This window comes from Telopea speciosissima, chromosome 4, assembly GCF_018873765.1.
Source record: "Telopea speciosissima isolate NSW1024214 ecotype Mountain lineage chromosome 4, Tspe_v1, whole genome shotgun sequence".
In the NCBI taxonomy this organism is placed as follows: Eukaryota; Viridiplantae; Streptophyta; class Magnoliopsida; order Proteales; family Proteaceae; genus Telopea; species Telopea speciosissima.
This window is the reverse complement of record NC_057919.1, coordinates 60,646,980-60,893,483: the sequence shown is the minus strand read 5'-3', so window position 1 is coordinate 60,893,483 and position 246,504 is coordinate 60,646,980. Positions and strand designations below refer to the sequence as shown.

The 246,504-nt window shown below is 39.9% G+C and overlaps 14 protein-coding genes, 6 long non-coding RNA genes and 1 pseudogene across 24 annotated transcripts in view; 8 read left to right on the top strand and 13 right to left on the bottom strand.

Moving 5' to 3' along the window:
- Positions 1 to 349, top strand: part of LOC122657379 (cyclin-L1-1) — a 10,560-nt gene extending 10,211 nt beyond the window's left edge. The window contains exons 7-8 of the mRNA XM_043852068.1: positions 1 to 20; positions 110 to 349. The exon at positions 1 to 20 is cut by the window's left edge and continues 19 nt beyond it. Of these exons, the coding sequence (XP_043708003.1) occupies positions 1 to 20; positions 110 to 183 (94 nt within the window). The 3' untranslated portion in view covers positions 184 to 349. The remainder of the gene's footprint in view (positions 21 to 109) is intronic.
- A 2,967-nt stretch (positions 350 to 3,316) lies between these two features.
- Positions 3,317 to 11,466, bottom strand: LOC122660381 (proteasome subunit alpha type-6-like). The gene is made up of 9 exons (XM_043855663.1): positions 11,309 to 11,466; positions 10,953 to 11,047; positions 10,790 to 10,871; positions 10,133 to 10,229; positions 7,507 to 7,565; positions 7,292 to 7,374; positions 6,473 to 6,568; positions 3,992 to 4,051; positions 3,317 to 3,433 (listed from the first exon to the last, which is right to left on the bottom strand). The coding sequence occupies exons 1-9, from the start codon at positions 11,382 to 11,384 to the stop codon at positions 3,341 to 3,343; spliced, it is 741 nt and encodes a 246-aa protein (XP_043711598.1). The 5' UTR covers positions 11,385 to 11,466; the 3' UTR covers positions 3,317 to 3,340.
- A 5,193-nt stretch (positions 11,467 to 16,659) lies between these two features.
- On the bottom strand, positions 16,660 to 19,526 carry LOC122658688 (peroxidase 24). Its single transcript, XM_043853746.1, has 4 exons — positions 19,223 to 19,526; positions 18,714 to 18,905; positions 18,208 to 18,373; positions 16,660 to 17,264 (listed from the first exon to the last, which is right to left on the bottom strand). Exons 1-4 carry the CDS (start codon positions 19,445 to 19,447, stop codon positions 16,858 to 16,860), a joined length of 990 nt encoding a protein of 329 aa, XP_043709681.1. The 5' UTR covers positions 19,448 to 19,526; the 3' UTR covers positions 16,660 to 16,857.
- Positions 19,527 to 20,926: 1,400 nt separating this feature from the next.
- On the top strand, positions 20,927 to 23,848 carry LOC122658686 (rho GTPase-activating protein 2-like). The gene is made up of 4 exons (XM_043853743.1): positions 20,927 to 21,292; positions 22,219 to 22,339; positions 22,439 to 22,789; positions 22,900 to 23,848. Exons 1-4 carry the CDS (start codon positions 20,955 to 20,957, stop codon positions 23,548 to 23,550), a joined length of 1,461 nt encoding a protein of 486 aa, XP_043709678.1. The 5' UTR covers positions 20,927 to 20,954; the 3' UTR covers positions 23,551 to 23,848.
- A 4,412-nt stretch (positions 23,849 to 28,260) lies between these two features.
- LOC122658687 (RNA-binding protein BRN1) lies at positions 28,261 to 46,767 on the bottom strand. 2 transcript variants are annotated; one of them, XM_043853745.1, is made up of 9 exons: positions 46,474 to 46,767; positions 46,193 to 46,275; positions 43,702 to 43,753; positions 43,384 to 43,509; positions 43,177 to 43,256; positions 39,966 to 40,148; positions 29,093 to 29,393; positions 28,844 to 28,987; positions 28,261 to 28,767 (listed from the first exon to the last, which is right to left on the bottom strand). In XM_043853745.1, exons 1-9 carry the CDS (start codon positions 46,646 to 46,648, stop codon positions 28,640 to 28,642), a joined length of 1,272 nt encoding a protein of 423 aa, XP_043709680.1. In that variant the 5' UTR covers positions 46,649 to 46,767; the 3' UTR covers positions 28,261 to 28,639. The 2 variants fall into 2 exon arrangements, with proteins under 2 accessions (XP_043709680.1, XP_043709679.1); XM_043853744.1 differs by having other exon boundaries at positions 29,093 to 29,441; positions 46,474 to 46,766.
- A 3,401-nt stretch (positions 46,768 to 50,168) lies between these two features.
- LOC122657976 lies at positions 50,169 to 63,687 on the top strand. Its single transcript, XR_006332396.1, has 3 exons — positions 50,169 to 50,179; positions 56,946 to 56,952; positions 63,608 to 63,687. It is a non-coding gene; the product is annotated as an uncharacterized LOC122657976 (long non-coding RNA).
- Positions 63,688 to 69,694: 6,007 nt separating this feature from the next.
- On the bottom strand, positions 69,695 to 82,740 carry LOC122659934. The gene is made up of 3 exons (XR_006332585.1): positions 82,618 to 82,740; positions 73,907 to 73,916; positions 69,695 to 69,706 (listed from the first exon to the last, which is right to left on the bottom strand). It is a non-coding gene; the product is annotated as an uncharacterized LOC122659934 (long non-coding RNA).
- Positions 73,404 to 99,983, top strand: LOC122659926 (switch-associated protein 70-like). Of its 2 annotated transcripts, XM_043855086.1 has the most exons (11): positions 73,404 to 73,573; positions 73,721 to 73,822; positions 81,818 to 81,879; positions 82,047 to 82,130; positions 82,487 to 82,518; positions 82,660 to 82,741; positions 84,708 to 84,936; positions 97,664 to 97,891; positions 98,851 to 99,143; positions 99,514 to 99,673; positions 99,707 to 99,983. In XM_043855086.1, exons 1-11 carry the CDS (start codon positions 73,550 to 73,552, stop codon positions 99,869 to 99,871), a joined length of 1,461 nt encoding a protein of 486 aa, XP_043711021.1. In that variant the 5' UTR covers positions 73,404 to 73,549; the 3' UTR covers positions 99,872 to 99,983. The 2 variants fall into 2 exon arrangements, with proteins under 2 accessions (XP_043711021.1, XP_043711020.1); XM_043855085.1 differs by having other exon boundaries at positions 99,514 to 99,983.
- On the bottom strand, positions 83,527 to 83,699 carry LOC122660633 (annotated as a pseudogene).
- Positions 85,784 to 92,779, bottom strand: LOC122659935. Its single transcript, XR_006332586.1, has 2 exons — positions 92,261 to 92,779; positions 85,784 to 86,057 (listed from the first exon to the last, which is right to left on the bottom strand). It is a non-coding gene; the product is annotated as an uncharacterized LOC122659935 (long non-coding RNA).
- Positions 99,984 to 107,387: 7,404 nt separating the features above from the next.
- Positions 107,388 to 126,776, bottom strand: LOC122659930 (octanoyltransferase LIP2p, chloroplastic-like). The gene is made up of 4 exons (XM_043855090.1): positions 126,573 to 126,776; positions 126,030 to 126,294; positions 118,438 to 118,588; positions 107,388 to 107,790 (listed from the first exon to the last, which is right to left on the bottom strand). Exons 1-4 carry the CDS (start codon positions 126,740 to 126,742, stop codon positions 107,462 to 107,464), a joined length of 915 nt encoding a protein of 304 aa, XP_043711025.1. The 5' UTR covers positions 126,743 to 126,776; the 3' UTR covers positions 107,388 to 107,461.
- On the top strand, positions 119,137 to 119,666 carry LOC122659932. The gene is made up of 2 exons (XR_006332583.1): positions 119,137 to 119,376; positions 119,499 to 119,666. It is a non-coding gene; the product is annotated as an uncharacterized LOC122659932 (long non-coding RNA).
- A 1,084-nt stretch (positions 126,777 to 127,860) lies between the features above and the next one.
- Positions 127,861 to 140,200, top strand: LOC122659931 (homocysteine S-methyltransferase 2-like). The gene is made up of 3 exons (XM_043855091.1): positions 127,861 to 127,867; positions 139,005 to 139,076; positions 139,810 to 140,200. The coding sequence occupies exons 1-3, from the start codon at positions 127,865 to 127,867 to the stop codon at positions 139,981 to 139,983; spliced, it is 249 nt and encodes an 82-aa protein (XP_043711026.1). The 5' UTR covers positions 127,861 to 127,864; the 3' UTR covers positions 139,984 to 140,200.
- On the top strand, positions 133,582 to 135,676 carry LOC122659927 (protein ROOT PRIMORDIUM DEFECTIVE 1). The gene has a single exon (XM_043855087.1). The coding sequence runs from the start codon at positions 133,963 to 133,965 to the stop codon at positions 135,328 to 135,330; it is 1,368 nt and encodes a 455-aa protein (XP_043711022.1). The 5' UTR covers positions 133,582 to 133,962; the 3' UTR covers positions 135,331 to 135,676.
- A 144-nt stretch (positions 140,201 to 140,344) lies between the features above and the next one.
- Positions 140,345 to 146,140, top strand: LOC122659933. The gene is made up of 3 exons (XR_006332584.1): positions 140,345 to 140,359; positions 142,576 to 142,580; positions 145,999 to 146,140. It is a non-coding gene; the product is annotated as an uncharacterized LOC122659933 (long non-coding RNA).
- A 1,792-nt stretch (positions 146,141 to 147,932) lies between these two features.
- Positions 147,933 to 154,421, bottom strand: LOC122659928 (ribosome biogenesis protein WDR12 homolog). Of its 2 annotated transcripts, XM_043855089.1 has the most exons (14): positions 154,216 to 154,421; positions 153,885 to 153,985; positions 153,299 to 153,405; positions 152,899 to 152,934; positions 152,662 to 152,747; positions 150,807 to 150,874; positions 150,600 to 150,710; positions 150,367 to 150,492; positions 149,672 to 149,812; positions 148,758 to 148,800; positions 148,517 to 148,582; positions 148,263 to 148,399; positions 148,116 to 148,151; positions 147,933 to 148,026 (listed from the first exon to the last, which is right to left on the bottom strand). In XM_043855089.1, the coding sequence occupies exons 1-14, from the start codon at positions 154,379 to 154,381 to the stop codon at positions 147,934 to 147,936; spliced, it is 1,317 nt and encodes a 438-aa protein (XP_043711024.1). In that variant the 5' UTR covers positions 154,382 to 154,421; the 3' UTR covers position 147,933. The 2 variants fall into 2 exon arrangements, with proteins under 2 accessions (XP_043711024.1, XP_043711023.1); XM_043855088.1 differs by lacking the exon at positions 148,758 to 148,800 and having other exon boundaries at positions 148,517 to 148,625.
- Positions 154,422 to 172,456: 18,035 nt separating this feature from the next.
- Positions 172,457 to 177,835, bottom strand: LOC122659493. The gene is made up of 4 exons (XM_043854598.1): positions 177,773 to 177,835; positions 175,627 to 175,682; positions 173,206 to 173,281; positions 172,457 to 172,936 (listed from the first exon to the last, which is right to left on the bottom strand). Exons 1-4 carry the CDS (start codon positions 177,833 to 177,835, stop codon positions 172,475 to 172,477), a joined length of 657 nt encoding a protein of 218 aa, XP_043710533.1. The 3' UTR covers positions 172,457 to 172,474.
- Positions 177,836 to 181,378: 3,543 nt separating this feature from the next.
- LOC122657368 (mitochondrial substrate carrier family protein ucpB) lies at positions 181,379 to 186,806 on the bottom strand. Its single transcript, XM_043852050.1, has 9 exons — positions 186,765 to 186,806; positions 185,990 to 186,106; positions 185,185 to 185,246; positions 184,860 to 185,096; positions 184,613 to 184,783; positions 184,393 to 184,442; positions 184,089 to 184,221; positions 182,006 to 182,043; positions 181,379 to 181,902 (listed from the first exon to the last, which is right to left on the bottom strand). The coding sequence occupies exons 1-9, from the start codon at positions 186,784 to 186,786 to the stop codon at positions 181,806 to 181,808; spliced, it is 927 nt and encodes a 308-aa protein (XP_043707985.1). The 5' UTR covers positions 186,787 to 186,806; the 3' UTR covers positions 181,379 to 181,805.
- A 3,955-nt stretch (positions 186,807 to 190,761) lies between these two features.
- On the bottom strand, positions 190,762 to 229,753 carry LOC122659492 (protein BONZAI 3-like). The gene is made up of 16 exons (XM_043854597.1): positions 229,521 to 229,753; positions 217,265 to 217,312; positions 203,978 to 204,126; positions 203,809 to 203,857; positions 202,500 to 202,556; positions 201,426 to 201,605; positions 200,484 to 200,618; positions 200,289 to 200,350; positions 200,073 to 200,181; positions 199,850 to 199,964; positions 199,678 to 199,754; positions 199,164 to 199,301; positions 198,518 to 198,673; positions 198,332 to 198,445; positions 198,045 to 198,141; positions 190,762 to 190,859 (listed from the first exon to the last, which is right to left on the bottom strand). The coding sequence occupies exons 1-16, from the start codon at positions 229,680 to 229,682 to the stop codon at positions 190,762 to 190,764; spliced, it is 1,746 nt and encodes a 581-aa protein (XP_043710532.1). The 5' UTR covers positions 229,683 to 229,753.
- Positions 229,754 to 233,821: 4,068 nt separating this feature from the next.
- Positions 233,822 to 237,095, bottom strand: LOC122660176. The gene is made up of 3 exons (XR_006332641.1): positions 237,081 to 237,095; positions 234,609 to 234,614; positions 233,822 to 233,996 (listed from the first exon to the last, which is right to left on the bottom strand). It is a non-coding gene; the product is annotated as an uncharacterized LOC122660176 (long non-coding RNA).
- A 6,331-nt stretch (positions 237,096 to 243,426) lies between these two features.
- Positions 243,427 to 245,738, bottom strand: LOC122657631 (50S ribosomal protein L18-like). 2 transcript variants are annotated; one of them, XM_043852395.1, is made up of 3 exons: positions 245,692 to 245,738; positions 245,389 to 245,554; positions 243,427 to 243,966 (listed from the first exon to the last, which is right to left on the bottom strand). In XM_043852395.1, exons 2-3 carry the CDS (start codon positions 245,497 to 245,499, stop codon positions 243,514 to 243,516), a joined length of 564 nt encoding a protein of 187 aa, XP_043708330.1. In that variant the 5' UTR covers positions 245,500 to 245,554; positions 245,692 to 245,738; the 3' UTR covers positions 243,427 to 243,513. The 2 variants fall into 2 exon arrangements, with proteins under 2 accessions (XP_043708330.1, XP_043708329.1); XM_043852394.1 differs by lacking the exon at positions 245,692 to 245,738 and having other exon boundaries at positions 245,389 to 245,577.
- Positions 245,739 to 246,504: the final 766 nt, after the last annotated feature.

The following is a 246,504-nucleotide window of genomic DNA, read 5'->3' as shown; positions in this document are numbered from 1 at the left end:
AAGGCATCACCCATCACGAGGTATGTATTAGCTCTATTTTTCTTACATTGCATAGCATTTTTTGAAAAAGGATCAATCCATCCATCTGAGACTGCTTCATCTTTTTCAGATCGTAGCGACTACCATAGCTCCTCTTATTCATCCTGCGACAAGGATCGACATAGACATCACTCATACACATGAACCAGAAGTATTCTTTGCCTCTTGACTGTTGGGGCTTGCAGCTGGATTATTCCTAGTGTGTACTTTGTCAAGGCATCAAATCCATCTAGAAAGAAAATGGACTGTGAAAAGAGTGAGAACATCTATGCTAGATTTTTTTGTAGTTCTGAAGCTCAGTAATGCTGGGGAAAATCAAATTGCATAGTGCGTCAGGTTGTGTGTTCAAACTTAAGGTTGATTGCACCCTTAAGAGTATAGCCCTTGTTCTTCTGAAGAAACAGTCATTGATTCTTTTGAAGAAACGGTACTGTTAAGAATATCCAGAATGAAACTGTTGCCCTCAAGGTGGCAACAGATTAGTTCACCTTTCCATTTGGTTAGTAAAGAGAAAAAGCTCAAGGTAAATGGCTCTATGATTAATTTTAGGGCTACTAAATATTTAAATGTAGTGAAAAGATTATACTTTTTGGAAAAAACTAAATGTAATCATTGCTCGTTACATGGAATACATTGGCATTGATGGATTTATGTGGGTCTATGTGATTGAGGGACCCATGTCCGTCTCACCCGGCAATTTCAACAAGGAAAGTGGTTAAGAGTGAGATTAGAAAAAGTGAAAATGTTCTGTTAGTCGTTGGGGGCAGGGTTCGCTGGTAGCATTCCTTTTAGATGGTGACATGAGGAGTGAGCCGGATCTAAGGGTCCGAAAGCAAGAGGGTATTTTAAAGGGTATTAACCCATTGTAAATGCGGGTCATTTCCTTCCCCGAATTAACCCACGAAGTAGGGGTGTCAATGGGCTGGGCTGGGCTGGGTCAGGCTTGCCCTAAACCCTAGCTCAATCTTAGGGGTCTTAAGCTAAACCCAAGCCCTGCCAGGGCCTAACAAACCCTTGACCAGACCCTGCACTGGCAATGTTAGAGCTCGGCCTGGCCCGGCCCTGATTGACCCTAAATATTATAAGAATTAGTAAATAAAGAACAGCAGTAAACTAGTCATTAACAAAAATTAATAATAATAATAATAAATAGAACAATATTTAAGATGAAAAGGGTTTTCTGAGGAGAAAGAGAAGGATTGGATTATGGTGGCATTTAGAACAGTGTCACCAAGTCATCTCTCCTTGAACGAAATCAGAATTCCAGCGGTAGAGGAGTCCGATTCAGATGGGAGAACTCCTCAATGGAGGCTCCAATCAGGGTGAAACTCTAAGGGAAGGTAGTTAAAATCAAACGATGAAATAAAATTGCTGCAAATTGGGTCTAGCAGAGGAACAACAACCAGATCTGAGCTCTATTTATAATTCATAGCAGAGATCGCTTTCAGGTCTGGGCTTTCTAGGATTTAAATCGCTCTAGAGTAAGGATGATTCTCCTTAAGTTGGTAGACTGGATTATGCTATATATTTAAGACTTTTCCCTGTTTTCACTCAAATTACAACCAATTACTTTGTGGACGGGGTTCTGTTAGATGTGAAGTGCAAATGAAGTCTTTTTTACCCACTCTTCTCTCTCTAAAACCACATGACCGTTGAACATCTCATTATCCAGAGCCCCCAACGATCCTGAAAAACCAAATGTTCGACAGCCCCTGGTGTCGGATCGATCCCCTTGCACGACTGAAGCTTTAAAGTCTTTAAATTTCCACAAAATGACAAAGCTGCCATCCATCCACCATCTAGCAATAAATGGATACACCCTACAATATCTCTCAAAGTTATTGAAAGGGTTCTCTACCAGGATGGTAAAAGAATGAAATTTGCTGCAACACTCGACAACCCACTCTCCATGGCAGCATTAAGAACCAGTTTCTGCCAACTAGGGCGTCCCTGTGCAAGATGCTCGAGCCAGAACAAGATCTTAGAGTGCAAAGCTGGATTTTGTTCCACTTCCCCTAGTTAAGTTTCAGAACCAAAATGAAAGAGAGAGAGAGAGAGTCACTCAATCGAGTTAGAGTCACTCAGTCGCACACCTGCTTTGCAGAGAGTCACTTCTGTCGTCGGATCCCTTGAAGAAGATGAGGAACAGGAACACTGAGGACGCTGGTCTTCTCGCTTCGCAGGAGCTGGAGGTTAGAGGAGAGCTGGAGAGGATCCCTTCGTGGGTTAGTTCGGGTAAGGAAGTGACCCACATTTACAATGGGTTAATACCCTTTTGCTTTCAGACCCTGGATCCAGCTCCCTCCATATGTCACCATCTAAAAGGGGTGCTAGACCGTCCAGCTCCCGCCACGGCTGGACAGGAGCCAGATCCGGATTCGCTGGCATTCATGTATCTACAGCTCGGACATCCAAGGGTCTGAGCTCATTCATATAGACCGTTGTCTGATCTGCCAGGTGTTGACATCTCTACCTCTCCTCCCCACCCCCAATACCACGGCGGGGTTAGAAGGTGGTTTTGTTACATCTTCATTTAGTTTTGCCACATCAACAAAAAACCTAGATAATAGTTCGGTAATTTTTATCCTCCTGTTCGCTGCCCGAATAGGACCGTCCTGTCCCTTCATATGAGATGTGAAATGACAACTTAACCTCCCACAGGCAGTGTGTTCGGACAGGGGTTTAGGTCATCATTTTGCACCCCCATGTGAGGGGACAGGACAATCCTATTCGGGTAGCAAACAGGAGACGATAACGATTCCAAATCTTCAGAGTTTAGACCCATGAAATGGTGGGACATATTACTTCTCCCAAGTTCTAATAGTAAACCCTTTCTTGGTCACTGGGTTATATGGGATAAAGATCTCTACTTGATGGTGTTTCCTATGCCCTCTCACATGACACCGTGGGATGACGCCTCTGCCTCTTGGATAGATACCCAGGCATGCTCACCCATTGGCCAAACGCTTGTATAGAGACCATGCAACCAAATAGAGATCTCTTGCCGGGTTATATTTAAGACGAAGTATATAATATCACGGTGATTAATCATAATCTAAATGATAGGACCATGAATAAGCATAAATGACAAGCAAATGAGATTGATCTACAGTCTAGTCTCCACTAGATAAACATTCCAGCTCGGATAAACATTGTATGATAAACAACAAAAAACACAAATGAGTACTAAGCAAGCTCAGAAACATTTCCAGTTTAGGCACCCTCATTACTCTATAAGAAAGATCCATCTTTGACCATATCCAGAGGATTTTCCCCGTGCAGCTTATGCAATATGTTGTGTTTAATCACGCTCACTTATGGCTGTCAAGTGCTCATCAATCTCCTCCATCGACAACACTCTAAAAATTGGATGATCTTTTTTCACGACCCCCACCTACCAAAGACCAATCATCATTGCAGTTGATTAACTGGTTATTAATCTCTCGATCCAATAAAATACAGGAGAGAAAATGCTGTACATGCATGCACTACTTTAAAGAGGAACAATGACTATTTGAAGAACTCATCATTCCTACTGGTATGAGCGCTAACACAGCTTCATTGTTCTGATGATATTGGTCCAATGGTCTGAACAAAGAATATTACTGTTGGACCATTCGAACCACCAGATAGTAAATCTAAGATGTTCCAGCTTCTCGTTCATCTTCACTGAGGCAATCAGACCACTAGACCAGTCAATGGTTATAAATATGATGAACACCTCAGATTTCAGTGGCCTGAAATTGGAATTTGATTGCAGGGAAAAAGGAGTTGGTTTTCTTATGTCTAGTATAACACAGACTCCCTGTTGATAACACAGAAGACCAGAATCCTCCATCCAGGTACATATAATAAAATATGAAAGTCAATGATAAGGATACTAGTTCCAGTGCAAATAGCAGGACTGCTTACGCTGCTAATAGATGAATGAAATGAAATGAAAATTCAATACCTCTATTTCATTGGCTTTGAAATCCTCTTGCAAAACTGATTGCAGGGCAGAAATGGCAGTCTACACAATTGAATGACAGCGAAAATATTAGACTTCAAATAAAAGTAAACAGTCATTCAATAAATTGATGGTACATTATTTAACAGAAATCCCAGTATTTGATCTTCAAGGGAACAATATTTTCAATCTAGAAAGCTGTTCCTGCCAGCACACGAATTTAGATTCACAGACCAAATCCAATTTAGCAATCAAAAGCATGATCGTTTAAGACTCCAGTGACTTGTCCATTTTGCTCAATAAGTTGAATGAATTGGTGGAAGTCAAGGTCTACATCAGATCTAGTTTGTCTGTTTTTCCACAGTTCAAGAGATTTGAACCAAAATATTCCACTGATTCTCCCAAGTTCAGGTATTGAAGGTGTGTACTCTGTTTCTGTAAATGGAACACACAATGGAAGGTGTTGACAGCAGACGCAATGGAAGGTATTGACAGCAGCAAAACAAACTAAAAGCTCAGAAGCATAAGGGACAAACAAAATCAATTCAGTCAGATAATCATGGCAGGGAATTTCCTTCAAGATCAATTTCCTTGGTCCTAAACTCTGCTGGTAAAAGTGTCCAGAGGTGGCAATGGGCAGGTGATGCAAAAAGAAAAATAAGAAGGATCGATGAACTGGTTGAGAACCGGCAAGTTATAAGCCACGCCTTTTAGTTTGATGATGAAGATGGAGATGGATGATGGTGGTTGATGATGATGATAATTGATGGAGATAGATAGTTTTGGCTGCTAGAGTCCAGTAGAGCCCCACCAACGAGATCCACCTTGCATATGATTGTTGAATCCACAGCCCATCTGAGATCCACAGGATATAGTCTTTCAAAGAAAGATTTCTATTTTTTTTTTCCGTTAAAATCTGGTGTTCCAGAGAACAGCCCATGGTTTCATTATATAGAGGGAAGACATTAAAAGCCCTTGGGATGCATCAACTTACATTAAATAGACTCCGGATTTTTCAAATTTCAACACCTAGAAACTAAAACCAAGACATGGGGAACTACAACCAAGAAAGTGACTTAGAAAAACTAAAAGACTCTTAAAGACTAATAACTAATACCCAGGAACATGAACATCCTCATACTCAACCTAGGAAGCTGAAAAGACACATAGTAAGAGTAAATACTACCCTAGAAAGATGAAAAGGCAGGACCATTGGGTTTAATTCACCCAGGCTAGCATAGGTATCGACCTATGGGCTGGGCCTTTTAGGCCTGGTCCTGCTGGTCCTGCGGGCACAAATCTGGCCTTGGGCTGGGCTTGGTAGGCTCGGCCTGGCGGGCTGGCTGAATGCCCTGCATCAGCAGGTCATGTGCGTTGGCATGCATTTGAGTTGAGATTTGAGAATACCTCAAAACCATAGTTTTCAAGGTGTTGCCTAAATGCTTTTACATGGCCAAGGCGTGTTCACGCCTTTTGGCTTGCAAAAATGTGCCCGCCTTTTCCACCTTTGATAGGATTGGTGTGTGTAAATGACTTGGATACATTATCATGCATGGGATCAGTTATGTTTTCTTCTTCCGCCTTCCATCTTTTTTTTTTTTTTTTTTTCTCTTTCATCTTGAAAGGCTGAGACCACACGGTCCACACCATGCTGCATACTTATGCGCACCTAGGTTGCCTAGGTGCCTGGCCACCACTGCCTTGGCTCGCCTTGTCACAGTGACAACAAGTTTTAAACTGACTGGGTGACTCATGAAAGAGAAGGCTGTCATGACTCCCCCCCCCCCTCTCTGGCACTCGCCCTTCCCCTCAAATTTTTATCCATTGTATGTGCATATGTTCTTATATACAAGGCAGGATGTATATATATAATAGTTGATCATCATCTATACGTTCTACAAGGGATGACATGGCCAATTTTAGTGGCCTACAGATAGGGATTCTCGAAATTGACCACATGATAATTTACCAATCCATTCCAATTAGATGGCCCCCCTCCAATGTGGTGGAGCTCTCTTAACCTAAATTTATATTGAACAAAAAGAAGGGATTAGCCAATCCTCGAAACAACATAGGAATTTCCCAACATCCTTTGACCTATTGTGGAGTTGGCACCATGCTATTTCTGGGAAGAGAAGATAACTGTGCTGGGAATATTTCTTCTGGTAGTACGTGGAGCATATGGGACGGTGGGAGAAAAGAAACAACAAATAACCACTTATGATTAATAAGAGATCATCAGTTTTTCTCCAGCATGCTTGTAAAAAGAAAGCTTGGAAAATATAAACAATCCAACAACAAATTCCCTAGTCCAAATTACCTAGTTGATAGGAAACTAAGTATTCACCTCATTGTCTCGAAGATGTCGAGTTCTCAATCCTTTTAATTGTCCAAGCTCTCAATTATTATGTCTCCCTATTGTTTCTTTTTGGGCATCCAAATGAGTAAGACATGTAAAAGCTCTTCAGGAAAAAGTAATTTTACCTGTACTGTTTCTTCATAAGAGAATGCAGGATCATTCTTCATTTTCTTCTCCAGGAAATTGATTGCTTCCTGTTCTTTCAAGCCAGCACTTGTGGCCTGGGGCAAAAAAGAAGGAAAATCAAAATTCTGTCCCAAAGCATTACAAATATTAAGCATCGCCATAGAAACAATAACAATCACATTATTTAACTCGCCTGATTATATTCGATAACAGCTAATCTGAATTGTTGATTGCATAAAGCAAAACTTACTGTATTACAGGGTACAGTCAATAACATGTATAAGGAGAAAGGAAAAAAACTTACTTAAATGACAGAAACCCCTTCTTTTTTTTTTGGTATAAATTATCGAAAAAGACAGCAATGCAAAGTGGAACTGTAACCTTAAAAATAAGAATATTCTGAATAAGCAAGTAAGAGCATAAACAATCAATCTAAGGATTTTCTTTACAGAATATTTCATCATATCAAGTTTCTCACAAAGCCCTTAACCTTGATTCATAATCCATAGGATACTGTTGCTCCCCCCCCCCCCCTCTCTCTCTCTCTCTCTCAAACCACCCCTTTAATTATGACTGACAAAACTATTACATTTCTACCATAAAAGTATTTTTGTATATAGAAGCATACTACATCCAAAGGAAAATGAAGAACACACCAGAAGTAAGCACCGGAAGAAGCCAAACAAGACAAAAGTCATTAAGTGGTTGGAAATGACCAAACATATATTACCCAGCAAATGGGTACTACAAACCAAACATACCATGGAAACAAATGCATCTTAAGTTTAACAGATTTAAAGATAACACTTCCAAGATACCTTGTGGCCAAAGAAATGGCCAGCTGGATCGCACTTGAAAAGTTGAGGCCCATCTTCTTCATCAATACCCAAAACCATAGCAGCTTCACAAGGAAATAATTCGAAGGTTATGGAGATATTAGCAATAAAATCTAAGGAAAAAATGATATTCAATTATATAGCTTCACAACACACGGAAAATGTTTACAGGTACAATAGAAAAGCAAGCAACATACCTACTCCAAGAGGTCTCATATAAGCATGCTGAGTATAGACTTGTGATTTGTCAGCAATCCTGCATGTATTAAAAAATGTAAATACAGGCTAATGACATGAAACTGCCTGGAATTGTGCTAAAGCTTCCACATCAAACATCATTATAATTATCATGATGAAAACATTATGGCTTTGCACTGGGTTTATCTGTGTGATGGTTGCAGTCAACATTAGCAGCTGCTGTATACCATTCTCTGTCAATGGTTGCAGCCGCTACAGACTTAGGGGTTGCTGTTATTTTCGGACCTTTAAAATATAGCAATTGTAGATATAGAAGATCAAAAAAACAAAAAAGTTTCCAGAATATCCACCTCTGTTCTTGTTGATTGAAAGAGCACCACGGAGGTGAGGGCTACTCTGATGGCACCAAAGTGCAGCTGGGTATAGCCGGCTATCCACTGGCGAATGAGTTCTGGGGCTATTTCAATGGGAAAATACTGCTCTTTTCCCGAAGCAGTGACTTGATTCTAAGAAAAAGGAGAAGCCTGCACATATTCCTTCAGATCTGGAGTCTTCGAAGGAGAAATGATAGACCTGATTTTTTTTTGTGAGAGAAGTTTGATTCTTCGGAAAAACACTGTATGGGTTGACAATAGGGAAGTTCATCCGGTAGATCTTCTTTGAATCTGGAGTATAGTTGATTTCATACAGATAATCAACCTTAGTGGACTTGGAAGTTCTGAGGGTAACTTCTGTGCTTGAGGAAGCATTGCTTGGTCGTGGTGACTGTAACATGATGGAAGAGAAGCCGTATCCTTGAGAAATGCTCAAAAGGGTAGATAACTGAGTTTGAACATTTTATAGTAAATAGTATCCTTGCTGAAGGTTTCCCGAGATAAACAGGGTATAGGACGGCCCTTCACATGAAAACCCACCGAATCTCAAGGGATTTTATCGGCAAGAATCCTAGTTAACCAGGTCTGCCAATCCAGAGTTTTCTGATGAGGAGGATCCTCAGAGAGGCAACCTCAGAGCATACTCACCGGATGACTTAAAGAACTCAGGAATCTATCTAGAAGAGCAGAGCTCCCTTGGGTAAGGCAAAAAAGGAATTTGTATTGATTATCTATAAATGGTAAATACAAAGCAATGCTTTGGCTTAGGAGCCGTATCCTTGAGAGAAGAAGGGGACCTGTAAATGGTAAAGTGATCCTGAGGGGCTTTGGAACTCATCCTCTAAATGAAAAGGTGGTTGTAATAGTGTACAGGAATCTAACTGACTGTAAATCATCTTGAGAGATCTTGTAATAGTTACCAGAATTAAGAAATATGTCAATTAGAACGGAGAAATTTGACTTATCAACCCCAGGCAAGACATCCATTCTCTACTGTAAACCATAACCATATTCCATTACTATAAAGAATTCTGTTTATAAGGTTTATATAGACTCGCATCCAGCTCCTGACCCATAAGGTTACTATATTAGGCTCAAAATGATCTCCTAGATGACCTTGAATACAACACTTAAGACACATAACTGGGCAAGGAAAGACCTAATCTCCTTTTGGGATCCCCTATTCAAACTAGCCAATCCAACCCCTTAAAACTAAACATGACTACTACTTCTTCCTTAGTTTATTTAATGTCTTAATACATAAACCCGAGTCCAAGCAGATATCAGGGTCACGACCGGAAATAAATCCATTACAACATAGATCTACCCAAATAAATAACAGTCCCATTAACTAATTCGAAGGCCATGGTTGCGCTGCATCAGGACTTCCCCAAGTGAGTTGTTTATGTTCTTTATTCTGCCATGTATTGACAAAACCCATTTGTTTCTAGTACATGAAAATCAATCTTCCGCTTACGGTCATGTTCAATTCAAAGTCAAATATCTTCTCATTCTTTTGGGGGCTTTACATCCTACCAGTAGGGAGGTGATACTGCTAATGAAAGACACACATGCATGCTTGTCCACTGTTGTGCCATCCCCAACCTTCGAGTGGCTCATTGCTTATAGGCCAATGTATGAGCCTCGTTTTGCCTTTTGAACATCCCCCCTTTTTTGTTTTCCAAAAAAAAAAAATAATTAAAGGCCGAAAAGTGGTCAGATAGACTTAGCATAAGTAGGCTCTCATACTCTACCCCTACATAAACAAAAGAGGATAACCTCTTTACTTCTCTCACAAATTTCAAGGGTCTTGTTCTTTTGTACTAGTCATTAATACCAGATTGGTTCACTACTGTGTTTGGATTTGTATACAGTATACACCAACTGGAGAAGAGAGTATGTCGAATCTCAGAGGCTCTTTGAGGCCTTCCTACTGCTACATAACCAGTGCACTGAGGATATAACCACCTAGAGGGTGATCAGCCTTAATTGTGCCGCATCTCAGCCTATAAATAAGGAATCCCTGTAAAGTCTTTCTGGATCCATCTCAATGTCAATGTTCACAAATGAATACATTCCATAGATTTAATTAGAGTATAAAGATACCTATTTCAAAAGTAATTTTCTAACTTATTTAATGGGATATGAATTTGAATTGTTCTATTCGAATATAGAGCATGCATTTCTCGAAGAAAATAATTTATGCAGTCCAAAAAGGTCAAAATATAAATCATGGGTAAAATCACCATACCATCTGGATAATACATCTACAGGCATCTCATAGCCATATTTGAAACGAAACTCAGCTGCTTCATTCCTTGCTTGTTGGACCAACGTCCTTGCATCAGCTGAAAATGGGAGATAAAATCATGGAGATCTTGATTGTCCGAAAAAAAATCCACAAGAAACATGAACCTTTTGAGCATGTTACATCTCCAGACACCAAAATGAAGAAAAAATAATAGGAAATGGAACAAAAGCTGCCTAAGTAATTTAATGGAAAAATACTTGTGAGAGCAGCCAGATACCCACATGAAACTCATACACGATTGGTTTATTTCATTAGTACTTTTAATATTATAAGGTTCGATTTATCTTTCTAAACTTCCCAAAACCTTTGTGACTCTCTTCTAGAAATAGTTTATCCAGCCAAGTTCTGACATTTTTCACCTCTACTACCAACCCAACCTAAATTAATGAAGTAATATCAAATTCATTATCATAGTTGTCAATCAACAAAAAAATCTCCTCCGTGAAGACAACCAATAAAAGGAAAACGTCATTCAGTTAACAGATTATCCCATAAAATTCAAACATTCAAAAATGTTAAAAAAAAGGGACCCAAAAATCCTCATATCCTTCTTTTATTTAGTAATTAATATCATATAAGAGCTTTCAGGGAGGAAACCTGTCATGCCGGTGGCTAACAATCCAATGTACTTGGTAATGGCAAAGAGATGCGTGACACTAGTATGATCCAAAAGCTTGTCCTGCATCAGATGTCAGGAGCCAAATCACACACGATAATTCAATTTGCAGATCAAAGGAGTGTCGTCATGAAGAGCACCCACCGGAACCTTCTTCTGAGTGACAACGCAGACTGAATCCTTTCCTCGGACACCGATAGAGGTGATCCCAGAAGCCTTCACTGCCTTAAACGCATACTCTGTTTCAAAAGTCCCAATATAACATCGATAACTTGTGAGGGATCAAATTAGAAAATCATACAAACTAAGCCGTACTGAATTCACCCAAGAAACACAGATCCATCAGCAACCCATTTTGAAACTAAAATGGTTGTCAGACATGACCTAGACTAACCGCTAAGTTCAATGACTTCCAAATCCCTAATTCTTGAACCAACTTTGGATTTTAAAACCTCGAAAAGATCACAACTTTAAATCAGATGACGGACGAGAATTCTTACCGACTTGGAAGAGACGACCTTCAGGAGAGAAAATGGTTATGTGACGATCGTAACCAGCTCCACTTCCTCGACTCATGGCTTTACTTCTTTTTACTGCTAAACCTTCCTTGCTCCTCAATAGAGACTTGCAGAATGTATAAAAAAAATGGAAGAAAGTTTGGCGTACAAGAAAGACAGGAGGGTCTTTAAAGGCAGTGACTTAGTTTAGCTTTTATGTTATAAGGGAGTCTTATAGCTTGGACTGGCTTGGTTAGGACCCAGCCCTAATTAGGGCAGGCCGGAAAACTATGTAGTCAATACTTGGTTTGGTTTTTCAGTCTGATTTTGATTCGGTTCAAGATACAATATGTGGAAATCAAAATCGAATAGGAGCATGTATTTCCAAACTAGAACCGAACCGATAAGGTTTCGATTTCGGTTTTTTATTCGATTTTTTTAACCTCGGATTGCACTCAATTTGGACTCTATTTTAGGTGTTTGGACAAACTTTTTATCTTTTCAACAAAAGAGAACCCCCCTTGTTTATTAGAGCCATAACCCATCATATTTTCCAAACATTAAAATTGAATAAAAATTATCATCTACGTTAATTAAAATATTTAAAAAAAGAATATAAGTTATTCGGTTTGAAAATGGGTAAGTTGTTTCGGTTTAACAGTTTCAATCATTAAATCGAATCAAATCAAACAAAACCGATGAAAGATTTCAAATTTTGAAAGAAAAAAAAAACCAATTTAATTTGATTCGGTTTTAAAGACCGGTTTCAATTCTAAATTGACACCCTTACCCCTACCCCACCGAGAAAAAAGGGGGAGGGAGGGGGGAATTTCAAGATTACACATTTAGGTTACTATATTACCCAAGTCATATTTTGTTTAACCAAACTACTCAAAATTAAGATGGGTATTAGAAAACTACCCAAAAGAGTGTCCCTCCCTCACTCCACTACCCTAGGACAAAAATTTCCTTCAAACCGGGCAACAAGAAAATTCCTGTTGCCCGTAATCACAGGCATCGAAATGGCATCCCACTCCAATTAAAAGGGTTATTTTGAAGCTACTAAAACCTAAGGGGGTATTTGCGAACACATAGAGGAAAGGGATTATTCCATTTCTGTGCCTGTGATTACGAGCAGGATGAAAATTCCTATTGCCCGGTTTGCAAAAAAAAAATTTCACTACCTTCTATCTCCTCCAATCACCACTTCCATCAAGATTGACTTTTGAATATCAACAGAACCGCCGCCAGCACTGTAGCCGCCACAAATGTCTACGCTTCTATTGTCTCCTCCACCACCACACTTGGATCTTTATCCCCTCCAATTCCCTGCCCGGCCCAGTTCCTCAATCCCCAGACAAGGGGGTAATGACCACCCTACCCTTGCCTGAGTGGGGTCCACCCCCCCTTATTAGAGGGACTGTAACGGATCTTTATTTATCCCCTCAATTTACCTGCCCCTCATTTTCCTCAAGTCCATCTAATAAGGGGCGAAAATGACCACCCTACCCCCTGCCCGAACACACTGCTTGGGTGCGGTCAACCTCCCTCTATTAGAGGGAATTGACAAAATTGACGGGCAAGCAAACTGAGGTGATAATTTTCCCTCTTCATCTCACTCTGAACATTCCAAATTGGAACTAGGAGTAGTAACAATAGGAGGTCACAATAATATAACTTTGTGAATAAATTTTCTGTGACAGATCACAGACGGACTGCGTGTTCGTTTAGTAGGCTAGTTTAGAAATTAAATTTGAATCCTGCTGGTAAAAGGATTCCAAAGGAAAATGTTTCCTCATTTACCTGCCATGATCAAACTAGCCTCACGAAGAGCCACAACATCGGGCACAATGGGCATCAAGAAATTCTAGCCTCAAAATTTGCCCTTGGAGAGACATTAAAAAAACCTATGATGATGAGTAAGGGTGTCAAAATGAAATCGAAATCAAATATCAGAATTGGAATCGACCATTTACGATCAAATTGGAACCGCACTAAATAAAAATGATCTAGTTCTGATTTCATAAGTTCTCTTCTCAATTCGGTTTTGATTTGAATGCAAAATCGACGTTTGTAAACCGAATAGGAACCGAAAAAATCGAATAGAAACTGATACCTCTCACTCGAATACTACCCAATACATCAATTGGGTTAATTAAGGGAAGTAGTTCTCTGTCCGGGAGTGTGGCCTACTACGCCAGCACTCTCAGGGAAGTAATTCTCTGTCCGGGAGTGTGGCCTACTACGCCAGCACTCTCATGTGTCTATTTCTCTCCTCCTCAAAACGAGGAGGAAGAGATGTCTCTTCATATGGGGAGGAGAGCGATAGACTCATACGAGTGCTGGCATAGACTACACTCCCAGACAGAATTCTTTTTCTATCAAATAATGATTAAAAACATAAAATAAGTAAATACAATGGATGATGTTAAAATGGATTAACAGAGCCCTACCTGCTAATGGAAGAAATTGTTTGTTTATCATGTGAGAGTGGAGAAGAAACAAAAAAATGAAAAGAAGGGTTGAAGATGAGATGATTTTTTTTTTTTAATAATCACATAGGTATGGGAAATAGGATGAGTGGGAGAGACTGAGAGAGAATGGGGGAAACACGGAAACATATAGGGTTTGAAAAACTAAGGTTGTCTTCATTACCGTTTCTCAAAATCGACACTACAAACCATATATAAAGCGGTTGTGAATCGAATAACAAAAACCGGATAGAAACCGGTAAAACTGAACCATATGCAAAACGATTTTGATTTTGGTTTATTCCTATCTAATTTGATTTTGATTTCACTTTGTTAAAATGTAAACTGATTCGCAACCAGACCGAATAACCAGAATCACACCGATTGGCACCCTTAATATTACTGATAAGTCTCCGAGGAGGAATAAGAACTATGTTTCATTAGTTTCAAGTGGGAATTAAAATTGAAGTTTCCCACTTAAGAGTTAAGATTCCGTGATTCCATCGATTTCGAAGAAAAAATAGGTTCCAAACAACGTCTAGAAATTCAAGTTTTGACGACACATATAATTATAATGCTTTCTTTAAAGAATTTGGATCCTCTACGGTCTGCCGTCTATTAACCATTGAGTTGGCATGAAATCCATGTGGCAGCTTGTGGATTGAGAGTAGCACGATGGCCACTTAACCCAGGCTGCAGAGGATCCAAATCGGTTTTTTTAAGTGGGCAGTTAAAGAGAATCCATCGTTGACAACTATGGTTCTCATCTGCATGCACTGACGTGGCCCAACAGATATTTCTTTTTGAGACATATCACCCATGAATATTTATGTTTAAAGTTCAGAAGTCCTACTCGTATAACCTAAGACAATTATAATATTTAGTTAGTAATCATACTTTTCAGATGTAAGTTTTATTCTATTTTTATGACTAAAAGGGATTTAACCACAAAATAAAGTAAAATTTAATAAGTTAAATAATAAAATGAGGTAATATGATTACATAAATTTCCATTTTTAATATAAATTTCACTTCCATTCCATTTATTTCCTTTGTAAAGAAAAGACCCCTTGGTGGACCACCTAGTGGTCTGTGAGCCCTTTGTCTAGGATGAATTTGAAAAAAAAAAAAAAAAAAACTTTCATTTAAATTTTACCATTGTAATAATAAAATAATAATAAAAAGTAATACACTTTTACTGTGTACTTTCCTCTCAGAGTCTCTCGAGTCCAGTTCATGTTCTCGTACGAGAACAACTCACAACCGTTTAGATAGAATCCATACAGTGAGATCCACTTGGGTGGATTCCATCTGAATGGCTGTGAGCTGTTCTCGTACGTGAACGTGAGCCCAACTCGAGTCTCTCCCCTCCCCTCTCTCTACTCATTGAATATGTAGGTCCCCCTGCTCTCTCCTCATTAAATATGTAGTTTCGTTTCCTGCTATTATTTTGGTGAATAAATCGTAAAATGCCAATATAAGCAGGATGTGTGTAGATTCCTCTCCCTACAAAAGAATTATTTCCCTGGTAGTTCAGAATATTCAATCTGGTCTAGAAATCCATTATTGTTCAGATAGTGTAGTTTTTGAGAAATAAGTCATGCATGCTTCATGGAATTGTTATCTCGTCTTTAGTTACCAACTTACCATAGTTTTGCTAGTCTTAATGACACTTTCAGTTTGGCTAATGCCTCAAGGTTTTCAAAATCAGATTAAAATTTGTGGAAATAGACATTTCAACTTGGAATCAGCCAACGTCAAATCGGATTAGAATCAAAATTCTACGTCACGAATATGGAAAACTATGGAAAAACTTGAGAAATTGATGGGGTTGAGTCGTGCCAAATAGTCACCGTCCTTATGGCTGTAGAAATCCCCTATGGTGTAAACTGGGTTCTTGCGAATCAGTTTCCAAAATAAAATAACTATTCAAACATAAGACTATCTAGTAGTGATGCACTTCACTTATTAGACCACTAAGGACATGAAGAATTGTGCTCAATTGGATATAAACAATAGAAAGAGAAAAATCAAAACAAAAAACATTTTAATTATCTAAAAAAACTGTTAGAAAAACGGGCTAAACCTCGTCTTTATATATATGAGAAGAAGAGACAACATCAAAGGGTGTAAAGACTTGCCCATAACACCAAGTCTTTTCATACAAAACATGTTTATTGACCATTCAAACATGTCTTCCAATATGTATACCCATTAATCATTTAGGTGTCTATTAAAGAAAAACATAACCCTCTACTATTTAGAAGCATATATTTTATTTCATATAAAATTCTAACACCGTCGTATTCAAATAGTATACTTGGTTTCATAGGCATGAGAAAATATTATGACAGAGAGGATAAAAAGAAAAAGAAAAAGAAATTGTGAGAGGTTTTCCCCCGTTGATAGCGTGGGGGGGGGGGGGGAGGAGGGGGAATCTCCTAAGCTTTACACCAATCATGACATGGGTAATGATTTCATCCAATAGTCAAGAAAGAGAGAGAATGTTTGTGTGAGACCCACATGGACAACAATTTGCGTTCTCTATCAAAGTAATTTTGAGCAATACAAAACTTGAAGTAGCCCAACCAAATTAAGATGTAAGATGATCAACCTAATCTGGCCCTACCCAATCCTTAAGCTTTCTATTGAGGCTTATGATGGGGTTGGTTCATTTAAAAAAAAAATAAATTCCTAGATTAACATCAAAACTTTATTTTCAGAGTATATTAATATTAAAGATAACAGTAAATAGTATTTGATTACTTATACCCCAATAACTAGATTTTCTTCACTCGTGGTCAATAACAACTTACCAAATTTTGGAAAGTTTTTCTTCACCCACCCACAGACTCTCTTCACCCACCATTGTAGTCTCATCAATGGTGGGAAAACTGGTATATACTTTCATACTAATTACATCACCTTACATAGTTAAATACACATCAAATCTTTTGAAAAAATGAAAACCCAAATTAGGTAACCAAACATTTGAATGAGGTTGCCATATATTCTCACTTATTGAAACCACTATGTAGACCCTCATTGCCTATCTCCAATACCAATTACTTATAAGACTCTTTAAGAGTTCACAAGGTTACATTTCTTCCTAATATCTCCTGAACTTCCTGTAAGGACCCCAATTGCTCCCATCCTCTTCATCGATTGGCCGAACTCCGTGAAGAATTTTCCGGCGACGAGCATCTTATCAACTATATGACTCGAGCTCTTATCGGTCAGAAGGGAGGCATCAGATAGAAAGAGACCTTGTTGAAGCTTCAAGTTTAAGAAGTAATGGTTGTCAAAGGAAAGAGAGCTCTGAGGGTCCAATTCTACTGTGGTTTTGCTGTCTAAGAAGCTCTTGCATTTTCTTTTCAAGAAAGCGGCATAGGTTGGGTTCAGTGAAGGATCCACATCTCCTTTCCCAGTGAAATTGAAGATTCTGATGCTGAAGAGATTGCAGTGGCTCATTCCAATGGTATGTGCACCTTAAAAAACACCATTTTCTATTAATGCCAACCTTAAAAAAGGATTTTCTTATTGATCCTCTCAAGGTGTCATATTATTTGTAATATCTTACTCTTTTTTTATTGGTTAGTATGACATACAATTTTTTTCCTAGTGAGGGTAATAATGTCATTTCATATGTATACTCGAAAAATATGCATGATAATGACATGACGATATGTCCTTTTCAAATTATTTTTGAAAATCCTTTTATACCCTTATCTTAAACATCTTTTGGGAATAATAAGATAAGGGTGTCAAGTTCTAAGACATTCCCAACTTAAAAAGGTGGTGAAAGATTTCATTCACATTCGTGGATGGGAATACTCAATTCTCCTATTGTGTTTCATACAAAATCATGTATGAAATCAGTCCAAATTATAATTATGGCTTCAGGGAAAAATTTACATTTCAACCATGGTTAAGGAAATTGGACCGGATTCGATGGTTGAAGTGGGTTCAAGTTGAACCTGGATGAAGACCTCAATGGTTCAAACCAAGGATCAAGAACTCGGATTTCAACCTGGCTGAAACCGAGATTTGGTCAAAATCTGGTACTTTTCCCCATTCATGAGGAAACCTTGGTTCAAGGGGTTTTTGTCAAAACCAAGTCGAGATGATGTATTATATAGGCCTGGTTCAAGGTGGTTCAACCATGTTTTGATCGAAACATGGTCGAAACTATCGATACCAAGTTGAAACCATGTAGTTTTTAAAATACCCCTCCATCTCGTCTTGAAAACCTACAAAACCAAGATATCTCGATGGTTTTGACAGGTTTCGATCGAGTTTTCTTTCCATGGTTCAAACTCCCTATTCAACCTTCTTTTGTATTTTTTCTTCTAAAAACTGATTTGACTGGTCAACCATAGTCCAATTTAAAATTTTATAGGTTCAAATCCACATGGGTTGCTTTCATGATACCTGATAAAACTACAAGATCTTGAACAGTGAGGCCCTTGTTGGCAAATACTTGCTTAAGAGTAGTGAAGTTGAAGAAAGGTGAAGGTATGTTGGCCAGGGCTTCTGAGGCGCTTGAAATTTTGCCATCTCTCCTACCAGTTTGCACTTCCCACATAGATCTCTGAAACTGCTAGCACACACTAAGTGAATGATAAAACAAATCATATAGCCAGATAGAAAGATAATAATTTTCGGGAAATCAAATCAGATGATTCTATTTCTCAATCTTTCTAACTTGTTCCAACGGAATCAAAGTTGAAAAGATTGAAAAAAATCAGTCATTCACAACCACCGATGAAGGATTCCTCGAGAAGTTAAGGATTGGTAATCTTTTTAGAAATCGAATGGGTTTAGTCTTATACATACGCGAGGAATGTAAAAAATAAAAATAAAAAAAGAAAGAAAAAGTTTTCTTTCTTTAATCATTTCCCTCATGAGTTTAAAACTTGTACTCAAACTAACTTTACCTGGAAAGAAACAGCATCTCTAGCAGCTAAAGTAAGGATATCAGCACAAGAAACTACACCAGGGCAAGTCATCTCCAACTGGGTCTTCACTTCCTCAAGAACATTAAAACCTTCCAGAGAACTGTTTGGAGGTGAGTCCTTTTCAGCTTTGTTGTTTGGAGTGGGGTCCAATAAGATTGATGCATCACAACCCTGATTGAGATTTCAGACCAACCAACCAACCAATTTAAATTTATATAAATCAATCAAACTCTTTTAAATCTGATCTAAGATTTACTATATATTGAAGGTGGATTGACTGACTAATCACTTCCCATTTAAGTCTTTTCTTTTTTTGAGTTTGTGTTTGTGTTTCAGTTCAGACAAGGCACCATTGGTATTACACAGGAATCAAACCCAGGAAACAGAGGAGTTCATGATTAACTAGAACAGTAAAATGGATATGCATTGCTATAATGATTCAAATAGTAACAAAATGAAATAAACAGTCCAAGTGTTCGTAGAATTACCCTAACGAAACAATCATGGAAATGCATTCTCAGTAACTTTGGTGGCAATGCTGAATTGCTGGCTACATGCTTCCATATGATGCTCCTCACAATCTCCTCTGCAAGTGGACAACTCTTCTTGTAAAAGTTCTTCTTCAATTCACCTGCATGGCAACTTCCTAAGATTGCTGTAAAGGCAACACCACAAACCCAGAAGAGGAGCTTGAGATTGAACTGGTTTCTCATCTTTCAGATCTGTACTTCTTAATTTCTAGTCTCACTTTTTCTCAATCAAGGGAAAAAGGAAAATGGCTTTCAGTTCTCTCTCTCTCTCTCTCTCTCTCTCTCTCTCTCAAAGGCATTGCAATGTTCAGCGACATTGTGTCCTTTTATATGTATAATTAACATTCAATCACTACTAACACTCAATGTTTGTCTTCCTGTGTAAAACTTTCATTGAGTGGTTAAGCAAAGACAAATGCAAATTAAGCGGGTCCCTACACAGCTAGTTTGATATTACAGAGAACCATCCAAGTTGACTATCTTAGTATGTTTTTTTTCTTCCTCCTTTTGTACATTTTTTTTTTTTTTTTGGGTTGAACCTCCTTTTGTACATTTAACTAGTGAAGTAGTTTGAGAATGGAAAATCTGATGAATACTTGAATGATGTCATTGTGTGAATAAGAAAACCGATTAGGCTCTGTTATGTATGTCTCGAATTCTCGGACCTGTTTCGAAGAATGAACTGCTCCGACATTTTTTGTGGCGGATCCGAATGGAACTTTTTCTGAGATTTGTGATGGTAATATAGGTACGGTTCGACCCGATCCGATGAAGGAGTATTTATATTTTTACCCGCTCTATTGTAATGTGTGTGAGAATTTGGGGGTTTTCGATTTAGGGTTTTTGCGAGAGTGAAGCAGTGCCACCGCCGTTTTGAATGTTCTTGTAAGATCTCCATTGTAACTTTCTCCGATTACATAGTGAAACATCTTCGCCTTCGCCCGTGGACATAACACACCATATTGGTATGTGAACCATGATAAATCTTCATGTCATCTTGTTCTGTTTTCGTTTTTTGTTCGTGTTTTCGTTGGTGTTTGTTCTAATAGGCTCAGTTTGTTTTCATGTAAAACTTTTAGGGGAAGCTTCATCAAATAGGGGTAAGGGGTTTAATGGACTTTTAAATTTACAGTCAAATCTTTGGAAAAATAATATATGAGACAAATAATACCGGCCAAAATTGAAAGACTAAAAAAATAAAGGGTTTTGACCTTAGCTCTCACGACCTTGAGTCTTAAGAATTACATATTATATAGGGTTAGGATGTGAATTTGTTCTGATTCTATCGGTTCCAACAGTTCCTAAATGGTAGATTTGGAACCAAACCAATAAGTTAGTGGATGAGTCGATTCCGGTTCCGCTTCTGGTCCGAAAATTGACACCCTCACTCGAAATGTCATGGTTGGAGCCTTATACTTGTAGGTCACGCATAGACATACGTGATAATTGTTATGGGAGTGTGGTATGAATGTAATTTGGAGGAATCATGAAGGGTATTTTTGTCTTGGTGGATCGGTTGGGGGATAAAATTTTGAAACTATTTAGAAATTCCTTCCCATGTCCCCAAGTGCCAGGAAGGCAGGAAGTACAGACAAAGACGAGACAGACCTACTTCAGAGTTACAGAGCAACGGAACTACCGCTAACCATTTTTGAATCACTCTGGGAGAGAGAGAGAGAGAGAGAGAGAGATGACGGGAGTGGTGATGGTCACGAAGAGAGTTAGTTGCAGAGGAGAGCGTGGTGGTGGTGTTGGTGGAGGTACGAAGAGAACAAAGTCAGCTGAAGAGCAGCAAAACCAGCTCTCCCTAGTAACATTACTCGTAGCAGCTCTGAGGAGATCTATGGTCTCTTGCCGTATCGATCGCCACGAAGATCCCGTCTCCAACACTACCATCCATCAAATGGAGATTGGATGGCCCACTAATGTCCGCCACATCACCCATGTTACCTTCGACCGCTTCAATGGCTTCCTCGGTCTCCCCATTGAGTTCCAACTCCAAATCCCTTTCCGGGTCCCCAGCGCCAGGTTCTCTCTCTCTCTCTCTCTCTCTGATGGGTACTCTTGAAACCCAAAGATTTCTTCTGGGCATCTCTTCCCACCCACCAGCCATTCACAGAAATGCTTCGGCAGCTAGCCGTTTAGTAGGTTCTCTGTAACACGGTTGGGTTACATTAGTTTTGGTGGTTCTAACTGTAGGAGTCTAATGCCTTTTAATTTTTCTTAATTGATACTGTAGAGTAAATTCCAGTACAAAGGAGATTTGTAGCTCAAGAGGAATATTTGTGTTTTTCATTATCATATGCTTTAACTACACAATGGGTTATACAATAGGTCCAATTCTCCATCAAGAAAACTCCCACTCCCCATGATGGATAAATGGATCAACTTTCCTTTCCACAAATCTGGTTGCTTTATAATCTGATCTGGGGGGGCCTTCAGAATTTGTTCTAGACCCAGAATCTATTCCTAAAATGCATTACCAGACACAGCCTTAGTGCTAAGAAATTGAGTATAAAATTCAATATCAAACATGACAAACCACTTCGAATCACTTGCCAAGGCAACCCACTTAATTTTATTGGAATAAAGAGTTACTTTCTGGTTACCACATATTATACAAGACAGGAAGAGCTTAATTTCTTTTTTTTTTTTTTTGGGTGAAGGGAAGTGCTTAATTTCCACTGCAACAGTGTATTGGAGTCCTGCAACTCCTCATTTTCTACAAAATTAGGTTTTGACGCATGATTTTCTGTGCATGTTTCTATTGTTGGTTCCATTTTAAGCAGCCTAGCTAAATGGGTTTCTGCTGCTCTCATAATTAGGTTTGATGCATGATTAGATGTATCCATTGCAACATATATTTTGAGGATTATTTTCTTACCACCATAAACTCCTTGCATTGAGAGAGATTGATTACCATCTTTCTAACCCTGAAGTATATTTTTGTGAAGTGCTAGTGCATTTGGCATCTCTCCAGAATCCATGCAGTGCTCTTATGATTCCAAAGGGAATAGTGTGCCCTCCATTCTCTTGCTAATGCAGGAGAGGTTATACTCACAAGGAGGTCTAAAGGTACAGCAACATTAACCTTTCTTGATTAACATAAACAGGAGCATAAGTTAGGGTTGCCAAAGACAATGTTCTCATTGATTTCTCTGGATTGGTCCTTAGGCAGAAGGGATATTCAGGTTAAACCCAGAGAACAGCCAAGAGGAGCATGTTAGGGACCAGCTAAACAGGGGTATTGTTCCAGAAGACATTGATATCCACTGTTTGGCAGGGCTAATCAAGGCCTGGTTCCGAGAGCTCCCAGCAGGAGTTCTGGATGGCCTTTCCCCAGAACAAGTCCTTCAGTGCAACACAGAGGAGGAGTGTGTTGAGTTGGTGAAACAGCTCATGCCAACTCAGGCTGCACTACTAGACTGGGCAATTGATCTTATGGTTGATGTTGTCGAAGAAGAGGAATCCAACAAAATGAATGCTAGAAACATTGCGATGGTCTTTGCACCAAATATGACTCAGGTAATTAATTCAACTTCAATTCGCTAAAAGTAACCTGTTCAAGTCCTTGGCTTGATAACCTATTACTTATCTTCTATACTAGACTGAAGAAGTTTTTTCCCCTTGATCAGATGTCTGATCCATTGACAGCTCTTATGCATAGTGTTCAAGTTATGAACTTGCTCAAGACCTTAATCATAAAAACACTAAGGGAACGTGAAGAGACTGCAACAGTAGGATACTCGCCCTTCTCATCTCATTCATCTGAGCAGCATACTGTCGAGGACTATGACAGTCAACAAGAGATGGATACAAGCTGTGAATTGAGGGGACCAACTTCAGATTATGATACTTATGCCAGTTATAGTTGCAGTAGTGAAGATGAAGGCGAAGATGAAGATGGAGATAATTCATTAAATGAGATTGAGGAGTGCTCCTTGAGACAATTGGATGGGTACGAAGCATCCACACACGATGGTCCAGAGGAAGCTGAAGGAAATCTGGGAATGGAGCACCTCAGTCATAGTGGCTGTTCTGGCTTCAACTCAGAGTCAGCTTATTCATCATTCAACAGTAAAAATGGGAGTTCAGGATTGAGTACAAGTGATGTAGAGGATTCTGGGATAAATGCGAATTCTGCAGGAGGGTTAGATAGTACAAAGGCCATTTCAAAATGTTGTCAAGAGACCCAAGACAGCAGAGCCTTGGAAACATTAGTTAAGCTGATGGAGTCCTCATGTTCTATTTCCTTGCCAATAATTGTGTCCGGTGAATCTGGGTGACTGAACCTTTGTGTCTGATTGAGTATAGTGTTTTTTTTTTTTTGTGGTTCCTCAGCTGTTGCTGCATCAAACATTGATTGAGTGGTTTGTGTGGAGGATTTGTGTGGGCAGACCTGGTTCAGCTCTGGGCTGATTTTGTGCTTCTTTCTGTATCTCCCTCAGTACAACAGGATTTGTGATTTAGCCATGTAATTTAACAATGGTTGAGTGGTCTGTCTGTGGTTCAGTTTTTGGCTGAACATCTGCTTGTGTTGTCTGTTTCAATTGTGGGAGGGCCAAAAATGGTTTGCTTGAGACCGGTTTGATTGTAGGGAACTCTCATGGAGTAACTCATTTCTTATGTCTTCTTTCAAGTGTGCAATTTTGTCAACAAACCTTTATCCATATTAAGAATTGAATCTATGGTGAGGAGGGAGGATTTCATAGGATATCCTCCTGTCCCAACTCCATCCTGGGCCTATCTTTTTCTCCATGTCACAGAGTTCATCAACACAGCCTAGCAGATGATGAATAATATTCACAGTACAAGAATCGGGATCGGCTGATTTGGATCGGAATCGACTGCGGCAGATCCCCATTTTGGCTGATTTGTTCCAACAGTTCCAGGTCATTTTAGCCAATTCTAGGTCAGTTTATGTCCGATCCAGATTGGAATCAGCACAACCAACTCCAGTGGCGATTCGGATCTGTTAAAACTGTGATAACATTTGATCCAGATGCCTTTCCCTGACCATTTCCATTTTTATGTAAATCAAGATGCCATCAGGATGGTGCTTGTTTTTGCCACTTTATTTACAGTGAGGGAATTTACATGGATAAACACAATGGTGAGGCGTACACAGCTTTTTTTTTAGTTCTTCAATTGGTTTTGCCATTCTGCTCAACTACCGTATAATAGATGGTGAAGTATTTTGGGTAATAAAGTTACACCAAGATTAACTCTTGAAAAAAAATTTCCCTGGCAGCATAGGTTGTCAAGGCGTCGCCTAGGCGTCCAGGTGCCTTGCCCTCGCCTTGAATTCTGGTGTCACCTTGATCGCTAGACGTCGCCTTGTTGGTGTTGCCTTGGTGTCACCTTGTTTTTCAACCACTCCGACCGCCTTGATTCACCTAGGCACCTTAACAACTATGCCTGGCAGTATAACCCTCATAATTAGCAGCCTAAACCTGCCCTACCCCAGTTGCCACAGTTTAACCATTGACAGCACATATCATAATTGCAAAAATCAAATGGTTAGTGAAGGTCCCATGACAGGCAAGCTTGGCTAGACATTAGTTAACACAAAACTATATCCATCTTCCACCCTCTGCTCAGAAAATAAGATTGGTATATAAGAACCTTTGTTTGTTTTAATGACGTTGGCCATTCATGGCCAAACCCATTGATAATGGTATCAGCAAGCCTATCTCTGCAGCAGCTAAGCAACGCATTTGCCTCTTCTGTGGAGTCGTCTTTTTCTTTTTCTTCCAACGAGGGAAAGGGGTAGGGGTTTGATATTATAAGGAAAGGGAGAAGACACAGACAGCCCTATCGGGATTCGAGAGAGGGAGGATCTCTTTACAAATTTCAGGGAGCCACAATCCTGAACACAGGTGTTCTGTATCTCTTATTCTGTCTTGCCTTGCATTGTCTTCGGTGCCATTGCTGTTGCTTTGGCTTTGGCTCCCCTTTGCTTCTCATAAATAAGTAGTTATTAATTTCATATGAGTAGAACATAGATCCCCTTGAACGTCTTACTCATTAAGAGGAATTCTCTATCCAACCCATTATGAGTTGCATAGCCATCGCCCAGAAAGAATCAGAAATGCCCATAAGAGGTTTTGAACTAACAATGCACCAGTTTTCATCAAAGCAAAAAATTTGCAACACAATTTTCATACAGACCAATTAGGAACTTAAAAGCAGTATTCAAAACATAATGTTGTACATTAAGTTCAATATCCCAGGTTGGAATATTGTTGGTCACAGGGCGGAACCAGTTGATGATACTCACTCTAGTTGACACCAAGTGAAGGACAAGAAATAAGTAAGCATGTGCATGGGAATAAGTAATAAAATAAAAAAGCCTGTGACCTGTAGTCTACTAAATTAGTGTCTTCACATAACAAAACCCCAATTTATTTAAAGTGCAAAGCCAGGTCGCTCTACTGATTAATAGGGGCAATGTTTAGAATCAAAGTGAAAATTCATAATCATTACAATAACAGGATAGGGAGTGTGTGAAGCGTATTACTTAAATGCAGCAGAACATTTCAAACAGACATCAAGAGCTTTATACCTCTGAAAGGGCAAATAATTGTAACATCCAAGATTGGTGCTGAAAATCATACTGGGAGTAGTTCTTGATGTGATCATGGCTCTAATATGACAACATACAACAACAAACAAAAGAGAAGGTAATCCAGCATTCCCAGTTCTGTTGCCATCTTCCCCAGCTGCAGCAGCAGCATCACCTCCTGTACCACCTGTTACTGTTTTGCAAACTGTAGAAGCCACCTGCATGATCATATACCAACTTTGAAGAAATAATCACCAACACCTTCAGCTTCAGTTTCACCTTCCATACAATTGGGTGTAAGGAAACCAAATACAGAAGCGAAATTGCACTTGACATTCACAAGACCAGACCTCTAGATTGGCCATGGATGACTCTCTGATATCTCTTTCTTCACCAGTAAAATTTGTAGTTTTTTCAATAGGGAAAGGTGCTTTTATTCCCCATTTAACCATCAGGAAAGGATAAAGGTTTCACAGAACATTTATAGAACTTTAAGAGCTTATGTCACATCATTGCTCCTTATGGTCATGTTACATCACCTCAGAATAATTCTTAGTCAATTCCAGTCCCACTTGAACCTAGGAGCAGCTTCATCCACAGAATACATGAAAGTACCAATGTAACCTTGGACCACATTCTCCCTGTTTATGTTTCCGTGCGCATTTCATACCAGTGTCCAAGATGAAAAAGTAATTCAGAAAAATAAGGAAGACAACCAATATCAGGGAAAAAAACACCAATGACATTTAACTTACCTCCAAGGGTCAGGACTCAGCTCAACACAGCTGAGTCATCTATGTAATTACTGTTTTGCCATTCCAATCTATCTGGGAACATATCCTCCACTAAAGCTTCTTCAAAGCGCAAGTAGTTTTCTACTCCTGAAATTCCAAAAGCTTCAACCATTCCATGTCAAAGCCTCACTTCGTCCAAGCATTTTACAATATTAAATATGAAAGATTTGTCCATTAACTAGGACTTCAAACTCAAAACACTTAATTACAAATCTGGTTTGAAGTGCGCCATCACTCTGAGAAATATTTATGGTAAAGAGTATCTCCACTAAGTTAGGAATTTAGACATTTTCTATAATGATAGCAATTTTCATACAAGAACCCGTTGACAGGAATATAAGGAAAGCTTGACAAAATAAGACACAGGCTAAAACCAGTATTTTAAAAACAAGTGAGACTTCCACATTAAAGCAAGGGTCAAATTCCACGAGGCAGAGCAAAGTTGGCAGCAAACCTCAGGCCTTGAGGCATGTTGTCAAAGTGAGTGCTTCATAAAACATTCACACCTTGGGCTGTATTGAGGACAGCGGGAAGGTCAGAAGGGGTTCAGATTTGTGGGGGCAAAGGCAGGGGTCATCAACATTTGTATGTGGAATTGAATTGTCCCTGGAGTGGAACTTTGGGTCTGTTGAGGTTGTTTCGCTTGAGGTGCATCTTGGCAGCTTGGGATAGAGGCCAGGATACTTTTTTTCCTGGGGGAGGGGGGTGCAAGGAGGAGGGCTGTGGTTTGCTCCTTTATCAAATGATTTTTACATCATTACAAATTTTCTTGTAAGGGAGTTGTTCTCTTCTTGGTTTATATTCCTGATGTACTTATTTCCTACACAAAATTGTTGCTTAGGAAAAAAAAAAACTTGCATATAAATAAAGAAATTTTGCACCTTGCCTCAAGCCTTCGACTTTTTATTAAAACAAGTAAACAACCAATTTAGGCCCTTCGTCATGCATGAGAATAAACCAAGTAAGGCATCTCCTCCATCCTACAACAAATGATTAAAAGAGAAGATCAGCACACAAGATACATTACTTAATACCAAACCAATATGTTGAAGTCAAACAAATTGCAAAGAAAAGAGACAAAGTGGATGAACAATGAGACTAGATGATTGACCAATGTTTGGCAGAACACTTTTCTGGATTCAAGCACAACCTGAATGGTCGTGCTTTATTCTGGGGCATGACAGAGCAACAAAAACAGGGGGAAAGAAGATACTGAACATTGCAAAAGGGAAAGAAAATGGGAAAAACCAACAAAACAACAATAGATCAACGTGCACAAAGATGGCTATACCTGAAAAGTCACTGAACTCCGAAATGTGTCTTCAACAGAAACAACATGATGAATAAAGTACTTCACACAACTTTGGACTTTGAAACACCCATTTAAGGACATTGCTTGAACAGGAAGGAAGGATGCCTGTGTGTGGCTACTCAACATCTCCAACAACTTCACTTACACATCTTATAGATTTGGGTAACAAAGCTCACACGATGGAAGATGGAAACACAACAACAAGAATGCACCATGATCTCACATAAAACAAAGGAGAAAAACAGACTTCCAAACTGCACAAGATAGCTATAATAAATTCCAAAAAGAAGTTCTTGTGGTTTAGAACTATTGTTGGTCAGTAATCTGTGCAAATAAAATAGATTCTTCAAAAGACAGCAAAAGATCAATGTATATACATTTTACTGCCCCCAGAATTCTAGCATCAAGAATGTGCTTCCAATAAAATCAACAAATTAATAAATAATGTCTAAATGAACTTCCATGGTACATAAATTACAATTTTTTTTTCGTGGCACAGAACCACCAATGACAACAAGATTCTGAGTTTCTAATTCTGCAATGCAACAAACAGTTCCCACCTTAAGACATGACAGGATGGATTCTATATGTAATCATTAATTATCTCCAATCCACCCCACTGGCTGATTCACTCCCCAAGACCGAAGTTGTGCGATACCGTACATGGAAGTAACTCCTGCCCCAATCTGTAACTACCTTCCATGTCAGTAAAGCTTGTTCTGTTTGTTGTCCCTCTTAAGCTGCACTTTCAACTTCTTACCACCTAACTGGCATCCATTCATCGTATTAATGGCAGATTGAGCTGCTGCAGGTGAGTCATAACTGACAAATCCTGCAAACAGAGCTGATTTAAGAATAAAGAACTTCACAGATGTCTGATCCAGAGATGAAGAGAATATGTGTTTTACCAAAGCATTTGCTAACACCAGTTGCTTTGTCAAGAAAGACCTTCGCACTCAAGACCCTACCAAAAGCTTGAAAGGCATTTGCAAGCTCTTGATCACCAAATTCTTGAGGGATATGATAAATAAATAAATTAGCACCAGGAGGACCTACATTCAAGGACAGACAAAGCATTTACTACTGCAATAAGTATCATAACACCCCGATCAAAATAATCAGAAGAACGCTAGAATCTAGATTAGATTTTCACCAACCTTCAACTTGAGCCCCAGAATTTGTACTGACGCTTGAAGAAGTTGCTGAGTTACTATTTGAAATTGAAGATGGCATAGAACCATGAGAAGTACTCAATGACCTTTGACTCATCATTCCACCAGGATAGGCCATAGGATACTGAAGGCCTGGCATTGCTGGATATGCAGAGCCTATATAACTAGCTGAGGGCATTGTAGCAAAACTTCTAGGAGCCATACCAGGGCCAAGATCAGGTGTGATTCCACGCACTGCATTTCCTTGGTTTACAGGTGGAAGCATATTGTGGAAGCCAGGTTGATTCTGCATTGGGGGCATGGGGTACTGCATAAGACCATAAGTTCCCGGTGCCTACAGTAAGAAATGATAACAAACTGTCAATTCTGTCAAATTACACAGACCAACATCGAAACCTGTATGACAAAATAAAAGCACAGAAGGACATAGATACTAAAAGAATCTTGCAGAGCCAAGAAATGAAGAAAGGATTCTAAGAGGACGGAGCACTGATATAAGATATTAAGAGAAGTATTCCACTCACTCAAACAGAACTTGGATCCAAGAGTCTAAGACTCGAGGAAACTTTGAAACACAACACCCCCCCCCCCCCAAATTTTATCCTTCGAATGTACTGGAGTTAAACAGGTCAACATACAATAACCTGTTAAAAGTAAGATTTAAATTACGGTGATAACTTCTTCTTTTTTTTTGAATAGGTAGGTAGTCCCTAAGGAGAGTTGAACTCATGACCTCTTAATTGATAGATGTTGGTCCTCTCCACAAAGCTATGACCTGCAGAAGCCTTCTCATTCTCTTTTGGAATTAAAAGGTCTGGAAACTCTTCTCAGGAAATTTCTTTTGGATAGTAAAAAGACATGAGGGGTCCTCAAGTATACTCCCAAAGTTTGCTAAGAAGGGCATAAAGATACACAATCTTAAAATCAATCTACATGGACATGATACTCCACTGTGATGGTTAAGGTAGACAGTATCTTGATTTTACTCTTCTATAAAATGGCATAAAACAATGTTAAAGGCCTTCCTGAGTCAGTAGTTAGTCTGACCTGCAGAAATCATGAACATACGTAGAAGTTTCTTATGACAAATTTTATGCACTATCTACATACACTGGATTTTGAAATCATAGTTGTCAAGGCATCGACTAGATGACTACACAAGGCAGGCCTTGAGGCCCATGGCGACTAATCATCTTATGTGTCAAGGTGCCCAGATCTAAAAACCCAATCTTGATCCCTCCACAAGTTACAAAGCTAAAGCATTTCTCATTTTTATGCCTAAATGTTTCTATAATATCATTTTTACCCCTTCGTGTTTTATATATTGATCATCATAGCCCAACATTACACACATGCAACCAACCCACAGAGGGGAGGAGGAAGAGAGGAAGATTTATGAGAAGACATATACCTGGAAAATATGGCATGTAATTTAAATATGACACTTGCCTAAGTTTCGCCTTGGCACCATGGCAGCTGGCTCTCATTTGGGTAACATGACAACTATGTTTGACAAGACTAATATCAATCAGAGTGGGACTTTGTGAACCAAGGTTAGAGAGACAGGTGCTGTATCTGCCATGTTAAAGTTATTGTGATGTTTTACTAGTCATGGTGATGCTTATAATTAGTAGTAGTGTTTAGGTATGTGTTAATGAGTCATGGTGATGTTTGAGCTGTTAAGTACATTATCATGAGGAGTTCTTTATTTCTATTAATAATCCTTATGAGTCAAGATTAATATAAATAAACTATTATACCACGGTTTGAGGGGCAGCAACAATCGTGGATAACGTAGGGCTAGGTTAATGATATCCTAGCATACAGGAGGATCATAGGAACTGAAACAACAGGGTTTAACAGATGGATCCAGCAATAACGTAACAGCAAAAAAAATCCAGAAATAGCAACTTATCCTGATTTAGAAACTACACAACTTGGATGAGGTCCTGAGGATGGTTATCCAATCAAGGGTAGGGTCCTTGGAGTAGATTGACTCTTCAAAATTGCAATCAACTCTGAAGGTCGGATTGTAACATATGAGTGGTTCTCAGAATTAGAAAGTAAAACCAAAATAGTAACTTACAATGCACAGCCTTATCTAGCCATAGGATCAGACTGCCATTACAATTGAAGGAAGACCATATTACTCGTCAGAATTTGAGCTGGAACTGAGGGACAGATCAGGAGTTGCAAAGGTTGGAAGTCTGCTGCAATAAACACCAAACCGTATACCTGCAGGTTATGTTCTTAAGCCTGCAGCCAGAAATCGATGGCACAACAGTAGCAGTCTTCTGATGATCAGCAGCCTCAATGGATGAGTAAACAAGGCCTTTGATTCTTCTCTGATGTAGGTTATTGAAGAACAAAGAAAATAGAAACAAACAAACAAATAGATGGAAGAAAGAAGATGGATAGAATGGTTCGAGCCTCTCACTCTCCCCTAGGAGAGAGTCCTATGTGAGATGAGAGGCCTTATAGGTGAGATGCCTAGGGGAGACTGAAAGGCTCGAAATACCTCTCACAGCCATTTGAATAAACCAACTCTTTTTTTACTTTCATGAAAATCACTGGAGGCTGGTCTCCTTGTCTTTATTTATAATAATGTAAGGCTGGATTACAGAATAAGTAATTCCCATGTGTGGGAATAAATATCCTAAGAAATAGCAACTCTTCTAGAAGAGAGATGTACACTAAAAAAAGAAAGAAACAAAAATGGAAACTACTAGATAGCTATAGACTTAACAACTACGAAACTATTACAGAAATAGAAACTAAATTAATAGCAGCTTCTAATAGAATATTCCACCAACATCCAGCATCTATTCTTCACACAGCTGTCCATATGGGGCCCACACCACTGTTCACGTGAATAGTACCACGTGAACGGTAAATTTTTCTAAATTCTATTTTGGTCCTTTTCTTCTTCATGCTTCGATCTACATCATTGGGCTTGTTCTCTTCTTCCATACATGAGCAAGCTGCTCTTCTTCTAATAATTTGGACCTGGTTATTCAAGCTTGATTTTGTCACTTGGTATCAGAGCGATGAAGAAGAAAACTGGGGGGGGGGGGGGGGGAGGAAATACCCCAGTTGGTTGAAATAAACTAGGGTTTCCTTGTTGATGAAGGTCTGTTATATCTGTTCTGCCAAGAAGATTGTTGTTCATGATTTATAGAGTGATTAAAACCACTTTTATACCTTGCAGATGGTGCTGCTGCAGTTACTACACCCTGCAGCAACTTTTCTTGAATCCTCCCCGTGTATAGAATTCTCGATGTAGATCGAAGGAGGAAAGAGAGAAGAAGGACCAGCGATATCCCAGGCATTAAACCTCCATCGAACCAGCCCCTGGGTTGGCTTAGTCCAGACGTGGGTTTAATTTCCAGCCCAATAAGTTGGAATCTAATAAGTTCTTGCATTGGTGGCAGCTAGCTTCTACGTTCTAATTTTATTTAGTTGCTATGTAATGGATATTAGTAGGTATTGTCATACTATAGAAGTTTCTATTTTGAGTTTTTTGTGCAACGATAAGGTTGCTCCATTGTGACCAAGTGGTCACGGGTTCGAGTCTGGAAACAGCCTCTCTGTGAAAGCAGGGGTAAGACTGTGTACATTATGACCCTACCCAGACCCCGCACTGGCGGGAGGTTTTTTATAAGGTTCCTACAATGCGTGGGAGTCCTTTTTTATTACTTTCCATTTTCTATTTTGAGTGATATAAGCACCTATTTAATTGAGACTTGTAAGGGCCTTGAGCCTATAGACATGATTTTCATTGATAAATGAAAACTTCGCTGTTTAGCCATGAATGCTGTGAGATGCAGAGAGAGGTGAGAAGCCTATTAGGTTAGTGAGAAACTGACCAAGGCCATAGGTGAGAGGCATTGGTTATATTTCACTTCTTTCCTCTTCTCTTCTAACCTTCTCCATACTAGTTTCTATTTTGTTAATCCGCAAAGAGGAGTCAACATAGAAGTACCAAGGCCATCTCCCTTCACTGTGATTGATGTTGCCTGCGTGTTTGAAGAAGGCTCCATCGATTCCCCAACACAAGCTGGTACTGGAGATTCAGTCTAACCTTGTGACACTTGTTTTGGTATTCTACTGCAGAAAATTTCAAGCTCCTGCAACTCCAGTTCTGACCATCAACTTCAGCCCAAACTTTGGGAGTCTATTACCTTTCCGAATCTTCTCCTTTGGCAGTGGTTTCAGACACATCTCTTGGCTGGTTTTCTTGTGGCTGCAAGTTGCTATTTTTCTCCCATAGTTACTAATTTTATTTCATGAGCCATTGCACCACATCCAGCCATCAATCGTGGCTGATTTCCTGAAATCATATAGAGCCTTTCAGTCCCTCCCCTCGACAGTAGTTTTGGCTTCAACTGAGTCTTCCATCTTTTATTACTGCTACTTCACTGGTTAGCCATTAGTTTCTATTTTGGGCATTGATCTGTAACCTCTGTTCTGGTAATTAGTAGGAGGGGGGGGGGGAATTTATGAGAATCATATTGTAACTGAGACCTACCGTTGCTATCAATTGGACGGTATCCTACGCTAGGGTTTATGAGTTACATAAAGTTTCTAAATTTGAAAGCAAGCTGTCTTACACTGTAAGACCTGCTCCGGTTGCCAATCCAACCACTGGATTGTGCCCATGCAACCAATAATGCCCTAATGACGTATTATTATTATTATTTTTTGAATAGGTAATGAAATATATATGTTATTTACAAGTCTCTTTTGCATGTTCGTTACTTCTTTGTTAAATTATTTCTGTATTTATGATATGTGGAATTGTGGATTTACAACGATCTATCAACATCTATGATAAAAGATACTGTGCATCTTCTTAAAGAGTGGATGTGTGGGTTCCCATATCCTAGTTACATAGTTATAGATGAATCAATACGCATTAAACTAACTTTATTCTACAACTTCTTACTTTTGAGGAAAATGACATTAATCTAAGAATCACTTAAATTCAGAAAACCTCCTTTGGATTCTATGATTCAAATCACTTTTGACAACTATGCATTGCATGACACGAGAAGAAATCCAGTCTTCGTACGATCACGGTGTTCCAAAAAAAGCCTTTCCAACAAACAGAATTTTACTCAGCAACCACAGGGAATAAAAAGATTGTAACAGAAAAACACACACTCCACATCCAGTTCCATACTTCCATTTTCCATTTGATATAAAGCAGCCCAAAAGCAACCTTCATACCATCAGTCACTCGGGCTCCCTCTCAATCTCAATAAACATAAGGGAATTTCCCATCTTGCTTCAAAAATTGAAGCAAGCATGCTGCCCATCTATTTTGCCATCAAAAGAGCTTTGAAAAGCATCCCTAAAGGAATAAACTCCACACTAGAAAAATATGATTTATAATTGGAACTTTTGGAAATTCCCTTCCTCAAACCAATCTGGTAATAATGCCTGATATCACTATAAGGAGGTCCTTACAAGGAACTGAGAAATGATGGAGGGAATAATGGCAGGAAGGACAGAGCAAATAAATCTTCTCCACAAAAATAGTTGGTTCCATGATACACCTCTACAGTGTTCTCCCCTAGAATTGCCTGGTCATCTTTTTTGAAGGAAAAATAAAAAGCTTTCCTTTGCCTTCTGGTATTTTTCCCAATTCCTTATCATGCTTCTGGAATAACTAGTACCACTCCATCCAACTTCCTTAGTTGTAGATCATGATTGAGAATTTCGTCCATTGGCAGAATTTCTGAACAACAGTGCCCAGTATTGACATTGTAACAAGAGAAAATCTGAAGAAAAAGGATAATAAGATGAACTTCCAATAAAATAAGGATGCGAGTCCACAAACTTCAAAATTGACAATGTAAATGGTGTACCAGGAACAATTTTTCTTTCACTACAGGGTTTGGCCAAGTGGTTTTTGAAACTGGTAAACATACAATTGACAGACCAGCCAAAGGAATGTGGCTAAGATGCCTAACATTATAATGCAAACAAGACACATCATCAACATGACCTGACTTGTCATCCCACATACTAAAAGGCTCTCATGACTACAAGAGATAATGAAAGGGTTGTTGATGTACTGAAAATCTTTTGTAAATGGAATTGCCCCAGGCAATAGAGACCTAGAGCATTTTTTATTTCTTATCTAGAATGCCAATCTGCAAACAATCATATAAGGAAAGTATATCATAAATATCATGAATACGTTCATTGATAGAGAGTAAAACGTCGACAATTATGGAGCATTTAACCATCAGCAGACAGCAATAGAAAGCTGACCAGATTGAGGTAACAGGACCAGTATGATTAATTAACAGCAGTGAACAATGCGTACAGGAAAGAAAAAATAAAAGAAACAAAGACTGGAGGTGGTCAAAATTGATGAATAAGGAAATCGTTTGATCACGCCAGAACCAGCTATCCTAAGTGCAAGAATTTGGACCAAAATGAGCCAGTAAAGCAGATGCAGATGTGGACGGAGATAATGCGCAAGCTACTATTTACTTTAGTGGCTGCAGCAACCGCTCAAATATCACATAATCAGGCCTATTTTCTTCAGGTGTTGAAATTGATGGTGTAGGCTAAGGTCCAGCAATGGTATTCCCCACAACAGCTGCAGCTTCTCTTCCTGGAATTCCTGAACCTTGCCTCTGATTTTTTTTTCCAGGGACAATTGTAGTTAATATGCTCCCAACGGTCTATGTGTAGCAGCAGTTAGAGTGAATCTTGGGCATATTAAAATGATTTTCTAATGAACTACTATAAAACAGCGCACGATGTTGCTCAGAATTAGTCAGATAAGTGTTAACATCCAATACAAAGTCCATAGCAGGGATTTTAGAAGTATCCAAATAAAGTGTCCTCATTTCTCCTACCATGAACTCAGCCAAAACCACATCCAATGTAGGTGTTTGGGTGAAAGGAGTAATCGACCCATGTATCTGCCCAAAATCATCTCTGAAAGACATGAGAAACTCAAAGAATTTCATCTGGCTACAGCCACTCTGTTACAACCGCTTATCCTAAAAGCTCGAGCTGTTAAGTAAGGGCCACAAGAAGGTATATCAACACGCAACATATCTCCTAGTGAGACCAGCACTATAAAGTGGGGACATAGTATTTCTAAGATCCATCTGGTCCCAGTAATGACGCATTCACATAATAGAACTCGCCCAGCAACTTGCCCTGTTGGCCTGCACCATGAACACCAATAGACAGATGTTGCTTTGGAGCTGCAGGTGCTTGATCATATAGCACTTTGAGATAGTCTCAAACTGATTTTGCAGTCCTGAATTTTGACAAATGAACAGCAACTGAAGGCTTAATGGACAGGCAATCCATGCCAAAATCTTGGAGTTCTGTACTCCCCTTTGTTCCAAGGCCATGTAATCATCAGCATTTGCAATTCCATTTTCATTTGTCCTAATCATAGTTCGAGAACTCGTAAGATCTCGCCGAGTTTCTCGGTTTTTGGAAAAGCCGAGACGAGACTGCCTACGAGTCTCAAAAGTGCAATATCTCGGCGAGATCGGTGAGATCTCGGATCTCGGTTTCGACCCATTATTTTAACCCACCTACCACTTAAATACCTTACCTAATTGGACAAAACTCGACATAACTAGGCGAGATCTCGGATCTCGGGTTGACCCAAAGTTGAGGCTTCGAGTTGAAAAAAAAAAATGCACCAACTCGGCGAGATCTCGACTCGTCTCGGTTTTTCCAAGAGTCGAATTGGTACCGAGACCTGAGTTTTAGTACCTTGGTCCTAATAACAGGAAGAATCACAGTTAATCCCTCAATGTACTTTCAAAGATGTCTTCCCGGATAAAGTTTGACATCACATATGCCCAAGACTGATGGTTCCTCCCATCAACACAGACAGGAAAAGTCTGTACAGGTCCAATGCCTCTAAAAATGATGGAAATGATTGGAAAAAATTGATTTTGACATGCTGCAGTACGACAAAATCAGATTATAGTTCGACAATAGTCAATTAGAATGGAGAAAATTGCCACATATCTAAGTCTTTAAGTATTTAACCGGAGTGGGGGTGAAAAGGTAAGATACAAAGAAAGCTAGCAGGAAATGATCTAATAGGAACTGCAACAAAGATAGTGGTGTGAAGCTTTGAATGAAGGATAAATGGGCCCTAATATTGTTAGAAGAAAGTGGTCTGATGTTCGTACAAGACCCTAAATTGGCCTGAAAATCCCTAACACTAAGGGTGGCAAACAATTTCCCATAAAGGAACCTTCTAACCGAAACCAATTCAGTGAACTAATCAAAATAAATTTAGATTTCAGTTAGAAGCTCAAACTTTTAACTAAAAGTATTAGATCTCATCAAAAGCTCATGACCAATAAGTAATATGTATAAGTTATCTACATAACAGTATTCTCCTTCAAAATGGTCCTACAACCTCCTCCATATGGATGAAGGACCTAACAACTGGGCTTGACATGTCAAATTGAGAATCATGCCATTCAGATGTGATTGTAATAATATGAAGATAAAGATTAATATAGTATGATCTTTGAGTGAAAAACGATTGACAGATGAAGAAATCACAGATCAAGAAACAATCAGTGGCTCTTGCAGAGCAGTAATTAGAGCTCTAATATGCAATTACATAATCCATATGACAGAACCCACATCACATCATTTTATCATAGCATGGTTTGTCAGACTAAAAGATCAACAAATGCTACAAGATAAAAGGCCTTTGTCTCCCCCCACCCTTTGTGGGAATACATGCAAACTTGTACAATGTCCAGGTGAGTGTGGGATGTAAAGAACAATTGTAAAGGGCTGGCTGAATTCACTTGCGTCTCTCTCCCAATATATGCTATTGTCTGGTCAAGCTTTGGAGTTTCTCACACTTCAATACAAGGAGCCACATCAAAAGAAGGACGCTCTTCTAGCCTAGTGAGTAAATTGAGAAGAAAGGAAAGGTACGACATTTGATTACAGGTACCACTCCATCAACTCAACCAATATTTAGCAGATAAAGGTCGTGGTCTCTGACTGGATTTCCACCAATCAGAGGCTTATCAAGAAGCCTACAACTGGTAGTGGAAGTATGATTGCATCATCTCTGCTTTTATTTATTTTATTTTTTTAGGAAACAAGAAAAAAAAATCATTGGAAGGAATGAGCAAAGGCAGATAGAATACAAAAGCTGCTCTTTGTAAGCTGGAAGGAGATTTGTTCTTTGTAAGGAGGAGGAATCCTGAAAATAACTATCTTTTGCTATGTAGCAAATGTTATCCGGAGTTACTTTTGTGTTTGCATGGAGTTGACTCAATTACTCCAAGGGGCTTGGTATTCTGTTTTCCCATTGGACTGGAATTATGGGGGAAAATGATGTCTCGTTTAGTTACATCAGTAATTTGGTTGAATAGAATTAAAGAATTTTTTAGGGTGAAGACCAAAATGTTCAACTATGTATATGGAGAATGAGAGATTCATGATGGAATGGGCAGGCCTCTAAGGAAGAGTTTTCTGGTGTCCCAACTAGCAGCTTTGGGAAGAATCGGCAGAATCTTATTTGGGAAAACTACTTGCTTTGCCTTTCCTATGCGTCCTTTTGTATTCTGTATATATTCTTTGTTTTGCTTTTGTGAATTATCTGGTTCACCATTTTACTCTCCATAGAGCTTCTTTTCTTCTTAGGCCCTGTTTGTTTTGTTGTAAATTTTTCCATGCAAATGATACTTTACATACCATGTAAAATTTTCCCTTCTTTTTGTATTTTACATTACACACAGTAGAAAATCATATTTTATAGGAAATTTTTCCTTTTCATTCTTTTTACATGGAAACGAATGGAGCCATAATGAAAGCATTTTATCATCATTGAAAATTAAAATAAAAAAATATACATTATGGAGATTCACTATACTATTATTTGGGAGTCCAATTCTATGAGAAAGCCATGGAGGATCTCTTGGATCCTCTGTGGCACCTCATCAGATCCCTTGAAAATCTGATGATCAAGTAGCTTGCAAATGGAAGCTTTGTACTGTGGATTGGATCTCCCATTGTAATCATTAATTGTCAGGTCATCATTTTCCTTACCTTATTCTTATGATTCCTTCAGCAATTTTAATTTCTTTTTTTTTTCACCTTATAGTGAAGTTTTCAATAACAGTCTGAAGAAAATATAATTAGGAACAACTATTTTTTGCAATTTCAACCGAAATATCAAAATTTCGACGGCATATTTCGGTTTCGACACTTAATGAAACAAAACAGCATGCGAAGTGAGGGGTCTTCAATGTTTTAGCTTTTTCACCAAAATGGCCCATATTTCGGTGATATATTTTGACCATTTCAACCATTGTGGTGCAATATTTTGGATCCGTTTTGGTGGTATATTTCGGTTTCAACCAGGGACAAAATCTTGGTAGAAACCAATATCTTGAACCTTGGGAACAACTAGCCTAGCATAATGACACAGAATGGACAAAAGATCAGCATGTAATACATATGCTACAAATACAATAATCAATGCTTACAATTCAGAAGGCAAGGAAAAAGAAGTAATGCATACTACTAAGGTTGCCAGCAGAAACTGGTTTAGCTCTTTTCATGACTAGTCACATATATTGGGTAATAAATCACAGAAAGCAAGAGGGGTTGGGAGAGAGAGAGAGAGAGAGAGATGATTTGTTAAGAAACAGGTGACAAGTTGTAAAAATCTCTGTAGAATCATGAAACCAAGTTATAAACTCATGCCACGATATATCAGAATAAGAAATGTTATTCCATGAATCCATGATAACCACAGAAAACAGAAATGTATGATTTTATTGCATAATTTGACATGTGATAACTAATCATTGATAATGAAACAGACCTGATAACCAAATCCATTATATGGAGGAATGTAACCCATAGGCAAGGCCCCAAATAAAGAAGGTTGCTGTGTAGAATCAATGTTTGCCACATTAGAAGAGTGGGCCTGAGCTTTTTGAGCCCTCCGAGCTTGCCTTTCTTTTTCTGTGTCTGCCCACTTGACAACTAAAGGGACACTAGAACCCTACAACAGCAAAAAATTTAGCCACATTGTCAAACACATCATAAGTTCATCCATCAATTCATACTGACGAAACCAGAAAGAAAGATCATGGAGAGCATGATTTGTGCTCTTTTCTGAACACCATAAAAGCATAAAAACAATTGATAATAATAATAATAACAATAATAACAAAGATGTTGAAACGCTCAAGTTATCATGGTGTTAATATGATCTCTTGCTTGGTTCAACATTTGGTCTACAATGCGCTTGAATGGAAGTCAAAATGATTCTGCATACAGACATATGATACAGAATACTATGTGTTCCAGATATATGACCAACAGGCTGGAAAAAATATATAGAATTGACTAGTAAAAGAGACCTATTTACTATTATAATTTATAAGTTAAAACAATAGAATATCTTGCAAACTGTATTATTCAAAAGCCTACAGAAACGGGCATAAAGCATAAAGTCATATATAATCTACTTGACTGCATCAATCTCATACATCTTTACTCTATTAAAGATGGTTCTGTTAATAAACTGATAAGTCGACAGATTTTTCTACAGCTTCAACGAATGTCATCATTGGTATCCATCTTGTCTTTTTAAAATCACCAGTTTCACACCATATTACCACTTCTACATGGTTCAATTGGTCTCTAGCACATGTCTAAACCCAAACAGATTTCTTTCATGATGTCACCTATCAGTGCTACTTTAAGTTTTTGAGTTCATTTCAATGAGATTACTTCTGATTCTATCCTTCCTAGAGTTGCCACTAGTCCATCTAAATATTCAAATGACACCTTTGCTCATTTTATGTGTGTTAATTGTGACATGCATGCCCAACATTCAACTAAAAACAACATTGCTTGAATTATAGCCATCTTATAAAGTTTATCCTTTAACTTCAATGGAACGTTTTGATCACAACACTCCAGATGTGCCTCTCCATTTTACTCACCCTGCTTTGATCTATGAATAGCATCATCCATAATTTTCCCTCATTTATGATTTAATCAGTAATTTAAATTAGTCATCATGAGGTTTCTCTTGAATATCAATCTTGACAACATCGTCATTAAACAATTCTCCATAATTTCATGTCTCAATTGATAGTATCTCTTGATCAAACTAGTCGACATTGAATGCTCTAGGAAGTCTCCATTTTGTTCTAAAGCATTTCTCCATTCACCATGAGCCATGAGGTATCTTTGGATCAAACTAAGTAGTAATAATTTTTAAGAATGACTTATGTTTTTTATGCAGAATTCCAACAGAAGGAAGGACAGTTTTGTCTGTGGTTTGTTCTCGTCCAACTGTGAACCAGTTTTCCGGTTCTTTTACTCTGATTTACCCAAGGAACAGCAATCATGGGCTCTATTTAGGATTCAATTTTTTTTTAATTTATACCATTAAGTTTCTAGTAATCAGGCTGGAATAGGTTAATATAATTCAAGTCCTGTTTTCAAGCTGTTTTCCTTTTGATCTCAGTTTCCTTTTTCAGTTCAGGATTGGTTTAGGGCCTTTAGGCCTTCCCTTTTTTTAGTGCAAGTCCGCCTAGCAATATTCTATATATTATACAAAATATTTAAGGGGCTCCAATCCTACCAAGAATTTATGAATGAAGAGAGGCTTTGGCTGTGACTATGGTCTATGGTCTCAAGCTTACTCTTGTGGGATTCAAAAGTGTTACTTTTATGGGCTCAGGAGTCAGGAGTGGAGTGCTCTGTATTCAGTAGTTGTTTTCTGCTCTGGATTCCGCAGGTAAATCAGGTAGATTCCTGATTATATCTCCCTTCTATTTTCCCCCTATCTTCTCTCCAATCGATTCAGGTCAGTTTTCTGCACTGCTCCCAATCCTGTGCATACTAGTTTTCTCATTTTTCTTTGACTCTGTTTTGATTTTTGAATGCTATACTACTAATTAATTTTCTGCCCTGAAAAAATTCAGTTTCTAATTCTCAGTTTCTCCGGCAGTTTCTAAATCTTACTGCAACTCTACTTTTAAATTCTGGATTCTAAATCTGAGTTGTTAAATCTGGATTTCTAAACCTGCTTTCAATTCTATTTCTATTTCTGTTTTCTGTTTCTAAGTTTAGTTGCAGTATCTAAATCTCTAATTTCTAAATTTCAGAGTTACTAATTTAGAGAGAATCAAACAGTCTACAACTCCAACCACAGGCTCAGTATTCAAGAAAATACAAGCCAAAGCTGAGAATATAGCTCAGAGATCCCATAAACCTGAAGAAAAAGTGAATGTCACAATCAAGCTCAAAACTGTGCTAATCATTTTCCTCTGTAATAAATGAACAAAATACCTAATGTTGAAAAACAATAAATGATGTACATAAAATTGACTGTACACTATTTTACCTAACATAATGAACACCATGGTTTCAAGCATTAGGAACAGATTCGGCTAACCCAGAGTTCCAGTGGCTGACCCAGCTATCCGATAAAGATGCCAATGGGCAAGAGATCGCTGTCTGGTCTTGTAGCGCCTACACCAGCCGCGGGGGCCAATAAGAATGTGCACAGGGGTGGCATCAACATATATGGGTTTTTTATTTCACAGGGGACAGAGCGGTAATTTTGCACGCTCCCGTGTCAAGTCGCAGGGGCCACACGACCAGTTAGCGTTCCTTTTCCCATAAATTAGAAGGAAAAAAGGCTGCCGGTTTCATACTTCCACTCAGGATCAGGTCAGATCAACCGATCTGCCTAGGCCAAGATCCCAGGGTTTAAGATCTTGATGAACAAAAAAGACAATATAAAATATAATTATGTAGGAATACTTCTAGAATTCTAGTGGCCCAAATTATTGATGACGACACTATTTTTTTTTTAAAAAAAAAACTTCCTAATGCAAAATCATTATTTCCAAAGCGTTCCAAGGTTGAGCATCGAATTGTTAAAGGACATAAAATGCCAGTAAAATCACTTCATGATCAATCAAGAAGAAATGATGGAAGGACAGGTTGAAACCTCCCAAGATGTTTGAGAGCTAAGGAATCATTTGAACCAAGAGATAAACACAGACCTCCATCTTATACTTCCCATTGATGTCTTCCAGTGCTGCAAGAGCTTGTTCTTTTGTCTCATACTTCAGAAAAGCACATCCTGCCCCATAACAATATTGAATGTGACAACCAAGAGATTTCTATTGGTGATTTGCAGACAATTAATCGACAAATAGGAGTCAGCACTTTAGTATGAAAACTGGAAACAATAGCTGAAGGGAAAATACCTTTGCTTGTTTGCTGAGAGCCTCGCAGAATCTGTAAATCTTTTATGGTTCCATATTTAGAAAATAAAGCAGAAACGTCGGCATCAGAGATGTTCTTTGGAAGCATACCAACAAAAAGCTTGTGTTCTGGAGATAAACACATTCATACAGACAATTAATAGATATGTAACAAAGTACATGTCTATCTTTCTAGCACATACAAAAAGGGGTGAACAGTGAACTAAAATTTCATCATGGAGCAAAAAATGGAAACTGGCATGATGGCATCACCATAATTACAGAAATGATTAGGAGTTAAACAGTAAAGAAATATTATACCTAGCCTTTCCAACTCGCCATCTGCATACTTCACTTGTAATGGACTTGATGCCTGAAAAGAGAACAATGCAATTTCTAATCAGAGCAGATAATTACAGATATTGGCATGGTGCATCATACAGAAACAATATGTAAGTGAAAGAGCATATACAGTTCAAAGGTTCAGAATTTTCTTTGCCAGAAGAAGCAAAAGATCCTCTTTCCCTTTTGCAATTCAAGTATTATGAAAAATCAAAATTATAAAATGTGCTGCAAATAAAACAACCAAGAAAATGATTTAGCAAAACAGAATTAAAAATAATCTCTGATGGTAGTAGACAAGTTATAACTGTCAAATGTTTGGCACAAATTCATAAGAGAAATCAGCAAGTAGTTCTTTTCTTTTGATTTTCCAGCCACTAAAGCTGAAGGACATTCTTCTTTTAAGCTTTATCAGGTAAACGGAGAAACATTTCTCAAGCAAAAACATTCACCGAAGGAAGAGCTAGAGATCTAGTAAATTCATGCAAGCATAACACAATAATTGGCACTTGCAAAATCTAGTTTCTACTTTCTATAGTATATACATTGAAAGTAGACAATGTCAATTTAAAAACCAAAAAAGATGCATTTTGACTTATGTTATTTTTCATATTTTAAAGTATTAATAACACAGCATTGGTCAATTTGGACTTATGTGACCACCTGATACCAAAATGTTACTTTGCTTTAATGATAAATGCCCTATTTTGAATGAAATGGTAAAAAATTCGCCAAAACGATACATATCGTCGAAATTTCTCGAAACAGCAATATTTCAACCAAAATATGGTAATCTTTATGTATCGCATTAGATTTTGTTTCGACATTTGTCGAAAACAAAATATTTCGCAAAATCTTGAATTATGGTGACCGGAATAGGCTGCCACCTGATATGTATGTAAATATAGATTACTACTTTCCCGCAAAAAAATGAGGTAATTAACTAATGAAACAATAATTGGGTGGTAAATCTATTCAATACTATGCCTATTGCATTGTGAAGGATTGGATGCAAGTAGGGATAATAAATGGATTTGGTGCTTCAAAGGCAGGGAAACTTTTCTATCAAATCCCAATATGAAGCTTTGTTTGAAGACAAGGCCCTCTTCATGCCCAGCTGGCACCCAAAACTGTTCTTTCTAAAATACAGTTCTCTGTCTGGACAGCCTATACAGACAGTATTCTCACTCTGAATCACTTAACCCAAGGGTCTAATGCATTTTGAATGCCTACCACATGTGTCTGTCCCAAGAAGAGATTGATCATCTTCTTCTTCTCCAATGCAGATTTGGTCATGGTGTATATAGGGTGTGATTCCCAAATACCTTGGATGCCATAGGTCATGCCTCTCTAGTCTAGAAAAGACTTGTGCATGTGGCGATAGAATGGCATCCATTGTTCAGGAAATCGTGAAGAAAACTTTGGTCTCTGACGTTGCCAGAAACATCAGGGAGCACATGGATGATAAGCCAAAAACTTGATAAACTTTGATGGCTCACAAGTTAAAGAACTTTGAAATTATACGATGTTACGAAGTGGCTTATAAGGCCAAGAACATAATTTTTTTGGCCTCAAACATTAAGCAATGTTTGGTTGTCAAGACAATATGAGAGAGTGCGCGAAAGTGAAAGTGTAAGAGATACTGGGGACGTGAAGTGAAGAGGAAGAAAATAAGACATTTTCCCACATTGATGTTTGGTTGTACTACGAAATCAAAGAAAATGAGTGGGATCCATTAGTTTTTAAGGTTTCATGCACTACAGGGAAAATGCGAGCATTGTGTTCAGTAAAAGATTAGATTGCAGTCGAACACTCGAACAGTTGTCAGACAATAGGATCAACAAGATCCTCAATCCGGGTTAAGAAAAAAAGAAAAAGAGCATCCCAGTGCATGAGACTCCCGCTACTGCAGGGTCTGGGAGGGGCAAATGTACACAGCCTTACCCACTGCTTCGCAGGAGAGGCTGTTTCCAAGTTATGAACCTGCAACCAACACATTGCAATAGTTCAACTTAACCGTTGCGCTAAGGCTCGCTCACTTAAATATCAATCCGGGTTAGTGCATAAAAATCATAGCAAGCTCAAACAGTTAAATATCAACTCAGCTGAGTCGGAATATAACTGCATTACACAATACCAACATGAATAGGCTTGCTGATGGTGCCAATGACTGCAAGAAGTACTCATTAGACCTAAGTTGTTGCAATTATTGCTTCTCATAGTTTAACAAATTGCGGCTGACAGGAACATAAAGTCAACGAGCAACAGGACAGTTATTAAACCCTAAGTTCAACCCACAGGAACAACCTCAAATTTTAGAATATCAGCTCATTTGACCACAAACAGATCAGTGCAGCCAAAAAGAATCAAATCCAGGCTTAATACAATCCAGTAATTGAAAAATATTGAGATTTTCCAGATAATTAGTGAAATCACAAGACTCATGAAGAAAGATCAGACTTCAACTCACCCCTGGAAGCGTTCGCTTGTTATGACACGAACTAATTGCCTTATCTGCTTCTTGCCTCGACGGACAGATCACAAAACAACAACCTGTAAAAAGCAAACCTTACCAAGAATGCCAATCTAGGGTTTAAACAAATCTCCAGTACCCATTCAAACCCACATATACCGACTAAATAAATCTCTCAGATCACGCATTCGCGATCCGTCGGAAGACATGATATAATAACAAAAAGAATGCAGTAATAAATTAAAGAAAAAGGTTTGAAGGGAGAATTCTTTTCCAACCTCGGGAAGTTCGAGTAGTCTTGTCCTTGATGATGTTGACCTCGTCTACCAGAGCAACTTCTTGGAACATTGCGAGAAGCTGAGATTCGGACATGTGCTTGGGGACCTGACCGACGAAGAGCTTCACACACTCTCCATCTCCGCTAGACTGTGGAGTTCTCTGCCCTTCTGCCATTAATGCCGAGAGCGTTTAGTTTCCAGTACTCTGCAACTCGTTCCGATCGATCTTCACAGTAGTCTTCGCTCGTTCGAAAATCTTGGTCTTTGGAAATGAAATCTTTCAGGAGGGCAAAGTTGGGTCTTTACTGATTTTAATTACAATTATGAAATTTTCTAAATACCCCTGGAGTTGTATATAAATACTAAAATAACCTCATAGTTGCGGGGATAAGACACGCGGAATTTGCTGACAGTGTTGAATTTGGAAGTTATCTCGTAACTATTTTATCTTCATATGACTGAAATGACGTAAATGCCCCTATCATTTAATCACAATCTTTTGCTTCTTAATGTGGCATATTGATTTGTTAAAACGTTGAAAGATTTTTGGAAAGCGACTTAAAACTTAAAAAAAACAAGGACTGCAAGAGACTTGATCTTGTGGATTGAAGCAGGTCAAGTTTCGGGTCAGGTTCTCAAATACCAACCCGATCATATTCTTCAACAACAACTCAGTTCTATCCCAACCAAGGTTCAAAATCCAGGTATCGGACTTGGTATTGGTCATTGCCAAAACATTTTCAGATCGGTACAAATCAGCCAGGATCGGTCAAAAAGCCCCCAAAATTGTTGTTTTATGGATTCGGTCATGTATCGGCCAAAGTTGGTGGGTGTTTTGATCTCGAGATCGGATCGGCCGATATTATCCAGATCGGATCGGTCAATATCAGCTGGTATCGATCAATATCGGTCAAGTTAATATAAAAAATAAACAAAAAAACTTAAAAACTTTGAAAAAATCAAAAAAATTATTCAGTCGACCGGTCAAGGATCGGATCGGATCAGCCGATCCAACTGAGTTGGCTGATCCAGGGAACAATCCATTCAAACCTTGTTGTATCGGTCTAATCTCGGGATTGGCCTCCACCGAAATCGATCCGATCCAATCCGAGATTCAGAACCATGATCCCAACTAAATGGGGTCGACTACATGGATTATTGCGGAGATAAAATATTAATAATAAAAGTTTAATATATATATATAACTACAAATCACTTTTATACGAACTATTAGGGTCGGCCTTACGGATCATTACCCTCCAAATAGCTTTATTCGATAGTATACTTGAAACATGACCTAAACTATGATGTATTCTTCATATGACCAAAATAATTATAGTTAAACCTACACCTAGGAGGCTTATCCAGATGAAATAAAATGGAAACCAATGTTATATAAGAAACACTTGTATAAACATCGAAAGACGCCATTTTAAATTTTTTAAAAAGAATCATAATTTAGAATGAAAAAAAATAAAATAGCAAGTCGTGTTGAGCTAATAAGTAATTTTTTTTTTTTAATTTTGTACTCATAATAAGTAATTCGATATTGATAAATGTATTTGTGTAACCATAAAAAAGATAGGTAAATTACACTTGGCGTATGGCGAAACTACATTTGAGGCACTTCATGTTTGATATATTATATTTACATGTTTGATATATTATGTTTAGAGTATCTTTTTTCATATTTTCAGCTTTGTCAATACTACCACCTCAAAAAACACCTCCCCACGACCACCGCTTCGACAACGGAATGGGTGTGTAGCATTGCCAAGCCTCTCCACTCTCCCTTGATGGCCATTTGACTCTCTCTCTCTCTCTCTCTCTCTCTCTCTATACGGAAGATGTGTTGGCAAATAGATAGGAGGAGAGGAAAAAGAGTGTCAGCCAAACATAATATCCATGGGCAAAATAAAAAATATGAAAAGAAAAGATACCCTAAACACAACATATATAAAACATAAGATACCCCAAAAATAATATGTATGAAACGTAAGGTACCCCAAACATAATAAATCAAACATGAGGTACCCTAGGCATAATTTCTCTAGAGGTTAGGTAACTCAAGTGTACTTTACCCTAAAAGATATGTATATTAATCAGGTTCCAATTTACTAAATGCGTCTCACTCATTAAATAAGTTATTGCACAATTGGTTGCATATGCTAAAATCCTCATTATCAAAAGAGATTAATCATCTTATCCACTGATTTTTTTTTTTTTGTTTTTTGAAAGGGAAGCAGTTTTCTGTCCGGGAGTGTGGCCTACACCAGCACTATGTGTCTATATCTCTCTAGCTCAAAACAAGGGGGCAGAGGTGTCTTTTCATATGGGGAGGAGAGAGATAGACTCATGGGAGTGTTGGCATAAGCCAAACTCCCGGACAGAGTTCTTTTTCCCTTTTTTTAAATAAGATATTTATTTATTTATAATGACGGGGAAACTTAGTCCCAGTAGTTTCCAGATACAATTGCAAGGATATAAATATTCCTGGAGGAACATCAGACCAAAATATATCATGCTGATCTCCAACTCCCGTAATAGCAAGAGAATCAGCAACAAAATTACCTTCCCTAAGGGAATGCTTAAATAACACTTGATCAAAGTATTGACATAAAACCCAACAATCCTTAATGATGTGCTCAATTTGCCAGGGTAGGGAGGTGAAAGAGTGGTTCAGCGGATTAATAGTCATTAAGCTATCACTCTCTATACATATTTTGGTGATGCCAATTTCGGATGCTGTCAAAAGAGCTTGAAGAACTGCTAGCGCTTTCGCAGCACACGTGAACACTTTCCCGACTCCTTTACTGAAGCAATATATGAATTTTCCATTGTGATCTCGACATACCCCTCCAATACCAGCCCATCCTGGATTTCCTTGAGAAGCTCCATCAACATTGAATTTCTTGAAGCCATGAGACAATCTTTGCCAAGAAATGAGAGAGGTAGAACTATGTTGGCAAAAGTAAAAAATATGGTTTTTATCCAACTCCATAGGAACACATCTCAGACCAATGGATGGAATATTGACCCCCAAGAATTCAACAAGCTTGGAGTTCGAAGACGATTATGAAGTAATTCTCATAGGAAAATCTGGATCTTAGGGGAAGTTTTAATGTGCCAAGTCTTTTTCCAGATAGGATTGAATAAATTATTACATTCATCAGATATAATTCTAGAAGCAGAAGACACAATATGAATTGACCTGAGGATGTTTGCAACCAAATATATCTGTCCGAAGTTGGAAATTAAGGAATTGGAATGTACATAATGCATTCAACAATGTCTGGAGGCCACCAATGAAAGATCTCTAGATAATTCCAAGTTCTAAAACTTTGATGAATGATCTGAGATACTAGAGTTGGAGCCCCATGAGGGACCGGAAAAGAGGCTTCAAGAGGACGAAACCCTGGGATCCAATTATTTGTCCAAGGGTTTATATGGTTTCATTGTTTCCATCAACCAGTTGTATAAAAGACCTTTCTTGAGAAGATCTCTGGCTCCTAATATGGATTTCACACCCCAAGATGCAGTGGTTGGGCAAGGAGCATGAAGTGTTATTGGTGAAGCCTGATTTTGGTCCAGAATGTGCGGTTGAGATCTTCGGAGGGCCATTTCGGCCTTGAAATGATCTCGGATTGCGAAAAAGGCTCGTCAAGATCTTCAAAATAATATATTTTGGGATATATGTTATGTTTTGGTTTGACCCTGTCTGGTTTGGCATTTTCTGGGTCTAGGGGTATTTTTGTACTTCCTCTGGTTAGGGCTTCTCTATATAATGTTCTTATCTCTAAAAGGGTTGTAAGAGTGGTTTTGTAACATTTCCAGAGAATAGTGAAATTCGTTCTATTGCTCGACCGTGGATGTAGTTTCCATTTTGAGGGTGAACCACGTAAATCATGTGTGTTTGTGGGTGCTTGTTCTTCTCTGTTTTTCGTATTTTTTCTGCAAATTGCCACTTCTGGGCGTTGTTTTCTTAACATGAAGAAAGTCAGTATTTGGAAAATACTTAGTTTTCATTTATCTGCCCCAGAAAGAAGAATTAGGATAGAGGAGAGGGCAGCATCATTTAGCAAGTAAGGTCTAATTCATTTGACTAGAAAGCTTTAAATTAAGGCCACCACTTTGCTCTTGATTGACAGATTTTATTCCATCTCAAAGTTGGGGTTAATTTAGAGTCTCCATTAGACCAAAAGAATCTTCGACTAAGAGAGTCCAGTTCATGAAGTATGGATGAAGGGAGTCGAAAACACGACATGTAGTGAAGTGGTAAGGCCGAGAGAGTGGATTGCATCAAAATTTGCTTCTCAGCAACATTGAGGAATTTTGTTTTCCAAATACCAAGCTTTTGATTTATTCTTTGAATAAGAGCTTGACATTGAGATTTAGTTATTCGTCCTCTCACATAAGGAATACCTAAATAGGTATCAAGATGAGATGTTGGAGCTATTTGAAGCCTTTTTGAAAATAGCCTTTTGATTCTTGAATCAACATTAGGTTCTTTACTTATAGAATGAAGTTTTGAAGAGGTAGCTTGACAAAATAATATTATCATCTGCAAATGCCATGTGAGTAACTGCCTCTCCTCCTCTAGAAATTTTGATTCCTTGAATCCTACGTTGATGAAGTGCTATTTCAAGATGTGAATAAAGAACCTCAGAGCATAGAACAAAAAGATATGAAGATAGGGGATCTCCTTGTCTGAGCCCATGAGTTGATTGAAAATATGATAATGGAGAACATTTAAAAGGATAGCCATTTGAGGAGCGGTTGCACAGAACATGATGTCAGTTGGGTTAGTCAGTGAAGTTGTTGACTTGTTGTCACCACAAATGAACTCACCTTCACCTCCCTTCTCTCTCCCCCTCCCCCCCCCCCCCCCCCAAAAAAAAGGAAAGGTAAAAGATTTATGAGCAGCCATGAGAGGGTATGCTAGCATCCTTTCTCTCTTTATCTCTATCCTCTTCACATAATGTGACATCATTGTCCTCCTATGTGCGAAATTGTTTTGTCGCACCTCATTAGTGCCCTCCTTTATGCCGCTTGTTCATAGAATCCTTTCCTCCCCCTCCCCCCAAATAAAAGACTCAATTATATCTCAACCCAAAAAAAGAAAAAGTCTAATGGGGCAACTTAGTAGTAAATGAGTTGCTTTGACCATTTTCAAGAAATCGAACTTCTTTTGTCCTGATAAGGGTTTGGGCCCTCGAAGGTGGTGGAATTTTGTTTGGAAAATGATCTAAAAATTGAAGGGCTTTTTTCTTTTGTTGAGGGTCATCCTGGACAGGTTACCTTGTACGGTAAAATTAGCTAAATGGGGGTTAAATAATGACTAAGTGTATCTTCTGTTTCCATGAGAAGGAAACGTGGTGGTATTTATTTTTCTCTTATGATTTTACTAATTGTCTATGGGCAGTTGGGGAACTGATTTTACAAACAAAGACCTTGGAGGGAGAATCTATTTTTTCCTTTTGCCTTAACTTTTTTTATTCTAATCTTTTGTCGAGGTTGGATTTGCAATGGTTTTTGGTTACCTTACTATTATGTTTTATTTTATTTGGTTGCACCGTAAGTCCGTAATTGTTTTATTCTCTAAAGTGAGAAACCTAATTCTTTCTTTATTTTTCAAAACGTGTCTCGTTGGATCTTTGAACTTCGTTATTCTATTGTTCATTTTAGTCCACGAGTTCCGCGTCTGTTCCCAAATTATCTCTTGAAGGTTTGAACACCCTTATAACATTCCATCCATGATACTCCAATTGTCCTCTGTGCTGTCAGCTTTGACGTTTCTAACAGGAAACTGGATGGGGCAATGTAATTGTGTTTAAAAACAAGTTCACTTATTTTAAGATTGATATTGATGTGTGCGCGAATAATATAAAAATAAATAAGAAGAAAAAAGAGAAATAATAAAGAGAGAAAGAAAGAAAACAGGGGAAAAGAGGAGTTTGGGGCTTTACCACCAGACGTCTGGCTTGTTGGGAGGTAGTCTACCTCTCTCAAGATAATCTCTAAAGAAAAATTAGGGATTCCAAGTCTACTTTCTATTTCACCACCTAAAAATAAATATACATACAACAATTGGTTATCATAACTAACCACTACCCACTTCTACAACTTCTCCTACAATTTCTCTTCAATTCATCATATTGCTAATAACTAATTACACATTTACTGTTACTAATTAACTATTTAATAAGTTTCTTACTTTTGAATTTTATACCTAAACGTTTTTTCCTTTTCCGCCGAAGAGTGTCCTGTGTTGAGAGAGAGATGGGTGGTTCGCTTTTAGAAGGTGAAAAAAGATCCCTCTTCTTCTAGGGTTTTCTTTCGTTTTTCCTTTTCCACCGCTGTTAGTACCTTGTCCATCGTCGTGCATGTTATCTGTCTGCCTCCATGGGTGTTCTTCAGTTCGCCTTAGTGCGTGTTTTTTTCTGTTCTCCCCATTTCTCTTCAGCTTTTCAGCCATGATCATCAGAACCCCCAATGACGAAGACACCGCAGCCAATGATGATGCCGATGATGGCCGACGACCTTCGCCCCCTATAGTCATTTCCTCTCCGCTCTGCTCCCATCACCTGGCCTTCCCTTTCTCTTGTTTACTCCTATGTATCGCTCTAAAACTGAGCGTGTTCATCATTTTGGATGGTTGGAAGCTGAGCGAGGTGGAAGTGATTGGTACCTTAGTGTATACACTTTGGGTGCAGATGAGCTTAGGGATGGACGATGGAGACTCAAGAGCAACGGCACCTTCTGGGACATCGAGCACGAAGCCGTGGACCCCCAACTCTTTGCCCCATGACAAGGAACATCTAGACTCTGCTTCTACTGCCGGCGTTACTCAGGCTCCGATTGTTGGAGTTGCTCTGATTTCCGGCGATGCTGCAAGGAGTAGACTGAATCTGCGGCAAGGCTCAAATACCCCCTTGCGATGCAGATGGCAAGGCTCTAATGCCCAAAAGATCGCCGCATCTTCGACTCCCCCTTCGGCTTGTTGTTTATGCTCTTGCAGAGCGATAACCAGGCATGTCACACCCCTATCCCGACAAGGGATAGAATACAATATCAGGGTATGATTGAGATGACACGTGTCATCCCACCTCACCGCCAGGATCTCGATGCAGTGGCCAACTCACAGTCATAAACCAATATTACAATACAATAATATTAGAGTGCGAAAGACAAAGGAATATTACATTCCGAGATAGGTCAGAGTTTGCGGAAGCGTAAAAGAAATAACTATAAGATGTTCATTGGCTAATGATAATAAGTAACATAGTTACAAAATTCCTATGACCATCAAGTAGCTACCAAAAAGGTAAAACATAAAAGTTTGTACAAAACACAATGCTCAAAAATAATAAAACGGGAACGATCCCAAGTAACGTGATAGTCCGTAGGCACAATCATCATGGGCAACCATCGCCATGATCCTTAGTCACCGTCTCTAGCTCCACAAGTATCATCCGCATCCAAAACTAAAAAGAACGTGTACAGGGGGGTTAGCTCCACCGAGCTAGTGAGAGAGAAAAGGGGATGCACAATCACACAATCACAAATAGTCCATGGTGCATGCTATTATTAATTTATTTACCACCTAACACACAATGCTAAGTCAATGGGTATATGCTACTGCAATAACTCGGGAAGACATTGTGGATCCTTCCATTCTCACCACAATGCAACCTCAATTATTACTATGGAGCCCGCCGTCGTAGTCATCACCACCCGAGGCGGACCCGATAACCATTACTACCCCTGGCCTGGCCTCTCTAACTCTCCACAGGCAGGAGTGCTCAGCTACCCAACACCTAAACCCCTGTTGGTAAGGGTCGTAGCATAGGGAACTGAGCCATTTACCACCTAACACACAATGCTAAGTCAATGGGTATATGCTACTGCAATAACTCGGGAAGACATTGTGGATCCTTCCATTCTCACCACAATGCAACCTCAATTATTACTATGGAGCCCGCGCGTCGTAGTCATCACCACCCAGAGGGCGACCCGATAACCATTACTACCCCTGGCCTGGCCTCTCTAACTCTCCACGGCGGCGGTGCTCGGCTACCCAACACCTAAACCCCTGTTGGTAAGGGTCGTAGCATAGGGAACGAGCCTAACCACGGATATACTACATGAATCCTATCGTGTTGAGAGGTACATCCGGGTGTGTCAACGTCCCATTCCATCTAACACCGGTACCAAGCACAACACGGCGCATACGAACAAGAATGAGATGCAATATACAATTCCACGTAATTGGGGGTTCCGTGCCGGTACTTCCCGACACGTAACCCAACACAAATCCATATCATCCAAATCATCATCATCGAATAAGAATAAATGCAAATATGCAATCATGCTTGAATGATAATGTCACAATATAATTCATAAATGCATGAATAAGCAATAGTAAACAAGCTCAAACAGTCACCCAAACCCACTCACCAATTACTTTAAATGGAATTTGTATAAGCGCAACGATTCCCGCTTAAAATCACCCCATTGCACATATGTTGGCACCTATGGAAGTGAATAAGAGTGTGTGAGAGTGTAGGGGAGGCCTCATAGAGAAACCCCACCATTTACATAAGTTATAAGCCTTAAAAGCGCATCGGAGGCAACGTCGGACTCGGCGAGGCTTGCCTCCGACCTTGCCTCCGACCTTCCCCTGCGGCTCGGGAGACATCGGAGGCAAACATCGGACTCACGCAGTCTTGCCTCCGATGCAACCCAAGTGTGATTTCAAGGTCTTTAAAAGCCCAGGGTTGTCCCATTTGGTTCTCTAAGCCTCAAGGGACAAGGGAGGGGTGTCTTGGAGTCTATTTGGGTCTTAGAAACACCCAACATTCAAAGATTTAAGGGGGTTTAAAGGATCAAAAGCTCAAAAATCCAGATTTGGGGTTTTCTTTGGTGGTTGAAGCTTTAGAATCAAATAGATTCAGCAAGAGGTCAAATAGAGGTCTTTATAGGATTGTAATGAAATGGGATAGCATCCTACAAGGGGAAACTACACATGGCTCGAGCTAACCCTTTGGGTTTCCAAAAAGAAATCCCCATCTTGGGGCTGCAACCAACGAACCACCCAAGCTCAAACGAGCAAGGGGGAAGAGAGAAAAATGGGGGAAAAGGGCACTTGGCTTACCTGGTCTGAGATACACAAGATGTGCCCTCTTTAAAGCTCCAAACCCAGCAGCCATTTCCTTCTTCTTCTTCCCTTCCTTCTCCTTCTTCTCCTCCTTGCCGCCTCCTCTCTTCATAACTCCCTTCTCAAGCACGGTTAGGTTAGGTTAGGTAGAAATGAGCCAAGACTAATGAATAGTCCTACCCACCTCTCTCTTATAGAAAACCACTATTAATGGCCTGTTTGGATAAGGCCTCATAGTGTACCCTAGGGTCTATTTGGGTAGGGTCAAACATGGCAGGGCGCCAATAGTACCTTAGCCACAGGGTCTCACCCACAAGGGTCCTTATTAGCAGCATTGGATGCAGGGTCGGAGGCAGCCAATAACCTTGCCTCCGATGCGAGTAGGAAGGTGGTTCCCACCATAAGAGGTCAGGGCCTTTGGACCACACTTCGAGGGCAGTAAGCACACAATAAAATTTGGTCAACTACTTACCCCTGACACGTCAAGGGGCAACCTCCATGGTCCCGACTAGTTTCCATAGGCAACCTCGTACTATGGTCAATATAGCTGGGTTTGACCACCAGTGAGAACAACTCACCGGCATACGTGGCAGTGATAACTACACGTCACGGGGAAGAATTAATAATTAATTATACTCCTGGGGTGCGGGTATAACAAGGCAAGTCCACCATCGTCATCGATCCTTGTAGCAACCCAATCGAAGAGGAGTTATGAGTCATCGGTGCTCAGCTGAAACTGATAGCCATGAATCGTGGAACCAATGCTCTGGACAGGGGTGCACTTGGGTGCAATGCCGACAAGGCACTGGCGAAGAGTTTCGCCTTTTGGCGTCTGGAGCTCATCCTCGCTCGTTTCAGCTTTGGCAATCTCTTCCCTGGTGGTTTGAGTATCTCCGTGGATGATACTCTGGGCTCTAGTTTCGCTATGGATGATCCTCTCACTGTCGAAATGAGCGAAACAGACTCCCGAAGATGGGAGGCATACGAACTCAGGCCGGTCTTGCTCGTGGTCTCCGTGCTCTCCACCACCGTCGCCATCGTCAGTGGCTGTTGGAAAAGCGTGGTGCCTTGTCAGGTTGTCAGTTACCTTGGTGGGAAAGCACATGGTTCTGTCAGCCATGCCCATCCATACTGATCCCTACAACATCTTGGATATTTGTCATGTATCCAGCTGTATTGGAAGGTGTGTCAACAGCTTTTTCTCTGGGCTTGCTCATAACCTTTCTGATGTTATCATCGGCACGTATGGGGTCCCCTCTTTTGGCACGAATGTGCATGTACTTAATCCTAACTGTATCTACAACATTTTATCTAGGGAAGTGGTTGTGACCCATCCCCTAGCCTGGATGACCCAGTCAATAACATGTGAGACCGGGTCAATTTCTACTCCTAGGTTTTGGATACCGCATATCTTTTCCTTGCATTTATCATGTTATTTATCTGTTTTATGTATGTTGATTTCCTCGGTTTGGTGTTGGGTGCACATGAATGAATAGCCTTTTTTCTACCAAAAAAAATAATTAACTATTTAACATTAAATAATTCTTAATAATTAACTATTTAATATTAAATAACTATTAAATAAGATAAATATGGAGTACGTAACAGATATCACAAGACTTTTCCAAGGGTTTGAGGCAAGCTGCCATATGGGGTACTCCACAATACATGTTCGTGTTGCCTGTGTCTGATCAATTGCTGAAGCTGAATCCAACAGAAAAGAATGTGACATGGCCTTGGAAATGCTTTAAACTACTCCTTGATGTTCATCTGATTGATTTCTACAAGATTGGAACGGTTCTCTTTAAAGATTTGTAATAACTCTTCAATGGAGATTTTAGGATTTGTTGCTAAAGAACCTAGGGATAGAAGATGGATGTTCTTAATTTTATTTCTTCTCTTTTAATGTAGGATTAGCTCTTTTCTTTCCTTAAAAAAATCTTAGCCATGCATCATGAACCCATAAAGCTCAAAGGGATTTTATAACTTGCGCATAAACTATCTCACAGTTAACTTATGGTCCAATCCAATTATGCCAAATGACATTTCTGACATCAAGAACTATAAAATAGGGGTAATGAATTTTTTTTATGCGATTGGATTGTGAGACTCGTGAATCTTTGGGGTTTAACAATTTCCCAAAATATTATCTTATTTGATTTTAGTTAAGATGTCACAGAGGGCAAAAACATAGGTATAGTCTTCTTGGTGTTTTTTATTTTTTTGGTAATTTATAGATACCACCCCTGAGGTTTAATGAAAGTATAATTTTACCCTCCAGTTTTAGATAATTCTGCGTACCCCCCTGAGATTGACAAATGTTAACAAATACACTCAGGCACCATTTGACAACGTTACTAGTGTTTCTGTGTCGTTTCTGACCAAAAACGTATTTTGGTGTTACTGTTACCAGAATAACGTTATTGGCTTCCTGAAAGGTGTTTGATAAACCTGTTCCAGAAACGCATCCAGAACATTATTAATACTGAAAGGTGTTTGATAAAACCTGTTTCTATAACAGCTTTGTATTGATTAATATAAATTATAAAATTGTCGTTTTTACTAAAATACATATAAAGTCATGGATGCTACAACATTAAAAATTATTTTTAATAAAAAAAATATTGAAAAGCCATATAAAGAGAATTATGTGTAACCATTAATATTGTAATCCATTTAAAGTCAATAACATTAGGACATTAGTTATTACAAACCAATATAAAGTGTATATTGAAATGCGGCTCATTTTTTTGTCAATTCGGTGAAGCTTCTGCTAGAGAGCAAGAGAGGAGAGTCAAGATGCGGCTCATTTTTTTGACAATTCGTCTTTATGAGTGATGATGGAATCGGATAACAGTTTTTAGGTTTTGGTCCAAAAATTGTAAAAACAACAAATTGTTGTTATTACAAAAACGTTTTTAAATTCATAAATTTTTATTAATTTTGATTTTTGTTATCAAAAACAAGTGAAACAAAACGGATTTCTCAAACGCATTTTCTGTGCTAATTGTGTGCTGGAAACATTAATAGCACAGAAACAACAGAAAAGTAACGTTGTCAAACGGTACCTCATTCCTTCAGTTTATGACTAACAATGTTAAAAATATGTTGTGAATTGACATAATTGTCCTTACTAGAAGAAAAAAATAAAAAACAAACCTATAACTCATCTCCCCCAAAATCGATTAAGGAAGATGAGTTGCAGGCATGGGGTTGGAAATTCTCAAATACATGTTGAGCTGTTATTTTCTCTCTCTCTCTCTCTCTCTTGTGTACTTATTTTCTCTTTCTCTCACACTTTCTCTTTTGTGCAAGTTGGAACTGAATAAAAGAATTTTGGACTCATCCAAGTGTTGGACGATTCTGATGATCCCACAACCCAATTGTTGATCAAGGAGGAGGTTAAAAAATGGCAGGAGGAGGGTGCCCCTATTGTCTACAGGCATCAGGTCATTAGAGATGGGTACAAAGCGGGCAATCTCATCTTTGATCGAGCTTGATCTGTCTAATGGTACTGAGCTCACGGATTCTGCTGCAGTGGCTATAGCGGAAGCAAGGCATTTGGAGAAGTTATGGCTGGTTAGGTGTAAATTGATTTCTGATTTGGGTATTGCGGTTGGGTGCAAGAAGCTGAGACTGATCAACTTGAAGTGGTGCTTAGGCCTTGGGTACACTTTGCTCCAAATCGCTCTGGTTCCTTCGCTCACTATGCCACTGTCTCGGTTTCCATGGTGCTCCCATACCTGCAACTCATCTTCCCCAATCGATTTTGGGGAAGATGAGTTGCAGGTTTGTTTTTTATTTTTTTCTTTTTGTAAGGGCAATTCTGTCAGTTCACAGCATATTTTTAACATTGTTAGTCATGAACTAACGGAATGGGTGTATTTGTTAACGTTTGTAAATCTCAGGGGGGTATGCAAAATTATCCAAAATTGGGGGGGTAAAATTATACTTTCGTTAAACCTCAGGGGTGGTATGTGTAAATTACCCTTTTTGGGGGGGGGGTTTAACAAGATGACTTGAAAAGTATTGTCTAAGGGTGCAAGTTCGGCCCGAACCCGAACAGGGTCTAGGCTGAGATATTTGGCCTTGAGGGCGGGTCAGGACCGAAAATTTCTGGCTTTGAGTCAGGGTCGAATCGGGTCAAGGTTGAGGCCTTGAGCTAAGCTTGGCCCGGCTCGGCCCAGCTCGGCCCTGTTTTAAGTTATATTATAAGATATATATCGATATAATATATATATTATAAACTTTAAACTTCACCCACATTTTGTTGTATAATAAATTATGGGTAATTTACACATACCACCCCTGAGGTTTAACGAAAGTATGATTTTACCCCTGAGTTTTGGAAAATTCTGCGTACCCCCCTAAAGTTCACAAACGTTAACAAATAAACCCATTCCGTCAGTTTATGACTAACAGTGTTAAAATCAAGGGGTAAAGTTACAAAAATACCCCTTCAAGAAAAAAAAAAGAAAAAACACCTGCAACTCATCTTCCCCAAATCGATTAGGGAAGATAAGTTGCAGGTATCCTTGTAGGGAACACCATGGAAGCCATTAAAACTGGGGATTTCCAGTAAATTTACTAGAATTGGGTCAAACCATAGACCATCAACCACAGAGAAATTAGAAGCAAATCCATTCAAAACTACAGAAAATGCAAGAATTCGAAACTGGAGTGGGTTTTCTACAACCATCCCAGCGCCGCATAACTGTGCCATCATATTATTAAAAGACAAGGTTTGTAGCATGCATCTTTTTGTCATCCATTTTCTTGAAAACCTCAATCACATCCTTAAATCTACCCTGCGCATAGAAGCAGAGGATTAGTTGCACCTGTAAGTGAAGAGCGTGGGCAAAGGAGACTACTTGATGAGACTTTCGAGATCTTGGCGAGGGTTGAAATTGTTGAGATAGTCCAACAGATTGCCCCATCTGTTATACCCGTACCCCGGGATATAATTAAATATTATTTCTTCTCGTGACGTGTAGATACCGCGCCATGTATCTTGGTGACTTTCTCCATGATGGTCAAACCTAGCTACAAAATCGTTGACCACAAGATGGGTTTGCTGTGGAGGAAAGATTCCTCAACCGCCGGTGGGGAAAGTTCGTTGGCGACGACTTCGTCGACTACCCTCCAAGTACCAGCCCGGAAGCGAGGAGTTCGGGAGAGAGCATCCTGGACCGTCACCTCGGTTGGATAATTCGTTCGCGATGACCTTGGCATTGCGTGGCAAAGCTATTCGGGGTCATGGGTGATAAACCATGACAGGGGAAAAGTAAGTTCTAGCCTCAAGTCTTATTATTTATTCTTCCCTTGGTGACCTCGAAGTGCGGGTCCAGGTCTGAACCGTTCGAGCTATTTCATGAGAGAAGAGAATATTTTAAGTTCGGGTCCCACTTACCTTTGGGAAGTACATTGGGGACTTATACCCATCTCATATGAACCCATCTATGAATGGACTTTTCCCTAATTAAAGTTGTGGGCAGGCCCATTTAACCTATTGACCCAATGATGGGTTATTCCATCCACTTACCCACATAGAACTAATGGGTCGACCCATTAAGCCTCATGACCCATTTGACTAGAGGTACCCAAATACCCATTTATTATAAATGAGTCCAAGAGGGAGAGAGAGAACATTACTTCTCCTTCATCATTCTCATCTACCCTAAATCGTGGAGGAGAGAAAGAGGAGAGAAAGAGGAGGAGGAAGGGAGAGGCTTAGTGGAAGGTGGAGACCCCATCTCTTGGGCCATAAATCGTGGAGCTCTCTCATCTTGGGGGTAGGTAAGCTATTAAAGCTTCTTCCTTCTTCTATTTCGGATTTTAAAAGGGGTTGGGTAATGGGAGAGATTGACCTAGAGCTCTCTTGGAACCTAGGAAGTCGATGGAGCCTTAAAGCCTAAGCTATGGTGGAGTTATTTCACTCCATTATGAGCTCTAATGTAAGGGTTCTCAGTTCCATTTGAGAGATTTGAGGTTTGGACCCTATTATGCTTAGGTTAGGTTCTTCTCGGTTCCTTTTCTTGAACCTATTGTGATTGAATGGACCTAGAGAGGTCTTAGGGCCCTAATGAGCTTAGGATGGAGTTTCCTAGATGTTCTTATGCTTTAAAAACCACTTGAAAATGGAGTCCTTGGAGGGGGATCCTTCGAATTTTGGACTGAAGGTGTGAGGATTTACATGTGGTTTCGGACCAAAGAAACCACCCGAAATTACCTCCCGAGAAGGCCCCGTGAAGCTTCGGATTTATGGGCGGTTTCGAGTTTTACGAAACCACATCCGCAACCGACCTTGACTAAAACGTCCATCGAACCCCGGTTTCCTAGGATTTACACTCGGTTTCGTTTTAAAACCACATCTGCAAACCTTGACTAAAACGTCCGAACCCCTGGTTTCCTAGGATTTACACTCAATTTCGTTTTAAAACCACATCGCAACCGACCTTGACTAAAGCGTCACGAACCCCTGGTTTCCTAGGATTTACATGTGGTTGCGGAATTTGGGCATGAAACCACTCCTGCAACCACTTTGTTTCTAAAACCTTATACTTAAGTGATTATGGAAGACCTTTTGGGGATCCTTTCCCTTCGCTCGTTTAACCTTATTTCACTCTTTGTTTAGGTTAATATATTCATCTTGTGGCTTATTGCTTGATCGAGGCGACAACGATAATCTTGGTGCTTGGCGTATACGTTGTGAGTGGGTTTGGTTGTTTAGGCTTGTTATTATTATTGCATTATATATTATGTACTCATTATAATTAATAAGCATGTTTGCGCATATTGCATACTTTTATATATAATTGTTATAATGTTGATTGATAATGTTGTACCTTGATGGGTCTCGGTGCCGGAACCCGAACACTATATACATTTATGAAGAAATTATGTTGAATGTCATATTGAATGTATGCGCCGTGCCGTCTTTGTGCTTAGGGCACTAAACCGGATGAAAAGTTGATGCGCCGGATTACCTCTCGGGGCGATAGGACTTGCATGTAGTATATTTATGGCTAGGATTTCACACCTTTATGCTACGACCCTTACCAACAGGGGTTTAGGTGTTGGGTAATCGTGCACGGATTACGTGGAGGTGGGAGAGGCCACTCATGGTAGTATTGGTTATCGAGGTCGCCACTTGAGTGGTCTTGGAGGCTTCGATCGGGCGTAGGTCCCACGTGACAATTGAGGTTTCATTGTGGCGATAAGTTAAGTGACCCACGTGTCTCCCGAGTTGTCACGGTAGCATATGCCATTGACTTAGTTGTTTGTTAGGTGAAAAAATGGACTTAACATGTGCATGCATCATTGGACTATGTGGTGCGTGTTTGTGCATCCCCATCCTCTCACGGCTCGGTGGAGCTAACCCCTAGTGCGCACATTTTTTTTTAGATTATGATGCGGTGACGGATGTCTCGCGGGACTTGGAGTTCAGCCCTCGGGATACGATGAGATTGGTGAGGAGGAACCGGAGGCCGTGTTTGAGGAACATGGCGGCGGGTGTCCTTGCGATGATTGTGCTTACGGGCCGTGAGGATATTCGGGACTTGATCCCTTTTTGATTTACTTTTGAGGCTAAGGCCTATATTGAAACATTTACTGTTATACCATTTTTGATAGTTATTAGATGGTCATTGGAAATGTAACTAAGTACTGTATTTATCATCTAGCCTTTGAACATCTTGTAACTATTCGATTATACGCTTCCGCAATACTACTGATCCTTGGAATGTAATATTCCCTCTCTTTTTCCGCATTCTAATATTATATTGTATTAATATTGGTTATGACTGTGCGTTGGGACACCGTGTCTATGATCCGGGCGATTTAGTAGGATGACACGCGTCGTCCTAGTCACCCTTTATATGATATTATATTCCTTGTCTGGAATAGGGGCGTGACACCATCTCACTCAACATCTAGTCGACAGATTGCCCCATTACAGGCGAACAAATCAGAGTTTAGGGTTAGGGTTTGATTGTGAGGATCTTGAGGGAGATGGTGATGAGGGTGGAGCAGAGAGTGATGGTGAAGATGCTGATGATTCAGTTCAGGCGAAGAGGTTGAAGAGGAGTGATTGAGTGGCAAATGTTTAAAAACCAAAATCAATATGATTCTTTCTTCTCATACCATTTCCATCCTTTTCCTTCGCCTCTGCAACTCTTTCTTTCTTCTTTGTCACAAAACCTCTCTAATACAGAAGAAAAGCCAAAATACAAACAAACCCCTAGACTTTCACTAGGAATTCGTGTTGCTTTCTCTCAGGAATCTCATCACTGGCCAGTGAGGTGAGATAGCTTAGGATTTCTCAACCAAACTTAATTCGTAAAACTAGACAAACAACCAGAAGAAGGCTTGGGCATGATCGAACACCTTCGCCATCTCGATCTCTCCAATAATTCCTTCAATGGAACTCTACCCGCCTCGTTGTTCAACGCTTTTGAGCTTCAATCACTCGCTCGCTCCAACAACGTCATCTCCGGTTCGTTGCCAGAGTATGTCGGTGGGCTCAATAGCCTCGAATTTCTCAACCTATCCGACAATGCCTTGGCGGGAAAGATCCCTGACAATCTAACTACGATTCCTAATCTCACCGTCCCTTCCCTTAGCAGCAATTACTTTTCTGGCGGTGTGCCCAGCGGATTTGAAGGTCTAGAAATTCTCGATCTGTCGTCGAACCTAATCAACGGATCATTGCCAACAGATTTCGGAGGAGATAAACTCCGTTACTTGAACCACTCTTGCAATAGGCTCTCCGGAGCTATCCCACCGGACTTTGCAAAGAAAATCCTTGCCAATGCTACTCTCGACCTCTCCTTCCACAATCTAACCGGAGAAGACACTCAACAGTAGGGGCAAAGCGGGCTTAGGCCATGAGCGATAGTTGCAGTTTTTGTTTTTTTTTTTTTTTTTCTTGAAGGGGTATTTTTGTAACTTGGCCCCTTGATTTTAACACTGTTAGTCATGAATTGACGGAATGGATTTATTTGTTAACGTTTGTAAACCTCAGGGGGTACGCAGAATTTTCCAAAACTGGAGGGTAAAATCATACTTTTGTTAAACCTCAGGGGTGATATATGTAAATTACCCATATGTTATATATGAAGATAACAAGTGATATAATACATTTTATTATAGTGTTATTTTAAGTAAAATTAATAATTTTTTCCCTGGCCCATTCCAGCCCATGCATTTCCTTCCCCCTCCGCATGATCAAGGCCAATCAAGGTCAGCCTAGCCCGACCCTAAGGGCGGGTCAGGGTTGGATTTTTCAGGCTTGGGCCTAACTAAGGAGACTTAGGGTTGGGCTAGGGTTTTATAAAGTCGGGCCCAACCCGACCCTGTTGCAGCCCTAGTATTGTCTTTTGCACTAAATGTGTGGTGTATTATTTGATTGTTCAACCCTTTCCCTCCAACAAAAAAGGTTGTTAAAGGGTTAGAGCTAAACTTCTCTTCATGCCCTCTTCAGGAAGACCTTATAGCTAGGCCTGTAAACGGATCGAATTCGGCTCAGATACGGATCAGATGTAATTGGATTCAGATATTTCGTAGTCGAATTCGAATACCTCTAAACAGCTTCAGATGGATTCGAATGCGGATCGAATTCGGATTTTCAACCATCCGTTTACACCTCTGCCTTGTGTAACTCGAACCTTCCTCCCCCTAGTGGATACAATTCACTCTCAATCCATAGTTTTAAATTGTGATTCTTTTTTCCTCATATTCTAGAACCTGTTGAATCTTCAAAAACCCTCAAGATCGTTATTTACTTAATTTTTTATAATTAAGTATTCAGATTCGGATTTTTATCGGAGTATTTGGATTTTTTTCCGGATATCTCTAAACGAATTCAGATACTCTGAAATGGATACGGATGCGGATCGAATTCGGATTTGCGGTTATCCATTTACAACCCTACTTATAGCACTAAACATGAGGTACCTTTTGACTCTTTGGTTATGTTTGCAAGCCAAGAAAAGAAAAGAAAAGAAAATTTCAAAAAAAAAATTTTAATTTGAAGAGAATGATAGACACATAAATTAATCATTGTGTCATCATGTTTTTTTTTTTCTTTTGTTTTCTTGGATTGGCTTCCAAGCTTAGCCTTTATGTATAGTTTTTTTTTCTTTTATAAATATTTTTTAAATACATTTAAGATTAATTTTGATTTGATGGGATTGAACACTAGTTATTTATGTCATGGTTTACAGGTTCTAAAAAAGAATAAGATTGTTTTCAGACCTTATTGAGATTAAATATGGTTTTTAGAGCCATATTAAACAGTGAACTAGAAGGCATAGCCTCTGGTTTAAGTCTGCATAATTAAATGGGCAGTGCAATCTAATTTTTAATTAAGAGACCTGAATCCAATCAATTACAACTCTAGTATGTACTGCCTTAGGGTACTGTTTGGCTATAAATGAAATTAAAGAGATGAGAAGGACAGTGAATATTTTCAAACCTAAAAAGAAACTTTTGAAATTATTACCCAAATATGATTGTATTAATGACTTAATTAAATGTATTGCTATATTTTGTAATGATATTTTTAGATATAATTTTTATTTTACTTCTCAAATTTAAGGGATTTGGATGCCAAGTAGAGTGAAATTTAATAACTATATATTGAATGATTTGAAGTTAGTGACATAATCAAGTGGGATAATGATTATAAAAGTTTCCTTTCTAAGTATGAAATTTTCACCTCACGTTAGATTTAATATGTTTGAGATATTTTTTTCATATTTCCAACATTGCCCATGCCATCACCTCCCACCATCGCCATCACCACCTTCTCCTCCGATATAATGGATATGGTCTTTCACTACCGCCTTGAAAGAACGGAGTGACACATTGGATGGAGAAGAGAAAAATGAAATTGAAAATATGGAGAAAAAAATACCATAAACATAATATTTATGAAACATGAGGTAGTCCACACATAACAGTTCAAATGTTAAGTACCCCAAACATAATTTCTCTAAACATTAGATCCTCCAAGACAAGTGTAATTTACTTTGATGAGTTTAATGGAAAACTCTTCTTGAATTCCTCTATTGGAGCTACCCAAAAGTTATACACATTTCACATCTTAAAAGTAGGCTTCCCAAAAGGCAAAAAAAAATAAAAAATGAAAGTCCTGTGATAGCGAGCAAGGTGGAAGCATGGAACAAGAACTCGCCGAGATCTCGGTAATATCTCAGTTTTTTTGGATTATTGGGACGAGATGATAGGCGAAATGGAAATAATACATTATCTCAGTTGAGATCTTGGTTCGATCAAGATCTCACCAAACCCCTACATAAAAGTGTACAGAACTCGACCGAAACAATTGAGATCTCAACTGCCTTGTTCGTCTCGATGAGCATTCCTTTGGTGTGCTCAAATTTGACTCAAAACTTCATCTTTCTTCGCAATTTTTTACGGAAAATCACCACATAACTTCAACAAAAGCGTGGAAACGTTGATCTACATCAAGAATTTTGTGGACGACATATTCATAGTCCCAACCCAGCCATACATGCCGATGGTAGTTCAACAATCTAGTGGCAGTAATAGTGGATCGATCTCATTACAACCGCTTCTTCCATACCGTAAGATAGGGTTCCTTCAAATAGTTGATGACAACACTTTTTTGTATTATGTGGAAGAATACGTATAATGCTATAGCAACACTATGACATGGAAAGGCTCACTTGCTTTGAAACTATGGTTTGGAATCATAGGTATATGTTAAGTTCTTTTACGTTAATTTATGCTTTGATTGCTTTCTATTACTAATTTATGTGTAGAATAGGGTCTATTAGTATGTCGTAGCCTACCAACCTAGAGTCCGAAGTTAAGCTCCTATTTGGACTTCGATTTTAAAAATTTTGATATTGCCATTGCGATTAAATGGTTCAAAATAAATTGTATATCAAGTTTCACGACCAAACTAGGTAAAAAATCCATCGAAACCATCAAACAAATTTTTTTTTTAAAAAAATTGCACCAACTCACCGAGATCTGAGCCCAACTCAATTTTTTTGCTTGAGCGAAATCATGGGCGAAACCGAATTCTCGAACCATGGGTGGAAGGAGGGAAGCTAATGCTATTTGCGAATTAGTCAAGGTTAGAGTAATATGAATCTATGATGAAATCATGGCTGATTCCAATATGAATAAAAAAGAATCGGGTTGAGTTGACCCACCCCTCCCACCCCCCACCCAACACCCAAAAAAAAAAAACTAAACACCCAGATTTTCCAATCAAATCCCAATTTCTTGAACCTTGAATTTAGTGTTTTATGTTCAGTCATCAATCACAGAGGATTGAACCGGTATTTGGGTCTGGTTCGCAAAGGGGAAAAAACCGCTATTTCTCATTTTCGGAAGAGGAATTCATGGATTAGTTGGGAAAAATGATCCTCTACAGCGTCTTAATCTTATGGTGCACAGCAGTGCGGGCCTTTGAGCTCAACACGTGAAAGATGCAACATCCAACGGTACCGAGCTGGAGAATAAAGTAAAAAAAAAAACTGCATTGCATTGAGCTCGCATCGTTGGATGAAGCTTTTTACACGTATCGAGCTCTTAGGCCGGCACTGCAATGCACCGCAAGATGCCTGCATTGTAGAGGATTTTAATTCGATTAATTGTCAAAGCAAATGAGCAATAGAAGGTCAATTGTAAAAAAAATAAGAAAAACAATAAGGGAAAGAGAACGCTACCTGGTCCAATGCGGTGTGTGGGACCCTACACGGCTACACCTTGACACAGGGCCGTGCAAAATGACCATCGCACCCTCGGGGATTTTTGCCTTTCCATGGGGGTGCGATGACATTTCCCGTGGTCCTATGCCTGGGTGTACGGATCGCGCACCACACGCAACCAAGTAGCGTTCTTTCTCCCAAAAAAATAATTAAAAATTTAGGAGAAGGCTCTCTGAGCAATGGGGTTGTTATGGTAAAATCCGCCTACAATAGTATTATATACGGCTAAGCTAACGACTAAAAGGGTACTTTCGTAGTTTAGTAAATAAATAATGGTATAAATATAAACAATCCAAAATTGTCCCACGAAGCCACATGGGGGCAATTACGAGAAAGCAAAGTAAAGCCAACTGGCAGCATGGACGGAACGACCCAAGTCGCCGACAGTTCACTCACTAATGAATAATAATAATCTTTCATCAAAAAATACTTGAATCAATAATCTGATTATGCTACCAAAAAAAAATTATCTGATTATTTAGATGATAGACAAGCTCTTACCAAAAAAAAAAAAAAAATGATAGACAAGCTACTAAAACGGTCTATATCTGGACAACGTCACACGTGGCATCCATCAATGCTCAAGCATCAAGCCCCGTCTTTTATAGGATCCCACTTTTCTTTGAAAACACATTGATCAAAGAAATAGTTGTTTGGGCCACTAGATCCTTCACACATGCTAGCCAATGGGAGTACGTAAGAATGGCTTTGGGCGAAATTTCCACATTTTCATGAGGGCAATGCAGTACTTTTGCATATTTTTGTGTCTAGGTGTAGGAGTCACATGATCAAGTAGCATTCTTTTCTCCCTTATTATTATTAGTGCAAATTACTGTCCCCTCCCCTTGATCATGTCCCCTTCCCTTGTATATTGAATAATGACTCTCCCCTCCCCTAAAATCGAGAGATTTTATCAATCGTACCCATATTGGTGACGGTGTTAAAGAAAGAAGGGTATGAGGATAGAGATGAGGGTATTGTTATCTTTTTTTTATTGCATTTCCAACACCGTCGCCAATATGAGTATGGTTGATAGAATCTTTCAATTTTAGGGGAGGGGTGAATCATTATTCAATATGCTGGGGAAGGTAGTCACATTAATGCCGAGAGCGTTAGTTTCCAGCATGGAAGATAAACTCGATCGAAATCTGTCGAAACTACTGAGTTAATTCGATTTCGCAGGTTTTCGAGACGAGTTGAAGGGAGATTTTATAAAATCACTGGATTCGAGCGGGTTTCGATGGTTTTGACTGGTTTTGATATTTATGCCCATCGAAACTTGGCTCGAAACTAGGACAAACAGATATTTATACTAGAAACTACCAGAAACCAGGACAGACACTTAGTTATGTCTAATACCAGTTAAATAAATGTTTTTGTATTTGTATTTCATTTATTTAAGATATTATTCATAGATAAGCAAACACCCCCTATTTGACTCCAATAAAAATAATTAAAAAATAAACTTTTAAAAAGAAAAAAGTAAACCCCCCAGTTCAAGAACAAAAATTGGATTTTCACCGGTAGGTGCAATTTTCAACTTTCTAATACTAAGATTTTTTTCTCAAATCTAAAAATTTCACAAATCTTAATATGATAAAATATTGCTAAAAACCAAAAGTGCGGTAAAATATTTATTTGCTTTTATGTCAAAAAAAAATATTTTCATTCAAAACAATTTGGACAGCATTCGAGCACACCAAATTAAGTTTGACCGGTACATAACTCCTTCGATATATATCAGATTTAAGCAATCTTAAACTTATTGGAAAGCTATCAAAACAAAGCTTTCTAACAAATCCAATACTTATTTCTTCAGACAAAATGTGGGCCCCCTTAAACTGAACCAATCTGTCTACCGCCATCTCTTTGGTGTGGTTTCCTACCTCTACATCGTGCGAAATCTCCTACCGATAAATTAATTACTTAGACAATCTTTGTACTCTCACTTTATGTTGGATTTTGTACTCTTTAAGTGAAATCACTTTAACAAGGTTTGCTTACACTTGTTTTTTGTTTTTTTTTTTTCCTGGGAGAGGGAGGTGGTTGTGCTAGATTCCTTATAATCTATTAATTTGTTATTAGGATTTTCATTCTCTTACTGATCCTCATTATAGCTTTGGGCATGGGCTTTGCTTTTTCTCATTAACTCCAATTTCTTATTTTTCAACTGTTTTTGAATTTCCATGGTATCTAAGCAGAAATCTATTTGACTTTTTATATAACAACATGAATGCATATTTTTTTTTTTTTTTTGAGAAAAAGAAAATCATCATTAACTAAGAAAAGTTAAAATATCGTTTACAGAACTAGAAATAGAGCAACTTGACTTCAGCCCACAAGTTTTTTGGGCTAGTCTATCAACAATCTACATATTCTACCATCCCCGTCATTGCAAAAAGTAATTGTTTTAGAGTATAGTTCTAAAAAAGAAAATATATAAAAGGAGTTCCAAGGCCATATCTTGTTTCCGTCTCCTTAATCAGATTCTACACATCCTGAGATACATTCCAAATTTTAAAGTTAGTTTATCCTAGACTATTTGGTTCTTAAACCATTAAAGAGGCCTCTCACTTTTGCTTCAATAGGATTATTTGTTAGAATATTGTTCAAGGTCACCAAATCAAAATTACATTGTAACAAAACACCAAAATCCCAATCAGATTTGTTCAGAACTTTGTTAGTATATCCTACACAAATTAAAATAGGATCTGTTAAATATGAAATATCAAAGTATAAATAAGACGTAGATTTATTATCACGTTGATTGGTTATCTCATTTATTTGATCCCCGAGAACGGAGAAAAGTTCTGGTCGGCAATCCAACGATTGACACTATCTAAAATCTACTTTGGATTTGGGACATGTTCGACTAAATGACTTGATTCTTGTGTTTCCAGATGAAGTAAACCGTGATAGCCATTACGCTAAAAACCCATTTTTCGGGTAGCTTGATCGGGTGCTAGGGATTCAAGGGGGTGAAGGAAAAAATGCTGGATAGAGATCATATGAGTTCCTAAAGGGCCTACAACCCATATCCTCTTGTTAAAGTCGCAAGTGAATAGGATATGTGAATCTGATTCCGGGTGAAAGGTTACAGAAGGGTCTACAAGTATTCAAATCAAACCATTTAACTAAAATTACCTTTACTGGGATTCCATTATTTACCATCCTCCAGATGAACATTTTGAATTTGGGGTGGATTCCCAATTTCCAAAGGAATGTCCACCATAGTTAGTAAAATCGGGAACGGCAAAAAAACGAAGTCTTACGATATGGGTTTTAAACGATAAAAAAATGGCAAACGGATGGTCAAATAAAACAGTCAAAAAAATAAAGAACTGTGAAAAATGGAAAACAGACAGTACATGTTTTAAACGTTTACATTTAAAAAAAAAAAGGGAACCAAAAAAATGGCACTCTTCTCATATAAATTGAGGAATTTTTTTTTGAAATACATGCTTCTATTTTCGGTATCTGTGCACTGATCTTGAGTTGAAGGTGATATCATGAAAAATGTAGCCCTTCGAGTCATCTTGACGTCGGTGAAAGAATTAGGCCAATCAGAGTTCAGGAGAGAGATATGTTCAGTTAAGTCCAAGGTCTTAAAAAATGCCAAAAAGATGGAAACGTGTTTTGAACGTGTTTAAAACGAGAATGTTTGCCGTTTGCCATTTTTTACCGTATGTTTGAAAAACATACGACAAAACGTGTTTAAAACGGTAAAAAATGAAAACGTGTTTAAAACTGACGCGTTTTTTGCTAACAGTGATGTCCACCATTTGGGGGGTTGAGTGACGCAAATAGAATTGGAAGTACTTGGGGAGCTTGGGCTAGAGAGATTGAATAGATATTTAGCAGCCAATTTGGTTGAGAACTGACCAGATCGAGATAGACGACACCACAATTAATCATGCTCACAGGAGATCGAGATTTTAATAATATTACCAACCATAGAGAGGGGGAAAACTATGTTGAGAGTTCCGGGAGGAAGAGCCAATAATGTGGTTAACCTTTAAGCCTGGATTCAAAGAAACTTGTGTGTGCAATGAAGACATTGAGTTTTGAGGAGCCCAAGGATCAAACCAGAAAGAAAGTGTCTTCACCTGAACCATTTCTTCGAGTTACCATAAGTTTGAGATGGAGAAGTACATGACCCCCTTTGGACATTTATCCGCTGCTGTGGCCCCATTGTGCACATATGGCCGCTGCTGCACCGCATGATGGCACAACAGCAGATAAAAATTCGACCCCCTTTCCCTTATTGTAATTTGGTCAAACAAAGATCTCTTGTGAGAATATTTGGTCCAAAGAGATCGTGCCTATAAAGATTGGTTGTCATTGATGAGTCTTCATCCCAACTTGAGCAGAAAAGCTTTATTTTGAGTAGCTGAGGATCTCAACCCCAAACCTCCTTGGTTTAGTCAAAAATATATTAAAGTTCAAGACGTATAGTACCCTAAAAAAATAAAGGGAAAGGGTTCTCTACACTGCCTAAGTGCACATTTGGGTGAATTTAAAGGGAGAGGATTCTCTACACGCGTTTGTATTCAATGTCGTGGAAATTTTTTTTCTTTTGATTATTTATATTTTATTATTATTTATGTCATGGGCAAGAGAACACAAATCGGTCATGTGGCGTCTGCATCAACACAGGTTAATGAGAGCATGCGCACAAGCATCATGGGGATGGGATTTTTGCCTTTCCTTGGGAGTGGAGCGATCATTTCATACCCCTTATGTTTAGGTGCAGGATCCACACGATTAGATAGCATACTTTTTCCTTCGGATTCGTTAGTTAAGACTTTGTAAGTTTTGACATTTCCGCTAAACCATATCAAACTCAAATTGTCCACTAAATCATATCAAACTCAAACTGCAAAATTGCCTTAGATCTCCACCGTCCAATGACCACATGCAATTCGAAATACTAATCCAACAGTAGTATGAAAAAGGTAGATGTAATCTTTACGTACATTGTTTATCTTCTATACATCGCAAGATGTCAACATACCTGCAAGTCCCATGAAACCTAACAGCCCAACATGAAATGATCAGAAAATAATAAACCCAAATAACATTTTTCCTTTTTAATTCTCCAATTTCATAATAATTTCTTTTGTCTCTGATTCTATGCTATTCGATTGCTCCATCCATGGCTTCTAATGGAACATCTCCGGTGAGCTTCCCTTCCTGTGTTAAATTATGACTGATAGGGATTTCTTAGGTGTGGCTGAGGATTTTGGTTTCAGTTGCAAATTGGGTTTCTTCTATTTCTTAGAGATTAGATCTTTGTTTGGGTTGATTCCCTTTTCTGATGTTGCAGAGAGCGGAAACTGAGAACAGCTTGGAGAAAATCAAGAGGCAGCTTACGTCGGGTTCAGGGAGGAATCTGTTGCAGGGGCCGCTCCTTAAGAGATCTGAAACGGTAAGGTTTTTTGGGATTGTGTTATGTAATTTTTGAAACTGGGGATTCTGTTTCTGTGTGACCCGTACATAGTTAGTTTAGAACTTCTGGCCTTCTTAGCTGGAATAAAATTTAAATGTTAGTTTGATTGAATGAAGAAAGTGCTTAGTCTTAATTAGGTTTCAGTTTTGGACCTAACACTTCGACTTTTAATTCCAATGTGGTTCATTGCTTAACCGAGTGCTCTTCATCAGTGTGGAACAAGATGAATCTTCCAGTGGAATGGGTGTAACTGATAAGTCCTCACAAAAAATTGATAAAGAGTTATGTCGAAGAAAGGGGAAAAGGGGAGGCAATTATTAAGAATTTAGCCAATATGAATAAATCATTGGAACTGATGAAAACGCATCATTGCACCTGTAAATCCTTGGGTCTTAGCTTGTAAAATTCTTCACAGGAGACGTTCTTTGTGGTGGTAATCACTCTGGCCTTCAATATAGATGGCTTTTTCCACATTGTGGCAGTTCTTAGGTTGCCCCATCCATAGCTCAAACTAATCACTTTGGTGTGGCCATCATACCAACTGTTAAGAATGTTTCTGTTAATATGAAAGCCCTGGGATTGATGGCATCGGATTAGGCCCTGTAACAAGCATGGTTACAACAGCAATTGTTTTCTCAGACAATATATCAATGGTCTTTTAACAAGGTTCATCAAATATAATATGTGTTCTTTTGTAACCTGCTCTTAAGTAATAAGCCCTTAGAGATATCTACTGTGTTCTGGGAAAAAAAAGGGAAAAAGAAATCTAGAGATATTGTGACATGGTTATGGAGTTCTAGCTAGTTTTTTTTTAAGAATTGACAAGCGTTTTTATCAAACACAGTAAGCTTATAATTCATGGATGAGTTGATTGGACATATACGCTTGCTTTATTTATATTTGATTGATGAAATAGAATTGGCAACTATCAAGTTAGAACTGTGAGGAATTGTTTTGGAAGTAGAGATTCTAATGATAAGCTTAACCAAGACAAAATGCATGGAAGATTAACAAAAATAAGAATCAGAATGAGCGTGTAATTACGATTGATGATCAAGAGGTACCTCAGTGCAACCATTTCATTATTTTTCTTTGCTTATTCAATAGGAGGGAGAGAGGACAGATGCTATTTTTTGTCGGCAAAGAGGTGCTTTAGGAGTGAACATTTGTAAGATGTCTAATCGATTAGTGGAAGCCAATTTGGTATGTTAGATGTATAATCAATTAGTGCAAGCCAATTTGATAAACAAGAGGCATCGGAATTGAATGTCTTAATATCCTTTAATCAAATAGTAGAAGCCGATGTTGATTTTGCTGGTCTCTGATCCTATTGTTACTCAGCTGGTGGTTGGTTCTCTCCTCATTTTTTCCTGATTTCTTTCCACCCGATGTAGGATGGTTATAAGTTACCCCAAGGCTTGTAGGTGCTGGGATGAAAATGACTTCAAAACTTCAGGAAACCAGAAAATCTAGAATCATGTAGGCCTTGGTTGATGTGATCCAGTGCATTCAATGTATAAATAGATTGCTTGAATAGTGTAGAAAGATAGTGAACTAACATAGTAATAGGGGTGGCAACAGGGGAGTGTAGGGTCGGATAGTGGCCTTACCCTTATCCCTAAGTGTTTTTTTTTTGGGGGGGGGGGGGGATGGGGTGGGGGGAGTCGCCCTTACCCTAGAAGTCCCTTTACTTGGTAGTGAACGGGTAAGTTGTAGAGCCTTAACTATGCTCTTTAACCATTTGATTGGAAATTTTTGAATGGGCTATGTGTTTAAGATTTCTAGAGTGTTTTGTAGATTAGATGGGATGACTTAAAGGTAAATGGTACATATCCCCTTGTGTCTCTTTACTGGTACATGGTATATATCCGTGGTGTGTGTGTTTGCGAGATTCCTAATTGACAGATGGGTAAACAGGGCCTTTATACTCCAAACTAGGGACAGGTAAGGCAGCTAAATGGGTGAATGGATTTCAAAAAAAGGATACCCACTGCCACCCCTACCTAGTCACTAGAAAGTTTTCAGGCCAAACCAACAAGAATATTGTAGAGAACCTAGGACCTGTAACCAGTAACCTTAGAGAGAGAAGAGAAGAGAGAAAAGAGAGAATGAGAGAATAATTGCTTGTATTAATTGATAGGTAAGCCCCTCTATTTATAATAGAGGGGAAAGTTACAATAGACTAAAATAGGCGATGTGGGATTAAAACCCACATAGCCAACTTACACTTAATAACATAAAAACTACCCCAAAAAGACCAGAATACCCCCACGGTATTCTGGAGTACATATTCCAACACTCCCCCTCAAGCTGGATTATACAAATAATTAAAGAAAGAAGATCCAGCTTGGACTAAAGAAAAAAGAACTCCATAACAATGCTAACACTCCCCCTCAAGTTGGTGCATACATGGTACTAATGCCCAACTTGAATAAAATGGGAAAAAATAAGTTGTAGCAGAATCCAGCTTCAAGATGAATGCAGCTCCCAAATAAACCTTCAAGAATTTGAAAAAATAGATCTTCAAAACTTGGATAGACATGATCAAAAACCGGACTGGAATGGCTTCCAAAAAAGGCAACTTTCAATGATCTTCAATAGCTATTCAAGAATGAATCTCGATTGTCATAGTGACATAGAATCTTGAAGTGAAATAACTAGAGCGAGAAGCAATAAAACAAACCGAATCGAAATGGGAAAAAGCATCAACCCAACTGAAAGTCCTCAAATAGGCAACAACCAAATATCTTCAATGCTCTTCAATACTCTTCAATACTTCAATCTCCCCCTTACGGCAAACTCAACCCAATAACGAAGGATACCCAATGGCAATGGTGGAGAAAACTGATGTTCTATGTTTTGCACCAATGTTCCTGCAAGTTCTGTGTTCTGCAATGTCTGCAGGTGTATTGTACATAATCCCCCCCGCACGTGTAGTACACGTGGACAAATAATGGAGATGATGTAAGGTTTAATGGCACAAACATAACTTTCTAGAATTTTCCAAAGGTGCTTTGGGTAAGTAAAAAGGAAGGAATGGCAAAATTGTAATTTACCAAGAGTTTCCAAAGGTGTTATAGGTAAATACCAAAGGTATGGGATATGAAGGGAATTAGAATTATTGAAAAGGAACGGTGTTGGAAAAAAAGGATGGCATGGCTGCAATTTGGTAGAAACCATGGTTCAAAATCTCGCGATATTTCGCCGAAATATCGCTTAATTTCGTATATCTCGAGCTTACCGAGATGCGAAATCAGGTCGAAATGAAAAATACCATATTTAGTCGATATCTCGTGAGATATCGTGAGATATCGGCGATATCTCGTGAGATATCGACAATATCTCGATATCTCGTGAGATATCGGCGAAATATGGTATTTTGGCTTAAAGTGTCACGTGAAGGGGGCTTTAATACAATATTTCGCAAATTTCGGTCCATATTTCGACCGAGAGCTGCATTTGCTAAGGAATTTCAGTCTTTTGCCTATTCTTTCACTCTTCCAAGCTCTCATCCAACACTCTAGCCATTGTTCAAGCACATTGTTGTCGGATTTTCGCGGTAAACTCATCGGAGGGTCATCTAAGCTCATCATCCAAGCTTTTTTCCACTATTTAAGGTAAATTCTATTCCTCTAAAACTATTTTTTGAAAAGACTATGTACAAATTTTGTTGGATGGTGATGATATTAATATATGTTAGACACCTGGAGGCCGATCTATAGCCTCACAAAGGTCGAAATTTTTTTCCATATGTATTTTTTTTTTTTTTTTTCTGGTTTTAAAAATTCATTTTCCTACAATTAAAATAGGAAATAATTAGGGGTAATATGACTTAGATGGTAATGAATTAAATATATGTTAGACACCAATGGCCGATCTACGGCTTCACTTGTCGGATTTATTTTTCTGCTCTTAAATAATTATTTTAATTTTCGCACATACCACTCCATTGGCATCGGATTATGGTGCATCACAACCTTACGATGGATATAGATATGGATCATCATCATATGGGCGTTTAGTGGGTAGGGGACTATGACTACCATCCCAGTCCTAGGGACATCTTGGATCATCTTTTGTAAATAACATCTTTGCATACCCTAGCGGACCTAACTACCAACCTCACCACCATACATGCAGCCAATGCCATCGCCTCTTGCGCCGGTGCCAACATCATATCACAAGGGATCATCTTCTTCACTATCGGATCGATTGGTAACCCTAGTTTATATCCTAGGATAGGTTACCTATAGTATGTTGATGATTCCATTTACGTGACACTTGTGGATGACTACACTCGTTTCTTCTCCGATTCTATACCGTGGTCCACATATGTCCTTCAAACAGAGAGCAATGGACGTCGACTCCATGAGGCATGAGTGGGATTGATCCAGGAGGCACAAAGAACTACTATTAGCGCTTTAGCACTTGTACTTTGTAACTTAAGTTGTGATTTCATTGATCTATGAACTTGTGAGTTGTGACTTGCGAGTTGCAGTCTTGTGACTTACTAACTTTGACACTTAGTGTATTGCCTTTAAGGCTTTAAGCGAGTTATTGAATATTATGGAGTTTATGAGAATCATGGCACTCATCAATGTGTATTGGCTTTAACTTGATATGTGATGAAGTTAAATACTATTATTAAATATTAATCGCCTAATCTATGTGTATTTAACTATTTATACATTAGGTCGCACCGTGTATGTCAATCAAGGGTGCAAGCCCAAAACACCAATTTGAATTCACATTTTTACAATTTTATGGTTTAAATGTGTTTATTAAGCTTAAATAAGGCTGTCCATGAAGTTTCAGGCCTAGATATGGCCAAAAACCCCCCGAGATGGACCCCCGAAATATTGCAGAAAAAATGCAATATTTCGGTCATATTCGGATATCTTCGGATATTTCGGATATCCTCAGTAGGGGCCCGAGATACCATATATCGCGAGATATAGTACTATGGTAGAAACCCACTTTGAAATACAATCCAAGCCAAAGGGCAAACTGGTAATAAATCAGAATTTTCAAGGGTCAATTGGGTAATGGCAGTTCCGTAAATAATCAGAATTTTGCAAGGGCTTTTTGGTAGACAAAAAGCAATGGGATGCAAGGAGTAAAATAATGGCTATGGAGAGTGGCAATTTGGTAAATAACCAGAATTTTCAAGGGGTTATTGGAAAATAATGAAGCAAGGGGACAGATTTGGAAAATAATTTAATTCCCTAGTAGAAAGGGTAAACTAGGAAAGGAATGTAAAAAATGGATAAAAGATAATAAGAGATAGATAGAAGGGTATTATGGGAAATCATAAAATAAGGTTTTAAGAAACCAACGTAAGAAGGTTGTCTTCAACCTTACGACAGAGAAACCAGGGAAAAAAAAGGAGGCGGAAGTGGGTGGTGACCAGAGAAAAGTCGGACAAAAAATAAATTGGTTTTACACAAAACCATGTGAAGGTGTTGTCTTCAACATTCGACCAACAACATCTCAAGCAACCATGTTTTCAAGCACTGGATGAAACCAGCAAAGGCGGAAAAAAGGATCTGCCCAAATCAATAACCTCGAGACCCCATCGTCACCTTCACGAAACTAGGGGCGGTAGTCGTGGATGCAGCGGCAACCCAACAAAATCTCGCAAGGAAGAGAAGTAGTCCAAAGGGAAGAGGAAAACATAATAATAAAGACACCACGTCTGTGGTTGTCTTCAACCTTCAGAACCTGAGACGGTAAAATGAACAGAGAAGCAGCACCTTGGGGGAGAAAAGGGGCATATTCCTACGCTGAACCAAGCAGCCAGCGGGAAAACCATGACTCAACAGAAATCTCGTCTTCAACCTCTGGACTCCATGAAACACCAGACCACAACAAATCAGCAGAGTCGTGGACTATCTTCTACCTCTTGAGAGGCACGATTCTGAAATTCTTCTCCAAGTTTCAAGACCAAAAATTAAATTTGCTGAAGATGCCATCAGCAAGAACCCATCAGCAAATCAACACGGTAGCAGAACTCAAGAAAAACACCTTCGACTCCACCAATCGAAACAATTGAACCACACAGAAGCAGCAGAAATCAGGGTTACATATCTTAACACCAACAGCAAGAGAAATCGATGGAGCCATCGCTTAGGGCAGCAGCAGAAATCGAGAACAATACAATATTGTCAGACAATCCAGCGGAGTAGAAAAGCAACATATCAATCTCCTTCAACCCTCTTCTTCGATCGAACAAAACCGAAGGATCCGCAACAATAACAAATTGAACCGTAGCAGTATAATTTTGACAGGGAGCAACGAGGTAGAGCAACAAAATCGAAGAGAGACACCAGCAGTAGCAAGTCTTTAGCAATCGATTAAAAAAAAACAGCAGTAGCAATCGATAAGATATGATTCACATCACTGCTAGCAAACTTTCGAACTAACCATGTATGATTTTCCACACTAAATCTTCATGGAAACCCTAGTTCGTTTCCTTCTTGAACTAGGGTTTCATTCTTCAAACTAGAAACCCAAAACGACTCTCAAAATGGCTTTGACGGAGAGAACCAGGTGCTGGTTAGTGCTCTGATACCATGTAGAAACCACTTTCTCTAAAAGGCCAACCTTGTAGGAAAGGGAGGAAACAATATGTATATCATACAGGAGCTTTTAACACGGCGGATTATCCAAAGGGGGACACGGGTGGATAAATAATTTTTTAACTCCTGCTCGCTCCCGGGGGGACTCGATACGGTGACCCTTGCCTGCTTTGATACCATGTAGAGAACCTAGGACCTGTAACCTGTAACCAGTAACCTTAGAGAGACAAGAGAAGAGAGAAAGGAGAGAATGAGACAATAATTGCTTGTATTAATTGATAGGTAAGCCCCTCTATTTATAATAGAGGGGAAAGTTACAAGAGACTAAAATAGGCGATGTGGGACTAAAACCCACATAGCCGACTTACACTTAATAACATAAAAACTACCCCAAAAAGACCAAAATACCCCCACGGTATTCTGGAGTACATATTCCAACAAATATCCTTCTCTGAAAGTTTGGTTGATTTTTGCTATGTGCAGGCCTAAAAATAAATTCTAACGGGCAGTTTGGTCCGTCAAACCAGTTTCTAAGTCGGTGAGACTATACTATTTAAGAGGACATTACGATAGCGTTTTGACCCTAAACTTTCAATCCAAATGATAAACATATGTGGGGTTTTCAACAGAATATCCTATCAGTTGATAGTTGATTGACTTCATAAACTAAAATAAAAACTAGCAGTAGATTTTGTAGCAGCAACAAAAAAGCATCAAGGTAGCGGCAATACTGGAGAAACTGAATGAAATTCTCTACATCTCAACTCAAATCAGAACAGACCCAAGTAGCAGTACTTCCCTTGTCCCAGATCCTTCTTATATAGATCTTGGCTATGAAAAGATTAGAAACCAAAATACTAGACTGGAATTTCTATTTCCTACCAAGACCACACCACTTATTGAACCCTTGGGACTTTAACTTCTCTTCTAGAGCTCACCTGAAGTATATATAAGAGATCATTCTATTGTCTCACATAAATAGAATGATTATCTGAAGAAACTGACACTTTGGTATTGCTGTGCATGAAATAACTTGATTTCTTTATGAATCTTGATCTCTTACGTCAGGTTTATTCTCAATGTGTAGAAGGTCCATAATCCATATGGATGGCTTGAAGTGCTGTTTGCACACATATGTAGGCCAATATAGGGCTTAATACTTTTTTATACCACCTTTCCAAAATGCAAACAGGATCCTTTCTATGAACAATGGAATGTGGAACAATTGATCCTCATCATCATAAATGAAGAGTTATATTTTTTATTTTTGTGATATGTTCCATTTTCCTAAGCATCTCATATGATGATATTTATAAACACCTGGTTATTCTCCTGTAAGCTTACGTATCCATTTCAATTTCTTTATGACTGTTAGCTAAATCAATTTTCTTGGCAGCTGAGGAAATGGAACGAGCGATGGGTGATCTTGGACCCCACTACTGGAAAAATGGAATACAAGTATGGTTCCTCACATTTTTGGAGAAACCTTCCATTTTCTAAAGTTATTATCTTTGACACCGCTGTCTTATGTTCTAACACTCCGTCGCTGTTGTTCCCAGTGTATCTGAAAAGGATTGAGTCTTTTGTGTACAGTTTAATGATCCCACTCTATTGTTTTTCATTAGGATTCGGAGGAATGAGTCAGTTGTCAAGGGAACCATTACATTTGATGCAAATAGCACAATTACCATCTCTCCTGTAAACTTCCAGTAAGATCATTCATTGGTATATATATATTTTAAATACTTATTCTTAAATTTTTTTTTGGACAAGTAAAAAGGGCGTACCCAGTGCACAAGGCTTCCCCGCTATTGCAGGGTCTGGGGAGGGTCATAATGTACGCAGTCTTATCCTTACTTCACGGAGAGACTGTTCCCCGACTCAAACTCGCAACCACTAGGTCGCAATGGAGCGACCTTACCGTTGCTCCGAGGGTCATAATTACTTTTTTTTTTGGACAAGTAATGTAAGAAATTTACTAGGAAAGGTAAAAGTTGAGGAAATAGAGATTTATCTTAGTTGGTTTTATATGTACTGATCTGTTTCCTCTTTCTCCATTCTTCAGTGGACTACCAAAATATGACGGCTGCTGTTTCTGTATCCACTTGCATTAACATCTTAAAGTTTGCTGGATATATAGAGGAGGATATTGTTTTAATTCCTAACTCTTACTTGCGGCTTCATATAGTTTGCTACTTGAGCACCATGGTTTTTATGCTTCTTAACTGTTCTCAATAGATATTGGTACCCCCCAGAAACAAGATTACTTCCTCTGTGCTGAAACTCCTGGTGCTGCTAGAGCTTGGGTATCAACTCTACTGTAAGTGCTCCAAAGCTTTGGTTTGGTGTTGCAATGGGAAGTTTTATATTCATAGAGGCATAGACGTTTTTCAGAAAGCTTTCTCATCTTGCCTTCTCTTCTGTATGTGCTGTGTGGTTGATCAAAAAATTTTAAGGTTGTCCTCATTGAGTATATTCATCTATTCTAGAGCTATTCAACAGTGATGCTCCATTCTCTGAAATTCAGTCATGTCAGGCAGGCTGCAGTATTCACGTGTTAGATAGGTGAATATAATTTTGCTAAGATAAAATGTGGTTTGCTTTATATCTCTTGTTTTCAAAAAATATTTATGGTTCATGATGGAAAAGACCTAGGATCCATCAACAGGACATTCCAACTATGATGAAAACATTGTTTTGGAAATTTTCTTCCGTGAAGTCCACAAAATAGTGATAATCCCTAGATTTAGAAAAATATCTAAAGCTTTAGGAATAATTAGTTATTTATAGATGCATAACTAATTTCATCCATTCAATAACAGTTATTTTGGTATAGTAGTTGAAGTTTATTATAAATTTATTTGATATGAAAAGATCATATATCCCCTCAAGTCCCTGAATCTTATTTTTGGGGCTCTGTTGAGTCTGACCATAGTTAGTTGAAATGCATATTATATGTCGTTCCTGTCTTTCCGTTTAAAATTCCATTTTCCATATCACACCGAAAGATATGGGAAAAAAATGGTTCTTTTCTTATCAACTGTTTAAAATGTGTTTCCATTTTATTCAAGAGGAAAAAAAAATGCTTTTTGAGCCTCCTGAATTCTGAGTGCACCAGGCCTGTGCAGTTGTGCAATGCAGAAGCAAACTACCATGGTGGACCCGTCCCCCTAGTGAAATTAATTTAATATCATATTTACCAAGGGTGCACGTATCAAATATTAATATTAAATTGATAAGACTACACTTGGTCTCAGCCAAAAGGCCGAGAAAGGTACATCAGTCTTGAGTCATAGTTTCCTTCTTATAAAAGTTTATTCCTATTCCCTTCCATACACTACCCTGTGGGACTAAATCTGGAGTCTATCCCTCTTGCTCATAGTTTTCAGCATTATTCGAGAAGATAGGTTATCACTTTTGAATCTGCTCTGATATGGTTTTTAGTTTTTATTGACTCGTGGCTCTCTTGTGATTTGTGACTACCTCATTTACTGATTACTGTAGTTATCAGTTCCGCTCTTCACTACTTCCGCCTTTTAGCGACTATTGTTAATTGTTAATAGAATTTATAGATATCCTTTCAGCCCTTGATGTGTCTAGAGTCTAGACCCCTATTAGTGTGTAGCTTACGTTCTTGTTACCCATCCCCTGACAACCCCAGGCTGTGCAGGGCTACAAGCTGTCACCATCACTAGAGATGTAAAGTACCCAAGCAATACATCTACCACGTGGACGTTGACATAGACTAGCTTCCTTATAAATGTATATTGCGATATTTTTGTTTCCACACTTTACAAATCTAAACGTTTAAAACCCGTTTTATTGTTTCCGATTTTTTTTCCGCTCTCAAAATGTTTGACCGGATTTTTTACCTTCCCATTCATATTCTAGACTGTTTTAAACACGTCATACCAAACACCATTTATTAGCCAAACCTGTTTTAACTAACTATGAGTTTGACACCTCACATTTGTGTCAGACTACGAGTCTGTGAGACCTGTACCCATTACCATATAACATAGGCTTTTCATCTTTTGAACAATTGATCTTTATCTTAATTAGTTAGCATTTCATGTTCGTCTTGCTGTGCAGAAGTCCAATTTTGTTCAATCATATTTGATATTTTGTTAGACAAAGTCCCCTGTTTTTTGTCTTGCTATCTGTTGTTAAATGAAAGTCTTGTGATTTTCGGAGGACGTAATCAGTTTTCATTACTTGAGTTATGTCTAGTGAATGATGTGGCTGCATTCATCTCTTGTCATCTTTCTTTATTGTCCAACATCCAGTGCTACTCAATTGGTGTTAAAGGCCCACAAAGAAGCTGTGAATTCCTTAAGTGGAAATACTTCTACAAAATTAGGGACAGTAGCAAGAGTTGTTGCTGAAGCCAACTCAAGGGCTCAGGAAGCTGCTAAAGAAATTGAAGCAGCAATGCGGATATCCATGAGAAATGCTTTGGGCGTGGTGGCAAATAGACCAAACGAAGGTCAAATGGATGATCTGACAATCATGAAAGTATGTTAACTACTAGGTACCCTGTTTCATTTTTTATATCTCACTACATCTGAAATTTACTACTGGATTGTGATTATAGTACGACAAAATGAAGAGTGTTCTGGTTGTCCTGGTTGCATCTTCTATTATTTTGGCATTGGAAATTAATTGTTGAACTATTCTTCTATGATTAGTCTGTGATATGCCATATTGTAACTTCAGCATGAGTTGGTGCCTTTAAGGATTCTCGCTGCCTTGTTCAGTTGGACCAAAGGAAACAAAATGATCCAAAGCAAATGTTGTTGAAGTCTTGGAAAAATATAAGGAAACTATAGCTTCATGTACTCTTTGGATGTTACATTTTGAGTGTATAATCTGTCGACTATTTTGCTGCAAGATAGTAATTAGATTCCTCTTCCACCAATAAATTGTTCAAACTACAAAATAATTCCTTTTTCTCTTTTGTGCTAATGCAAATCTAAAATGGTACTGTATGAGATAGGATACTCCTTTTGTTTTTCTCCTTATATCTCTTTTTTTTTTTTGGGGGGGGGGGGGGGGTTGGTTTCTAGCATGGCACACCCCAGAAGGCTTCCCAGCATGCCAGCTGTCAACTGCCATGTGGCAATTTGGTTAGTGATCAAATTCAATGAATTCTTCCATGTCATCATGTAGCCATTGATTAATTTTTTGACTGATCTGACTTTCCACGTGCCAAAGTACAACTCAACTCAACTCAGCCTTATCCCAACTAAATGGGTCGGCTACATGGATCCTATTTCTCCAATTAGCTCTATTCAAAGCCATACAATATACCCATTAAAAAAAATACAAGATTCCAGTCCTAAGTTATATATGTCTTTCCTCACACATCTACTATGGTTATTATAGACCCACCTTTAGCTCTTTTATCTCCTTCAATTTGAAATAAATCACTTCTCCGTACTAGAGCATTCAAAGGCCTCCATTGCACATGTCTATGCCACCTTAGGTGAGTTTCTCTCTACTTATCATGAATAGGGGCAACTCCAAGGTTTGCTCTAATTTGTTCATTCTTCATTTATCTTTTTTAGTTTTACCACTCATCCCCCACAACATCCTCATTTTAGTCTCATTAAGTTTGTTTAAATGTTTTTTCTTTACTGCCCTTTTAAGAATTGTCGTTTTGTGTTTACAGATTTTTGGGGGTATTTTGGACTTGTTTATGTTTCTAGTTTATTCTATTGTCTTAGGGATATTTTGGGGTGTTTGTATTTTCTTAATGCTGATATTATAAATAAGATTCCCCCCCCCCCCAATTTGTCTTTAACCAAATCGTGAGGGAGTTTATTGCGCTACTTGCTGCCCTAGTTCTACTCTTCAAGATTTTATGTCACTATGACAATCTGAGATTCATCATTGGACAGCTATTGAAGATTGGTGAAAGTTTGTTGATCAAGTTTGCCCAGTTTTTTGAAGATCAATTATTTCAAAGTTCTTGAAGGTTTATTTGGGAGATTCATTCATCTGTCAAGTTGGACTCTGCTGCAACTTAGTTTCTTTCCATTTTATTCAAGTTGGGCATTAGTACCTTATATGCGCCAACTTGAGGGAGAGTGTTAGCATTATTATGGAGTTTTTTTCTTATTAGTTCAAGCTGGAGCTTTTTTTTTTACTTATATGTATAATCTAGCTTGAGGGGGAGTGTTAGAATACGTAATCCTGAATACCGTGGGGGTATTCTGGTCCTTATGGGGGTAGTTTAATTCTTATATCATTAGTTTAAGTTGCTGCCCTTATAGAGTCAGCTAGTTAGGGGTAATTATGTCTATTTCAGTCCCTTTGTAACTTTCCCCTCTATTATAGATAGAGGGGCTTACCTATAAATGAATCTAAGCCATTCTATGCTCTAATTCTCTCTTTCTAACTCACGGTTTTGCCAACATTCCCTCTCAATCGATCTCTCCCTTCTTCTCTTCTCTTCTATACTTTCTTCTTCTTCTTTGTTCCTCACTGCTGATCAGACTTAGGGTTCCATTCTGTTACATGGTATCAGAGCACCCAACAATGCTGGTATAACTATGACGACAATAAACCAGCCCCTTACCTGGAGCACCCTTGAGGTAGCGTAAAATGCGACAAGCAGCATCCCAATGTACTTGCTTAGGTGTCTGCATGAACTGACTAACACCCACAGTAAAGGAAATATCGGGACGAGTAACTGTAAGATAGATAAGTTTACCGACCACTCGACCAGGCGTCGGTACGGATGTGGGTCACTAAATTCCTTGTCATCAGAAGTGCCAAACTTGACATGGGGATCCATAGGAGTATCAATAGGTTTGCAACCCAACATTCCTGTTTGATCAAGTAAATCAAGAACATACTTCCTTTGGGATAGGTTAAGACCTCGAGAACTGTGAACAACCTCAATACCAAGAAAGTACCTGAGATTACCCAAATCCTTGATCTGGAAGTTATCATGCAAATACCTCTTCACCTGTGCAATCCTAGAAGCATCATTACTGGTAACAATAATGTCATCGATATAGACTGCTAAGAGGACCACGTTAGTCCCCTGACGTCTAACAAAGATAGAGTGATCAGAATAGCACTGAGAAAACCCACAACCAGCCACAACACCGCTGAATTTATCAAACCACGTACGGGGAGACTGTTTCAGTCCATAAATTGCCTTATGAAGGCGACAAACTCGGACACTATCCTCCCCTGAGCAACATAACCAGGAGGTTGCTCCATGTACACCTCCTCCTATAGATCACCATATAAGAAGGCATTCTTCACATCCATCTGAAAGAGAGGCCAATCAAGATTGACCGCCAAGGAAAGCAAAATATAGACAGAATTCAATCTCGCAACAGGAGAGAAGGTCTCGAAGTAGTCCACCCCATAGGTCTGTGTAAACCCCTTGGCAACCAAACGGGCCTTTAGCCTGCTCCACAGTGCCATCTGGATTGTACTTAACCGTGTACACCCAACGACACCTAACAAGATCTTTACCAGGCGGTAGATCAACCAACGACCAAGTCTTACAAGAGACCAAGGCATCCATCTCCACATCCATAGCATTTTTCCACCCAGGATGCGACAAGGCAATCGTATAAGAGGTGGGAATAAAGGTAGAATGTAATGCTACAGCAAAAGCATGATAATGGAGTGGAAGATGAGAAACAGAAACATAATTGGCCAATGGGTAAAGGGGATTCTGAGTGCAAGTGCGAGTACCTTTTCTCTTTGCAATAGGGAGATCATCAATGTCCAAAGTTGGATCTGTAGGCAAGGAGTCAGCTGGTGGCAGTGGAGGGGCAGCCACAATAGGTTGAGGTGGCATTGGCGGCGGTTGCTGTTGGGTACGACGTGTGTAGACCTGTATTTGCGTGGAACCAGGATTTGCAACTAATGGGATAGGAGGAGGGACAGGTTCAGCAACAACACGACCGACACCATCAGTATCAACATCAATGGAAGAACCAGCAAAATAAAGGGAGTTTTCGAAGAAGGTAACATCAGCGAAAACAAACTGTTGGCGAGAGACGGGATGTAAAAAACCTAGGACCTGTAACCAGTAACTCTAGAGAGAAGAGAAGATGGAAGTTGTAAAATACTTGAATTAATTAATTGATAGGTGATGTGGGACTAAAACCCACATAGCCGACATAAACTTAATAATATAAGAAGAATAAAACTACCCCCAAAAAGACCAGAATACCCCTATGGTATTCTGGATCACATATTCCAACACTCCCCCTCAAGCTGGATTATACAAATAAGTAAAGAAAGAAGATCCAGCTTGAACTAAAGAAAAAAGAACTCCTAATAACGCTAACAAAAACACCTATAACCCTTCTGGGTACGAGAATAGCCAAGAAACAAACACTTGATAGCCCTAGGAGATAGTTTATCAATACCAGGACAAAGCTCATGAACAAAACATTGGCAACCAAAAATACGAGGAGGGAGAGAGAAAACAGCCAGATTAGGAAAAACAATATTAAAAGGAATTTGATTATTAAGAACAGAGGAAGGCATACGATTAATCAACAAGCAGTTAATACTACTTCAGCCCAATAGATTTTAGGGACATTCATATGAAACATCAAGGACCTAGTAATGTCTAACAAATGGCGGTTTTTGCGCTCTACCACACCATTTTGTTGCGGTGTGTAAGAGCAACTAGTTTGGTGAAGGACGCCATTGTTAGAACAAAAAGAGGAAACCTCACGTTGGATTATCTCTAGGGTATTTTCAGTACGCAGAATTTTTAAATGAACACCAAATTGAACATGAATTTCATTATAAAATTGCTTGAAAATAGAAACAAATTCAGATCGATCCTTCAAGAGGTACAACCGTGTCATACGAGAATAATCATCAATAAAGTTAACAAAATAATAAAAACCTAACCGACTCTTGACCCTACAAGGGCCCCAAATATCAGAATGAACTAACTGAAACAAAGAAGTACTCCTAGACTCTGGACTCAAAGGAAAGACAGTACGATGATGCTTGCCAAGCTCACAAGCTTCACACTCAATACGGGAGACAGATTTGCAGCTAGGAACAAGATGGCGCAGCTTGGATAAGGAAGGTTGTCCAAGTCGATAGTGCCAATGTCAAGGAGATATGTCAGAAGAAGTAGCAACTGCTGCCATAGAAGTAGAGGCCAAATCAAAATAATAGAGGCCACCCTTCTCATGCCCGCCACCAATCGTCGTCTTTGTTGCAAGATCCTGAATGACACAATGAGAAGAATGAAAGGTTATAGAACAATTCAAAGTCTTAGTTAATTGACTAACAAATAGAAGATTAAGAGGGAGCTTAGGGACATGAAGGACATTAGACAAAGAAAGATCAGGAGATAAGGGAATGTCCCCATAACCAATAACGGGTATAAAAGACCCATCGGCAATAGAAATCCGAGATGGGGCAGCGGACTGTGTAAAAGATGAAAATAAATTAGGCTTACTGATCATGTGAGAAGAGGCACCGGAGTCAATGACCCACGGAGAGGATGAGGAGGCAAAACATGCAGTAGATGTACTTGAGAGGGCAAGAACAGCTGTAGATGTAAAGGAGGATGCCTCAAGTTGCTGAACTCGTTGTAATAGTTGAGAAACAAGGTCATTAGAGGAACTACCACCATCAGTGGAAGACCCATGAGTAGTGTCAGGAGGTTGCACAGGATTAGCCGCTCCATTAGAGACTGCAACGTTTGCAATTGCTCTCGTGCCCATTGTGGTTTGCCATATTTCAGCCAACATTTTTCAATAGTGTGGTTAAGACGACCACAATGAGAGCACCATCGAGAGCCACCATCACCAGAAGATGAACCAGCAGGGTTTGAAACAGCCCTATGACCACGACCAGATCCAGAACCACGACCTCGAGAAGAGATAGCACTATCACGACCACGCCCTCCAGTAGAGGTAAAGAGGGCAGAATTATCTTTGGAGACATGAGCTGGATCAGATTTCACCACCGAAGGAGAAACAACTCTCTGGATTCGACAATATGCTTCATTCATAGATGGGATCTTCTCACTAGCCAATAATTGGCTTTTGACGGATTGAAGATCAGAATCCAATCCAGAGAGAAACTTAGCAACCAGAAACTCAGAACGTTGGGATTTAATCACAGAGGCATCAGTAGAGATAGGCTGGTACACATTGAGTTCTTCCCACATTCCCTTCAGTGAACTGTAATATTCGCCAAGAGACTTTCCTTCTTGCTTGAAAGAGAAAAATTTCTCATACAGATCATAAATTCGAGATAGATTGGTATCTTGAGAATAGCTTTCCTTGAGTTCTTCCCAAACACCCTTGGTAGTTTTATGAAACATAACATTAGAGGCTATGGAAGGTTCCATGCTATTCCAAAGCCAACAAAGAGGGGTTGCATTTTCAGCCTTCCAATCGTCATATTTGTCATCAGTAGGATCTGGTGGTGTCATTATGAGATAAGACATCTTCCGGGAAGCAGTAACATAAACTTCAAAGGCTTGAGACCAAAGAAGGTAATTGGAGGCACCATTCAACTTGATGGTAGTAATCTGAATATTAAAATTGTCCGTGGGAGGCTTAGAATCAGCCATGAGATCAAATAATATTGTCAAAAAAATACCTGGGATAGGTAGAGAGCAGAGACAACCAACAATAAGGAAGACAAGGCAAAAAAAAAAAATCGATTTCAGCCCAAACCCAGATTAGGGTAAAAATCGACAAACTTCAGAAAAGAGGCTGAACAGCCCAGTATGCGATCAATTGTTGGTGTAGACAATCATCAAATAATGAGGAATAAAGGTCCCCAAACCACCAGCCAATATGAAGAAGAAATCTTAGGAGGAAAAGAAACTCGATTTCCGCAGGGTTTTGAGAAATCGATTTCTCAGATGGAGACAAACATTACTTCAATTAGCAGAAATCTCGAACAGCATCAGGCAAGGACAAACTCGATCAATCTTCAGCATATCAGGGAACCCTAATCCTTCATTAGGGTGTGACTAGGGTTCAGACAAGAGTATACAACATCTAGTTGCTGCGGACCACAACAGGAGAGCAAGAGGAAGTAGAAGCCTTCAAAACAGCAACAAAAGGGAGAACTGTTGATTAGAATTAATGCTTTGATGCTGATTGGGCTGGTTCTAATGGCGATAGAAGATCGACTACAGGTTATTGTACTTTCTTTAGAGGTAATTTGGTTACTTGGAAGAGCAAGAAACAGACCACTGTTGCTTGTTCCAGTGCTGAAGCTGAGTACAGAGCTATGGCTCATACAGCTGCAGAATTGATGTGGGTTCGTTCTTTTGCTTGTGAGCTTGGTTATTCTAGTGATCAGCCCATGGAGATGTACTGTGATAACCAAGTTGCTATCTCTATTGCCAACAACCCCGTTTTTCATGAACGGACTAAGCACATTGAAGTTGACTATCATTTTGTTCGAGATGCTGTTCAGAAGAAGTTAATTACTACTCCTTTTGTTCGTTCCCAGTTTCAACTTGGAGATATGTTTACAAAGGCTTTATTTCGACCTCAGTTCTTGAGTGGTTGTTCGAAGCTGGATCTTGGTGATGTCTACGCTCCAGCTTGAGGGGGAGTGTTAAGAATTGTCGTTTTGTGTTTACAGATTTTCGGGGGTATTTTGGTCTTGTTTATGTTTCTAGTTTATTCTGTTGTCTTAGGGGTATTTTGGGGTGTTTGTATTTTCTTAATGCTGATATTATAAATAAGATTCCCCCCACGATTTGTCTTTAACCAAATCGTGAGGGAGTTTTACCCTCTCAATCGATCTGTCCCTTCTTCTTCTTTGTTCTTCACTGCTGATCAGACTTAGGGTTCCATTCTGTTACATGCCCAACATTCAGCTCCATACGTCATTTCTGGTTGTATAACTCTTCTATAAAATTTCTCTTTTGAGTTTTAAGTGATATGTCTACCACACAACATTCCAGATGCACCCCCTCCATTTCGTCCACCCTATTTTTATTCTTTGTACAACATCATCCTGTATTTCTCCTTCTTTATTCATGATTGAACCTAGGTATCTAAAGTTCTTATTGTGTGGTAACTCCATATCATCAATTTTCACCACCTCTCTCTCAATCCTATTGTTACTAAAGCTACACATAATATACTTTGTTTTTGTTTTACTTATCTTAAAACCTTTTGATTCTAAAGTTGATTTCTGTAAATCCAACTTTGTGTTTATCCTAGCATTTGTTTCATCCACTAAAACAATATCATCCGCAAAAGCATACACTAAGGGATCTGATCTTGAATGTTTCACCAACTCATCCATGATTAGTGCAAGCAAATACAGGCTTAGAGCTGAACCTTGGTGTAAGCCAATTGTTATTGGGAATTCACTGCCTTGTTCCCTCATAATTCTTACATTAATCACTACATAAACATAATTATACATATCTTTAATTATGTCTACGTATTTACTCGAAACATTTTTCTTCTCTAGAACTTGCCAAATTAACTCTCTATGAACTCTATCATAAGCCTTGTCTAAATCAATAAAGACCATATGAAGACCTTTCTTCAAAAAAAAGACGTACCCAGTGCACGAGGCTCCCGCCACTGCGGGGTCTGGGGAGGGTCATAATGTACGCAGCCTTACCCCTGCTTCACGGGGAGGCTGTTTCCCAATTCGAACCCGCGACCTAGTGGTGGAGCAACCTCATCGTTTTGCCGAGTTCCGCCCTTTATATGAAGATCTTTCTTATATGCTCTTAATCTTTCCATTAGTCTCCTAAGCAAATAAATAGCTCCCGTGGTTGATCTTTCTGGCATAAAACCAAATTGGTTATCTGAAATATTAGTTACTTGTCTTAGGCAAGCTTCAATTACTTTCTCCCATAATTTCATAGATGGCTCATGAAATTTGTTCCTTCATAATTTTTACTGCTTCGTATATCACATTTATTTTTATAAATTGGTAACACAATTCTTCTTCTCCATTCATCCGGCATTTTCCTTGCGCTCAAAATCTTATTTAATAACCTAGTTAGCCACGATAATCCACAAATACCACACTCTTGCAAACCTCTACTGGGATACCATCTATACGTACTACTTTACCTATTTTCATCTTTTTTAAGGCTTTCTTTTACTTCAGCCATTTTTCATATATATCTAAGATTTGTAGATTCTGGATGGTTATTATAACCTTGTAAGATACTATTACTTGTATGATTTTCATTTAGTAAACTGTAGAAATAGTTAATCCACCTCTCTTTAATCTCCTCATCTCTTATTAAAATATTATCATCCTCACTTTTAATACATCTACTATGGTTGAAATCTCTACTCTTCCTTTCCCTCAATTTGGCTAGTTTACAGTTATCTTGTTCCCCTTCCTTTGTGCCTAACTTGTTATTGAGATCCTCATATTCTGTAGCCTTCGTTTTCCCTATTATCTTCTTAACTTCGTTTCTATTGAATTTATACCTTTTGAAATCCTCTTCATCTTTTGTCTTTTGCCAAGTTTTAAAGCTGGATTTTTTTAGCCTTAATTTCTGTTTGAACTTCCTCACCCCACCACCAAGTCTCCCTAGATGAGTATTGTATTCCTTTAGATTCACCTAGAACATCTTTAGATGTATTTCTAATATAAGCAGCCCTCTCATTCCATTCCACGTGCCAAATTATGGGGAAAGAAAGGGAAAAGAAACAATGGGAATAGCCCCATAAATGGTGGGCCATGCAGTTGATTGCACTGTTGAGGTTTTGGTGTCTTGACTTCTGATGATGGACTGCTGTGTGGAGCCTCCGGGGGTTTTGCTATAAATCTGTAGCAAGAGTTCTTTTTCTGTATTGAAAATCTGAGAGAGGTGTGAGGAACAAGCGACTGTAACCCTATTCTCCATTGATAGGAAACAGATCTCATCTCACCGTGGACGTAGCCAACCTTGCTGAACCACGTAAATCTTTGTGCGCATTGTGTTATTGTGTTTGCGATTTCCATTCTTTTTTGCATCGTGTTAGGTTTTACATGCACCACCATATCTTACATGTGGTTGTCCTGTAGTCAGAGTAGCCAAATTATCAGTGCATGTGGGGTAAATTGCTGGCATGCTGGTATCATTCGTGGGTGTGGCATGCCAGAGACCTTTTTTGCTTTAGTTTTTATTTATACTTTTCTCTTTCTTTGCATATATGTTTTTGTGGTTAATGAATTTTAGGTAATCTTTTGAGTACTATCAGACCCAACTGCAGTTGGACTGTGTCTATTTGGACCATTTACGGATTTACCTAAGGGAGGATGGTCCATTCCATTTGGCAAACTGGAGGATGCTCAAACAGTTGAAAAGTCAGCAGACTGTCTAGCTTTTCACTGTCATACCAATCAGACTGTCAATGGGTTGCTAGAACACTGGCCAAGGCCTTTAGAGTTTTTCAATAAAAGATGAAGTTGAGGGACTTGAAGCCTGGACACATGGTGAAGTAGATGCTTTCCTAATTGTTGCATCACGGGCACTGTTTATGAATATGGCAAAAGGGCTGTAGGTCAGTGCAAGGCCTACTTTAGCAGGGTCACAAATGTGTGGACTGGAGTTGGTCCTAGCTTTTGGTATTTTTTTTACAGGAAGTGGTTGCACTTTAGCTTGAACCCATGTCTTCATGCCAGCTGCATGAGCTTTTTGTTAGCTTTTAGAGTGGAAGAAGAAGAAGAGAAGAAACCCCAAGAGAGCAGCCACGATTTTGGTTTGGTGTGTTATGTCTCAAAACAAGAGACTAACATGCTTATATTGAAAAGAATATATAATTACACACAGGCCCTTGGCCTTATACAAATGACAAAGAATACATAAAAGAGGGGTTATGTACATATATACCCCTGATACAATTATTCTTTACACTTTTACCATTGCACCAAACGATGACCCCTTGTTTGAATATACAACTCAACTCACTACTTGTTTTAGTAAACAACGACAAATTTAAATTTACTTCTATGGCAATGCTTACCCTACATTGTAAACATGATTGCCAGTATTATTTGAACCCAAGATCTCGCATGAACATTACTGCTTAATCAAAGACCCAACCTAATACAAAACAAAGTTATAAACAATCATTTTCAATATTTGAAGTTTATTATACATCCACCAGGACTGTTGCCTTCCTGACTAAATGGTCTGACTATAAGGCTGTCGGCTGCAAGGCCAGAACAGTCTGACATCTGGTCCAATATTAAAAACGTTGATATGATTTTTAGAATTCATTTTTCAATATCTGGCCTACCTGATTGTTCTGAAAAAATTTGGCTATTTCCTCGGTATTACTTCTTTGTCTATTCAGGACTAGATGCAGATAACCGCTTGTCAACCTCTAAAAAATGACTACCTTTTATTTCTAGTGAAACTAGGAATGGCAATGGGTGGGTCAAAATAGGGCATGCCTTGCGCTGCTCCTAATGATTAAATGTTAGGGTAAGGTTTGCTATTTTAAGAATGACAGGCCCTGCCATGGTAAAGTTTACAAGTCCTATGCACGTATCATGAGGGCAGGGCAAAGTTGGGTTGACCAATATCTAATATGTCAGGTTCGATAAAGTGGAATCTGACCATTTGCCGTCCCAGCCCCTGTCATGATGAAGTTGATGAGTCCTCCATTATTTGATTTGCCTTGTCTTGTTATCATAACTTTCTAATTGAACATACAAGAAAATGACTGATCTATTCAATCATAACATTCAAACCATTTAAAACAACTGATCAAGCCCTAGAATTATTAAATATCATTACTAAAACTGAGAAAAAATAAGAAACTGAAGTGTATAGCCTATATGTGTGCATCTTATTGGCATTGGGAAGTTGTCTCCAATTTTGTAATCTGCATATTTTCTCCTTTTTGGGAGGGTATTCACTTCAGTAGCTTCAACTATATCCTTCAGTAATTTCTGACAAAGGCTTCAATGCCTTTGGACGACCCATTTTCTCCCAAAAGCTGCAAAAAGAGACTCAGCAATATTGAGGCAAGGATTTAATGTTACAAGCATACTTGTCAAGTCGACTACACGACCCAAGGCGTTGGAGGGGTGTTTAGGTGACAAGGTACCTGCCTAGGTGTTGCCTAGGCGCCTTAGGTGTGTTTTAATGACTATAAGTAATATAGCAATGATAATTTTATATAATTATATGTTTATATGCAACATAGAAGCCAGATCAATGCAATATGATATAATTATGCTAGTAATGGCCTAATATGAGAAAATCAACATATAGTAAACAAAGCATAGGATATAATATAAGCATATTCATTAAAAAACAAAGCAATAAACATAAATCAATGTAAGCTCGTGAAGTGTCAACAAGGCGTGTTGTGTTGCCTTGGACCCAAGAAAGAGCCTGGATGCCTAGGCAGTGCCTTGACAACTATGATTACAAGAGATGACTGACCCTAAGGAAACTTTGCACATAAATCACATGTTCACCGATTTGCATCTTCTTTTCACTTAGTGCTCACCATAACAGATCTTATCCAGGTTGGTTTCCATGTGAAAAATATACTTCCATCTTAGACTTGAGGGCTTCAGCCAAACTAAAGTGCAAGTCTCCATCATTCACTTTCATCGAAGATAAGAAAATTTTTGTTGAGAAGCAGCATCTTGCATTTTCCCAAATCCATGTCATTATTGGCCATTTCAATGGGTTTTTTTCTGGTCTTTTTAGAAGTTCAATCAGCTGATCAAGTTGCCAATTGTTAGGGTTCCCACTTCCTGTCCTTAATGGTTCACCATCCTAAATGAGGGAAGGACTCTTTGAGTGTCAAATTGCCATAACATATCTTCCCAGGACATACTCCTGTTTCCTCATTGGCCACTTGGATGTGAAAACAAATCGTACATAGACTTGAAGCAATCAACCAAAAAAGATCCTGTAGATCTGTCATTCTTTTCATAATTTATAACCCATAAATATTCTGTTACTCATCTCCTTAATTCAGCTAGCTGAAGCGACTGATGTTTTCTCCATTTTCATTTTAGTCATGGCTCTTTTGATGTGAATATTTTGTGATTTTGGTCTGTTACAAAACTGTTGCTTACACTTATAAATGCAAATGATGGATTCCATTTGAAAATGGCCTGAAATTATGATCTTCAAGAGTGTTTGTGCTAGTGTGTCTACTGAATTGAAATTCACAACGTCCTATCTAGCTAAGAAAATTTTCAGTTTTTTATTCCTTTAGGCCCTTGAGGAAGAAAAGTTACATTTCAATTTGCCTGTGCTATTTGTCCATAGGAGACATTACGAGTGAAGGATGAGGAATTACACCATCTGGCTAGGGATCTTCGTGCACGGGATTCAACAATAAAAGAAATAGCAGAGAAACTATCTGATACTGCTGAAGCGGCTGAGGCTGCCGCAGCTGCTGCTCATACAATGGATGAACAGAGAAGAATTGCCTGTGCTGAAATTGAGCGTTTAATGAAGGATTCAGAGAAAGAGAGAGGGTCAGCAGTGTTAAAGGTACTGATGTATTCTTCTCTTCAATGTTGAAGAGGGTTTTCTGGCACTATTTTTAGTCTGATTGGTAAGTTAGCCTAATGAGGAAATGTTCTTGAAAACTTTATTTCTTGGTCTGTTTTTCAGCTCCCTACTTTCTCCTTTGCCAAACATGCGTGTGCAAGAGTTTATGATTTATTTTTGCTTATTGTTTTAAAGATGAAGTTTTCAGGCTTGGGATTATTGAGTTTACTCTAAACCTCTTCTACTTTGTCTGGGGACAAAACTGAAGCTTATGCCAGTAGTTAAGATTTACTCTAGGCCTAGCCTTTGATACAAACTGCCACACTTCGCTTCCCTATAATGAGTTGGTTCTCTTCCATGAGGTAAAAGGCGATTTGGAACTCCTTTGCTCCTTTGGCCTAAGAAGGGTTGGGCCGTTTGTTGGGGGTGGGGGAGGAGGGGAACTTTGTCACATGTTATTATTATTTTCTCTAATAAACTCTTAAAATTTAGTTGGTTCCCAGCTTTGTTACTCAGATGTCTCATGTAAGTCTGGAACACCCATGTTGACATGAAATGTCATGGGCACAGGTATCAGTATGGGCATGGGATATGTGTCCAAACTGCAACAAGCAGCCAGAGACTTGGACATGACTATCATGAATAAGAGGATTGACACCTGATTTTTCTTGATGCATTCACCTCCTTTTTAAACATAGCCAGGTCCTAATACCTCCACCCATGTTGGGCTGACATCTGAAGTTTGGGTTGTATGGATTTGATTCGTCAATACACCTTTTTAATTTGATCTGCATGATATAGGTTTCCAGTAATTCATCAGGTTTTTCTTCAGAAACTATTCAAAATCCTTAGTTTTTTTGTTTGTGCATGTATGCCATCTTCTTATGGTCTTTTAGTGGTACTGCTAATAAATAATGGCTTTCTAAACCCACATTGCTTTGTTTTTGCTAAAATTGTAGTCAAGGGAATCTGAAGAAAAAATTGAGGTTCTAAGTAAGGAGAGGGATCAACTATTTAAGCAAAGAGACTCTGCTCTTCAGGAGGCACACCTATGGCGTTCTGAGCTTGCAAAAGCTAGAGAACGTGTTGTGATTTTAGAAGGAGCTGTTGTTAGAGCTGAGGAGAGGGCAAGGGTTGCAGAGGCAGATGCTGAAGCTAGGGTAAAAGAAGCTGTAGAGAAAGAATTAGCTGCTGTCAAGGAGAAGGAAAAGCTCCTAGCATATGTAAATATGTTGCAAGGACAACTACAAAGGTATATTTCCCAATCTCTGTTATGTTGGCTTTAATTTTATGGTAACCTGTTTAATATCCAATTTCTGGTGATGACTTTATACTATCTGGGGAAGATTAAAATGGTCAGATGGACATGATTGTCTCACTTGTATCTGCCTCATATGGTGAAACCTGTCAAATCAGCTTGTTTTAGGAAATTGATTATCCACTCTGTCTAATGTATAAAATTGCCCTGTAAATGTGTCTCATTTGTTAGTAGTGGTCACTTACATCTACTCATATGTAAAGCCACTTATCCTAGTAATTTATGTTTTGCTTTCTTTGATTCTTTCTTGGAGCTTAAGATGGAAGAAAACTTAGCAAATTGAACATTTGAATTATTTATACAGGCAGCAGAGTGATACAAAGCAAGTCCTTGAAGAGAAGACTGAGTCATGCTCGGATGTAGGTAACACCCTTCCATTAACAAAGCATGTAGACTTGTCGGAGAACGTAGATAAAGCATGTCTCAGCGTTTCAAGATCTATCCCCGTCTCTGAGGATGGTATAGTCCAGTTAGCTGTAGATCAAGTCGATCTCTGTTCAATTGGGGATGGGGAATGGAGTGATATTAGGGCTACAGAGGCGAGGATAGCTGATGTAAGAATATCCCCTGAAGCAGAGGGTAGCAGCTTGGATATTCCTGTTGTGAGTCTACCAGTTGACAATCATCATGAGCATGGAGGGAATTCATTTCACCAGCCTTGAGTTTTATTAACTCTTGATGTACCTTAAGAAAAAACCAACTTGAGTGTGCGGTTGGAGCATCATTAAAAAATCAGTCTTTTCTTATATGTTCTTCTGTACCTTTTTTTTTTTTCCCCTTCTAAACAACAGAGTTGTTCAGTTGGCCATTGTGTTATAAATATGTGTATTATATATTCCTTGTTTCCCTGGTGAAACCTAATGTGCTTATGAGAAGCTATACGGAAAGTGCTTGATCCCAAACATTGAATTGGGGAAGTACTTTCATGGTCTATTTCAATAAGATCTAGACTTCCGTCAATCCAATATTTCATTATAAATCTCCTAATGTCCTGGGGCAATCCTTGATTTTAGATTTAATGATTTTACTCTTTGTTAACAATTTCTCTTGCTTAATTTCTGGTTAGACGCAATTGTTACCCTTGTGCATCAGGATGTTTTCTGCATATGGGAGTTTTAGTTGGAATCTTTTCCTCCAACTAATAAAATCATATTTACCCTAAAAAGGAAAATAATAATCCCTATCAAGTACAAATTGGTATTTATTAAAAAAAAAAAAAACAAAAAAAACTGCCTTAAAAGGGCAAAAAAAAAAGCAAGGTCAACGAACATCCTAAAAGAGGCAATGTCGAGGAATGGAAGCAAGAGCATAATAACAAATTGACCTTGTGATGATAGCTAGACGGGCAAAATGAACTTTGAATGGCCCGCCTAGGAACACCTTGTGTGGCCTGTACTCGTGCCACATGGATAGATGATGAGGCTATTCTGACCATGGAGAGAAAGGATATGTTTTGGTTAAATAGCATGTTAAATTTTATAGCCTAATTCAGTCAAATACCCCATTCTCTCTCATTTATTTGCATGCATTCTCATTAATGTTCAAGTAGTTTATTGAATTCTGACTACTACTATGCGCTCTCATGCTTTTGATTTTTCAAAGCTTTGTTTTGCCATTTGGCAAACTCTGATTAAATTCAAATTTGAAATATGAGCACGTCACTTTGGTGTATAGATATGTTCCCAAAATTTGAGCCCCAATTAAGTTGCCATGTGGTAGATATTTGGGCCGTGGACCGTGTAGAAAAGAGGGTCTCCAATAGATAGCCTATTAAATATTAAATTTAGTAACTAATGCTATTAACTTGCTAATTGAAAAAATTGGTGTTGACTTAAAATCTGGGAGTTCTGGATTAACATGCCAATCTACAAGCTAGAAATGATTCATTATATAATTCTAAACTGTAACACTGACAAGCCCTAACTTTATGACTTTGGATGTAATTTATTTGAAGGAGAAATGGTAAAGGGACTTCAGGAGCTCTAATACTCCTAGCGGTCTAACCAGGCTCTTTTGCATTCCTTTTCTCCTTATGAACAATGTTGCTTAGGTTAAAAAATATTTGTTGCAGATCTAGATCCAAGAAACCACAAACATGTCTTTACACTGAGTAGATTGGTAAAACTGAACCCATGTAGCCAACACCATTTAGTTGGGAAAAGTCTTGGGTTGAGTTTTTATACATCGAAGAATCTTTTTTTTCCTCATTAATTTTCTGATCCACTTTTATTGGATTGAAGGGTACATAAAAAATTCTAAAAAACGATTATTAGAGAATCAATTGAATTGAAAAGTAAATTTGGGTAATGTATTAAGAATCTAAACTCAAAAGTCACAAAGAAACCTTCTAAGTAATACCATCAAATGGACAGATACATTGGTGTTTTGATTCTTTTCTTTTTTTTGGTAGTAGTGTTTTGATTCTATGAGGGAGTAAAATGCTATCTTCACTAACAATTTTTTTTGAACAAATAAAATATTGAGTACTAATAAAATTTTTAGGATTGAGTTTCTCTACACCGTGGGTATGGAGGAAATCTCCACAACCACTTCCATCAGTATCATTCAATCGCATTAGGGATAGGTATTTTGACTTCGTCAATAGGATATGAAAGTGTAATAATGACTCAAGAGTCCAATCACATGGTTACATCACCAGTGGAGAAGAGATTTCTCTACTTCACAGGTGAAGGAAAACTTACTCCATTTTTTATTGGTAAAAAAAATCTTGTATACATAATTTTGAGGTACCATGCTTATCTTCTTGAACTATCTTTATAAATTCTTGAGCAGGAAGTCAATTGGAGCATTATTGTTTTATGGGTAGTCTTGGAAGAGGCTATCAATTGAAAAATTGAGAGTGTCACTCATGTTGTTTGCGATTTTCATTTTTTTCTACATGTTTTAGGATTCGTTTTCAACAAATTGGTATCAGAGCCTCCAAATTTTCCGTTTTCTATCACGATGACAGGTAAGAGATCGAATGTCAAGTATGACATCGAAAGTTCAATTAGAAGAACAATTTCACCCTTCGGCGGCGAAGGACCTTCTGATACAACAGGGTTTGGCGAAGACTCTATTAGGAAAGTCGAAAAAAACCAGAGAAAGTGCGTGATGAAGACTGGGAAGAGATAGAGGAGAAGGCAATAAGCGCAATTTGTCTCAACCTGTCAGATGATGCCCTGCAATATGTGGTGGATCTTGATTCCACATTGGAGATATAGGCAAAACTTGAAATTATCTACATGAAAAAGTCCCTGACGAACAAGTTGTTCGTGAAGAAGTAGTTGTATTCTCTACAGATGGAGGAATGTATAGATCTATTAGAACATCTCAATATGTTCAATAAGATTATAAGCCAATTTGCACGTTTGAAGGTTTTCAATTGAGGATGAAAACAAAGCACTATTGTTACATTGTATGATGACTTGGTAAGAACTCTCTTGTACAAGAAGGACATTTTTGAGATGAATGAAGTCATGGTTGCACTTATTTCTAATGAACAATGAAGGGGGTCTATGCGAGGGTTCGGGGGCGGCAACCTCCGAGTAAAAAGTTTTGAGGACTATATGGGTATTTCGGTAAAATTCCTGTATATGGTTTTGTTATAAAATGTAGTGAGGGTTCTTTCTCTGTAACACAATTTGAGAGAGGTGTGAGGACGAGCGGCTATAACCTTATTCTCCATTGATAGTGAAACAAATCTCATCTCACCATGGACGCAGGTAGTCTTGTCAAACCATATAAATCCTTGTGTTCGTTTTGTGTGATTGTTGTTTGCGATTTCCATTCATTTTTGCATCGTTTTAGGATTCGTTTTCAATAAGAGTTCCCATGTTGTGTGTGAATGACACAATATTGATTAGGTTTGTACCAATGCGATGGAGGTTGTGGGACAAATCGAGGCTCTGTCCTTGTGATCAAACTTGATTTAGACAGGCTGATGAAGATTTGACTTATGACACCCCTCTGAGGTCTATGAATTTTCTTTGTTGCTTCTGCGGTGGGGCCGACCTTCGCTCGTAAGTAGCAGGAGGTTGTAGACACCTTATTTTGTTACCCCCGGAGGCCCCTTTAAAGATGATGAGCATCCTTTGAGGCTTAGAGACTAGGTATTTATAGATGTAGGGCAAATGACCACTTTCCTGAATTTATCCACGCGAATGACTCGAAATACCCCTGAGAGGGAAAACCTTGAAAACCCATGGCAATTACTCTAGCAGATCAACAAAACTGTCTGAATAACCAACTATCTCATCATACTGCAACTTGGTACGAAAATATACTCATTTCCCCCTTTACTGGGAGAAAATTCTACTTGTGATAAGTGGGACTCACACTGGAGGCAGTCCATGCTGACCAGTACTATTCCCCGATTTCGTATCAAGTCACAATATGTGGAATATCAAGAAAATGACTATTATATCACCTTATTCGAACATACAAAACCAAAGATATGAGCCTCTAGACATTCAAAACTAACCCTGGATGAGCTAGACCTAGCCCAGTTCAATTTGGAACCAACCCAGTCCAAAATAAAACCAGCCAAAGCGACACAAAATGCGTTGTTGATACCCAAACTAGAGGCCGACAGTCAAATGACCCGAGTTGACAAAACCATTGATTCTTAAAGAACATCATGAAGATTTCTCTAGTAAATCATTGAAGTCCACAACTTGGTGATCCTTGGTCTATGACACTTATGTGAGATAGTACTTTTAAGGAGACCCACCATCTATATCATAATCTAACGTGCAAGTCAACCCATTTGCAACAAATCGAAATTGGAGCTCAATAGATTGAAAAAAAAAACCCTAGTATAGATCAATCCACCAATTCTCATAAACAACTTAAAAGATAAAATCATGAGACACATAGATAGAATTAGAGAGATTATCCTCAATTCCAGTAAAAACCCATGAAAAAATGAATCACAACTTATAATCAGAAGCTAAAAGATTGCCAGAGAAATTACTAATGATACCAAAGAACTGGGTTTACAAAAAAGAGATTGAAAATCGATTGGGAATTTTAGAGTCCCGTAACTTGGAGGAGACAGAGCAAGGGAGGTTGTTACCGCCGAAAAATGGAGAGAGAAAGAGATAAAAGAAAGGAGCTGTAGGGAGAGCTATATTGATAGAAGAGATGAAGTGGTTTATTCAATAGTGGTTTAAAAAGATAAAGGGTTGGGCCGGTTGACCTTAGCAATTGCTAATAGGAAGTTACATAAATGACCCTTTTTTTCCATTTTAAGATGGAATATAATTTTTGCAGAGTGGTTCCAAACTTTAAGTCCAATTACCAAAAAATCCCATCCTAAAACACTGTACTCTCTTATGGACAAGGGTTAATAAAGAGAGGTTACATAATCTGTTGTAACCGACTTGGTTACAAACAACTTTACCCTTTTAATTATGGCTAGTTTTACTGCATCTTTTTTTTTTTGGGGTAAATTTTACTGCATCTTGTCATGTTATTAAATTTCTTTTCTGAAGGAATATTTCTCCTCGATCCACCTTATACATAACAATACCTCTCACAGTTGAAGAGTATGATACGCACAGCGAAGTACACCCCACATTTGAAAACTCTGGGATCTTGGATGACTTCATATTCCAGTTGGGTTTCTCCACCTAACAACTTAAGTTTCTTGGGTTAGACACTTCAACATGGTATAAATGGAGCCACCAAGCTAAAAAAACCTTAACTTGGGTATAATAAGAATGTGAATAAATTGACTTTTAAGACTTTTAAGTAGAACCTCTGGGAAGCTATCATGTTAAATCTAATCTTATGCTATAAGCACGAATGGATTGAGGGCCTTTCCTCAAGCGAACAAAATCTACCTTTTATTTCCTCCTGTATCCCCCCAAGACTTCAATTACATGAGAATTCTATTTTAAATATAACTCAACATAACCAAACATTTCCCTAGTTTGTTAGTAAACCATAAAATTTAGTTTTGGAGGTAAAGTCTCTTGTTCTAAGCCCTATTCTTTCTTTCTTTCTTTGGCAATTTCGCCTCCAATTGATTGTAAAATATTTCCCTGACCTTGTTTGTAAACCATCACACTGGTATTTGTATTAATGAACTGAAGTAGTAACAACTTGTCCTTAAAAATTTTAATTACTCATAACTTATCAACTAGTTTCCATCTAATATTGAATACCTAAATAGCCAAAAACTAAAATCTAAACAAGGATTGAACTGAAAATAAGTGTGAAATGGTAAGAACTGAGATGGCTATGATGGTTGGTCATCTTTCTATGATATTCCACTAATTAAAAAAAGGGGTGCTGTTCTCTATGCCGCAGCACAGCCTGCATCCAGGCACATAAGGATGGGCACAATGACCACCCTACCCCCCTACACAGACTGCCCATGTGCCTGGGCGCAGGCTGCGCTGCGGTACAGAGAACATTCTCCCTTACAAACAAAATAAAGAAATAAACATCTTTAATTCTTATCCCCAATACCAATCCTAATAAGGGAATTGAACCCTCATAGATGTAATAAGCAAAGAGAGGTGTACTGTTTTCCAATGGTGAATCACCATGGTAGTGTGTCCATTGCCTCTATTGAAATGCCTGAAATCTGATGGATTATCTCCTTCAAGTCCACTACAGTAATTGAGCCATTCACCACCATATTATAAGTTTTAGTGTTGTTGGTCTTAGCTGAAATGGTAAAAATATAACTCCATTCCATCTCTTAGTCCATATATAGTAATTAAGGGTTTTATCATCTTTCAACTTCAGGCCATTGAACCAGAATACTTGTTGAGCCACTTAGGCACCTGACTTCCGTTCCATCCTTTGCTTCATCAGTTCCTGTACAGTCATAGAAGGCCACACATTCATCTCATGTATTACAGTATGTTCGGTTTCAATGGCGCGCGATCAACAATTTTTTTCACAGAGTTAAGCTAACCTGAAACTAATGCAACTACTTAGAAAAAAAATCAAAAAGTATGAGAACTATTACCTGCAATTGAAGAAGAAGAGATGTTGAACTGTTACCTCAACATGGCAAAGATCAATATCAAAATCAAATTGATTATTAATTAGTTTCAAGTTTCCAAAGAAAAACTGATTAATAATCAATTTCGATTAAATGATTTGTAATTGGTTCTGATTTTTCAGTTTATTACTGATTTCGATTTTGGTTTGTTGTTGATTATATGTTAAATGGTTTGTAATCAGTTTAATCGATTTGGTTTAATGGTTTGGTTATTCAATGTATTCTGTTCGTATTCAGTTTACTGTTTATTGATTTTAAAAGGTTCTGAACAATTAATTTAAAACCAACAGATTTATTGGATCAAAACTAATACCGAACCAAATATTAAACAGTTCGGCAAACGGTTTTGGGTTGAAATCGAATCTGATGCTGCCTTAGATGTGCAGGAACTCTAACAGCAACATTCTTCAATCAGAGCTACATGTCCAATAAAGTTGACAAAAAATTGACTGACAGAGTTGGTGTCCCAAATCTGCTGGTAAGATCAGGAATTGAGGCCAATCTCCTGAGGTTAACGCTCCATACAACTCCGAAGGCTAGCTTATCCACTACGCCACAATTAGAGTTACCGGCAAAGGTCATATCCACCCAGTTCCATTCTCTATCAAAAAACATAATCCTTCTTCTCAGATGCCAAACATTTAGCAAGAAGCCCTTTCTAAATAGAGAAGGGGCAAGCAAAGCCTAGGTGGTCCATATTTTAGGGTATTCCAATACAAGAAGCAAACTGGAGCTGTTAGAATCTGTCTTGTCTCTGAATAAAGAAATAGTGTTGGAACCTGCCAAACAACAAAGCTGTTGTGGGAAATGTATCCCTTGAACCAAACAATTTTGCACCAAGGAATCATGGGGGGCCCGATCTCGGATGAGGTCCCAAGCGGACTTGAAGCAAAACTGGGCTGAGGAGGAAGCAGTCCAAACAACAATATTGCCACTGCTTTGTCTGCTAAACAGTACCCCAACGGGTAATGACTGCTATGGGAGTGGCAGATCAAATAAGGTACCAATGCAAGTATTCAAATATGCATGAAAGGAGCAGGAGATACAAGAGTAACAATACCACCATACCCCCCTCCACCCCCCCCGGGGTGGGCGTCTTTCAGGTAAAGGTGAAAGTCAGCATAATTTCATAGTCTACCATAATAACAAGCTAAATTACATAACTGATTCCTCTCTGAAGTGAAAAAGACCATGCACCATCTTACTTCTCGATCATTCCCCCAAATTAGATTCACAGTGGGTTCAATGGTTCTTCCTTTAGAAAGTTGGAGCAGGAAAAGAATTTGTGGTTCAGTGTAAGCTGAAAAACTTCAGAGAATTCCTTGAGCAAGGAATCATGAGTAACATCTATCAGGTGATGAGAAGTGTTTTCTGTTCTCCATCCACTAGATGGTCCAGATTCTCGCAGGAGTCCCTCAATGCTTCCAACCTGACGGTTCCTTATGCCACAGGGAACTATATGTTGAAAGGGTGTTAGATCCGTGGTAACATTCAGTGCTAAGCCATGATATGTTATCCATCGAGAGACCCGAATCCCAATGGCAGCTAGCTTCTGATTGCCTGAAGAAAAAACCCACATCACAATAGGTATAGACACTCTACAGGACATCAATATGTCACAGAGAAATTTCACCAAACATCAATATTGTAATGATACTCCTATAGTTAGCTTCCTACAAAGATCTTGCCATAAAGGCCACTATGGGAAGTGATATGCACTATCCTAACCCTTTCAAACCCCAGTAACCACATGATGAGCAGCAGCATAAATTCAATCACAGATTATTCAACAACCATACTCTTATTAATATAAGACAAACGTATCAAACCATGTGCCAGAAATGGATCACTAAAAAAATTTATAAAGAAACATGGGGTCACAACTCACAATAGCACATATAATCATGCAAACACAATTAACCATGAAAGCATGGAGAATGTGTATAGTTTGGGAAGCTACAATAGCGGAAAGGGAGTGGATACTTCTTTTAAGAGGGATTAAACCCATAACCATCCCTTGCAACCCAACAAATTTTTTTTTATTGAGTTCATTCTCAGTTATGATTTTCTACGAACTTTTGGAATTAAAGATATGAAAATCACCTCAATCAGAAAGGGTGGTTCACCTGTTCAGTTTCATGAGCAGAAAATATTATCTAGGGGTATTTCAGTGGTTCCATTTCCCCCTCCCCCAGTGTATTTACATGAACAACCCTAGATACTGCTTCCCACTGTGTCATATGTTCAGGTGACCTAACAACCGTCCCAAGGTAATTCCTTATCAAATTAACGAAGCAAAGTTGTCAATTACCATATGCTTTCTTCCTATCAAGAGGGTTGAAGCATTCTTACCTCCTCACAGTATGGGGAAATTAGAATCATCGTCTTTTGCACTTAAATACAGGATGTCTGGTGAAGACAAGAGTTAAAATAACTACCCAAGCTAATGGGTATAACTTAAAGAAATAGACATGATTTGTGTAGAGGTTTGGGTTTTTGAACAAAAGATCGCATTCTTCACCCTGTTAAGCCCAGTTAGCCACATAATCTATAGTATTCCTCATCCAATGATTAACTATCCAAGCACATTAGAAGCAATCTTGAATCCTCATTTACCCAAATCATCTGCATAAGCACCAAATTAGTAGAAAAAATAACATACACCAAAAGCACAAAAGAACAAAAAATAACATACAACAAAAGCACATAAGAACCTATAAAGCTAGAAATGCAGCATTATTGCAAGGAGGAACCTATTAGCACAGTCATGATCCTTATAGTTTGGCATCATGTGAAATTAGAAGAAAAAAGAACAGGACAGGCATACTGTCGGGAGAAATAAATGGGTATTCAGATCTGCGGAGACAGTCAAAACAGTCATAATATTTTCCCAACTATAGAAAAGACCTCTGCCTAACAGAGACGGTGAGTTGGTGACACTGGTTCTTCAGTGAAGACATAGGTTTAAAAGCGTAGAAATGTTCCTGTGAAGGAGGCTGATGTAGGATGAAGAAAGTGTTAGTTCCATTTCAGACCTTCCTCCTCTTCGGTAGGAAAGTGAGAGGTCATGAGAGTTCAGACATCAGATAGGACCTTTCAATGTTGAAAGCTTAAAAGAGCCTGGTGGAGAGCTGTTTGACGGATTGAGAGGCTTGCATGAACTATGATTCTGATTTCCTATACAACCCTTTGTAAGCCAGGCGGGAGACACCTTTCACCTTGGCTGAGACAATATTCCCAACTTCCCACTGCTGTCCTCAACAGCGGCAATTGCAGCAGAGTTTTATCAACACCACTTCAGCAACTTCTACAAGGAATAGAAAGGTAGGAAAGAAAAGGAATTGCCACCTCTAATAATTACACAAAAGAATGAATATGTGCAAGAGGGTGATGGAACAAGATCTGAGAAGTGGGTTTTTTTTGGGCATAGATGTTCTGTTCTTCTCGAAGAGTGGTATAGGAAGTATCCTTTACTACACAGAGGCTCTGAAACGTGCCAGTGATGGTTCAACCGAGAAGACAGAATGGCCTCTGAGATCGCACAAACAAATTGCAAGCAGCAATAACAACAACCAAATAGCAGTAACAACAATGGGGGTTCTCTTTAGCACGACAAGGGAAATAAGCTCAGTTCATTGGTGGCCAGGCAGAGCAAGTCTGAAGCAGGACAGAGTAAGATGGGCCAAAACGTAAGCCCAAAACAGATCAGAGCACGATGGGTCAAATCATGAGTTCGAAGCAGATCCAGGAAGGTTAGTGTACTAGACCAGGCTCAATCATGAAGACCGAAACCCTTGCATTACATCATCCATGTGTTCCCAAAATTGGCACTTACTACTTTCATCCAATCCTATTTGGAGAGCATACGCACAAACAATATTGACAACCTCTTTCTCCAAAACCAGTTTGATTGAAATAATCCTGTTTCCCAGTCTTTTGACCTCTACTACATCATTCTTTAGGTCTTTGTCCATAATAATGCTCACTCCGCTTCTATTACTATGCATGGGTCATTTCATCACCACCAAAAAAGATTTGGTTGAAGGAGAAATGTGAAAACAGTGAGATTTATTTTATTTTATTATTATTATTATTTTTTCCTGTTCTGTCTCCATGGGCATGTTTTCTTTTCTTTGTCCACTCAAGGGACAATGCTCCTGTGGTTTGTTGTTATTCTATTTCTTATATTGTCTCACTCTCACCCACCACCACCACCCCTTCTTTTGTATGGGTGGTCGGACTCAGACAAGGTTATAAGTGAGCTCTGTCGTCAAGTCAAATAACCTCATCTACTCCTTTGTGTTGTCACACAAAGATTAGCTTGCTAAGCGCACTAGTGAAAACAAGCATGAGGCTCGATAAGCTTGTCTGTTTAGTGTTTACTGCAAATCAAATGGTGGTCTTGCTGACCACCAACCACCAAATCTATCTCCTTTTGGCTTGATGATATAGAAAGAAAATGAATGTCAAAGTCATCATGACAGTCATGGTATGTGTCACCTGCGTGGTAGACCAACTAATCTGCCATGTGTTCTTTGATGCTTTATCATTGTCATGGTTGGACGTTAAAGTAGCAAGACGACAATGATGTAAATTGTCCAAATCTTGCCTCCTAAAATGTTTTGCCAGCCTACTGCCTAATCCACAATGACGCCTCATCATTGAGGGGCACATGGTAGATTAGGTGGTTTGCCAAATAAGGGATACATAACCAATGGACCTATCTGTTCGATATATGGGCCAGAATACCGTGGGGGTATTCTGGACTTTTTCCCTTTATTATTTTGTTAGTTCCTTGCGTGTGGTTTAGTCCCACATTGCTCATGTACTTTTGATCATTCTTTCATTATAGTTATAAATACATATGTGCTTGGGATGAATTAAATCATCCAAGCATTAAGTTCTAATTCTGACCCTCTTAACATGGTATCAGAGCTGGTTGTGAATTAGAAATTTTTACCATTCTTGATCCCCCTCCTCTCTCTAATTCTCGATCTCCCTTCTCTTCTCTTCCTCCCTTTGTTTTGCTTTCCTTTTTTCCATAGGGCAGCATTGATGAGGTGATCTGTTGATCCAGTTGCTGCCCTCCTTTTTCTTACCGCATCCCATGATATTCAGACCTGACCGATAGGTTTTTTGCCTCCTTGCTGCGACATTTGAAGCCTTCAGCCTTCCTTGGACAGATTCCATCTCTACTATAAGGGATTTGTTCACCTGTTTGAAGCTCAGGAACTGCAGCAGATTGGTATTCCAGCATCTACATCAACTTGAAGACCCCTCAAGTTCGATTATTTTTTCACAATCTCAGGGTTTTTCAAAACCCTGACAATAATCGATCTTGGGGTTCCATCTGTCCGATGATTCTGATTTTTTGAGGAGTGATTCTCCCCTATTCAAGGCATCTTCGACAGCAACTTCAGCCTCTTCTACTCACTGTTTGGGCATCTTCTCCTCTTATTGATTTCAGCACTTTCAGGGTTTTGTTCAAAACCCTGAAAAAAAATCGATCTCAAGGTTCTATTTATCTATTGTTGCTGATTTTTGGAGGCATTGATTCCTTCATTACTAGAAGGTTCTCATCCTTTTTTCAGCCCTTAACTTGAAGGTTTTGTTGGGTTTCTCTTCACTACAGCCCCATTCTACGATTTGGGGTTCTCTCCTGTCTTTATGGGTGACTCTGTGGATTCGACTGCTACCTCTGTTGGTGATGGAAACAGCAAACCAGATTATCATACTTTTTCCCCAAATCCAATCAAGTTGGATGGCACTAATTACTTGCTTTGGTCTAGGTCTGCCTCCTTTGCCATTGCTGGCCGTGGCCTTACTGGTCATATTAGGGGAACCACTACTATGCCTACTGAGGTTGGAGCTGCTCATGGCAAGTGGCTTGCCAACAATGGAGTTCTTATGTCCTACCTGATCGGTTCTATGACTACAGATCTGCAGCACAATTTTCTTCTCCTTGACACAACCTCGAAAATTTGGGCTGCTTGCAAGGAGACTTATGGACAGCTTGGCAATGATGCCCAAGTATATGACCTCAGGAAGAAGGTCCTTCACACTACTTAGGGAGAGTTGACAGTCTCCAAATACTATGCTACCTTGCGCAGCCTTTGGCAGCAACTGGACCATTTTTCTGACTTTCACCCGAATACAGCTGCTGATATTACTTCTTATAAGCAACATGTGGACAAGATTAGAGTTTATGATTTTTTGGCAGGATTAAATGTGGAGTATGATCAGATTCTGGTTCAAGTGTTGGGTCACAAGCCTTTTCCCACACTTGAACAGTCCTATGCCCTGGTCTCCTCTGAAGAAAACCGTAGGGCTGCCATGTTGCACCCTCCTATTACTGATAGGTCAGCTTTACAGGCTGCTGCCCCTGCCACTCCTGTACCTAGTGGCACTGCTTCTCTTGGTGATTCAACTACAGGGTCTATTGTCTGTGAGTACTGTCACAAACCTAACCACACCAAGGAGAAGTGTTGGAAACTTCATGGGAAACCGGCTGACTTTGAGGCAAAGAGGGCTGCCAAGGCCAAGACAAAGATAAAGACCAAGGCCCATCAGACTGAGACTGTTACTGCAGCCCCTGCTACTGACCCTGGTCTATCCCAGGATGATCTACAGGCACTCCTATGTATGCTGAGGTCTTCCGCTGCTGCTGCCTCTACTACATCAGCTACTGCCAATTCTTCTACTCCTTCAGGTTCACACTTTGCCCGGTCAGGTATTCCTTTTGGAGGTCATTGTGCTTCTGTAGCTTCACATCCTTGGATCATAGACTCTGGAGCTACAGATCATATGACCGGTTCCTCTAGCCTGTTTCATAGATATTCTCCCACTTCTGGGAAAGACAAGGTTAAAGTGGCTGATGGTTCCCTTTCTTCCATATCTGGAAAAGGACTCATCAACTGCACTTCCTCTCTTCCCTTGTCCTCTGTTTTACACATTCCTAATTTTACTACTAACCTTCTTTCCATTAGTTGTATTACCCGTGATCTTAACTGCAAAGTCACTTTCTTTCCTTCTCATTGCGTGTTTCGGGATCTGGACTTTGGGAGGACGATTGGATTGGGTAAAGTGCACGGTGGGCTGTACCTGCTTGATGACGGTCGCTTCTCTCCACCACCATTACCTTCTCCGCTACACCAGAACTCCATGGTCTCTTCTGAACTTTACCAGTGGCACTCTAGGTTAGGTCACCCACCTTTAGGAATTTTAGCTCATTTATTTCCTAGTTTGGTCGCCCTTCGTACTAAGGATGACTTTTTTTGTGAGGCTTGTGTTCTGGCTAAACAGACACGTTCAACTTATCCAATTTCGAATAAAAGGAGTTCTTCTTGTTTTCAATTGGTGCATTCTGATGTTTGGGGCCCTAGTCGTACACCATCTATTTCTGGTCATCGTTGGTTTGTCTCTTTCATTGATTGTCATTCTAGGAACACCTGGGTATATCTTTTGCACACAAAAAATCAAGTTTTTTCATGTTTTCAGCACTATCATAAAAGGGTCCAAACTCAGTTCCAGGCTACTCTCAAAATATTGAGAAGTAATAATGGAACAGAGTATACAGAATCACAATTTCAAAAATATTTGGTTGATCATGGAATTATTCATCAAACTAGTTGTGTAGATACACCTGCCCAGAATGGTGTGGCGGAAAGGAAAAATCGCCACTTGTTGGAAATAGCTAGGGCTTTGATGTTTGCAAGGAATGTCCCGTCTCAATATTGGGGGGATGCGGTTCTCACTGCAGCCTATCTCATCAATAGGCTACCCTCTCGGGTTCTTAACTCCCGCAGCCCCTCTGATATTTTACTGGGTAATTCCTCCTTTATTGTGCCTCCCAAAGTGTTTGGTTGTGTGTTATGCTAGAGATACCAAATCTCCAGGAAAACTTGAACCTCGGGGGCTTTGTTGTATTTTCTTGGGTTATTCCCCAACCCAGAAAGGTTATAAATGCTACCATCCCCCTTCCCGCCGTACCATGGTGAGTATGGATGTTATTTTCCATGAGTCCCTTTCTTATTATTCTTCGCCACCTCTTCAGGGGGAGGGTTCTAGTGAAGATGTGTCCTTTGAGATTCCTCTACCTGAGGTTCCTCTGGCTGCTGCCCAGCCTTCATTACCACCCACGGTTGCTGCCCAGCCTCTTTTGGATGCTTCCCATCCTACTTTGGAGACTGCCCAACACCCTCTGGCTGTTCCTCCCTCACCTAATGGGATTCCTTTACAGGGGGAGACCATAGAAAATAGTGTTGTTAATGTTCCTATCCAGGGGGAGCTGACTCCAGTCCAGAGAACTATTGGTGAATTTCAGAAGAGAATTGACAACTCCAACATAATCACCTATACAAGGGGCAGATCTAACAGAAGGCAGCTGCAACCCACTATAGCACCAGTACCCATCCAATTGCCGGTTCCAGACATGGATCCTACACCTCTTGGTAATCCCTCTTCTTCCGACCTACCTATTGCACTTCGCAAAGGTACTAGGACTTGCACTTTACATCCCATATCTCATTTTGTTTCTTATAACTCTCTTTCTCCCTCATTTCGTGCCTTTGTATCTTCTCTTTCCTCTATCTCGATTCCTAGAAATTGGCAGGAAGCATCTACAGATGGAAAGTGGAAGGCAACAATGTTGGAAGAAATGGGAGCACTACACAAAAATAATACGTAGGATCTTGTGGCTCTTCCTCTAGGGAAAAAAATAGTGGGATGTAAATGGGTCTTCGTGGTTAAACAGAAGGCTGATGGTTCGGTGGATAGGTATAAGGCACGACTGGTTGCAAAGGGGTTCACTCAGACTTATGGAGTTGACTATCAGGAGACCTTTGCACCAGTGGCAAAGCTCAACACCGTTAGGGTGTTATTATCTTGTGCTGCAAATCTTGGGTGGGATCTTCAGCAGTTAGATGTAAAGAATGCCATCCTCCATGGGGAGCTTGAGGAGGAGGTATATATGGACATTCCACCAGGCTTTTCTGATGACAGGACTAGGGGCAGGGTCTGTAAATTGAAGCGCGCCCTTTATGGTTTAAAACAGTCACCTAGAGCCTGGTTTGGCAGATTTCATAAGGCTATGATTTCAGCAGGTTACAAGCAGAGCAATGCTGATCACACTTTATTTATCAGACGGCTGGGTGACAAGGTCACTCTTCTCATAGTCTATGTGGATGATATTGTGGTCACTGGTAATGATGATGCTGCAATCAGGGATTTGAAACTTTTTCTTGGCCGTGAGTTTGAGGTCAAAGATCTTGGTCCTCTAAAATATTTTCTAGGGATAGAAGTTGCTCGATCTTCTAAGGGCATCTTTCTTTCTCAAAGAAAATATGTTCTTGATCTATTGACTGAGACAAGGCTGCTGGGTTGTCATCCTTCAGATACTCCTATGGAAGCTACTACAAAACTTAGGGAGAAAGAGGGTGAGCCTGTTGACAAGGGTGGTTATTAGCGGTTAGTGGGCAAACTAATCTACCTTTCCCACACACAACCTGACATAGCTGTTGCTGTAAGTTTGGTGAGCCAGTTCATGCATGATCCCTATTCCTCTCATATGGATGCGGTCCATCGCATTTTGCGGTATTTGAAGTCTGCTCCAGGAAAGGGAATCCTTCTATCTCCCAATGGTCACCTTAAGGTTGAAGCTTATACTGATGCCGATTGGGCTGGTTCTACTGACAGGAAGGCTATCTTTGGCTATTGTTCCTTTGTAGGTGGGAACCTTGTCACATGGCGTAGCAAAAAACAGAATGTTGTGGCAAGGTCTAGTGCTGAAGTCGAGTTTCGTGCCATGGCCCACGGCATCTGTGAACTTTTGTGGCTTAGAGGATTATTGCAGGATATCGGTGTTGCTGTCCATCATCCCATGATGCTTTATTGTCACAATAAAGCAGCCATTAGCATTGCTCATAACCCTGTCCAGCATGATCGCACTAAACACGTGGAGGTTGACAGACATTTCATCAAGGAGAAGCTTGACGCCGGCCTCATTTGTGTTCCCTTTGTGAAGTCTACTGATCAACTGGCTGATATATTCACCAAGGGACTGAGTGGCAAGCTGTTTCATCCTATCTTAGTCAAGTTGGGCATGCATGATATATATGCTCCAACTTGAGGGGGAGTGTTCGATATATGGGCCAGAATACCGTGGGGGTATTCTGGACTTTTTCCCTTTATTATTTTGTTAGTTCCTTGAGTGTGGTTTAGTCCCGCATTGCTCATGTACTTTTGATCATTCTTTCATTATAGTTATAAATACATATGTGCTTGGGATGAATTAAATCATCCAAGCATTAAGTTCTAATTCTGATCCTCTTAACACTATCAAAGACCTAACCCTTTTTTCATCGATAATACCAAGCCAAATGGAGATAGATTTGGTGGTTCGAGATTGACAAGACTGTCACCCAAGTCAATCAAGCGCAATAGAGAAGCACATCTGTCCTATGCCTGCTTTGCCTGCTGGATTCACTGAGCCAAACTTGATGTGATTGACACCAAAGGATATGCAAGGTTGACTGGTTCGACAAGTAAACCCACCTATTCTCATATTCCATTGCTTTTCAAGAGAAGATGGGACAAGAATATTAATAAAAAAAGATAAAACAAGAAACTAAGGGACTTGCTAGATGAAAAGGCCAGGGTGTTCCTTTCAAATCTAGATATTAAAGCAGGGTTAGATGCTCATGGTCCTCATTGCAGACATAGTTGTTGGGATGCTAGTCCCCATAAGTCCCCTCTAAATATGGGGGTAAAGTTGCACTACTCATACCCTATTGGACTAGGAATCCCCATCAAGAGACTCTAAAGCATCAACACCAATGGAATCATAGATCAGAACACAGAAGAGGCACATGTTCCTCGAATCAGGCACTTGATTTGGGCTCCTTGGCAAACCGCCATGGCTCGCCTTAATGTGATGATAACTATGCTAGGGATTAGCTCCTAGACAAAGGATCAACACCTTGCAGAAGATGGGGAAAGTTTGGAACCTGTATCAAAAACAGAACTCATAAGCAAAGACTTCATTCCTCATATTCTGGCTTTATACCACTCCATCTCATCCACTAGCAATCATAAAAACTAAGAGACAGGAACTCTAAAGTAAACCTTCAATAAACACAGCTCATGTCAGAAACTGATCATATGTCAGTAATTTGGCCATGATTTTCCCACTACACAGGCGTCTAATTCTAAAGTTGGCCATGGAAAAAGTGACAACCAGCAACTTTCACTTTCCTAAAACTAGTATTTTCTTACTGACACCCAAGATAAATTAGAAACAGAATAAATCAAATCATATAGAGAAAAAATCGAACCAAACGCAATAACACAATTTTAACTCAGCAATTACTACAATTAGTGTGAAAATGGATCCACGCTTAAATTCTTGGGCCTACAAGCTTAATGTCAGGTATGCTGGATTGATTGCATCAGCATCTTTGTAAGCATAGTTGTTAAGGCGCCTAGGCGAACCAAAGCGAGTGACGGGATTTAAAACAAGAGGACACCAACAAGGCGACGCCTAGGCGACACCAGAAACCAAGGTGAGAGAAAGGCGCCTGGATGCCTAGGCAGTTTATTCCTTTCCTTAGCCTGCTTAGGGCTGCCTTAGGGGTTAGGGGCTAGGCTAGGGCGTGGTAGAGGAGAGCTTTCCAAGCGGGGCATTAAGGTGATCGGGTGAAATTTTTTGTCTAGAGTCACATTAGTGAGCAGGTTCGGTCGGTAAGTCCTTTGGTACGCTCGGGTTAGCCTGTCAGGGTGAATGCAGGTAGTGGATGTAGCTTCTCTTCTGAAGCATGTTTTCCACTATTGACTGACTGATTCCAGGACCTGTCCTTATATACGACCATCTTCCTTTAGTTTAGTTGCTACCCTATGGTTGAGTGCTTTGTTTTGCGAGTTATGCGCGAGCTCTTTCTTCGCTGCTTCTCCTGGTTGCCTTCTTTTCTTTCGTGCTTGCTTATGGCAGGCCCTTACTGAGGGGTGGGTTGAAAACGTTCGTCGCCTAGGCGACGCTTTGACAACTATGAATTGTAAGACTTCCCTTTGAAATTCTTGTGTCAGCATACCAGACATCCTGATAACTATTTTATGAAATATTCAAGAATCATATATCATAGAGACCTAGCAGAAGAGTTGCAGAGTAGATGATGCACACTGGTAGAAATTCCATAAAAGGATGATGAGGCATACCAACCCAAACACCAGTAAGACCATCAAGTCGAGAAGCCTTGATAGAAAATGTCGATGAAAGAACTCGGATTACCACCTCCTCAAGTGCCCTTAGGTACCAATGAAGATCCATCTTGTGATACCTCAAATTGAGAATGGGGTACATGACTAGCTACAGAGCGGTATGAACCAAGAATCAAAATAAAAAAAAAAATCCAAATTAAGGTGGAATCACAAGTTAACACAACAAACAAGAATCAAGAAAGCTTAAGGGACAATTAAAAAAAACGTCACAACTAAATTAAATGACCTGACTATGCCAACTTTCAGTAAATGTAAGCACTTCGCCTTTTCTCTTCATTTTAAAGTTTAAACCCTGGGGGGAACTGAAAAAGTGGCACACTCCAATCATTTACTTCATTCCCATGATTAATCTTGCATTATTCCTGAATATATTTCAACAAATCAAAGCTACTATATCCTCAACACCCTAACAGTCCATTATTCAAGAAACAAAAACCACTGACTCAAACGATAAAATAAAGAGCAATAAACCTCCACTGAATCCTCTAACAATTACCGTCATTTGGCATCCAAGTGCAGTTTATCTGTGAACCATACTCTCTCAGGGCTACATCCCCTAAATTACCTGCAAAGAGGATCTCTTCTTTTAACCAATCTTCTAAAACCCACTCCAGAAAAAAGTGAAACATACGAGACTGAAGAGCTCCTCCCCTCACTAGCACCAAGAAAATCAGTCTTCTAAACTTTTTACAGGGTTGCCCAGCTCCTTTGCAGGCAAAGATTTAAAGATTGGGATCCAGGATGGATCAGTCTCCACTGATCTTGATCAATAGACACACACACATACCCTCCAGTCCCCTCATTAACACCATGAAAATAAGTTTTCTAGCTTTTTACAGGGTTGCCTACCTCCATCGCAGGCAAGGATTTAGAGATGTGCTTCCAACCCCTGCTTAGAAAGCAAAAGGATAGGAAAGGAAAGAGAAGGGCATATAGAGGAAGGGAATGAGATGAAAGTACGGAAATACGGACATGAGCCTGCACAAACAAGCTCTCAGGCAGTTTTTTGCGACAATAAAAGCTTGGTTACCAGTGTGAAAACACAGGTTTGAGTCTGAGGGTGACCAATTTGTGCAATGTATAAACAGGTCAGGGCCGATTATCGTCTGACCCCCCTCACGGTGCCCCTGCGAAAGTGGGACTTGCACTAGGTTTAGAGAGGGAGAGAGAGAGAGAGAGAGAGACAAAGAGAAACAGAGACACAGAGAAAATAAATGCCGTCCATCTCTTCATAAATGGCTATTCTATGCAACTCAGAAGCTGTAGCTTTTTTTTAATTTTTGGGTGAAATAAATAATTCATTACCAAAAAGAGACAGATACAAGGAGCCCCGTAGAACAAGGGAGAAAGAAAAAAAGAATTACAAAAAATCCAATAACAGAGGAACCAAGCCCAACCCTCAGATAGGGGGGGCGGGGGGGGTGGGGAGGGAGGCTGAAGCAAAGAGAGAGAGAGAGACCCCAGGAGACAATAATAGGCCTGTTCCTTGGGGAGTCAGCACACCGAGAGGAGACCGAATATGCCTTGCATCTAACATCAAAAGCTATAGACTCCCAAATCTGCTGGAAAGATTTACGGTTCGGGTCCATTTTCTAAGATTGCACTCCATCCAAATATGATGGATGGCAGCCCCAAGCAAGCTTGCCCACCACGTTACAGGTAGACATGCCACAAAGTCATGTCCACCCAAATCCATTCCCTTGCAAAGTCCAGAATCCTCCTTCGCCTAGGCCAACACTTGGCCAAGAGCTCTTTCCAAATCGAAGAGAACGGACAAGAGAAGAAGAGATGGTCCACATCTCAAACAAGTTCCAACAAAGGCAGTAGGAAGAGGAGATAGGAATCTGCCGGTGAATGAGGAATGACTGCGTTGGGAGGCAATTGTAGAAGCCCGTCAAACAGTAAAGCTGTGACGCAGAATGTGGCCTTTGAACCAAACCAGCTTGCACCAAAGCAACATAGAGCCACGAGCTCGGATGAGGTCCCATGCCGACTTGGAACTGAAGAGGCCCGAAGAGGAAGGGGACCAGACAACTACATCTCCAGAACCTGCAGCCCTTCTGGGGATGGAAGGCAAAGCACTCCAAACTGCGGACAACAGAGGGGAGGAAGAGGGAGGGAGAGCCCAACCATCTTTTCGAATGATCTCTGCAACCAAGGACTGCTTACTGAAACCCATACTGTAAATGGCTCTGGCACCTACTAAATGGAGGAGAACACCCATAGGGTGCCAATGGTCTAGCCAAAGACTAGTGGAGGCACCATCATCAATCAGGGAGGTAGCAACCCCATAAACAAGAGGGCGAAGCTTCAAGACTTTTCTCCAGACCCAGGAGGCATCAGGAGAAGAGGGGACGGTCTGGATAGAATCATTGCGGAGCAACCTGGAGTAAAGCCAATCGACCCAAATACTTCTCTTCTTATCCACTATCTTCCAGATCAACTTGAGGATACCAGCATTGTTAACTTCTTTGATTCTTCGCAAGCCTAGACCTCCCTCATCTTTGGGAAGGCAGACAGTGGCCCAATTGATGGGGGTGAAGGACTCTAGAGGTAGCAGAACTTTTCTGAAGGAAGGCACACATAAGGGACTTCAACTCCTTAATGATGGCCTGGGGCAATCCAAAGATACCAGACAACAATAATTATAAGAGGACTGAAGGACCGATCTGATTAACTCGAGATGGCCGGCGTAGGAGAGGAGCTTGCCCTACCAAAGCTGGAGCCTCTTGGGCAAGAGGTCGAGAATAGGAGTGCAATGGTGAGCATATAACCTAGCAGGGATCAAAGGCAAGCCCATATACTTGACCGGGAGGTGGCCTAAGGAGAAAACAGTCTTCTCTTGCAAAAGACTTTTGTCAACGTCTACGACACCCGTAAAAATAGGAGATATTTCAATAGGTTGATTTGAAGGCCCGAAAACCCTTCAAAAAGGCAAAACTAGGACATACTAGAGTCGATCGAGAGAGGGTTCGCTTTAGAGAAGATCATGAGATCATCAACAAAGGCAAGGTGGGTGATCTTGAGAGCGTTACACTTGAGCAAAAGAGAAATGAGTTGATGGTTCGTGCTAGATTGGATACTTATGAATAGGACTTCAAGGGCTATGGTGAAGAGGAGGGGGGAGAGGGGACAACCTTAACGAATTCCAACAGTGGAAGCGAAGAATCCTGCAATGCTACCATTGATGCTACCATTGATAAGCACCAAGAACTGCGGGGAGGAAATGTAGTGATGAATCTAGTTGACAAAGATAGGAGGGAAGGCCATCTTGAGCATAACATTAGCAATGAAGTCCCATCTAAAAGAATCAAATGCTTTGTGGATGTCAAATCTTCAAAAGGGCAGCAGGGGAGTAGGCTCTTTCTCCCAAAATCTCTTACCAACTCATTGCAAAGGAGGATGTTGTCTGTGATACTTCTACCGGCCATGAAAGCTGATTGGTTGTCACTAACTAGGGAATCAACCATAGCTGGAGCTTGTTGGCAAACACTTTAGCTATGAACTTATTCAAGAGGTTGCAAAGAGATATAGGCTTGAAGTCAGGTATGGAGGAAGTACCTTCTTTCTTGGGAATGAGACTAAGGAAGGTGTGGTTAACACCTTTAATTTGACTTGGGTTGAAAAAAGAAGCTTCTCAGACCCAAGGTGAGGTCCACTTTAATAATGACCCAAGAGGAAGAGAAGAATCCCATGCTGAAGCCATCTGGACCAGGGGCTCTGTAAACCTTGTGAATGGACAACAACTAGAATCTCATCCTCAGAGGTGATAGCCTGGAGAGCACCAAAGAGGGAGTTGGGGATGAATATATTGAGCAGGCCATCAGAGATAGGATCTGAGGGGGGCCATAGAAGCAGAGCGGAAGAGCTGCATGAAGTAGTTTACTGCCTCCATCTTAATGTCTTCAACCGAGGAAAGAGGGGAACCGTTTGGAGCCAAAAGCAAGGGGATGAAATTGGCTTTTAATCTTGGCTTTGCAAAATGGTGAAAATAAGCAGAATTGGAGTCGTCGGGCTCCAACCATTTCACTCTTGACTTTTGCTTTAAAAAACTCTGCTCTTGAGTTACCAAGGAAAGGAGATCCAAGGAGGCCAATTTCCCCTCCTCCGCCAGAAGGGAATTATGGATGTCAAATTGGATCCTCCTTTGAATATCACTGAGCTTATCTCTACTGTCGGCTACCAGGAGGAGATATTTCCAAAAGTAGAAGCCAAGCTTTAAGGGCACTTTTGACATTTCTTAGCCTTCTAGCAAAGGAGATAAGAGGGATCAAATAGGAATGGACTGTTTAGCCCAAGCATTTTGAACAACATTAATGAAGTCAGGGTAGGAGGGCCACATGTCAAGTATTTGAGTGGTTTAGGGCTGAAGGAGATGTAAGGCTGGACAAGGATAGTGATGGGGCTATGATTGGAAATGCTAGGCGGTTAAAAGTGGCATGGGAAGAGGGGAAGAAGGATAGCCAAGCTTCATTGACAAAGACCCTATCAATCTTGCAGGTGATCCTTGAATCACCACATCTTCTATTGTGCCAAGTGAATTTCAGATCGGACCATCTCAAATCATTTATGCCAATGTCCTCAAGGCATTCATTGAAGGCATCATCGGAAGGAGCATCAAGGCTATCCTCACCCTGCTTTTCATGACCATACCGGACCACATTAAAGTCACCTACCAATCTCCAAGCGTGCGAACCTGCAAGGCAATGAGACAGAGATCTCCCCAAAGCGAGATCCTTTCAGAGGAACTATTGGAGGCATAGGTAGCGGTGAAAAGAATTCTGGTGAATATTAGAGATATTGAGATGCATCAACTGAGAGAGGACATGAGAGAAGATTTTATTTTAGATGGGTGCCAAAGAAATCAAAGGTGGCCATTGGGATGGTGAGAGTAGGGAAATTAAGGAGGCAATACGGGGAGCATTAACCTCTTTAACTTCGGTTCAATGAGGCAACAAAAGTCAGCTTGGTGAACTTTGATATGGGAGGGCACTTCAGCTTGTTTGGATGGGGTATTAAGACCTCGGGTATACCAGACAATACCCTAGTTCATTACGCAATGTGGGAGGGGTGCAACAAGAGCTCCATAGAGCTAGAGCTAGAGGACAGGCGAGGAATGGTTGGGTTACTGCAGTGGCGTCTACAATATTCACGGCGAGAGGGAGAAGGGATGAAAGGAGAGAGAGTGGATGGGGGAGGACAGTGGAGGGAGGGGAGGACCTAGGGTACCACCAAACACGTATAGAGGGGAGCCACATGGCCAAACATTGGCGGAGCAGAACGGGAGAGAAATAGAGAAGTGGGTGAAGAAGACGAGTTACTCAAGCTGGGGTAGCGGATCATGCAAGGGGGAGTTCAAACCCACGTCCAGGGGAGAAAGGGACTGGATTAGGACGGTCATATAAGTGGGCCTAAGAATAAAGTGGAGAAGCTTGGGAGGGGCGACTTCAAGGACAGGCCCAAAAATGAAATGAGGGGTTTGGCTCGGGAGGACCAAAGGGATTGGCTCCACAGTAGATACTAGATAGGCTGGGGTTAAGAGGAGGTTCATTATAAATAATGGGCAAGGGAATTTGAGGAAGGGATCGATTCAAAGGACGGGTTCTCGCAGATAGAGGAAGCTGTAGGGAAAGGTTCTACGAAGGAGCAGAGTGATGAAAGACGGTGGTTGGGTACGACTATGGGCAAGCATCAAAGTCAGGATGGTAATGGCGATGGTTCGAGGGACAAGGAGAAGACAGAATGCAAGGAACAACACCTGCCATGACCTCAAGAGGAATAACAAGGTTGTCAGCAACAACACTAACAACAGGGATGGTGAGAAACCGATGGCCGCTCTGGGCTAAGGACCAGAAGTCTGGAGATATCGACAGTACCATGGCCATTGGGGGAGCCAGTGGGTGTCACGATACCAATTTTTATGATGCCAACAACTTACGCCGACCACGGCTTTGAGATCGAAGGCCAGATGAGGAGTGTTAAGGATTCTATAACCAGGTTAGAGAGAATGAAGAAAGAAGAGAGAAGAAGAAGCAAGCTATCCACGAAGGGGGGAATAGCCTAGGGCAAGAAAGATAATTCTCTCCCGCAGACTCTCCCCTTATATTTATAATAACTCACTACTAGAATAAAAGAAGGATACAATGACCACAATACCCCTGTACCCATGACACTCTACTAAACCAAGAAACCACAACCGCGAATAGCCTTAAAGACTGAAATAGACTTAAATACCCCTAGAATTTAACAAGGGGGTAGGAATGGGCTTGGAGAGGGAAGGTGGTGGAGGACGGTAGATGGTGGTGATGTGTTCGGTGGTCAGAGATGCAAGGGTATTTGAGACGAGGGGTTGCTCGACATCCACGGTTGACTTGGGAGAGCATAAATTGGGGTCATGCCCAAACACTTTACAGACAAGACAATTGGGAGGGCTCCATTCAAAGACAACTTCTTGTTGGAACGTGTATCCTTCGTCGTCGACGACTGTGATGGAGGACAGCAGGGGTTCCTCGGCGGAGAACTTGATACAAATTTGAGCGAATGCAAGCCGATCTTTCTTCTTGATTATAGCATCTGAATAGAGGGGTTTCCCCAACACCGAACCAACAATACTAAGTCCATCAGCACACCAGAAGTGGAGAGGGAGACTAGGCAGAGAGGTCCACAAAGGAATGGTACTAAGGTCAACTCAATGAAATTGGAGATGATGATCCCATTGTCGGAAGATAATTGGTTTCCGGCCAACTTGCCATGGACCTCCCTCTAGAGTGCACAACTTATCATTTTCATCAGAGAACTTGAAGATAAAAAAAAAAAAACCATTATCCATCAGGTAAGTACCAATATTCCTTTGCAGTCTCCATTGCTTGGTCAAGGAGAATTTGACAATTTTAAACAGAGGTCGACTTTCGATGAAATGACCGACCAAGGAATTGAGCCAGTTACTTGCCTCGTTGTCCAAGAAGCCAGTCAGACGGTGAACTATCTTGGAGCTCCTAACAATGGAAGGAGAGGCAAAGTGAAGAGGGAAACCTTTAGAAGGCATAGGTGCTTGACTAAAGAGATCCATGCCATCCAAGTCTGGGAAGGGGAGGGGCAGGAGGGAGGCCAGGGTGAGGAGACGAAGGATGGGTAAGGGGGGACCTGGTTGGTGACGGCACCACATCAAGGAGGTCATCCATGGAGGCTGGCACTCACGGTAGGGAAGGCTCTCATGGGAAGGTTCTCAATATAGCTTTGATTCTCTGAACTGCATTAGTTTAGTTGATTGCAAAGAATGAGAAAGTGTCAAGCCTTTGCCGGTCCCAACATGGATTGAACAAATAAGCAAAACCAATTCCAATCATCAAAACCTTGCTTGCAAGGTAAGGGTGTGCGCGCCAAAAAACATAAGTTTTATTCTTCCTTAACACCCCGGCCCCCCAGGCCAAAAGAAAAGAAAAGAAAAGAAGCAATAAACGATAAACTAATTACAAATCTATTATCAACACAACAATTTTGAACCATATGGCTAAAAGAAAAAGAAGTACCTGACCCGGTCCGTGGAACGTGACCTCCCCACCACGTTCTGTTTGGTAAACATCATATGGAGCATTCTTCCGGTCAAAATTCAAGTATTCCTCAGAACTACCAGTTCCCAATGTATAAACAGGAGGGTGTTGAAGAATAATTAGATTGTCACAGCAATCGTCATCTCTTCCTATCAAAGCCAGCCTTTTTCTTACTACAGATTTTTGCCAGGACCATGCCTCCTGATAAGGAACGAGCTCTTTGTACACATCAAAGCATTCACATCTGTAGATTTATAGGGGGGAAAAACTGGTTAGAGTGGGTATAAGTTTCTTGGGGATAAAAGTCCAACTGGCAGTATATGGGATAGGTCAATCCTGAGTAAACTTGACAAATTTCTGAATTCACGAGAAGGTCATCGTCTAAGTAGTGGACAATCAATTAATTCAAATTTGCCACATCTTAGACAATGTTCATGACTTAAAGAACATAATTTTATTACTAGAAAAACATTACATTATAGATTGCAAATGTTTGGGAAAGAGTATAATAGAGAACCTGACCCTCTGACTCTATGGTGGATCTCCAAGGTGGATACTGGGGCCTTGAAATTTGAGACTTGGTTCAACTTCCACACGACTTTGTAACAGTTAGAATGACATCTTTTCCTTGGTGGTAGACGTGCTGAACATGATGTGGCAAAACCACAACCCGTAGTCACCTCCAGAATCATCTTATACTAATCGAACTGGGACAGACAAGCAGAGTAATCACAATATTAGAAATGCTTGAGAAGGCATACATTCTTTGAATACCAGCTGAAATGGGGCTCAGGGTTCAAAGGAATTCCAAGGCATAGACAAAGAACATTAATTGGCTTTCAATTCTATATGAATGATTAGATATAGTTTTTAATATTATAGATGCTTTGGCCTGGAAACTTTGCTTGACAAGTGTGCGGGGATGCCAGCACCACATGGCACAAATTTGAGCCAAATACCTATGATAGTGGGTGCCAATCTAAGCTGGCCTATAAACTGTTATCGGCCAGTGAGTCAGCCACCACTAAGCTGATCTCTTCTTCGAATGGGTTATTTTTGCCTTCGCTAGAAGGACTTTTGGTTTTTTTAATAGGCAAATAAGATAAATGAAACAAGTAAGATTAATGAGTAAAAACTCCCATATCCTGAATACCAAACTTAAAAAACATGAGTGGTATAGTTGATGGAATAATGATGCACATCGAAACCACACAAAGTTTCACTCTACAGTCGAACTCTGTTCTCCAAGATCACTCATAGCCTGAACTCAAAGCCTAAAATGGGCATTTGATGGTGAACCTTGGGCTGGTACTGACTGGTTAGTGTGCAAACTGTGTGTGGTAGACTACGCTGGTGCACGAAAAAATGACAGGATCAACTTGGTCCAGCAAGGAATTGAACTCATTTACACGTGGAAAAGATAATGGTGATAACAGTAACTTAACTGTGTGTCAGGTGAGGAACGAAGATAGAACCTTGGGATAGATAAACAAAGCCAAGGGGATTGGAATGAGTTATCGTTACCATATGTCACGGCATCTAGGCAACCCAAGGCATGGGAGAAGGCCTGGATAAAAGGTGACACCAACAAGATGACCAAGGCGCCTGGATCTAGGCAACACCTTGACAACTATGATTGTTACTATAACTAACTCCGTCCTCTTCCATGTTATCTACATGGTAACTGCCTCAGTAGTTGATCCGATGGTATAATCTTTAGCATTATAACTGTCCACAGGATGGTCCCTATTTCCTGAACCCTTCCTTTAACTCATTCCAAGGTGCCACTTGTCCCTAACCTACTTTCAATTAAGATGGTGATCATCTGGCCATTGTTTCAATGCAACTTCGTATTCTTGGGTCTCTTGGGACCGACCACAAGGGGGTTAAAGGTCAGCTGACTTTACTTGAAAACCCACTTAATACACTTTAGGTCCCATTTGTTTGACGGATAAAAAGGGTTGGGAAACTTGTGAGGGTGGGTCCCACATGTCATGGGTTGGGTTGACAAGAAAAGGAAAGGAAAAGAAATAATGGAATATGCATTTTGTAGTGGAGTGGGATTTAGTGGGAGAGAGAGGAAATGGACATGGGGTGGGATTCCATGGGAAAGAAAGGAAATAGGAAGAGGAGAGAGATAGACTCAAAAGTAACTTTTCCATGAATAGTGCCAAAGTCCTACCAATTTGGTAGGACTCTGAAAGTGAATGGGGTGGGAAAAAGAGGGGTGCCACCTCACCAGACAAGAATAAATGCATTTAATGAGCTTGTTTGGAAATTTCCCGCCCCATATAACCAAACAGTCACATTTGTGGTAGTTTGTGGGAAACAAGTACAAGTTTCCCACCTCTTTTTGCCTTTTCCACTTTTTTCCGTCAAACAAACAGGACCCTAAGGAAAAATAAAGCCAGAGGAGGCCCATCCGATTTGAAGTTCTTACAAGAGGATGGAGCTGGAGATGCTCCTCTAGGTGAAAAAGAATTCAACCTTGAACCTACTTGGCATTTTTGTAATTGCTAGCCCACCCCTATCATCACATCAGCATATGGTAAAATGGTTGAAAGTGCATTTTCAATGGGACTTAATAGATTTTTTTTTCCTCAATGTCCATCAATTATTAGAGCCAGTTCTAACATTGAGTTGAAATTAACTAATAAGTTCATCTATTTCTCATAGTTGATTGTTGGATCTGATCCTTGTTGAATAGCCAAAAAAAAGTCCATCTACTCGATTTCAGATATATTTGCGAGTTCCACTATTTACTACATTGTTTTAGGACCTACATATACTTTTCTTCACTCTGTCTGTAAAGTAGACCTACCGACCTATTCATATCAGAGCAACAAATGGTTGTTCATTAGCCTTTTGGTTATAAATCTTGCATATCATGTCAAATTTTCACTCCGAGGAGGAAATATTTGAAGTGCTTCTGCTCTAAAAAGTTTGAGATTTTCAGCTGATTGTTCTTATTTCACTTTCTTCTATTAGGTGGCCATTATTCTTTAGCCATTGATGTAGTTCCTGGTCATTAGGTACATACTAGAGGATATATCCTTGTGTTGCATTACAACCAACGTGTATCAGAAATAGAGCCAAACCCGTCAAAAGGTCCAAACCAACTCAACCTAAAAGGGTGAAAGACTCGGAGGCCCAAACAGTAAAGCAATAAAGCCTGCCTGAAACAGTAAGTACTTGCCTTTATTTGTTCCCGGAGGCCACCAGCGAGAAGATTGTGTCTTGAAGCTTTTCCCGGGAAGAAGTTACAGAATCCGGAAAACAACAAAAAAAATCCAAATGGGTAATGAGAAATATGATCTGAAGTTGTCCTTACTGATTGAAAATTAGGTATTTCCAATTTCAATGATTAAAATGATATATTTCAAATTTACGGAAGATACCTCTTATTCTTCTTATTCTTTTTCACTGCGTGATTCTACTACTCCTTGAAGTTTGAGAGAAATGATAAAAGGCAGAAGAGATAAGAGGTTAGGAAAGCAAGCTAGTACAAGGGCTGGTTCTCTGTGAACTAATTGGTAACATCCTCGAGAATACTTCTGGTGTTCTTCTGCTCTGTGGGAATGATAATAGAATGGAAATGTGTTTGGCACAACCGGTTTGTTTTTGTGTTCCAAGAGGCTGAACCGGAGAAAAAGAAAATGAAAAGAATATATTGAAGAAATACCCTCACCATCGCCCAACTCACGCTCGGCCTCTCTCACAGCTGAAACTCCTCTGAAGCTCGACTCCATTTTTCAAGCTACGCACGCACAGAGTTGAAGCTTTGTCGCTCTTTCTGAAACTCAATGGCCTAGTCGTGTAAATAGGTAGCTTCAATACCCTTGCTCCTCTCTCTCTCTCTCTCGCTCGCTCGCTCGCTTGCTCTCTGTTAACCAACGATTGGCCATAAACCCTACATTTCACATTTGAAGCTCGTCTCTGTCCCTCTCTCCGTAACCGTTGCTTCACCCTATCCCTGTTCCACAAACCAGAGGTTTTTTTCATTTCCCCAATTTTTTCTAATGGAACCCAGTGTTAATAGGTTCAGGCAATTGTAGGGGTTACCTGTCATTTGATCGAATCAATGATCCCCATGCTAACACAATGACTCATTTTGAAGTGAAACTTTCAGTTTTGAAAAAAAAAATCCATCAATGATTTGTTGTTATCATCATTGAGGTGGTTCCCCCGAGTAGCATGGACAAATTAATAGAATGTCCATACAATACAAGCAGTACTTGCATGGGGCCAATGATTTGCTGTTATCTTTTTTATTTTTTGGATTCTAGAAGTGAAGTAATAGTAAATATGTTTCAGTTCGTGATTGCCTCTAATCCTTTTATTTGCCTAGAAATATCTTTTAACTAGTTAAAATTTTCCTTCAGTTACTTTTTCTGTCAATCCTTGTTTTTGTGGAATTATTTTGGAGTCGAAGTTTTTCATTTTTCACTTGTTTTTAACTCTTATGTTTCCATTTTCTTAGAAGATGACCCCTTCAGATTGTGAAGTTCTCTGATGTCTTCAGTTCCTAGAGTTTAAAGCACTCATTGTTTTGATGTTTTGGTGGAATTATGAAACCTTGCCCATAAATAAATCTTTCAGCCACGTTTAGGATTGTGCACAACTGTCTTTCTAGTTCGGTAGAAGAAGATATTTTCTGGTTTTTTTTTTTTTCCTCCTTTTCTTTTTGAAAAAAGATAGGCTGATTCATGAGAGATGACGATCAAAAACTCATGCAATCGTTGTATCAGTTTTTGGATCCTTTTTCTCTCCTCATGTAACCAAGTTGATTTGTCTGAGTTCCAAGTTGTTAAGGAATTTAGACATGAAGGTGTTAGAAGATTGTATTCACAAATGGAATCTGTGGTCGATTTCTCAAGTATTCCACTGAGTTTAGGGCGAAAGTTCAAAATGGTTCACTGCATCATTATGTTGTGGTGATGTGTAATGATATCTCCATTTCAAATTGGAAGTATATAAATTGTGGATTTTTATATAGCAAGTTCACTGATACAAGGACAACTATCAAAATTTATCAAACTAAATCAGTGATCCTTAACCACATAGTTGCCATGGCGCCGCCATATCGTCGCCATGGCGCTGGAGAAATGTGCATATCGACCTATGCCATGGCGTCCTGTCTCTCTTTCCCTCTTCAATTTCTTCTTCTTTAATTTTTTGTTTCTTCCCCAACCTTAGACCCACTCCCTGTTTCCCTAAATTTCCTATTTTAGCCTTGGTTTCTAAGTTTTTTCTTTCTATCGTGTAATTGCAAGGTTGAAGAAGACATATTAAGTCTTTAAAATTGCAAGTAAGGACAACTTATATTATTTAAATTAAACCTCCTATATTCTCTATTGCCATTCTGTTTAGCCCATTCAGTTTTCTCTTTAACTCCAGTAAATTATAGTTCTGCCACTCCTTTACAACTTCAGATTAATTAAAATTCTGCCATTGCTCTTATAAATCTTGATTTATCTACTAGTTTGTCATTCAACTTTGGATTTAATTACAATTCTACCATGGTCGACATGATCGCCATGGCAACGCCATGGCGGGCGACGTGTCAATATATCGATCAGACACCCCTCCACCTACTTGGATCGCCGTGACGCCGTGAACTATGCTTAACCATGTATAGTCTGCAGTGCTTATATGTGTGCTGCCATGGAGGTAACTTATTTTCATTTGTTGTCTTATAATAGAATTGATTAGAGAAAAAACACCCATGTAGCCAACCCCATTTAGTAGGTATAAGGCTGAATTGAGCTGAGTTGAGTTGTTAAAACCAAAAGCTAAGATGTGATTCCCATAACCCAACTGAATTTATGATATTTGGATTCCATTTCCAAATATCATGGCCAAAATGAACTCTTGCTTCATAGGCCAATTAATCAGCTCTTACATAAACTACCATCTCTGTCTCTCTGCCTTTACCACCGCACCAACTAGAGTCTGAGTTGCAAAGGCCCTCATGGACTAAGCCTGATTGTCTTGGCAGGTGAGGTGTCTTTTGGCCCAAATGATTATGGTTTTGGGCAATGGAGGCCCAGTTTTTCCTCATATGCTGTAGAGGTGTATGTGGGCTCAAATGTAAGCCTTAATTTGTTAAACTTTGAATAGCCTATGTGAGCTGACTTGTTTTAACACAATTTCAAGGCAGAAATTTAGTGGTTTAATTTTATATCTGGAATTAAACTTTGAATAGCCTATGTGAGCGTCCTTCTACAACACGCTCTTATGGTAGTCAGTGGGAGCATGCAAAGACGAATGACCTAAGGAAATAAATTGCAAATCAAATGGCAAGAAAATCTTAGGTAAAAAACTATGTTGATTTTTATCAAAATAATTCTTTTCTTTTTTTTTTGGTAGAAAAATAATTCTAAGGTATTGATTTTGGGTATTAAATTGGTAAAGAGAATCTTAGGTAAAAAACTATGTTGATTTTTATCAAAATAATTTTAAATTATAGTATTATTTATGATAATGAGTTAATCATATTTATTATGGATTAATAATGAACGTAATGGTATTTATGTAATTTTTTATATAAAAGAAGTGGTTTCGTAAAATGTCAGCCAAAGACTATTTCTGTTCATTTTCTATTTGTGGAACAGAAATGTAACAGTTTTACCAAACGTTGTTTCTCTTCCACGAGATTATTCTCACAGCACAAAATAGAAAAAGAGCACTTCTGATTCAATTTTGTCCCATCTGATTTTTTTTTTTTGTTTTTTTTGGATGGGTCGGTCATAAGCTACTGTGCTTCTCTGCCCCCATCTGTTAGGAGGATTTGGAAAACCCACCCTTAAAACATACCTTTTGTCAGTTAGTTGAACTCTCTGATTATAATTTCAGATATCTCAGCGAAGTTTGGTTGGCCATGGCTCAACCTTTTGGCGTTGCTCATCTTATCTCCTCCACCAAGGAAACTGTTTGCAAGGTAAAAAAACCAGAGTGAACACAATAATAGATTAACAAAAAATCAAACGATAACAGGGTACCTATTTGCCTGTTCTTGTCTTCTAATGAGTTCTTTTTCTTCTTCTTCTTCTGCTGCTACAGCTAACTTTTTTTCTAATATTATTGCTATTTATGTGGATTTTTCCTCTCTCTCTCTCCCTCTATCTCAGTATTGTTAAAAAGAACAAAAAAAATAACCCTAGTTTAAATTTATCTGCATTTGGCTAGTCTAATTGCATGTTTTATGTAGTTGAAATAGACACCTTATCGCGGGGTAACTAGTTTATATGTGGTCAATTGAAACTGGGTTTCATCTATTATATGCGCTTTTTTCCTGCCTACTTTGATTTTTTTATTTTTATGTCTTTCCCTTAAAATTAAATATTGAACTGATATTCTTTGGAGTTTCTAGAGAGATTGGGGGCATGTAGGCAATGCAAATCTTTTCCTTGGTCCAAAATATGGTTTGTTCTGTTTGAAAAATAATAAACACATTAGATTATTGAAATCAATTGGCTTTTGGGTATTATTTTGAATCTTCAATTATTACGCGACTTTGCTTTTTTAATATTAGCATATTGTTGGTTTTGCAGGTATTTCTTTTCTGAGTTTGTCCGTCGGATTAATTAAAATTGTTACCCTTTCCAGGGTTTGATATAAATGCAGGATGTGGAAATCTGGGTACTTGAAACTGAAAATCAATATGAGATGTAGTTCTTGAAGATCGAAATCAGTGCATTACTGATAAAATGGGTTGATTGGGAATGATAGCTACTAGGAAAGCATGATTTACTCTGTGGTAAGGCGATGCCCAAAATTGGAAGTAATGTTGGCTATTATTATCTGCGGCGTTATTTATCTTGCCAATTGAACTTGCGGCTGTGGCCTCTGATTTTGATAGTAAGATTCAACAACCTTCAGTCCTAACAATTGCTTTGATTGGTAACAAAAAATGTTGGGATCATTGTTTAGCTCTCACAAGATAAGGACGTCTGAAAGCTTGAAGGGGGTGATTCTACAAAGTGTTTCATCTCCCCTATCAAAAGATGTCATTGGATTTGGTCCTTTCAACTTGAATACACAGAAGAGATGGAAGAAACCAGTAGTTAACGCACGAACACGTTTAGAGGATAGAACAAGGGATCTTAGGCTTGACAAATTGATGAGCCAGCTCAAGAGATTGAAGATAGTACTGAAATTGCAGGAATTGATGTTAAATCGTAGGGGTCCTTATGTATCTCTTCAGCTGCTCTCAATGTGGAAAAATATCGTTGGACTGAACATTGGGCCTGGTGTTTTTATTCAGAAATACCCTCATATTTTTCAGATATTTACACACCCTTTGAAAAGAAAGCTTTGTTGCAAACCAACTCCAAGGATGCTCAATCTGATCAAGGAGGAAGCTAAGGTGATCAAGGAATCAGAATTGATGGCGGTTCAGCGTTTAAAGAAGCTTCTTATGATGACTACAAATGGAACATTGCACATCTATGCTTTGAGGTTGATAAGAAGAGAACTGGGGTTGCCTGAGGATTTCAGAGATTCTATTCTCCTCAAGTATCCAGTTGACTTCAGGCTAGTGGATCTAGAGATAGTAGCTTTGGCTTCTAGAAATGAAAACTTGGCTGTAGCTGAGGTAGAAAAATGGAGAGAGAAAGAGTACAAGGAAAAGTGGTTGAGTGAGTTTGAAACAAGGTATGCTTTCCAAATCAATTTCCCGACTGGATTTAAGATTGAGAGAGGGTTTAGGGAGAAATTGAAGAATTGGCAAAGGCTTCCCTACTTGAAGCCTTATGAGAAGAAGGATGTTGTTCGAGTCCAGACCTGTGGCGGAATTGAGCGCTTTGAGAAACGTGCTGTTGGTATTCTTCATGAGCTTTTGTGTTTGACAATAGAAAAGATGGTTGAGGTAGAACGCTTATCTCACTTCCGTAGGGATTTGGGCATGGAAATTAATATCCGAGAACTCCTTTTAAAACACCCTGGAATTTTCTATATATCTACCAAAGGGAGCACCCAAACTGTGTTTCTTAGGGAGGCATATTGCAAAGGTTGCTTGATTGATCCCAACCCTATATATGCAGTTCGGAAAGAAATGCTTGACCTCCTCTTGCTAGGGTGCCGAAACACCAGAGAGTTACAACCTTCGAATGAGATGAAGGATGGGCATAACAATATGGTCTGTAATACAGTAGGGGAAGGTCCAAGAGATGGAGATTGGGTTATTCCAATCTTAGAGAGTTTTGATGATGAAAAACATGGTGGGGATTCCCATGATATCAGCAATACATGTGTGGAGGATCTCAAAGAGTTACAATGATGCTGCATGCATTGAGAGATAAATTAAATTATCTTCACATTCACATTGCCATCTACATGGATAATTGGATATTGAGAGGGTTTCCTTGTTGTATGATAATCCATCGTGGGTGCTGCTCAAAACAATTTGTGTTCATGAGGAACCAGTACCAATTATGGTAAGTATGGTATACTGTCCTCATTAGTCATTCTTAATTCATATGGTCAAACCATCAGTTGTGGCTTGTCCAACCCCGGTTGATGCTTTCCATTTAACTGTCTCTTTCTTCTAGATATTTTTCTTGATAGTTTTTGGTATTAATTAATTTGTTGTGTGTGGGACCTGGGAACTGTATTTGTTGCGGTGCATGCTCCAAATTCCTGGTTTGAAGCTTTATATAATATCTATGGGACAGATGCTACCTGCTTTTGTTATTCTCTTATGTACGTCAAAGAATTGTTTCTGTCATCAGAGATCAATTAGCAAACTTTGTGCTTCCTTCTATAGCCATTAGAATATGACAAATGCCTACTTCAGTTATTCTTTTCTTGGAAATTGAAAGATTTAATTGAAACCATAAAACAATTAAGTTGGTGGAATCATCTCCCTGTTACATACTTACATCATCATACAGATTTCATCTTAGTGCTTGTTCAGTTTTTAGTCTGGGGCATAGTTGTCAAGGCGTCACCTAGGCGGTTTTGCCTGGACTGGCGCCTTGCTAGTGTCACCTTAATTTTGCCCCCCCCCCTGACCGCCTTCATTCATCTAGGCGCTGTGACAACTATGGTTTGGGGTGGAAAATGTTAACATTCCACTAAAACTAGAATGTCTGCAATTACATAGTGGGTTGAGCACTTCCACTAAATGTCATCACTAGATTTTATTTTAGCTCCAAGGGAGTGGTGAGCCTTCATGCAATAGCTGATTCGATCATTGTCCTTCCAGCCTATGGACAGCTTCATTATCTTCTTTGTGGGTGTGAACAGCTCGTTTTGTTATATTCTTAAAAAATTAATTAGTTAATTGTTGTCCGAGTCTCTCAGATAGTTTTCCTGATCCTTCATGCTGGTTTTCTTTGTTCATTGGGACAGTCACTTAATGCCCATTTGATAACGCTCCCGAGAACGTTTTTCCTGTTCTTTATTCCATTTGGGACCAGAAAAAGGGAATAAAATGTTTGGCAACATTGGCTCAGATTTTTGTGCCCAAGAACGAACCAGGTCCCAAAAATCATCTGAGGATGACTTTGAAGAAACATGGTTACCCATGTTTCTCATTCCCAAGACCAAATTCAAGAAACAAGTTCTACTTTGTGGTCCTCAAAAACCCGATGAATTCTACCTCCCCTCTTTCGCTCACGACTGAAATTTGAGTGCCTCTTGGCTCTTGCGACTGGCCGAGAGTCCATTGAAGCACATTGCCTCTCCTCTCGTCCCTATGCGATCTTCATCACTGCAAGTCTCTATCTTCCTCACAGATTTTCGACCATTCAAAGCAGGTAATCTCTCTCTTTCTCTCTCTCTCTCTCTCTCTCTCTCTCTCTAACCCTTACCTGAAATCTGTGTAGAAGCAATATGTCCCGCTCTCTCAATTTTCACTTTGCTTTTGAGATCTGTGGCTTTTATGCTAGTTATTGAGAACGAAGTTCTGGAAGAATGACTTTGTGGGAAGAGGCGATGAGAGGAGGTTTGGAGAGAACAAATGAGATGGGTCAGGAAGAACAGTCAATTGGGTCTGAAGGAAGAGGAAAGGAAAAGAGGGCTTCTGTGGTGGTGGCATAGTGGGTGTTCTGGTTTCAGGAGGAGGTGAAGCGGAAGGAGGAGGAAGAAGCTCTGGTGGTCGAGGACTGGGTCTGGGTACACAGGGCCTGACTAGGGTTTGACTCTGCGCCTGAATTTCAGCATTTTGATTTGGGTTTTTTTATGAGGTGGAAGCAGTTGATTTGGGGATGTTGGGAGAGGAACAAGTGAAAATATTGAACAACAGAGATTGGTGAGAATTTTGGAGCTTGGGTGTTCTGTTCTGCATTCAAAGAGAAGGCAATTGGGGCTTGGTCATGGATTGGTGAGAATTAGATTGGAAGGGAAGAAGACGACAAAGATTTGGGAATTGAGTATTCAGTTGGCTTTACATGTAAGGAGTCAATGGGTCTAGGGTTTTGAACTTTAGTGATTCATCTTTTTTTCAAGAATTTATTTTATGAGAATTGGAAGAACAATTTTCTATTTACTTTATTTAGTTTTGTTGCTATTGGATCAGATTGGATGTGGTTTGTGTGGGTGAAATTCTTTTGCTAATAAAATGGTTTAGACTTAGGAGCTTGTGTATCGAGGGTTGACTGTTTTTACTGTATCAGGATGTTTACAGAATGATGAACCAAGTACGCACTACTGATACTGTAGCTGAACAGGACCCCAATTTTGTTGAGGTAATTGATTTATGGTTCCAACCTAAGGACATGTATTTGCATGCTTCTTTCATTTTGTTTTGTTCTTTTTTTTTCCAAATATAAGTTATCTTTAAAGTTTCAAGTTATAATTAATTAGAATTTGGTTATTGTGGATTGATGTTTGACATATATACACAACTGTACTGTTGCTTAGCTTAAATGGAAGTAGACTTTTTTATGAATTATTACATATAGTTAAGCTTCTTATGTTACTTGGTATTTTCATTGGCTTCAAGTGGACTCCCTTTTGACTATGGCCAAAACCACAGGCTTTCACCAACTCTTTGGTTCATTGGCTGCTGTTTCCAGTTGTGGGGAAGGTCTTAGATTTCATTGGCCTGGTCCCCAAATCGTTGGATAAGTGGGCTTGATGGACCACATCTTTAAGTGGGTGGTCGGTGAACTCATCAGGAGCACTGGAAGTAGCTAGATGGGTGAACTCAGCAGTTTGAATTGTGAAGGTCTTGTGCTTGTTCAGCAGATAGCAGCATTGATTTAAGATGGGTTTTGCTCATTTTAATAACTATTATTGATAGAGAAGATACTAGGATTTTATTCAAGGTTGTACCTGACAGGGACGGGAACAGTCTTCGGACCACACCCGGTTAAGGCTTCTCACTTCGGTGGATCTTACCCAAATTTTAAACCTATCAAAAAAAAAAAAAAAAAAAAAGTTGACCAGAATCATTTCATTGGAGAACTTTTATTAGATGGGTCTATTTTAGTTTGCAAGGACAAAGATTTTTTTGTTGCTTTGTTGTGAGTGATCATCACATCTTTCATAGATTTGGTAAGTTCCAGAATGAGAGTTATGTTAGCACTAAACTATGTACCCTATTCATCTTGTTAATTTGATGGATCTCAGGTTAGACTTGATGGTACCTAGCCATCACCAGGCCATGTTAATAATGACAGCTTATCACTACCAAATGAAAATATTTACAAGGCCAGCTTATGTGGGATCTAACATTGATATAGTGAGTACATATCCATGGCCAGGAATGGGTGGTTTAGGCCACACTAGTTGGGTAGCATGCGGTTGGAAACCAAGACCAGTTTATAATAAAGAAGGCATATCCAGCTGCTGCATGAGAGCATGGAGAATTTAAAAGCAGATTTTATGAATCTAAAATTTTGGTCCTTGAATCACCTTTGTTTTCCCCTTCCTTTTGGTATGGTCCTTGAATTAGAATTTGATGCCGTGTTTTTTAAATTCTAATAACTTTCTTGGTTGATCCTGCAGGTTACAACTAAACCGATACTTATTTATTCAAACAGTGGTGAGACATATGATGCTGATCGGAAGGAGTGGATAGTGAGTTTTTTTGTCTACTCTTTTGTATTGCTTTCCAATTTTTGAGTTGTGTCCATTGCTTTTATCTGCTTAATCACGACTTCTTAAATTATAAGAAGTTGTGAACTTGAGCTCTCATACTGAAACTTAACTGAATGGGTTGGGGGATCATGATGTCAGAATTTCAAGATGTCTATTCTGGTGAAGAAACCAACTGGTTGCATTTTCATGGCCCCTCCAAACTGCTACAGGGTCTTGTATCTACTCAGGGTATTCCCAAATATAACCCATTTGCTACCATCTTCTGAAGACTCTGAGAAGCCAAAGGGATGTATCGATGAATATCCTATAGAGTCACCTCCTGTCAAGGAATTGGAAAAAGTTGCTCTTGATGGGGAAAATTTGAGTTGTGGATCATCTTTCAGGGTATTCCCAAATATAAACCATTTGCCTCCACCTTCTGAAAATCCTGAGAAGCCAAAGGAAGGTATCGGAGAAAATCCTATGGACGAATCACCTCCGGTCAAGGAATTGGAAAAAGTTTCTCCTGATGGGAAAAATTTGAGTCGTGGATCATCTTTCAGGGTATTCCAAAATATTAGCCATTTGCCACTTTTAAAGGGTTTTAAAAGTGGCAAAACATAGCTAAAGATGTTCTTGAATTAAATTGTGATGTCAATCTTAGTTTGGTTTCAACATTCTTCAAGCTTATATAATAGCCATATCCTCTTATTCCTCATATTTCCTATTGCAGGTGTCTACTGATGTTTCAGATGAAGATTTTGTCTCATATGTTAGTAAATGGCATGAGGTTGGTGCTTCACTCATTGGAGGCTGTTGCAGAACAACTTCATATAATGTCAGAGGCATAGCTAGAGCTCTCAACAAGGGATCTACTGTTCAAGCTTTATCTTACAAGGAGATGTAGGGAAGGGGGCAGAAAGGAAGACACAAAGGGAAATGTAAACATCCTCTCTTATCCATAGAAGTGTTTGTAACAGATATGTTTGCTTCTGTATTGCAAGTTATAACTACCAACTCCTTATTGATGGCTCAAGGGTTGGTACCTACAGATTTCTTCTGCTTTGTTTTTTAGTCTATGTAATTATCCTATTTAATCACATCTTAGTTGTGCCCAGGCAACAGCAGGGGTATAGTTCTACTATTTCATTGTAAGCAGTGGCATGCAAGGATTACTTTGAGAGTCTAGGTGAGCTTCAATGGATGTATGTAATAATGTAATATGTTCTGATAATAGATGAATCACTCTAATGACTTCTACTTAAAATTTCTCATCAGAAAATGTTGTTGATTTCCATAATTTAGCTTTAAGGGCTCAAAACTGAAAACTAACCACTTCGATATCGGACAATGTAGTTTCTTTCCTTGGCTCTTAGTTTAATTGATTTGTATTTTCCATCAAAACAAAAATGTTGCTGGCTTATAGAAATTAATTGGGCAAGAAGGTTGCTGCACATATAGCATTTGATTCACCTTTGATATGATGATCTGATCAAAGAGCATGTATTTGTAAAATTGAGAACTTGAAATAATCCAATCTATAGAGTTATTTCTTTAAAAACTGATATTTATCTTCCTTGTCTAAAAAGAGATTTGGAAAAACTGGAGGATCCAATCAAGTTGAATTTTTAACTGGTAGGTGATTCTAGGTAGAACACATTTGATATGTTCGTACCATGGGTGAATGTCAACTGTATGTAGAGTGGTGTATTCTTACAAGGAATTAAGGATTAAGGAGTAACAAATATTGATTCAATGATCAAAGAATTACCAGGGCAATTATAAGCAGTAATACTGGAGAAAAATAAACTTTATTTCTTCATTGACAAAGTGACAATACATGGATCCAAAACCATATCTATAAATTTTTACAGAACACCCAATTATTAATCTTGGCTATGGAAACAGGTAGGTTTGGGACACATTTTCATATCCGTGGAAAGATTGGATCAACATCATAGTTTTGTCAAGGCGTCGCCTAAGCGAAGTCTTACCACCTTGTTGGTGCCGACTTGGCTTTCATGCCCCCCCTTTCTTTTGATCGCCTTGGTTCGCCGGCGCCTTGACATCTGTGATCAGCATAAGCATGGGGCATGGGGTCAGAAAGCCAAAGTCTTGTCGTACGGTGATGTGAAGTGGTAAGCCTATGGATTTCTTCCATGAGCCAGATGGTAGCTTCGGCTTTAAGAAAGATAGTTGCAGATAGATGGAAGATTGCAAATGAGCTCTTTAGAAAAGGAGAGAAGCACTTGTTGTCAGAGATCCATAGAAGAAAAGCCACTCAACAACAACATCAGCAACACTACTTTGACCTACCATCACCTCAATTCTTCCATCCAAATGAAAGTGGTTGTTGGATTAATGAGCCTCCTCCTGAAATATTGACATCTCCTTTTAATTAGGTTTGCCTATTAGGACTTTATGATGTATTATTCTAAATTTAGGAGACTGATGATGTAATAATATTTTTCTAATTTGTTAAGAGATTGATGTCAATTACCCAAACCTTAATGCCACCAATCTACACAGAATGGCTTTTGACTTTTATATAAATATTGACAATATTATTAAAAAAAAATTTCCAAACCATGTTTTACCAAACACCATTTAATTTAAGAATGATCCCGAGAACAGTTTCAAAACAGGTTTACCAAACGCCTAACAGTAGGAAACAAAAAAATGATCTTTCAATAAAGAAACAGTAGTAAAAGATCATTTTGTCAAAGAACAACATTCTCATAACGGAATCATTACCAAACGGGCCCTTAGTAAATTGAAATATCACTCATGATAAATTGGAACTTCAAAGTTGTGTGAGTCCAACTCGAACTCTTTCATTTTGGTTTGTCTAATTGTTGTCTTCCTGCAGCAATAAAGTTTTCAGAGATATTCTTGATCATAAATTTTTCTCTGCCATTTTTCTGCTTTTCCTGTCAAGAGCCAACCCACCCAATAGGAAAGAATTTTCTTTGATTGTATTTAAGATGCTCTTGATGATATTTTATCCCTTTGTTTTATAAATTTTTAGCTCAGCTGGTCATATTATGATTGTAGACACCCCACATTGGCTAAGATTTTCACTTGAAAAAATGCTAGTGGAATGAAGAATTAGGCTTCTAAAAGTTGGTAACTTTCATGGATTTGATCAATTTTGATAAGTAAATCCCATACAGTGACTAATAGTTCAAGAATTGGAGTCCTAGTGCCAAACACTTGGCACATGGTTCAAAAGAAGCTTGAGCTTATCTTTGCCCCTCTTTCTTTTTTATTTTCATATTTATAGTTGCATTATGCCAAAATAGAAGAGTCTTCTGATTTCAAGGTATTTCACTAATTTCTCAGTCCTATTACTTGTGAATTATCATAAATGTAATGCTAGATCTAAACATGTTTTGAATGTATTTTTCCAGAGAAATCAGATATGTTCTTGCATTAAATTTGCTACAAATAAAGGGTATGAATGGAGACTAAGTGACAGGAGAAATATTTGCTTCTGAAGTAGAGGTTGTCGATATATAAATTGACGTTGTCCTTCCCTACTAGTTCGAGTTTTTAGGTGAAAGGTAGCGAACATGTTATTAGAATAGGGAGGTCAAGTGTTTTAAGTCCTGCGAAGTGCAAAAATCAAGTAAGGGCTAACACTTCTTCTCCCTCAGTGTCATGCGAAGAAATGCCGCATAAGTTCCACGTGCACGAACCATGGGATCTTGGCTTGCACGTGTGGGGGAAGTGTTGATGTATACATCATTAACGCTGCCCTTCCTTAATAGTTCAAGCTTTTAGGTGAAACGTTAGCGAACAGAGGCTGGGTATCAAACCAGGCACCTATAGTTGCTTATCAACGAATATAGAAGTACCCCATCACCTTACCTGTTGTCTTCTCTGGTGATCTATTTTTTAATCCACCTCTAGTTTTCGCAAGTGTACAACACATTACAAGTTCTATTGGTAGGTTGCAGGAAGCCGGGCCCTACAATGATTGTACAAAATGTAACAATAATATCTGCTTTTGCAAAAATGAAAAAGAGGGGGGGAAGAAAAATAGTAATAATGAAATATAGATGTCATGTCCATTGCCAATTTTTGGATTTCTTCTTTTGGGTGAATAATAATTCATCACCAAGAGAAGAAAGAACAAAGGGCTCCGCCGTCTTGACGGCCGAGTCAAGACCAACCATACAATGTTTCTTATGTAAGGGACCACATAAAGCCTTGGAGTGTTGGAACTATCAATGTTGTAAAGCATCATCTCCACCGGTCGAAGAGGTGGAGAGTGGGGGTGGGGAAAACGAGGAAGAGCCACAAGTGGGAACCCTTCGATTGTTGTACGCCCTGAAGGGGCAAGTTGAGGACAAAAGATCCCATCCCAGGGACTAATGTTTGTTAATGCCAAAATTAATGGAAAACCCACTACAACAATGCTAGACATGGGAGCCACCCACAACTTTGGTTCTAAATATGAAGAAAACGAATTGGTCTAAACTTGGTGAAAGACTTGAGTCGTATTAAGGCAGTCTTCCATGCCATTTGCTTAAAGCCATACCATGCGGATACACTTCAAAGCGCCCTCCAGAGGTAGTGAAGTTTACCCCAGCAAAAGAGGTCGAATACATTGTAGTTGAGTGGTGAATGCAAGTGCAACCCCACAGACCTTTAATGGAGTACCTAGTCAAGTGGAAGGACTTGCCAGAGTCCGAAGCAAGTTGGGAACCAACAACGTCTCTATTAGCTTTCTCCGACAAGATCGAAGAGTACCCTCAAGATGAGTTGACGAGGGTGTCAACATTACGAGTGGGGGAAAATGTCACAACTGTTTTATCCAGCGTTGTTCGCATGGCCTACGATTGTGTCATAGGTAGGGCTTGAGGGGCCATGGAATGGGGATGGTACCTAATGGCATTTTTGTAATAATTTTCTATGAGTATGATTTTTCAGGGGGGTCATGTTTCCTTCTGGAAAGTACAAAAAGCATAAAAGTATCCTCATAGGGGAGTGACAAGTTGTTAAAGAGTGTAGCCTTTGGTAGTCTGCCCCTATGCTAGTGGCATGAGGCCCCATTATCCTGCTACACACTTCGCCTGGTGATCCCCTTTATATTGCTAGGTTGTTATGCTTCCCTTCTATTATTGAAAGTGCTTTGTCTTCCTACCATTTGTGTGTTTCTGCCTTACTCTCCTCCTTATCTGTTGTGGCTTGTTTAGGCTAACTCATAGCATCGCATGCTAGTGAGTGTCGCACGGACATCCAATTGTGTAGGTCTGTGACAACGAGGCTAATAGGGTTGCAGATTGCTGGCTAAAACTACTGCAATGCACACAATATAAAGGGCTGCCCTAGTTCTACCCTTACAGGAAAACGCGTCAAGGGTTGCTCATCTTACTGTGTTTATATAACCAAAGCTTTATCTATGGCCTTGGGAGATCTTTTCAATTCTGTTTAATATTAGTTGTGTTTTGAAATCATTTTCATCTTATTGTATTAAAAAGATGGATAAGGACTGTATTTCAATAGCCCACATAAGTTAGCAGTTTCAGGCTAGGAACAGTCGTAAAAGGAAGATCTTCAAGATCGAAATTGTCAAGCTTTTATTTGGTTAGTTTTAATGCATTTTCTCTTTCCAACAAAAAAAACAAGGCTGCTCACTGCCCATATCCAAAAGAGTCACATTGGATCCTTGGCATCAAAAACCCCGTAACATAGAATGAAATATGTAGGAGAGAGAGGAAGAAGAAGAAGAATGTTGTCTGGTCTCGTGACCCCTACACCAATGCGGGGTCACTGAGGGGATGTGTAGGGGCATCGACAAATGAGGATTTTTCATTTTGTATAGGGGGGGGGGGCAAGGCAATCATTTCAGGAGAAATTGTGTTTGGGCAAAGGCTGCACGGGGGACTGTAGGGGCATCGACAAAGGAAGATTTTTCATTTTGTTTGGGGGGGGGGGGGGGTCAAGGCAATCATTTCAGGAGGAGCTGTGTCTAGACACAGGCTACACATGACTAGGTAGCATTCTTTTTCCCTAAATATATAGGAAGCCAAGAACGCAGCCTACACCGTGTCTCTTCCTGTGCCTATGTCCTCTCCTTCCCAAAACTAGAGATAGAGATGTCTTTTCACATTGGGAGGAGAAAAATAGACACACGGAGAGCTGGTATAAGCCGCACTCCTGGATATTGTTCTTTTTCCATATATATATATATATATATGAAAAGGTTCTTTGAGCCGCCAAGGCATGGTACAATAACACCTGTGTCTATCTCTCTTTCTCACATGAAATGACTTCGCTGCCCTCCTGTGTATGATACTGTTTTATCGCATCTTATTGATGTGCTTTTTTTTTTGGGTGCCTTTACTTGTTCTAGTAGAGAGGCTCCACTCCGTGGAACCTCTAATTCTGCCAAATGGCATAATGATTTGGCAATTCTGATCATTGGATAGATGGGATGGATTGTCTGGATAAGTAAAGTGTCAATTTTCAAACTCAATAAACCATTTTCTCCCCAGTGCATCCCCGTATGTCCATGCACATGTACTCAGAGCCAGCACTGTGCACTCACTCTCCCATTTCTTGGATTTTTCAAAACCTCATTTCACAACTTGGCAAGCTCCGTTTTCACTGAAACTAAACATGTGAGTGGAGACCTAGAGCTCTACCGGTCAACAAAAATTGGGGCTCAGCCCCATGTAAGAACCCTTTGCCCATACATAATAATCAAAAAAGAAAAGAAGAAAAAAATGCAAAAGTCATCTCAATTGTTGGTCAATTTATCAGTAAATTGTGTATCCTGGTCATAAACCTAACATATTTAGATCAGTTTAAATGTTCAACACTTTCCTCTACAACACCCTCTGCAAGTAATATTTTCCTACGATGAGAACAGACATGGTTTCCTGAATTGCTCCTCTGAACAAAAGACTCAGAGTTGTAAAGTCATACCGATCAAATGCCATCAAAATTGTGTATATATACAAGCACAAATAACCTTAATAAAATTCTTCTGACCAGCTTCATTGGAGTGAATTTCAGATTTTCCAACTCAGCAGGCCTATGCTAATACTCTTGTATTGCTGCAAATCAGAGGAAATTAACATAAGATTGTTAAGGAACACAGAGTGCTTTTCTAATTCAATCAAATTGAAATAGAAAACAACAATTTCCCAGAGTAATAAATTTGCTTCTACTAGTACTTACTGGGAACCAATTTTTTTTTACAGCGGAACAGTAATAAAGCAATGAGAATGTCCTCAGAGTAATGACAGCAGCAGGTAGGAGCAGTTTAAAAACTCGCAGTTTTCTTTTAAGGGGGGGGGGGGGGGGAGCATGGCTTTAGGTATTGGGATCATGTTGCGCTCAAGTCAACTCAGAATCGGTGGAGCACTGGAGCCCAATCCACCACTCCAATACCGATCACCCAAAAAAAACTCTTGAAGTTGACAAGGCCTGTTTACACCCTATGAAGCAGCCAGACAACCAAAATTCCACAATAGGAATGAAAGATTAGATTGGTCAGATAGACTGCTCCCCAGGCTCAGATCTGAAGTATATTATTTGATAAAACCAGATACTAAAGAGCTTGCCGGTTATGTATCTCAGCAGCTGATGTAGCAGGGGTTACCAATCGATAGAGTCTGACTTGCTGGTTCTGTAGATCAGCACCTGAGTAGACTAATAGGAGAAGTATAGAAAACAGAAGAGGTGAGAAAAGCAGCAGTGCTGTAGGACCGGGGGGAAGATGATTACAAGCCAGGAGAGGATAGAGAAAAGAGAGTTCACACACAATATAATAAAATATTCTAGGGAAAAAGCAGACATGTGACCACGGCATACACGCCCTGTCACAGGCTCTCTCTCTTTCATTTCTCCTCATTTGATGATATGGGCCCCCTATATAATAATCAATACACACCGAAACTCCTCTCCCTCTTTAGGCATGTATGATGTAAAAATAAGGGGGCAGCATATCAATCCCTCTCTCAATATTCAAAAACAAAAACTGAACAAATTGATGGGAGGGGTTACATCTCGTTTATAACTTCTAATTCCTAACCTACTTAACCCCCCCCCCCCCAAGACTCCCTAAAGATGTATCTAGAAGAATACCTAAAATTTGGACCTTAAAGTTGGGCCATTACAAATAAAAATACTTCAAACAAAAGCCCATAACAAAGTACTTCTACAACAGGCCCCATTGTTGCATCGTGACTGAATTACCCTGTCATTCCCAAACTCAGTGGAGTCAATTGGGATCAGATCGGGATCGGAAGTGAGTGATCCATCCATGACCCCGAGTACTAAACACTTGGGTGGCAAATTGACACCATTGCATCAACTAAGTTCCACCTTCCAGTCTGACTAAATTGGTTTGGCCTCATCTCGCATGCAAATGGAAAATATGAGCCAATGCACATGACATATGTAGTCAAATGCATTGGTGACGCCAGAAAACAAGTCAAGAAAGATTCAGGAAATAATTAAAATTTTCAATAGGACTATAGTAGAACGATTCAAAAATTAAAGAAATTAAGTCGATATTAGTTTGTGAGAGAGCAGAACCGAACAAAAGGGTGCAGGGTAAGGTTAATGAAAGTCCAATTTTGTAATGGATGATTGGTTTCCCAGGAAAGTAGAAAGATTGTTTGCCATCTAGTTGGATAGAAATTGATAAGAGCCCTTCAGCAACAGGAAAAGTAGAGGGAAATAGAAACTGAATTCCAAATTTGAAGAAAACAAGTATCATAAACTTCCTCTCCTGGAAAAACGCTTACAATCAGAAATTTCTATGCAACCAAAAACCTGGAAAATTATTTTCCAACAGATAAGTTGGTCAAAGAACAGAAGAGAATATTATAACCATACCTCACTCAAAAGGAATTTCAGAAGAAATGCAAAGTTCGGAGTCTGCTCCACCGCTGACTACACTATCACCTTTCCACCAGTCAGCACAAAGCACCTGTGTTTTAGTGTAGGCACCAATGTTAGAGAAAATAGCAGCCTGTGCACATGATCAATGAAGGAACACACATGGAAAAAAATATGTACCTTGTCATTATGTGAGTTTAGTACTGTCAGCGGCCACTGAATCAAAAAGGTGTTTTGATTGGACATCAAAGAAAGGTAAAATTAGCCCACACACCTGAAACATCTTTAGTACAGAATCAATATAAACTTATAGGATGGAGACAATACCGCAGTTCTTAAATCCCATAACATCAACTTCCCATCATAAGACGCAGAAACCAAATGAAACCATGATCTTTTGTGCCACTTGCAAGCCGTGATCCAAGAGGAGTGAGATGAGAACTGAAAGATGGGAGCAGAACTTCCTGCATAGAACACTTTTTTAATTGAGATGTAAAGAATGTGTTTGTGTGTGTGTGTGTGTGAGAGAGAGAGAGAGAGAGAGAGAAAATACTTGTTCTTCTTTCAACTGAGTAACTGACCTGGTTTTCGAGGATCCCATATCCTAAGGACAGGGTCGGAACCACCAGCAGCAATAAGTGCAGAACCTTCACCTCCAACATCAAGGCAGTTGAGGGCTTTCCCACAGAACTACGTAGAGAATGTTGAATATTAAAACTCCCCAGTGAATTATTTCTCTGGTGAATATTTTTATTATTCTATGTTATAGATTATAAATGCAATTCTCTAATGCTCAGTTAAGCCCAATGTTAAGTGCAGAACTTTCACCTCCAACATCAAGGCAGTTGAGGGCTTTCCCACAGAACTACGTAGAGAAGGTTGAATATTAAAACTCTCCAGTGAATTATTTCTCTGGTGAATATTTTTATTATTGTATGTTATAGATTATAATTGCAATTCTCTAATGCCCAGTTAAGCCCAATGCAATATGTTGGCATGGTATTTAATGCCTCCTTACACTCCATGCGGCACACAGGTAGGTAGGTCAATCAGTGAATTACATAATCGGCTAGCCAAATATCAGCCAGGCTGGGCAGCAATCATAATCACTTGATATGCCCAGCTAGCTTGGTGGTGAGCACAACCACTGATGAGGAGACCTTCTCTTCAGACCATTCAACTGAATGACTTGGTAGGACTAAGACCTTGTATATTTGATGATTAACATCATTAAAACATGTTGATCTTCTGACTTAGCTATCCAAAGAAGAATTTGCTGAATGAAAGTCCCCACCAGCATATTGGTTGCATCAAAAAGAATGTTTACTATCTCATTTATGCAGCCCCATAATTTAATAGTAACTCATTCAAGAAACAGATACATGATTCATGCCAAACTTTGGTCCATGCAAACTAGTGGGAACTCAGGACAACTGTAGTACAAAATATCAAATACAACCAAAGTATATCAATTCAAAGAAAAAGTTCCCTGATAAGGCATTCTATAATGAAGGACTGACTTAAATAAGATTGTAAAAGGCCAAAGGGCTACATTTTCTCATAAAAATATCAAGTTCCCAAACCAAGCACCAATAGACTATTTGTTGGTATTCCTAAACTAGCATCTAGATAGCTAACTCCATTTGGGTGACCCAGAATCCCAGTCTCATCTAATATTGCATCAGAACTTATGTTTTCAACTGCAAGAAAGGCCAAAATAAGGATATCAAACTTACAATGTTCGAGGATTTGCCTGTTTCAAAATCCCACTTTCTAACAGAATGATCCCATGACGCAGAATATATAGTTTCCCGTTCTGGCCAGACAACAGAAGATACACATTGTGTATGTCCCACAAGTGTGGATACAGCCTCCCCCTGAACACCATTAAAAGTCACTATTATTCTACAAATAGCACTGTCATAATGAAAAATAAGTGAAGACAACATAAAAAACAAACCAAAAAAAACTGAAATAAAAAACCGGTGTAAAAGATTAAATACTTAAGTGCTGACTTCATAAATGTTGTATAAAAAAATATTTATGATCTGTAACAGATCTGTAACCTACCCTACATTATTCTACCAGTCCACTCCTTTTTAAGGCTCTAAACTATACGCAAAAGGAATATCCACCACACAATTCTCCCTTGTAAATGAACTAATAGTTTATTCTAATTTCGTTCATCAAGAAGCCTCCAAAAAAATGCAATATAACATAGAGAGTAGTATGTAAGCATAATAATGTACCACAAGGAAGACTTTCAAGGGTGTTCCTTCTGAGGCAGATTTGCCACCTAACAGTTTCCTAGAATGCAAGTGTGCAAAGATCATCTCCAAGGAAAATCTAATTTTTTTTGGACAAGCAAGAGCAGGAGCATTGATGAAAATATCAAATCTTTGCTATTTTTAGATAATAAAATAATGAATACCTCTGACTGCAATTCTTCTCTCTTGCTTCCCACTTTTCTCTTTTTTATTGAAACTAGATCACTTTCTGCATCAGACTCATCTGTCTGCCATAAATTGATAGTACAATCCCAAGAACCAGAACATACCTACAGTGAATTTAACAAAAAATAGTAAAAGAACATATAACTACCCTCTGGATCAATTACAAGCACATTATCATTGACATAGAAAGGATGGGTCAGAATTATCAGACCATATCTCCAGACGTCTGAGCCGCAACAGTTTGTACAGACGATTTGTGCCCATTGAGGATTTTAAAGGCTCTAACCTTCGTAGGATGATCGAGGACCTCATCTACATCAAACTTTTTTTTTTTGGAAGGGGGGGGGGGGGGGTTAAAAGAGATATCAGGCAACAAAATTCCGAATCAAAGTCAACACCAACAGCTTATCTTATTTACCTTCCACAACCTTAATGTCCGATCTTTTGAAGCTGTGGCTACACATATGTTGGTAACATCCTCAGTAACTGTGAAAGCACAGCATTACCAAATTAATGATCAAATACAGATAAAGATTGCTCATGAAAACACACATTCACACATACAGTTCATGCATTTAGAAATTGCTAAGGCACCAACCCTGACGGAACCCAGTTTCATAGACCTAGAAAAGTTGCGTATTCTGCAAAAAAGACCTCAAGCCTCTTGAGACCAGGTGCATTTCAACATTCAAGAGATACTGAGGCAGTGTAAAGAAAATGATCTAATATGATCAGTAGACTGGATATCAAGAAGGTTCCAGAGCCAAAGAATTGAATTGTCTGCTATTTTCTTAAGATGCGTTAGATCCTTCTTCCATTCAGCTTCTTCAGATAAGAAATACTATTGCTTGCTCAACTAGGCTTAAAATATTAAGACAAGAAAATACAATGAACAAAAAATTTGATTACAGGACTAATGTAATCCTAGGTGGGGATAAGGCCAACTAGAACCAGAACCAGGATCTGCTAGGATTTAATGGAATCGGCTAGTGCAGAATTAGGTAAATAGTGAAATTAGGGTTAGGATTTGAATAGGTCTAGAGTTTGATGGATGGATTATGGTAGACGATGTAGGGGAACAATCTAGCGTAGGTCCTGAGATGTTCTAATGGAGTTAAATGTGTAAACTTGAGTAGATGGTAAATTAGGTTTAGGGTTTCGGGTTTTTGAAAGGAGAATAATGTAGGAATCTAGGGTTTATAATGGGTATTGTGGGCAGGGGCTTGGATCAAGTTTCCCTAACAGTGAGAGGGAGCTTCAGTCCAAGTTTGGACTGTTTCTGATGGTGGATTCAGGCTGGGCACGTTTTAGGTTATGCAATTGATGTTTGGAGATGGAGGGATGTTAGGGTTTGGTTTAGAGGATTAGGATCAGAAGGGTTTGGGGATGGGGATTATATACTTGTTGTCGGATGGATCCCTGAACTGATAGCAGATCTGAACAACTGAGCTATGAAACTTCAACCAATTGGCAGTAGCAAACTCGAACAGATTTGGATGCACTCGAAGGAGAAAAACAGTGAACTAGTGAAGGTTATCTCAGCCCCATCTTCACAGCCTATCTCAGGATAGTGGAATGTATCAAAACAATTTTCTTTTTCATAAATCGTGGGAGGCTCTCAAGAGCTCTTACAATATATAGCCTTATGGCTGGACAGAATTCAAACTCTAACTATGACTCACAACTTAACTAGGACTCATAATTGAAATAGGAATACTACCTAGGACTTCTAACTAGGATTCAAATTTGCACTAGGAATCCTAATTAGAATTACAACTCAATAAAAACTGACTTAACAAATAACAAAATTAAAATCCTAACTCAGCCCACAATTTGTACTGCTGGTGTAGGGATTCCTCTACACCTACCCGATGGCTATTCATGCTGGTGTAGGGAAGAATCCCTACACCTGTGGCTGGTTTTAGACAGCCAATTTACATTAAGGACCAGTAGAAATCACGTGCAAGACCCAATAACGAAATGAACAAGCCATTAGCCTAAGAATCAACGGTTATATACATTCTCTCTAGTCCATGTTCAAGGGACTCAATTACCCATATGCAACATTGTTTCCTGTGACTTTAAATGTGTATTCACAAGAAATGAGGAAGAAATCTACCATGCAATCTCTCTTTTGTTTGGTCAGCAAGAGTGAAGATATTCTAACCATGCAATATTAAGCAGCAATCACAAATCGGAATCCACTGAGGTGGATTTCTTGGCAAGGGAAATGTCAATACGTGAGAGGATAACCATCTCACCTCTCATCATACCTTTTTGATTGACAATAGTTACAGAAGTAACTGGATCACCATGTCCCTCTAATATATGTGTACACGACCGACCAGCTTTCCATACCCTGGAAAAAGTATAAGCTGTAATGTAACATACAAACACTCTTCAAACATGAGATCCTTATGACGAAGAAAGTAGTCAAATGAAATAAATGAACAAATAAATTGAGGATGTACTCTTAAAGATTATAAGATAAAATCTTGTTCAAGCATTACCTTGCAAAACTGTCATAGCACCCAGTTAATATGAACCTGTAAGATGATACATGTTAGTGTGGCCTTTAGAATTGAAAACTTCAACAAAATGTACCGATTAGAAATTATCAGAAAACCATGGGCTACTATTTCAGGGATCACAAAGGATAATACTTCTGACTTCCTGCCAGAAATTTTTTATAGCAAGACAAAAGTAAAGAATGTCCCTCAACCCCCCCCCCCCCTCTTCCTCCTTCCATTATTAAGTTGAAAGAAAATAACATCATGAATTAAGGATGAAGTGGTTGAGCCTCTAATCAGAAACAAATACAGAAATATTTTCAGTTAAAGCAGGTAACTATAAAACCAGAAGGATTAAATTGCATTTTCTTTCTCTTCTTAATAACATGGACATGCATACCTAGGATTAGAACCATCAACTGCACTGACCCAATCATCATGTAAACATGGTTCCTCCTGCTTTCGTGGTGCCACAACCCTTATGTATTCAATTTCAAGAATCTTCTCCTGTAACATACATAAATAATTCCGTGTATGAGTTAGAAGCAGAGAGAATCTAAGCCACATGAAATGTCAAATACCACACTCGAACCATGCCCTGGTAAATCACTGGTTGGATACCCAATAGAGCAAAGGCAATAAATAAAAAGGAAATTTCTAATATTTCTGCTTTCAAACAAAAAATTCCCAGTAAAACAGAGCATGACTATAGGTCGGGCCTTGGTGCAATGGTAAAGGTTGCTCCATTGTGACTAAGTGGTCACGGGTTAAAGCAGCCTCTTTGCAGGGGTAAGGCTGTGTACATTATGACCCTCCCCAGACCCCGTAGTGGCGGGAGCCTCGTGCACTGGGTACGCCCATTTTAAAACAGTGCATGACTAGTAATTTTCAAACTATTTGACAATAATAGATTAAGAGATATGTGGGTGACATAACTTGTATACTTGATGACAGATTAAGAATCAACATGTATAGAATGCAATTACCGCAGAAATGCCCTTGGCAAGGAGAAACTGTTCAAGTGGCATCCGAACCAGCTCACCATCAATGAGAAAATCAAAAGGTTGAGGTTCCCAATCAGAACTTTCTGATAATCACATGTGGCAGGAAAATAATATCAAATTTTTGTGATCCAAAAGAGACAAGGCTACTGCAACAAAAATTCTATGAACTTACAAGAACCAGCCCACACATGAATTCCAACACAGAAAATGGCAGCAGCAGTAGGAAAAGACACCCATAATACATAATCAAAGAGGAAGTGATTACTATAAGTCAATGAACCCATAAGGGAAATGCATACAAAATGAAAATTACCAGCTTTGATAAGATTATTGACAACAGCAGATAGGCCCATCCTGGTGAGGTTGGAGGGGATTGCAATAGAAGATGGCGGAACTCTCATAGGCGGCTTGAGCTTCGACACAAAGCGGACCTGAACCCGCCTTGATGATTCTGCTACATCTCCGTTAAACCCCATCATTATGGAAAGAGAAGATGAAAAGTGTCCAAAAACCACTGATAAGTGATAAACCCTTTTGCCTCTCCGAGCAGCAGAGAGTATCTTCACCTATTTGATCCAAAAAGCAATCGGACGGACAGAGGAAATAGAGAACTGGTACTTCATTCCAGTTTTCTTTATTAGGGTTTTCGCTAACTCGATGTAGGGTTGAACAAGGTTTCAAGAATCGGGAATCGAATGGGTTAATACCTGGAACAGAAACTTGGCCCAGAAACATTTTAAGGCTTAGAAATTGGAACAATCTATGTGCCAGAAACAAATTCTGAGAATATAGGAGTTCCGTAAAGGGATCTTGATTGTTTTAAGGGTAAATTACACATCCACCCCCTGATTTTTAAATGAAACTCAAATCACCTCCTGGCTTTTGAAAATACTCAAATCACCCACTATATTAGACCCCAATATGATAAATTAGTCCCTATCGTTAGTTTTATGCTATTAAGTGATGATGTCAGCCAATTAAATAAATTTAAATCCCTAGACTACCCTTGACATCCAAACATAGATTTTGAAGGGTAGTATTGTAAATTTAATTCTAATGTTTTAATACAAGGGTAAAATAGTCCTTTCACACTAATAACTAACAACAGACTAACACCATTATTGTAGAAGGGGACGGATGAGTATTTTCAAAAACCAAGGGATGATTTGAGTTTAGTTTGAAAATCAGGGGATGACGTGTAATTTACCCTTGTTTTAATGTCAATCCTTTTAGAATCAGGATTTCTTTGTTTACAGTTTTTGTTTTTTTTGGGTAAAAGATTTCTTTGTTTACAGTTAAGTCGTTTTTAGTGATAAGTAGATGGGGATTCTATTATGACCAAGTCCTAGTAAATTTAAGAAGTCAAGTAAGTCAAGTAAATATCAATATAAAAAAAAAAGGTAAGTCATAGTGAAGTAGTAAAACTGCTCCCTGTTACATCTGTCAATGTTAGTTGTTTTTATCGCCTGAGAATGCGAAATTGACTTAGAAAACATTTAAAAAATGCATACCAAACACAGTCTAATCATGATGGTTCAACAGTCTTTTTCCCACTAAATAGATTTTTCGTCTTGGTCAATGAATCTATTAATAGCTCTTAAATCTTCCTTTGAGTCACAATTTGTGTCTGCACTTTCTTTATTCGTTACTTGATCAAATCCATGGTTTCTTCAAGAAATCTCAAGATCTTATTCTCTTCTTCAGTCATTCAGTTCTATTGGTTCTTGAGTTGTTGATCAAATACTATATTTTCTTATATGCTTGGCTGTTGCATCTACTATCAAGATTGAGTTTGTCTAAAATAAATGTATCCCTAATCTAATTGACACCGACTCATCATACAGGACCTCATAGGAAACAGTTCTCTCCAAGCAGTTGGCACCCCATAGAAATGCACCTCAGATTTTTATATTATTATGCTTGTGTTTCAATTAGCGGTGCAAGTTTGGCCTTGACGGCCCGAGCCTGCCCTGGATTGCCCTGAGCCCGAAGAGGACTTGGGTTGAGGTACCTTAGCCCTGAGGGCGGGTCAGGGTTGGGAATTTCAAGCCCTGAGTCAAGGCCAAGCCGGGTCGAGGTTGAGGCTCGGGCTGAGCCCAGCCTGGCCTCACCCAACCTTGTCTTCTTCTTCCTATTCTTTCTTCTTTTTTTTTGTTGTTGTTATTCTTCTTCTTCCTCCTCTTCTTTCTCTTCTTCTTCTTCTTCCCAGCTTGGCCAGCCCATACATCTCTCTTTCCCCCATGGTCATAGCCAATCAAGATCAGCCCAACCCGCCCTAAAGGCGGGTTAGGGTAGGATTAAAAGGCCTAGCCCAATCCAACCCTGTTGTAGGCCTAGTTTCAATTTCATTATTTTTGGGTATTATTTAAATATAGTTATTCAATTTTAAAATTGCCTGACTGGAACTGCGGTATATCTGGTCGGGTCAACCTGCACAGGCAAACAACAAAAGACAAGGAAGTGCCGGCCTGAGCCGGTTAGTACACTCCGATGCCTAAGTCAGACCCAACAACAGATAATATTCCCAAGCTAAAGAACTTGAGGAAAAAGGAGTGATTGGAGTCCCCTTACCTGGATTAGGTGTGTCTATTTATAGGTTCGAGGTCCTAGATGATATCCGAACTTTGCTTGATCCTAGATGATAAAATTGATTCCATGTAATCCTAGGTGGCATGACTTCTAGTCGACACATGTAATGCCTAGGGTCATGCCGAAATAGTGATAGTAGTCATGCTGAAGGCGTGACCTTGACCTGACCGAGGTCGTTAGTTGGGTTAGGTTAGTTAACCATTCCTACTTCCGGCTGGGTCGAACCGTCTTGAGGTCATATTCTCGACCTGAGTTCTGGGTGAATATGTTAGGTATCCGGTCTGGTTTCTCCTCGACCTCTATGACCAGCACCCTCGCTGAGGTGAAGTTTCTCCTCTTTCGCTGCATCGGCCTACTTTTTGGGTTGATGTTGAGTCGGTGCTCTGCGATACTTCTGGGGATCCCTGGCATGTCTGTTACTGACCAGGCGAAAACGTCCACGTTCGCCCTTAAGAATGCCACCATTTTGGTCCTTTCTCCCTCCAACTGACTCCCGATCTACACAGTTCGGTCCGGGTGTCCCACATAGATTGGGATTGGAATAATTTCTTCAACTTGCTCCCCTCTCAAGGTTACGAGCTCATTTCTATGGTCGGGTACTTCGATGGCCAAGGCCATGCCTCCACAGTTGCACTTGTTTTTTACGAAGGTTGCGTAGCATTCTCTCGACTTTTTTTTGTTGGTTCGGCATTCTCCCACTCCGTTGGGGGTTGAAAATTTTATTTTCAAATGCTTAGTTGATACCACGGCCCCTAGGGTGTTCAAGGCTGGCCTGCCCAAGATAGGATTGAAGGCCGAGACTTTCCTTACCACCATGAAATTTACTTCGACGGTGACTTCGTTAGGGTACTCCCCTGCGATTACTGGCATTCTTATGCTTCCTTCGATCCTTGCTGCAGCACTCGAGAACCCATAAAGGCTTGTCCCATCCGGAGTGAGGCTTTCGTCCCCCAAACCAAACTGTTTGAAGGCCTGATACGATAGCAGGTCAACTGAAGCTCTAGTATCGACCAGAATTTGATGGACGGGTCGGTCCCGTATTATCATCTGCAGCACAATGGCGTCATCATGTGACCAACTGATTCCTTCCATGTCTTCTCCTTTGAAGGTTATGGTTGGGTCAGATCTTGCGACTTTTTTGGTCGTCTCGGCCACACCAATAAACCTTGCATGCGTCTTCGCCTTTCTAACAGACTCCTGCCCTGGGCCACCTAGGATCATCAAGATGGAAGCTGCCAATGGTCTGCTTGATTGTCCTGTCTCCCTGCTGGGCTCAGGACGCTTCTCGACTACTCTTTCTTTTTCTCTTTCAGGCCTTTTCTCCTCCCTTTGATGATCTCTACGCTCTTCTCTTCGCCCTTCTCAGCCTCCCTCTTTGTGGTCGGGTCGGTACTCCTTCCTTTTATCTACGTATCTCCCCAGGTGCCCATCCTTAATCATATTCTCGATCTCCCTTTTCAACTGTCTGCAATCCTCGGTGTCAGGCCCCGTGTCTTTGTGAAACCGGCAATACTTGTGAGGGTTCCTGTCTTTAGCTTTTGAGAACATGGGTCTAGGCTAGTTCAATAACCCTCTTTTCTTAATCTGCATCAATATCTCAGATCATCTGGTGTTGAGTGGGGTGTACTCCAGACTGGGAGCCCTCTTAGTTCGGGGTTTCTTGTCATCCTTCTTCTCGACCTTCCTGTCTTCTTTGTCAATTGTCTTTTTCTTCTCTTACACCCCGTTTACTTCATTGCGTGCTGCGATGATTTCCGCCATGTTGCTGAACTGGTGGGATCGACTGATCAACTCGATCATGTTATTGGCCTTGTTCAATATCATGGACTTTATCAGCTCTAGATCAGTTATACTGCTCTGTAAGGCATTGTATGCCACCGAGTCATCGAGGTCGGGAATGTCTAGAGATTCCTTAATGAACCTTGAGACGAAGTCTCGAATTGACTCATCCCGTCATTGCCTGATGGCTGGTAGATTCGCCATAGTCTTCTTCTACCTGATGCTACTCTAGAATCTTGTGACAAACGCCCTTGTGAGTTCGGTGAATCCGCCAATTGACCTCGGCCTCAGGTGTGAGAACCAATATGTAGCCGCCCCCTTCAGGGATGCCGCAAAGAACCTACAAGAAGAGGTATCTGACCCACCATAGACCATCATGACCGAGTTGAAGTAGTTGACGTGATCGATCGGGTCGGTTTATCCGTCATACAGCACGAAGGTCGGGACTTTAAAGCCCTATGGTAGATCCGTTTCCATGATGCCTTCCACGATTGGGTGTCGGTTCGACACCGTTAGCAATTCTTTCGCCGTGTTCTTCCCGAAGTTTTGTATCTTGTCGTCAAGATCCTTCAGGCGTCAACCGTTCTCGATGTCTTTGGGTCGGGTTTGGATGACTCTCTCAACCCTTGAAGGTCCTCGAAAAGATCCGCGTCCACTTCCCTCGGGAGTGGGCTTCTTCGTTCCTGAATCCTTCGGGATGGGCCCAAAGCCATGTGAGTAGTGAAGTCCTTTAAATGTTAGGGATATGTACACATGTTATTACTTTATTGGTTATTGTTCCTTTAGGTTTTTGGTGTCTGACAGTATATATATATATATATATATTCTCTTTGATTAATAGAAGATATCAATCGTCATTATATATTCTCTTTGATTAATAGAAGATTTCAATCGTCATTTCTACATTAAGTAGGGCAGTTAGCAATAGCATACTAAGCATAGTATTTCGTATCAGCTCCAAAATAAACCAGAAATAGGCATTGGTTGGTATTAGAGAAATTAGGGCGTTACAAACGAAAGATAGCGACTAGAGCATGTGATCTGCACAAACTTGAGAAGGAATTAACATCCACGATCAATGATCCATTAGGTCCTGCGAATAGAGAACCACCAAAAAAGAAAGAAAGAAAGAGAGAGGGGGTAAACTCCGTGATAGTCTTACTTCTTCCTTCTTCGCCACTGGGAGAGTTTGGCAAACTCCAAGATCAGTAAGCGGTGCTCTGAAGAGATTCGTTTCAGACTTAATTCAGAGAGGAAAGTTCGGTGTGAACTGCATGCATGCCTTCCAATATGAACCTTTCCCAATTTGGCCCTCCTCCAAATGACATGCCCTTTTGTAGTCCGGCCTTGAATTGTTTCCTCACATCGTTTAAATCTAAACCGTGAAAGAGGGTCATTGGAGGGACTCATTATAAATACCCCCACCCTGCCCTCTTATCTTGAAGGAGTTTGTAGACAAGAACGAAGAACGACAAGAGAGCGACAAGAAAAACTGTTTAGTGACAAAAAAAAAATCCCGCCTGAGTTGAAAGATGACCCTTTTTTTTGGTAAATGTTGAAAGATGAGCTCGAAGAAGATTTTTTTGAAAAGACGTTTGCGAGGGCTCTGTCGTCACCAGAAAAAAAAGGAGGATTATGGCTTCAGGGAGAAGGAGGATCATTTATACACAAGGATGATGTTGAAAAAGCTAAAAAATGCAAAGTGGATACTGGTGCAGGCAAAGAGGGTGATGTTGCTATGCAAAAAGATGGAGGACCACATTAGAGAGCCAGGTCGGGAATTCTATTTCCTGACTGAATCCTGCATCTTTTAGCTTATGCACCTCGACCTCTATAGCCAGCACCCTCTCTGAGGCGAAGTTTCTCCTCTGTTGCTGCATCGGCCTACTTTTTGGGTTGATTTTGAGTCGGTGCTCTGCTATACTTCTGGGGATCCTTGGCATGTTTGCTGCTGATCAGGCGAAACGTCCATGTTCGTCCTTAAGAATGCCACCATTTTGGTCCTTTCTCCCTCCTTCATCTGACTCCCGATCTATACAATTCAGTCTGGGTGTCCCACGCAGATCGAGACTAGAATAATTTCTTCAACTGGCTCCCCTCTCAGGGTTATGAGCTCATTTCTATGGTCGGGTACTTCGATGGCCAAGGCCATGCCTCCATAGTTGCTCTTGTCTTTTACGAAGGTTGCGTAGCATTCTCTCGACTTTTTTTGGTCGGTTTGGCATTCTTCCACTCCGTTGGGGGTTGGAAATTTTATTTTCAAATGCTTAGTTGATACCACGACCCCTAGGGTATTTAAGGCTGGCCTGCCCAGGGTAGCATTAGAGGCCAAGACTATCTTTACCACCATATAATTTACTTTGACGGTGACTTCGTTAGGGTATTCCCTTGTGGTTAATGGCATTCTTATGCTTCCTTCGATCCTTGCTGTCGTACTCGAGAACCCATACAGGCTTGTCCCATCCGGGGTGAGGCTTTCGTCTCCTAAACCAAACTGTTTGAAGGCTTGATACGATAACAGGTTGACCGAAGCTCCGGTATCGACCAAAATTTGATGGACAGGTCGGGTCGATCTCGTATTATCATCTACAACACAATGGCATCATCATGTGGCCAACTGATTCCTTCCATGTCTTCTCCTGTGAAGGTTATGGTTGGGTCGGATCTTGCCACTTTTTTGGTCGTCTCGGTCACACCGACGAACCTTGCATGCGCCTTCGCCTTTCTAATCGACTCTTGCCTTGGGCCACCTAGGATCGTTAAGATGGGAGCTGCCAGTGGTCTGTTTGGTTGTCCTGTCTCCCTACTAGGCTCGGGACGCTTCTCGACTATTCTTTCTTTTTCTTTTTCGGGCCTTTTCTCCTTCCTTTGATGATCTCTACACTCTTCTCTTCGCCCTTCTCGACCTTCCTCTTTGTGGTCTGTTCAATACTCCTTCCTCTTGTCTACGTATCTCCCCAGGTGCCCATCCTTAATCAGATTCTCGATCTCCCTTTTCAACTGTCTGCAATCCTCGGTGTCATGCCCCGATCTTTGTGAAATCGGCAACACTTGTGGGGCTTCCTGTCTTCAAATTTTGAGAACATGGGTCAAGGCCAGTTTAATAATCCTCTATATATTCTCGATTTGTATCAATATCTCAAATCGTCTGGTGTTGAGTGGGGTGTACTCGGGACTAGGAGCCCTTTCGGTTCAGGGTTTCTTATCATCCTCCTTCTCGACCATCCTATCTTCTTCTTCTCTTGCACCCTGTTTGCTTCATTGCGTGCTGCGATGATTTTTTCCATGTTGGCAAACTGGTGGCATCGACTGATCAGCTCGGTCATGTTATTGGCCTTGTTCAATATCAGGGACTTTATCAACTCTAAATCAGTTATTCCGCTCTGTAAGACATTGTATGCCACCGAGTCGTCGAGGTCAGGAATGTCTAAAGATTCCTTATTGAACCTTGAGACGAAGTCTCAAATTAACTCATCCCGTTGTTGCTTGATGGCTAGCAGATTCGCCACAGTCTTCTTCTGCCTGATGCTACTCTGGAATCTTATGACAAATGCCCTTGTGAGTTTGGCGAATCCGTTAATTGACCTTGGCCTCAGGTGTGAGAACCAGTATGTAGCCGTCCCCTTCAGGGATGCCGCAAAGAACCTACAAGAAGCGGTATCTGACTCACCATAGACCATCATGACCAAGTTGTAGTAGTTGACGTGATCGATCGGGTCGATTAATCCGTCATACAACACAAAGGTCGGGACCTTGAAGCCCCTTGGTAGATCCGTTTCCATGATGCCTTCCACAAATGGGTGTCGATTCGACACTGTTAGCATTTCTTTTACCGTGTTCCTCCCGAAGCTTTGTATTTTATCTTCAAGATGCTTCAGGCATCAACCGATCTCAATGTCTTTGGGTTGAGTTTGGATGACTCTCTCGACCCTTGAAGGTCCCCAAAAAGATCCACGTCCACTTCCCTCGAGGAGTGGGCTTCTTCATTCCTGAATCCTTTGGGATGGGCCCAAAGCCGACCTCTCTCGCTCCCTCCTCGAACTTTGATCGACTCGGGTTGGGGATCCCTATCTGACCTCCTCTCGCCCCCTATCCTCATGTGGCGGCAGGGTCCGTCTCCTTGCCCAGGATGTGCTAGCTCTACTCTCGGTTCGGTGGATGGTTCGGCCAACCCGTTCTAGAATCGGCTGGCGTTGGGCCTACAGCTGCGACCAAATTGTCTCTACCGCATGAGACATGATATCATCATCGCGTTTGTTTTCGCGAGTTGGAGGTGCAGGTCGTGAACCTGAGCATTGGTTGCAGGAGCCTTCGGGTCGAGATACTGTACCCCCAGAATTATCGACATGGGCCTCGGTCCTCCTCCCTGGAGGCCTGGGATTGGCAACAACGGCGGTGGGGGAAGGTCCTCCTCGATCATGGGCCCCGATAATTGGTGTACCTGGGTCACCATGCCCGGTGGTAAGAGCATTACCCGAGCTACCTGTCGCATTATCGGGCCTCTCTCAACCTGACCTTCTCTTTGACCTGGGGTCCCTGTTGCCCGACTGTTCCCTTGTCGGGAATCGTTTCCCCTATCGGTTACCATGCTTCACAGCTCTAAACGTTTCCCATAGACGGCGCCAATCTATTGTGATAGATTCTAACTCAAACTGCGGTCGACCTGGTCGGGTCGACCTGCACAGGCAAACAACAGAAGACAAGGAAGTGCCGACCTGAGCCGTTTAGTACACTCCGATACCTAAGTCAAACCCAACAACAGATAATATTCCCAAGCTAAAGAACTTGAGGAAAAATGAGTGATTAGAGTCCCCTTACTTGGATTAGGTGTGTCTATTTATAGGTTCGAGGTCCTAGACGATATCCGAGCTTTGCTTAATCCTAGATGATAATATTGATTCCATGTAATCTTAGGTGGCATGACTTCTAGTCGATACGTGTAATGCCTAGGGTCATGCCGAAATCATGATAGTAGTCATGTTGAAGGCGTGACCTTGACCTGACCATGGTCCTTAGTTGGGTTAGGTTAGTTAACCATTCCTACTTCCGGCTGGGTCAAACCGTCCTAAGGTCATATTCCCGACCCACGTTCTGGGTGAATATGTTAGGTGTCCGGTCTGATTTTCCACGTGCTAGTTGGGGATTGGTTGAGGTGAATTATGGCTCATTAGGTATTATTTAAATATAGTTATTCAATTTCTCTCTTCTCAACCCTGCAATGTCATCTAGCTCTACGTGCCATAATTGAAATTCTTTATTTTTCCTTAGCCATTCGTTTCATACGAACTAGAACTCTAACGCTGTCTCAAGACCTACGGGGCCAAGGGAAAGTCTTATAGGTAGACAGTTTGATGGGAGTAAGCCTACCAAAAGGTAACAGGGGCATGCAAAGGTTTCATCAGGCGTGAAAGAGATTGCTTTTTCTATATGCAACCTCAATTCTCTTCATAAATATGTTGTTTTCGCACAACAATACTGTTAAACCTCAATTCTCTTCAACCTCATCCCCATGTTGGATGTCGCTGTGCACCCTACCGTTGGCTGGGGTGGTAGCACAACCTGCACACGACCAAACAACAATCGTTAGCCCTAAAAAAATATAGGAAAGAGTATTATGTCCGGGAGCACCACGCAGGGGACAATGGTAACACGCGAGAAAGCATCTCAAGGGGTGGGGTAGTCATTTCAGGTCATAATGTGTGTGGGCACAAGAGCTACACTCCTGGACAAAATCCTTTTTCCCCAAAAAAAAAAAAATGGTTACAAATTCTGCTTGTAGGATGAATCCTTATAGTATACCCTATTCCACTAAATGGAAATCATCCATGCTTCAGCATAAATTTTCCTAACCCAAAACAATGCATGCCTTAATTTTTCAACAGAAACATTCCATTGTTTTTCTACTCTGCATTGTAAACAAGAAGACCTAGAATTGCAGCCCCAAACCTCCTCATTCAACTCTACTTGATTCTCTGCAAGAGTCATAGCTTTTCTGCTCATTAATTGAAGTCACATAAAAACTACATCTCAGTCAAAACCCCGAAGTTAGAAAATCAGTTTCTTGCACAACCCATCATCTCAATCAAATGGAATCATAGAAAAATATTAGAAACGATAAAAGTTGGAACAAACCAAATTACAAACATAAGGTGAACACATTCACCTATAACCATCCACAGTAAAATGCGAGATTTGATGGTAGTGCTTCATTCCTTTTAAAAAGAAATTCATTGCCATTGAGCTTCAAATGTCTCCATCCTTCAATTACACTATACCCAAAGATCAAATTTTTTGACCAAAGATGGCAATGGCCACAAACTCGAAAGAAGAAGAAGAAGAAGAAAGACTTGACGATGTATTCATCACCAACGCTGTACGGTGGGTACTCCAACACATCACAGAATGTGGACATGGGTAGAAGGGGGAGTTGGGCCCTAGTGAAAGGGTTGACGAGACAAATGGAGGGAGTATCCTCCTCTACTATAACCAACCAACCATGAGATGATCTAGGATGGTAAATGCTTCTAAACTCCTTGCTTGGAAGACAATGAAGGTGATAAATCTTACCATTCTCGGGTACACTCAATAATCCACGACTACAGGTATCACTGTTATCCTCGTAAACATCCTCCCAAGGTAGCAACAAGAAGGGGAAATATTGATGCTGCCGAGATGGGGGAAGGTGGTGTTGGCGAGTTCTTGCGAACACATGTTGTGAGAAATTGAACGAAATCAGCATACAGAGTGAATCTTTCGCCGATCATAATCACCAAATCCTCTGGAAGTTCTAACCACTCCTTGGGCTAGTGGGGTTGAATTGCAGCAGTAGTCATAACTCCTTGGTCCATACAAAAACCAATCGTAGAAAAAGAGGAGAAGGGACCTTTATCTGCTCCATTTCCTGGGTAAGTCCATTTCCCCAAGTTCCTCTAATAGAGAGGGGGTGGTGGAAATGACCACCCTACCTGTGCCCGAACACATTGCCCCGGGTGGGGTCCACCCTCCTCTATTAGAAGAACTTGGGGAAATGGAGTGGGTAGGAAATGGAGCAGATAAAAGTAAGTAGACGAAGGACTCCGCTGAAGAAAGAGATACACTTGTAGAAAGTGGACGAGAAAAAGGCCCAAAATATATAGGGAATTTTTTTTTTTTTTGGTATAAGGAACTTATTAGCAATACCCCCTGAGATATATATGTCAGCAAGTTAATTTTTTCTTAAAGACAATGGTGCCTTTGTTATGACATGAAGTGTGGATGTTTTTAAAATTTCACCCCCTCCCTCTCTCACTCTCCCTCCCCTTTCTTCTCCGTCTCCGGCTATCATGGCATCCCTTCCCCCTCTCTTGCCAGCTCCGGCGAGGGTTCCAACCCCCTCCCCCTCTCCCTCTCCCCACCCTTGCAACTCACTCCATCGCACCTGTCTTCCAATATGTATCACCGTCTCATCAACCTGCTCCACCACCTCCGCTATTGCCAACCACCATTGCCTTTTCAAAACATAACCACCTCCATTGCTGCCAACCGCCATTGCCTCTTCAACCCAGCCTCGCTCTGTCTCCAAGGTTCGCAATACCCGCTACAACTCACCTGCCCCCTCTCTGCTCCCACCTCCGCCCTCCCAGCAATACTGCCCCCTTCCCTCGGATCCTTGAATCCACGAAAAGAATTCAATTAAACTACAATTCAGAGATCTCATACCTCAATTAGAACTAAGGGTGTGAATTTGGGATCGGAACCGGGAACCATCCCAATACCGTCCCGCTAAAACCCGGTACCGAACCGTCCCATTAGTAAATGGGATGGTACTAGTATCTGATTTTGATACCGAATGATATATGGGACGGGACGGTTCTGGGACGGGATTCCCAACGGTACCAGTACCGAAATACCAATTAGGTACCGAATGGTACCGAAACTACTAGTACCGTTTAAAAAAAACAAGTATATAAGATTTTTTTTTTAAAAAAAGGTATAAGAATTACAGCTCATTAGGGTTTCACTAATTGTCTTTTGAATACGAAGAGGAACAATAGGTCAACAGCCGTAGCTTGAAGTCTCTCCTTACAGAACTTGCTACAGTGCTCCTCCCTCCTCCCTCCTCCCTCCTCCCTCCTCCCTCGACCAACTACATCTACCAGGTTATTCCTTTTTGCACTTCATACTTCGTACCATACTACCATGTGACATGTGTGATAAATAGAGTTTTGTTTGGGAAAATCAAAGAGGAAACACAACGGGATTCTTCCATTTTGTAGGACTTCTCTAGATTTGAAAAAATGAGAAGCTTATTACATGTGATCTTAGGGAGTTTGAAGAACTAAAACTATGATTTCATAATTTAAGTTGCTTTATAAAAAGCAATAGACGATTTAAATTTCATGATAGTGAAAAAATTCCACAACATTAATAAACCTGCCTTGTTAGAAACAATTAAACTTCTTCTTCCTTTTTCTACAGTGCCTAGAACCGTTTAAGAACCGGTACCGTCCCGTCCCGCTGGTAATCGGGACTAGGATCTAGGTTTGGTCCCGTTAACTAAATGGGACGGTACTGGGATTGACACTTTTGATACCGGTACTGGTACCGTCTCATCCCAAATACCGGGAACCGTCCCAATTGACACCCTTAATTAGAACAGAGATTCAATTGTGTTATCACAGAAAAAGTGCTTTATTTGAATGTGGGATGACTGGGCTATATTGATGCCATCAGTGTTTGGGCTTTCTTACGGAGCAGTAATATGGAGGCCCGATATGACTACGTCATTGCACCGGGAAAATGGAGAGATGATTTTTTGGGCTGTTCACATGTAAGCCCACTTAGCCCAAGCCCACTACACTCGTGAAAAGAAGAAAAATGAAACTTATTAGGCTTAGGTCTGGTAAAAGGAAAGGTAATGGATCCATGAAACTTAAAGCCCAACGCTGGTGAGACATTGAGGGTTTGGGCTATTATGAATTGCTATTATCCTTAAGTTGTATCTTTCTTACCAAAAAACCAAAAGTTGTATCTTCAACTTTAATTGCTAAAACATGTGGGCCAAGGACCATTCCCAGTCCATCTCTTTACTGAATCCCACTCTTAGGCACAAGTAATAGTTGGGCTGGGCTGGGCTGGGCATTACACTGAACTGACTTCAGTTGATTTCCTTTTAAAAGTCTAAAGAACCGGTCAAGCTATATGTTGGGCCTCAAATATCGAATAATTATCACCTCTAGTGCGCGGGCACCTCCAATTCTTCCAATTCCTCTAATAGGGGGGAGTGGACTCCATCTTGGGCAGTGTTTTCGGGCACGGGGTAGGGTAGTCATTTCCATCCCCATGTGAGGAATTGGAGGAATTGGAGGGGGCAGCGAATTGAAGGGGATAACAATTCCTCAAATATCTGGCCCAAACATTACTGGGTCTTGTTAATAATTGAGCCAGCCCGACCCTTGTACACCCTCAAGCTATGTGATATTTCTCTCAAAGAAAATGTGTGGGAGGCAGGGTTTTAAAACACGGAATCGGTTGCAGAATCAGTCATTGGGGATTATGATCCGGATTAGATCAGAATCAACCCGAATTGGTGCTCAAGAACCTTGCTGTTACTGCTTCATTCCAACAAAGTAGTCTTCTGCTAGGATGTTCATTGCATTTTAGTAAAATGCTTCTAATGAACTAATGATGTCTTTTTAGGTTTATTTTTGTAAATAGATACTCTATAGTCCATACTCCATAATAATGGGATAGCCCTAATTTGAGTACATATATCAACAGCATACATGAAAAGGTTGATTTTTTTCTCTCTCTCTCTTTGGCTGGCATTTCACTTCCAATGAACATCCTTCGATGAGAAAATCACAAAATCAGGTATTTTATTTTTGGGAGAATGTTTACTGTGCCGGTGGTGCAGACTGCGCCCAGACACATGGGGTGGGCAAAATGACCATCCTGCCCTCCTAAATGGCAGGCCCATGTGGCTGGGCGTAGGCTGTGCTGCGGCACAGAAAATATCAACCCTTTATTCTTTCACTATAGTTTCCTATTCAATTCAGAAATGAATACTTAAATCAAATATGTATTCAGAAGACTTTTTTGGTAAACATATGTATGCTTCATAACTGTGACAATGTAATTGTTTCAAAATTTCTTAAGATCTACAAATATTTCACCACCTAATATCTTTAAATGGCACTATTCATGAATATTGCCTAATTGGCTAATTTATGGTCAAAGATCCCATACCAAAAACCACTAAAATAATAGTTTACACTCACTTTTTTTTTTATGTTTGGAGAAGATGCAGGCTAAATACACGTAGCCCCTACAATATACCCAATATTCCTCATGCACCCCTAAGCTTCTGACAATTCCACACACACCCCCTCTAAATTTTACGTACACCCTTTACTTTTCAACCTAAAGCCATTTAAGTCTACACCGTTCATTTTAGGCGTTAAATGCTAACGTGAAGAAGGTAATGTACAATTATACTCTTTCTAAGGCTAAATTATCAAAATGCCCTTAAGTTAAAAACCAAAAAGACAGAGAATCTTTCAAAAAGCAAAATACCCAAATTTTAGGCGTTAAATACTATAACTTGGGAGAAAATGAAATTATTCTATGATTGAATTTGGGTCTTAAATTTGAAATATAGTCTATCTATAGCATCTCCTAGGTCTTCGATGGTTAAATTTATCATTGACTCTTCCATGTGGTGGAAGTAGGTGTCTCGACTAAGGACCCCCCAAAACTGGACTATCGGCATGGAAACGTTTTGCCTATTATTTTATTATTAATAATATTTTAAAGTATTATTGATAACAATAATACAATATATTGATGGAGGAAAAAAGCACAAGCCATATACTTACAAAATGTAGACCATAGAAACCAAAAATAGTGAGTTTTCTAGCCTAGAAACTTTCTATGAGACAATGAAACTGAAATCTGAGGTCTTCGTATTTCTTGCATGTTGTAATAACCTTGAAATATTTATTGAAGAAAACAAAGACTATTCGGATCAAAAGACTTACCCAAAAAATTGTAAATCCATACGCAATCAACCATTGTCAACAAATCAGTTCTAATTTGTAGTGCTACTTGCAACAACTACTACTCCTTGAAAGAATATATAATATGCTACCAATCCTACAAATATTAACGGAGAAAGTTTTCTGGCAACATGGTGATAAAAAAAGAACACCCGTCTATGGTTATTATTACTCCCACTATTGAACGGAATCAATAATGTTCTCCCCATTGTTCCTGATGCCCATTCCAAGACACCTAAACCCATCGACAAAGGAATTCGATCTTCCCTGACCATAGGTGGAGGGAAACTCTCTCCAATCTACAAATTTCATATATCAGAGACAAAACACTAATCGGATCAACGATTTACCAAAAAATAGAAGAAATGATGGAGATTTCTTCTATTCTTTGGTAAAACGCTGACCGACCAGTCTAGATCTCTGTCCATACTCCACAATCACTGACCCACTCTTCTCAGTGCATCATTATATAATGCTTAGGGATGAGCTTTAATATAATTTTATAATTTGAACATTTAATGATATTAAAAATCTTACATTCAATTCTAAATCCAATTAATTCATCAAGATTTTGGGGGATTTCCTTGTCAAAATGTCTGCCTAAAATCTTTCCAACAGATCTGATCAAAAGGAATGCCATAACTTACAAAGATATGTATATGATACATGTCATCTATCCTCATTAATATTGCATCAATATATGATATTTTTATTCACTTTTGACATTATTTGGTATATTTATTTGTATTTTTCAAAATATCTAATCTATAGAAAAGGTTGGTAAGGCATCACAAAGGGTGACTTATAATTGCACATTGCACCTCACTCTCACACCCTACACCCTAATAATTAAGCCCCGGCTTCCTTTATCCACTTGTTATATTTCATGTAAAACATGGTAAAGCTAGCCCGGTGGCAAAAAGAAAACAATAATGAAAAGGCCTCAAAAACTGGCTGAGAAGTTCAAGGAATTGAGAATTGAGATCGGATTTGGTCAATTCCAATGATATCATCCGATTCTAGGTCTTTTATGGTCGATTCTGATATCTTGTACCGTGATTAGAAGTGGCCCCAAGATGGACTCGGGCCCCCAAAATCTGACATGTGGCATGTCTAGCAAAGGCGCTCTATCTGTCCAACTGTTCAGATTTGCCAAATTAACCTTCCAAGTGGCAAAAAACTAGGCACCCATTGTGCTGGGTGTATCACAATGACCATTTTTCTATCCTTGTGCCAATTATTGATTATATCTAATGAGAAAATCATAAACATTCGTAGATGAAGATTTGAATACATGATTATCTCTTGGTAGATCTTTTAACAGAAAAAAAAAAAAAAAAAAAAGGGTTTTCCTTATTGAGGTGTCAAATAATTTGTAACATTATTTTTTTGTCTGTATTACACATGTTGTGTAGTATAATAAGATAGGCACTATATAAGACTTTCTGAGTATGTGTAGCAACAATATATCACCAATAAAGCCTCGCACTGGTTGATGTAGAGACTAACACTGACAGATCAATTTGTTTCATTTTCTATGGCTGGTTGTATAAATGTTGGTTACTTCTTTTTGATATCCGTAAATCATTGGTGCCTGTATTGCAATGGATTTTAATCTTCTCTAATTCGCTAAACTGTGTAGTGTGGTAGTTCGAGGTGGAGAATCGGAGGTTTTGACACGTGGCAGCTCAGACATCCAATGCTCCGAACTCATTGACTTCTATCTTTTCCCTCTTTTTTTGTTGAGCTTGGTACCGTTGGATGTCCGAGCTGCCATGTGTCAGCATATCCACTCCGAACTGCCGCACTACACAGCTTTAGGGAATTGGAAAAGATTATTTTCCATGTTGCAATGGGCCCATATCTAGCCTTGACAACCCTATGTGGAAGTATTTGACGCAAAAAAATAGAATATGACAAGTCTAGTTGGGCTTCTGGGTCCGGTTTTGCTATTTTGTTGGGTTTTTTCTAGAGCTGTGCATTCAATTTATTCTGTTATAGACCTTGTTTACAAGTTCTATATGAGTCATTAGCGTCTAAAAATTCAAAATTCTGCAAAACTCCCTTTGCATAGGAGCTTCCTTCAGAGGTCACCAGTGCCACTGTGGAGATTGTCTTGTGAGAGAAGATTTTTGGAAGACCAGCATTCCTGTATGGATTGATTGATTGGCAACAGAAGGAAGAAATATTTCTGGGATTTTGTATTGTAGGCAAAGATTTGTTAGTCCCAGTACCTGTAAGAGATTGTGTTGATGGGTCCCAGGTTTTTTTGAACAAGAACGGCTCTGTCAGGGACCTTTATCCCCTGAGGTTTGCTGACCGGTAGGGTTGTGCGGTTCCCCTCATAGGGGGGGCTGAAATGACCATTCCATCCCCTGACCGAACACACTACCTAGGTGGAATCCACCCCCTTTTATTAGAAGCACTAGGGAACCGTATTGGGCAGGGGAACCGCAGGTGATAAAAATTCCTCTGCCATGCGTTGTGCACAAGATGAGGTAGGTTTTGGGGACAAGAAATTTACTACCTTCATATGTAAAATGTATGAAAAGGAGGTTGCCCCTGAATCAAAGAGGAATCCTAAGATGCATGAGTTTCCCAATTCCAATAACAAATCGATTGGAATAGAAATGTTTAGACTTGAAATTTGATGCAGTTTAATCCTGTGGATTATGCTTGTTAGGACCGGATAACAGGTATTGACCACATATGTATTTATATCAGCAGAAAAATACAAGTCAATGTCATTTGATAAGTAATTTCAAAGATGTGTTTTATTATTTTTGTAAATTAATCTCCTTCCATTTGGGTGTTGCCTGAACGGAGATAGGAATAACGCGGAAGGATCTCATATGAATTTGGTTACAAGCTTTATGAACTCGAACGATCTTCTTCAATCTCTAGATATCTTGAAAGGCTTCTCCACGGAGAACTTCACACCACAAATCTGAATGCAACAATTGATCATACTCTCCTCATCGCTGGTGGTTGCTTCTTACATTCCATTAAAGAAGCGGGCTGGGCTTTTTGTCTTTTCCTTAATGATGATCACTTTAACATCACTTGAGATTACAGATCTTTAGGTTCTTCAGTTGAAAACGAAGTCGAAGCCTAAGCCAAAGCAATTGAAGAGCTTTATTATGCATTTGCAAGGCAGAGAGACCATCATCACTCCAGGTCAAACCCTTTCTCTTGGAGTTCCGATATGACCTCATTCCTCATCCTCAGCCATAGCTTCTGAGACTCTTGCTTGAACTTCTTCGACTGTAACTTCTTCTGGAAATGATCGGATTCCGCATCAGACTCGATGATTCCTTTGGGACCGATGGTGGTACCCATGGTGCCCCCACTCGCAATGAACTCCTCCACAGCCTCTTCGTCACCGGGATATGGTAACCTTCGACGCTCGTAGAGGTTGGCCATCTCTTTCTCTTCCTTTGGCCGAGGCTTGAGTGTCCACCAACCCAGTGGCGATGTCTCATTCCACAACCAAGCCACACCAAACAGTGCGTAGGTCGAGAGCAGGGCTTTGCCTATCTGCTTCCAAAAGTAGTAATCCTCCTTTCCCAGCCCTACGTTCTTCGGGAACTTCTGGGTATCCGTTAACTTCGCCACGGAAAACGACCTGCACTTACAACATACTTCTCAGTGAGACCTTTCGTCGAACAATTGGTTATATGATACTACAAAAACAGATGAAATGTGATAAACATAGCTATTAATTCTTGGTAATGCATGTACTTCTATCCAAAAAGAAGGCGGCAAGGCAGAGAAACTAAATAAATGACTAAATACAACAAAAGAAGGCAATACATACATACCCAAGAGCACAAATGAGAAGAATGGAAAATTAGATAAATGGGATTCTGAGGCTATGTCAGTATCCTCGAAGAACTTGCCTCAATCTTCCAAGAAGTGATTAGAGAGAACCAAACATGCTTGGATTCAGAAATTTCATCCTTGAAGTCTCTCTTCCTACAAAGTGTGGTGAATAGGAGGAATACTAATGCAAGCTAATCAAGAAAAAAAGGGGATAAAAAATTACTAAAACAATGAGTTTAAATTCAAACTACCAACCAAAAGTGTCATTCTTCCACTTATACAAGCTACTACATAGGAAATGGTTTTTCATGTGGCATGTCTGGAAAGTGGTCTCATGATTCCCCTAAAAAATTTGTCACATGGCAGTTTGAATGAGACCCAAATTTTGTGGACAAGTAGAACCCAGGGCTCCTTATTGACGTGTGAAACTTCAGCCAAAATGGAATTCTTCACATGGAAAAATGGATCATTGAAAATTTTAGGATTACCAAGAGGATGAATGAACTACCAAGTAACCAAGGAGTGCATGGACGGATGAATTTGCATAGGGAGGGTATACCACATTACCACAACATGGGACGATATATGATCAACTGGGACTGAAATTTAACATGTGGTCAATCTACACCATTGTTTTATCTAATAGTCAATTGCCATATTGGCCTTCAATGTGGCACAAATGATGCATGCTGTCAAGAGATAACTTTCCCGGCGCGATGCTGAAGGTCAGATAAGTAGACAATTAGGCCCTAAGGTCCCTGCTCGCAAGTCAACCAAATAGAGTTAACCAATTAGCAAACAAAACTTTGTAAATCTAGTGGAAAATGAAACATCAAAACATAAGGGGGAAAATACCATTATGTGGGAAGTTATATGACAGGGATTTGAGTAAAAAAAATTTACTCGTGACTAATTTGACCATTTCCTAGATATCCACAAGTCGGAATTAGCACAACATCGTCCCATAACACAACTAGACATTTCCGTATGATGAAATATTTTGCAATTATTATTATAATTATTGTTGTTATGGGAGAAGGTTTTTTGGTATGGTAATCAACATAACCAAGCCATGGTCAGGTACTTATATCTACCAAGTGGCAAATCATATTGAACCGAAATTTTGTGAACGTACCGTTAATCCCTAAGTTTCCATACTCATATATTAAGTTTCAGCCTATACGAAGTTAGCAATATGGCATAATAGATCATTAAAAAAAACTAAGAATTTGAATGGGTGTAAGGGATTAGCAAGACTGCATGGACATACATGGGAGGAAATGACATTATACGGGGTAAGTGATTGAATTTGGCTCTCAAATTTGACAAATAGTCTATCTATACCATCTTCTAAGCCTTCAATGGTTAAATTTATCATTGACTTTTCCATGTGGTGGAATTATGTGTCTCGCTTAAGGACCCCCTTAATTTGACCATCAACTAGGAAAAAATTTGCCCTATTTTTTAAATTAATAATTGTATAGAGTAATATTTATAACAACAATACAATATACTATTAGTGGAAAACAGCACAAGTCATATCCTTACAAAATATAAACCTTATAAGCCAAAAACAGTGAGTTTAACCTCAAAACTTTCCATGAGGCAATGAAACTAAAATCTAAGGTTTTCATATCTCTTGCATGTAGTAATAACCTTCAAGTATTTATTTAAGAAAACAAAGACTACTCGGATCAAAAAACTTACCCAAAAAAATAGTAAATCCATAGGCAATCAACCGTTGTCAACAGATCGTTTCTAATGTCTAGTGTTATTTGCAACAACTACTGCTCCTTAAAATAATATATCATATGCAACCGACTACAAATCTTAAAGGAGAAAGCTCTCCTCCGCCGTGGCGATGAAAAAAAGTACACCGATCTGAGGTCAATAGTACTCCCACTATTGTATGAAGTCGCTAATGCGCTCCCCAATGTTCCCGATGCCCATCCCAAGACACCCAAACCCATCGACCAAAAAGAATTTTTCCAAGGCCATGGTGGAGGGAAATCCCTCCAACCTTAAAAGCCAAACAAATTTCATATATCAGAGACAAAACACTAATCGGATCAACAATTTACCAAAAAATAGAAGAAATGATGGAGATTTCTTCTATTCTTAGGTAAAACGTTGACCGACTAGTCTATGAAAAAATAGAAAAAATGTCACCAGTCTAATCATTTTCTTCTTTTTTGGAATGCAGAAAAAGGAGATCGGATTGCTGGATTTTTATTTGAACCCATTCAAGGAGAGGCTGGGGTATGTCTTCTTGGATAGGAACTAGCTGCTTTGCTGCTCTCATTCTCATTAGATAATCATATGAACCGGTAGATGCTAGAGAAGGAGATATTCATGAAAAAGGAATGCTAGCCATATGGGCAATATGCATCTAGCACAAGAAATAAATCAAACCAGACTTCACCCAGGAATGATTAATCGCACACCACAGTTGGTTGAAAAAATTAACCACAGGAAAGAATGTTTAGAACTAGGCATACCTTGTGAGGTATGAAGGGCTACTCAAGCAAAATAATTCCTCCTTCGTAGGGCAAACCTGCAACAAAAAAACAAATTTCAATTACCAAAAAGAAGAAAAAAAAAATAAAACAGAGGAGATGATAGAGGGCTTACCTTTCGGAAAACAGTTTAGCAAGTCTATATTTGATGTGTGACTATGAGGTTCCAAATTAGGAGGCTTTATGGAATTAAATTAGAAGAATTATGGTTCCTTGAACAAAGTTTTAAAGTGTGCCCCCCCTTCCCCTTTCTTTTTTCGGGATAAATAAATGTAGGCTGAAGTGCTAGAGGTTATGTTTTATAATTGATAAGTTCCTGTTTATGGTCGACAATATTTTAGCTTGACGAATAGATGGAATCTAGTTAATACAAAAGGCTTTTAGGTGACAGGTAATAGAGAGTGCAGCTGTCCCTGGATTGTACAATATCTTGGTAAATTAGGTCATTCAATGAGGTTGGTGACTTTTTAGGTTCTGAAACAGAGCCTGCTAATAATGGATGGAGATTGTGGCTGTAGTTTGGGTTTAAGCTGGAGTTTGACGTTCTAATTAGAATAGTTAAGGGAGGTCTCAGGACATGCTATTTTGCTTCTGTATTCATGTTGCAGAGACAGAGTGGATGAGTTGCAGATTTGACTAACAAAAAACCAGAACAAGAAGAAGAAACTATAGGCTGTTTAGGTAACACAACAAGAAAGGGCTGGCAGCATCTCACAGCAAAGTATTAGAAGTAGGAAGCTGTAATAATCATCAAATAAAATTTTTTTTTGAGGAGGGGGGGTAGGGGTGGGGGTGGGGTTGAGATGGTGCTCAAATATGAGCATATATACTTCTACAAACCTCTGCTACTGTGCCACTAAACAGAATTGATTAGTTGCTTCTCTACCATCATTTGGGAGTCCTCTATACTGTCTCTAGCTCTTTTAAACAGACTTAGAGCCAAATTCAAACAAACCCATACCAACCATCCATTACTGCATACCAAACAAGTTCTTTTCACAGAGAATAAAATCCAGAATTAAGGAGAAAACAGAAAATAGCATATCAGGTGGTAAACAGGGAATGAAATGAGGTCGAGTTCAGTTAATGGGAAGGTGGAAGACATGCTGAAAATCTGGACCTAATTGGATGGTCAGATCAGCAGATATAGGTGAGAGAGCATCAGTAAAATCAACATCAATTCAGAAAAACAAAGGGGAAAATGGGTTCTAGTCCAAATAACCCTAGATTTTTTAGATTTAGGGTTCAACGATGAGTGTGCTGAGAAGGGGAATGGGGGTTTTTGTACAAATTTCGAGCCAATACTGGCTTCTACTGTCATCGTTGAACCCTAAGAGTTCCCTTACATGAAGATCACACCTTCTATGGTCTTCCATGAAGACGATCAGACCAGATCAGAGAGAGACAGAGGGAGAGAGAGAGAGAGAGAGAGAGAGAGTACCTGGATGAGAGACTGTCGACCTGGTTCTGCAGTAAAGGGAGACCATGAGAAGAGGGGGTTATGGCTGGCCGTGAGGACGAAGAGAGTATATCAGAAGGCTGCCCATTTTTTCTTTCACTCACGATTTTATCTTCCGGAGAACAGTTTTTTGTGTTTTTCCGTTCCGAGAAACGGGAAAACACCCTAAAAAACGCTTGATAACGGAGTGTGTTTACGAACAGAAATCAAAATTTATGCTGTATGGAAAAGTTTTGACAGAACATCAAATACATGTTCTGACGTTTCTGGGCACAAGTTGTAAAAACTGTGTCCGATAAAACTATCCAAAATCTGGAGCAACAATGAAGCCTGCTCTCTCTCAAACCCTCCTCTCAAGCTCGACCTCCGTTGAATTCTCTCTGCAACTCTCCAAAATCTGGGTGGATTTGGCACAAGCGACTCCATTGCTAGGCTAGACGAAGCTCGTCTCTCGTCTCTGAGGTGGAAGTTGAAGCTCTGTTGTTCCATCGTCTTCTCTACAACCTACGAAACCGTTGCTGCTCCCTCTTCCTATTCTTCTCTTCTTTATTATTTCTCTTCCTCCATCACTCACTTCCAACCCCAAACCCTAAAAACCCAATATGTCATACGATCGCAAAATCTGGAGGAATTGACCTAACCACTCTCACTTCTCGTCCTCCAACCTACCCAGCTCTCACGAACAAAGCGGCAGGAACCTCCAACGAGTTCAGATCTGTGTGTATCCTCCATCGCTCTGCCCTAGGGCTCCAACCTCATCGCTGTTCAGAATCTCTCCCTCCTCCATCGCTCTGCCATCGCTGTTAGAAGATCCAAAGAAGAGGAAGCTCGAAAGCTGAAATCATCTCAAGGTCAAGTTGATTGGAGTTCCATCGGTTCGATTTACCTTAGTTGCAGTACAGTGTTTATCTAAATTGATTTCTTCGTTCGATGTTCATCTGAGATGATGCCTTTGTTCGATTTATTATTATCTCTGCCAGATGCTTACTTGGATCGATTTCCTCTGTTCTGTTATTCATATTTGAGTCGTTTTCTTCACTTGATTACTCATCTTTTAATCTAGTTTTTGGTTTGATATCCATTTCTCCATTTTGTTTTTCGGTAATCGATTGAACACTTCTCCCTTCCATCTCTGTTTCGTTCAGTTACTTTGATGTCAATCCAAGCTATTTTTCCTTTTGTTTCTTTCTACCAATGGCCAACTCCTTCAAACTGCTTTAGTGCAGAGCAGCCCAATATAGGGATTGGCATATCCTACTCAAGAACATGAGAAAATCCATGATAGTCACTCGAGCATGAGAATCCTTTCAGTTTTAAAAATAAATCAGCTTTTCGACTTGTTTACCAATTGACCTGATGCCCTCTCATACAAACTCATTATATCCAATCCTATGCTCACAGAATCGTTTGTGCATCCAGTAAAATCAAAACATAACTGCAACATAAGATGTGGTGGTGGTGGTGGTGGTGGTGTGGTGAGAACAGATTTAACAAATTTCGGGTCAAAAGCGGGTCAATAGCAGTTTTTCAACACAGTTTTGAAAAAAATTGTTCTCTATTGTTTCTCAGCACAGTTTCAACAGTAAGGTTATCAAGCAAGTACTGCCTGCCCTTTTTTCCTTTTACTCACAATTTTATCGAACACACTTCTTCAATTTTGAGCCTAGAAATGACAGAACTGTCAAAACACTTCCACAACCTATAAATTTCAATGTATTTTCTCAAAAACATTCAACAAAAACACTCCGTTAGTAAGCGCTTTTTGGGTTTGAAACGGAAAAACATTAAAAACAGTTTCCCGTAAGGTTATCAAGCGAGTTCTATGTCACTTTTTGTGCTCCACAAGCACTGACTCACTTTTCTTAGTGCATTATTATATAATGCTTAAAGATGAGATTTGAGTATGATTTTAGGCATTTAATGAAATTAAAAATCTTACATTCTAAATCCAATTCATTCATCAAGTGTGGGGAGTTTTCTTGTCGAGATATCTGCTTAAAATCTTTCCAGCACATCTGGTCAAATGGAATGTCATAACTTTCAAAGATATCCAATGATACATATCATCTATCCTCATTAATATTGCATCAATATATGATATTTTTATTCACTTTTGACATTAATTAGTGTATTTATTTGTATTTTACAAATATCTAATCTATAGAAAACGTTGGTAGGCCATCACAACTGGTGACTTATAATTCCACATTTTACTTCACTCTCACACTCTACAACCTAATAAGATATGCAATTTCGATCATTTCAAGTAAAACATTGTAAAGCTTGTTTGATAGCATAAAAAAAAAAAACAACAATGAAAAGTCCTCCAAAAATGGCTGAGAAGTTCAGAAACTCATAGATTAATGTCAGAAAATACAATGAAGAAGTTCAATTAGAGGCAGGTTCAAGGAATCGAGATCGAATTTGGCTGATCCAATGATATCTTCCGATTCTAGGTCATTTATGGTCGATTCTTGGCTATTTGGATTGGAATTGACATTGGAAGCCGATTCTTTTTTTTTTTTTGTTAAAGATTGGAAGCCGATTCTGATTTCTTGAACCGTGATTATAGGTGGCCCCGTGATGGAGTTGTACCCCCAAAATCTGACATGTGACCTGTTTAGCAAAGGCAACTCTATTTGTTCAACAATTCAGATTGGCCAATCAGCCCTCCAAGTGGCAAAAAACCAGGCACCCATTGTATTAGGTGTAGCACAATGACTATTTTTCAATCCATCTACAGATCTTTATCCCCTCCAGTTCCCTGCCCGGCCTAGTTCCCCAGTTCTTCTAACAAGGGTGGGGGGAGGCTGGAATAACCACCCTACCTCTACCCGAACACTGTGCTAGGTGGGGTCCACCCCCCTCCCCCTATTAGAGGAATTGGGCCGGGCAGGGAAATGGAGGAGATAATTTTTCGTCCACCAACAAGTTATTGATTACATCTACGATGGAAAATCATAAACGTGCATTCATGTGGATCTGAATACATGATTTTCTTCTTAAAAAAAAAAATAAAGTTTTTCTTATTGACACCTCTCAAGGTGTCAAATAATTTGTAATTTTATTTTTTTTGTTTTTTTTTAGGTATTACATAATTTTTTCAAATGAAGATAAATATTGCTATTGTACATATATACTCGAAATATGTACATGATAAACATAATGATGTCACTTTCAAATTATTTTGAAAACCCTTTTATATCGCAAACTTAAAGAAGTACTTTTGAAAATAAAATAAGACGAGACAATTAAAAGAAGACGTCGAGCTCTAAATACACATATAGTGGTTTCATTATCGACACTAAAATAAAAAGATTCTCTCTTACTAGATGAGTTTGTTAAAATCTTATTTGACACTGCCACTTGTCCTTTCTTAGCTGTGTTTGAGTTGATTTGAATTTCTTCAAAATCCTGTGTCTATTGGTGGTGTATCATTTCCATCTGGATTAATATCTTCTCCACAGGTATCCACTTTGTTGGGTGAGTGTGAGTTTACTTCAAGAACCTAGTTTTATTTAATTTCTTATCAAAATTAATTTTCTTCTGGCCAAGACCTGCTCATTTGAGGGATGTTTTCATCTCTTAGCCAAAGCTGAATAGGGGAGGAAATTAAGAGCAGAGTGCAGTAAGGATGGTGCCTTTAATTGTTAACTTTTTAACTTTTGAAGGGAAAGTGAAAGATGTTTTTTACAGATTTATTCCATAGATCAAGTGGGGTTCTCTTTAGTTGGGTGGCTCTAAGAAGGAATTTTGAGATGTGAATAAGGATGTTGTGAAGGGGAATTCAGGTCTTTGGTTTTATTTTCTCATTTTCTTCTCTCTCTCTCTCTCTCTCTCTCATGGTTATGAGTTTCCAGCATTTGGTAAATTATGTTGAACAGATACTGCAACCTGCCCAAGTTCAGCATCCCCCAATGGTTTTGGCAATGGGCTCATTCTCACCTCGTTAAAGTCTGAGCAGGCTTGTAGTCACTCTCTCACCCATGTCAACAGAGAATTGTTGGGCATTTCAGAAAAGGACTAGAAGAATTGTAGTGAGTGTCTGGGTATTCGATAGAACCACTCCCATTGCTAGGCCTACTAGGCCTTTAGGAAATCGCTTTAGTGCCGCGCAACGAGCCAGGGAAGATGCAGCCCAAGTTGCCCAGAGAGCTATAAGTGAAGCGCTAAATTCAAAATAAATTCCTTGTTAAAATGCTAGATTCATTCTAAAGAGAAGGGAGAGGGAGTGATGAAACATACTTATTTAAAAACAAATTACTCATTCACTTATAGTTACAAACACGAAAACCATAATTCTTAAGAAGCAAATTAAATTACAGCTTCTTGGTTACAAAACTTGACAAGGATAAATGAGAATGACAATAATTAGTGAAATTCTTGAATTTCAAGGAAAAGATGAAAATCAGTTTCATGGAAAACAATCAGATATTACAAAAGAATTTATTTGAAAGAATTGAGAATCGAGAGTTAAGAATCTCATTGCTCAACTTGAAATCTCATTCTTAATCTGATTCGCTTTATGTGGAATCTAACTTCTGAACCACTCAAAAGCAGAAAATCAAGATGATAGTTACCCAACTTCATTCTCCTCCAGATGTGAACTTATTGGCAACATGTAAAGCTGTTTCACTTTGAAATTGAGGGTTCAAACCGAACCATATTATGCTGGTAATCTTGAATAGATAGAACCTGTAAATCAGATGGCCTTCAGGCCAGCATGTTCCCTCAGTTTCTCACAAACAAGAAAAGTTATCATGGTTTGTGGACCCAATCTCGCAAAAATTGCAAACCCCCTGAAAAGTACAAAAAGTTTTAGACATCCTTGAATGTTGGAACAGATACGCAACTGTACACAACATGAATCAATACAAGCACAAACAATATATGTAATCTCACCCTTTGTAGAGTGCCCAAGGGCCTTCTGTGAGAATGACCTGAAACCACAATTTAAGTATGAGACAGGAAAGACAACAGGTATCATTCCATGGAAACTTATCTTCCATAGCTAAATCATGAAAAGATAGCTATTGAGATGGAACAAGCATGAAATCTAGGGCAGTAGTAATGGAATAATGGCCGACTTCCAAAACAAGACATCCAAATAGTCATAAAAATCACAAAGTAAGAAATTGCTAAATAAACAGGAAAGAGAACTTTAGATGCGTGGAGTAAGCAGCAGAGGTGAATACCTCATGCAACACACAATAATATAAATGAAATAGTTAACACCTCATATGGTATCTAGAGTAAAAGAACAAGAGATCTGGATTGATAACTTTGAAGGAGAGGAAAATACAACTTTCTAATTGAGACTGGAGATTAATAATGCCAACTATATTAATAGCAAAGGATACCTAAACGACTAAACACCATGGTGCTCAAATACAGTCAAGTTTTCTACACAATTTTTACAGCTCTAATCATCATAAACACCCAGATTTATTGGGTATGGCAAACCATGCTACGTATATAAAATAAAGAGAAAGAAGTTGATTCTTTAAGCAGGCCCCACAAGCACCAGAGGGTCAAGCGAGACCCCACTGGTCTGTTGGGTCTGGCAAACCATGCTATGTAGATAAATACCTGATGCAGATTGGAGAGTTGGATCTGCAAATGATGGGCATAACAGCTAAGAGAGAGAGAATAAGAGAACAAAAGTAAGGGAGAGGGTTCTCTGAGAAAGCAGCATAAAGGAGCACACCAATGAGGTATGACACAGGAGAGATAGAGGGAGAGAGTACTAGTGTATCCTCCCCTAGCGACTCGGAGAACCTTTTCCCTAAAACTAAACTCATTCCATTATCAAATCGTGGCTGCAGTGTAGCCTTAAAACTGTATTTATAATATCTTCTAAACTAATCAAAATTTAGTAAAGAAATAACAAACCAAATTAAGAAATGAAATTCCCTCCTTGCGTGAGATAAGGTGGAGTTCCTTAACTATCTACGAAACTGACACCAACAAGGAAACTAAAACTGAATAATGAAAGGGACTGCGCATATCCCAGTCTCACTTAACAACTTGACAATAATTAAAGATAAGAAATAAAGGGCTGGAGTTTAGATTCCAAAATTTTAGATAACCTGTAACTGCAAGCCATAAAGTCCTTCAATTGGGCCCATGAGTTCTGTAAAGATGAAATTTATGAAAATAAAGAATTATGGAATCGTGAGCCTTGGCGCAACGGTTTAGTTGCGCTATTGCAACCTGTTGGTTGCGGGTTCAAACTTGTGAGCTTCTTATTAGATGTGGAAAATGTCCTATTTTCTGATCTAGGAATCTCAACATTGTAGAATCCTAGTCTGCTCAATTATCCCAAGTATCAACATATGTAGTTGATTTTAATCATGACCATAATTGATAGCGTAACAATGTCTAAAAGGTGGGGAAGCACCAATAAGAAAAAGAATATAATCAATGAGTATAAATATGAAAGAGGGGAAGTTCTATATGGCTGCATTGAAAGGTTTAGCAGGAGGGCAGCTCAATTTTGAGTAACACAGGTGGCTGATTCAGCTAATCCAATCATTGGATAGATAAAGAACACTATATTGCCACAAGCCATAATAACCCCCCTCCCCTCATAAAAAAAGGGAGAATGTTCTCTGTGCCACAGCGCTGCAGGCACATGGGCAGCCTGTGCAGGGGGGCAGGGTGGTCATTGCGCCCACCCCCATGTGCCTGGGTGCAGCCTGCGCTGCGGCACACAGAACAGCGCCCCCAAAAAAAATCATATGGCCCACTGTATCTCAACCTTTCCCCATTAATATTTGGGGTTGAAGTCAAAATAGCCACCCAAAACTTGGGATTTATTTTTCACACATGAGGAAGTCATTTTGCACTGATATTTAACACAAGTGCAGAGAAGGGTGCAGCCTTAAAATAATAAAGAATGTTAGCATGTCATCATCTGGACAGAGAAATATTCCTTCATTAGCATACAGTTTGTACCATATAAAGTATGACAGCACATACACACCTGGTATGCACAATGAAATCCATTCCTGTAACCACCACATTTTTTGGATTCTCGTTGCAGCATGAGACGGGTTTTAATCATGTCCATGGGTGCAGTCGCAAGGGTGCTCACTGCTCCTGCAATGGTACTTGAGCTGGCACAGATTATAGTTAGTTCTGTCTGAAAGTGGAAACCAAAGTATGCATTTGATAGATTCTCCAATACACATAGAGAAACAAAACAAAACCGTTTCTTTCTTTTCCAGTTCCAAAACATGTAGACATTTAAAGGGAGAAAGTGGGGAAGGCTGGGAACAGCACCATACATGAAATGGAGATGAAATCCTTCTTCAAGAGATGTCCACCTAATGAGAGCCTACATCCAAAAAAAATGAAGATAAGGTGGAACTGAGATATATAAAAGAGAAAATGGAATCTATCAACTCCTGGAAACCTGTAAATGTAATTAAAAATCAAGCAATTCAGAAACGTTAGAAATTACTTCGTTTACATTCAAACTGAAAAATAGCATGCTTAGAACTTGACCCGCTTGCTTTCGTCATATGTTGCCATCTGAGATGCAGTCAGCATGGCAGCTCTACCCATTGCAGGGCCAACCCCCTTCCAGAAAGATTTTATTCCCTCTTCTGAAGCAATTTTACGTATTTCTCTAAGTACTCCCCCTTTCTCCGCATTTGAATTCATCTGTAACCGCACCTGTTGAAAGGAAACAAATTGTAAGAAGTGTCTAAATAAATTACTCCAGAGAAACTATCACAGAAGCATTTTCAACCTTCAGAACTTCTGTTGGATTGGTCAGAGCGGTAGCAATGGCACCAGAGAATGCACCAGATGCAATTTTCACCAAGATATTTGTGGACCCAAAAGCCCAGTCACAAACATATTTTGATGGTTCATACAAGCTCAGACGTAGACCTCCATAAATAACTGATCTCATCAGTGCAGGTGTAAATCCCTGATACATAGCCTTAGGACCTTCCATCTTTAGTATTTGAGAGAAAAGTTTTCCCTGTCAATTTCCCAACTCATAAACCTTACAGCATAAATATCAGGAAAATCACATAATCATGATATAATAGTCAAAAGCATCGTAATACCATTCCAATTAAGGGACCCCTCTGGCCAACAAGCTGCATTTGCAATCTAACTTTGAGAACATCTGCATTTCACATTGAAACAAAATCCATCAATAGGATACAAAGCATAAGCTGCAAAAAACAAGACCAGAACCATATATAAGTTCAACATGGACAGTGAGTCAAGACTAATTTGTGACATAATTTTTCTAAACCTTTTAGGAAGTCACTTGCAGTTTAGCACAACTGCAAGGTCCTCTGAATACCATTACCCCACTTGAACTAAAGATTAGACTCTCTACAAAGAACTATATCTTTGTCGTTGTTTTTGGTGTCCATTATTTGCTGCATTATTTTCTCCCGTATGATAGCTTGGTACAGAGGTACTTCAAAATCCAAAAAGAAAGCACTTGTACCACTGAGCACATCCAATAATCAATGAAAGACTACAGGCACATTTTGATGCATCCAAAAATACAGTTTTCCGAAAGTAACTAAAATGGAAAACAATAGTAAATGGAAGAAAGTCCAATCCAATGGTTAACTGTACAAAGAGTATTAATTTGATGAGCTAAATTTATACTACAAGTAAGATATTTGCATCCATAGAAATTTCACCTGGGAGTGCACAAACATTCTAAAAACCATAATTTACCACAAGAAAGACCACTGAATGTCTGTTAACAATTCTACCGATCATAAGGAAATTGATGTTGATAATGTGCTTATTTTTTTCTCCACACTTACCCAATAATGGAGTCAAAAAATATACAAATCAGAAGACATAAAAAGGAAGAAGAAGAAGAAGAAGAAGAATGAGAAAAACCTAAAGGATGAGTGAGGCCAGTAGCAGTGGCAACAGAGATTCCATTGGTACTGAAGTGATAAACAATATACGAAGCTGAAAGCTTAGAACCCTTCTTCTCTTCCACCTTCAGAGGCCCTGAACAAATCAAATCATAGTAAATGAGCTTTCAATAATTGTTAGAATATGCCAAAAGGCTAAATATGGAGCCTGCTTTGGTAGTTAATTAGTAGGCTAAAGACTTTGTCTTTGAAGAGCTAGGCAAATGATTTCTATTTATTAATGAACTTAATGTGATTTCACCTAAATGTTAAGCATGGGTTCCCAAACCTTATCACTCAATTATCACCTCAAGTCCTATGAGAGCATTGATTAAAAGGGTATATGGATACATCGCCTGGTCGACAAGAAGGTTGGGGGAGCCAAGGCTGCTTAATTCAATGTGTTCGTGCTATTTTTCATCCGAGATTAAGCTTCACGTTCTTCTTCAGTCTAGTTATCAATCGATGTTGCCCAAGATATGTAACAATTTCTTTGTTTACTCATGGGCAAACTATCAACTGGACGTTAGTGATTAAAAAAGTTCAATTTATAAATTGAAGCCAGTACATAGATATACGAAACGTTCGAAATTTAAAGCAAAGAAGAGAATTATGTACCAAATTGCAAAATCAGAAATAGAAAAAGAAAAAAACAAACGATATATCAGTAAAAACCCTAAATCAAAACAGCATAGAAAAGATTAGAACAACGTAATTAGGACAATCGATTCTTGAGTACAAGCAAGAGAGAGTACCAGAAGCAGGGGATCCCGGCATCTTTGGTTACTTCTCCTCCCTCGTGCCGTACTTCACCAAAAGAATCTCCGGAAGAAGTAGAATACTCACTCAAGGTGGAAGAGTCATATACAAAAAACCAGACAATGCCTCCACTTCATCTCTGTACTGCAACATGCAACTTGCAACAAAATTTACAAACCAAAAATGACAGATTAACCGCTCAGTCACGCATGACTCATCGCTCAATCAACCAACCAACCAACCACCAACAACCCTAGCGCCGTCGTCTGAGTCAATTCAGACCATACAAAATACGCCACACCTTTCGGCTTTAACTGCCGTCAGAATGTCAGATGAAATGGTTAGAGCCTAGAGAAAACCGTCAGATTTTGGGGGCTTTGACCCAAGAAAATGAACCATTCGAACCGAGTCCCAATTGATGATCCATATTGGGTTGAACGGAAACTAGTAGGTTCGATCAACTTTATCTGCTATGCCATTATATGTCATGTCTTGTGTCAAGATCCCCACTTCTGTTCATAAAACTTTGGATACGATTAGTAGAAAATTCTTCTGTTCCAATGACAACAAAGTTTTGGTTCCTACAATCTCTTGGAATACCATTTGTGCACCCAAGAAATTCAGAGGTCTTAATGTTAATCAGTCAGCAATCATGAACCAAGTGCTATGGCGAAGAAGGCTTGGGAGGTCATGTTTCCTCATAACTCCTTATAGGACAGGTTAATGAAGGGTAAGTACTTACGCAACACGATCTTTCTTAATGCTAGCTGCCCTGTTACTGTCTCATGGGGTTGGAAGTCAATTTGCTCTACTAGGGATCTCATTCGTCCAAGACTTTTTTCTTTTTTCTTTTTTGTAATTGGAGAGCTTTAATGGGGGAGAGGGATAGGGGAGGGGGATGGGGATAGGCAGGTGGTTTAAACTCATGACCTCTTATTTGAGGAGTTGGTCGTCAAGGACTTTTTATTCAGCTTGAAAGCTGGCCAGCCAATCCAATCCCGTGGCTAGATTATTGGATTCCCTTTCCTCAACCACTCACGCTGCGGCTCCTTAACCTTTTCCCCAGGAAGCACCAAAATTGGTGAGAGAGACCACTGATTTTTTCACTCGGGTAACTGGAAAGAGATTTGATCTTTCAATGGTGGCCCAGACACAGCTTATCGTATTATTTCATTCCCCATCCTTATCTTCCCTGAGGAAGACAAATTTATATGGGCAGAGGCTTCAAATGGTGTTTTTTCGATGGCCTCGGCGTACAACATAGCTATTCATGGGATGAATCATGCTCAGACGTCTCAATGGTTAAAGATTTGGCATCTCCCGACATCTCCAACGTACAGTGCAACACCTTATATGGGAATTGCTTCATCAAAAACTGCCACTACTGGATCTCCTTATCAATCGGGCAATGAATCTTAATCCGTTATGCTCTCTCTGCCAGGATCACCCTCAGTCTATGGAGCATCTTTTTGGGGGGTGCATATGGACTCGGCAGGTTTGGCAACAAGCGGGTCTGCTTCATCTTCTTGATAATCATTCCATCACTTTTATCGTCATTAATCTCATGAGTGGCTAGAATAATTCAAGCAAGGATAATATTCTGTTCACTGCATAACATTGTAGTATCCTGTGGAATATTTGGGTTAGCTTTGAGATTGGACCTTCAGGAAACAAGCGTTTAATCCAAGTTTGATTATCCTCAAAGCCATTACTGGGGCCAAAGAGGTGGTGAACCGTGAACCAATTTCAGTTCTCTAGGCGCAAAGTGAGTTGGTTAAGTGGGTTCTCCCTCCTCTGCAGTTCGTCAAGTTTAATGTTGATGGAGCTAGGCTGGGAAATCCGGGTTTCGCTGGTATTGGTGGTGTGTGTCGCAACTCTAACTCTACATTCCTCATGGGATTGGGTGGAATTATGCCCTTGCGGATGAAGCGCTTGTGGCCAGGACTGCCTTGCATACTGCTATCTCTCTCAACTTCAAAAAGGTCATTATCGAGAGCGATAATCTCTTGTTAGTTCGTCTTATAAGCGGCTCTTTGAATGCCACTCCATGGAGGATTGCCCCAATTTTGAATGACTGCTTCAAGATGTTCCACCTTTTTGAGGACATTAGATTCTCTCATGTACTTAGGGAAGCTAATGCCATGCAGACTCCCTTGCATCAATGGCAGCTTCTTCCCAGGCCTCTCACTGTTGGTTTTCTTCTCTCCCTCCCCCCAGTCTATTTCTCCGTTGTTGTATGCGGACTCTAATAGAACTTTGTTCCTTCGGCAATAGATATTTTTATTATAAAAAAAAAACGTACGTGAACATACAAGAACGACTCACAATTGTTTAGATGGAATCCATCCACTCCATGTGGGTCCCATTGAGTGGATTCCATTTGAACAGTTGTGAGCCATTCTTGTACGTGAACGAGATCCTGGCTCAACGGAAATGAACAGTCACTTAAAAATTGTAAAGGTTTTAAACGGTAAAAACTTGTAAGTGAACGATCAAAAAAATAGAAAATGGATGGTACTGTTTTTAAACGTGTATATTTCAAAAAAAAGAAACAAAAAAAGACACTACTCTTGTATAAATTGAGGAATTTTTACTTGAATATATGCTTTTAATGTTTTGTAACATCAAAATTAATCAAATCCATATATATTAAACGATCCATTTTAAGTTCCAAGACATGTCATCTAATATTATCCAATATCAATTCCCAATTCATACATCATAATGCCCAAAGTCTTGTTGAGCAATTTGGCTTGGCTATAGTGTTGCTTATTGTTGTCAACACAGCCAACACACTCATGGAGTGATACATGTTTAGTTGAAGTTGAAAGGCATCACTTTAGAAATCCTTTTCAACAGATGTATCAGTTTGTAACTCGATTACAAGGTCTATGCATTGACCTTGAGTTGAAGGTGATATCATGAGAAATGTAGCCCTTCGAGCCATCTTTATGTTGGCAAAAGAATCACGTCGATCAGACTCTGGAAGAGAGAGAGAGATATGATCAATTGAGCGAGTCAGTGCGTACAAGCAATACTGCATAAAAAAAATGTCAAAAAAAAAAAAACAAAAATGTGTTTTAAATGCGTTTAAAATGAGAATGATTGCCACTTGCCTTTTTTTTTTCCGTATGTTTGGAAAACAAACAACAAAACACGTTTAAAATGATAAAAACCAAAAACGGAGAGTCAAAAATACCCTCCCAATGTCATTTCTTATCCCTCCGATCCCCAAAGTACCAGTCTCCCAAACCACAGAACCCCTTCCCTAGTTTTATTAACGGTTTTTAAATACTTGTACGAGTAGATTACTCAGACCTCCCCTATACTATGCCTTAATTACAGTCAGCACCCCTGAGTATACAACAATTACAATCCCCGATTCCCCTCTCTTATCTGTCAATCACCTCCCCTCTATAATTGTTGAAAATACAAAGGCGGTAATTGGAAATAGGGTAAAGTCCAAGGGAGGTCTGAGTAATTTAATCACCCAGAATGGGGATAAGTGTAATTGTTGTGAACTCAAAGGATGCTAACTATTATTAAAGCATAACACAGAAGAAGTCTGAGTAGTTTACTCTACCTGTATATAACACACCAAAACCAGTATCGAAGTGATAATAACCGAATAAGAGGAAAATTGAACTTCATTTTAATGGTTTAGTATAGTAATAGTCCAAAACCAGTTCAGCCGAACCAAAACCGGACCGATTGACACCCTGACGATAATGTCGGATCCTGGCCACATTGGTGCTTCAGTACTCTCTCTCTCTCTCACGAGTATAGTGGAAGAATTTACAAATATACAGGAATGTCATCAATTGTCAGCATAACCTCCAGAAATGAAAAATCAAAGTTAATTACAAATTTTTCAACATTTTTGTTAGCCACTCCAACAATATTGACAGAGTCAGATATAAGTCTTACGAAGATCAACTGATCAATAAGGGCGAGCAGAAGTCTGTTAGCCAGTCATCCTAGTCTTGACAATACCTAATCTCGGATTGGTTTGATATCCCTGACCTGCATGTATGACAAAAACTGCCGTGGCAGTTCTTCCAACAAAGCTTGGGCAGCAGAAATCTGACCACCTGCAGAAGAACGATCTTTAGAGCAAATTTGGGGTAAAATTAAAAAATGGCACAATAGTAACAATGTAGATACAGGAGAATCACATTAATTCACACATCAAATTATGCCGCCTAATAATCAGGCTTTTGTACCTTGCCTTAGTAATAAGTGGGGTTAAACTAACATAAAAGATCGCATAATAGTGACTATTCTTCATAAGTGGGGTTAAACTAACATAAAAGATCGCATAATAGTGACTATGTAGATATAGAAGAATCCCAGTTAGCAAAACAAAAACCATTCAAGCACACACATCAAATGATAACACCAGGTTGCCTGGTACCCAGACCTCTCCCTCCCCCCCTCCCTCCCTCCCTCCCTCCCTCCCTCCCCTTTCTCAGTAATCAGTATAATTTCCATGAATTTTCCAGAGGAACAATTGAAATGTAATTTAGTAAATACTTCCAACTTATATGGGATAAATCACTCCTTAGATCTCGAGTGCTAGCCCCATCAAACATTTTGAACCATGAGCTGAAGCTAGTTTTCCACTCCCCTGTATTTAAGTTATGGAAGCCCTCAATGCCAAAATGTCGGTCTCTGTTAATTGAGTGAGTACAACATGAAGAAGCAATGGTGTTATAAATGTACCACTATTATAACTTGATACCATTATGCAGAAGCAGAAAGACACATTGATCCTGCTCTTTGAACCATCACCACCAAGAAAGCTTCCCAAGATCCGTCTGATTTGATAATCTTATCCATCCAATCCACTATAATTTAAAAGATATCATGGAGAATTGTCCGAGAAATAAATTCCCATATTGAATGATCAAGAACATCTGAACTTTCTGGTGCATTCTCCCCCTAAGCAACATACCCAAAAGTCAATGAAAAAGATGAACCAATGAGTCACCCCCCCCTCCCCCTCCCCTGCCGCCGGCACCACCCACCTCTGTCCCCTCCCATCCTCCTCCCCCTGCTCCATCGACTCCCCTTGTTCCCTCGCCCTGTCCTGGCCCAAAATCCTGGTCATCTCTTTTCCAACATACCCCCTCTTCCCTCTCCTCCGACTCATCTCTCACCTTCATCCCCCCTGCTTTCGAAAATGATCTCCCTGTTGCTCACTGCCCGGACTCTCTCCTCTCCCCTGAAATTCCAAACTGGAGCTCCAGTCTGGTCGGACACTTCCTTGGACCCTGGCCTCCTTTCAACCTCGTCAAACCTTCACTCTCGAAGCAATGGAAATTCGCTGGTTATTTTGACACTTTTCTGCTAGACTCTGGGGTCTTCTTGTTTCACTTTCTCTCGGATGCGAACTTGGCCCGTATTCTTGATGGTGCTCCTTGGATGATTGGCACCAACCCCATCTTCCTTCGCCAATGGACCCCTCACTTCCTCCACCACAAGGTCGACTTCAGCACTGCTCCCTTGTGGATCTCGCTACCTGGTCTCCCTCTTCATTATTGGAATCGCGAGTGTCTCAGTCACCTTGGCTCGGTCTTGGGTTTTTCTCTGCATATGGATGTTCATACTATCAAATTGGAGCGTCTCTCCTTCGCCAGGATATGTGTCGACATATCTGCAGATTCTGCCCCACGCTCACATCACTGTGGTCGAAGATGACGGTTTCTGCTTTGTGCAACCAGTCAAGTATGAATGGCTGCCTCCTCGTTGCAGCAACTGCAAAGTCTTTGGACATCTTACCTCCTTCTGTGCAGCCACTGCTCCCTTACCGTTGGCTGCAAATGAGACTCACTTGAACTCCAGGCTTGGGGCCATCCCGTCGTCTTCTTCTGTTCCGTCTCCTTCTGAGACTGAGACCCTCTTGAACTCCAGGCCTGGGGCCACGCCGTCGTCTTCTTCTTCTGTTCTGTCTCCTTCTGAGACTGAGACTCTCATGAGCTCCGGGCTTGAGGCCATGCCGTCGTCTTCTTCAGTTCTGTCTCCTTCTGAGACACCTGTGGCCTCTCCAGCCTCCCCTGCTGTAGCCTCTGATCATCAGCGCCTTGAGAGATCTGCAGTCGCGATTACTTCTCAGTGCCGTGGTCGATCTCCTTCTCCTCGTCGCCGCCGCAACAACCGCCATCGTCATCGCCGCGCCCTGCCGTCTCAACAACCTCGCTCGCCGTTGCCACCGCTGCTCCCTCCTCCATCAGCGCCCTCGATTACTGCTCCTGCTTTCGATGTCATCGCTGAACCTGCTGCCCTACACCCTGCTGCTTCGACAGGCTGCCAGTCGCCTGATCTTCTCATCGCCATGGCAAATACTCCTGATCTGCCAGAGAAAGCTGTTGCTGCCTGCTCGAAAATGTCTGAAAAAGTAAACGAAGCCTGCTCCAATCGGCTTGCTCTCAATGATCTGTCCCTGCAGCAATCTCTCTCTCCTCGCGCTGACGATCTGCTGAGACCTACTTTGCTTGAAGATCCTGCTGTGCTCAAGATCTCCTTCCTTCCAAATATGGACTCCTGCAAGCCTGATCGTGTCCCTGAGAGAGACCTGGACGCAGCCCTTAGCCATTCTCGCGTTGTATCCTCGGCTCTTCTGCCAAGGTCTGTCCCCCCCTCTTTGTCGTTTATTTTAACCCCCCCCCCATGTTAATTTTACTTCATTACCCCCCATCTTACCCACCCCCACGTGGCCCCCTTCTCATTACCCCCCTTCTCTTAATTCAAGAAACCCTGCTTTAAAGCCCTCCCCCCTACCAGGCCCATCTTCTCGGCCCATCTCCCCCCCCCCTCTCCCCCTCTTCGTCTCAGCCCTTTTACCTGGCCCACCAGAAACCAAATTCTCAGCCCAATTCCTTTTTTACCTATAACCTACCCATCTTCCAACCCCCAGCCCACTTATATCAAAAATCCTACCCCAACCCCAAGCCCATTTCCGAGCCCAACCCCCCTTTCTCTCCCTGTAGCACCTCTTTAGACCGACTTTGCGCCCCTCAAACCCTTTCCCGTTCCACCTCTGTGCCCCTAATCCCTTCCCTAAACACCCCCCTTGTCTCATCCCCCCCCCTCCCCTTCTAAGATATCCCGGTCCGCCTGGTTCCACCCCTTCCTTCCTGGGGTGGTTTTACCCCTCCCCTCTCGTCGGCCTCTTGTTGGCAGCCCGGCTGTGGCCTATGCTCGTAGGCGACACAAGAGCACTCCGCCTAAGATTTCGCTGTCCCCCCCCCCTTAGTTTCCATGTTTTCTAGCTTTATTTGGAATGTCCGGGGTCTCAATTCCCTGGCCAAGCACCTCGAACTTAGATCATTCATCAAATCTTCCAGTTCCTCCTTTTGTACTCTCCTTAAGACTCGTGTCCTTCAAGATAATGCATCCCGCATCGCTGCCTCCATTGCTCCTTCTTGGTCCTTTCTCTCCAATTACTCCCATTAGCCAAATGGCAGGATTTGGGTTCTCTGGGACCCTTCCAAACTCCACATCGCCATTTCCCACTCATCTTCCCAATTTGTCCATCTCCGCTTATCCTTCCAGAATGCCCCCTCTCCTTTCTTTGTTTCAGTGGTTTATGCTTGCAATTAAGCCATTGATCGTCTTCCCCTCTGGTCTGACCTCTCCCTCCTCCAGGCTGGTATGGACTCCCTCCCTTGGGGAATTGGTGGACTTCAATGTTGTCCGCTCCCAGCTTGAGAAATTTGGTGGCAGGCCCATCGATCTCTCGGTGGTGGATCCTTTCAATGACTGCATTGAGGATCTTGGCCTGGACGACCTCCGTTGGTCTGGATCCCCTCTCACCTGGCACAATCGCCGAGTTGGCCCTGAGCGCATAGCCTGCAAGCTTGATCGCTTCCTTGCAAACGAAGCCTGGCTCACCTCCTTTCCCCATTCCCATGCTTCCTTTCTTCTTCAGGGTCTCTCTGACCACTGCCCCTGTCTCATTCATATCCAGCCCTACTCCTCGTTTGGCCCCAAACCCTTCAAATTCTTCGACTTGTGGACTTCCCACCCCCTTTACCAGGACACCATCTTAAAAGCTTGGCGTCTCCCGGTCTCGGCCCATTCAATGCCTCTGGTTGCCCTTGCTAGGAAGCTCCGCAACACCAAATCGGCTCTACGCCGCTGGAATCTCTCCACCTTCGGCAATATCCCTTCCAAGCTTTCTTCCTGCCGGTCTGATCTCTCTTTGGTCCAATTCAAGCTTCAATCCGACCCCCTCAACCCTACCTTTGCCAATGAAGAGAAGAGACTCTCTGATGAGCTCTTTTCTCTTTCCCTCCTTGAGGAGAGCTTCCTGCGTCAAAAATCCCGTTCCAAGTGGTTGGAGCTTGGAGATTCAAACTCTGCCTATTTTCATAACTCTCTCAAAGCCAGGCAGAACTCAAACTCCATCTCCCTTCTTACCGCTGTTGATGGGTCCTCTCTCACCTCCCCCACTGACATCAAAGAGGCTGCCTCCTCCTTCTACTCTGCTCTCTTTAATCCATCTCTCCCTCCCCCCTCTCCTATCCCCCCTGGCCTCATTGATAAATTCATCCCTCCTTCCCTCTCTGCTTCCCTCATCGCCATCCCCTCCGATGAGAAAATCTCTCTGGTTATCCTCTCCCATAAAGCTAACAAAGCCCCTGGCCCTGATGGCTTCAGCATGGGATTCTTTCTCAGTTGCTGGGACTCCTTCAAAGGAGAGATTTTCAAAGCTATCCACAACTTCTTCTTCAAACGGGGCCAGCTCCCTCAGATTAATCAGACTTTCATCTGCCTCATCCCCAAAATAGATGGTGCTACTTCTTTGTCTGACTTTCGGCCCATCTCCCTCTACAACCCCATCTACAAGTTCATTGCCAAGATCCTGGCCAATCGGATCAAGGCTGTCATCCCTTTCCTCGTCAGCCCTAATCATCGGCCTTCATTTCAGGCCGTAGCATTGCGGACAGTATCATCCTTTGCTCCGAGATCGTCAGAGGCTTTGAGCGCAAATCCCACTCTCCTGCGGCTCTCTTGAAAATCGATCTCCACAAAGCTTGTGACTCCATCTGTTGGGATTTTATTTGTGATGCCCTCTCCCTCATGGGTTTTCCCCCTGTCTTTGTCCATTGGATCTACGCTTGCATATCTTCCCCCTCCTTCTCTGTCCTCGTCAATGGCACCCCCGCCGGCTTCTTCCATTCAAATGTGGGCATCCGCCAAGGCTGCCCCCTCTCTCCCTTCCTCTTTCCCTTGCCCTTGAAGTCCTATCCAGGAGCCTCCAAACCAAAACTGATCTCCATCTTATCTCTCCCCTCCCCAAGTGTAAACACATCAGTCTCTCGCATCTGGCCTTTGCTGATGATCTGATGATCTTTTCTAAGGCCTCCCACTCTTCTATCTCTGCCATCATGGACTCCCTCCATCTTTTTGAATCCCTCTCTAGTCTCCGAGTCAATCTCCTCAAGTCCAAAATCTTCCTCTCTGGTATCTCAGACTCTACCAAAGAGACCTTTCTCCTGCTCACTGGCTTCTCCATTGGCACCCTTCCAATCACCTATCTTGGCCTCCCCCTAATTCCTGCCAGGTTGTCGAGCCACCATTGCACCCCTATGCTTGACAACATCTGCAAGCGCCTCCAGCTTTGGAAAGGCAAGCTTTTATCCTATGCTGGCAGACTGGAATGTATCCGCTCTGTCCTCCAGGCCTCCTACTTATACTGGACAGGTATCTTCTGCATACCTAATTCCACCATCAAGGCCATTGAGCGAATCCTCTGTGCCTTCCTCTGGAAAGGAAAAGACACCCCCAGATTTCTCCACCTTGCCAGCTAGAAATCTATTTGCCTCCCCAAATCCGAGGGCGGCCTGGGCATCTGTCGCATCCGCGACTCCAACAAGGCAGGCATTCTTAACTCCTCTGGAAAATCTCTTCCAAACAGGACTCTATCTGGGTTACCTAGGTCCATTCTTACCTCCTTAAGTTTGACTCCATTTAGACCGTCAAAACCCCCGCCGACTCCTCTTGGATTTGGCGCAAGATCCTCTCCCTTCGGCCCTTTGCTCTTCTCGGGATCTCCTCTTCCATAGCTGACGGCACCTCCACCTCCCTTTGGCTGGACCCCTAGCACCCTCTTGGAATCATCTATAACCTGCTTGGCCCCAGAGCCATCTATTCCTCTGGGCTTCCTAAGGATGCTCCTGTCTCTGCCCTTATCTCCTCTGGTGCTTGGTCCCCGCCCCCTTCGCTTAACCCTTCCATCATCTCCCAGATCTGGACTACCCTCCCCCCCTTGCAGCCCACCTCTTCCCCTCGTGCGGACAGGGTTATCTGGCTTCACTCCCCTATTGGTATTTTCACCTCCTCTTTCCCTTGGAACCTTTCCAGAGACCCTAGCCCTTCAGTTCCCTGGCACAACTTAGTCTGGTTCACTAGCGACATCCCTCGCCATAGCCTCACTGTTTGGAGAGCCCTCAGACTTTGCCTGCCTACCCAAGCCTTTCTCATCCACCGCACCATCCCCGCTCCCCCCTCTTGTACCCTTTGCTGGATTGGCCGAAAAGATACCCCCCACCTGTTCTTTGAATGCACCTTCACCTCCACCATCTGGAACAAAGCCTTGTCCTCCACTTGGCCGCAAAGCAGAAGGGCACGAAGCTTTGACCGCGAATGGCTTTGGTTGCTTAAGATTTTTCCAGGGAACTCGATTTGTGACACTATTGGGAAGCTGGTTTTTAGCGCTGCCATTCACCATATTTGGATGGAAAAAAATCTCAGGAGATGGACTTCCAAATCTAGATCCTTTGACGTGATTTGGAAAGCCATCTCCTTTGATGTCTCTTCCAAGCGCAGGTGTATCCGTCTGAGGCATTCCTTGGATAACCCCAAGAACTGACATATTTTGTCCTATTGGGGCCTTGATGTAGGCCTTTTGCGGCCTCCCTCCTCTGCGTAGGCTGGGTGGTCATTCTATCCCCTTTCCCCCTTCTTTTCCCGCTTCCCTTTCTTGTTTTTGGTTCTCTTTCCCTGCCCCCCCTTGGGGTTCGGTAATATATTCATTTACCAAAAAAAAAAGAGCATCTGAACAGTTGGTTTTCTTCTCCTTGCCCCACTTTTTCTAGGAAGAAGAAAGTTACATATTGTTCAGAGATCCTCTACACTCTGGTTCTAATAGATGAAGATGGGATTTGATCCCAGACCAAACAACAACAACCACACTATAACACATGAGCATTGGTATTAATTAAAACAAACCAGAAAAGAGTAGGTAGAGAAGTAAATACTTAAACACCCACCGTGCAGCTCACGCATTGGAACAAACTGTACGATGTCACGTGTCGCTACCCGTCCTGTAGAACTCTCTAATCGTTGTCCCTTATCAGCATCAAGGATCTGCCAAAATAAAAGAAATTTATATAATTTACATTTTTCTTTCTGATTTTTTTTTAATCATATTCACCAAACCATTAAATGGTTGGAATTTGGAAATTTCATGACCTTAACAGAGAGATTGGTTAATTGAACCCCTTGGAAACAGGATATAGCTTGGAGGCTAAAAGCTCAATAAGAGTGGTATTAGTACCTCCATTTCTTTAAAATCTGCAGCTCCCACTCCAACTATAAGAATGGAAAATGGTAGATCGGATGCCCTCACAAGAGCATCTTTAGTTTCTTGAAGATCCGTAAGCACTCCATCCTAAAAAGCTTCCTGTATTATTTTATTATCCACATAAAAAATGAAGTAACTAAAACCCATTTCATTCTTTACCGTAATGATGAGCAAAACAAAGTACTTGCTCGAGAAAGTCTGGCTTGCAATTTGTGCAGCTCTATTGATAACTTGCCCAAATAAAGTGGGCCCGGCAAGAGAAACAGTACGTAGTGTGTTTGCATAAGCAGACATGATGCCATCTACTCCAACAACCTGTTAAGTGAATTGTAACAGCTGGTTAACCAGAAACTTTGTCCAGATTCAAGAAAAACTGACAACTTCACTTCTGAGAACCAATGTCAGGCAGGGTTGCAAAATGGCACAACCACAAATAGCAGAAAAATCACAGCAAAAAAAGCCAGTTTTACACATAGAAAGCTGGAGATATCATGCATAAAAACAGCCTAATCAGAGAAGTGGGACAAATCTGGTCATGAACTACTTAAATGTCTAAGTAACAGAGCATTATGACAAATTGAGCATGATGAAAACTTTGTACATAAACTACAAATCTCAGTGCAGTGAAACAATACAGTGTGCAGGACTGTGTTACTTGAAAGACAATGTTTGTAACCAGAGCATGATTAGACCCACACAAGAACTAAGCACTGGACAGTTCGACAATCCCTTGCATTTCAACTTTAACAGCTTCAAAAATAGAATGAGAGAGAAGCAAACAAGAAAAAATATTGTGACTTCTCACCTCCGAATCTCCAGCATGTCCATTCAAGTTAAAACAATGAGAGACTACACCATCACTTAGCCTTCCACCAAAACCCCAAGCAGGAAAACGCCTGTCAGAATCATAAAATTGGATGACATCTCCAACCTCCAATATAGCCTGTGTTGAAGTCAGTTAGCAATTAGAAAATGTGATTGCATTCATCATAATTATAATATTGATGCATGACAACTTTTCTAAGATAAATGAAAAACAATAATCCTACAGAATAAATGTATAGCCAGTAAAAACAAAGCCATCATGTTGCGAAGGTAATGGTTCCAGACTAAAGGAATCAACTAGATAATCGTAAGTTCTGAAGTAGCTGACCAAGTGCATTATGCAAGTCAAGTCATAAAAACTAGTACAAATAATTATGAACATAATTATTTGTCAATTTATCAATGTTTATGTATTATCTGTTCAACTCAAATCTTTCAATGGGAAATCTGCTAGGAGATATCATCATCATGCAGTGGGGTCCAATAAAAATCACCTGCTGGTACGCATTTAATCGACCTGAAGAATCAATGTAGTGCAAGGATTCTGGGAGCCGAGGATCTCCATTTGAAGCTAGAGAAAGATAAAAGATTAAAATCATCAACAGAATAAGTTTGCAAACAAGAACTAAAGGAAAATATGTTTTGGCACCATTTGAAGTTATCTACCTGTGAAGTCAACAGCAACCATAAAGTTAAGCTCAAAGCCACTAGAAATGTAATCCAGGAAACTGTACATCATTTTCTCAGAAAACCCATCCACAAATAGTTGGCCCTTCAAAACCTGTGGACAATAGTTGCAAAATATGACAACTTCATTTAAGATGTGGTTAACTTTCCAGCAAGATATTCATCCCAAATAAAAAACGTTCCAGAAAGATTGGACAACAACCTTCTCATGGCCATGACCATGGCCATGGTGAAAAGATGGCAAATGAAAGTTCAATCCAATTTTTTCCTTGTAGATTTTCTCCAAGTCAGCTACTGATTTTTGAAGTTGTCTGATGAAAGAAAATCAAAGCAAGGTAACTTAATTTAGATTTGATGAGCAAAAAGGAATGCGCAGAGTTAGATCAAAAGCAATCAGATCAACGCATTCATCAATTACCCTATAAGTTCATGCTTGCCATTGTCATTGAAATCAAGGCACTCTATAACCAGTGGGTTATCCTACAAAGAATTGGCACAATGTCAAGAAGCAAGTCGCATAACAGGAGCACTTTCAGTTTTTCAAGTTATATAAAAAAAACACTGTTATGACTTATGATTATCTATTGGAGTGACAAGGAAGTAAGAAGCTTGCCTTGCTTCCAAATTGCTGCATAGTCAGCCGGAGGGGCTTCCAAGTTGGATTTAAGTTGTTATTAACCACTTCTGTCTTGCAAATTGGAATAGTACCACCACTCTCAACAATTCTAGAAACTCTTAAGAAAGGGTCCTACATGAAGAGAAAGATAATGATGATGATGATAAATAATATTAAAGAATAATAACAATCATGACAATTGAGGGTAGGTTTTATAGGGGCCAAATAGGTGTCCCTTGTAGAGAAGCTTTGCAAAGGAACAAAAAGTGTTCCATGAGAATAACAACAATAATGATGATGATGACAATCTCAGCTATAAGAAAAGAATGCCATAAACCTCAGAACAATATACAGATTTAAAAGAATAGCTGTTCATACACTTCTTGCAGAAATAATAACCATCATTTTTAAGGCAAAAATTTGTCTGGACTGGCAGTCAAGAGATGGGGTATCTCTTCAGTGCACACCTTGTTGTGCCATGTGGAAGGGTGATGTGGTGAATCCAACCATGGAATATGTAGGAAAGGGTCTGGATTGGACACGTGTAAATTTTCAGGCTCAAATGCAATCACAACCTCCGATGTATTGGCATATGCCCCTTGCATTTTCAACCATCCATTCTTTTCATTTTCATTTTTCCCAGATTTCAAACAGCTTATGTTGCACTTGACAAACTCTGTTTGGGCTGAAACTTGACATGTGAGCAGGGGAACTTGGGGTCTATCTGCCCATAAAATTTCAGCCACATCCAACCAGCATGTGACAGATAGTGGTGCTTTCCATTGATTTCATAATGAACATGCTTCCCGGGAAACCATCCCCTTACTTTAAAACAGTAATAGTAACAGTGATGATGATGTTGGTGCTGATAGTTATAAGAACCAAATGCCTATAAACCTCTGAATAATATCAAAGTCTTAAAAGGATAGTTGTTCATACACTTTTAGAGAAGAGATCCTTGTTTTCCAAGTGAGAACAACGGAGTATCATCTCAACAGCTTCCTTCGAAGCATTTGTTTCCTCTGCACGGACAGTAAGTGTCCCTAATCTTTTCATGCCTCCATGTACATCTCTGTTATGTAGTTGAAGCGTCAAACTCCTAGTCTGTTTGGTCACTATCTGCCATTTAGCAAAATTAACACTGTTAAGTATGATCACATTCAATAGTTCTCATGCAAGGTTGTCATATAAACCCAAGTTTGAATTATTACAAGTTTACAACACAGTATGTACATACACTGGCACAGATACAAGTAAAGATGTCAAAATCCAGTGCAGGTACATTGACTACTTCAAAAACTAAACATAAAATTCAATTAAAGACACTTCTATTACATACATACATTTATTATATAAATTAACAGTAAGATGAAATCTTGATTTGAGTCCCACAGACACAGAATGTGTCTATAACTGGCTATTATAGGTGAAATGTTGCAAAACCACTTGCATCTCATCTCATTGAGATAATACAGTACCTTTCAACCAATGGGACCTGACACGGGGGCCGGGGGGGGGGGGGGGGGGGGGGGGGGGGGGGGGGGGGGGGGGGGGGGGGGGGGGGGGGGGGGGGGGGGGGCCCCCCCCCCCCCCCCCCCCCCCCCCCCCCCCCCCCCCCCCCCCCCCCCCTCTTTTCCCCCCCCCCCCCCCCCCCCCCCCCCCCCCCCCCCCCCCCCCCCCCGGCTTTTTTTGTTGGGGGGGGGGGGGGGGGGGGGGGGGGGGGGGGGGGGGGGGGGGGGGGGGGGGGGGGGGGGGGGGGGGGGGGGGGGGGGGGGGCGCCCCCCCCCCCCCCCCCCCCCCCAAACCCCCCCCCCCCCGGGGGGGGGGGGGGGGAAAAAGGGGGGGGACATAAGCAAATTTATTCTACAAGCCTCATATCCAATCTGAAGCTCACAACAGTTCAAGTTCTTGTGAGCACAACATGTCATCATGTAAGAACAATCCAGAGTGGAACCATGTGCAGTATCATTCATGAATTTCCATGTCAACCCACAAGAATAAACTGCAACCTACCTCTGACAGAACACAACTCGCTTCTCCAAGAAATTCTTGCTCGTTCAACCTCAGCGTCTGCAGGAAAACACAATGCAATAAGTCCGAACTTCATCATCTGAAAGATTAGTAAGTTATTACCAAGGATAAAACCCTGACTAACAAGATAAAAGAATATATATCATTAAATTTACTATGCACTGCTTTTTAAAACAGAACAGTTCTTCACGGTCGATATTTATCATTTTCATGCACTGCTTGTTTCACGAGGAAATCCAGTGGATGTAGTTGCTTCCAAGAATACACCCCATCCTTATTGATTTGCATAGTCATTTTAGTTAGATAGAGAGAGAGAGGGGGGGTAATCTCTTGAAATGAAATTTAATTTGAGATACACCTATGCTTCAACTTTCCAAAATCTTGCAACCTCAACTTTGCTAAATCCATATTCACTGCAGGAATCCTGGTAATAGTTCAAATTGTGATACTTATTCCAAAAAAAAAAGAGGATTAAAAGTGTTATTAGATTTAAAATCTAGGACTCCTACAAATGTAATACTTTACCAAGTCAATATTTACTATCACAGTTCTGGTAACAACACTTATTAAACAAAATTAAAACTATTATTGGCTTTAAAATGTAGGAACCTTAAATATTTGCATTTAAAAAGAAAACCTGCTAAACTTTGGTATTATGTAAGAAGTAAATATAAAAACTTGGTCACATATAAAAACTTCTTACCCCTATCTATGTTTAAAAAATTGCTTTAAAATTAGGGCGAAAGTTTCCTTCACAGCTCTCTCCATGGTCACCTGTTTTGCCATGTGACATAATTAGATGGGGCACAACTTTGTGGACAAGAGACCTTTAGGTCCCTGCTCACATGTCAATTTCAGTACAAATGGAGTTTGACAAATGGCAAAACAGGGCTTTGAACAATCCAGGGAATGGGAGAGCGCATAGTACTAGCCGGAGTAAGGTACACGTGCATGGACAAACATGGGGATACATGCCAATACATCGGAGGATATATGGTTGAATTTGAATCTGAAATTAGACATGTGACCTAACCAGACCATTCCCTGTCTATCAAAAGGTTTGAAATGATCATATCTGGTCATATGGCAAAACTATGGATCCCGTGGAGAGGAGCTCTACACTAGACCATGAAAAGGCAAAACTGCCTAATGGCTGACCACAAAGGAATCTCCACCACTCAAAAAATTCAAACAAACCAGTTTAAAACCTGCCATAGAGTAAATCTCAGCTCAAAATTTTAGGTTACTGTAGTCAGACAATATATTATATCAAAACCAGAACATAGGATACCTTCACGGGTATATTGTGATACTTGGAGTCAACATCAAACACATGAAACCTGAAAATGAGAAGCACCCAAAAAAAAAGGATAGATAATAAGTATTAGATAAAATGGAACACAACAGCCATATGAGTCTAAACAAATAATAAGCAATTCCGAGGATGACGAGAAATTTACACCAATGGCTGAACAATCTCAAACTGATATGCAATTGGAATTTTTTCAATCCAAGCAGGGTCGAGCGCATTCATAATCACTTCCGTACGACCAAGTTCCTCAAGTGTTCCATCCCTTTTCTTTGTATACACTACGGCAATAGGGTCACTCTGTAAAACAGGGGGGGAGCAGAGAGAGAGAGAGAGAGAATAAATAAGAACTGGAATACAGTCAATCAACTTGTCCAAACATGTGCACTTTAGTAGTGGCAGTCAGAAAGAGTAACAAAACATGGAATATTAAAACCTCTAGCCAATAAATACTACAAAGATAAAGCAGGCATAATTCAATTGGACTAAATAATATATACAGCTGAGGAAATAAAGGAAGAACCACAATAAGATGACATTAGCTACATAAGATTACAGGACTAACAATTACATATCAACTATTTATACGACCTTTAACCTAAGAAATACGAAGTTGGACTAGGTATCTGAGAATTTTTATTGTTCAAATTTTGTTACAGTTCCAATCCCACAATACATTTTGAATCTTCAGTCAAAACCCTTTTATAAGCATCAGGCAACCATCATTCAACTCTAATTATTATCTGGATGATTATCCTATCAAACCTTCTATTTGAGTTAAAAATAAGTTTTTGTGTTCCAATCAAAACTATAAAGCATATTCTTTTACATGTTTATGCCATTTAGACATGAAGTGGAATATTGCTATGAACCAACAATGCATCTGAACTGAAAAGTGAATCACAAATCTGTGGTTGTCATTTAAATAAGGGAAAATTACAAGATTAGACTATATTGGGTTTGGTCTTATCAAATTGGCCAGTGATTGTTTCACTTAACAAAATTAAACCATATTGGGTTTCAATTTACAAAAGTAGCAAATACAATGTTCCTTCCTCATTTTCAACTTCTTTTTACATTTTTGCTCCCAATGTTATTATTCCATTCCTCATCTTATTCTATCTTGTTCTTGGAACGAAAACATCTTCAGGATCTTCTTCTTCTTCTTCTTCTTCAACTCCATGCAATACCGCCCATCCCCCTGCAATCCCTCCCGCTCCACTACTGCAACCCTTCCAACCCCTCTAGAATCCCTCCTGCCCCACCCTACCCCCTACAATCCCTCCCGCCCCATCCCCTGTTCTTCCATAGAAATGTAAATTAATTTTTAAAATCCAATTCTAAAAGATTGTACATCAATTCAATAATAGTACCCTAACCTTTTCTTTTCCATCTCTAATTCCATACCAGATCCTTTACATTTATAAACCAACTATGATCTTCAACCCAAAAAAGAGAGAAAAAAAATCCCGAAAATAACTTTATTTTAAACTGTAAACAGCCTTGAATATGAATGCTTGAATGATCTAAATCGATCACCCAGCCCCTTTATTTATAATAACAGAATTAAAACTAGTCACAATGAAAGTAGGAATTCCCAATAGAGATCGGCTGAGGGGGAAAAATACAGAAAAAGAGATAAAACTAATAAAACTAGGACTAAACTACCCCTATCGGGTAAAGTAGCCTATTTTAAATTTTTAACACTCCCCCTCAAGTTGGAGCATAAATATCAACCATGCCCAACTGCATAGGATGAAAGACCTTCCCACTTAAGCCTTTAGTAAACACATCAGCGAGCTGGTCAGCAGATTGTACAAAAGGAACACACACCAACCCTCCTTACAACATCTCTTTAAAAAAATGCCTGTCGACCTCCACATGCTTGGTACGATTGTGCTGAACAGGGTTGTGAGCAATGCTAATAGCAGCCTTGTTGTCACAATATAACATCATGGGCAGATGAACAGGAGTACCAATATCTTGTAATAAACCTTTGAGCCATAACATCTCACAAATACCATGTGCCATAGCACGAAACTCAGCTTCAGCACTAAACCTTACCACTACATTCTGCTTTTTACTACGCCATGTAATAAGGTTGCCACCAACAAATGAGCAATAGCCAGAAATAGACTTTCTATCAGAGGAACCAGCCCAATCTGCATAAGTATATGCTTCAACACGAAGATGGCCATTCAGAGACAAAAGAATTCCTTTTCCCGGTGCTGACCTTAAATACCGAAGGACCCGAATAACAGCATCCATGTGAGAGGAATGCGGATCATGCATGAACTGACTGACCATACTTACAGATACTGCTATGTCAGGTCTTGTATGAGACAGATAAATGAGCTTACCAACCAATCTCTGATAGCGACCTTTGTAGACCGGTGTTCCCTCCTTTTCTTTAAGTCTGGTAGTAGCATCCATAGGTGTATCAGAAGGATGACACCTTAGCATCCCAGTCTCGGTCAATAAATCTAGGATGTACTTCTTTTGAGAAAGAAATATGCCTTTAGAAGACCGAGCAACTTCTATCCCTAGAAAGTACTTTAGGTTTCCCAGATCCTTTATTTCAAATTCTTGCCCAAGGTAAGTCTTCAATTGGGTGATCTCATGATTGTCATTCCCGGTCACCACAATATCCTCCACATAAACTATGAGCATGGTTACCTTTTCACCATTCTTCTTGATAAACAAGGTATGATCAGCATTGCTCTGCTTATAACCCGCAAAGACCATTGCCTTGTGAAATCATCCAAACCAAGCACGGGGGGACTGTTTCAGCCCGTATAAAGCACGCTTCAATTTACAAACTTTCCCACTGGTTTTATCACAAGAGAAACCTGGTGGAATGTCCATATACACTTCCTCGTCAAGTTCTCCATGGAGGAAGGCATTCTTTACATCTAATTGTTGTAATTCCCAGCCCAGATTCACTGCACAAGAAACCAGCACTCTGACGGTGTTTAGCTTTGCAACTGGTCCAAAAGTCTCCTGATAATCGATCCCATAAGTCTGAGTAAATCCCTTTGCAACCAAACGTGCTTTGTATCGATCCACAGTGCCATCTACCTTCTGTTTCACCACAAACACCTACTTACATCCAACTGGTTTCTTTCCTGGAGGAAGAACCACAAGCTCCCATGTATCATTCTTTTTGAAGGCTTGCATTTCTTCCATCGTTGCTGCTTTCCACTTTCCATCTGTAAAAGCTTCCTGCCAATTTTGGGGAATACTAACAGAAGAAAGAGAAGAGCCAAATGTACAAAATGATGAAGAAAGGGAATCATAAGAGACTACATGAGAAATAGGATGCTGGGTACAAGCCCGAATACCTTTACGATGAGCAATAGGTAAATCAAGAGAAGAAGGAGAAGATATGTTACCTGGAGATTGATCTGGTTCTAGGGCCAACAACTGTAGTGGTGCTGGTGCTGCAGTGGATGGGAGCTGCTTGTATTTGGAATGTCCCCTGTGATAGGTTTTGAGATTAGAGTCGTTAATTTTCTTCTGAAATTCCCTAATGGTTTGTTGGACTGGAGTCATCTCCCCCTGAAGGGAATTGTCACCAATAGGATTTTCCGCATCGTCTAAGTTCTCCCCCTGGGGAAAATCCGGTCGGGCACCAGTAGAGGGAAGAGGGGTGGAAGCAATAGTCGGTTGAGGAGTGGGATCAATAGGTCGTTGGACCCGGGTCTGGGTCTGTACCGGAAGGTCAACCATCACATCTTCACTGAAAGTCTCCCCCTGAAGAGGTGTGGATTGATAATAGGAGAGAGTTTCATGAAAGACAACATCCATACTGGTGAAGGTACGACGTGTAGGAGGATGGTAACACTTATATCCCTTTTAGGATGGAGAATATCCCAAGAAAATACAACGGACCCTACGGGGTTCGAGCTTGCCAGGAGAGCGGGTATCCCGAACATAACAGACACAACCAAAAACCTTAGGTGGGACGACAAAGGAGGAAGAACCCTGCAGTAAAGAGGCAGGGGTGTCAGAGTCAAGGACTCGGGTAGGGAGCCTATTGATGAGATAGGCAGCAGTCAGGATAGCATCTCCCCAATATTGGGAAAGGATAGAATGGGCAAACATAATAACCCGAGTCACCTCAAGGAGGTGGCGATTTTTCCTTTCAGCCTCACCATTTTGAGTTGGGGGTATCAACACAACTGGTTTGATGGAGTATACCATGGGCAGCAAGGTAGTGTTGGAATTGACCATCCATGTATTCTTTACCATTGTCACTCCTCAATATCTTGAGAGTGGCATTGTATTGGGTTTGAATCATCTTATGAAAATTTTGAAAACAAGGAAAAACTTCACTTTTGTTGTGCATTAAATAGACCCACGTAACCCAAGAATAACAATCAATAAAAGAAACAAACCAACGACGGCCTTTGAGAGATGGTTTTCGGCTAGGACCCCAAACATCAGAATGAATAAGATTAAAAGGAGAACTTCTTTTATTAGAAACAGAATAAGTAGAACGATGTTGTTTAGCCAAAACACAGGCTTCACAAAAAAATTCGTTTATATGACATTCTTTAGCTAATGCTGAAAATAAAAGGGATAATGTTCCTAAAGGGGGGTGACCTAGTCTGTTATGACATTGTTGAAGTTCAGAAGAAACTAACGAGCTTTGATGTATAAGAGAAGCCAAAGATGGTGGTGAAGTAAGACTCCCATTATGAAGCAGGTATAATCCACCATGCATCTTACCACATCCAATCGTCGCCCCCGTTGCCAGATCCTGAAACACACAGTGAGAATGAAAAAAAGTTACTTTGCAATTTAAATCACGGGTAAGACTACTGATGGAAAGAAGATTAGTGGTGAACTTAGGAATATGTAAAACAGAGGATAAAGGTAAGGAAGGAGTGCAACTAATAGAGCCCTTCCCAGAGATAGAAGAGAGAGAACCATCAGCCACCCGTACTTTATCTTTACCAGATGTAGGAGAGTAACGAGTAAAGAGGCTGGAGGATCCAATCATATGATCAGTGGCACCGAAGTCTATGATCCAGGGAGAGGAGACTACCGATGCACAATGACCAGCAAAAGAAATACCTGAGTGGGCTAAATGTGAACCTGGAGGAGTGGAAGAACTGGTAGGTGTTGATGTAGTAGAAGCAGCAGAAGCCTGTAACATACGACGGAAAGCTTGAAGTTCATCCTTGGACAGTCCAGTGTCAGTAGGAGGAGCAGGAGTGACAGCCTCAGTATGATTAGCTTTGTTTTTCGATCGAGCAGCACGTTTAGCATCAAAGTCAGCTGGTTTGCCATGTATCTTCCAACAGGTGGCCTTAGTGTGCCATAATTTTCCACAATGCTCACATTTAACTGCTGTTTTCTCAAATCTAAAAGTGTCAGCAACCGAAGGAGAACCAGCCGCAGTGTGCAAGGCTGATCGATCAGGAAGTGTAGTGTTAAGCATAGCAGTTCTTCGGCGATCTTCACTATTAACCAAAGCATAGGACTGTTCCAATGTAGGGAAAGGATCCTTGCCTAGAATCTGAACCCTAATTGGGTCGTATTCCACATTAAGGCCAGCCAAAAAATCATAAACCCTAATTTTATTGACATGCTTTCTATAGGCAGAATGTCAGCGAAATAGTGGGCTGATAATCGAGTAATGATCAATTTCTTGCCAAGACTTCGAGAATTCAGCATAGTATTGAGGGATGGATAAATCATTCTGCTTGGTGTCATGGATTTTTTTCCTTAGTTCATATACCTGAGCATCATTCCCTACCTGTGAAAGGTGTCTTTGGCAGCCTTCCATATCTGGGCAGCAGTGTCTAGGAGAAGGTAACCCGGCGCAATTGAAGGATGCATAGAATGACTAAGATATGACATGACCATGGAGTCAGTAGATAACCATTTAGTCAGAGCAGCTCCTTCAGTAGGGATGGGAGTAGTGCCTGTAAGGTGTCTTGTGTAGCCACGGCCAACAATCGTAAGGTAAGTGGATCTTCACCATATTCGATAATTTGTCCCATCTAATTTGGTGGGAGAAGCAAAAGGAAGATACTCTGGTCGAGAAGATCCATCAGAGTCAGCTGAAGTGATGTCAGACATGATGTAAGTGTAGAAGACACGGGTTTTTAAATTCCCACAAATTTAACCGTCAGAAATGGCTCAAACTAGGATCGAATTCCCTGCAGGTGGTGGGGAATAAGCCCTCAAAAAATCAGAAACTTCTGATGATGGAATAAGAAACCCTAACAGGGCTGGTACCAGAATCGATTAGAACCCTGGTTTTTTAAACTGTAGGAGTTCCAGTCGTCAGAATAGGCTGCAACAATGATCAAGTATTTTCCTTGTAGTGGAGAAGTTACCCTCCAAAAATTGACCCCTTTTGATGAGCCAATAAGAAGCCCTAAATTTTAAATAATTTAGGAATAGCTGAATGCAAAGCAATCCCAGGTTTGAATCTGACGTAGTTTGGATTCAAAGCTGCAATCTGAAAGTAAGTAAGGTGTAGATCAATAAGGGCAGGGATCAGTCTCCAAAAAAAACACAGAAATCCAGCTTGAAAAAGGCAGCAGCTCGATCTCCAAGGTTTGGAGGAAACCTGCGGCAGATTCTGATCACACCCAAGTTTGTATGATCTTCACTGAAGTGTCATTGAGGGCAGCAGCTAAATCTTCATTGGATCACCTCAAAGTTGCTGCCCAGAATGAGATAGAGAGTCCGAGAGTGGTGGAAAAGAAGGAAACCAGAAGCCGAGAGAGTTGGAGAAGAAAACCAAAAAAAATCGAGGGGGCTGCTCTTCAGATCAGAGGTGGCTTTGATACCATGTAAACAGCCTTGAATATGAATGCTTGAATGATCTAAATCGATCACCCAGCCCCTTTATTTATAATAACAGAATTAAAACTAGTCACAATGAAAGTAGGAATGCCACCCTTGCCTATTCCTATTAGGAATTCCTATTCCCACTAGGAATTCCAAATAGAGATCGGCTGAGGGGGAAAAATACAGAAAAAGAGATAAAACTAATAAAACTAGGACTAAATTACCCTATCGGGTAAAGTAGCCTATTTTAACATAAACTTTAGCTAGAGACAATAAAACTGGAAGATGAACAGGAGAAAACTCAAACGCGAAGGAAAAGAGAAATCACATTATTCAGAAAGTCCTTTTCCAGATTTTGATCCACAGCCTAACCTTACACGTCGTATCAGACGATGAAGTCAGGGTCGCCAGAGTCTTCCCTTCCGAAACGTTCGTTTTGAGACCATCGTGTAACCCCTGATCATAACCTTCTTCGTCTTCAGACCTCCCACCTTCACCTACATGACCAACTGTACCAACAATGTCATTCCTCCCTTCTTTACATTCTACTTCAATGGCGACACGACAAGTCCAGAACTTCACAGGTACTTGTCACCGTTGCCCTCAGAACGGGTCATGTTCTTGGTGTCGTGGGTATACACCGGGAATGTCCCGTTGCCGACGTAGACACTGTCGGATCTCAAGGTGATAGTGGTTGGGTCATAGAAGAAAAAGAGCTTTGTGTTTGGGTTCCCAGCAGAAATGGTGAGATCGATCTTGGATTTTAGCGGGAGGAAGGGCCATTCTTGGAGGTCGTCATGACATTGAATTGCGAGATCTGAACTGCCATCATGGAGAAGATGGGGAAGGTGCGGGCGGTAGAGGACCTATATGATGGCGCCAACGATGGCTGCGAGCAAGATCATGAGAATGGTAGTCTAGAGACAGCAGATGCAGCAGCAGCTGCTGCGATTGCGACAGAGGATTGTAGGGGGTTGAGCGGGAGGAAGAACAGGGGTAGGGGCGGGAGGGATTATAGGGGGTGGGAGGAATTGCAGGGGATTGGATGGGATTGCATTGATTGCAGAAGAAGATGTATTCGTGCTCGAAGAAGATGGAGGAAAAAAGTAGTGTTGAGGGCAAAAATGTAAAACGAAGTATGTAAATGAGTAAGAAACACTATATTGGTTACTTTTGTAAATTAAAACCCAGTCTTGTTTAATTTTGTTAAGTGAAACAATCACTGGCTAATTTGGTAAGACCAAACTCAATATAGTCCAATCTCGTAACTTTCCCTTTAAATAATTGAAAATGATAACTGCCTAGTAAAAACCCAATCAATGAGGCACAGGAAATAAACCAGTGAGAATTAGGAGAAATTAAAAATCAATAAAGAGTTTACATATGCAAAAGAAAAACAAATGAGAGAGATTATGGTAAAATGTGCTCTCAAGGATGAATCTAGTGGATGGCTTTAGCAATTCCATCATCACTGAGGAAGCTGAAGGTATGTGTATTACAGCTTATCTACATAGTTTAAAGTTGTTTATGCTAATGATATGATTCTTTAAGAGGTTGATCCTTATCTGCATATTAAACAAACCCAATATCATGGCAATGGTATATTACTTGAACAACCATTCTAGACTTCTTAGTTTTAAGGATGAAAATGATAACAGTAACCGAATATATTTAGGTCGCAAACATCTCTGCAAAAATGAGCAACCAAACTATATATTGGATGGTAGATGATAGAGATCAGCTGTCCAGAACAGCAATTCTGCCAAGCCCCTTTTCACAAAGGTGAAGTCATACATGGGGCCAACACAAGACCAGATTTGGTTCTAATGGATCAAAGTATCAAACCAAGTGGAATAGGAGGTCAAACTATCAGGCGTAGTAGGGATTGCTGACATGTTTTCTCTGAATTTTGCATAATTTAATATGCACAGATCCTTGTCATTCAATAAAAAAATGTTGAATTATTTAATGTCCTGCTACGTTGATAAAGGTGTTTCATGAAATTTGAATTTCAAGGTAGTGATTCTAGCAAGCATGGTTCAAGAACTCGGTTTCGGTACTGGTTTCGCCCAGCCAAAAAACCAAGTTGGGCCGAGATCTCGGCAAGTTGGTTTTTTTTTTTTTTAACTCAAAGGCTGGTTTCGGGGGGTTTTAGACCTATTTTGGGCCTGAAACTTGGTACTCAGCCTATTTTAGGCCATTTAAACACGACGACACTTTCAGATTTTGCAAAAACAAAGTCCCAATAGGAGTTTCACTTCGGACCCTAGGTTGGTAGGCGAGGACGTACTAAAATATCCTACTCTACACATAATTTAGTAATAGAAAGCAATCAAAGCATTCAATTAATGTAAAGTAAGGTATTTACATCAATCTTAACATTTATGATATACCTCTATCCTTCCAAGCCATGTTTCCGAAGCAAGTAAGGCTTAGACTATGCCACATAGGATCCCCATGTCAAAGTGTTGCTGAAGAAATGCGTGTAGTCTACCACACAGCCTAGATAAGTGTTGTCATCAGTTATCCGAAAGTACCCTATCCTAAGGAATAGAAGAGGCAATTGCGATGGGAATAATGGGATCGATCCACTGCTACTGCCATCAAGCATGTATGGCTGGATTGGGACTGTGAATAGGTCGTCAACAAACCCTAACCCAGTGCTCCGAGTGTGAAATCCATATAAATTTGAACTTTGGAACTTGTGTGATTTCAGGTTCTGGTTCAGTGCCTATGCTAGCTTCAATGCTGTGGGCTGCATCAGTGATGGATTCGGACCAATCCATCGACTCACCTATGGAGGATTCCGGGGAGCAAACACAGCTAGCCCTTCTTGAGTCCAAAGATTCTGCCGGCTGCCTGCATCTGAGCTACATGTGTCAAACATGCTTGGATGCACACATGCAGAAGCTCTCCATTTCCTAAGCTGGATTGTTAGTAATAACCTGTTCTTATATGTATATATATAATATAATTGCTTAATTAATGTATTAGGGACAGAATGGTAATTACCTCCTGTGGGAACCACATCCCCATTGTGAAATCCAGATTCCTGTAGTTTACCCTAACTGGCTTTCCACTTATGTCACATGACATAACTTAAATGACTTAAATATAGGTGATTTAGTAAGTTATTTCTATAAGAATCAAATTAGAAAATACATTTTAAAATTCTGATTTTGTCTAAACCAAGGCAAACAAGCCTTAGTTAAGACTTAGTATCTACACAATACTTAGCTTCTATTTCATTTCCTACCATCTAAGAACTAAAAACAATTTCAGCAAAAGGGAAAAGAAGAGAAAGAAGAAGAGAAGCAAGGAGAAGAAGGCTAGAACTTGGGGACTTTACCATTTGGAATTGGAGGAAGCTTGGGAAGGCCAACATACTTGGACTGCCACCATCTCATCTACCTCATAACCAGGTAGGCCATTAATCCCTGTTGTAATTATTAGGTTTCTTTCCTCCTCATATCCTTGATGACTTCTTGACCCATATCAGCCCTAGCATAGGAAATTAGGTAAATGGTTGTAAAGACCTCAATTACAACATGCAAATGGGTTGTAATGACCCAAATGCTGTATTCTTCCTTTCCCCTTAGCCAATTTTTGATTTTATGGTTGTGCATGTCAAGATCCATGGCTAAACAACAAAACCCCCTTTTCTGGTTTATGAGGCGGATGGAGTTGCAGGTACTAGGCGAACGTCCGGCCCTTGTACTAGACTCCATCCGGCACCCCCCTGCTGTGTTTGTTTTGTTTGGGTTGTTTAGGGTATTGACCTAGGGTTTGACTCTTAATTTATATTGTTGTATGTTTAAATAGGGCTGTTGTGTACTGTTGGTGAATTTATTGTGGGAATTGGAATCTACTTTTGGCTAGGTTCTTCTATAATCTAAAGTAAGGGAATTTGACCTTAATTTCAGTGTGTTTGTTTACTTAATTTATGTTTGTTAATGGTTGCCATGTCATACATCATACTAAAATACTGTTCATATAGTTTTATAGCTTTATCTTCTTTGCATTAGATGATGCATGATGTTAGGTTGAATCTTCATTGCATTTGCATCTATTATTTGTTCTTGAAATTACTATTGATGTTGATGTTGTCGGACAGAAATGCTTTACTATCTTTATTTGATTCATATGCCATCATAATAGAGTGCATATGGTTAGGATTGACATGAACCCAGTGCTACGGCCCTTACTAACAGGGGAGAAGTGTTGGATAACCCATGGTAGATTCGAAGGGATGATTCCGGGACGCCATTCACTGTCCCATATCCGAAGAATACAACAGGAATGGGAACAAACAGTAGGGTTAGCATTTGGGGGTTCGTTGGCATCAGATGCGTAATACCTGAGCTGGTGGGTCCCCATCGTGGTAGAGTGGTATTGCTCGGGTGACCGACGTCTGGTTATGTGTTTCCGGGACCGAGGGTATCATACCTACCACAGTAGCACTTATACCTCATGTGACTTAGTAGTTAGTACTGTTGTTAGAAGCATACGTAGTTTAGATCATTCATCATGGACTATATGCATATGCTTATGTGTTTCCCTTGCTGGGCTCAGTGGAGCTCACCCCTGTGGTTAACCTTATTTTTCAGATGATACTACTTCTGTTACTACTGGCGTTTGTTTGGGAGTTACCTCCGCTCTGGATCCTCCTACTGGTGCTGGAGTTGAGGCTCCGCTGTTTGTGGTGCACGAGGCCTCGTGCACATGTGATGATTGTGCTTTCTCCTGAATCTGGCCTGGCAGTCTAGGCTTCTTCCCCCACTGTTCTCCCATGCTGGATCTCTTGTGCAAGAGGCTCCAGCTCTGGAAAGGCAAGCTTCTCTCTTATGCCGGCCACCTAGAGCTGATCAGATCTGTTCTCCAGTCTTTCTATATCTACTGGTTAGAAATCTTCGGGCTGCCCCAATCCAGTATCTCCAAGATGGAGTCCCTCATGTGTGCCTTTCTTTGGAAGGGTTGTGATGCCACCAGATTCATTCACCCTGTCAGTTGGGCCTCTTTCTGCCTCCCTAAAGAAGAGCGGGATTTGGGTTTGAGAAGAATTACAGTTGTCAATGATGCAGCTATTCTCAAATTGATCTGGAAACTAGAGGCTAAATCCGAGAGTATTTGGGTGGATTGGGTGTATTCCTGCCTCCTTCGTACTGACTCCATTTGGACTGCTCCAGCTATCTCTAATGCCTCCTGGGTGTGGAGGAAGATCCTGCAGCTCAGGCCTCTTGCTCTTGGGGTGATCAGATCCTTGTATGATGATGGTACCTCCATTAGATTCTGGCTTGATAATTGGTACCCCCAGGGAGTTCTCCATTCGGTTGGTGCTAGAGTTCTTTGTAGTTCCAGATTTAACAGGATGGACTTGATCTCGGATATCCTTCAGCATGATGGTTGGCCTCCCCCCCCCCCCCCACCCTCCTCTCTGACTGCCATCTGAAATGCTCTACCAAGTATTCCCAGAAGGCCTGGGGGTAGTGGCAACATTGTCATCTGGTCTGCTTCAGAGCTTCTTCAACGGGTCTCCTTAGTGCCAAGTTGGCTTGAGATCTCATTAGGGCTCGGGGGACAGTAACAGCTTGGCGCAATTTGGTCTGGTTCAAGAGGCACATCCCTCATCATAGTTTCACTGTTTGAAGGACTTTCTCTCATTGCCTCCCTACTCAGGCTTTCCTTCTCCAGAGATAGATTCCAGTATCCCTCTCTGCTACCTTTGTTTGAATGCCTTCAAAAAAGTGGATCACCTCTTTTTTTACTGCCCATTCTCCTCCTCAGTTTGGATCGGTCTTCTAACCAAATTCTGGCCTTGCAGAAGACGGATTTGTCCTTTGAGAGAGAAGGGATCTGGGTGGCCATGACCTTTGCTGGTAAATCCTGCTGTGACTCGGTGGGTAAGCTTTCTTTTGGTGCCACCACCCATCACATCTGGTTCGAGAGAAACCTCCAAAGATGGACCTCCAAGTCCAGATCCTTCCAGCAGATTTGGGATCTGATTATCTATGATACAAGAGCCATGCTAGCAATTGCCCCTGCTCGTTGTGCTGACACCCCTAGAAATAGGTTGTATATTGATGCTTGGGGGCTTTCCCGTTCTCTTTTGCAGTCCCTCGCCTCCCCTCTCCCCTTGTAAGGCAGGGTCTTGTAAGTTGTATTGCTTGTTCTCCTTTCTTCTTTCCCCTTTCTTGGGGAAGGGTGCCTTTTCTTCTTTGGTAATGAATTTCTTTATTCACCAAAAAAAAGTATGGGGAGTCACTCTTGGTTGTATTGTATTTTATTTATATTATCCTTTTCTCTCTTTCTTAATAAATTTATTGTTATTCACTAAAAAGTGTACATGGTGACCCTTAAAATTTCAGTATAGGCTAGAAATGCAAGCTAATCCAATCGTTCCAATTCCACAATAAAAAGAGCAAATTAAACCATAATCATATTATACAAAGAGAATGGTGAACCAATAATAGACTACACAATGTATTCAGCAAAAAAAAAGACTATACAATACAGTTACAGAACTATCATTCATCCAATAGTATAGGAACAATACATCAATTGATATAAAGTAACACCTAAGAAGTTTCTCTTAATTGAACCAAAAAATTCCTTTGCAACGAAAGTGTACCTTTGAAAAGATGTCCCGATCAAGTAAATTTGCAGCAGACAATGATAACTGCAATGAGCGTTTGCAACTTAAGTCCATTGTTACACAGTAATTGACAATCTTTAATAGACAGAACCACATGCATGGGAAATGTATCAAAGAGGACAAAAAAGAAAAAGACATAAACAACAAGAAGTAATAAATAATTGGTAACAAAGAGGATGTACAGAAAGATAAACCAAATCAATAGTAAAACTAAACTCATATTCAAATTATTCTATACAAGTTGAATCACACATGCTACTCTATGATCGGCAGATGTAGATATTCATAAACCCACATGAGCAAAGATCTAGAAAACAGGGAAAGAAATATTTTAAGAACTCTAGGATATAAATATAGCAATGATACCATACTTCAACTTTAGTTTTTCCCATGCCATATTGCCAAGCATCATTAAAGTTAACTCATGCCATCTTTGATGATTCTCCAGTATGTACAATGCTCACCACCAGAAGAATACAGGATTCACTAGAATAACTAGAACCACAAGAGGTAGTATCCAATTCTTAGACCTAAAGAAAGCAAGATACATTATTGCTTTAAGATTCACAATGTAAAAAGGATATAAATGTTTGTACAGAACAAACTAAATAACAAGAAAATCAGGCTAAGCAAAGACTGCAGTAAACATGATACTGTTGGCGGTGGTGAATGCTGACAAAAATTTTGCATCCCCGCAACGTGGAACGTGCAATACAGGTTTGAACAAATATATAAAAATGGGCGAGCCTTGGCACAACGGTTAAGTATTGCAACCTATTGGTTGCATGTTCAAAACTTGGAAATAGCCTCTCCTATGAAGCAGAGGGTAAGGCTATGTACATTTGCCCCTCCCAGACCCTGCAATAGCGGGAGCCTAGTGCACTGGGATGCTCTTTTAGGGGTTTAGGATTACCTCAAAAGTCACAAGTATAGGTTCTCAGAAGGATTACAGCACTTGAAATGGCTACTCTATACGGGCAACAGAAATCAACACAAAGGAGATGCTCTTCCCAAATTAGGGTTTCACAAACCCTAGCTCTCAAAACCTGAAGAGACAGTAGAGAGAAGAACTGGAGGAGGAGAAAGAGAGGCTGCCACGATTTTTGGGGATTCTGAAAATCCTAAATTGTTGGCTATTTAGTTGAGTGTTCCTATTTCTCCTCCCTAGCTATGTATTTATAGAATGCCATCTTGTAGTCTCCCATGTTGAGTGTGTCAGCACGTGGTGTGACCCTATAAGGTGTTCCCACTGAGGTTGCACAAGGCGAGTCTTAACTCTTCTACAATATTTAGTATTATTGACCCAGTAAATAACACTAATTAATAACTAGTGCAGAAACAATTGGAAATAACATGTAAACCCCTGAGTTATTAAAAACATTACATATAAGTCCATCCACGTTTACAACATCATAACAGATTTTCGGGTATGAAAATACAACTGTTGAAACAGCCAATACAGAGAATCTCGACCATTGATTGGACATAAAACATTTATAAAATATTTTTTAAATATAATCATTTAATAATAATATTTCATTGTGTTTGCATACAATTTACAAAAATGCCACCGAGCTCAAATTCTCTCAGGATATCCTTCTAATTGGGAAGTGGATTCATGTTGAGCATCTCCTAAACTCACAGATACATACCATGAATCTGGCCTACCGACATATACCTATTGTAGGCAACAACCATAGGCACACCAAGACACACAAAGTATACTTGCAATGGTTGGGACCTCTCAGGTATGGGGACAAAATAAACTATCAAAGAGCCTTGTTAAATAAACAATTGACGGTGTCGGACTAAGGACAGCCTTGGCAATGGTCTGGTCTGATCGTACATTCCATCCATAGGAATGAGATGCAGAACGGACATACACCAATCATGAGCTCACTGCAATACAAGACTCTCACTTAGATCATGTCCAACACACACAATATGAATGGTCATATCCATATTCTTGAATCATTTCCGAGAAATATAAAACATGACAACCCAATGAATAGTATGCCATGTTATAGTATCGAGTTCATTTGCCCATTCAGGCTTACCATGTTTGGCCCAACAGGTCTCCACAAATGATTTGGTTTCCCACAATAAGTGCATTGGCTTGAAGACTAGTCAAAAGATGAATAATTTGTACCTCTTCCACCAGTACCCCGGCCACAGCCCCAGGTTTGGCCACGATCCCAGGTTTGGCCACGACCACGACTAGCAACAAAAGCTGAATTTTCTTTGGGAAGAGGATCAAACTTAGATGGATTGGCCAACTGATTGATGCGAGAAAAAACTTCATTGAAAGAAGGAACCTTCTCCTCTGTGAGTAGTTGACCTTTGGCAGACTGGTAGTCAGGATGTAATCCAGCCAAAAATTTTGCAACTTGAAATTCTGCCTGTTGTTGTTTTAACTGATCTAGATTAGTGGTGAGTGGCTGATGTGAAACCTACTGAGAAACCTTCCAGCGATATGACTCAGAGTTCTACGTCAGATACCTCATCCACTGTGTCCCGTGATGATTACAACCAGTTAGTTAAACGCCTCCAGCAACTTGAAACTAATTCTGCCTCCACATCTACCGCCACCGTAGCATATAAAGGTCACTCAGTCTTTTAGCCTTCTTCTGCCTCCTGGCTTATTGACAAGGTTCAAGATCTCGTCTCATCTCGCCATTTCGGGCAAGTCGAGATTTTCAAAATATCCGAAATTTCGCCAAAATATGGTATTTTTTCTTCCATATTTCGGCAGTCCATCTCGGTGGGTTTTTGGCCATATTAAGGCATGATACTTCATGTACACCCTTATTTAAGCTAAATAAACACATTTAAACCTTCATATTGCAAAAAAGTGAACTCAAAGTGGTGTTTTGCGTTTACACCCTTGATTGACAGTATACGGTTGGACCTTGATGTATAAATAGTTAAATACACATTGTATAAGTACTAAAAGACATAATAACAAATTTAAACAAAGTAATGAAACAAAAATAAGGTCAAATGTAGCCTTTAGTTTAAACTTTAAACTCATAAAGTCATAAGTGCGTAAGTTCATAAGTCATAACTCAGAAACTCCATAAAAGTCATTAGTTCAATACTCAATAGTCAATACACAAAGTCACAACTCACAACTCACAAGGCTCACAACTGTCATAAAACAAATTCTAGTAATAATTGTTATGCCTTCCTGGATCGACCCCACTCATGCTCCGTTGGAGTCGGCATCCATTGCTCTCTATCTAAAGGACATACGTGGACCACAGTATAGTTTCGGAGAAGAAACGAGTGTAGTCATCCACAATTGCCATGTAAATCCTGAAATATCCCGAAATATCACGAAAATTCGCCGAAATTTGTACTTTTTTCATTTCTTATGGCCATTCCGTCTCGGTAGTGTTGAGATTTCCGAAATATGCCGATATATCGGTGATATTTCGCAAAATCTTGAACCATGCTTATTGATTATAGTGCCTCTTGTCATATGACTGGTAAGCCATATTTGTTTTCTTCACTGAATCAAACTTCTTCTAAAGTTATCCTTGCTGATGGGTCCTCAACTGAAGTAACTGGCCATGGAGATGTTTCTCCCACATCCTCCATGACCCTCTCTCATGTTCTTCATATTCCTAAATTACCTATAAGCCTTTTATCTGTTAGTCAACTTACTAAATCCCTTAATTGTTCTGTAACATTTTATCTTTCTTATTGTGTTTTTCAGGACCATCAGACAAGGAAGACAATTGGTGGCGGGCTTGAGTGTGATGGCTTGTATTACTTGGATGGCACAAGACCTTCTACTGCAGCTACTTCTACTACTATCCCTTCTCCACTCTTTTTCTCCATCTCCTCTCTTCACATCTCTCTCGGTTCTGGTATTTTAGGGCTCTGCCCTGCTACATGGTATCAGAGCACAACCATTAGGTTGTTCTGATCTGCGATTTTGGTTTCAAAGTCTCCAACAGCTCGATTTTTCTTTAAAGGGTGTAGCACCCTATGCTGCATATGGTTGAAGATTAAACCCTAGATGAAGTTTTCAATTGAAAACTAGGGTTTTATTGCTACTGGTCACCTGGAGTGAAGAATTGATTGGTGTTTATTCAAGTTCATACTGTTGTTGCACCTCTGATCCAATCATTGGATCTATATTACTCTTCGAAACAATCTTTGCTCCTCCTGCGATTCCCTAGAGAGGAATTTCTACCAAGCTGCCTTCTCCAATCGATCAGTACTGGTTTTAATGTAGAACTAGAATGAAGGTTCAACCAGTCCCAAAACAGGATCTGAATCAGGGGAAGAAGAGGTTCAATTCGATGGGGTTAAGGCCGGGATGGTTTAATAGGGTATGGTTTAGTTCAAGAGTGAAGGTAATGTGGAGGGATAGATCTGGAACAGTAGGAAAGGCAAAGGTTTAAACAAACAAATCTGCTTGAAAAAGGATGAGAATAAAGGCTGAAGAGTAACATCATGGGCTTCCCACCGCAAGAAGTCAACTTGGATCACACACCAGCTCCATCACCAAGGATCGAACACCATGGATTTACTTCAAAAGAAGCAATTGCTTATAGCAATATTGAATTATCAAAGTTGTCTTCTTGGCTGAAAACAGCCTTACATATAAATAGAAACAAAAGCTTCCAAGAAAGGACATCAAAACCCAACTTTCCTACCTAATTCTTGACTTTAGAAAATAAGAAATCTCCTACCAAACATTGGCTTACCAACTATTGACTTATTATCACCAAACCCCTACCTAACTTTGACATAGGAGCCTTCCTTTGACAATAAGACCTCATTTGTTCATAGTTCGAGAACTCACGAGATCTCGGCGACATCCTCGCCGAGATCTCACCGAGTTTCTCGGTTTTTCGAAATCCCAAGACGAGATGGGGGTCGAGTCATAAAAGTATAATATCTCTCCGAGATCTCGGATCTCGATCAAGATCTCGGTTTGACATAGGAAAATGCCCATCTAGGTCCTCTATATGAGTGCTAGATCTCGAGATCTTGCTGGAAAATCTTGGTATACAGACACCTATCTATGCCAGGAACCAAGACAGACAAGACAGACACTTATTTATGCCTAATATCATTTAAGTAAATGTCTTTGTATTTCATTTACTTAAGATATTATTCATAAATAAGCAAATACCCCCCTATTTGAATCCAATAAAAATAGTTAAAAAATCAAATTCCAAAAGGAAAAAAAGTCAACCCCCCAGTTCAAGAACAAAAACTGGATTTTCGGCGGTAGGTGCAATTTTCAACTTTCTAATGCTGAGGTTTTTCTCAAATCTAAAAATTCCATATATCTTATTATGGTAAAACATTGCTAAAAACCAAAAGTGCGGTAAAATATTCATTTGTTTTGATGTCCAAAAACTATTTTCATTCAGAGCGATTTTGACAGCATTCGCGCACACCGAATTAAGTTTGACCGGTACATAACTCCTTCAATATAAATCAGATTTAAGCAATCTTGGACTTGTTGGAAAGCTTTCATATTGAAGGAGTTATGTACCGTTCAAACTTAATTCGGTGTGCGCGAATGCTGTCAAAATCGCTCTGAATGAAAATAGTTTTTTGGACATCAAAACAAATGAATATTTTACCGCACTTTTGGTTTTAGCAATGTTTTACCATAATAAGATTTATGAAATTTTTAGATTTGAGAAAAACCCCAGCATTAGAAAGTTGAAAATTGCATCTACCGCCGAAAATCCAGTTTTTGTTCTTGAATTGGGGGGTTGACTTTTTTTCCTTTTGGAATTTTGATTTTTTAACTATTTTTATTGAATTCAAATAGGGGGTATTTGCTTATTTATGAATAATATCTTAAGTAATTTTGCATTTACTTAAATGATATTAGGCATAAATAAGTGTGTTTGTCCTGTGTCTGTCCTGCTTTCCCACTAAGTGAAACTCCTATTTTGACTTTGTTTTTGCAAAATCTGATAGTGCCATTGTGTTTAAATGGCCTAAAATAGGCTGAATACCAAGTTTCAGACCCAAACTAGGTCTAAAACCCACCGAGATGAGGCTTCGAGTCGAGAAAAAAAAAAGTGCACCAACTCGGCGAGATCTCGGCAAGATCTCGACTCAACTCGGTTTTTCAAGGGTCCGAGTTAGCACCGAGACCTGAGTTTTCGAACCTTGCCTTTATTGACAATACCTACTACCCACACATAACACGTGTTAAAAACATAGAGTGACCAAACCCAACTTGCATGGGTTGGGCCTTGGTCTTGGGTCTAGGCTAAAGCCCATTAGGACTAATAAAAGTTGGGCCTATGATGTTGGATCTAATCCACATCAATAGTCCTAGCCCATTATGGATCAATAGTCCTAGTCCATTAAGGATCAATAGGCCTGGCCCATTAAGGTTGGGCTGATCTTCATCACATAGGCAGCAGCCTTCTTCTTTTTCTTCCTTGAGTATACCCTTGGTTCTGAATCAGGTTTCTTACTTCAGCTACAGATTTCGACTTCCCTTGGTTTTGCGATTTGGGTTTCTTGTACCCCTGCTACTGCCGATATCCCTTCTACTGGAATTTCTAGGTTTTTGCACCCATGCTGCTGCCGATAGCTCTTCTGGAACTACAAGTTTTCTTTTACAAAAAAAAAAAAAAAAAAAAACTACTGGGTTTTGCAACCCTTCTGCTGCCGATATCTTCTTCTGGAATTTCTGAGTTTTTGTAACCCTGCTACTGCCGAAAGGTATTCTGGAATTTCTGGGTTTTTTAAAAACCCCTGCCCACTATTGATCTAGTATTATTTTTGGATCTTTCAAACTTAATTTTACTGGTTGACTTACTGCTGGGTATTTTATTACTTATCTACCCAAATCTGGTCATATTCAAGTACCAGTAATATTTCTACTACTGCTATTGCCGATTACTCTACTGCTGCTCCTCCTCCAAGAAATTGCTAAGCTTTAATTATGGCTGATCCCAAAACTCAAACGGATACTGTCCAAGTTTAAATTTCTACCATTAAGTTATCTGGAGTTTCAAACTATCTGTTATGGGCACAGGCAGTACAAGCATATATTCATGCAAAAGGAAAAATAAAATATATTACAAATGATCCACCTATTGTTGATCCAAAGGACGCTACTACAGTCAAGACTCATGATGAGTGGATGCGTGAGAACTCAGTTGTTAAAATATGGTTATGGAACAGTGTTGAACCTGCGATTGCATCTAATGTGATGTTCCACACTCTTGCTAAGGATGTTTGGAATGATCTACGTGAAAGTTTTTCTCAAGAAAAGAACATCTCTCGTATGTATGATCTTTATGAGAAGCTTTTCACTTTTCAACAGGGAGACAGATCTTTGAATGAATATTTTGCAAATTATAAGGGAATGATTGAAGAACTCCAAATACATCAAACCACTCGATACTTTAACATGCCCAATATTGTTCCTAGTTGTGGACACTTTAAGATGTAACATTAGGACAACCCATCGCACATAAAATGATAATGCAAATTAATACGCTTAAATAAGCTTTGAAAGACACACATATCCAACAATCACCCACTTGTAACATTAAAGCCAATGTCTTACTTATTTAATACACATGTTCTCAACATGTCTGTCGAATACAATATGTGTCAGTTCTTTTGTTAAGGGATCTGACAAATTGTCTGTAGTGTGATTTTTGACAATACAAATATCACCACATTGTATGATCTCCTTAATGAGATGATACTATGACTCCACGTATAGCAGAGTCAACTGTCAACTTCTGCTTGGCATATTTTCTCCATACGACTGTATTCTTTCCCAACATCTAACTCTTGCAATCTCTCACAATTTTAATACCTAGGATGTAACTTGTCTCTTATAAGTCCTTTATTGAGAAATTTGAGGACAATGACATTTTGATAGATGAAAGCATACCCACATCATTCCCAATCAATTATATGTCATCTACATATAGGACCTAGAAACAACCTCTCTACAAAAGCAGGGGTAAGGCTATGTACATTATGACCCTCCGCAAAACCCACAGTGGTGGGAGCCTCGTGCATTGAGTACGCCCTTTTTTATATAAGTATAAACGCAAGTTCATCCATGTTTTGCTCAAAACCGAATGTTTCGGCTTTCTAATTAAAACGGATGTTCCAGCTCCTAGAAGCTTGCTTGAGACCATATATAGAGCTCAATAACTTGCTCCTCTTCTACTTTCCCATTCACACCTTTCTTTCTATTGTAGATCCACTGACATTGAATGGGTTTTACACCCTATGGTGGATCAACAAGAGTCTAGACCTGGTTGGAATACATAGAATCCATTTTAGAGCACATAGCTTCATTCCATCGGTCTGCATCCACATCCTTTATTGCCTCAAAGAAGTTATTGGAATCCGAATCCAAAGAGTCAGACACTATAAGAAACTCTTCTACTTTTTTGTCGTCCTCTGTGAGGGTATAACGAACTAGAGGTTTAACATACCTCCCAGAACAACGAGCCATACTAGGTTGTTCCACAGATTTGGGAGTATCAGAGTTATGTTCAATCAGAACCGAAAATAATTCATCACGGGATAATTCATTAAAGATCACTGAATCTGATCTAGGAGTGATGAGATCCTATTAGAAAAACATTATGTGCTTGCTAACAAACACCTTTTGATCTATAAGGCTATAAGATAATATCATATGGTGCATTTAGGGTATCCCAAAATGACACCTATCTGTGTTGGATTCCAATTCATCTGTGAGCTGCCTGTTCATATGTGCAATACAGCCCCACACTCTCAAGTGTTGTAAACCAGGCTTACACTCATTCCACAACTCAGAGGGTGCTATAGGTACAAACTCAGTTCGAATCCTATCCAATATGTAAATAGTCATCTCTAATGTGAAACCCCAAAAGGCCAATGGCAATTGAGAGTAAATGAGAGTAATCAACATTTACCCAAAAAAAAATGAGAGTAATCAACTATGAACATAACAAAATATTCATATTCGTAACAGATCTAAATACTTATGGGACCACAGACATCAAAATGTATTAACTCCAACACACCATTGGCCCTTCTACCCTTTTGGGAAAGGGTTTCTTGGTTGTTTTTCCTTATAGGCAAGATTCACAAGTCGGATAGGGATGCACTTTTAGATTTTATAAAGGTCCATCCCTAACCAGCCTATTTATTGTTTCTACTCCAATATGATCTAATCTAAGATGCAATAGGTATATGGGATTTATGGGAGACTGCTTTCTTTTAAAATTTGTTGCTACCATACTGAAACTAATTGTTCCAGTTGGAAATGATTTCAAAAAATACATACCATTTTTCTTTAAAATCAGAGGTAACAAACTGACCATTCAATTTAATAATAAAATTTAAATTGAAACAAAAAGAATATCCAGTATCAACCAGTTTTGAAACAGAAACAATGTTCCTTTTCAAATCAGAAATGTAAGAAAATTCATTTAAACTATGGTTCCAATATCATTAAAACGCCAAAAATATGTGCCAACAACAACAACGTTGGCCTCATCTCTCGTACCGACTCTCAAATCTAGCTCAATTTTCTGGAATCTTCTTGTCTCCTTGAACCCCTACAACATATTGCAAACATGGACTGTGGACCTGGAGTCCACACACCATAAGTCAATTGGTCCAACCAACAAATTGGATTCAATTAAGACAGAAGATTCAAAAATACTTTTCTGGCTTCTTCTTCAAGGTAGCCAAGTAGATCCTGCAGTTTCTCTTCCAAAGACCCGGTTTGCCGCAATGGAAACAGTTTTCCTTGGCGAACTTTTTCTGAATCCCACCCTCCTAAACTTTGGGAGCATTTGCTTTAGTCTTCCCTCAGTAACATTCTTCTTTTTGCCATTCATCTTTAAAGTTGAAGACCTAGTTCTTGTAAGATCGAGAACATAAGTAGGAGACTCTCCGGAACCATTGTTGCGATTGAAAAGAATAGTGTATCGAGCAAATACGAAACCCTACAAGGGTATTGCTTCGTGGATATAGGCAAATTGCCAGGCCACGTATAATTGGTGTTGTGTGTATCTATGCTATTTTGTTATTGGATGTAGGAGTATGTGTTTGCTTGAAGAGTGAGTGTGCACTTCCTGGTAGCCTGGCCATATTGTTGTGAGGCAAGAGTGCATACGACTGTGTGTGACTGGTAAAATTGGTCAGCACCAGCCAGTCTATGTTTGCAAGTTCATACTACAACAGTTACCGTACCAACAGATAGTTAAAAAAGGGGAAAGTTTTTATACACACTGATTCACCCCCTCTCAATGTTGAGGCCAGTACAACAGTAAGTTCCACTCTCAAGTCTCATCCAAAAGTCCATGGTACGAAGTGGAAGCAAAATAACTATATTTTCCTGCTCTGGCGATACTTTGTCTGTTATCAGGAAAGCTAGGGTTTTATGTGCTCAAGGGGAGTTCTTGTTCTCTTTGAGGATAAGATTTGCAAACTCTTGTGTTAATGAGTTAGCTGGGGGGGGATTGGATAAGGAATCTCTGTATTTGGTCACTATCTCATTGTTTAGTTCCTTCCTTTGGGTCCTAGATTTTGGCCTTTTGCTGTTGTCCTCTACTTTGTACTTTATCCGTAAAGCCACTTGTTATCTATAAAAATTAAAAAAAAAAAAAAAACTATATTGTACTTCCATGGACTCTGAAGTCTAAACACAAGAATTCCACATCATTGGTACAATTGTACATTCAGATGAGAAAAGTAAAGTTTTGATACTATTACAATTTAATTCTTTTCAATCATACATTAGCCTAGACAGTGTGGCTAGGGAAGAGATTTGACTGGCGGGGGGGGTAAGGTTTACTTGGAGAGTATGACAAATGAAAATGCTTCTTGTCAAATTCGAGCAAGTTCAACTTGGACGTAAGATTTATTGTTTGTCCTAATATTTCAATCCCAGGGTAATGATAAGTGCTTGTATCAAACCTCCAAAATAAAAGGCCAACATAAACTGAAAGGACACAATGTTATCTCCTATAAGTGGCTAGATATTGCACAATTGAATGGGGCCAAAACCACCAAGTAAGGGGTGGAAACAGGTTAGGCCCGGAAGAGCGAAGACAACTAAAAACATAAACATTGTGAGCAACCTGGTTTTCTAGCAAATACCAAGTTGGGTCAGAGGGCTGGCCTGGTCTCCAAGAATAAATATTGGATTCACAATTTGTCTATTAAACAAGTTGGAATGGTCAGCTGAACCTGGTTGCTAACTGTTCATGTTCATCCAACCAGATCAGAGATTCCACACCTTTCCACAAGCCAATACCAAAATCCATAACACATCACCCAATGAGGTAGCTATCATGATGCACAAAGAAGGAATTATTTGTTCGCATCTGTCTACTCTTACTTAGTGTAACATGAACCATCCAGTAAAAATTCATAGAATTGCTAGACCCTAAGGTCCTACATGATAACACTTCTATTTCTTGGCTATTTTTCTATTCCAAGGATAACTTTTTGTATTTCTATTACCGGGCCAAATTTCTTGACAAAAAAAGGTGTTTGGTAATGCATAGTAAATTCAAATTCGAGGAGGTGGTGTTTTATTTTGAAAATGAAACTACTCCTTTGACCATCAAATCAAATTAACCATGTGCTCACTAAAGAGCAACTCCTCCCCCTCCCCCCTCCCTATTTCTCCCTTTTCTTTCTGGAATAGAGAAATTCTAAATTAAAGCTTCTATTTCTCTAATTCTCAGCAACTTTTTGTAACTGGTTCATTCCCATGAATTAAAAAATGAACTGGTAGTAACAAACGGAATTCTATTCTTCTTCTTTTTTTCCACAAACAAAAAGAAAAATAGAGAAATAGAGAAACAAAAGTGTTATAATGCAGGGCCTTAATATCAAGAAAAGATGTTCCCAATTTCCAGCATATGACTGGCCACACAAGCAGAATGTGACATGTCATATATTGCTCATTCTTATCTTCTTTCCATTTAGGAGAATACCCCCATGCAGCATCATGTGTCCCTTCCTCAACAAAGGACATGAAACTCATTTCAATGCCATAATCAATTCTACAGAAGTTTCAACAACAGTTAAGCATGAATCATCACCTTTAGTTCTAATATACACGTTGCAAAGTAGGGCAACATCTTATTGGGGACACAGTGAAAACAGTAATCCCTCTAACCTTAGCCTTAGTTTTCTCTTTCTTCTTCTGTTCTAGTCTTTTTTGGGTAAAGAAGAGAGAACCCAGATGAATAGTAAATACCTCGAGTTGGGTGAAGAGGCCATGATAACCGCGAGCCCTGAAGAAGTAATCAACTGCATCATTGGGTTCAGCAGCTCTTTCATCGCTCATGGCCATGGGCCTTTGTTGTGCCCCTCCTATAGCCTGTTGTCCTCCCTTTCTGTCCGAAAAGCACCCACCCATTCTCTCTCTCTCCGTCTACTGTGAACAAGAGGGTCAGTGCTTTAGGGGAATGGAAGTAGAAGGGTTTCTTGAATATCCGTTTCTTGCTACAAATGCTCTGGAATTTCAACTGTAGAGGGTATCTTTTAGAGAAAGAGAAACGGCCTTTCCATAATTATATCTTCACTAAAATAGGGAAGTTCCAAACTTCAGCACAAAGCAGAAACTCTACTTTTCTTGAAAATTCCCAAACAGCAAAACCAATCACCTGAAGCAAGCAGAGTATTGATCAAGCTGGCTTCTTTGAATGCAGGCTGCCGGTCAAGTACTTAGGGCTCCCCCTCATTCCAGCTAGGCTCACTGCCCATCACTGCAGCCCCATGCTAGATCTGATCCGGAAAAGACTTCAGCTTTGGAAAGGCAAGCTTCTCTTCTATGCAGGAAGATTGGTTATTATTAGATCAGTTCTGGAGGCTTCGCACATCTACTGGTCGGGCTTCTTTGCCCTTCCCCAGTCCATTGTCAAGTCCTTAGAAGCTCTCATGGCTTCTTTTCTCTGGAAGGGTTCAGATTCCTCTCGGTACCTTCATCCTCTCAGCTGGGCGGCAGTGTGCCTTCCAAAGAAAGAAGGAGGGTTAGGCATTAGAAGGATCAAAGAAGTTAATACAGCCGGCATCATTAAGCTTCTCTGGAATGTTGCCTCAAAGAAGAAAAGCATTTGGGTGGATTGGATCTACTCCGGGCCTTTGCGCCAGAACTCCATTTGGACTGCCACTCTTTCTTCTGAAGCCTCTTGGGTCTGGCACAAAATCCTCTCCTGCCGCCAGCTGGTTCACCAGGCCATTCGCTCCCAGATTGGAGATGGAGGCTCTACTTTTCTTTGGCTGGACAATTGGCACCCGAGGGGAATTCTTCTTCACTTGGTCACCCCGAGAACCATCTATGCCTCAGGTCTCCATAGGCTCTCCTTGGTGGCAGACATCCTTGATTCAGACGGCTGGACTCCCTCCCCCCCTACCCCTGCTCTTGCCACTTTTTGGAATGATCTCCCATCTATTTCCAAAAGGCAGAGGACAAGGGGAGATTGTGTTATTTGGTCAACAGACAAGCCATGTGTGTTTTCTTCCAAAGTGGCCTAGAACTACATTCGCTTAAAAGCCCCGGTGGTCCCCTGGTACAAGCTCATTTGGTTCAAACACCACATCCCTCGGCACAGCTTCACTGCCTGGAGAATCTTCAACAATTGCCTCCCAACTCAGGCTTTTCTTCGTAGCCGGCAGATCCTTGTGTCTCCTACTTGTTGTCTTTGCTGGAACAATGATGAAGATCTGAATCACCTTTTCTTTGAGTGCCCCACCACCAAAGCTATCTGGAAAGGCATCCTCTTCAAGTGCTGGCCTACTCAGAGACGTATCCGGCCCTTTCCCAGAGAATGGCAATGGATTGCCAAGTACTTTGCAGGCTCTTGCCTATGTGACTGTGTGGGCAGATTGGCTTTTTGTGCAACCCTAAACCACATTTGGATGGAGCGCAATGTCAGGAAATGGACCTCCAACTCTAGATCTTACAGGCAGATTTGGGATTCCATCTCCTTTGAGATCTCTGCAAAGATATCCTCTATGGCTTCTTCCCAATGCTTAGATACCCCTAAGAACAGGCTTATTGTTGATTCCTGGGGCCTTTATAATGTTTCTTTTGTTGCTTTGGACCTCTCCAACTAAGCTGGGGTTGGGCGTCCTGTTTTCTTTCTTTTCCCCTCTTGGGGCCTCCTGTTCTTTCTTTTTTCTTCCTTTGGTAATGGATTTTTTATTCACCCAAAAACAAAAAGATCAAGAACATAAGTAGGAGACTCTCCTGAACCATTGTTGCGATTGAAAAGAATAATAGTGTATCGAGCAAATACGAAACCCTACAAGGGTATTGCTTCGTGGGCATAGGCAAATTGCCAGGCCACGTATAATTGGTGTTGTGTGTATCTATGCTATTTTGTTATTGGATGTAGGAGTATGTGTTTGCTTGCAGAGTGATTCTTGGTAGCCTGGCCATATTGTTGAGAGGCAAGAGTGCATACGACTGTGTGTGACTGGTAAAATTGGTCAGCACCAGCCAGTTTATGTTTGCAGGTTCATACTACAACAGTTACCGTACCAATAGCTAGTTAAAAAAGGGGAAAGTTTTTATACACACTGATTCACCCCCTCTCAATGTTGAGGCCAGTACAACAGTAAGTTCCACTCTCAAGTCTCATCCAAAAGTCCATGGTACGAAGTGGAAGCAAAATAAACTATATTTTCCTGCTCTGGCGATACTCTGTCTGTTATTAGGAAAGCTAGGGTTGTATGTGCTAAAGGGGAGTTCTTGTTCTCTTGGAGGATAAGATTTGCAAACTCTTGTGTTAATGAGTTGGATAAGGAATCTCTGTATTTGGTCACTATCTCATTGTTTAGTCCCTTCCTTTGGGTCCTAGATTTTGGCCTTTTGTTGTTGTCCTCTACTTTGTACTTTATCAGTAAAGCCTCTTGTTATCTATAAAAATTAAAAAAAAAAAAAAACTATAGTGTACTTCCATGGACTCTGAAGTCTAAACACAAGAATTCCACATCATTGGTACAATTGTGCATACAGATGAGAAAAGTAAAGTTTTGATACTATTACAATTTAATTCTTTTCAATCATACATTAGCCTAGACAGTGTGGCTAGGGAAGAGGTTTGACTGTGGGAGGGGGGGAAACTTAAGGTTTACTTGGAGAGTATGACAAATGAAAATGCTTCTTGTCAAATTTGAGCAAGTTCAACTTGGACAGTAAGATTTATTGTTTGTCCTAATATTTCAATCCCAGGGTAATGATAAGTGTTTGTATCAAACCTCCAAAATAAAAGGCCAACATAAACTGAAAGGACACAATGTTATCTCCTGTAAGTGGCTAGATATTGCACAATTGAATGGGGCCAAAACCACCAAGTAAGGGGTGGAAACAGGTTAGGCCCGGAAGAGTGAAGACAACTAAAAACATAAACATTGTGAGCAACCTGGTTTTCTAGCAAATACCAAGTTGGGTCAGAGGGCTGGCCTGGTCTCCAAGAATAAATATTGGATTCACAATTTGTCTATTAAACAAGTTGGAATGGTCAGCTGAACCTGGTTGCTAACTGTTCATGTTCATCCGACCAGATCAGAGATTCCACACCTTATCCACAAGCCAATACCAAAATCCATAACACATCACCCAATGAGGTAGCTATCATGATGCACAAAGAAGGAATTATTTGTTCGCATCTGTCTACTCTTACTTAGTGTAACATGAACCATCTAGTAAAAATTCATAGAATTGCTAGACCCTAAGGTCCTACATTATAACACTTCTATTTCTTGGCTATTTTTCTATTCCAAGGATAACTTTTTGTATTTCTATTACTGGGCCAAATTTCTTGACAAAAAGAGGTGTTTGGTAACGCATAGTAAATTTAAATTCGAGGAGGTGGTGTTTTATTTTGAAAATGAAATTACTCCTTTGACCATCAAATCAAATTAACCATGTGCTCACTAAAGAGCAACTCCTCTCCCCCCCCCCCCCCTATTTCTCCCCTTTCTTTCTGGAATAAAGAAATTCTAAATTAAAGCTTCTATTTCTCTAATTCTCAGCAATTTTTTGTAACTGGTTCATTCCCATGAATTAAAAAATGAACTGGTAGTAACAAACGGAATTCTATTCTTCTTCTTTTTTTCCACAAACAAAAAGAAAAATAGAGAAATAGAGAAACAAAAGTGTTATCATGCAGGGCCTTAATATGAAGAAAAGATGTTCCCAATTTCCAGCATATGACTGGCCACACAAGCAGAATGTGACATGTCATATATTGCTCATTCTTATCTTCTTTCCATTTAGGAGAATACCCCCATGCAGCATCACGTGTCCCTTCCTCAACAAAGGACATGAAACTCATTTCAATGCCATAATCAATTCTACAGAAGTTGCAACAACAGTTAAGCATGAATCATCACCTTTAGTTCTAATATACACGTTGCAAAGTAGGGCAACATCTTATTGGGGGCGCAGTGAAAACAGTAATCCCTCTAACCTTAGCCTTAGTTTTCTCTTTCTTGTTGTGTTCTAGTTTTTTTTGGGTAAAGAAGAGAGAACCCAGATGAATAGTAAATACCTCGAGTTGGGTGAAGAGGCCATGATAACCGCGAGCCCTGAAGAAGTAATCAACTGCATCATTGGGTTCAGCAGCTCTTTCATCGCTCATGGCCATGGGCCTTTGTTGTGCCCCTCCTATAGCCTGTTGTCCTCCCTTTCTGTCCGAAAAGCACCCACCCATTCTCTCTCTCTCTCTCCGTCTACTGTGAACAAGAGGGTCAGTGCTTTAGGGGAACGGAAGTAGGAGGGTTTCTTGAATATCCGTTTCTTGCTACAAATGCTCTGGAATTTCAACCGTAGAGGGTATCTTTTAGAGAAAGAGAAACGTCCATTCCATAATTATATCTTCACTAAAATAGGGAAGTTCCAAACTTCAGCACAAAGCAGAAAATCTACTTTTCTTGAAAATTCCCAAACAGCAAAACCAATCAACTGAAGCAAGCAGAGTATTGCTGTATCTGCCAATAACTGAATTGCTCTGCTAAATCGAGTTGTTGAGTTGGGTATTTGATTTTCCCGCAATTCACAATTTTAAAAGAGAAGCTTTGGATTCAAAATCTTCCTACGAAATACTTGGAACTCTTGAAGAGAGGAGCTTATAGATAGTGTTGCCCTGGTGAGAAGGATCAGATAAATGTAAAGTGTAAAGTGTAAACCGTGTTTGGTATTCTTTGAAAATACTATAACCTACGAGGGTATTTGTGAATCGATTTCCATATACCTCTCTTGAGGTATCAAGTTGTTATAAAAACACCCCAGTTTTGGGAAATTTTGTGTGCTCTCCTTAAGTTTTTAAAAGTTAACACATGCCTTCATGCCTTCATGCCTACATTCCGTTAGTTTAGGATTAAAGTGTTCAAATCAAAGGGTAAAATAACAAAAATGCCCTTATAAGGAAAAAAAGACGTGTAACTCATCTTTCCAAATCGTTTTGGATTTGAAAAAATAGAAAGATGAGTTACAGACATCCTTCCTAAAAATCGATCTGAAGAAGAAGCTGATTGTCCATCACATATAGTTTTCCCTCTAAAGCCAACCCATCCCCATAACGAAGATCCTCTCTAACATTTTCAATTTCAAGGTGGATTCAGACAAATGGAGAACTTCACCAAGAATCCACTCAATTAATTTTATCTACATAAGAAGAGTAAGTATTTCTACCTCTGCTTTGACATTAAAGGAAGAGTTTCATTTCATTTCATTTCATTTCATTTCATTTCACTTACCTCCATTACTCAAATGAATGCTTTCACAGTCAAGTGGAAGGAAACTAAACTGAATTTAATGAGTGTGGGGTGAAGTAGTGGCCCCATTAATTAGTGTCATTGTGCAATTAATATTCACATGATCACTTCATTCCCCACCTCACCAAACCAGAGAGATTCTTACAACGTTCAATTACACCTCTCTAACATTTTTTTTTTTTTGCTTTTATCAAAGTAGAAGCTTTTATTTTTTTTTTTTTTTTTGATAAAGAAGTAGAAGCTTGATGTGGCCACCCAAAATTTGGTCTAGAATTGAAGAACCCTATCATCAACTACCAATAGAATCTTTCAGTACAGGCCATTTGTAAACAGAGCTAAATTCAATTCAATTCAATTCAATGCAAATCCATTTTACGGTGGATACTTTCTTCCCTTCTTTTTTTTTCTTTTCTATAGTTTTCTTTCAATTTACAACTCTCTTGCATCTCTGTTCTGAGTATTGGGTACTTTCACATAATGAATTAAGGAATAATATCTCACCAACAACTTACTAGAAGGATACCTGCAACTTATCTTCCTTTTTTTCAAACCCTAATACGGAATTTATTCTTTTTTGTTTTCTTGTAAGGACATTTTTATCAGTTTATCCCTTGATTTTAACACTGTTAATCTTAAACTAACAGAATGAGGGTATGGGTTAACTTTTAAGAACCTCAGAAGGGCACATGGAATTTCCCAAAACTTAGGAGTGTTTTTATAATTATGTGATACCTCAGTGGAGGTATGTGAAAAGTTCTCTAAAACTTTTTCCAGAATAGATAAGGGTAGTTTTGACTTTGCATAATAAATACAAAAGCAAAGATTAATGAGAAAACTTCACCTACCCAAGCGTTCAGTCATAAAGTCACTATTCAAAAACTCTCTTTTTCTTTTGATGAAAAAAGTTTTCTTGCACCGTGATTGAAGGAAACGTACGCTCATCTAAGGCCAAATTTGATATGATTTCTATTTCAATTTCAGATTGATGTCATGAAACAGTCAACAAAGATTTTTAATTAAGAAATTGAAGTTGTTTTGATTGGATCAGTTTGAAATATTTCAAGAATAAGAAATTCGCATGGAAGTTCAATTTCAGAGAATTAATTCTTTATATTTCTTTGGGAGAGGTTGATAGTGGCCGGAGCGGAGACGAGGTGGGGCCGAGAAGGGGTGGTGGTGATGGTGGTGCCAGGATGGTGGTGGTGGTGGTGTTGGCGGCGACGAGGAGGTGGTGATGGCATGGTGGTGGGGAACCATCAAGAGAAGAAGAGTGGCGTTAGATTTTTAGTATAAAATTACTACATTACCCATCAAATTAACCTTGTGCTCATTAAAGAGCAAGAGTGAAATCAATTTTTATTTCAAAATTAAAATCTATTCCATTTGATTTTTTTTTTCATTGAAATAAGGTGCAAAAATCAAAAAGTAAAAGATTTCCGAAATAGAAATCACCCCATGAAATAGAAATAGAAATCATACTGAATCAGGCCTTAAAATCATAAATGCTATGTCCCCCTATCATGGTTTTTAAAAATTGAGAATCGAATCATTGAATCGGCCTATTTGTATCAGAACCTGTCATGACTGATCCCGATTTCAATCAATCCAACACGGCTGATTCACACTCAAAACCCTAGAAAATTTTCATATTTTTAGATTTATAGACTGATTCTAGGGTTCTTGAAGGCCGATTCATCATTGTATGAATCTGTCTCTGATTCCGTATTTTAAAACCTTGCCATATAGTACGAAATCGATAATACCACTTGACTGCTTCTCAGTATCCTTAGGACAACATCCGAATCCTCACCGTTAGCTGTGGGCAAAGGAAAATTACCTTTTTCTCTTTTTCTTTTCCATTTTTTCTTCTAATTAACAATTGAGTTAAGTTCCCATGTAATGTTTTGCTCCCTTCGTTGTGAAACACTTTATGTGATAAACATCTTCCTCAAATTTTGATTGAAATTACATTTTTTTCTTGGAAAATTAATTTAAAAAACAACCAACGAAGGATAAGAAACGTTTTAAGTACTATTGGAAGCTTTTTTTATGGATGGTATCGAATAGTCTGAATCGTCTGATCCATATCGGTATCGGTAGTCAACAATACCGATTGTAAGGTGATCACATATCAATGGATCAGTACGGACCAAGGGTATAAAAGTAAATCTATCTGATACAGCCAATTCGGTTCAATATCTGCCAAGGCAAATTTGTTATAGCTAACAACTATATGGGAGAATGTTCTTTGTGCCACAACTATAAGGGTAGGATGGTCATTACGCTCACCCCATGTGCCTAATGTTTTTATATTTAGTTTGTCTTGGGCTTCAATCCTCATTTTTATACTCTTCCTCTCCTTACAAGTGCAAATGTTTTACAACCAATGACTAGTTTTAGCTTTTCTTGGGGTCCAATCCTCGTTTTCCTATTCTTCCTTTTAAGTGCAATGCAAGTTCCAAAAATCCAAGCTGATTGGTTTCCTTTTTTATTTTGCATTGTCTTTTCTTCATTTTCTAGAAAGTCTCTGTAAATTCATTTTTGGGCAAGAATTCTCTTTCCGGGAGGAGTGCATACAGAAGTATTAATTGGGGCGAAATTTCCACCTTTCATGGGGTGGGGTGATCATTTCACCTCATATTGTGTCTAGGCGCAGAAGTAATGCTCCCGATCATAGTCATTTTTCCCATTATTTTTTGTATTTTAGCAAAAGAAAATTAGAGCGGTGGAGAAGTAATGGGGCATCGTAGTCTAAACTCATTAACAGTGGAGAAAGTAACAACTTGGATGGATGGTTTGCACTCATTTAAGATAAATTCCCAAAGAAAATAATAGCTTGGCGGACTTCTTTTTTTTTTTGGTAAAGAAGAGACTATTCATTAGAACGTGTTGAGCACATGAACTCAGAAATACAAGAAGACTGAATCCACGGAGTGGAGATAGGCCAGTCTTTCCTACACGATAAGGAAAGGGCCTTCCTTGCCAATGAGTCAGCTAACATGTTGATGTCTCTTGGAATAAACTCAAAAGAGCATGAAATAAAAAAGGAGGACAGGTGGGTGATATCACTAAGGATTGGCCTAACAAGCAGAGGGGCTCTGTCTTGCTGTCCCTTAATGAAAGATATAAGATCTTTGTTATTGGATTCAAACTCCACAGATTCTTGAAGCTCCGCAATTGCCAGAAGCATATTGTTCCTTAAAGTCAACGTTTCTCCCAAAATAACTGAATCAAATGTTTCCGATTTCAAGGAGGCAGCAATAGGCTTCCCTAGGTGATCCCTGAGAATGTAACCAAGCCCTCCTTTGTTATCCTTACCCAAAGATGCATCACAATTCACTTTACATTTTCCTGCTGCTGGAGCACTCCAATGATTTGGATGGGGAGATTGAGTCGGAGACAAATGAGGAGGGGTAATTAGATTTGTGCTTTGTGCAAGGAGGTACTCAATAGCTGCCATATGAGCTCGGTTGATCACCACTGCAAGCGTAGTAGAGATGCCATTGAACACTTTCTCGTTCCGAGCTAGCCAAATGTTCCAAGCTAAGAAGCTGCACAGAGTCATATTTCTTCTTCCCTCTTGCTTGCTATGGCTGGAGAGAGTTTCCCAACTGTTATTTATCCAATCTCCAAAGGTTGAAAGCTCTCCAACAGAGCAATGTAGGAAAGGGAGCATCCAAACCAAACGGCCCTGGCAAAAGCGCAGTTGAGCAGAATATGATCTATACTTTCCAATGGAGCATCACAGAGACTACAAGAAGGGTCGAGGGAAATGTGCTTCTTACTAAGAGAGGTACCAGTTGCAAGCCCTCCAGCACAGGCTTTCCACATGAATGTCTTGATCTTGGGCAGTGTGGAGCAATTCCATATCTTCTTCCACAAGGGAGCTTGGCTGAGAGGAAGGTTGGAGGAAGAATTACTCTGTAATTGCTAGGCACCTTCACTGTTGCAGAGGAGATGATAAGCAGATTTGTCGCTGAATTTGCCATTTCTTGTTGCCCCCCATCTCAAAATGTCTTCCTGTGGAAATAGAGATAGAGGGATTTTGAGAATAGCAGCTTTGTCACAAGGTTCAAAGAACTGATTTAGGAGGTCTACTTTCCAAGTCCTGTTATCATGATCAATAAGCTTAGCAACCCAATGGAGATTACAATCTTGGGGCTTTGGATACACAAGTCTGAAGTTTGTGGTTGAAGGGATCTAGTTGTCGTCCCATATACTAATCTGATCCCCTTTTTCTACTTGCCAAATCAGGTCCAATAACAGGGCTTTCCTCCCTTCAATGATGTTGTGCTAAGCCCAAGAGCTTTGAGACCCCACTGCTGCATTGAGAAAGTTGTTGGAAGGATAGTAGATGCTTTTCATAAATATTGCTCATGTAGAATGCGGATCAGAGTAAAGCCGCCATGCTACATTTGCCAACATTGCTTGGTTGTGAAGCTTGGGGTCTCGAAACCCCAGGCCCCCATTAAACTTTGAACGACAAAGCTTCTTCTATGAGATCCAATGGATCTGCTTTTTCTCCTCCTTTTCTCCCCAAAAAAAATTGCTGGCTGCAGATCTGAGTTTATCATGATGTGTCCTTGGAAGCTTGAAATGTGCCGAAGCAAAGGTGTTCATTGTGAGAGCTTTAGATTTCAGTAATATTTCCTTCTTAGCTTGGTTGAGTAGTTTATTTTTCCAGGTTGCATTAACTCAACAGATTTATCATTGATCTCTCTAAAAACTTGTACCTTTGAAATCCCAAAATCAGTAGGGAGTCCTAGGTACTTCTTAGGGCCCTCCCCATAAGGGATTTTTAGAATCCTTGAGAACCAGCGTTTGAAGCGTGAAGCAGTATTTGGGCTAAGAGAAATTGATGATTTTTGCAAATTGACCTCTTGCCCACTTGCTTTACAATAGAGTTGTATGTTGTCCTTCATGGAATGGATTTGGCAAGGTTTTGCTTCCGAAAACAGGAGGCTATCATCGACGAATAGCAAATGATTAATGGTTGGTCCTCTTTTACGCACTCTAATTCCAAGAATCTTCCTCTAAGATTGATCTCTATTTAAGATATCACTAATTGCTTGAGAGAAAAGAATAAACAAGGCTGGGGAGAAAGGGTCCCCTTGTCGGATTCCTCTGGTAGAAATGATCGCATCACCAATGTTGCCATTTATAAGAACCTGATAGGAGGTTGAAGTGATACAACTCATCACCATGGAGGTCCATTTGGATGAAAAACCAAGCCGGAGAAGCATTTGCTCGACGAAAACCTATTCTAGGCATTCATAAGCCTTTTTCATGTCTAATTTGACTGCAATAAACATTTTCTTGCCTTTCTTCCTCTTCCTAATATAATGGAATATCTCGTGAGCTATGTAGATGTTGTCCAAGATCAATCTTTGAGGCACGAAAGCCGATTGTGATGGAGAGATTATGTCCAGTAGCAGCCTATGAAGTCGAGTGGCCAAAATCTTTGTGATCACCTTCGTGGCGACATTGCATAAGCTAATAGGCCGCAGTTGGTTGGCTGATTCAGGGTTCTAGACTTTAGGAATTAGGCATAAGAAATTAGCATTAGCTGAAGGTGGGAGAGTCCCTGAAGCAAAAAAGTCTAGCACAAATGTGGCAAGCTCATTTTGAGTGAAATCCCAATATTTTTGAAAAAAGGCTGGAGGGAATCCATTTGGGCCTGGGGATTTAAGAGGGGTTATGGCAAAGAGGGCAGCTTTGATTTCAAGTAACTCAGGGGGGATGCATAACTGATCTGCAATGTCAAGAGGAACCATCGGTTGGACCAGTTGAAGAGTGATCTGCAGAGCTTGAGAGTCAATGCCCTGAGTTGAAAAGGCCGAATGAAAATGATTTGTAATTTCAAATTGCAGCTCCTTATCATCCATGGTCCAGCTACCATCGTCTCTTCTTAGCTTGATAAGCTTATTCTGTCGACGCCTATGCATTGTAGAGGCATGAAAGTATTTGGTATTGAGGTCACCTCCTCTCAGCCAATTAGTTCTGGACTTTTGCAGCCACATTTCCTCCTCCTTGAATAGGTCTTCCTTAAGCTGGGATTCCACTTCCTTGTTTTTTGCTGGGTGGTGTCAGAGTTTGGCATTGATTGGTAGTACTTCAATTTTTCTTTCAGCTCCTTGATATGAGTTTGAATATGCCCAAAAACTGATTTGTTCCACTTCTTGAAAACTTGTTTGCAATGCTCCAATTTTCGATGCAAATTTGGCTGTATAGTTGTCTCTGCCCAGGCTTTCAAAGCTATAGGTTGGCACAGGGGATGTTTGAACCACATGCTCTCAAATCTAAAGGGTCTCACACCCTTAGATCTACCACCATTTGTATCAATGAGGATCGGAAGATGATCAGAACCAACAGTGGATTTACAAAATACAGCAGCATATTCGAACTTCGAGCACCAACATTGGTTAGCAAAGGCTCTATCTAACCGAATCTTGATGTTAGCCTTTCCTTGTCTCCTATTATTCCAGGTAAAAACAGGGCCATGGGAACCTAAGTCGATTAAATGACAAGAATCCACCATGGTTCTTGGCCTAGAAAACGATATCCTTGACATGTAGGATAGATTGGCCTTTTATCTACTTCGTGGATAGATTGCCCTTTCACTCTCATCCAATAGTCCATCTCACTCTTGACATTTTAAAACTACTGACGACAGAACCTCTTCCCAAATATTTATTTTCTAAGGGAATGTTTTCACGCATGGCCATATAAGGGGGTTGGAAGAGGGTTACAATGCATCAAATAGGGGGGGCTTCTAGTCATTTCGGCCCTTTGTTGTCCCATTCCACGATTGATGCTTTTAACATGATTGTCATGTACTTGCTTTTTTAAAGAGGGTCTTTTTCGTTAGTATTTTTTTGTTGGGATTTTCTTATGGACACCCCTCAAGTAAGGCTGTCAATTGATCCGGGTGCGGCTTACATTTTGACAAGGTGAAATCATTATTGAACTGGACTGGAATCAAACAAAATCTTATTCGTTTTGCATTAGATCCGATTTTACCAATTTCTATTCAGTTTTTGTTATCTAATTCACAACCAATTTACATACGGTTTGTAGTACTAGTTTGGAAAACGGTTTGGTGTTTTAATCCCTAGAAGATGGCTTGCAAAAATGACCAACCGAGAAATTCGTCTTAGCAAACTCTCTCTCAGTTTTGATACTCAAACAAACACCCGAATGGGTTGTGTTTACTCTTGGGTGTTGAGTGTTCTTCTTCTCCATCTCCTCCTCCTATGACAACAAAGATAAAAGACATCATTGCAAAAATTGTGAAGTCATGAGTAACTTGTGGATAGTACTATTGGACCAAAACTTGGTTTGATAGGTAGGTATATGAATAATTTTTTTTCGGGAGAATGTTTTCTGTGCTAGGGGCGCAGACTGCACCCAGACACATGGGGGTGGGTGCAATGACCACCCTACCCCCTGAGTGGCAGGCCCATGTGTCTAGGCACAGCCTACGCTGCGGCACAGAGAACATGAGCCCTTTTTTTTCTCTCTAGGTTGCGGTTTGGTGTCATATTCCCAATTTATTTGTTTTTATCTTTGCTGGCATTATAGAGAATAACCAAGGGCTTTCTAGTGTCACGAGTTCAGAGTTTTTTTTTTTTTTTTTTTAAGAGTGCACAAATTTTGAGCATAAGGTCAAAATTTCATATGGTTACATATAATTTTATGTATCAGGTAACCTACAAATTTTAAAAGATTACATTGTCATTTATATCTAGAATAGATAAATCCATTCAATCTTTTCACATTTTCAACTAAAGTGTCTTCTCAATCATCAAGTAGGGATGTAAATGGATAATCGAAAATCCAAATCCGTTTAGGAACATCTATATTCGTTTAGAGATATCCGGAAAAAAAATCCGAATACTTAATAATAAAAAATTAAATAAGTAATGATCTTGAGGGTTTTTGAAGATTCAACTGGTTCTAAAATATGAGAAAAAGAGAATCATGATCCAAAAGATATGGATTGAGAGTTAATTGTATCCGCTAGGGGAAGGAAGGCCCGGTTTACACAAAGCAGCAATGTAAACGGATGGTCGAAAATCCGAATTCAATCCGCATCTGAATCCGTTTAGGGACATCCGTATTCGGCCAAGGAATGTCCGGATCCGATCACATCAGACCCATATCCGAGCCAAACTTGATCCGTTTACATCCCTATCTTCAAGCCTGTAGATTATGTTAATGGCTAATCACAGCAGTATTATGAAATCACGAATTTTTATTCTCAGTACAAAATTCTACCTGAGTTTCTTACTGTTTCACCAAAAACACAGGTTTCTGCAAAGTCGTAAGACCAACGGCTAGATTTGAAGTAATGAAAATGGGCTATGGGATTTTTTTGTATGGGTCATCTCTGAGATGGTCCAAACTCCAAATCTATCCCAGGAACACCCCCCCCTCTTCCTAACCAGAAATTTCTTTTCAAAAAGTCAATCAAGAAAGACTTTAATATCAATTCCATTGTCTATGAGAGACTGAACCACTGCCCTGATCTTCCCCTCAAACTTGTCCCTTTCCCTTGGAGTATAAGAGGCAGTGTAGACATCAGCTTCTCTTGCCCTATCAGCTAAGATTCGGCCAACAGCCAAACATGCAGGTATGTCTGATCGAGACTGGAGAACAGCCTTGATGTCTTTAGAGTTTGTGCCAGCAACTGCTACCTGCTTACTTGTCACCCTGTGTGTAAGCGATGCTGAAACAAAGCGCTTGGAGATGAAAACATCAAGTGTAAAAGGTTCCATGTATGCTACGGTCCGTTGCTTGAAAGATATGTGTTTGTGTGGATTCTTTGTCTTCTTTTCCTTTTTGTATGTGTATGGGCGGCTGTTATCATCATCGAGGAAATCTTCCACTCCAAAGAAGCTTCTTGGTGCAGAATTAACCTGTGAAAGGACCACAAAGAAACCGAATAACTCTACACATAATATTATCATCTAGTCATCTGGTTCCTTTTAGAGAAGATTTTGCATGTCTGTGTACATGTATTAAGTAGTGTGCGAGAGAAAAGTTTGCCCAGAACATCCTTATAGTAAAATATAGTCCATCAAGAGGATTGCATATGGTGCACATGTAAGGTCCTGAAACTCATTATTTGATATTACACCAAAAATAACTCACTGGATTTCACCAGCACATTTAAGCTATAGCTTCTTTCCATTTGTTAAAAACACTTTCCACCATCTAAAAAGGCCAGTCATGAAACATTTCTCCAGGGAAAAACATTCCCTGTTACACAACATACATTGCATCTTACAGTTATGATGCAGAGAAGTGGCTAAGTTTTTCTTTATACCTTGTAGGAGTCGAGGCTCCCCTACAATTTATGAATTTGAATGAAGCTTGTTTGCTCTGCAACATGAGGAGATTCAGCCTGGCGTGAAGCTATACAGACAGAGGGATTCTGATCTGGTTTGAGGTGGAACACCTGGGTTTTATCTTCCTTCTTCATACTCTGTTTTGCGAGATAAAGGTACTGTTGGATCATTCCATTGCATGCCTTTTCAGATCACAGTTTTAATCTGTGTTTTATTTTAGTTTATCTTCACAGATCTGAGGGTACATATTGAGTATATTATTTAGTTGCTTTAAACCCCATTGGTACCCTATTATATACCTGTGGCTCCCCTGTTTTGGGTTGGTAGTACAGCCAAGTTCCATTGCAACCTGGTCTTAGTATCAGATTGGGCCAATATTTTAGGGGTTTCAAGAGACCCCTAGCAGCAGAACTCGACCCTTGTTTGGGTCCATTCTGAGGTCTCCTTGTGTTGATACTTAAAAATCTCCATACTTCTGAGTTTTCTCTAATTCAGCTTTAAGGTTTTCAAAATTAAATCCAATCCAGCTATTCATTGTTCTGATATTTTGGGAATTGGATTAGAACTGAAATAGGGATTCGGTCCAAGTTTCAAATGGTTTTGTTGGTTTGATTTGAATTAATTTGAGTTTCCCTATTTCCTGGATCTCAGATTCAGAAATTACTGTTTTTCAAATTACTTTAAATCTAGCCGTTGGATCAATTCCATCTTTTGAAGGGATCCGATTCCCTATATCTGTGTTTGTTTCCTTGAGTTTAACCTTCATCTGAGCAGGTTGGGAGTTTTAGGGTTATTTATCTGAGTTGGGTTAGCTTGGGTTCTTGTCTGGGAGGTTAATTTTTCAACCCCCAATCAAGTTACAGCTACCATACAACATAAGCTTTGTAATGTTCTTTATTATCCAAAATTTCTGTTCTCAATCTTTTAGCCTAACAAATCCTAATGCAGGAGGCAGTTGGGGTATTATAAATAAATGCTATATGTATATACCTGTCCACTGTGGACGCTGCGCCTCCACAGATATAAAAGTGGAACAACTTTCTCCATGTTGGACAGAGAAGCCCTTTTGATCCACAAATTTCCCAATGCATGCTTAAACATTTCTTGCACCTACAACTTCAATGAAACAGTGGTTCCACAGGCAAACGGCCAGTCACCTGCAGGTTTGAAACAATGAGAAAGGAAAAAAGCACTGAAATGCCAGCGGAAAATAAAGTGCACATTCTAAAGGATAAATGTTCTTCAGATTTGTTGAAAACAGAAAACAAAAAAAAAAAAAAGATTAAAAATTTTCCTTCAAACCTAGCAACTCAGATGTTTGAAAAGCCTATATGAAGTGGATTCTTTGTTCCCCCACTGAAGGCTAAGACAAGACCTAATTTTCCTTCAAAATACAAACACCCTGTAAGGCAACCCTGATATGCTTAATAACCTCATAGGAGATAAAAAGACTACATTAAACTGATGATTTGGATAACGAACTCCACTTGTTTCAAGTTTTATGGGACTTTTTAAGTCATTGGTTCAGTAAGGTCAAACTACATCAACTCAGATGTCAAAGCAGTTACCCAAATGCAGCTATTTCATCAGTTCTTTCGGTGAATAAAATCACCCGTTCTTCAATGTATTTACTATACAGTTGCTGTAGCCTGTAATGATTCAAACATGGGTCTACTGCATAGCTCTTTGGGCAGTACGGAGCATAGTTAGTAAGTTCGGGAATGGCAATAAAACGGGTACGGATACGTACGGCGGCAATTAAACAGATCAGACGGCAATAATACCCTTCAAAAATCTGGGGTAATAAACACATACAGCAATGATACGGTACATGTTTCATACAGCCATTCTATAAGCCAAAAATACAGGCATAAATTTACTGTGTAACAGACATGTACACCACCTAATAAATAAAATAACAGCATGTAAACAATTATTTTATCAAAGGAAGCCTCACAACTGAATAGAAACATAGAACATTTTCAGAGCACAACGATAATTCCAGACACATTTGTTTTGAGAAGAGGGGGGGGGGGGGGGGGAGAGGGGACAAAATAGCAACATAGTTAAATTTCAAAGAACAAGAAAGAGAGTCACTGACATGAG

Bases quoted from the DNA above. Each gene is read 5' to 3' on its own strand.
- LOC122660381 (XM_043855663.1), bottom strand. From the start codon at position 11,384: ATGAGTCGAGGAAGTGGAGCTGGTTACGATCGTCACATAACCATTTTC. The intron at 10,872-10,952 runs GTGGGTGCTCTT...CATCTGATGCAG, and splicing joins TCACTCAGAAGAAGGTTCCG to GACAAGCTTTTGGATCATAC. The intron at 6,569-7,291 runs GTATCTTGGAAG...TTTTTGCCCCAG, and splicing joins GCCATTTCTTTGGCCACAAG to GCCACAAGTGCTGGCTTGAA.
- LOC122658688 (XM_043853746.1), bottom strand. From the start codon at position 19,447: ATGAGAAACCAGTTCAATCTCAAGCTCCTCTTCTGGGTTTGTGGTGTT. The intron at 18,906-19,222 runs GTAATTCTACGA...AATCTCAATCAG, and splicing joins TCCATGATTGTTTCGTTAGG to GGTTGTGATGCATCAATCTT. The intron at 18,374-18,713 runs GTAAAGTTAGTT...GTGTGCTAGCAG, and splicing joins GAGATGCTGTTTCTTTCCAG to TTTCAGAGATCTATGTGGGA.
- LOC122658686 (XM_043853743.1), top strand. From the start codon at position 20,955: ATGACGGGAGTGGTGATGGTCACGAAGAGAGTTAGTTGCAGAGGAGAG. The intron at 22,340-22,438 runs GTACAGCAACAT...ATTGGTCCTTAG, and splicing joins ACTCACAAGGAGGTCTAAAG to GCAGAAGGGATATTCAGGTT. The intron at 22,790-22,899 runs GTAATTAATTCA...CCCCTTGATCAG, and splicing joins TTGCACCAAATATGACTCAG to ATGTCTGATCCATTGACAGC.
- LOC122658687 (XM_043853744.1), bottom strand. From the start codon at position 46,648: ATGGCAGAAGGGCAGAGAACTCCACAGTCTAGCGGAGATGGAGAGTGT. The intron at 43,754-46,192 runs GTGAGTTGAAGT...TTCTCTTTTCAG, and splicing joins ACAAGCGAACGCTTCCAGGG to GCATCAAGTCCATTACAAGT. The intron at 29,442-39,965 runs GTCTGTTTCATT...TTCTTACTGTAG, and splicing joins ATAATGGATTTGGTTATCAG to GCACCGGGAACTTATGGTCT.
- LOC122659926 (XM_043855085.1), top strand. From the start codon at position 73,550: ATGGCTTCTAATGGAACATCTCCG. The intron at 82,519-82,659 runs GTATCCACTTGC...TGTTCTCAATAG, and splicing joins ATATGACGGCTGCTGTTTCT to ATATTGGTACCCCCCAGAAA. The intron at 84,937-97,663 runs GTATGTTAACTA...ATTTGTCCATAG, and splicing joins ATGATCTGACAATCATGAAA to GAGACATTACGAGTGAAGGA.
- LOC122659930 (XM_043855090.1), bottom strand. From the start codon at position 126,742: ATGATTCTGGAGGTGACTACGGGTTGTGGTTTTGCCACATCATGTTCA. The intron at 126,295-126,572 runs GTCAGGTTCTCT...ATAAATCTACAG, and splicing joins ATCCACCATAGAGTCAGAGG to ATGTGAATGCTTTGATGTGT. The intron at 118,589-126,029 runs GTACTTCTTTTT...ACCGCTCTGTAG, and splicing joins CGTTCCACGGACCGGGTCAG to CTAGTCATGTACCCCATTCT.
- LOC122659931 (XM_043855091.1), top strand. The intron at 139,077-139,809 runs GTGAGTTTTTTT...TTCCTATTGCAG, and splicing joins CTGATCGGAAGGAGTGGATA to GTGTCTACTGATGTTTCAGA.
- LOC122659927 (XM_043855087.1), top strand. From the start codon at position 133,963: ATGTTGGGATCATTGTTTAGCTCTCACAAGATAAGGACGTCTGAAAGC.
- LOC122659928 (XM_043855089.1), bottom strand. From the start codon at position 154,381: ATGATGGGGTTTAACGGAGATGTAGCAGAATCATCAAGGCGGGTTCAG. The intron at 152,748-152,898 runs GTAATGCTTGAA...TACTTTTTCCAG, and splicing joins TGCTATGACAGTTTTGCAAG to GGTATGGAAAGCTGGTCGGT. The intron at 149,813-150,366 runs GTATTCATTATT...AATGGTGTTCAG, and splicing joins GAGAAGAATTGCAGTCAGAG to GGGGAGGCTGTATCCACACT.
- LOC122659493 (XM_043854598.1), bottom strand. From the start codon at position 177,835: ATGGAGGATACACACAGATCTGAACTCGTTGGAGGTTCCTGCCGCTTT. The intron at 175,683-177,772 runs GTAGGTTGGAGG...TTTTTGTTGCAG, and splicing joins GCTTTGTTCGTGAGAGCTGG to GTTTGCCCTACGAAGGAGGA. The intron at 172,937-173,205 runs GCAAGTTCTTCG...GTATGTTGTAAG, and splicing joins TCACTTCTTGGAAGATTGAG to TGCAGGTCGTTTTCCGTGGC.
- LOC122657368 (XM_043852050.1), bottom strand. From the start codon at position 186,786: ATGCCGGGATCCCCTGCTTCTG. The intron at 184,443-184,612 runs GTCAAGTTCTAA...TTTTGGATGTAG, and splicing joins CATATGACGAAAGCAAGCGG to GCTCTCATTAGGTGGACATC. The intron at 184,222-184,392 runs GTATGGTGCTGT...AATCTGTGCCAG, and splicing joins GGATTTCATCTCCATTTCAT to CTCAAGTACCATTGCAGGAG.
- LOC122659492 (XM_043854597.1), bottom strand. From the start codon at position 229,682: ATGGGTGGGTGCTTTTCGGACAGAAAGGGAGGACAACAGGCTATAGGA. The intron at 201,606-202,499 runs GTAGGTTGCAGT...GCTAAATGGCAG, and splicing joins CGAGTTGTGTTCTGTCAGAG to ATAGTGACCAAACAGACTAG. The intron at 199,755-199,849 runs GTAGATAACTTC...ATCTTTCTCTAG, and splicing joins GGTTGCTGTTGACTTCACAG to CTTCAAATGGAGATCCTCGG.
- LOC122657631 (XM_043852395.1), bottom strand. From the start codon at position 245,499: ATGTTTAAGCATGCATTGGGAAATTTGTGGATCAAAAGGGCTTCTCTG. The intron at 243,967-245,388 runs GTATATACATAT...GTCCTTTCACAG, and splicing joins GCAGCGTCCACAGTGGACAG to GTTAATTCTGCACCAAGAAG.